This window comes from Pongo pygmaeus, chromosome 23 (assembly GCF_028885625.2).
Source record: "Pongo pygmaeus isolate AG05252 chromosome 23, NHGRI_mPonPyg2-v2.0_pri, whole genome shotgun sequence".
Lineage (NCBI taxonomy): Eukaryota > Metazoa > Chordata > Mammalia > Primates > Hominidae > Pongo > Pongo pygmaeus.
In genome coordinates, this window is record NC_085931.1 from 54097724 (window position 1) to 54357563 (window position 259840).

Consider the following 259840-nt stretch of genomic DNA (forward strand, 5'->3'; position numbering starts at 1 on the left):
TACGCTTTCTACCTGGCACATGAAGAGCACTTGAAACTCTTCCACGTTGGTGGTTTTCGTTGTTGTTTTTTGAGATGGAGTCTTGCTCTGTCGCCCAGGCTGCAGTGCAGTGGCGTGTTCTTTGCTCACTGCAACCACCGCCTCCCAGGTTCAAGCGATTCTCCTGCTTCAGCTTCCCGAGTAGCTGGGATTACAGGCGCCCACCACCATGCCCGACTAATTTTTGTATTTTTAGTAGGGACAGGGGTTCACCATGTTGGCCGGGCTGGTCTCGAACTCCTGACCTCAGGTGATCACCCGCCTCGGCCTCCCAAAGTGCTGGGATTACAGGCGTGAGCCACCGCACCCGGCCAGCAACCACATTTCTTGCATATGATTCTCCCAACCACAGGAGTTGGCATGGCCGACCATCCGTTGCCAGCTCCCAACTATGCAAGATAACAGCTCTCTTTTATAATGTTTTCTTACAAACCACACAGTGCCTGGCACATAATAAACATCCAATAGATCTTTATGCTATTGAACAAAGCCTTGAATGTGTTTCAGATATTAGCTTATTTAATTCCCCACAGCAACGCTGTGATGGATAGTTGCTCAGAGATGAGTGACAGGTGGTTAGTGACAGAATGGAGGTTGGAAATTGGGGTTATCTAATGTTAACCTAAAAGCAACTCAAGAGACACAGGCTCGGCCAGGCGCAGTGGCTCACGCCTGTAATCCCAGCAGTTTGGGAGGCTGAGGCGGGTAGATCACCTGAGGTCAGGAGTTCGAGACCAGCCTGGCCAACATGGAGAAACCCCGTCTCTACTAAAAATACAAAAATTAGCTGGGCGTGGTGGCGGGCGCTTATAGTTCCAGCTACTCGGGAGGCTGAGGCAGGAGAATCGCCTAAGCTCGGGCAGCAGAGGTTGCAGTGAGCCAAGATCCCACCACTGCACTCCAGCCTGGGTGACAGAGCAAGACTCCGTTTCAAAAAAAAAAAAAAAAAAGGCCGGGGTGCGGTGGCTTATGCCTGTAATCCCAGCACTTTGGGAGGCCGAGGCGGGCAGATCACCTGGGGTCAGGAGTTCAAGACTAGCCTGGCCAACATGGTGAAACCCCATCACTACAAAAAATACAAAAGTTAGCTGGGTGTGGTGGTGCATGCCTGTAATCGTAGCTACTTGGGAGGCGGAGGCAGGAGAATTGCTTGAACCCAGGAGGCAGAGGTTGCAGTGAGCTGAGACCGCGCCATTGCACTCCAGCCTGGGCATCAAGAATGAAACTCTATCTCCAAAAAAAAAAAAAAAAATCATATATATACGTATATATGTGTGTATATGTGTATATGTGTATATGTGTATATATGTGTATATATGTATATATGTATATATGTGTGTATATATATACATACGTACATAGAAGACACTTTCAGGTTAAGACGCATAGAGAGAGCACTGCCTCTGGAAGCCCATAAATCCACAACAAACAGATATTTAAAGATATAAATCCACAAGGACACGAAGAACAGGAAAGGGGACCCCCGGCAGCAAAATCTCTGGAAGCTGGAAAGCAGGTAGGCTGGTATTACCTGACTGAGTTGATCTCAGACAGCTAAATCCCTTCCAGGAGTGGGGAAGGCTGCGAGCCAATCCTTATGCATACAACAGAATCCTCAAAAACTTAAGAACAGGCAGCAGCTGCTGCTGCTTCTAGATCTAAGAGTGAAAGAAGGCTAAAACAAAGAGGATTATTTGGAGGTGCCTTTGAGAAACAGATCTTTAGGTCCCCTCCACCTCCCTAGCCACTGGGTGATGCCCCTCCCCCACTTTGGGACCCATCTGGGGTTTCACCGGAAAGGGACAAACAAAGGGGTCTCTGGGCTGGGCGTGGTGGCTCATGCCTGTAATCCCAGCTACTCAGGAGGCTGAGGCAGGAGAATTGCTTGAACCCGGGAGGCAGAGGGTGCAGTGAGCTGAGATCGCGCCATTGCACTCCAGCCTGGGCAACAAGTGCGAAACTCTGTCTCAAATTAAAAAAAATAAAAAGAAAAAAGGAAAATTATTGGCCAGACACAGTGACTCAGGCCTGTAATCCCAGTGATTTGGGAAGCCGAAGCAGGAGGATCACTTGAGGCCAGGAGTTCAAGAGCAGCCTGGGCAACATAGTCAGGCTGTTTCCTTTTTCCTTCATCAAAAGGTGATATTTGAAAGACCCTGTTTCTACAAAAGGAAAAAAAAAATAGCTGGATACTGTGGCTCGTGCCTGTAGTTCCAGCTACATAGGAGGCTGAGTCGGGAGAACTGCTTGAGCCCAGGAGTATGAGGCTGCAGAGAGCCATGACTGAACTATTGCACTCCAGCCTGGGTGACAGAGGGAGACCCTATCTGAAAAAAAAAAAAAAGAAAAGAAAAAAAAAAAAAAAAAAAGCCAGCGCAGTGCCTCACACCTGTAATCCAAGCACTTTGGGAGGCCGAGGTGGGCGAATCACCTGAGTTCAGGAGTTCAAGACCAGTGTGGCCAAACATGGCAAAACCCCATCTCTACTAAAAATACAAAAATTAGCCAGGTGTGGTGGCACATGCCTGTAATCCCAGCTACTTGGGAGGTCACGTGAGGCATGAGAACTGCTTGAACCTGTGAGGTGGAGGTTGCAGTGAGCTGAGATCACACCACTGCACTCCAGCCTGGGTGACAGAGTGAGACTCTGTTTCAAAAAGAAAAAAAAGAAAGAAAGAAAAGAAAAGGCCGGGCGCAGTGGCTCACACCTGTAATCCCAGCACTTTGGGAGGCCGAGGTGGGCAGATTGCCTGAGCTCAGGAGTTCAAGACCAGCCTGGGCAACACGGTGAAACCCCGTCTCTACTAAAATACAAAAAATTAGCCGGGCATGGCAGCGTGTGCCTGTAATCCTAGCCACTCGGGAGGCTGAGGCAGGAGAATTGCTTGAACCCGGAAAGTGGAGGTTGCAGTGAGCAGAGATCACGCCACTGCACTCCAGCCTGGGTGACAGAGTGAGACTCCATCTCCAAAAAAAAAAAAGAAAAAGGGCTGGGCACGGTGGCTCACACGTGTAATCCCAGCACTTTGGGAGACCGAGACGGGCAGATCACAAGGTCTGGAGTTTGAGACCATCCTTGCCAACATGGTGAAACCCTGTCTCTACTAAAAAATACAAAAAATGAGCCGGGCATGGTGGCACGTGCCTGTAGTTCCAGCTACTCAGGAGGCTGAGGCAGGAGAATCACTTGAACCGTGGTGGTGGAGGTTGTTGTAGTAAGCCGAGATCGCGCCACTGCCCTCCATCCTGGGCAACAGAGCGAGACTCCATCTCAAAAAAAAAAAAAAAGAAAAGTCGGCAAGAAAAGGAAGTTACATGGATGCAGCTAGAGGCCATTATCCTAAGCAAATTAATGCAGAAACAGAAAATCAAATACCGCATGTCCTCACTTACAAGTGGGAGCTAAACATTGATACACCTGGACATAAAGATGAGAACAATGGACACTGGGAACTCCTAGAGGTGGGAGGGAGTGAGGCAAGGGTTGAAAAACTGCCTACTACTGTTATGGCCACTATCTGGGTGACGGAATCAATTGTACCCCAAACCTCAGTGTCACACAGTATACCCATGTAACAAACCTGCACATATACCCCTGAATCTAAAATAACAGGCGATATTAAAAAAAAAAAAAAAGACAGCCGGGCACAGTGGCTCACACCTGTAATCCCAGCACTTCGGGAGGCCGAGGCGGGTGGATCACCTGATCTCAGGAGTTCAAGACCAGCCTCGCCAACATGGCGAAACCCTGTCTCTGCTAAAAATACAAAAATTAGCCAGGCGTCACGGCACATTCCTGTAATCCCAGCTACTCGGGAGGCAGAGGCAGGAGAATCCCTTGAAGTCAGGAGGCAGAGGTTGCAGTAAGCCGAGACTACGCCACTGCACTCCAGCCTGGGCAACAAAGTGAGACTCTGTCTCAAAAAAAAAAAAAAAACAGAGAGAGAGAAAAGGAAGTTAGAAAAACAGCCCTAGAGGCCCTGCATTCTGAGTAATAGGAGTTCCAGAAAGAGAAGTGATTGCTGCACAACATAAATTTGAAAAGAAAGAGAAGTGAGAAAATAGAGGGAAGGAAATCAAAGAAATAATCCAACTTCTGAAAAGTAAAGAATGAGCTTCCAGCGGGAAAGTGCCTGTTGAGTGCGGGCACAGTGGAGGAAATGAAGCTGGGTGTGTTGGAGCTTGCCTGTAGTCCCAGCTACTCGGGAGGCTGAGGGAGAATTGCTTGAGCCCGGGAGGCAGAGCTTGCAGTGAGCCGAGATAGTACCACTGCACTCCAGCCTGGATTACAGAGTGAGACTCTGTCTAAAAAAAAAAAAAAAAAAAATTAGGCCCACATAGGGGAATATCAGTGTGAAATTGCAGAACTCTGGGGCCCAAAATCTTAAAAACTTTCCAGGAAGAACAAAATCGGTTACATATAAAGGATCCACAGCATGGCCGGAGCAGGAGGATTGCTTGAGCCCAGGAGTTGGAAACTTGTCTGAGCAACATAGCGCGACCCTGTGTCTACAAAAAAATAAAAACAAAACAAAAAACAACCAAAGGCTTCCAAAACAGAATGGCTTTAGCCTGCTCAACCGCAGTGTGGCAGCTGGCCGACAGCATCTCTTCATGATTCTGAAGGACAACAATCTCCAACTCAGCCAAGCGTCAGCCATATATGGGGTAGGGTGCAAGAATTCAGCAATGTTACCTTCCGGGCAGTCTTTCTCAAGAACTCCTGGAGGACAGGCTCAACACAAGCAAGGGGGGACCAAGAAGGAGGAAGATGTGAAATCCAGGAAATAAGGACCCATGCAGGAGGGGGCGGGGGTGGTGAAGAAAGACTCGGGCATGGTGTGTGTACCGGACCTGTGCAGCCTGTCCAGCGGGGAGCAGCGTGACTTGAGATGTGTTGAGAGCTGGCATTACCAACATCCCTGCTGCCATGCTGCTCATTTAGGTACAGAATGCCCCACGAGCCTGAGCCAGATTCTTTTTTTTTTTTTGAGACAGAGTCTCACTCTGTTGCCCAGGCTGGAGTGCAGTGGCACGATCTCGGCTCACTGCAACCTCCGCCTCCTGGGTTCAAGCGATTCTCCTGCCTCAGCCTCCCGAGTAGCTGGGATTACAGGTGCCCGCCACCACGCCCTGCTATTTTTTTGTATTTTTAGCAGAGACGGGTTTCACCGTGTTAGCCAGGATTGTCTTGATCTCCTGACCTTGTGATCCGCCCACCTTGGCCTCCCAAAGTGCTGAGATTACAGGCCTGAGCCATTGCGCCTGACCCTGGCCCAGATTCTTGCTTGCACCTGACTGGTCCCGATCACAGGCTGAGGAAGCCCTGTTCTTGCCCTGTTGCCTGGGTCTGCTGAGGACACATGGCTCACCTGACAGGCCTCACCTTGCTCCTGAGGTATGAGCACCCTACTCCTCAGGGCACTGTGAACTCAGAAGCAAGAGACAGAACAGCTCATGCCCCTGACCATTTCCTGCTGTATGTCCACGACACAGCTGTGCTCAATGTCCTAACAGGGGAGCCCCACCCACAATCATGCCCTCTGCCTGCCCCAGAGGGGCCTCTTGTCAGTGCCCACAGAGGCCAGGCCCAGCCTGTACCCCAGGCACTCAGCTGAGTTTATCTTCCCGGGAGTCTTCTGGCCTGGCCATGGCGCCTGTTCTGCCCCAGCTGGGGGTGTGCTGCCTCTCTGCACGCATAGTACTCAGGGAAACACACCCGGGTGGGATTCATAAAACCCTAAAGGAAAGCAAGGGCGTGTTCAACCCAAGTCAAAGTAAAGGTGATCTCTGGGGTGGGGAGGAATTGCTGGGGAGGTCACCAGGGCGCTCCTAGGACTGGTAATGTTCTGGTCATAACTGGGGAATGGGTGCACCTGGTATTATTGTTGTAATGTATACACGTGTGTGGGTTTTTTTTTTTTAATTGAGGTTTGCTTTATCACCCAGGCTGGAGTGCAGAGGTGTGATCACGACTCACTGCAACCTCCGCCTCCCGGGTTAAAGTGATTCTCATGCCTCAGCCTCCCGAGTAGCTGGGATTAAAGGTGCCTGCCACAACGCCCAGCTAATTTTTGTATTTTTAGTAGAGATGAGGTTTCACCATGTTGGCCAGGTTGGTCTCCAACTCCTGACCTGAAGTGATCTGCCTGCCTTGGCCTCCCAAAGTGCTAGGATTACAGGCGTGAGCCACTGCAGCCAGCCACATATATGTCTTATTTTTATTTTATTTTTTGTTTTGTTTTTTGAGAAAGAGTCTCACTCTGTCACCCAAGCTGGGGTGCAATGGCGTGATCTCGGCTCACTGCAACCTCCACCTCTCGGTTCAAGTGATTCTCCTGTGTCAGCCTCCTGAGTAGCCGGGATTACAGGCGTCTGCCACCACGCCCAGCTAATTTTTGTATTTTTAGTAGCGACTGGGTTTCACCATGTTGGTTAGGCTGGTCGCGAACTCCTGACCTCAGGTGATCCACCGGCCTCGGCCTCCCAAAGTGCTGGGATTACAGGCGTGAGCCACCACGTCCGGCTAAGAAGGGTTTTTTTTTTTTTTTTTTTTTTTGAGACGGAGTCTCGCTCTGTCGCCAAGCTGGAGTGCAGTGGCACCGTCTCAGCTCACTGCAACCCCTGCCTCCTGGGTTCAAGAGATTCTCCTGCCTTAGCCTTCCAAGTAGCTGGGATTACAGGCATGCATCACCATGCCCAGCTAATTTTTGTATTTTTAGTAGAGATGGGGTTTCACCATGTTGGCCAGGCTGGTCTTGAACTCCTGACCTAGTGATCCACCCACTTCGGCCTCCCAAAGTTCTGGGATTACAGGCGTGAGCCACCGCGCCTGGCCAGAAGGAATTTTAAAAAAGAAAAAAAAAAAGCTGCCAGGCACGGTGGCCCACACCTGTAATAATAGCACTTTAGGAGGCCGAGGCAGTGGATCACCTCAGGTCAGGAGTTTGAGACCAGCCTGGCCAACAAGGTGAAACCCCATCTCTACTAAAAATACAAAAATTAGCCGGGCGTGGTGGCAGGCACCTGTAATCCCAGCTACCGGGAGGCTGAGGGAGGAGAGAATCGCTTGAACCCAAGAGGCAGAGGTTGCAGTGAGCCGAGATTGTGCCATTGCACTCTAGCCTAGGAGCCTAGGAGACAAGAGCGAAACTCCGTCTCAAAAAAAAAAAAAAAAAAAAAGAAACCCAGAAGAAAAAGATGAATGAAGAATGGAACCAAGCCTGGGTTATCCTTGTCTTTAGACCAACACAGTCAAAAATAATAGATTATATATGTTTGTTTTTTAATAGAGGAAGAGGCTCACAAAGGCAAAAATGCCAGGTCCTAGGAAAGCCATACTGTGGCCTGGCTGGTCCCTAAGGAGGTTCCTGGCTTCTGTGTCTAGGTAGAAGTAGCCACAGTTCTCCTTGGCCCCTGCAGGATCAGTTTGGGCCAATGTGGCTGGTTCAGGCTGATGAGGCTGAGTTGGCCGGAGGGAGCTGGGACAGCCTTGAATTGCAGCAAGACAGCCACAGTGCCAAGGGCCTGGGGCTGAACACACCCTGCATGGGAGTGGACCTGGGCAGCTGGAGGCCACCTCTGGGCTGTGATGATGGCAGCCTCCCATCACTGAGCAACGAGCATCCGAGGGATGTCCTGCCTGCATCACCGCGTTGCGGCCTCATCAGTCCCACGACTTTGTGCCCATTTTACAGATGAGGAGATGGAGGCCCAGAGAACCAGTCAGAAAGTGGCTGGGACAGGACTAAGCGTGCAGCGCGCTGCCTCTGTGCCCTGGGTCAACAGCTCAAGGAACTGGGGTGCTCCGGAAATGGGGCCAAGGCTGCTGGGCAGCAGGACGCTCAGGGCCTTGGCCTCAGGAGAGGTAATTCCCCACTCGGAGATCGGTCTTGTTGCCGCATTTTATAGATAGGAAAAGTGAGGCTAGAAGAGACGACAAACGACACGCCTTTGGACACAGGGCAACTTTTTAGGTGCTGGATCTGGCCCGGCGGCCGTCACCGGTCACCATGGGGAGGAGGAGGAGCCGAGAGACTCGCTCGCGGCCGGGGGGAGGCAGAAGCGCGTACCGCGGGAGAGGTGGCTTTGAGGAGTGAGCTCCCGGTCCCGCGGGGACGCGAGTGGGCCCAGGGCCCGGGCTGCCAGGCGGGGCGGGGCCGGGCGGCTGAGAGGGGCGGGGCCTGGCGGCTGGGAGGGGCGGGGCGGATGCGGGGACAGCGGCCTGGCCAACTCCTGGCAGGCAGTGCCCTTCCCGGAGCGTGCTCTCGCCGCTGGTGAGTGAGGACGGGACGCGGAGGGGGCTGCGGGAAGTGGGGGCCCGCATGGCTGCGACTCTTGACAGCGCCGCGGGACAGAGGGAAACTGAGGCCGGAGCCGCAGACTGGACACCCGAGGGGGCGACCCGGGGCAGCACTTGGGGCTCGGCTACCGGATCAGGGGCGGGGGCGGCGGGCAGCCGAGTCTGGGCCTCCGCGGCCCGGGTTCCTGAGCCGGCCGCCTCCGGCTGGGGGTTCGGGAGGGGAAACTTGGACAACCCTGCCACGCCCAGCCCCAGGCCTCGCGGCTTCTCCTGCAGGAAGCGCGGTCCCAGGAGTGGCCGACGCTCCCTCTCCTGCCCATTCCGCGGATGGGCAATCCCAGGCGGAACTCCCTTGAGGGTCTCAGAATATCTGGGAGACCTCGGGCTCCTGATCCCCGAGACACCCCGTTTCATAGTGGAGAGCAGCCCAGATCGGGGAAGTTTATTTTGCCCAAAGCCGGTTAGAGACCCCCGGCCCTCGATTCCCAGTGCGGGGCTCAGGTGCGTTGCAGCCTAGACGGGGCTTACTGTGAGCCGAGCAGCCTCTGGGACCTGTCTGCTTCCCCTACCCCTTGCAAAGAAGCCGGAGCCCAGGTAGGAGAAGCGGGGGCTTCCTGCTGTGAACACGCTGCTGGCCAGGGCAGCTTCCAGAGGCCATGGCCTGGAGTGGGCCTGAAGCCCCTCTGGCCAGCCTGCCAGGGGCCAGGGCTACGGGATACCAGCAGTGTGCCTTGGGCTGGATGGCGGGAGAGACAGGACTTGAAGCTGTCCCAGAATGGGCTCAGGCAGCGCGAGGATATCAGGGGAGGTGGTGTACAGGAAGCAGCCGCCCAGCTTGCCTGGCACACAGCAAGCCCTGCCCATGAAGGCCTGCTGCCAGAACGTGGGCGAGGCCCGGCTTCTCTGTGGAGTCGGTGGGGCCCGGGACAGGGCAGCCTGAGGCAAGTTTCCACTGGCGGTGAAAGGGGCCCTGTAGCAAGGACAGGAGAGCCAGCCTCAGCCCAGCAGGGGAAGGCGGCCCCTGAGTCTCCACCTGGCTGCTGGCAGCCCCACAGGGCGGCTCGGCGGGAATCCTGGGCCCCCAGGGGAGTGCTGGAAACTGGGGGAAACTGAGGCTTACCAAAGAAGCCTTTGTCCAGAGTCATGCAGCTAGCGTGGTGGAGCCAGGGCCAGAACCCGTGCAGTCTGATCCCAGCCTGCCTTCTCCACTGTGCCCCGAGGACCGCTTTCTTTCCTGGGAGTGTGTGTGTGTGTGTGTGTGTGTGTGTGCACATGTGCTGTGTCCTGTCGTCTGTACACACTTGTGCCTGGCGTGAGGCACGATGTCTGGCTGGATCTACCAGAAAGTATTCACAGCGGGTTCTCCAGGTGGGGTGAGGGGCTTGGGCTCATAGGGAGGGAGCCTACTTTTCACTTTAGCTCGCTTTCTTCCTTTCTTCCTTCCTTCCTCCCTCCCTCCCCTCCCCCCTCTTTCTTTCTCATTCTTTCTTTCCCTTTTTCTTTCTTTCTTTCTCGTTCTTTCTTTTCTTTCTTTCTTTTTTTTTCTTTCTTCCCCTTCCTTCCTTCCTTTCTTGTTTTTGTTTGTTTGTTTGAGACAGGGTCTCACTCTGGTACGCAGGCTGGAGTGCAGTGATGCAATCATAGCTCACTGCAGCCTCCTGCAGAACTCCTGGGCTCAAGCGATCCTCCCACCTCAGCCTCCCAAAGTACTGGGATTACAGGCATGAGCCACCGTTCCTGGCTTATTTGTGTTTTCTTTACTTTTGATTGTGCCAACAATGCTTGGATGTGCTCTCTGTTTAAAACAGTAGTCTTTTTTATTTTTATTTTTTAACCACTAGACCACTAGGGAAGTCATTCTTAATTTATTATTTTTATTTATATATGTATTTTTTGAGACAGTGTCTCGCTCCATTGCCCAGGCTGGAGTGCAGTGGCTCCAGCTGGGCTCACTGCAACCTCCACCTCCTGAGTTGAAGTGATTCTCCTGCCTCAGCCTGGCTAATTTTTATATTTTTAGTAGAGACGGGTTTCACCATGTTGGCCAGGCTGTTTCTTTATTTTTTACTAAAAAAAAAGTTTACCCCGAACCTTGAAGGAAAGGGAAGTAGTCTTTCTTAACAGAACCAATTCCCCCTGGACACCCCACACTCACCCTATCCTCTCCCAGGCCACTCGATGGCCAGGTTGGCTGTGGATTTTTCCAGACTTGTGGGCTGTTCCACTGGTTACTTTTGTAATGAAAAACGCACACAAAGGTTATGATGAGGACGATTAGCCATGAATCATTTTTAAAAAGGCTGAAAACAAGTCCCTGGGACAGTGGTGGCTTCGCTGGAGAGACAAGGCTCAGGGGAGTGGGTGCAGCTGGGGGTGGGGGTGGGGATCAGAGAAGGGACACATTCCTTATTCTGTTTCTGGGTCACCTTCTTTTTTTTGTTTTGTTTCTTTGTTTTCTTTTTTTCTTTTTTTTGAGACAGAGTCTCGCTCTGTTGCCCAGGCTGGAGTGCAGTGGTGTAATCTCGGATCACTGCAACATCCGCCTCTCGGGTTCAAGCGATTCTCCTGCCTTAGCCTTCTGAGTAGCTGGGATTACAGGCGTGTGCCACCACACCCGGCTAGTTTTTTTATTTTTAGTAGAGACGGGGTTTCCCCATGTTGGCCAGGCTGGTCTCGAACTCCTGACGTGAGGTGATCTGCCTGCCTCAGCCTCCCAAAGTGCTGAGATTACAGGTGTGAGCCACCGTTTCTGGCCTTCCGGGTCACCTATAGGGAGGTCTCCGAGAACAGAAAGACACCATGAAACCCACTGGCTCGACCACCACCTCACAGATGGGGACACAGAGGCCCAGGAGACGAGATACCTTGGGGCAGCGATGGGTCTGGGGTCTTCCGCCCGGGAGTGAAGCCTCACAAGACCTGGAGACCCTGTGTCCCACCCTCAGTGGGGGAGGGCTCAGATCCTTCGGGGCCTGATGCTCTGTGGGGGCTGGGATGTTGCCGCGGCAGGTGGAGAGAGTGATGCTACTGGCCCTGAGAGAACCTTCTGGCACCGTTCAGAGGTGGGGTGGAGTGGCCTGTGGGTCCAATCCTGGCGCTGCAGGCTCTATGAGCCCTGTTTCAGATGAGGAAGGAGGCTGAGACGGGCGGTGACACAGCTCCTGGCAAGTGGCCATGCGGCCCAGAGCAGCCCGGCAGACACCCAGCTCAGAGGGAGGGGTGGGGTGGGTTTTGGAGTCACTCAGACCTAGAAAGTTGTGACTTCTCATGTCTGATTCCTCATCTGGAAAATGGGACCAGTCATGAGTCCACCATGGAGGCCGAGTGGGCCGTGTGGCTCAGGGAGAAGCAGCTGGTCCCCTGTGGCCGTTGCGGGGACTGAACAAGGCGGTGACCGTCGGGATGAGCACGGACTCCACCACGCAGACCCCTGCCTACCAGAGGCCCGTGCACAACCAGAGCTGAGCAAGGCTTGGAGCCTTCTCCTGCCTCCACGTCCTGCGCCCTCTACCCTGCCCCGATCTTGCCCGTTTTGGGGGCGCTGCTCCGTGCAGGGCATTTTCCCCTGTGGAGTGTCCAGGGGCTCTCGTGGCTGATAGGGTCTCGTCACAGGTCCAAGCCTTGAGGCCCTGTCTTCCCCTGGAGGAAATGGGGCTAGTGGCCCCACACTGATACCCACAACCCCTCTCTTCTCTGGAGTTTTCAGGGAAACGTTGTTGTCCCACCCCTTCCTCCCTTGAGCTACCCTAGCCCCCCAAGAAGCAGACACAGCGGGTTTACCCACCTGACGGTGGAGGAAGCCAGGCCCAGAGACGAGCCTTGGATGGAGGCAGAGCCGAGGTCTGGATCCCGATTCACTTTCTGAAGGAGACAAATAAAGGGTGTATAGGTGGCTTCACCCCTTCTGCCTGAGCCTGAGTCCCGTCCCTGCCATGTGTGCCCCCTGGCCTGGCCCACCCCAGCTTTCCCTGGACTCATCCCAGAGCAGATCTCTGGATCCTGCCTAGCCTGGCTCAGCATGACTCATCATGGTGGGTACCGCCCCTGCCCACCTGTTCCCCATTTGGGCAATTCAGGAGCCGGGCAGTTCCCCAGAGGCCCTAGCAAACTCCCCACCCCCCACCAGGCTTTCTCCTTGTGGGGCATCTGACTGCCTGTTTTCTGGTGGGGCAGACCCTCTGAGCCCCTTGGCCCGGTGGGTCATAACCATAGCCAGGCCTGAGAAGGGGGCAGCCTGGGGTGGGAGTGTGAGCATGGGACTCAGAACCGGCTCCAGACCCTGCTCTCTTGCTGTGGCCTTGGGAAAGCCACCATGTCTCTGTGACTTTAATTTGTTCTATACAATGGGGGACCTGGATGGTGGTCTCTAAGGCCCTGTCAGCTGGAACACTGGGTGAGTCCCATTCTGATTTCCTGGGGGCCGAGTGTGTGTCTGGCCCTGGCTAGGTGCTGGAGCCAGGTGACAGAATCGTGGGGAGAAGTTCTGCCACATGCTACAAGGTGAGGACCTCTAGAACATGGCGCTCAGTGAAGGAAGCCAGACACGAGGGCCACACACTGCGTGATTCCATTGGTCCAGAGTTCCATATCCACTTGGCGGTGGTCCAGGGCCAGTGCTCAGCAGTACCTCCTGCCCCAGGGAAGGTGGCCTTTCATATGTGTAGTGACGTCAGACCCCCATCCCCACCCCATGAGCACGTGTACCCTGAAAGCAGGAGGGCGGGGCAGGAGGGAGGGGGCCGGGCAGGAGGGAGGGGGCGGGGCTGGAGGGAGCGGGAGGGAGAACACAGGAACATTTCTTGCCGGGACCTAGGTCACATGCCCATCCCCCAAGAATGTCCATCCTTACTGCTCATCTGTGCAGCGACCTTGGGGGATGGGGTAACTGTCCCCATTCAACAGGCGAGAAAACTGAGGTCCAGGGAGGGGAGGGAATCATAGTAAGTGGCAGCACCGGAATCTGCTGGATGCCTGACACTCTGTTCCTTTAAAACAGGCCAGGCGCGGTGACTCACGCCTGTAATCCTAGCACTTTGGGAGGCTGAGGCAGGCAGATCAACTCAGGTCAGGAGTTTGAGACCAGCCCGGCCAACATGATGAAACCCTGTGTCTTCTAAAAAATATAAAAATTAGCTGGGCGTGGTGGCGGGCGCCTGTAATCCCAGCTACTTGGAGGGCTGAAGCAGGAGAATCACTTGAACCCCGGAGGTGGAAGTTGCAGGGAGCTGAGATCTCGCCAGTGCACTCCAGCCTGAGTGACAGAGCGAGACTCCATCTCAAAAAAAAAAAAAAAAAAAAATTCCCTGGCCAGGCATGGTGGGTCATGCCTATAATCCCAGCACTTTGGGAGAACAAAGTGAAAGGATCACCTGAACCCAGGAGTTCGAGACTAGCCTGGGCAACATGGAGAGACCTTGTCTCTACAAAAAATACAAAAAATTAGCTGGGCATGGTGGTGCATGCCTGTAGTTCCAGCTACTTTGGAGGCTGAGGTGGGAGGATCCCCTGAGCCTGGGAGGTCAAGGCTGCAGTGAGCTGTGATGGTACCACTGCTCTCCAGCCTGGACAGCAGCGACACTCTGTCTCTAAAATATAAAATGCAGTGATGTTCATTATACATATTTTGGCAAACAAGTAACATTGTGAACTTAGCATCACAAATCCTGCTGCCAAGGGTGGACTCTGGAATCCCGAGTGGCCGGCCTGTGGAGGGGCCTTGGGCAGACATCTCCACTGCCCTGTGCCTCAGGTCTTTGCTGGCAGACGGCCATAAGGTGGCATCGCTTCCTTGCAGGGTGAGGGTTCACGGCCAGTGTTGGGGTAAAGCTTGCCTGGCCTGGCACACAGCCATTCCCCAGGAAACGCTGGCTTTATGATTATGACCGTGGCAAACATCTTCATGCATTGGTTACAATTGGAAAAGGATATGCATATCTAGGCTGGGCGCAGTGGCTCACGCCTGTAATCCCATCGCTTTGGGAGGCCGAAGCAGGCAGATCATCTGAGGTCAAGAGTTTGAGACCAGCCTGGCCAACATGGTAAAACCCTGTCTCTACTAACAATACAAAAATTAGCCCGGCATGGTGGCACGTGCCGGTAATCCCAGCTACTTGGGAGGCAGGAGGCTGAGATGGGAGAATCCCCTGAACCTGGAAGGCGGAGGTTACAGTGAGCTGAGATCGCGCCATTGTATTCCAGCCTGGGCAACAGAGCGAGACTCTGTCTCAAAAAAAAGCACATATCTATGTTATCCATTTTTTGCCAAAATTGGGGTCATTCTGTAGTCAATGTTATATTCTGCTTTCTTCGTGTTATGTTGAGAACAACTTTCTCATTACTAGAAAGGCTTCAGAAGCTTGGTTTGTGGGGGGCCAGTCTTTAATAGTCCCTGGCTGCTGGGCACTGAGGTTGCTTCTGTGCTCACCCAGCTCCATGGATCCCAGGCCAGCAGCCGCCCCTTCTCCCTGGGGCCAGCTTTGCCCTTTGCCCCTGCCGAAGCCCAAGTTCATCACAGTCTCTGCTGACACTCCTCTACCCCCGCTTGGCTGCCTCCATGTCCCCGGACTGCTTGTCTCTCGAGTTCCCCTGGGACGAAAGTGCTCAGTGTTCTTCCTGTGGCATCTCCTTCCTGGTCCCTGGTCAGAGGGTCCCTTTCTGAGGTCCAGGCTCCCTCAGCACCAGTCTGTGCCCACTCAGGGCCTCCCCAGCCCCGTGCCCCTCTGGGTCCCAGCCCTCGCCCCAGCAGGCCTTGCTGCAAGTTGGCAGAACTGAATCGGGTTGTGTGGCTTCTTGTCTCAGACAAGAGAAGACGACCCCTGATTCTCCACCTCGAATCAGAGTGAGTGGGAGCCATATTGCCACCAGGGCAGAGCCTGGCCCAGAGTGCAGTGTGGCCCCAGGCAGGCTGCTCTCCGTCTCCAGTGCACGGGGAAGGGGCGGTGGTTTTCCTGGGGCCCGTGTAGGGTGCTGAAACAGCTGTGTAGAGACCCTCCTTGCTGCTGTGCACTGAGCTGTGCTCAAAGTAGGTGAGCATTGATATCCCACTCTACCAAGGGGGAAACTGAGGCCTTGAGTTGATGTGATTTGCCTGAGGTTACGGTGAGGCAGTGAGGAAAGGGATTTGACCCAAACTCTGTCTGATACCAGTCACCAAATGAATGAGCGAGTGAGTGAGTGAAAGGTGAATGTGAAGTGCTGGAATGTAAAGCACTGGCCTGGCAGAGCTCCCAGGACGGGGACTTGGCCCAGGGAGGCAGGCTGGGAAGGCTTCTTGGTGGAGGGGACTCAAACTGGCTTTGGAAGAGGGAGCAGAGAGGAGGGGTCAGTGCCAGAGACCCAAGGTTGAGGTGAGGGTGGGCAGACGTGAGGGTGGGCAAAGGTGAGGCCAGGCAGCTGGGGCAGGAGCAAGGCTGGAAATGCGTTCACTCAGCCACTCCCACCCCGCATATCTCTGCGCCTCGTGGTCAGCTGACTGGTTGATCTGTGGGTGACAGGCCTTTCGGGGATGCTGGAGGAGACACAGGCCTGACCCCATGGCCTCAGGAATGCCCTCATCCAGCCCTGTCTTCTCTTTCAGAGCTCCCCTGAGCAGCAGCTGCAGCAGCTATGGCCCCGCCCTGGGTGCCCGCCTTGGGCTTCACGCTGGCGCCCAGCCTGGGGTGCTTCGTGGGCTCCCGCTTTGTCCACGGCGAGGGTCTCCGCTGGTACGCCGGCCTGCAGAAGCCCTCGTGGCACCCGCCCCACTGGGTGCTGGGCCCTGTCTGGGGCACGCTCTACTCAGCCATGGGGTAGGTGGGCACACGCTGGCCTGGGGATGAGCCTGGCCCTTTGCAAGGGGAGGCCTGGCCCAGGACAGAGGGTCTCCTCCAGGCGGGCCATGGGCCATGGCATGGTTTTCCCAGCCCCATTTGGCAAGCCAGGGTGGGGAAGCTGTGGGCCTGTCGATTGCACAACTGAACTTTCTCCTCCTAGGCCCCTGGGGGGACGGGTCAGATGCTCACCCCACTCTGGCATCCCCGCCATGTTCACAGCTCCAGGTGGAGGCCAGCTTAGTGTGTGAAGGTTGGCCTTGGGCAGCGGCATGGACGCTTTCCAAGATTAACAGCAGCAGCAACAGCCCCCAAAGCAGCTCCTTTGTTGAACTCCTGCCCAGCGCCAGGCTCATCTCATTCATACTCAACGACCCCCATGATAAGGGGCCTCCCAAGGACACAGGGCTTGCAAGTGTGGACCCCGCACAGCCCCCTTCAGGCTCAGTCTGGCCTGAGTCCCCTGGGACTAGACCAGGGGAATTCCACCCAGAAAGGACGTGCTGGGAGGGGCAGGGCTCCTCTTGGTGGCTGTAGCGGGGACCGCACCCAGGAGGCAGGGAATTGACTGCCTTCTGGAATGTTCCCTGCATCCTGGTTCTGTGCCAGCGCAGTGCAGGGTGGGGACACAGGTGCCAGGCACTCTAGGGGGTGGATAGCAGAGGCCAGGCCAGGTGCCCGGCTCTGATGGGAATAAGGCCCTGGAACCTGGGTGTCACGTGGGCCTCACCCCTCCTGGCCCAGGCCCTGCCCAGCCAGGGTCCTGCACTTTCCTGGCTCCAGTATCCCCACCCCGCTTGGCCTTCCTACACCACTCAGTCCCTGCCTCTCTTCGGGGGAACTTTTTGGGGCTCCCTGTGGCTCTGGATAAGGCAAACCCCTCATTAGTAGGTGAGAGCTGGGGCTCTGGCCCTGGCTGACCAGACTTTATCCACTGATGGCCTGCCAAGAGATCTCAGTCACTTCACTGCCTGTGCCTCAGTCTCCTCACTGTAAAGGGGGTGCTGATACTGCCTGCCTTATGGCTTCATCATGAAGCTGAAATGAGTGAATGCTTGGGAAGTGGTAGGGCCTGGCTCCTGTGAGTGCTGGAGGGCATCGGCTGCTGTTACTGGTGGTGTTATTGTTGCCCTGTGTTAACAGCTCCCATGACCAGGCCTCCCCCTGGACCTCATCCTGCAGTCACAGACTGACTCAGGGTCTCACATCTGCCTCAAAGCCTTTGCATGTCCTGTTTCCTCCCTTGGAAAACTCCTACTCATTCTTTAAGGCCCAGCCCAAATATCCCATCCTCTATGCAGTGCCCTGGCTAGGTTAAGAGCCTCCTCTCTACCTATTCACACCATGTGCTTCCCTTTCATAGCAGTGGCAGTGATAATAATGGCAGGTATTTATTGAGTGTCCTATATGCTGGGTATCGCACGAAGCACTGCCAATGTGCTAACTAGAATCTCCACAGCAACCCTATCAGAGAGGTCAAGCAACATCCCTGAGATCACACAGCAGTCAGTGTCAGGTCACATATGAGCCATCACTGTGCCACTCGGAGGTGGGCAAGGCTCCTGGCCTTGTTCCTAATGGTGCTCTGAACTGCGGCCTCTGTTTCAGGTACGGCTCCTACCTGGTCTGGAAAGAACTGGGAGGCTTCACAGAGGAGGCTGTGGTTCCTCTGGGCCTCTACACCGGGCAGCTGGCCCTGAACTGGGCATGGCCCCCCATCTTCTTTGGTGCCCGACAAATGGGCTGGGTAAGTGTGGCCACAGCATGTGTCCCTGATCCCTGGATCCGACCCTTGGAGGACGTGGGGCATCACATATGACACTGTGTCAGTGTCTGTAGGCGGGGCCAAGGGAGACAAAAGGCCATGTCTCTCTAGCTGTAAGCAGCCCACACCCTGGAGCCTCCCCTCTACTGACTCCTCCAGTGAGGGAAGCTATTAAGGCAGAGGGGTTGCAGGGGTGGGTTTGGGGGCTACTGTGTAGGAAAACCCACACGAAGCCTGATACTGTGTAGGCAGGGTCACTGGCCCCTCTACATGACAGCTTCTTCTTCTTTTTTTTTTTTGAGACAGAGTCTCACTCTCTCACCCAGGCTGGAGTGCAGTGGTGAGATCTCGGCCCACTGCAACCTCCACCTCCCAGGTTCAAGTGATTCTCTTGCCTCAGCCTCCCGAGTAGCTGGGACTACAGGTGTGTGCCACCACTCCTGGCTAATTTTTGTATTATTTTTTTTTTTTTTAGTAGAGATGGGGTTTCACTATGTTGGCCAGGCTGGTCTTGAACTCCTGACCTCAGGTGATCTACCTGCCTTGGCCTCTGAAAGTGCTGGGATTACAGGTGTAAGCCACCGCGCCCGGCTGACTGCTTCTTTTTTAAAGTTTTAAACTTTTTTAAGAGATGAGGACTCGCTATGTTGCCCAGGGCAGACTCGACCTCCTGGGCTCAAACGATTGATTCTCCCGCCTTTACCTCTTGAGTAGCTGGGACTCCAGGTCACGTCGCTGTGCCCGGCAGCCTCTTTTTTTTTTTTTTTTCGAGACAGAGTCTTACTCTGTTGCCCAGGCTGGAGTGCAGTGGCATGATCTCGGCTCACTGCAGACTCCACCCCCCAGGTTCAAGCGATTCTCCTGTCTCAGCCTCCTGAGTAGCTGGGATTACAGGCATACAGCACCACGTCCAGCTAATTTTCTGTATTTTTTTTTTTTTTTTTGAGACAGAGTCTCGCTCTGTCGCCCAGGCTGGAGTACAGTGGCGTGATCTCAGCTCACTGCAACCTCCGCCTCCCAGGTTCAAGCAATTCTCCTGCCTCAGCCTCCTGAGTAGCTGGGACTACAGGCACATGCCACCACGCCTGGCTAATTTTTTTATTTTTAGTAGAGACGGGGTTTTACCATATTGGTCAGGTTGGTCTTGAACTCCTGACCTCAGGCGATGCACCTGTCTTGGTCTCCCGAAGTGCTGGGATTACAGGCGTGACTCACTGCACCTGACAAATAGCAAGGTTTTGTTTGGGCCTTGTAGTAATGCTGGGAGGTCAGCGCTGCTCTCAGTGGAGGCTCTGAGCTCAGAGAGGGGAAGGGACGTGCAAGACCTCCTAAGCCACCACTGCACCCTTGAACAAACACTTCAGGCATGCCACGTGCACCCCACACAAGGCATGGGTCAGGCGGCATGACTGTTCCCACTTCACAGATGAGGAAACTGAGGCTGAGATGGGGGAGGGGCTTGGCCAGGTCACTCAAGGGTGGAGTGGGGGTGAGTGAAGCTCCTGACTCCCAAATCCAGTGGGAGCTGGGCAGTGGGACACGCACTTGGGTGAATGCGGTGCCTCAGGCCTCCCTGTCCTCCCTCCCCCAATCTCTGCAGGCCTTGGTGGATCTCCTGCTGGTCAGTGGGGCGGCGGCAGCCACTACCGTGGCCTGGTACCAGGTCAGCCCGCTGGCCGCCCGCCTGCTCTACCCCTACCTGGCCTGGCTGGTCTTCGCGACCACACTCAACTACTGCGTATGGCGGGACAATGGTGGCCGGCGGGGGGGACGGCGGCTGCCAGAGTGAGTGCCCGGCCCACCAGGGACTGCAGCTGCACCAGCAGGCGCCATCAGTGGTGGTGGCCGTCACGCTTTCAGGACCGCTGGGCCTGCTAGTCTGTCAGGGCCTCGGCCCAGGGGCTCAGCAGAGCTTCAGAGGTGGCCCCAGCTGAGCCCCCACCCGGGAGCAGCGTCCTGCGCTTTCTGCATGCTTAGAGCATGTTCTCGGAACATGGAATTTTATAAGCTGAATAAAGTTTTTGACTTTATTCATGGCCTTTTTGCTTGGGTGGGACCCCTGGCCACGGGGAAGAGGGGGAGCTGGGGCTGCACTGGAGTTCGTCTCTGCAGGATCTGCCTGGGCTGCCTTCTCCACACAGGACTGGATCCAGCTGGGGCTGCCCACGCTTCCTGGGACACTCCCGAAGACCTGCAGGAGATGAACAGAGCAGTCCTGGGTGCCACCCTGGAGCCCACACTGGCGCAGACCCAGCTGGAGCCGTGGGCTTCAGCGGAGGGAGGGGGTCCTGTCCACTTCCCACAGCTTCCAGGATGCTCAGCCCGGGCCCTTGAATGGCCGGGCCCACAACCAGTGTCCGACACCTGGTCCTGCCCATGTGTGGCCCTCAGCTGGTTTTACCCAGGACAGAGCCGGGGGTGCTGACTGCCCTGTCCCACGGGGGCCCAGGCTTATGGCAGCCTCACTGTACCAGGGATAGCCCCACAAACACCCAGTTGGCTCAAGGGGGAGTCAGAGGCAGGAAGGTTAGGTCCCGACTCCAGCAGATAGGGCCTCCTTGCTGGCCCAGAGCGGCCAGGATTGGAGGTGTCACAGCCACTCACTCCCTCACCCCGGCTTCGAACTGGGCGACCCATGACCACTCCAGGCAGCTGTTTGGAGTAAATGAGCCGAGTCCCACACGCAGCACTCCTCCGTCCTGCTCTTGGTCACCACATCCATGCAGCACTCAGCAACACAGCCTGCGGCTCCCTCCCCTCGCCCAGGCCTGACCTGCTGGGCTTTTTTTGTTTTTGGCAGCTAAGTTCACTCAAATTGGCAAAATGTTCATAGACAGCTCGTCATCACTCAGCAGCCCGCGGCTGCTGCTTCCTCTCTTTTCTCCCCCGACTCCTGTGTCCTCTCCCGACCTGTACGCTCAGACACAACCTGACGTTCACAAAAGCTTGGACACAGTGGCTCACACCTGTAATCCCAGCACTTTGTGGGGCTGGGGCGGGAGGATTGCTTGAGGCCAGGTGTTTGAGACCAGCCTGGGCAACATAGGGAGACTCTTGTCTATACCATCCACTCTGGCGCACGCACACCACACACACACACGAAACAACGAACAGCTCAGGGAAATGGGTAGACAGTCGACTGCATTCTTCTGACAGAAGGGATGGCTCCCGCCCAGGGGCTGAGCCGCTCCACCCTGACCCTCAGCCTCCTGCTCCCTTGACTCTGGCAGTTTGATGCCCGACAGATCACACTCTGCAGGATCCAAAAGCTTCACGCCCACGGGCACTCAGCTGAGCTCTCAGCCCATGTGGCTTTCCCGATGCTCACCGGTGCAGAGAAGCCAGCTGGGGAGCCTCTGTGTATCCTTTTTATTATTTCTGAAGCTCTCCAAGATGCTCACAGTTGAATTTCTCCAGAGCTCTGTGCAGACATTAGTCCAAGCAGCGGACGGCAGAGAAGTCCTTGCTAGCAAGAAACTTACAGGCCAAGCTGTCTCCTGCTCCAGCACGCCGGTGAGCATGCACCGTCCCCGCAGGGCACAGGGGTATCCTTTGAAGTGTCAAGGGACACCTGAGTCCGAGACAGACACTTAAGGATTGGAGAAAGTGCAACCCAGACTTCTGCCATCTCCGCAACTCGTAGGGTTGTTCATCTGTAACAAATGTCCCACATAGCTGCTGCTGGCCACAAACCACGCACTGCCACAAAAACGCCCTGGGAAAATGGGCGAGAGGAGAACGAATTTAGCATTTCGTCTGCCGGCTTCCTTTTAACAGCCTGGTGACGTTTCCCCTGCTCGTAACAGACAGCATTCTCTCCTTTTCTAAGCTGCTGTCATCCGCTAGGAACTTAAGGTTTTGATGCTTTCTGAGTGGGTTTATTTATTATTATTTTTTGAGACAGAGTCTTGCTCTGTTGCCCAGGCTGGAGTGCAGTGGCGCCATCTTGGCTCACTGCAACCTCTGCCTCCCGGGTTCAAGCGATTCTCCTGCCTCAGCCTCCTGAGTAGCTGGGACTACAGGCGCGTGCCACCACGCCCGGCTAATTTTTTTTTTTTTTTTTTGTATTTTTAGTAGAGACAGAGTTTTACCATGCTGTCCAGGATTGTCTCGATCTCTTGACTTTGTGTGACCTGTTCTCTGTCCTGCCTCAGCCTCCCCAAATGCTGGGATTATAGGTGTGAGCCACCATGCCTGGCCTGCCTTCTGAGTCTTAACCTCCTTGGTCACCATGTGGCGCTGCTTCCACCCACTGACGGTGTCCATGCACCTGCTCAGCGGTGGCCCGAGGAGCCCTGCGGGCGCCCCAGCAGCCAGAGTGTCTCACCGTCCCCACCCCAGGACAAGGAGGCAAGTGTGGGGAGGCCGCTATCTCCAGGGCCACTAGGGCTGCGGGGCCACTCGAGGACCGAGGCTCCCGGCCGGCTTGGAAACAGATCCAGCATGGGGAAATCAGCCTGTGGGGTGGAGCCCTGCGCTCTAAAGGCCATCTTGTTTCCTCTCCCACTTTTTGTGAGTGACTTCTTGGTATTTGGGGCTTTTCAGTGACACCCGGGGCGATAGGCCAGGCTGAGCCTGTGGCTCCAGGGTCCAAAGAGAAAGGAGGGCAGAAGTAAGAGAAGATGGACTTTATTGCAGCACGAACCGAGGGGGACTGCATGTCAACAGCTCTCCAGGAGCTGCCAAAGGCGATGGGCCCACCCTGCCCCTGCAACAGGCCCTCCAGGGGCTAGAGCATGGCTCCCCTCAGGAAGGGCAACGCGTGCTTGTAAACAGGGACCCAGACAACATGGAGAGGAGAGGCAGCATCATCAGGTGCAGCTTTGCTACAAGAAAGATAGTTCTTAATTTCAAAGAGGAGACACCGCCACACCCAGCCCTGCCCTCCCATGCACTGGAAGGCTCTGGAAGTAGCTCCCGCCTGCCTGGGCAGTTAGGTCCACCCACTGCCCGTGAGCTGGGCCCAGGCACACTGCAGCCACACAAAAACGCTGGTAGCTGACTCCTAATTTCAGAAACATAATTAGAAAAGAACTGGAATTTTACATTTTTCTCCCATACATTAAAAAATAAGAAAAAGCCAACATTTTGACTGTAGACCCTGGTAGGTGGCATCTGACTTTAACCTGAAGTTCTCATTGGAATCCTTTTCTGTCTGGTGTTCCACTGCCCACAATCAGCCCCAGCCCCAGGCACCCCTTGCTGAAGGATCCTGGCCCATCTCAGACAAGGGCGGGACCCCGTGGAGTGCCCGGCGAGCAGGGCAACCACTGGGAAGACAGATACTGATTTCCCTGTTGGGGTCTGTGACCCTCAGCAAATGGAAAAGGAAAAGGTAACAAGATGGTGGCTTCCTGCCAGGACTTCAGCAGGAGGTTTGCTGGTGAAGGTTCTGGGTGAGCTGGAATGGGTGATAAGGCAGGCTTGCTGGGTGGTGGCCTCAGACTGTTCCTGGGCCCCTGTCGCATAGAGCCCTGTGGGTGCAGTGTGGAGCCCCACAGCCGTCCCGGGGTCATCCTGATGCATAAGAGCAGAGACCCCGGAAGAGAAACTCACCTGCCCCGTGTGACACAGGGCTCCCAAACACTTCCCGGTGGAACCCTGCTCCCGAGGACACCTTGTCTCGCTCCACGGAACCCTTCCCCCAGCACCCCCTGGAAACACAGCAGCCAGGAACAAATTCTCCATGCCAGGAACGAAGCCCTTGGCTAAACTGGAGACTCATCAGTGCACGGATGGTGGTGAGGGCAGGGCCTGGGGCGGTGCTCAGCCCCGGGGACACCATCACTGTCCTGCTCTGACCCACAGGTAAGAGGAGGATGCTGTGCTCCTGGAGTGTGGGGCCAGGAGGATGGCTCGGCAGGATGGCTCGGGAGGACAGAGGCCTGGGGCTGACGCTATGCCCAGGGCCGGTGTGGGGAGGGACATGGGAACCTTTGCAGAAGCAGCTCAGAGAACTGAGGTTGGAATCCTGCTCCAAACACAGGTTTTGGGGACAGCGAGTGCCTAGACAAGGCAGGTAACATGGCAGCCACCGGACTGGTCCAGAAACAAGGTGCTGAAGACGTCGTTGAAGAAGGTGGGGTGGTACCTGCAGGCTCGCTCACAGTCGGGGTTGAAGTTCACCTCCAGGATCTGCGGCTGCATCACCCGCTTTCCTGACGGCAAAGAGCGCAGCAGAGTGTGAAGGCTCGTTGGCCTCCACTCTGCAGGGACAGTGGCCTGGGGATCCAGCAAAGGCTGGGAGGCCATGAACCTGGGCCCTGATTCCCAGGGGATGAGCAGGACAACGCCGGGCCTAGAACTTGGGTCTCTTGACTTTGCTGGGGAGGCCTGGCCTGACATCTGCTTCTCTAGGAGAGGGCAGGGTTGCCTCCAGCCCTAGGGATGACAGCCTGGCCCTTTAAGCTTGGATGTTCAGTTTAGTCAAAAAAAAGTAGACGAGCAGCAGCGGTGGAGTGTGTGGGGGTCTGGCACAGGGAAGGCCGGCCAGGGTGGTGTGGGTTGGGGTCAGGGTGCCTTTCACACGGGTCTCCTGTCCTGTGAGCTCTCCCCCGACTCAGAGGCCCAACCCGCAGCCCTTCCCCTCCAGACTCTGCACCGCAGGCACTTCCTGTGGGCCAAGCCAGGGCTTTCCCCAACCCAGATTCCTGGCTGATTCAAGTCAGAGGACAGCCTGGGGCAGCTGCCTGCCTTCTCCAGGCTGTGGCTGGCTGGCGGAGGGGGCGCCTGCTGGTTTGGATCAGGAGATGGGGAGCCTCTCTTACCATCTGGGCCGCTGTCCCACTTCAGCATGAGGTCGACGGCATACATGGCCCGGGATGAGGGGTAGTCGCAGAGGCCCAGGGGCGGTGGCTTGGCACAGGCCACCTGGAACAGCTCCGTGAAGGCCCGGAAGATCTCAGCCTGGGGACCGAGGAGGCTGAGTTATGAGGCCTGCTCAGAACAGCTTCTCAAGAGGGGGTTTGCTGCCCCTGCCCAAGCCCCGGGCCCTACATGGCCCAAGTCACCCCCTCCCACATCTTCACGTCTCTAGACCTCACCATGGCCACCTCTGCCCAGCACCTGCCCTCTTACTCCTGACGCCCACCTTCTACAAATCTGCCCATCTCCTGCCGCAGACCCCGTTGCTCCCCACTGCCCCAAGGAGCTCAACACAGCACCCAGAATGCCGCTGCTGGACATGGAGCCCCAGCCAACGTCTCCATATGACTGGGATTCCGGGGTCAGGCAGTGCTGCCATCCTCTCTGGCTGTCCCGGGGTGCCCCACATGCCCCTCTAGCTCCCTCCCTCTCAGGAGCACCCACAAACGCCCAGGGTGGAAGGAAGGGGAGCCCATGCTGTCTTGCCAGCCTCTGGGGAGAATGACCAACTGCAGGGGACAAAGGTCCCTCCCAGGCCATGCCAGCTGAGAGGGAAGGAAGGAGCTCCTGCAGGCCCCCAGCCCGGGACCCGCCCCACCGGCCTGCCATGGTGTGCAGGACAGGACTTACCTGGACGTCCGTCCAGGGAAATTCTGGGTATTGCTTCTCAAACTCGGGGATGAACTCTTCACAGTGCACCTGCAACAGACACAGGGCCCATCACGCTCTGCACAGGCCTCCGCTGGGCCGGGAGCGGGCAGCCTGCTACTGCCTGGACCAGGAGCTTCTGACACTGGGTGGGGGTTCCAGGAGCAGGCAGCCAGCCCCAGCCCCTCAGGGTCCAAACAGGAGGCAGGAGATGGAGTCTGGGCTCCAGGTCTTACTGTGTGACTCTGGACCAACGGATTAACTTCTCTGAGCCTGTTTCCTCCTCTGTGAAATGGGAAAATGTACCCTGTCCGGTAAACGGACTTTGCCAGGCGGCTGTGAGGCTCATGCGAGACAACGAACATCGAGGGCTCCAGAAACTGCAGGGCCTGGGCTGGCACCATCCTCACACTCAGCTCAGTACAGTGCGAAGGAGGCAGAGCTCAAGACCCCGGCGCGGGGCCTGCCTGTGCCCTGGCTCAGCACTAGCTCAGAGTGCTTGAGGGACGCAAGATCTTTTTGGCCTCAAGACTTTACCCAAAACACACCTGAGGAAGGTGGCAGTCGGCTCAGGTTTCTCCCAGAAAAGGACAAGCCAGGAAAGGCCCCTGTGGAAGCCCGCCATCCATGCCACGCTGGTCGCACCTCCCCAGGCACAGGGCTCCAGGAGAGGACTCTCGGGATGACCCCCACAGTACAGAAGGGAGGGGCTCAGAACCTGAGGGCGACTTCCAACAATGTCCTGGGGCCCTGCTGGGGGCTCTGCGTCCTAGAGAGTAGGCTTCAACACAGGCAAGGATAAGAGGGACAGAAGCAACAGGACCACTTGGCCCCTGTGGGGAGTGTGTGCTGGTACAGTCACCAGGGCACGGCACGGCCCTTTCTCCAAGTCCTCCTAGAGGACTCCTCGGACACGGGCATGGCCAGGTGCCTCCACGTGTGTTCACGCGCCATGATTTATCATTAGTGAAGACCTCAGATGACCAACTGCAGCCACACTCAGGAACAACCCTGAACCTCAAAACCTCAAAACACGCCACTCAGCCAACAAAGCAAGCTGCAGAAGGATCCGTTCAATGAGATGATATTTACATAAAAACCTAAGTAGGAGGCCGGGCATGGTGGCTCATGCATGTAATCCTAGCACTTTGGGAGGCTGAGGCAGGCAGATCGCTTGAGTCCAGGAGTTTCAGACAAGCCTGGGCAACATGGCGAAACCCCATCTCTACTAAAAATACAAAAAAATTAGCCGGGCGTGGAGGCACGTGCCCGTAGTCCCAGCTACTTTAGGTGGCTGAGGCAGAAGGATGGCTTGGGCCCAGGAGATTGAGGTTGCAGTGAGCCGAGATCATGCCTCTGCACTCCAGCCTGGGTGACAGTGTGAGACACTGTCTCTCGAAAAAACAAAACAAAACAAAAAACCTAAGTAAGCGAAACAGCAGCTTCAATGGTCAGGAACACACTCCTGCTGAAAAGGACCAAGACATGCCTGGGAATGACAGCCACACATTCAGGGGTTGGGGAGCGTTGGGGCTGGCTGCATGGGGAGTCAGCGGCGCCTGCAAGGCTGGCGACAGGCAAGGTGGGGTAGGTGTTCTGTGCATCTGAAACACTCATTAACCAGCCAGGCCACAGAGGCCTTCCAGGACTTCCTTTCTTCCTTCCTGTACCCAGAGCTGGCCTCCTGCTTCTGTGCAGGCTGTGCCTACCTGTCTGCGTACACTGGCTGGCCAGCTCTGGTTTCTCGCCCCCACCTTGGAAGGGCCTTTGTCCAGATGCCCCTGAGCTCCAGGTGCTCAGATGGTGCAGCTGCCATTCACTGAGTGCCCACTGCACGGGGCACTGCTCAGCACTGTGTACCAGGGAGGACAGGAGGTCCTAGACCTGGGCAGGGTCACGGGCCAGCAGCCAGCCGGACCAGGTGGGGCCTCCCCGCCCCCGCCTGCCCTGGCGCTCACAGGGTGGTCTGCTTTTTCAGTTGAAGTGGTGGTGAGGAGTAAGCCCCGGCTGGGAACACACTGTCTCAACCTGCTGCTGGACCCATCCCCCTCTGTGTCCGCATTATCTCAAACACAGTGAGTGGCCCTCTGTGCCATGGGGAGGCTTACCTGAGACAACACAGAACCCAGCCTGGCTCATCACGGCAGTGCTAACAATCGCCTTCCATAGCAGGAACTCAGGAGGCGGCTCCTGGGACTGGCCCGTGTGCCAGTTCTCCTAGGAGGCAGTGTGGGCAGGGTGGGGTCTGGGTGTGCCCTGGCCTCTGTGTGAACCTGCTCTGCACCTCCCTCAGGCCCTACCTGCTTCAGCACCACATCCGGGTCGTAGTTCATGACTGTGAAGTGCTTCTCGTAGTCATCCAGGTCGTTGAGTGCAAAGGCCCTGGAAGACAAGTGTGCAGACACATGTGGGTTCTTGAGCCGGCCTTGTCCCTGCGAGGGAGGCGCCACCCACTCAGCCTTCCCAACTAGGGGTTCAGGGCTCAGGGTAGGACCACCTGCTGCTCAGGCGGGAGCCTGTTCCCTTGTCTGTGTGGGTGGGGGAGCCCCACAGCCCCACTGAGCTGGGGTGGAGGTGAGTGAGGTGCTAGCTGTGAAGTCTCTGCAGGTCCATAAAAATGGCACCTGGTTCTCATGTTGGTGCCCATTTTACAAAGAATGTTCACATCCATTACTGTGGGCAACGCCAGAACTCTGAGGTGGGCAGGGCAAGTCACCACCAATTAACACCAAGGGAGACGGGCTCCAAGGGCCGCTCGCTAGGTGAGTGATGGAGGGTGCCTTCCAACAACACTTTCTGATTCCCAAAAGGGCCCATCACCCACCAGCTACCTCCACCCGGTCACCCAGCTCCCTGACCCTGGACCCAGCCGGCCCTCCACTTACCGGTTGGAGAACCGCAGCCAGAACACATCATACACGAACAACCGTAGGGGCCTCACTGACCGCAGCAGCACGATGTAGCGGATGTCGAACTTGACCTTTCCCACGTCTTCTCGAAGGAACAACACGGGACTTTCGATGTACTTGGACACAACCTGGAGGACACAGGCGCAAGCTCACTGGTGGCCTTTGTCTCCCCTCCGCTGGGCCAGGACAGAGCCCTCCGGGGCTCCCGAGCACACAAAGCCACACAGGGGGCACAGACATGGCTGCACTTTACTCTTCCTTCTGCCTTTTCAAACCTGCCTAAGTTGCCGCAAAGTCTTTTTTTTTTTGAGGCAGAGTTTTGTTCTGTTGCCCAAGCTGGAGTGCGGTGGCACAATCTCGGCTCACTGCAACCTCTGCCTCCCGGGTTCAAGCGATTCTCCTGCCTCAGCCTCCCGAGTAGCTGGGATTACAGGTGCCTGCCACCACCCCCAGCTAATTTCTGTATTTTTAGTAGAGAAGGGGTTTCTCCATGTTGGCCAGGCTGGTTTCGAACTCCTGACCTCAGGTGATCCGCCCACCTTGGCCTCCCAAAGTGCTGGGATTACAGGTGTGAGCCACCACACCCTGAAGCAAAATCTTTATATCCATTTTTAATTGAAATGGAATATAAATTCTCACCCATAATTCCATCCACCCCCATCCCACGGCCTGAAGTCTCCACGACAATCGTCCTCATGATGCATTTTCCGCCAGCCTCTGACTACGTATACAGCCCAGGCAGATCCTGTGTCCTGCAATCCCAACACTGCCTCTGGATGTCCCCTCACTACGAATCTTTACCACGGCTCTGAGAGGCTCCTTGTCCAGGCTCAGCCACCTCACCCTGCTGGGCAGCCATACCTGGTACACTATGTGGTAGGGACTTTGCGGTTAGATGCACCCAGGACAGTTCTTTTTTTAAAGACTGGGTCTTGCTCTGTCGCCCAGGGTGGAGTGCAGTGACGTGATCACAGCTCGCTGCAGCCTCAACCTCCCGGGCTCAAGTGATCCTCCTGCCTTAGCCTCCTGAGAAGCTGGGACTACAGGTGTGTGCCAACATGCCTGGATAATTTTTAAAGTTTCTACAAGTTTCCTTTGTAGAAACGAGGTCTCCCTATGTTGCTCAGATTGGTTCCAAACTTCTGGGCTCAAGTGATCCTCCTCCGCTTCCCAGAGTGCTGAGATTACAGGTGTAAGCCACCCTGCCCAGCCTGGACCTGTCCATGAGGACCATGACACTTGGTCCCCTTTGCCCCACCTCTCACTGTCCAGCCAGGGCCCTGAGCCCTGGGGCTCCTGGGCTGCGGGGCCCACCTTGGGGGTGCTCTCTCGGTGCCGGATGATGCTGTGCAGGCTCTTGGTGACGTGGGTGTCCAGGCTGCGCGCCAGGTTCCAGGGCTTGCAGATCCAGTGGTTGTCCTCGCCCCTGGGGAGCAGAAGGGCTGTCTGGGTGGCGCCTGGGGCCTGTGTTCCCAGATGGTGCCACCCCAGGACCCAGAGGCAGAAGAGGGCAGCCCACTTCTCCTTGGGAGCTGAAGAGGCACGAGAGAGAAGCTGTCAGAGGCAGGGGCATGGGAAACAAGGAGGGGTTTGCCAGAGGCCAGGGAGCTGTGCTGTGGTGGAGAGGACAGCCCCAGCAAAAGCCTGGAGAGGTCCTGCGGTCCATGAGGCTGGCTGTGACGTTTGGGGACCACAGGTCGGCTCCCGCACCACGGTTTCCACAGTGGGTGCTCATGGAGGAGCAGGCGGACACAGAGGCTAGGCCGGGGAAAAGGGCCATGGAGTGCGCTGATGCCATGTCTGGGACTTACCACCGTTCCCGCTGCTGGAAGTAGCTGACAAACTGTGGCAGCTCGGTGCGCAGGTTGAAGGTTCGGGGCAGCCAGGGTGGGCCCTCGGGGCCGCCCGCCCGGCGCGCGATGGAGGCCAGGCAGTCCTTGACGGTCAGCAGGTTCTCGCAGGGGAACTGGTTCAGCAGCACGCCCGGCCTCTCCTGGCTGAGCTTCCTGCAAGGCGGAGGCAGGTGCGCCAGCTCAAGGGGAGGCCGGCAGTGCCCAGAGGCCCTGACTGGGAGGGCCCCTGCGGCCAGAGGTGCCCTCACCTGTAGTCCTTGAAGTGTGAGAAGTTGAAGAGGATGTCGGCGTCCGCCTCACTCTGGGTGAGGGTGAAGCGCGGGTGGGTGAGGCTGCTGGCCACCTGCTGCACGTCCGTGTAGACCCTGTGGGGAGAGCCCGAGCTGGGTGATCCTGGCTCCCAAGTGTCCAAGTGGGACTCCAGCACTAGCCCTGGCTCAGGGACTCCCCTCCCTGTTTTGAAGCTAATGAGGCAGAGGCAAGTCCTGGGTTCGAGTTATGACGTTGGACAGCCCGGGTTCAGACCCCGCTCCCTCCGATCTGCCGAGGGAGGGGCGCAACCCGTACCCTTGTGACCCCTGGTTCCCCATCTGCAGGACTGGACCACACCATCCACCTCACATTTGTCATTAAAATTAAATGGCATAATTCGGGTGTTTATTATGTGTTAGTTCTTTCCTTTCACATGGAAAACAAGAGGATGAGGCCGGGGCCACCAATCTCAGACAGACACACCAAGGGCCTCCGTGAGGCCTCTGCCCCAGAGGAGGTGGAGGGACCTTAGGCCCTGGCCAGGTCACCACCAGACTCACGTCTCAGCAAGAGCCCCTTGGGCTGCCCAGCTGGGGCAGAGGACAGCAGGGAGGAAAGCGCTCAGGCCCGGTGGAGGGGGCAGAGTGGAGCAGGCTGCCTGTTTCTGGCTGGACCAGGTTTGGGCAGCCAAGGGGAGTGTCTGAGAACCTCAGGGAGGGGCTCCTGTGAAGGCTGAGGTGGAATCTGCTCTGCATCTCTGGGTCCTCACCTGTGCCTGCTTCTGCAAGGTGTCCCGCCTGGACCTGCTGGCCTGGCTTTCCGTAACTCACCAGCCACACCTGCAGCTTCCTGGGAGGGGCCCCTACTGGCAGCCTGGGTGCCTGTTGTGGGTGCCCAGCATGTTCCCGGCCAGCAAAGGCTCCCTGCTGTGGGGAGGGCCGGCACGCACAGGCCTGGCTGGTGTTAGTTTCCCCGACTGGATGAACATGGTATCCAGGTAAGTGGAGCAGCCCCATGACATGCAGAGTTGGTAACGGGACCCCTTGGTGCCCAGAGGACAGGGGTGGGATGGTGATCGGTGGTGGCCAATGCTTCTGCCTAGGGGGCCCTTTGTCCACTGTCAGCATTTCCATGGCCTATTCCTATTTTTAACTTTCAAGGATGATTTTATTATATTATTTTTTTAAGAAGGAGTCTTGCTCTGTAGCCCAGGCTGGAGTGCAGTGGCCCGATCTCAGTTCACTGCAGCCTCTGCCTCCCAGGTTTCAAGCGATTCTTCCTCCTTGGCCTCCCGAGTAGCTGTGATTACAGGCGCCCGCCACCGTGCCCTACAATTTTTTTTTTTTTTTGTATTTTTAGTAGAGACGGGGTTTCACCATGTTGGCCAGGCTGGTGTTGAACTCCCGACCTCAGGTGATCCACCTGGCTTGGCCTCCCAAAGTGCTGGGATTACAGGCATGAGCCACTACGCCTGGCCTCATAGGTGAGGTTTGAAACCTGGGAGGTGGAGGTTGCAGTGAGCTGAGATCGTGCCACTGCACTCCAGCGTGGGTGACAGAGGGAGACTCTGTCTCAAAAAAAAAAAAAAAAAAAATCTCCAGAAAGCCCTACTCACTCTCTCACTTTCTGCGGCATTTTCTCTGGGGTCCCAAGAACTCCACTCCCTGCACTTGACACTGCTGTGCTCAGAAAGGACGCAGCTGACTTGCCATGCGCCATGTGCCAAGCACTGTTCTGGGGCTGTGGGAACCACGAAGTGTGGGAGGCAGAGACTGGGGAAAAGTCCCAGCCCAAGCAATGGGGGCTACGCACTTGAAGATGTGATCGTGGGGGTGCACCACGGGGTTGATGTCAAGTGGCAGCTTCTCCTTGTTTTCCTCCAGAATGGCCTAGAAGGAAACACACCGGAGGTAGAGATGAGGTCAAGGAAGGGAGAGAAAGGCCGGGCGTGGTGGCTCATGTCCATAATCCCAGCACTTTGAGAGGGTGAGGCAGGTGGATCACATGATGTCAGGAGCTCAAGACCAGCCTGGCCAACATGGCAAAACCCCCACTCTACTAAGAATATAAAAATTAGCCGGGCATGGTGGCGTGTGCCTGTAATTCCAGCTACTTGGGAGGCTGAGGCAGGAGAATCGCTTGAACCCGGGAGGCGGAGGTTGCAGTGAGCCAAGATTGCGCCATTGCACTCCAGCCTGGGAGAGAGTGTGAGACTACATCTCAAAAAAAAAAAAAAAAAAAAAAGTAAGAAAGGGAGGGGACACAAGCCTCACCACCTGGCGTCAGGTTCTATGGCCTCACGGGGTGCATGGCTGCTCCTCCCTCCCAACACCCCAAAGCCTCTAACCACCCCCTCACCCCAGGATTCTGGGGCTCCAGGCCCCTCGGATGCTGAACAGTCCTAGTTTGGTGTCAAAAGAACAAGGTAAACATTGTTGCACATCTTCTCAGTGCTACCTCAAAATCACAGGGGGTGAGAAGGTTCCAAACCCCTCCTGGGAGGAGCCACTTTGTCCTAGGAGCCACGAGGGCTGTCGGGAGCTTCAGCAGTGTGATGATTTAACACATGCCCACGTGGCTGCACATGGTCGCTCAAGCCAGGAATCCCTGCACTTTGGGGATTTATCTTGGGGATTTCCCTGCACTTTGGGAAGCTGAGGTGGAGGAGTACCTGAGCCCAGGTGTGTGGGACCGGCCCGGGCAACATAGTGAGATCCCGTCTCTACAGAAAAATTAAATCATTAGTGGGGCTTGGTGGCAGTTGCGTGGAATCCCAGCTACTCGGGAGGCTGAGGCAGGAGGATTGCCTGAGCCCAGGAATTGGAGGTGGCAGTTAGCTAGGATCATGCCACTACTCTAGCCTGGACAAACGCAAGACCCTATCTTTTTAAAAAAATTAAAAAAAAAAAAAAGATTAAAATATGCCTACAAACTCTTTGACACTCTCTTCCAAAGGCAGAGCCGCATCCATCTCTGAGGGTGGGATGGGCCTCATGAGTTGTTTCTAACGAGCAGGAAAAAGGTGGAAGGGACAGGGTTGCTTCCGCAAGTCCATGAAGCCTGAGGCTTCCTCTTTGCTCCCTCCCTCGGATCACTTGCTCTGGGAGAAATCAGGTGCCACATCCTGAGGACACCTGAGCACTCTTACGGAGAGGCCCACAAGGCAGGGAGCCCAGGCCTGCTGCCAACAGCCAGCACCAACACAGCAGGTACGCACATATGCCGTGCAGAAGTGGGTCCACAGCCCAACGGGTGGCCTGTGTACCTCGAGGGAGACTTGAGGCCAGAGGCACCCCGTTGAGCCACTCCTGAACTCCTGTCCCACAGAAATCGTGTGAGATAATAAATGTTTACTGTTTTAAGGTGCTAAGTTTTGGAGTTACTTGTTACCCAGCCATAGCTAATTGATATAGGCAACCCTGGGCCCAGAGCACAGATCTGATTGTGAAGGGTCAAATGGGAAAAAACAAGGATGCCTGGCCTTGTATCTCCTCCTCTTCCTGGTCAGCCCAGAGCTTCCCAAGGAAAAACACGAACTTTAGTTCACGTTTCATTAACAAACAACCCCGAGACCAGGAAGTGTTTGTCCCTCCAGTTGCATCCACAAAGGCATTCACTTTTTCAGGCAAACGTGTACTAAGCACTTTCCTGGTGCAGGGGCTCCGGGAGGCTTGTAAGCACCCTTTGAACCAATAAGACTGAGCCCCTTGTTTCTGGCATGGTTGGTTCAATCACCACTGACTTAGACCAAAAGTGAAAGGAGGCCCCCGCCACAGCCCACCCCCGCAATCAGCAGCGCCCACAAACACGCCACCACTCCAATCGCCCACTTTTTTTTTTTTTTGAGATGGAGTCTCGCTCTGTTCCTCAGGCTGGAGTGCAGTGGCGTGATCTCAGCTCACTGCAAGCTCCACCTCCTGGGTTCACACCATTCTCCTGCCTCAGCCTCCCGAGTAGCTGGGACAACAGGTGCCCGCCACCACACCCGGCTAATTTTTTGTATTTTTAGTAGAGACGGGGTTTCACCGTGTTGGCCAGGATGGTCTCGATATCCTGACCTCATGATCTGCCTGTCTCGGCCTCCCAAAGTGCTGGGATTACAGGCGTGAGCCACCACGCCCGGCCTCCACGCACGCACTCTCACGTGAGCCAACTTGTCTAACCCTTCCTGCAACCCTCTGAGGCACTTAGTAAACGCCTGGTGTGCAAAAAGGATGACTTCAGTCGCCGTGGGGCAAGCCTGCAGCCTCAGCTGGACTCCAGCTCTTCCACCTGTTGTGTGACCCTTGGTAAATGACTTAACATCTCTGTGTCTCAATGTCCTCATCCTCAGTAAAATGAAGATAAAAACAGAACTGTAAAACTGTAAGGAACTGAGTGGCACACGCCCACAAAATACTAAGCACAGGCTCCCTTGTAGGCTGGTTCCAGCCTACGGAAGCAGCAGCAGCAGATGGGAGAGGAGGGGAAGGAGGAGAGATGGGTCAGGGTGGGAACCTCCTACCCAGCCCTGACTGGTTCTGGAGGTGGCTACGTTCCCATAGGCTCCTCTTCCTCCCCCGGCACTGGGGCCTCGCCAACTCTGGCTCCCTAACCCGCCAGCCTCCTTGTATGGGGCCTGGATGAGCTCTTACCTCCAGCCAGGCACTTCCGAGTGGGCCAGCTGGGTCCCTCGGGGCCCTGACCGAGACTGAAAGCACCTTTGTTATCAGTAACAGTGACCATGATGGTAAGTCGCAGGCCTGCTGAGTGAGGGAGGCACGCGATGTGCGAACACAGGGTGTTTCTGTGCCTTGGTGAGATGAGGACAGGAGGCTGAGTGGGGTTCATGGCCAAGACCAACTGCACAGCCCCCTCCTTCCCGAGGGAGCAGCGTGGACCCCCTGAGGATGGACGCCGCCACCAGGCACCCGGGGATCTGGAGCCCCTACCGTGCAGCCACAGGCAGCTTGTGTTCACTCTCTGAGCCCCTTGTCTCTCAGAGGCTCCCAAAACTCTATGCCTCCCACGGTAACTGGCTCAGGGCCTGGCATCCGGCTGGGGTTTGATAACATTTGGTGTCTGCACAGAGAACATTCTGGAAGCTACCAAGCAGACAGGCCCGGGGGGTGGAGGAGGGCCGCACCTGGTAGTGCTCGGCGGGCGGCTCGGGTGTGCAGGAGCTGAGGTCCAGCATGTCGGTGGGGGCCCAGGGCAGCAGCATGCACTTCCGGATCAGGGGGTCCGTCTCTCCGTAGGCAAAGTCTCGGGTCACCTCCTCTGTGCCAAGACATGCGTGCCTATCAGAGGGGGTGACGGGACACCGGGCTGAGGCCCCTCCTCCAGGGCGGGCAGGTGCTGGACTTACCGCCAGTGTCCAGGTCCCTCAGGGGCCACAGCAGCGTGTAAGCCACCTGCTGGGGCACGTAGAAGAAGGGTGCCGTGGCGAAGCTGGGCACGTCCGCGTGCTGGATCCGCGAACCGAACTCGTCCATGATATACCACACTGGCATCTTCTCCTCGGATGTCTGCAGACAGAGCACATATGGCATCTCTCGCTCACCCATCCAGCCACTGGAACTCCCTTCCGGAACCCAGACATCGACCACCAGCCCACAGCCACTTCTCTGATCTTGGAGGCCCTCTCACATGTGCCCCAGGCCCTTTAACTAAGCTAGGGGCTCCGGGACAGCAGCGCTGCCTTTGTAGACCAGGACATAGGCCTGGGTAACACAGTGTGAACACTCGTGGTAAAAGGGCGTTTGGTAACAAGGCACACAACCCAGCACCCGTAGGGGTGTATCCGGGTTTGTGGGTAATTGGGGGTCGGGGGAGGAGTGTTTGAGCTCAGGGAAGGCTCCCTGGAGGAGGTGATATCTAAGCTAAAATCATGACAAACAAGCAGGTGTCTTTTCCCAAACTAAGAGTGGTAAGGGGCTGGAGCACGGGGTGAGTTCCCGGAGAGGCCAGCAGGGGTGGCTGAGGAACGGTTGAGGGCTTTTAAGAGAGTGACAGAATCAGAGGGGCCAGGAAAGACGCAGCTGAGTCATCTGGGCCCTTTCAGTTTAGGAGTCTGAGAGGGCTTCGTCCTGTGAGCTCAGACGCCAGCTGGGTCCGAGTCCCCAGGATAGCACTCTCCTTAGGAAGCCACAGGAGAACTGAGTTGCTTGCTCTGGCCGGCCCCTCACCCGGCCTGATGGCACAGGGCAGCAGAGGTCTGTGCCCATGCCTGTCCTCCCCGTCCCTGGGGCCCAGCTACCCACTCACCCCATGGGCCAGCTGGTAGGTCTGGTTGAACTTCCACATCTCCTCCAGCACCAGGGCCACAGCCTCCGCACTGGGCAGCTCACCGTGGAACTCAATGCCCATCAGGTTGGCCATGCGGTGCAGCAGCCCGGGCACCTGCTGCAGCTGCTGGCGTGCGTGCTCCACACGGCACGTCCAGGCGTGGTCGATGAGGAAGATGCTGCGGGCACAGGCCACAGTGTGAGGCTGCTGGGCGGGCACGGGACAAAGGGAAGTGGGGGGAGGAAGAGGCCCACGGCTGTGTTGGGACCAGGGCCCAAGCTTCCTGAGATTTGGTCTACTGGGTGCCATAGTTATGCCCAGTTTTGGACTCCAGTGGGCCTGGGTCAGGTGCTGGCACTGCTGCTCACTCCCTGTGTGATGCTGGGCAAGTGCCTCCTCCTCTTCAAGCTTCTCAAACAAGGCAGCAGGGGTCTCTACCGCCCGTCACCTGGCTGTCATAAGCAGCAAATGAGATCAGATATGTGGTACACCTACTGTCCACCAAGCACTTGTAATAAACACACCAGCAGTCACTAGCATGAAGTCCTCAACTGGACCTCGGGGCACTGCAGGGCAGGCCCATGCTGCCCACCTTGCTGCCTGCAGGCCTGGCACACCACAGCTGCTCAACAAAAGCAAAGGTCCTACACGCTGCAGGCCAACGCACACAGACGGCACGGGGGCTACCACACAAGCCTCACCCACGCAGCCAGGTCTTCTGGAAGCACCAAGGCCTTTTTGTGGGAGAGGCTTCCAGGCCCGCACACAGGACCCCTGCAGCTGAGCTGCTACACAGAAGCATGCTGGGGCTGTGGCACAGGATGAGCTGTCCCTACCCTGTAGGACACAGGGCTGACCATAATCCTCCCAGAGCCCTGCCAGATTAGGAGGCACCAAACATACAGGTGCCTAATAGACAAAGCAGCCCCCAGCTTGCCCCCGTCTCTGTTCCTCTTTTAAAATGAAAGGGCCAGCCAATGATGTTCCAGTTCTTAGGCTGGGGGGCAACTTCAGGAATATTTATCTTACCGTGCTTATATGAGTTTTGTTGGCCTGTCCTAAAATAAGTGGGTTTACTCTTGCACTTGTGCTAGAGTGGGTGACCACGTGATGCATGGCAGAGCCAGGCCTTCGGGGTGACCCTGGGCAAGTGCAACAAGGGGTGTTGTACAAAGATAGCTATGGGGATGAGGATGGAGAGCTTGTTGGGGCCTGGCAATCAGGGGAGACTCAGGGGGATGAAGGCCTGGAAGCAGAAAGGCCCAGAAGCAGGTGGGGCTGAAATGAACACTCAGGCTCCAAATCCAAGACTCTGGATCCCTAGCCTCCCCACCACCCAAAACAAGGCTGGCAGTGGGGTATGTGGTTGTAGGCCGGAGAGACACCATGAGCTGGGAGCTCCCAGGGTAGCCACTGCATTGAATTCACCTGTTCCTGGGCCTGAGCGGCACAGGAGAACTCAGTTCACTGAATCTGAAGGGGAGAGTGAGCCCAAGCACGCATGGGTGGGGGTGCTGGACTGTCCGTATTTCCGGGGTGGCTTGCTACTGCCCACTCCCAGCTGGAGGAGGAGGCGGGAGAAGCTCTGCAGAAGAGACCAGACCCCTGCCCAAAGAGCTGTGCATGGACACGGGCCCAGCAAGTTTCTCCGAGGGTCCACAAAACCTTTGGGAGAGGGGCCTGCAGGCCTGTCCTAGGGATAGCCGCTCTTGGTCCCTGAGGGCAGGAAGCCTGGGGTACAGTCTCAGCTCTGCCCTAACTATCCCGTGGCCCTTCGCAAGGCCAGGCCTGCTCTGGGTCTCAGGTCCTCAGATGTTCCAGGCCCCACCCCAGACTCCAATTCAGCAGGACCAGAGAGGGGCTGTGACTGGGGAGGAGTAAGGCTGACCTGCATCCTTAACCTGGAGGGTGACCTCGAGCAAAACTGGAACTCCTAATCCCCTGCAGCAGGACCACTGTGACAATGAGACCGCTGGGAGAGGCTCTCAGGCCGCGGTCCATCCGGTCACCCCAGGAATACTGTGTTGCCGCGGACAGTACTCTGAAGCCCTGATGGACACACTGCTGGCCACATGTGCTTGCCACAAAGCTGTCCTGAGGAAGATGTCCTGCGGTGGTGCAGGGCCCAGGAGAATCTGCATGACTGCATCTCCCACCTTTCACCAAGTGAAGGTTGTGGTGGTGTCTCTGGCCAGGCTCCTACCTGTTGGGGTCGGCTGCTTGGAGCCCGCTCTCCCTGGTCACGATGACCTTGTAGCACAGCTCGCTCCCCGGGTTGGGCTGCTGCTTCCGCACCTCCCGGGCTGCCTCGTCCTCCTCCTCTTCCACCTCCTCCACTTGCATGATCCCAAACACTTCTCCAGCGTCGAAAACCTGGGGGCCAGAGCTCCCGTCAGCAGGGGTGGGGGCAGGAGACCCCACCCCAATGCCTTCACCACTCCAGAAAGCCACCCAAGGTGCCACACCCAGGCCTCAAGGACAAACTTGTCTCCTTCAGAGGTGTGGGACCTGTTTAATGCAACTACACACAGTCTTATGGGCAGGGAGATTGAAGCTCTTGGAGATTTCAGGCTCAGAACAGGGACCTAATGTACCCCACTGTCGCCTGAGCTGTCATCCAGAGCCTCTTGTCCCACGGGATGCTGTGCATGGAGATGGGACCTCGAGGACTCGCTGGAGGTATCTTTAGTCCATCCCCCTCACATTACAGGGAAAGAGAGGCCCCAAAGGCAGAGAGGGTGGCTCCAATTACACTGGAGGTCAATGGAAGAGTGAGGATCTTGGTGGCTGGGGGCACACCCGAATGCCCCCCTCACCAGAAGAACCCTTCAACACTAGGACAGCTGAGTCAACTCACAGAGAAGCCTCCTCCAGCCCAGCCCCACCCAATCCAGGCCAACAGGAAGCGAGGCCCCAGGTCAAGGTGGGACAGGAAGATAAGGGCCTTGGTCCTGCCTTGTGTGGCTAGTCAAGCAGGCAAGTGACCTCTTCTGGTGTGTGTGGAGCAGAGGGGTCCCTGGCACAGCCACACTCATGCGCTGTCTGCCACAAGCCGGCAAGGAGGGCTTCTGGGCAAATTCTGGAGCCAGGCTGTGTGGGTTCAAATCTTGGTTTCACCACTTCCTAGACAAGTGACCTTGAACAAGTTACTTAACTATCCCGTGCGTGTTTCCTCATCCACACAATGGGAATAACGGAACCTCCCTCTGAGGGCTACTGGGAGGATTACATGATTCATACCCAGAACTCATAGAGTGGAGCCTGGCGACAGCAAATGCTCTATAAGCACGCGGTGCCACAGCAAATGCTCTATAAGCACGTGGTGCCATTGTTACACTTCTGAGACTGTTTCTTCACTTGTGAGAGGGGGTGTCATCCACCTTTCAGGACACTGACGGAATGAAATCAAACAGCGTGCATAAAGTCCTGGCACACAGTGGAGGCTCAACAAAGGCCAGTTCCTCCCTAAAACCTATTTCCCACTACTCGATTAAAAACGGCAGTTGGAAACTAGCTAACTACTCAGGTGCAGGCAGCTTTTGTACACTGGGCAGGACTTGCCCTTTGGTGGCACGAGGATGAATCACTCATGGTCTTGCTCAGGGAGCTCACGGCTGAGTAAGGTCTAGGCCACCTGAGAGTAGCAGGTAAATTGCTCTGGGGCCTGGAGGGCCTGGGAAGACTTTATGGATGAGGAACCATAACCAGAGGCCAGCCTTGAAGAAGGGGAAGATTTAAACATGAGGCTACGGGGTGAGGATGGAAAGGAACTCCAGGCAGAGGGAAGATTAACAGCGAAGGCCTGGAGGCAGATAGCCCAGGGTGGAGCAAACCAGGGGTCACGTGAGGGACAAGGCACCTGAGACAAGAGCCATCCAGTTCTCCTTTAGCCCTCAAGGTGGGTCTGGGGAGGCTACTGCCTTCTCCAGTTTAGGGCTAGGGGGAGGCTCAGAGGGCTGGAATCCAGACCTCAGGCTTCCGCCCCAGTACTCCAAATCCCTAGGGGACAGCGTGAGGCTGAGGGACAGAGAGCCTGCTCAAGCCTGGCTTGGCTTCAACCCAGCTGTGAAATGGGGTGCTGGGTTTCTCCTTCACCACAACCCCTTCATGGCAGGACCGGAAGAGCTCCCCAGGAGATATGGGGAGTGGTTTTGCAACCGGGAAGCTTGTGCAGATAGAAGAGTAGACATTTTAAAAACATCTCTTCGGCCGGGCGTGGTGGCTCACATCTCTAATCCCAACACTTTGGGAGGCCAAGATGGGCGGATCACGAGGTCAGGAATTCGAGATCAGCCTGACCAACATGGTGAAGCCCCATCTCTACTAAAAATACAAAAATTAGCTGGGTGTGGTGGCGCACGCCTGTAATCCCAGCTACTCGGGAGGCTGAGGCAGGAAAATCATTTGAACCCGGGAGGCGGAGCTTGCAGTGAGCCGGGATCATGCCACTGTACTCCAGCCTGTGTGACAGAGCAAGACTCCGTCTCAATTAAAAAAAGAAAAAGATATATATATGTATATCTTCAAGTTTCCCCATCCTTTCCAAGGCAGCCGGCCTAAGGTGAGGCAGGAGGGCTGATGGCCAGGATTGTGTAAGGGCCCACAGCGCCGGCAGGTGCTGCTGCTGCTGGCGGCCTCCCCCACACCTGGGCCAGCAGCAGCAGGAGGCTTCACTCAGGAAGAGCTGCAAGTTTGTGAATGGTAAAGCAGTGACTCAGCTCTGCCCTTAACGGCTGGGGAGGGTCACGGAAAAACACTGGCTGCCCCTTAGTAGGGCAACAGCAGGCAGGGCGGCCTGGGCAGGGGACGTGACGCGGTGGCGACCACCCTCTGTGTGCCAGGCATATTTCTCAAGCCACCTCCCATCCTTCCGATACTGTGGGAGCCAGGTGGTGTCTCACCATCCCCTTCCCGGATGGAGAACAGGACTCAGACGGGCGAGTGACCGCCCGGGGGAGGGCGTGCTGCCGTGGAGGCTGGCTGGGCAGGAGCTGGTCATTCCCACTGTGCTCCTTCCACGCAGCACATGGGAACCTTTTTGTCCTCATGAACAAACCAAGGTCCCTTCCACCAAGCACAGGCCTGGGACCAGAGTGGTCCTCAGAAAGCATATGGCAGAAGTGAGGGGCAGAGGAAACTGTTACACTGTAGCATAAGGAGGTGCCACTCACTGCACGTTTCCAGTAGGAAGGTTCCTAGTCCAACCAGGATTACACAGAGAAAAACTGGCTCAGAGACCGTAGAGTCTGGCCAGCAGCCAGGCTCAGGGACTCCTAGATCCCGGCCCGGGTCCCTGTTCTTGGCTCTGGGGTTCCACTTCATCACCTGCGCCACTAGGCTCATCTCAGTCCGGGAGGCAGCACCTGGAGGAGATGTCGGGTCCCAGCTAAAGAAAAGACCCCCCGCCAGCCTGGGAAGGTGCTGTGGCCTCAGCCCCTGGGCACGCAATAAAAATCCAGGGCTCATCCCCAGCCAGGACAGTGGGGAACGCTTTGGAGTGGAGGAGGCAGGTGAGCAGGATGGGCCGTCCTCACAAAAAGGGAGAGAACCTAGAGGCTTCTCAACCTTTTCCATTTTTCTTTAGATTTCTCCTCCATCTCTCACAGCCTGTTTTCTTTAACCTGCAAGATGAGGGGACCCCGAGGCTCAAATCAAACGAAAAAACACCGAATTCTGTGAACCCAACAGTTACAGCTACACAAATTCACGGGGTTCCCGTTGTCCCTGTGAGGCAGCGGCTGAAAGAATCCCTCTGAAAGGACTCTCGGAGCCGCAGTGTTCTCATCTGTGTAGTGGGGGCGATGAGTTTCACTCCTCGCAGGGCTGTGTGAGGCTCGGGTGTGTGGAGGACCTAAAGTTCCCACCGCAGCCCTCAGCCGGCCTCGGGCCCGGGCAGATCAGGTCCGCAGGTACCCCGGTCTCCTGCTGTCACTCTTCGGCCCCCAACTCCACGCCGCTCCAGAACTGCCCAGGACGCGCTAGGGGTGGCTCAGCGCGGCTCCCGCCGCCCGGGAGCGCTCTTCCCTGTCCCGCGCCGCGGGCTCCCGCCGCGCTCCCACCCCGGCCGCCGCACGTGCCCGCCGCCCTTCCCCGCACCTCGTGCTCCAGCTTGTGCAGGAGGCGGCCCCAGTAACGTTCGGGGACCCCCGAAGCGCGCAGCGCCGGGCCGTGCAGCGCTGCGAACTCGGCCAAGGCCTGCGCGCCCTCCTCCGGCGTCTGGCCGGGGCTGCTACGCTCCGCAGGCGGGCGCTCGGGACCCCGCTCGGCCTCCATGGCGCCTGCACCCGCGCCGACTCCAACGCCGACGCCGACGCCGCCGCCGCCGCCGCCGCCGCCCGCCGGCCCCCCGCCTCCCGCCTCCGCCCCGCCCTCCTCCCAGCCCCCCCCGCCTCCGCCCCGCCCTCCTCCCAGCCCCCCCCCCCGCCTCCGCCCCGCCCTCCTCCCAGCCCCCCCCCGCCTCCGCCCCGCCCTCCTCCCAGCCCCCCCCGCCTCCGCCCCGCCCTCCTCCCAGCCCCCCCCGCCCCGCCCTCCTCCCAGCCCCCCCCCGCCCCGCCCTCCTCCCAGCCCCCCCGCCCCGCCCTCCTCCCAGCACCCCCCCGCCCCGCCCTCCTCCCAGCACCCCCCCGCCCCGCCCTCCTCCCAGCACCCCGCCCCGCCCTCCTCCCAGCCCCCCCGCCCCCTGCCCCGCTCTCCTCCCTGCCCTCCTCCCAGCCCTCCCGTCCCCCCCCGCCCCGCCCTCCTCCCGGCCCCCCCGCCCCGCCCCGTCCCGCCCCGCCCCCAGTCCGCCTCCAGCCGGGTTTGCCGCGGCCCCCGGGCAGGCCCTGCGCGTCGGCGGGGTGCGTGCGAGAGCGCGCGAGCTTGCCAGGAGGGGGCGCGCGTCTGCGGCCGCGCCTGTGGTTTGTCTGCCGCCATGTGCGCACGCGCACCTGATGGTGGCTGAGGTTTTTTTCGCTCACCGCGCGGCGACCCCGGGGAATGCCGGGAGGGCGGGGTGCCTACGTACGGCGCTGTCAGGACCGGAAGAGTCTCCACCGACGGCCCGGAAGGTGCCCTGGGGCCCGAACCCGGTGAGGCGGCGCTGCTGTGCCTGCACCGGGCATACAGCGCTTGCAGGCCCCCTGCCTTGGGGGAGTAAGGAACTCTCGATTCTTGTGAGTGCTTCACCAGATTTGGATGCTGCAAAATCGTGGCCCTTCTCAATTACTTATATTTGGATTCGAATGTCAGTTGATCCAATTAAGACCAAGTGTACCCGTCAGAGGAGTTTACTCCTACATGTTAGGATGTTTCGAAGTGCAGGTGAGCTGGGCGTGGTGGTCGCGTCTTTAGTCCCAGTTACTCGGGAGGCTGAGGCGGGAGGATAGCTTGAGCCCAAGAATTCAAGTCCAGCCTCGGCAACATAGCTAGACTCCCTCTTTAAAAGAAAAAAAACAGTTCAGTTATAAAATTTCAAAAGACATTCTCTTTTGAACTCTCATTGAGTTTTATTGCTCCATAGGGATATATTTCAATGTCTTCCTGTTTGCAATTTTGTAAGAATTGTAATTTGCTAAAAAACAAAGGCTGAAAATTTTTTGGAGCTTCAGATGCTATTTTGATAACATTTTTGAACTGAGTTTGAATAAAATGCACCAGTTCAGGGACTTGTTCAATTCCATTGTAGGAAGCAGGTGGGTCTGCAAAGGCTCAAATTTCCAAACTCAAGTTGGCGAGGGCTGCAGAGAAAAACATTTTATTTATTTTGAGATGGAGTTTTGCTCTTGTTGCCCAGGCTGGAGTGCAATGGTGCAGTCTCGGTTCACTGCAACCTCTGCCTCCCGGGTTCAAGTGATTCTCCTGCCTCAGTCTCCCAAGTAGCTGGGGCTGCAGTTGTGTGCCACCACACCTGGCTAATTTTTTGTATTCAGTAGAGATGGGGTTTCACCATGTTAGTCAGGCTGGTCTGGAACTCCTGACCGCAGGTGATCCACACACCTTGGCCTCCCAAAGTGCTGGGATGACAGGCATGTGCTATCGCGCCTGGCCTATTTTTTTTTTTTTTTGAAATGGAGTCTCGCTCTGTCGCCTATGCTGGAACTCCACCTCCCAGGTTCAAGCAGTTCTGCTGCAGCCTCCCGAGTAGCTGGGACTAGAGGCGTGCACCACCGTGCCCAGCTAATTTTTGTATTTTTAGTAGAGACGGGGTTTCACCATGTTGTCCAGGCTGGCCTTGAACTCCTGACCTCAGGTGATCCACCCTCCTTGGCCTCCCAAAGTGCTGGATTACAGGTGTGAGGCGCTGCACCGGCCTTTTTGTTTGTCTTTTGAGACGGAGTCTTGTCTTGCTTTGTGGCCCAGGCTGGAGTACAGTGACGTGATCTCGGCTCACTGCAACCTCCCTCTCCTGGGTTCAAGCGATCCCTCCCGCCTCAGACTCCCAAGTAGCTGGGATTACAGGCATGCACCACCACACCCGGCTAATTTTTGGATTTTTAGTAGGGACAGAGTTGAGCCATGTTGTCCAGGCTGGTCTCAAACTCCTGGCCTCAAGTGATCAGCCCACCTCAGCCTCCCAAAGTGCTGGGATTACAGGCGTGAGCCACCTCGCCTAGTCAGAGAAACGTGTTATTAATACTATCACACTGAAGTACTTTTCTGAGGAAAAATTTGATCTAAGTGAAGAGTCATGATTTACAGGATATATAAATCCACTTCTGCAGATCCACATGTTGTTTTCAGGCACAGTCTTAAAATAATTACTAACTTTTGATAGATATGATGCTTCTGAATCGGAATTGTGTCATCTTGTTTGAGGTTGGTGATTTATCTTTGACCTCCATGATGGAAGGGAAAGGTTGACATTTTGTGGAAGTTTCACCTTCATAATCAACTTTGAGAATCGAAATTCAGAACTTAATTTATAATTAAATATGGGTTTCTGGGATGTTTTTATTTTAGTTTATTGCTCCTGAAAAAGTTTTATTGCACAATGGGAATAACATATTAAGTATTAATGTATAAACTAGATTTATGCCACATAAAAGAGGACAAAACCACTGCAGCAGAAGTGTTCAGCCTTCTCTATACAATGTAGAGTGGAACCATTGCCTCCATTTCCCACACATTTCATTTAAACCTGACCTATAAATTCCCTAAGGCTACGTGTATCTTGCAGGACATAGAACAGTCACAACTCAGGTCGTAGGTAGGCAGGGGCAGCAGGATCTCACTGTGAATATTCAGTAAATAACAATATTATATTGCAATTAGGTAAGAAATATCTTCTTCATAGACCTGATCATTGCAAAATCCCTGGATCATGGTGATATATATATATATATTTTTTTCTGAATCAGGGTTTTTCTCTGTCACCCAGGCTAGAGTGCAGTGGTGCAATCATAGCTCACCGCAGCCTTGATCTCCTGGGTTCAAGAGATCCTCCTGCCTCAGCCTCCCAAGTAGCTGAGAGGTGCACTAGGTGTGTACCACTATACCTGGCTAATTAAAAATTTCTTTTTGTAGGGTTGAGGTCTTGCTTTGTTGCCCAGGCTGGTCTCAAACTCCTTATTTCAAGTGATGCTCCTGTGTTGGCCTTCCAAAGTGCTGGAATTACAGGTGTGAGCCAGCATGCCCCATGCCCAGCATTGTGATGCTGTTTTACTATATTATTTATTTATTTTGAGATGGAGTCTCGCTATGTTGACCAGGTTCGAGTGCAATGGTACAATCTCAGCTCACTGCAGCCTCCACCTCCTGGGCTCAAGTGATTCTCCTGCCTCAGCCTCCCGAGTAGCTGGGACTACAGGCGTGTACCGTCACACCCGGCTAATTTTTGTATTTTTAGTAGAGATGGGGTTTCACCATGTTGGCTAGGCTCATCTCGAACTCCTGACCTCAAGCAATCCACTTGCCTCAGCCTCCCAAAGTGCTAGGATTACAGGCATGAGCCACTGTGCCCAGCCTGACTATATTATTTCTTATGCCTTATAGTCATGACTATATAGATAGTGTATGTCATACTTAACAATTATTTTATTATCAGCAACCATACAAACTGAAACCTGTTGCCTTTGACACTTGATGAAAAAGCTAATTCTGTAAAATATTTAAAGAGGTTTATTCTGGGCCAATACGAGTGACCATGGCCCAGAGTACAGTCTCAAGAGGTCCTGAGAAAGTGTGCCTGAGGTGGTCGGGTTATAGTTTGGTTTTATGCATTTTAGGGAGACACATATTAACAAGCAAAGACGTAAGTCACTACCTGGAAGTTGTACATTGCTTCAATCTAAAAAGGTGGGATATCTTGGGGAGGTGGGGGGGCTTCAGGTCACAGGTGGATTCAGAGATTTCCTGATTGGCAGTTGGCTGACAGAGTTAAGCTTTGTCTAAAGATTTAAGAAGTCAGTAGAAAAGAATGCTTAAGATAAAGGGGTTGTGGAAGCCAAGGCTGTTGTTACGTAGATGAAGTTTCTTAGGTGGCAGCCCTCAGAGAGCATTGATGCAATGCCAGAGTCAGGTTGAAATTTGGTATCTTATTGCCACAAGGAGTCTGTTTTGTCAGTCTTATAATTTTTATTTTTAGGCTGGGTGCAGTGGCTCACACTGGTAATCCCAGCACTTTGGGAGGCCAAGGTGGGGTAGATCACCTGAGGTCAGGAGTTCAAGACCAGCCTGGCCTGGAACATGGTGAATCCCTGTCTACTGAAAATATAAAAATTAGCCAGGCATGGTGGTGGGCACCAGTAATCCCAGCTACTCTGGAGGCTGAGGCAGGAGAATCGCTTGAACCTTGGAGGCAGAGGTTGCAGTGAGCTGAGATCATGCCACTGCATTCCAGCCTGGGCAATAGAGCGAGACTCCATCTATAAATAAATAAATAAGTACATACATAAATAAATAAAAATAAAAATGGGAGTTTCCCTGCACAAGCTCTCTCTCTTTGCCTGCTGCCATCCATATAAGATGTGACTTGCTCCTCCTTGTCTTCTGCCACGATTGTGAGGACTCCCCAGCCATATGGGACTGTAATCCATTCAACCCCTTTCTTTTGTAAATTGCCCATTCTTTATCAGCAGTGTGAAAATGGACTAATACAGGCAGCTTGGATGTTAGAGGCAAGATGAATTTGGTCAGGCCAGATCTCCTTCAGTGTCATAATTTTCTTTCAGCTTCACTCTCCAGTAGACTATCCTCTTGTGGTAATAAGACAGCTGCAGCGGCTCCCACCCAGCCCACATTCTCCTAGGTATCGGTCCCGCTGGGGAAGACAGACTGAGTCTTAGTTGTCTCAGGTACTGGTCAGATTATGTGAACATTCCTGACCCAGCTCCTTTGACTGGGAGAATGTGAGGCTCTGACAGGGCAGTCCTCTTTTACATGCTCCTTCCCAAATGTAAACCCAGTTGTATCAGATCCCTACTTGGAACCCTTTGTGGTTCAACTCTTTATGTGAGCTCCAAGGCTCTGTGTGAGCTGGCACTGTCAACTTTTCCAGCCTGTTTTCATTACACTCTTCCCCTCACACTGTGAGCCCCTGTTTCTCTGGTTGTCTTCAGCTCCTGGAAAGCATTGTGCTCTGTCTTCTGCCAGAAAGCCCTTTCTCCCCATGCTCACTTTGTTAATCCTGACTCATTCTTCTCAGCTGAAATGTTATCTTCTAAAGAGGCACTGAAGAATGTGTATTTAATCAACATAAAATTACCTCTCTGCTCCTATTCACGCCACCAACCCCCTCCCCCCAACACAAAATTGAACAAAAGAAGAGAGAGAAAGAGGGGGAAAAAAAAAAAGTTTAAAAGGCCCTTCCATGGCCGGGCACGGTGGCTCATGCCTGTAATCCTAGCACTTTGGGAGGCCAAGGCGGGTGGATCACCTGAGATCAGGAGTTCAAGACCAGGTTGGCCAACATGGTGAAACCCCATCTCTACTAAAAATACAAAATTTAGCTGAGTGTGGTGGTGGGCACCTACAATCCCAGCTACTCAGGAGGCTGAGGCAGGAGAATTGCTTGAACTCGGGGGTGGGGGTGCAGAGGTTGCAGTGAGCCGAGATTGTACCAATTCACTCCAGCCTGGGGGAAGCTCCGTCTAAAAATAAAAAAGGCCCTTCCATCCTGAAAATCCAAGCCCAGGTTGACCTTTGGTCCCTGATAGCTTTTTGTTCTGAGAGCTGTGCCAAGGGTACTCATACAAAATGGGTTTTTCATACAACATGGAGCCTAAACCCAATACAATGACTTTGTGAAAATTGATCATAAGAATTGCGTCGCCAGGCGTGGTTGCTCACACCTGTAATCCCAGCACTTTGGGAGGCCGAGGTGGGTAGATCACTAGGTCAGGAGTTCAAGTCCAGCCTGGCCAAGATGGTGAAACCCCTGTCTCTACTAAAACTATAAAAATTAGCCTTGGTGTGGTGGCAGGTGCCTGTAATCCCAGCTACTTGGAAGGCTGAGGCAGGAGAATTGCTTGATCCCCAGTGGCAGAGGTTGCAGTGAGCTGAGATTGTGCCACTGCACTCCAGCCTGGGCCACAGAGTGAGACTCCATCTCACAAAAAAAAAAAAAAAAAAAAAATTGGGTCATTCTTGTCATACCCAATTAAAACAGAGTTGAGAAGCCAAGAGGGAAAAGCATTTGGGGTGCAAGGCATTGTTCCCAAAATGTAATTCTCTGTAAGCCCGACTGCTGAAACTGCTCGTTGTAACCTAAAACCAGTTTTATTGATAACTTCTAAGATAACTGACTGCAACTCTAGGACTAATAAGGCTCACCAAGCTGAGCTTGCTAACTCCCCAAACCCTTACAAGTGCCAGTGAACTTTCTCAAAGAGCAATATGTAATATTTCTTCTTTTTTTTCTTTTTGAGGAAGGGTCTCACTTTGTTGCCCAGGCTAGAGTGCAGTGGCCAGTGATGCAATCATAGCTCACTGCAGCCTTGAACTCCTGGGCTCAAGCAATCCTCCCACCTCAGCCTCCTGAGTAGCTAGGACTACAAGCATGTGCCAGTATGCCTGGCTAATTTTTAAGTTTTTTGTGGAGACGGGTCTCATTGTGTTGCTTAGGCTGGTCTCAAACTCCTGGCCTCAAGTGATCCTTCTGCCTTAGCCCAGAGCACTGGGATTGTAGGCATGAGCAACTGTGCCTGGCCCATTTCTCTGTTTTAAATAAAACCTCTAACCTTCTCTTTGTTCTTCAGACAAAGCAAAGACCACCTGGTGTGCAGGTATGCCCTGAATGGCAGTTCTTTCTTCACAAATGAAACCATTACATTTAGGCTGGGCATGGTAGTTCATGCTGTAATCCCAACACTTTGGGAGGTCAAGGTGGGCAGATTGGTTGAGCCCAGGAGTTTGAGACCAGCCTGAGCAACATAGTGAAACCCCATCTGTACAAAAAATACAAAAATTAGCCAGGTATGGTCATGGGTGCCTGTAGTCCCAGATACTGGGGAGGCTGAGGTGGGAGGATTGCTGGAGCCCTGGAGGTTGAGGCTGCAGTGAGCCATGACTGTGTCACTGCATTCCAGCCTGAGCAACACAGTGAAGCCCTGTCTCAAAAAACAAACAAACAAACAAACAAAAAACTACACGCACATTAAGTTTACAGATCTGTCTCTACATTTTTGATTTTAACATACATGGTGTCAGAAGTGGGACTTAGCACTGAAACACCTTGGGGAGAATCTCACACTGGGGCCCTCTGACACCCTTCTACCTTTGTGAGTCACCTCTTCTCCCACCTGGTAAGTCTCTTTTGGACAGAACTCCTGAATTTGGTTTGAGTTCTGTCTTATTTGGGAAATGGCTGGGGAGGTGCCTTTCCCTATCCTGTGTGGGATATCTGCTGTTGGGGAGGGTTATTTTCCTCCTGTTGATCTCAGCTGTGAGGTCTGGATCTTGAGGTTTGGATGAGGGGATTTTTTTCCCCTCATTTGAAGATGGCTATTATTCTTCCTGGTGAGTACATACTTATATTTTCTGTCTGTTTGTGTTTCTTTGGCCTTTGTGTACTCAACATTAAACTAAATCACCTTTCTTGCTGGACAAGCCACTAAAAAAAAAAAAAAAGGGAAAAAAACAATCTCAGTCACCTAGATATATTTAGTTAAATGAGGTCTCAAAGTTCAAAGGCATGCCAAATTTTCTAGGACTCCAGCTAGTAATATATTCAAACATTATAGGGATCATTCAGTTTATTCTTTAAACTAAAAGACCATGGTTATAAAATCATACACTCTAAGTATGCATTTCTCATTGATATCTTGAGGCTAAAAAACAAGTCCATTCAGGACTCAAAGATTGCCTTCCTACAAAACAGAGTCAAAGCTAGCTGAAACTGTTCCTCTCTGGAGCCTCCCCACTCCTTACAATTCCTCTTCTTTATGCTGTAAATGGCTATTCTGGAATACTGAGTATTTAAGTAAAAACACTTGACAACCAGGAGATACAGAAAGAAAATCATTATGAACTTCATGCTGTTTCTTAAAAGCAAAAGATGAAATTCTCATGGAAAGACTTCCTCCCTATACTAAAAGAAAGGGCAACACTCTTTTCTTCAAGGAGAAAAAATTAAGTCCAAGAGAATACTGTACAGACTGGTTAGAGTCACTTCTATCTTTTGGGCCTCCTCACATAATGCAGTCATGTTTTCACAGTTAACTATTCTTTGTCCAACCCAGTATATTGGTAATTGACTTAGGCTGTGTTACCCAAAATTTGGCTCACAACCTTTATAAGGTGGCGTATTTTAAAAATTCTTAAAGTTTAATCTTATCCCATTTTGTCAGAAAAATAATTTGGAACCAACTGTTTTTTATAAACTGGTAAGTATATATACATTATATATATATAAAACATATATTTATGTATATATGTATATATAATATATGTGTGTATATATAATATATGTATGTATAATATATATGTGTGTATATATGATATATGTATATATATAATATATATGTGTGTATATATATGTGTGTGTGTGTATATATATATATATATATATATATATATATATATATTTTTTTTTTTTTTTTTGAGATGGTGTCTTGCTCTGTTGCCCAGGCTGGAGTGTAGTGGTGCGATCTTGGCTCACTGCAACCTCTGCCACCTGGGTTCAAGCAATTCTCCTGCCTCAGCCTCCCAAGTATCTGGGATTACAGGCATGTGCCACCACGTCTGGCTAATTTTTGTATTTTTTGTAGAGATGGGGTTTCATCATGTTGTGAAGGCTGGTCTTGAACTCCTGGCCTCAAGTGATCCAAGGTGTCGACCTCCCAAAGTGCTGGGATTACAGGTGTGAGCCACCGTGCCTGGGCCATGGCTAATTTTTTAAGTTTTATTTTTAATAGAGATGAGGTCTCGCTATGTTGCCCAGGCTGGTCTCAAGTTATTGACCTTACCTGATCCTCCTGCCTTCGCCTCCCAAAATATTAGGATAAGCATGAGCCATTGTGCCTGGCCGAGGGTTCTAGTTTTCTTGCCAGCACTTATTATTCTCTGACTTTTGATTATAGTTCTCCTAGTGGTTGTGAAGTGGTATCTTATGGTTTTCATTTGTATTTTCCCTAATGACTAATGACGTCGATCATCTTTTCATGTGCTTATTGGCCAATTGCATATCTTTTTAGGAGAAATGTTTATTCATATTCTTTGTCCTTTTTTTTTTTGAGACAGAGTCTTTCTCTGTCACCCAGGCTGGAGTGCAGTGGCATGATCTCGACTCACTGCAACCTCTGCATCCTGAGTTCAAGTGATTCTCTTGCCTCAGCCTCCCTAGTAGCTGGGATTATAGGTGCCCATGGCTAAATTTTGTATTTTTAGTAGAGATGGGGTTTCACCATTTTGGCCAGGCTGGTCTTGAATTCCTGACCTCAAGCGATATGCTGGCCTTGGCTTGTCAGAGTGCTGGATTACAGGTGTGAGCCACTGTGCCCGGCCTTTGTCCATTTTTTTTGTTGTTGATATAGAGACAGGGTCTTGCTTTGTTGCCCAGGCTGGTCTTGAACTCCTGGCCTCAAGTGATCCTCTTATCTTGGCCTCCCAAAATGCTGGGATTACAGGCATGAGCCTCTGTGCCTGGCCTTCTTTGTTCTTTTGTTTGTTTTTTGTTGTTGTTTTTTTGAGACGTAGTTTCCCTCTTGTCACCCAGGTTGGAGTGCAATGGTGCGATATCAGCTCACTGCAACCTCCTCCTCCTGGGTTCAAGGGATTCTCCTGCCTCAGCCTCCTAAGTAGCTGGGATTACCAGGTGCATGCCACCACACCTGGTGAATTTTTTGTATTTTTAGTAGACATGCGGTTTCATCATGTTGGTCAGGCTGGTCTCAAACTCCTGACCTCAGGTGATTCGCCTTCCTTGGCCTCCCAAAATGCTGGGATTGCAGCCACTGCTCCTGGCCTGTTCTTTTTTTTTTTTTTTTTTTTTTTTTTTGAGACAGAGTCTTGCTCTGTCACCCAGGCTGGAGTACAATGGCCCGATCTCGGCTCACTGCAACCTCCACCTCCCGGGTTCATGTCATTCTCTCGCCTCAGCCTCCCGAATAGCTGGGACTACAGGTGCCCGCCTCCACGCCTGGCTAGTTTTTTGTATTTTTAGTAGAGACGGGGTTTCACCGTGTTAGCCAGGATGGTCTTGATCTCCTGACCTCGTGATCTGCCCGCCTCGGCCTCCCAAAGTGCTGGGATTACAGGCATGAGCCACCGTGCCTGGCCGTCTGTTCATTTTTAAATTAGGTTATTTGTCTTATTGTTGAGTTGTAAGAATTCTTTACATATCCTGGATACTGGAGTCTTATCAGATATATGATTTGTAAAGGTTTTTTTCCTATTCTGTTATCTTTTCTTCCTATTCTGTTATCTTTTCACTTTCCTATTCTGTTATCTTTTTGAGCCCTTTGAAGTGCAAGTTTTCAATTTTGGTGAAGTCCAATTTATATATTTTTTCTTTGGTGGCTTATTATTTGTGTGTTACATTTAAGAAGGCATTGCCTGGGTACAGGGTATACTGCTCAGGTGATGGGTGCACCGAGGTTTCAGAAATCACCACTAAAGAACTTATTCATGTAACCAAACACCACCTGTTCCCCCAAAACTTAACGGAAATAAAAAAATTGAAGTTAAAAAAAGAAGCCATTGCCTAATTCAAGATTCCAAAGACTTATCTTAGTTTCTAAGAGTTTTATAGTTTTAGCTGTTACATTTCAGTCTTTGATCACTTTGAGTGGATTTTTTGTATACGAGGTAGGGGTCCAACTTCCTTCTTTTGCATGTAGATATCCAGTTGTCCTAGTACCATTTGTTGAAAAGACTATTTTTTTCCCCATTAAATGGTCTTGGCAGTCTCGTTGAAAACCAACTGATGGATGATAAATTTAAGGGTTCATTTCTGGACTCTGAATTCTATTCCATTGATCTATAGGTCTCTCCTTCTGCTAGTACCACAGAATCTTGATTAATTTAAGCTTGTAGTAAGTTTTAAAAATGAGAAGTGTGAATCCTCCAACTTTGTTCTTTTTCAAGACTGTTTGGCTACTATGGGTCCCTTGCATTTCTATATGAATTTTAGGATTCACATGTCAGTTTGTGCAGGAAGCCAGCCAGGATGTTGATGGGGATTGCACTGAATCTCTAGACCAATTTAGGGAGTACTGTCATCCTAACAATACTGTCTTCCAACCCAGGAATACAAATCTTCTTTAATTTCTTTTCTCTTTTTTTGAGATGGCGTCTTACTTTGTCACCCAGGCTGGAGTGCAGTAGCTGGATCTCGGCTCACTGCAACCTCTGCCTCCTAGGCTCAAGCGATCCTCTCACCTCAGCCTCCTGAGTAGCTAGGACCACAGGTGCGTGCCGCCATGCCTGGCTAATTTTTTGTATTTTTGGTAGAGACAAGGCTTTGCCACTTGCCCTGGTTGGTCTCGAACTCCTGAGCTTAGGCTCTCCACCCACCTTGGCCTCCCAAAGTGCTGAGATTATAGGGGTGAGCCACTGTGCCCAGCCTACAACTGATTTTTATATATTGATCTTATGTCTTATAACCTTGTGAATTTCATTGGCTCTAGTAATTATTTGTGGATTCCTTAAGTATTTTCCATATAGAAGATCAGGACACGTGAAACGGATAATTTTGTTTCTGTTCCAATCTGGATGCTGTTTATATTTTTTTCCTGCCTAATTGTCCTGGCTAGACCTCCAGCAGAGCGGTGCAGGCACGCATCCTGGTCTTGTTCCTGCACATGATGTTTTTAAGATATATCCCTTTTGTTGCAGCATGTTAATTGTCATAGCTACATAATATTTAATTATGTGACTATGATGCAGTCTTCCATGAAGAGACTTAGGTTATCTTAAGCTTTGTGCTCTAATAAACATGAGGCTATGAATATTTTTGTATATTTCCTGGAACATATATGTAAACAAGAGATTCCCCATTTGTATATAGTAAGTTGATCCATATCCTCTCTGATTCTGATTTTATTACACTTATTATTATTTTTTTGCCAACCTAGTGCTACCATAGTATATTTTTGTTGTCTTAATTTATATTTCCATTTTTGTGTGTGTGAAAGCAAGTTTATTAGAGAAGTAAAGAAACAAAAGCATGGCTACTCCTAGGCAGAGCAGCCTGTATTTCCAGTATTATTAATGAGATTGAGCACCTTTTCAAATGGTAATTGGCTGTCCTGTTTCTTCTTCTGTGAAATGCATGTATATATCTTTTGTCGGTTTTTATTTTTTATTTTTCATTTTTTGTAGAGATGGGGGGGGGGGGTCTTGCCATGTCGCCCAGGCTGGTCTCGAACTCCTGGACCCATGCAATCCTCCTGCCTTGGCCTCCCAAAGTGCTGGGATTATAGGTGTGAGCCACTGCACCTGGCCCTAGATTTCTTTTAGAACCTGAGGAAAGCTGTGGGCCATATTCCAGAGAAATAGAAATGTGTATCTGTGCATGCACGTACACATACAAACACACGGCATTGCGTGCCTAATTTCATTGAGTCGTAGATTCCATGAGGCCCACTGTGACCATGACTTCCAGATTAAAGCTCCAGTGTCAAAGAACAACTCTTGGCCGGGCGCGATTGCTCACACCTGTAATCCCAGCACTTTGGGAGGCTGAGGCGGGTGGATCACGAGGTCAGGAGATTGAGACCATCCTGGCTAACACGGTGAAACCCTGTCTCTACTGAAAATACAAAAAATTAGCCGGGCGTGGTGGTGGGCGCCTGTAGTCCCAGCTACTCGGGAGGCTGAGGAAGGAGAATGGGGTGAGCCCAGGAGGCGGAGCTTGCAGTGAGCCAAGATCACGCCACTACACTCTAGTCTGGGCGACATTGAGACTCTTGTCTGAAAAACAAAAAAACCCCAAAAAAACCCTCTCATTTCATCATGAGTTATGCGGGGAAATGGGATTTGAAATTTGGACATTTTGCCTTCTGCCAGTTAGAAGCATGTCTGTTCCCTAAATGTAGGTGCCCCCTGCCTCTGTACGTAGATCTCCAGCTCGCTGCTTTATTTTCCAGAGGTTACTGTAGCTCCTTACTTTTAGTCCTCAATAGTGTCATGAAATTTCTTCCATTATTTTTTCTTTTCTGGATTCCAGTTAGCATTTTCCCCCAACTCATGACTTCTGCTGAATAAGAGAAAAGAGCAATATTTAGGTTCATTTCCTATTTATTATTAAAGTGATTTTCACAAATGTTTCATTACATGCATATGGGGGACATGATGGATAAAACAAAACTGAGTATTTGTGGCAACTAAAAGGAAGATGTGGTTATGTTGGTATTTGCCACTCTTGCAGGCAGAGTCATTGCCAAGCGTCTGGACAATACAGTGCCCTCACAGGAGCCAGAAGTGAAGTCTGTGGGCCTCTAGCACAGCACCCTGGTGTCCTGTTCCCCGAGCAATGTGGCCAGGGTCTGCTCGGCATGTTGGAGGTTCTGATCTCAGCAGAATAAGACACCCGGCATCGGTCAGCTCCCTCTTCCTCCTGCTTTCTGCCACCCATCTGCCGAGGGCACTGGCCACTCTCTTACTTGCATCTCTGCAGGGCTGTGCCGGGGCCTCCCCAAGAGCAATGGGGACACTCGGCAAGGGCACTTGAGCCTCTGGCTGTGTCTGCTCACATTGGCACAGTGAGTGCCCTGTCTGCCTGGTAGGGAAGGCAGAAGCTGTCCTTTCTCCGAACGAGTTTTTCGTGCTTGTGAAGGAGGGAGGGAATGTCATTGAAGTCATCCTGGCCCCGGATCCTCCTGTGCTCTCCTCTCCCTGCAGCCTTCTCTCTGTCTCTGGACTCCACCGCCAGGGCTGACCTGGCCCAGTTTCCAGTCTGTAAGCTTCAGATTGATCAACGTTTTAGAGACATTTCCTACCCTGGGATTAGATGGGCTTGAGTTTGATTCCCAAATCCAGGAACTACCAACTCTTTGCCTTGGGCATGTCCTGTGGTCTCCCGGAGCCTTCATTTCCACATCTGAAGAATGGTCTTAACCCCACCATTCAGACAGGGCTGGGAGGATGGGATGTGTGGATATTAGAGGGTTAAGCCCAGAGCCTGGCACCCAGTGGGCACTGAGTGAGCATCGGCTTCCCTGCCCTTCCCTTCTTCCTGTTGGGGCTTGGGGGGTGCAGACAATTCCAGGGGGCTCACTCCGGCTCTGAGTGGCACGGTGCAGCAGGGGACTGGAGAGGCCTTGAGGCCATTGCAGCAGGTGCTGGGAGGGCACACAGGCCATGCCTGTGTTGTCTGGGCTCCAAGGATGCTTTGCCCACACCTGATGTCCTTTCCAAGAGCAAGGCAGGTGGGATCAGGCCAACCCCAGCTCTGCCTGCCCAGGACTTACTCCTGCAAGGGCCAGGGATCTGTGGGTGTCGTGGGGGCAGAGGCAGCCACGGTAAAACAGGAGGAGCTCTCTGCTCTCTCCCCACATCCTCACTCCACCCCTCATTACATCCTCTGCCCTTGGCCTGAATGATGTCGGCTCGGCATGGACACCTTGTGCATCTTTGGTGAAAAGGGACCTCAATGTCAGGTGCAGTTTGCCAGGGTGACCAGACTTCCTGAGCATGGAGCAGGGAGGTGAAAATGGCTGGACTCCCTGGGTGAGAAGGAAGGCTTCTCCCTGCGGGGCATGCACTGTGGCAGGCAAGGTGAGCAGGCTGTCCAGGGCAGCTTGTCTGCTGTCTAGGGCAGAGTGTCTGTCTATCTGCTGTCTGGGGAAGTGTGTCTGTTTGTCTGTCTGCTGTCTGGGGCAGTTTGCTGTCTGCTTTCCGGGGCAGTTTGTCTGTTTGTCTGTCTGCTATCTGGGGCAGTTTGTCTGTCTGTCTGCTGTCCGGGGCAGTTTTTCTGTCTGTCTGCTGTCCGGGGCAATGTGTCTCTTTGTCCTTCTGCTGTCCGGGACAGTGTATCTGTTTGTCTGTCTGCTGTCCAGGGCAGTGTGTCTGTTTGTCTGCTGTCCGGGGCAATGTGTCTGTTTGCCTGTCTGCTGTCTGTGGCAGTGTGTCTGTTTGTCTGTTTGCTGTCCTGGGCAGTTTGTCTGTCTTTCTGTCTGCTGTTTGGGGCAGTTTGTCATCTGTGCAGGGCACCAACTCCCTGTCTTTCTAGGGGCCTGGCACACAGGAGTTGCTCAGTAAATGTTTGCTAAATGACTCAACTTATTTCAGTATCTTATTTTTTCTGCTGGGGGTGGTGGAGGCGCCGGAATAATATTCAACTCCAAAAATGTAAATTAAGCATCGGTATGGCTTAAACAGGCCAGGGGCCTCCTGCCGTGGACAAGCCCGGGGGAGAGGCTTCACTGAGAGGCTGCCTGCGGACGGCGTGTCTCTTGAGAACGAGCGTGCATGAAAGGGGGGGCCATTCAGACAGAAAACTACGCTCGTTAGAGGTGGGGGAAGTGGCTTCTCTCCCAAGTCCTTCAAATTTGGCCTCTTGTGCCTTCCTTGTCTGGGGATGTTTTGGCCCGTGTTTCAGCTCTACTTTATCTGTGTGTCCCAAGCCAATGTGTAGCCGGACAGAAAGCTGCCTGAGGCCTCCACCGTGGGCCCTGCAGCCTGGGCCACCATGGAGGCGGGGGAGGACTGGGCCACAGTGTCCCCATGGGGATCCAGCATTTGGGAAACTGGTCACTGCCTGGCTAGCGTGACCTGTGTGGGGCAGGGGCACTGAGGCTGGGGAGCATAGGCTGATTCTGCTGCTTGAGAGGAGGGAGGTTGGTGTGGCTATGGCTGTGAGGCTCTGGTGCGGGGAAAGATGGGGAGAGGCTCTGGCATGGGGAAGGACTGGGAAAAGGCACAGCCTAATTCTGGGCAGCAGGTGAGGCCACCCGGCTGCAGGCTGCCCTCAGCGGCTATACGAGCCCTTACTCACGGAGGGCCTGGCTGGCTTCGAAACCCTGTTGCAGGTTCCTTCCCTCCCCGTGGTTTGTTTCTGGAAAGTAGAAATAAACTTGGGGGGAATGCCAGGAATGTGGGGCAGAAAGGCCCCCCCACGCCTGGGTCCCACCTGACTCCTGGGAAGCTGTGCGGGAGACACCCCGGTTTTCCATGCCTGTCTTCACAGAGGTCCTTTGGTTCCCTGGCGTGCGATGCTTCATTAGGAGCTGACCCAAGCTCAGAGGAGCCTGGAGACCGGGCAGCTGCCTCCGTCCCGGCCAGATGGCAGTGCAGGGACTCCCAGCAGCCTGCTTGCTTCTTGGCTCCTCTCCCTGGAGCACAGCGTGCGGCGCTGGGGACCTCATCAGCTGCTCAGGCGACAGTAGAGGAGGGGCTATGCCGGCCTCCCCCTCAGACAGCATGGGGGCCTCCTGGACTCTCTGCCCTCAGCTTCCATCTTTTCTTGGGCCTCATTATGTGGATCCGTCCTACCTGGCCCAGTCCTTTTTCCCCGCTTCCCTTTTCTCTACACCTCCATCTTGAACCAGGTGGAATAGCCACCTCACATCAGTCAAGCTGCCATTGGCTTCGACAACACGCCAACTGGAAGAAATGCGCTTTGCTGTCCACGGAGCTCACCTTGGGACCATCCTGCCCTGAGGCCCAGGGTCAGCTCTAGTTTAACGGGGGACCCCCAAGTTCCCCAGTGTGAGACTGATGTGGAGACTCAAGACAGAGCCCAACCCTGGACTTCAAGTCACTCAGACGGTGTGGGAGGCCCAGGGAAGCTGCTGGCGACCTCGCGCTGCTCATGGCCTCTCCCGTGGGCTGGGAGCTACAGAACGGCTTGCGAGGGAAAGCAGGATGAAGGCTGGGCCGCGTCTGCACCTGCCCATCCAACTTTGCCCTGGGCACACTGGACATGGTCTGACCACGGTGGTGAGTCCTGGAACATGAGGGGGAGGAGAGGCGGGCAGTGTATCTGCGGGTATGTGGGTGGCAACTTTCAGAAACCACCCAAAGGAATTGCAGAAAGAGCTCAGAGAGGTTAAGAGCTCTTTCTGTTTTTGGAAAGGATTAAAAAAAAACAAAACCCTGGCCAGGCACAGTGCTCACGCCTGTAATCCCAACACTTTGGGAGGCCAAGGCAGGCGGATCATGAGGTCAGGAGATCGAGACCATCCTGGCTAACACGGTGAAACCCCGTCTCTACTAAAAATACAAAAAAATTAGCCAGGCATGGTGGCAGGCGCCTGTAGTCCCAGCTACTCGGGAGGCTGAGGCAGGAGAATGGCGTGAACCCGGGAGGCGGAACTTGCAGTGAGCCAAGATCACGCCACTGCACTCCAGCCTGGGCCACAGAGCGAGACTCCATCTCAAAAACAAAAAACAAAACAAAAACAAACAAAAACACTTAAGTGTGATGGTTGATTGCATGTCATCTTGGTTGGGTGAAGGGATACCCAGCTAGCTGGGAAAACGTGAGGGTGTTTCCAGAAGAGGTTAGGATGGGAATCGGCAGACTGAGTGAAGACATCCACTCCATCCAATCTGTTGAGGGCCCCAATAGAACAGAAGGGGGAGGAAGGGAGAATCCTCCCTTTGGGAGCTGGGACATCCATCTTCCTCGCTCTCAGGGCTTTGGGTGCTGGGACTCACAGGGTGGCCCCTGGCTTCTCGGGCTTTGGACTCAGACTGAGTTACGGTGTGGCTTCTCCTGGTCTCCCGCTCGCAGACAGCAGATCGTGGGACTTGTTGGCCTCCAGAATCCGTGAGCCAGTTCCCATAATGCAGCCCCTCACACATCTACGTCTGTATCCTCTGGGTTCTGATTCTCTGGAGAACACTCGTGAGAGGCGACACCCCTCCCAGCACCTTCCTCAGGAGCTGTTGCTGCAGGCTCACTCGGGAGGACACTCGCCTCTCATCTTGGGGATGACTGACGGCTCCACAAAGGGAAGGAGGGAGGCCTCTTTCCGGAAACCAGGGCTGGTCTGCGTGGACTGTGACCAGAGGAGGGGCAGTGGCCCCTGGCAGGGCTTGTTAATTGACACTGACCTACCCACCAAGTGCAGAGGCTCCACTCTCTCTCCGACTTGAGTTGGACTTCAGCAGGGAAGGCAGCTGATGGCAGCAGGAGCCATGCCGCAGGGCCCGCTGCAGTGGGCACACGTGACGGCGGGAGTAATTGCTGAGCTCCGGGCCCTCTTTTGGACTGTAGAATATGTGATGACCGGCCTACCTCGTCTCCAAGCCCTGAACCTCCAGGGACCTCACTTGGCTGCCTCCATCTGTGCGGTCCTCAGTGTGCCACAGCCTCTCAAACCGTGTTTGTTTCTCGCCAGCCAGGCTGGGCCCGGGGCTGACCAGGAGGAACCCTAGAGGCAACTTCGAGCCGAAGACCGGAGTTCATTTTAAGATTCTCCCAGGTTCCTTGGGATTTTCAGTATTTGTTAACCTGAAACATACGGACCATTTCCCACGCAGGTCCTGCAGCTCGCAGGCAGATGAAGAGCAGGCAAGGCCTCCTGGACTTCGGCGCGGAGTTCTGCTGGCTCCATCCCAGGCGCTGGCCTTCCGGCTGGGTGGGACACATGTACTCGATCATAGCCCAGACTCTCTTTCTCCGGCATTTCCCTGCTTGCTTCTCTCTCCTGCCACCTTGTGAAGAAGGCACTTGCTTCCCCTTCGCCCTCCACCATGATTGTAAGTTTCCTGAGGCCTCCCAAGCCATGTGGAAATGTGAGTCAATTCAACTGCTTTCCTTTATAGGAAAGGAAAGAGGTTTCCCTGTGAATGGGGGTGGCATGGCGTAGCAAGAGGAGGCTGCACTGGGAGCCTGGCCTCTGACGGCAAGCTCTGCTCTCTCCCTTTTCCTCACTGGCCGCTCTGAGGCTCCTTGTGGTGACACAGCCTGTGCTCCTGTGAGCAAGGCCTTGTTTCCTGCTGACACCTGGGCATAGTACAGACCCCAAGGTCACTGCCACAGGGTCAGAGCCAAGGCCCCTTCTGCAGTTTATTGCTGGGCCCCTGCACCTCCTAGGAACGGGTCCAAGGGGAAGTGTCTTCCACTGAGTATCGTCCAAGGGCAGTGATGTTTCTGGCAAGGGGACTGGGGTGAGGCCAACACTCCAGCAGAGCATCTGAGCCTAGTTCTCGAAGAATTCGTGTTCAGAAGCAAGTCCAAGGCAAGCTGTGCTCTCCCCAGCCCCAAGGGCTGCCGGCCTCACAGAAACAGAAGGGCAAATGCTGGGAGGAGCTGTTTAATCGTTCAGGGAGGCTGATAGCTGCTGGGACTCACTGGGCTCATGCGGGAAGGGATGGGGTCACAATTCATATTTACAGTGACCAAAGGGCATTTTCCTAAAGTACCCACAAATAGAAGTATATATATATATATTTTTTATATTTATATTTATATATATATAGAGAGAGTACTTCATTAAATGTTCTGTCGAAGGAACGCAGAAACCTCTAGTCTCCTCCCCAGCAGCTCTGTTCCGTCCAATCACAGAGCCCTTAGAGCGCAACAGCCTGGAGCCGTGGCCTTGCCTGTGGCTGGAGGAGCTGGCAAAGCGTGGGGCCCGCGGATGCTAGCACAGGCTCGTCGACCTCCCCTAGACGGCGCCTTCGTCCCCTCCTCTCTCCCCGGCCTCCTGTCTCGGGTGACCACGCCTCCCATAGCATAGGCCCCACTTCCCCTCTCTCCTGAAACGCCAGGCCAGGCGGAGGTCCTGCAATCCTGCTACCTGCAGTCGGTCTGCCAGGGCTCAGGAGAGGGCGCTCTTGGTGTCCTGGGGAAGGGAGGCGGAGGGAGGGAGGGAGGCTTCCTGAAGCAGGGTGCTCCCACAGGGGCGGTGGGTCCGAAGGGTGCCTGGGCTCGGTCTCCATGGGCTGGTCGGCTTCCCTGAAGGGCAGTGCCATGGGGTTCCCAAGGCGGCGTGGAGGCCCATGCAGCTCCCACTGTGGAGGGCAGGTGCACCCTCCGTGGACCAGGCCACCCCCAGGCAGGGCCGCTCCCCCCGGTTATTTGTAGGGCCGCAGGAACCGAGACACTTTGGAGCGCAGCAGTTTGATGAAGGACCGTGGGAACATCTCCTTGGATTCCTGGGCTGTGTACTTGAAGTAGTTCTGGGGATGGGCCAGCACGTCGAAGAGGGCCTTGATCAGCTTCTTGTCCTGTAAGATAGAGTGGGTGGGAGGCGGGGAGGCTTGGGGCCTGTAGGGTCTGTGGGGTGTTGCCAGGCTGGGGGGCGGAGAGAGATGGGCTGGCTGGTGGGTTTCAGGACCCCACAGACCTTCTTTTGGTTTTAATAGTATAACTGGTTTTTATTTTTATTTTTTTTTTGAGACACAGTCTTGCTCTGTCACCCAGGCTGGAGTGCAGTGGCGGGATCTTGGGTCACTGCACCTCCGCCTCCCGAGTTCAGGTGATTCTCCTGCCTCAGTCTCCAGAGTAGCTGGGATTATAGGCACCCACCACCACACCTGGCTAATTTTTGTCTTTTCAGTAGAGACGCGGTTTCACCATGTTGGCCAGGTTGGTCTCAGACTCCTGACCTCCGGTGATCCACCCATCTCGGCCTCCCAAAGTTCTGGGATTACAGGCATGAGCCACCGCTCCTGGTCCGTAACTGGTTTTTAAATAGATCATTGGCATTAACTCTTGGGATTCCAATAAGATTTTATTAAAGGCCAGGTGTGGTGGCTCACACCTGTAATCCTAGCACTTTGGGAGGCTGAGGCAGGCAGATCACCTGAGCTCAGGAGTTCGAGACGAGCCTGATCAACATGGGGAAACCCCATCTCTACTAAAAATACAAAATTAGCTGGGCGTGGTGGCATGCGCCTTTAATCCCAGCAACTTGGGAGGCTGAGGCATGAGAACTGCTTGAAACCAGGAGGCGGAGGTTGCAGTGAGCCGAGAGTGTGCCACTGCACTCCATGCTGGGTGACAGAGCGAGACACTGTCTCAAAAAAAAAAAAAAAAAAAAAAGAAAAGATTTTATTAACAAAGGGTTCCGCTGCAAAATGACACAACACAACCAACATTTGCAAACAGACAACACTCAGCCAAGAGCACAGGCTTTGCAGCTGGCAGATCCCAAATCATCACTTCAGGCCTCAAGCCTGGACCTCGGGGACATTGGTTTGCTGCTCTGAATTTCATTCTTCCCTGCACAGAGAGGTCATGATGCCTTTTCCTGGGGCTGCGAGGAAAATGATCCTCACTGGCATGAGCAGAGAACCTGTCCTCAGCGGTGCTCAGTACAGGTTTGCTGTGGGGATCTAGGCAGCAAACGGGGCTGTCCTCCGGAGCAGTCTGGAGGGCAGACGCAGTCCCCGCCCTCTCTGAGCCCCAGTGTCTCGTCTCTCTAGTGGGGCACTGGCTGCCACCCTGGGCAGAAACTATGGAGCAGAGGTGAGGCCTGGCAGAGGTCTGGTTCCTGACAGAGTCCCCAGAGCCTGGCCCAGGGAAGGTGCTCAGCAAATGGCGACCACCACCTGTTGGGGCGTGAGGGCTCCTCGTCCCGTTGACTGTGGCTGCATCTCATCTGCTGTGTCTGGGGTGGACCTGTCCTGGTGCACACTCATCTGTTTGCCTACACACCCACCACACCCCATACCATACACCCACGCACCACACCCCCCCCACACCACACCCACCACACCCCATACCATACACCCACTCACCAAACACCCACCACACACACCACACCCACCACACCCCATACCATACACCCACTCACCACACACGCACCACACACACCACACACCCACCACACCCCATACCACCCACTCACCACACCCCCCCCACACACCACACCCACCACACCCCATACCATACACCCACTCACCACACACCCACCACACCCGACACGATACACCCATTCACCACACACCCACCACACCCCATACCATACACCCACTTACCACACACCCCTACACACACCACACACCCACCACACCCCATACCATACACCCACTCACCACACACCCCTACACACACAACACACCCACCACACCCCATACCATACACCCACTCACCACACACCCCTACACACACCACACACCCACCACATTCCATACCATACACCCACTCACCACACACGCACCACACCCACCACACCCCATACCATACACCCACTCACCAAACACCCACCACACACGCCACACCCACCACACCCCATACCATACACCCACTCACCACACACCTACCACACACGCCACACCCACCACACCTCATACCATACACCCACTCACCACACACCCCTACACACACCACACACCCACCACACCCCCTCACACACACCACACCCACTCACCACACCCCCCACACACACCACACCCACTCACCACACCCCCCACACACACCACACCCACCACACCCCATACCATACACCCACTCACCACACCCCCCACACACACCACACCCACCACACCCCCTCACCACACACACCCCCACACCCCCCTCACCACCCACCCCCCACACCTCTATTCACCACACCCCCCACCCCCACTCACCACACACACCCCCATACACACCACACACCCCCACCTCCATTCACCACACACACCCGATACACACCACACACCCACCACACCCCCTCACCACACCACCCCCACACCTCTATTCACCACACCCCCACCCCACTCACCACACACACCCCCATATACACCACACCCCCACCACACCCCCTCACCACACCCCCCCACCTGTTCACCACACCCCCCACCCCCACTCACCACACACACCCCCATACACACCACACACCCCCACCTCCATTCACCACACACCCCCATACACACCACACACCCCCACCTCCATTCACCACACACACCCCCATACACGCCACACACCCCCACCTCCATTCACCACACACACCCCCACACACACCACACACCCCCACCTCCATTCACCACACACACCCCCATACACACCACACACCCCCACCTCCATTCACCACACACACCCCCATACACGCCACACACCCCCACCTCCATTCACCACACACCCCCATACACACCACACACCCCCATACACGCCACACACCCCCACCTCCATTCACCACACACACCCCCATACACGCCACACACCCCCACCTCCATTCACCACACACACCCCCATACACGCCACACACCCCCACCTCCATTCACCACACACACCCCCATACACGCCACACACCCCCACCTCCATTCACCACACACACCCCCATACACGCCACACACCCCCACCTCCATTCACCACACACACCCCCACACAAACCACATACCCACCACACCCCACCACATACCCCCAACACCTCTATTCACCGCACCCCCACCCCCACTCACCACTCACACCCCCATACACACCACACACCCCCACCTCTATTTACCACACACCCCCCCATACACACCACACACCCTCACCTCTGTTCACCACACACACCCCCATACACACCACACCCCCACACCACACACACCCCTATATACACACCACACACCCACTCAGCACACACTCACCTCTACACACACCACACCCACCACACCCCTACCACTCACTCCCCACCTCTATTCACACCCCCACCCCCACTCACCACACCCCCATACACACCACACCCACACCCCCCCACCACACACACCCACTCACCACACCCCCCACACACCACACCCACCACACCCCCTCACCACACACACCCCCACACCCCCCTCACCACCCACCCCCCCACACCTCTATTCACCACACCCCCCACCCCCACTCACCACACACACCCCCACACACACCACACACCCCCATACACGCCACACACCCCCACTCACCACACACACCCCCATACACACCACACACCCCCACCTCTATTCACCACACACACCCCCACACATGCCACACACCCCCATACACACCACACACCCCCACCCCCACTCACCACACACACCCCCATACACGCCACACACCCCCACCCCCACTCACCACACACACCCCCATACACACCACACACCCACACCTCTATTCACCACACACACCCCCACACACACCACACACCCCCACCTCCATTCACCACACACACCCCCATACACGCCACACACCCCCACGTCTATTCACCACACACCCCCACACACACCACATACCCACCACACCCCCACTCACTACACCCCCCACATACCCACTCAACACACACCCCTACACACCCAGCACACACACCCCTACATACACACCCCTACACACACACTACACACACCCACTCACACACCCCACACTCAAACCCACCACACACCCCTACACACACACCAGTCACCACACACACTGAACACCTCCAAACTCACCACACATGCCTCCACAAACACACCACAAAGCACACTCCCCCACGCTCTCCACACACACGCGTGCCCTGAACTCACCCCCTGGAGACAGACGCTCCTGCCCTCCTCTGTGCTGGGCATGATGCCCGAGCTGGAGGCAGAGTTGACCATGAACCCTGGCAGCTCCTCCCCCGCAACGGGGGCAGGGACTAAATATTCATAGAACAAACCTAAAGTGAGTGCTGGTGGGTGCCAAGAAGGAGGGGCACGCGGGACCTAAGGGGCTGCAAAGGGTGTGCCCAGGTCAGGGGGTCCGGGCAGCCTGCCCAGAGTACGACAGGATGTCCCAGCTGAGGGCGGAAGGATGGGGGAAAGAGGTGGGGGAAAGAAGAATGGGCCGAGAGGCTCTGGTGTGTGTGAGGAGCCGGGAGCCGCTGTGGAGGAGGACGGCCCTCCGGCTGAGGTTTGTGTCCCCAGAGCAGCGTCAGGACGCTTCCAGTTTGGGAGCGATGCTCCCAGGGCGGAGCTGGGGGACAGGGATTGGGGGGAGAGAGCCCAGGACGCATCCCTAGTTTCTGCCCAAGCAGCTTGAGGAGGAAATCAGGAGCCGAGGGCGGCAGCACGTGACTGGCAGACTATGGGGAGACTCAAGTGAATCTTCCCAAACTCGGCAAACCATCCTTTTCTCAGAAGAGGTGACAGCGGGAGCGCTCCAGCCCTGCCCTTGTTCTCCACAACCCGGGGCTCCTGGGCTGACAGTGCTGTTGCCCAGGGCTGAGCTGGGTGAGTCCTGGGTCCCCGGGCCTCTGGCCAGTACCCACCATGTGACACACCAGGCGGCCCTGCCTCTGCAGGCTGGAAGCAGGAAGAGGAGGGAGCCCAGTCCCAGCAGCAGGGGGGCTCCAAGTGACAATGGCACTGGGTAGATCCCACTGATTCTGAGACACCCCCCAGAATACCCTCATTCTACAGATGAGGAGAGTGAGGCTGAGAGCTGGTGAGGAGCATGCCTGAGGCCACATCACCAGGTCCCCACGTCCTCACCAAACTACTTCCCTCAGGCCTTCTGGTCGGGAGGGACAGATGTGCAGGACCCAGTCCCCACCATTAGGGGTCTGGGATCCCCAAGCCTCCTGTTCCTTTCCCATCACCACCCACCCTCCCTTGCTCCTCCAGGGACCAGGGCTGGGGCAGGGGCAGTCCTGGCTCATCACAGGCCCCATCCCAGGGTTACATGGATTCCCTTCCAATAAACTCACTCACTTTCAAAATTCCCTGGTGGTTCTCCGAGGCGTACAGGCGCCCATCGCGCACGATGTCCTCTATGAGTTGCTGATAGTCCTCTGGGCAGCGGGTCAGCAGGGGGAGAGGAAGGCGAGGGGCTTGAGACCCACGTGCTCCCCTTTCACCTCCAGCCTCTGCCCTCCCTCCCGTGCTCCAGCCACGGGCTCTGGGCTATGGCTGGCTGCAGCTCTGCCTCTGTGCCTTTGAACCTGGGGCTCCCTCCACCTGTATTGTCCTCCTCGGGGTTTTGCTAAGAACCCCCTATTTAGCCCTCAAAACCCTGCTTGGGCAGCACCTCAGCTGAAGCCTGCAGATGCCACTAACCGCTGTCTTGCCTGTACCACCCGGTACCATCCTCGGCCTGTCTGGCTCTGGCCCCTGACAGTGTTCGTTCTGCTTCCAGGTCTGTACCTGCCAGGTCGCAGCTCCCTGAGGGCGGGGATGTGCAACTCATCTCTGTGTCTCCAGGGCCCCGCCTGAGCCATGCACAGTGGGCCGTGACGACAGTGGGTCTTACCATCGTAGGTGACATAGGGCACTTGGAAGCCTTTGCCGCTGTTGCCTTCGTTGGATTTGAACTGGATCCAGAGCTTCCGGGAGCGGGAGGTGAAGGCGATGGGCCTCTCGTAGGTCTGGCAGGTCTCATAGGTGGTGATGGACGTGGGCGAGGCTGCGGGTGAAGCATCATTGCTGAGCCACCCCAGGTAGGCAGCTCCTACTGCCCTAGGCCGCTCGCCTCCCTTCCAGTCCGCCACCCAGCACCTGCACTGAACACCTGGTCCCCCAAACACAACAGCTTAGTCTTTGTGCTTGTTCCCTCTGCCTCCGAGGCCCTTCCCTACCCTCAACCCTGGTTCCTACTCGTCCTTCTGAGACCCATCTCTGTGTCCCCTCTTCCAGGAAGCCTCCCTGACTGCCCTCCCCCCATCCCCTCCCAAGATCCTGCTCTGCTCTGTCAGTGGGTCTCCATCTCCCTCCAACCAACTGCTCCTCGATGACAGGGCTCAGGCCTGCACTTGGCACAAGGCCAGGGCGGGAGTGGAAGCTGGGGGAGGATGTGGGAGATGAACTGGCACTGACTGCTGGGACCAGAGGCACAGACTTGGGAAGTCCCTTCTCCCCGAGAGCAAATGCACCAGCAAGGCCCACTGAACCCTGATCTCCCGAGGAGGAAATCAGGAGCCGAGTGCGGCAGCGTGGGCACAGCATGTGACCGGCAGGTGAATCTTCCCAAACTCTGCAAACCATCCTTTTCTCAGACGCGGTGACAGTGGGAGCACCCCAGCCCTGCCCAGCGTCTCCCCGCTTAAGTGCTCCTCGGCAAGGCCTCACGGCTCCCTGGGGGCCTTCCCGAGGAGCCCCTCATGGGGGACAGGCTGGGCTTCACTTGAGCTCAGCCTTGTGGTAGGGGACAGAAGGAGGGGATGCTGCGGGCAGGGGAGCGGGTGAGGGGAACGGGCGGGGAAGATGGTCCCGGGCTGGTCCCTTGCCCGTCTGCACACTACGGCTTTTGGCTGCTCAGCTGCGTCAGCCTTGCTGACATCTGTCTACTCATTAGCTATGCTGAGCAACTCCTGCCCAGGATAACACAGTTCCGGCGGAGCAGCCCCGGAGCAGACCTCAGGCCCCTCCCCACACCCTCCTCTGGCTGGTCTGTGTGGTCGCTGGGTACCCAGAGATGTTCTCTGGCCAGTGTCTGTGGGTATCTGGGTTCCTGCTCTTCCTTCTCGAACACTCAGACATGGAGCTCGCTCACATGGGCACCCATAGCCCGACAGCAGGGAGGTCCCCTGGACAGGTGCGCTGCAGGGATTTGGCTGGTGCTGGGGGAGCTCAGGGGCCTCCCAGGCATTCCTGCTGCTGTGGCCAGCTGGGCACACAGCGGTCACACCCACTGCTGAGTCCAGTCCTCTCTCATGCCATTCCATCCTTTACTCCCTGAAGTCTCAAGAGGAGCCCTGATGGGGGCGGATGGGCCAGGAGTCCAGGGCTCACAGAGGGGTGGGGAGGGCTCTCTGAGCTGGTATCTTGTGTGGTGCATGGGACGGCCGTGTGGTCCCCCAAACCTCAGCGGGCGGGAGGAGACCCGTGGAGCTGGAGCCTGAGGTCTCGCCCTGAGCGGTGCGGCAGAAAGCGGTGGGAAGGGGCCCTGCGGCTGGTCCCGCCACTGGGATGAGGGCCGGGCTCGTGGCTGGAGTTGAGACCAGGCCTGACCGTGTCCCAGCATCCACTCTCGGGATACCCTAAGCTCTCCAGATCTTTCCATAGGACTCTGTAAAGCCAGCTCTTAGACCCAAGTGGGTTTCAACCCTGCCTCCCAGGTAGACTCTGAGGGGCTGGTCCCCTGAGCCCCAGGGACCTCCTCTCTGCCCTGTGAAGGCAGCGATCCTGCCTGGTGGAACAGCAGCGGGACGGGGGTGCACACGCGGCTGAGGCTGCCTCTGGTCCCCTTGGCCCCCAACGTACCGCTCTTCCTCATGACCAGAACATCGCCGCACTCATCCTCGATGGGAAGGAAGATCTCAGGGACCACGATGAGGATCCTGCGCTTTGGGGGAGGCGCGATGTGCCAGACGCATTCAGCGTTGGCTGGGTAGTCGCCAGGGTAGTTGGGGGACTCGATGTAGCCAGTGTAGTCACCAAGCTCGCCGCCGCAGTGCTGGTCTGTGGACACAGTGGCCCGAGGGCCTCATCAGGCTCCACTGGGCGGGGGCCCTGGCCGGCCAGGCCTCTGACCACCTGGGAGGCCTAGGGCAGGGCTGGAAGCTGCTCTTGTCCCCTCCCACACCAGCCCTCGGACCCTGAGCCCATCCTCTTTGGGGACCCTGCCTGGGCTGCCCCCAGACCAGGAGGGCAGGTCCCCTGTTCACGCCTGTGGTTCCCTGAGGTCCAGCCTGGGGGCTTCTTCTTACTGGGCTGCCATGCCTGCAGGCTCACCCTATTTCTGTGTGGCTGGGCCTTGTCAGGGGCACTGAGAGGGCCTGGAGCCCTGCCCTCTCTGGCGGCCCCATCAGTGCCCCTGTAGGTTGTCAGCTCCCCCAGCAGACCCAGAAACTAGAGCAGGGTCTGGCCTAGGGCAGAGGCTTGGGCTGTGTTGGGTGAGCAGTGGGAACTGATGAACAATGGGCACCATTGTGGGCCCTGTAGAGTGGGCCAAGCCAGGGCTGCCCCTTTGGTGCCACAGGCCTCTAGATGGATGCAATGCACCCTAGAGCAGACGGGACAGATCAGGAGGAGTCCAGTGTCCTCGTGGAGCTCGTGTGAGATCAGGTCTCCTCCCACCCCCACAACCTGCCCAGCCCCTCCCACGTTCCCAGCTTCCCGCGGTGGAGCAGCAGCACCCACTTTTGCAGTGTGTGATGTTGGTGGAGCCATCGAAGTCTGTGCTGGTGTTGCCCGGACAGGTGATGCAGTGGTTCTGGCCAAACTCGGGCTGGTAGGTGCCCACAGGGCAGCGGATGCAGCGGTGGGTGGTGGTGTTGTAGTGGTGGCCGGGGGAGCAGTGCACTGCCGGGGGACACAAGGCAGTGTGGTGGGTGTGGAGGGGTGCAGGGAAAGGGCAGCGCTAGGGAGCTGTCCCCAGGACCTCTCATGCCCTCAAGGTCTGTTTTGGCGCAGAGTTCAAGGCTCTTCCCCACCGCCCCATGACCTCCCACCACCCTCGTTCTGCCATGGCCAGGAAGAGCCCTTGGCGTGGGGGTCACATGGCAGATTGATGTGATGTTGCCTCCAGCAAAACAGGGACCACAGAGGCCACTTTGATGGGAGCAATTTTCAGGGAGAGTGGGGGCGATGATGTGACCGGAGGCGTGCAAGGGGAGACAGGGAGGAGGGGATGTGGAGCCAGCGAGGCCAAACCCTCTTTCTACAAGGTTGCTGGGGCAGGAGAGACAGGTGGCCAGAGTCTGAGGGGTGGCTGGGTGGGGGGCTAGAGGTGGGCAATTCTTTTTTTTTTTTTGAGATGGAGCTCGCTCTGTCACCCAGGCTGGAGTGCAATGGCGCCATCTTGGCTCACTGCAACTGCCGCCTCCTGGGTTCAAGCGATTCTCCCCTCCCAGTCTCCTGAGTAGCTGGGATTACAGGTGCACATCACCACGTCCAGCTAATTATTTTTGTATTTTTTTAAAGTAGAGATGGGGTTTCGCCATGTTGGCCAGGCTGGCCTCAAACTTCTGACCTCAGGTGATCCACCAGCTTTGGCCTCCCAAAGTGCTGGGATTATAGGTGTGAGCCACCGCACCTGGCTTCAGTTCTTTTTTTAAATGGGCAAATTCGGAACAGTTTGTGTGTGCAGGGGAGTATCTGGTGATGTGGCTGGCTCCAGGGGGCTGAGGGCCAGGCCACCTGGACAGACACTGAGAGGGAGCGCGGTGGGGAAGCACGGTCAGCAGCTGAGAATGGGGAGGATTTCGGGGAGTTGGTGAGTGAGGGAAGACAGGATGCAGACCTGGGTGGGACCAGATGCCCTGAACAGACAGCAGTTGAGGTGATGCCCTGATCCTGCTCCTGCCCCCACACTCCTGCCCCCTCCTCACCCTCCCAACCTCCCTTCTAGATGCTGCTCAAGGCCTCCTGTCCCCAGAGCCCTCCCCAGTGCTCCGAGGAGCCGCTGCTCCCCCTGGAGCTCAGAAAGCTCTCAGCTATAAGGTGTCCCTGTCCTAATGCGGGGCACAGTGGGTCACCCACGCCCACGCCTGACAGCTCCAGGCTCCTCCTCTGAGCTGGGAGGTTTGCCACCTGGAGGAGATGAAAGGGGTTCGGGGAAGCCTCTCGGAGCAGCGCAGCCCTGCCTCTCGGGGTGGGTGGGCGTGTTGAGGGGGCATGCTTACCTTTAGCCTCGCAGTCCTGGAAGGAGGTGGTGCCTTCATGTTTGGTGAGCAAACCCCCTCCACAGGGGAAGCAGCCGGTGCGCCCGGGCTCAGGCTGGTATGTGCCTACGGGGCAGGCCTGGCAGGGCTTGAAGCCGTCAGCTGAGAAGAAGCCTGGAGAACACTGGCCTGGAAGTCAGAGGTCACAGCTCAGGTGGGCAGGAGGGCACCGCAGGGCCCAGGCTGTGGGTGGTCTCAGGCCCTGCTGTTGGCCCTTGCCCGGCCCTGGAAAAGGTACCGGGCACCCGAGGCCAGGGGTGGGGACGGGGTGGGGAGAACGCAGCAGCTGGGGTGCGGGAGGCTGGGCCCTGGTCCGGATGCTGCCAGCGGTTCATGTGCTGCCTTGGTCAAGCCTGGCTTTCCTTCTCCCACCAGCAAGAAGGCCTGGGGGTTGGAGAGCAAGAGGCCTTGCTGCTGAGCTGGGAAGGGGACCCATGGGTGGAGGGGCAGGTCACGTGTTTCAGAGGGGCTCTCCCCGGGGGGCAGGCTGCACCGGGGTCTTTGCAGAAGGAGCACCTGCTCAGCTTCAGGGTGACGCTGCCTGGTCTACCAGCAGGGCCAGGCCAGAGCAGAGGGAGGCAGGTCTGGGGAGGGTTTCTGAGGTACTCAAGGGTACCCCTGGGACAAAGGGAGGGGACCACAGGAAAGCCAATTTCAGCTCCACATAAAGAATGTTCTAGCATTCCAGCTGAATCAGGATGCAGACAGTATTCTGGCATTGAGTGAGGGGAGGGTTTAGCATCCTCTCAGCCCAGACCCTGGGATTCTCAGCTTCTACCCAAACATGGAATCTCCTACCAGTGGCCACTCCCCCAGGGGTGGAGACCACACTCCTGGAGCGGGCAGTGGGCCAGAGAGCAGCCAGCAGCCTGCGCGGACTCAGGGCTGGGCTCTGAGCCCTTCTGTCACCGGCAGAAAGCTGGAGGTCTCCAGTATCCTGGGACCCCACTCCCCCACCCTCACAGGCACTGTGCTTCTCAGGGTGCTGAGAACCTTCCCTGCGGATTCTCTTGGGTGAAACTCACAGTGGCCTGGGAAGAAAGGCTCATGGGGAGACTGAGCTAGCTTCACAGATGGAGTTAAGTGGGGAGAGGGAGGTAAATGCAAAAGCTCTTTGCAAACCTAACTGCATTTGGTAAATTGGAAAAGGGCTTTCTAAACCATCTGTGGGGCACATCATAAAGTTCTTTGTGTGGAGCAAAGTTCTTGCTCAAGTATAAGATACACTCTGCAAAGTGTTCCAGTCGTAATGGAATGTTCCATAAAATGTAAGCTGTCTGGTCCACCATAAGGCACTTATGTATCTCCCTTAGAAACCGTAAGTTGCACACTGTGAAGTCCTTTCCAAGGGGCACAATGCAATTCTGAGAGCACACTGAGTGCAGTGCAGCGCTCAGCACTGTAGTGCAGGCCGGGACTGCCGACGCTTTGGGATCTGTCATGCACTTTGTAAGTGGTGACTGCACAGACATCGTGAAGGGTTTTGGAAAGGACAAGGAACTTCAGAAAATACCACACTCTCTGGCCACATCAGGCACCTGGGCCTTCGACAGGAGGGCCTCATCAGAGACAGGAGGAGCTCCCGCCCACCCCCCACCCCCACCCCCACCTCTACCTCTCCTTCTAGGGTAGGCCTGCACTCGCCTCCACATTCTGACACGTTGCGGGCACCAGCCAGACCAAGCCCGTCGCTGCTGGGGCACGGTGTGCAACTGAGCTGGCCTTCCGTATCCTGGTATGTTCCTGGTATACATGGCACACACTGGCCGAGCTCACCGCCGAAGTGGGTGCCAGGCCCACACGCAACTGCAGAGGCAAAGTTGAGGGGCTGCTGGAGGCAGAGGTGGGGAGGCCGGGGGTGTCTCCTGTGTGCTGAAGCCCAGGCTCTCCTGATAGACACAGTCCTGGTTCCCTAGGGCCCCAAGGACACAGACGGGCCCCAGACCTATCCCAGAAGAGCCTGGGGCAGGACCCAGGGGGCAGCCATCTGTGAGGACCATGAAGCCTGGCCCCTCTGGCTGCTGCACCTCAGAGTCCTCTGCGGACCCCTCCATCTCCACCTGCTTACAAAAGCCTGTGGTCCCCCCTTCCCCCATACGTCTGTCCTCTGTCTGCTCCACACCCTGCCCTCCAGCTTTAGCAGACTGCCTCCTGGATGTCGCCACTTGGATATGCTACAGCCATTTCACCCTAAAGCTCCCCTGTCCTTCCTGAGTGGAGGAGTTAGGGGCAGTGGGGAGGGACTGGGGCTCAAATAGGCAAGGGCAGGAGGGCCTGGCGGGGGAGGTGGGAGGGGCGCAGTGAGGAGATGATGGGCTGAAGCCAGCGCAGTCTGGTTGGCTACACTGAACAAATATGTCAACTGATGAGTAAGTAAGGAAACTGAGTAAATCAGTAAATTCAGGAGAAAGGGAGCTGAGTTTCTCAGTGCTGGAGAAGATGCTTACAAACGTGGAAACGGGGAGTGAGGGTTAGAAAGGACCCTGAGGTGTGGAACGGGAGGCATTGGCATGAACTCCTGGTTTTAGAACCCCCCCACCCATAGATTCCCATGCCTATGTGTGCACGTGTATACACACCTATGCTTTCCAATTCTGTCCGATGAGAGGGCCTAGAGGCAGTGGTACTCCAGGAGCAATGAATATCCCAGATTTTGGTTTCTACCCATCATCCTCCTCTCAAAGGAACCAGGGGTCCTTGGGGATTTGGCTGATGCCAGGGGATGGAGAGTGTCAATTGGATCTGAAGGGGAGGCTCACAGCGTGTGTGTGGCAGGTCAGAAAGACCCAAGAGCCAGCTTGGTGGGGCACCCCTGGCTACCCTAGGGACACAGTGAGTGCTGAACATCAGGAATGGATCACACGCAATGAGTAAGGGGAATCTGAGTCTACAGGGATGCAGACCCAGAGGTAAACGGCATGGCCACCCGCTTTCCTACAGGAGAACGTGACTAGTGAGCGTGGAACGTGGAACAAATGGTGGAGGTGGCTGACATGGCGGGAGCTGTGCAGAAGTTTGATGAGGAGGAGAATATTGGTCCAAACTCAGAATGTCCCCGGAAAACACTCATCAATCACAGAGGGAAAACGAGTGAAAGTGAAGCCACTGGCGGGCAGGGGGTGTCCTGTGGTGGGCTGGGGGTGTCCTGTGATGGGCTGGGGGTATCCTGTGGCGGGCTGGGGGTATCCTGTGGCGGGCTGGGGGTATCCTGTGGCGGGCTGGGGGTATCCTGTGGCGGGCTGGGGGTATCCTGTGGTGGGCTGGGGGTGTCCTGTGGTGGGCTGGGGGTGTCCTGTGGCGGGCTGGGGGTGTCCTGTGGCGGGCTGGGGGTGTCCTGTGGCGGGCTGGGGGTATCCTGTGGCGGGCTGGGGGTATCCTGTGATGGGCTGGGGGTATCCTGTGGCGGGCTGGGGGTATCCTGTGGCGGGCTGGGGGTATCCTGTGGCGGGCTGGGGGTATCCTGTGGCGGGCAGGGGGTATCCTGTGATGGGCTGGGGGTATCCTGTGGCGGGCAGGGGGTATCCTGTGGTGGGCTGGGGGTGTCCTGTGGTGGGCTGGGGGTATCCTGTGCCTGCTGATGGGACACCCAGGATGAGGCCTCGAAGCTGAGGTTCCTGCTGGACCCTGGGCCCTGAGTCAGGTCCCCAGGAAAAACCAGAGGGCGCTCTGAGCGTTAGCCTAGAGGAGGTGAGGTTGGGACAAGGGCAGGAGAGGCAGGGAAAGGGGAGAAGCGGCTCCAGTCTGAAGGAGCCTGAAGACACAGTGGAGGGTGACATGTCTTTCTGGATGGGAGCTGGGACCAGAAAAACAAAAGAGACATTGTTGGAAGGATTGCTGGAGCTGAATGGGGTGGGTGTGTGGGTTGGATGGTAAAGACTACACACTCACACATGCATACACGTGTGGGAGACGGGGCGGATGTGGTCAAATGTGCACAATTGGGGAATTTGGATGAAGAAAATATGGAAGTTTTTTGTTCTGCTTGACAACGTTTCTGAAAGTTTGAAATAATTTCAAAATAAGTTATTTATTTTTATTTTGAGATGGAGTCTCGCTCTGTCACCCAGGCTGGAGTGCAGTGGTGCGATCTCAGCTCACTGCAACCTCTGCCTCCCGGGTTCAAGTGATTCTCCTGTCTCAGCCTCCCCGGTAGCTAGGATTGCAGGCGCCCGCCACCATGCCCAGCTAATTTTTGTATCTTTAGTAGAGATGGGGTTTCACCATGTTGGCCAGGCTGGTCTCGAACTCCTGACCTCAGGTGATCCACTTGTCTCAGCCTCCCAAAGTGCTGGGATTACAGGCATCAGCTACCATGCCCAGCCCAAAATAAGTTATTGAAAGTAGAAGAGGCTGGGCGCAGTGGCTCATGCCCATAATCCCAGCACTTTGGGAGACCGAGGTGGGCAGATCATGAGGTCAGGAGTTTGAGACCAGCCTGGTTAACATAGTGAAACCCCGTCTCTACTAAAAATACAAAAATTAGCCGGACACGGTGGTGCCCACCTGTAGTCCCAGCTACTTGGGAGGCTGAGGCAGGAGAATAGGTTGAACCTGGGAGGCAGAGGTTGCGGTGAGCTGAGATTACACCATTGCACTCCAGCCTGGCTACAGAGTGAGATGCCATTTCAGAAACAAAAACAAACAAACAAAAAAAGAAAGTAGAAGAATGACATCACCAAGCTCCCTTTGTCGCCCCTTGTTAGTACGGCTGTCCCCCTCCACTGTCTGAGCCAGAGTCCCAGCTTCCCCAACCTGGCCCTTCCCCTGAAAGGTGTCATCCCTTTACCAACAGCTTCCCCCACCTCTGCCCTGCCCGCCGCCATGTGTCACCTCTTCTCCAACAGTGTCCCCCCCCACTGCCGTCACCTCTTCTCTACCAGCTTCCCCCCACCCCCGCCAGGTGTCACCTCTTTACCAACAGCTTCCCCACCCCGCCAGGTGTCACCTCTTTACCAACAGCTTCCCCACCCCGCCAGGTGTCACCTCTTTACCAACAGCTTCCCCACCCCGCCAGGTGTCACCTCTTTACCAACAGCTTCCCCACCCCGCCAGGTGTCACCTCTTTACCAACAGCTGCCCCACCCCGCCAGGTGTCACCTCTTTACCAACAGCTTCCCCACCCCGCCAGGTGTCATCTCTTTACCAACAGCTCCCCCCACCCCGCCAGGTGTCATCTCTTTACCAACAGCTTCCCCCAACCCCCCACCCCGCCAGGTGTCACCTCTTCTCCAACAACTTCCCCCCTCCCCGCCAGGTATCATCTCTTCTCCACCGGCTTCCCAGTTTACACCCTCGGCCAACACTATTGTTTGAGGCTTCAGACTTGTGACTCCAACTGCCCATCCAACATCTCCATGTGGATGACTTGTGAGCGTCTCAAACTGAACATGTCCAGCCTGCACACCCCATCCCCCCAGCCCACTCTTCCTCAAGTTTCCCTCCCCCCAGCCCACTCTTCCTCAAATCCTTGGGGATTTGGCCAGCACCAGGAAGCGATACCACCTCTGCCCAATCGGCCACCCTTGGACTCGTCCTTGAAGTCTGTCTCTCCCTAGGAGATCCCTCCATCTCATGCTTCTCCCCGTCCTTGCTCCACCCCCTCTACTCATCCTCCCCATAACAGAGCGCACGCGCCTGCGTCCTTGCTCCGCCCCCACTACTCAGCCTTCCCATAACAGCGCTAATGAGCCTGCGTCCTTGCTCTAAGCATTCCTATGGCTCCCTATCCAACTCAGAGTGGTGTCTGCCAGACTCCATCACCTCTGGCCTCACTGTACCTGTGGGCATGTTCACTGGCCCCACTGTCCATCTTCCGCACGGGCACGCGAGCTCCACTAGAACTAGGACTGTCTCGTGTGCTGGTTCTGCCTGTCCTGCCTCCAGGCTCTCCCCTCCAGCCCACACCAGCCCGCTGGGGGCCGGCCTCACCTGCTTCCCTGCAGCATGAATCTATCCTCCTGAGCGGCCCTAGGCCTCACGACATCGCTGCTCTGTCCCCCGACCCTGACTCAGGCTCCCCAACTCCTGGAGCCCTGAGGTCTCAGCTCACGTGACTTCTCCTCCAGGAAGCTTCCCTGAGCCACATCCCAGACTAGAGAGGGCCTGTTCTGGTTCCCGTGCCCCCTCGCGCCCCTGACTGTGGCCTTGCTGTCCTGTCCGCTCCTTGTCCCTCCTCAGGGCTGTGATCACATGCTCGAGGCCCAGCACAGAGAAGTGCTCTTCAAATGACAGTGATGACCGTGAGGGCTGCAGTCCTTCTCCCCAGCAGGCCCCTGCATCTCTCTGTCCCCTCCCCAGGTGTCTCTCCCTGCGTGCCCACCACTGTTTACCCCCGCTCATGTGCAAGGAAGGACGGAGTCGGCATCTGAGTGGCCATGGGCAAGGACTCACCGCATTTGCTGTCCTGTAGCACCTGGCCTGCGCCACATGCCCCCTGCCCCTCCAGGGCCTTGGCTGGCCTCTGGGCTACCTCGTACTCAGTGCCTGAGATCTGGACGTAGAACTGCTGCCGGCCGATGGACTTGCGCAGGGTCTTGATGGCGGCCTGCAGGCTCTGTTCTGCTCGCTTCCGCAAGCAGTCTGCTTCGCACGTGTCTGCAGGGGCAGGAGAGACAGAACATGAATCGCCCGCAACCCTGCTAGCCACTGCCTTCTTAGCTGAGGGCTCCCCCGTGCCAGGCCCTGCACTGGACTCGGACCACCTCAGCACATTCTCACGACAGTCCTGGGGCAAGGGGTCACTGTCATGCCCATCTGACAGATGAGGAGGCTGCGGACCTGGGAGGCAGGGCCTGCCCAAGGCCACGCGGCAGATCTGAGTGCAATCCAGGCAGCTGCCACTGTAACACATCACCCCCCAGGGTTCGACTCACGGGGCAAGAACTCCTTTCTGTCACTCAAAGACTCTTGGGGACTGCCACTGTCCCAAGGATAGTGTCCAGCTCTCTGGCCTTGAATCCAAGGCCCTTCAAGGTCCAGCCCCGTCTGGCCTTGCCATCCTCATCCCCTCCACTCTGACACTCCCTGTGGATTCCAATGTCTAGCCACCCGGCCCTACTTACTGCTTCCTGGACACCTCCTCCTCTCTCTGACCTCTGTGCCTTTGCCGATTCTATTCCCTCTGCCTGAATGCCATTCCTTGCCACCTCTTCCACCCAGTGAGCTTTGATTCTAAGCTCTCATTCAAATGGCACCTCTTCTGGGAAAGCTTTCTGATATGGTTTCAATATTTGCCTCTTCCAAACCTCATGCTGAAATCTGATCCCTAATGCTGGGGGTGGGGCCTGGTGGGAGGTCTCTGGGTCGTGGGGTAGGTCCCTCATGAATGGCCTGGTGCTGTCCTCGTGGTAGTCAGTTCTTGCTGGCTCTACTAGTCCCCATGAGATGTGATTGTTGAAAAGATGTAGGCACCCCCTCCCCTCTCTCTTGCTCCTTTCCCCTTGCCATGTGATGCCAGCTGCTCTTCACCTTCCTCTGTGAGCAGAAGCAGCCTAAGGCCTCGCCAGGCAGATGCTGCTGCCGTGTTCTCGGACAGCCTGCAGAGCCAAGAGCCAATAAACTCTTCTCCTGATAAATTATCCAGCCTCAGGTGTTCCTTTTAGCAATGCAAATAGACTAAGACATTTCCTTTTTTTTTTTTTTTTTTTTTGAGATGGAGTCTCACTCTGTCGCTCAGGCTGGAGTACAGTGGCACGATCTCAGCTCACTGCAACCTCTGACTCCCAGGTTCAAGCGATTCTCCTGCCTCAGCCTCCTGAGTAGCTGGGATTACAGGTGCCCACCACCATACCTGGCTAATTTTTGTATTTTTAGTAGAGACAGGGTTTCACCATGTTGGCCAGGCTAGTCTTGAACTCCTGACCTCAAGTGATCCACCCACCTTGGCCTCCCAGAGTGCTGGGATTACAGGCGTAAGCCAGCGCGCCCAGCCAGACTAAGACATTTCCTAAGCCCTCCGGTGGGGAGAGACCTCAGTTCTATGCATTGTTTGTTCTTGTGCCCCCACCACCGAGAGTCTCACCTGGCAATGGGTGGCTTGCACGTGTGTCTGCCTCTCTGAGAGTGTTACCTGGGTGGGGACTTTTCTTTCCACAGCGCCCAAGCCCACAGCCAGGCCCATACAACACTTATTTGCTGACAGATCCCATCTCTTCAACATCAACGATTCACAAGTTGACACTCACATATAGCCAAGAGCAAAGTGCTGCTGTGACACCCGAGCCAGCATTAGAACCCCCTTCTGGAACTAGGAAAGAATCCTTGGCTCAACCATTCTAGGGGGGCTGCACCTGTTTGTCCTCTCGGGCCCCAGCAGGAGTGTGGAGGGGCAGATAAGGGTCATGTGACTTTTGAGGTCACCTCGGCCCTTCTGTCTCATTGCCCTGGGCTGCCTCTTCTATCCTGGGTTGCAGGCGTTGACCCCTGCCAGCTCCCTTTGCTTGTGGGCCTGCCTCTGTCTCCAGAAGCTAGGCTCCCATCCGAGTCACAGCTGTGCTCTAGTGGGAGACTAGCTTCATGCCTGGCAGTCCCCTGGCAGTGCCACCAGCCTGTTGTCCTCCTTCAGGCCTGCAGAAGCCCCCAAGAGAACCCCTCACCTACCTGAGGCCTCTTCCATCTTTGTCTCGATCTCAAACTCTGCTGTGATGTGGGACACCTCCTTGGACGGGGACTTGCGGCCACGGCGCCTCTTCTTGGAGGAGTCACATTTGAGGGTCACGAAAGTCACATGGCAGTGGTCTGGACAAGGAAAGGACCACTGTGGCAAAGGCGGCATGGGGCAGGGAGCAAGGTCCTACCAAGCCCTGTACACAGAGTGCCATTGGCAAGGACCTCCTGGTCCGTGGTGCAGATGGAAAAACTCAGGCTAGAGAAGGCCAGGGCTGGCTCGGGGTCTCAGGAGGGGCTGGTGGCTGAGCCAGGTCTCACGCCCGGTCCATCACGCTGCTGCAGGTGGAGGCATCTCATACATATTCATGAATGAGTCTGTGCCCCCAGCTCTGGGCCTGCTGAGGGTTTGGCCAGTGCGGACTCTGCTCCGGGCAGAGTCTGCTGCATGCTGAGAGCTCTGTTAGGTTTGAGGAGGAATCTTCACGGGGACAGAGCTGGTGCCTTCCTCCGGGGCCCCTCCTACCAAGCTTGCCCTCTGCTGTTCCCCCAGCCTGCAATGTCTTTGGAAACTCTCATTCAATAAACAGCTGCCAGGTGAGAGCGACCTCCACCCTCAGAAACCAGACTCGCTGGACCCTGGGGCCCCAGCTCCCAGGCATGAGGACTCTCCTACAGCCCAGCTGGTGTGGGTTAGGAGCAGGGCGTCCCACTCACCCAGCAGCGGCTGCCTGGCAGTCTCCTTTGCTCGTGCCTGGTTGTGGGGCCGGAGGTGGCACTTGGCATCTCGGATCTTGAAGCGGGCCTTCTGTTTGATGGGGGTGGTGGGGGCATCTGGGGAAAGCCAAAATTCCCCCAGGTGGTGGCCTCTCCTGCAGGCGAGGAGGTGGTGGGGGATGGGGGCTGCCAGGGGACAAATCCAGCTGGAGCTGGGGGTGGGGCTTGATCTGAGTCCCTGTGTCCCGACAGCTCTCCTGGGGTGGGGGACCCTCTCTTGCCCCATTTCTCTCCCTGCAAGGCCTAAAACGGGTGAACACATGGATGGTGGGGTCAAGCTCAAGCCCAGGGGCCACCCGCCAGAGGTCTTCTGTGAAGGAGGAAAGGGATCCTCCTACCTCCTCCCCATCAGCAAGCCATGATCGTGCTTTAGGAAAGAGCGTAGAACAGAAGAGAGATAGGACAGCAAGGAAGGGAAGGGGCTTTGAAATACTATAGATCCCAGGACTGCCGGTTCCTTGCAAGAGCAAATCATAGCCCTTGGACTAAAGAATCCTACCACCACAGGTGCTTAGAATCAAATCACATATTCATTAAATATATAGAAATGGGCTGGGTGCGGTGGCTCACACCTGTAATCCTAGCACTCTGGGAGGCCGAGGCAGGCGGATCACTTGAGGTCAGGAGTTCGAGACTAGCCTGACCAACATGGTGAAACCCTGTCTCTACTAAAAATACAAAGATTAGCCAGGTGTGGTGATGGGCGCCTGTAGTCCCAGCTACTCAGGAGGCTGAAGCAGGAGAATCGCTTCAACCTGGGAGGTGGAGGAGATCACGCCACTGCACTCCAGCCTGGGTGACAGAACGAGACTCCATTTAAAAAATAATAATAATAAAAATAAAGAAACATACAGAAATGCACCTATCTATCAAATCCAGCATCCTGAATAAGAAAAGCTGCTGAAGACACAACCCCCAGCTCCTTAGCTGGCAGGAGCTAAGGCTGTCTCTGCCATGCTGGCCAAGCCCAGCGGGTCACTCTCAAAGGGCTGGGACTGTGCTGTGCCTCGGCGCTTCTCAGCACGCTCTGCACGGCCAGGCCAGCTCTGACTCGGGAGAACCTAATAGCCATAGCAGATGTGGCTCGCTCCACCCAAACAGTCTGAAATCTGTGCACTCACAGCACGTGAGCGTCCCTGAACCACTCTGGCTGTGACCTCAGAGCCGGAAGGGCCCTCCCATGGTCCCCTGACCCTGAGCTGGAACTCAGCCTGCAGCCTGCTGGCTGCTAGGTCCTGGGCCTGGCTCATCGCCAGTACCCCAGGCCACACGGGGCAGGGCCGAGAGCAGGAAGGCCTTCCCTGGGCGGTGCCCTTTCCTCCCCCGCCAGCGTGTTGCTGGATGCAGTCAAGGTCACCCAGTGGCATGCAGCATGGACAGGCCGAGGGGTTACCTGAGCAGCTGGGCCCGAGGCCAGAGCTGGTGCCGTTGCGTTTCTGCAGCGCCTTGCCCTGTGGCCCTGGAAGTCCGCAGCTCAGGACGTAGCTATTTTCCGAGTCTGCAGAGAAGCCGGTGGGTGAGGTGGGCCTGGTGCTTCTCCCTCCCACGGCCCTCAGATTCTCGGGGCCTCAGAGGGATTGTGGAGTGAGACAAAGATCAGGACACATTCTTCCGCCAGCTTCTGCTACACAACCACAGGGAAGTGGCCAGGAGGAAGGAGCCCGCTGGGTTTACTGAGAAGGACAGTGAGGCCCACAGAAAACCAGACAGCTGCCTTAGGGTCACTCGGTTATCAGAGACCCTCATTCGTAGGTCGGGCTCTTTCCTGGAGGACAGCTGGGAGCAATGGTGGGACCCCAGGGAGGAAGACCCCCCTGCCACAGCATCCCATCTCAGGGACAGCCCGGGTTACCTGGCACGAAGAGTGTGTGAGCCGGGCAGGAAAGGAAGCAGCTCTCCACACCGCCTGCCTTGCTGCAGAACAGCTGGGTCCGGGGGGAGGTCTTGGCGCGAGAAAGACACTTGCCTGTGTCTGTGAAGGGAGATATGAGAGAGGGCTGAGAGAGGCTAGGGCGGAGGCTTCCTGGAGCCAGGAGGGTCCTGGGCATGGCCTAATGGGGACTCCCCCAACTCCCTTCTTCCAAGGCTGGGCTGGCTTGGTGGGAAGGCGCCTGGAGATCGCAGGTCCCTTGGGCGTGTGGGGATGCTGGGCCCAGACAGCTGGCTTAGTCCTTCCTTCCCCTCAGGCTCTAATCCTGGCTGTGAGAAGGTTAGTGTCCCCATCCCCAGGTCAGGAACTCCCTGAGGGCAGGGCTGAGCTCTCCAGGGCAGGCGTCCATTCCCACTGCGGAAAGGAACGGCAGTAAATGAACACTGGCTTCCTGGGAGGGGCCGTGGGAGGGATCGCTCGGAAGCACCTCTTTGGGGCAGCCCCTGCTACAGCCATCAGGTGTCTGGAGATGTCCGAAACAGCCCTCCAGAATTTCTCACTTGCTTACTTATCGTTACAAGATGAAAAAGTCCCCCGGACTCCTAGGAAAAGACGGACGGTTCTACAGCCATGGTAAATACCAGCACTGATTTTACAGACGGCTAATTGGTCGGTGACAACCGGCTTATGTGGCACGCCTCTGAAAGCCACCTCATGAGTGACAGCCTCACACTCTGGTCAGTCATCAGTGTGGAGTTACTCCAGTGTAACCAGGCTTCCAGGCTCAGTCAAGTCACCTTCCTTCTGTAACCCACACAGGCCATGCTTTTAGACTCCCATCAACCTAATCCCGACCTGCCTGGAATAAGCTTTGCCCCAAATCCCCAGGGAAGATCAGCAGTTTGCTTTGCTCCCCGAGCCTGCCTGACCAACACAGCTCCCCCTTACTTAAGCGACAGCTCAGCTTTCTGGTTTCAGATACTGAGCGGTGGCTGATCTCATCCTTTGGTAATTCTGGAGGTCCCTCCAAGATTGTTTTAGAAACCCTTGCTTCCCAGTGTCCTTTGGGCGCCGTGGGCCACAGGTGTCCTTGGTCAAGCCCCCGGGGCCCACATTTTGTCTGTCCTGCTGATTGCTTTCTGGGAGGGCACAGTGCGACAACACTCTGAGCTCTCGCTTGCTTTGCTGCTCTCTCGTGCTGACTGCTTTGTTAGCAAGTGGCCCTCTGGCTGAGGAGCAAGACTTTGTGTTCGAAGACGCACATTTCCCTGCGTGTTCTGCTGCTGGGCACTTTGCTTTTGCTTGACTATTAGATAAAGGTTTATCCCATGAGTTTTGTTGTGCTCTGACTTGTCTCGTGTCTGAAGGATAGATAACAGGGTTCTCCTTGGGGAGCAGATGGTGACACAGGCCCTGCGTGCTTCCAACTCAATCCAAGCTGGCCCCCAGGATCAATGGTCAGAGGTCTACGATACTAGGGGCCAATTCCCGTAGGCGACTAGGCAGAGCTTTCCTTGGGTCCCTTCTAAAATCTTCCTGAGGGCGCTCCCCTTCTGCCAACACATGAAAGGAGGCCCCTTTGTTTTCTCCATATTCTGGGGTCACAGCTGTCAGGTCACTGACTGCACGGCCCTTTCCGCCTGTGTCTGGTTGGGGGAACTGGGAACGTCATTCTAAGCACACACTTTTGACTGATGAAAGTGATGATCATGGGCTGGTTATGCCAAGGCTGCAACTTCCCTGGCTGAACTCCTGCAGCCTTATGAATTTAGACTATTATCCTAACTTGTGCTTGTCCTGGTAAATGGCAAACTGCCCCCTACTCACCACAAAACCCAAACAGCGACAAGCACCACCACCAACTTAGAATAACACTGGTCATTGTGGGAACTTCTGACACATCAAAACTAATACATTAATATATTTAAGAGGAGCTCTAAAATGTTAGGAGACAAAATGCCATCATTTAATAGCTTCTGCCACTGGTATACCTTGGCCTCAGTTTCCTCCCACTCAAACCTTCCGAAATCCACTTACCACTTTCTCTGCCCAGCTCCGTCTTCACCAGCCACTTATCACATCCCACCCTCTACTCCTGCCCCTCACCTCCTACACAAGCAACTCCTCCCTTAGGGCTTATCCCAGGAAAGCTAGAAATCAGATCTCTAATGCTGGATGTAAAGCCAGGTCTAGAGCTATGCTGAGTGCTGAAGGAAATTTTCCTAAACTCCAGGAGACAGACAATCATTTGCTCAAGAATTCAGGATATCGCTGGATAGTTATTGTCCTGGATGATCAGATCTGTATCACAATGAGTTCACCTAAGTGTTAGGATCTTGGATGGAAGAAAAAGTTCAAAAGCAACAGATGGTAACGAGCAGTAGAAGCGGTCGGGCGCGGTGGCTCACACCTGCAATCCCAGCACTTTGGGAGGCTGAGGCGGGTGGATCACAAGGTCAGGAGTTCGAGACCAGCCTGACCAACATGGTGAAACCTCGTCTCTACTAAAAATACAAACATTAGGTGATCTGGTGATCTGCCCACCTCAGCCTCTCAAAGTGCTGGGATTACAGGCATGAGTCACTGTGCCCAGCCAAATGTTTCCTTCTGAGAAACTAAATGTGTCAGCCTCTTTCTTCTGCCACTCAGTTTCCTTGGCCTTTGGAGGCAGGTTTGCGTAAACCTGCTCACCACAGAGCAATGACCCCCTAACACCCTCAATGAACAATGCTTTCCTGCAAAGAATCTGAAGGTACCATATCCTTCCTATGCTTCTAAGACGGATATCCCCTAATGCTGCCTCTGCCACCAGTACAATGCCAAACAAGCTCTTTCCCAAAACTCAACAGAAGAGCAGCAGTTGACTTTGTTCAGTGAGACTTTGCCTGAACAGCACAGCAATTCCTTCCATAAGTACGTGATAAACTCAGCCTTTTGATTTCAGATATTAAATGATGGTCTATATTCGTTAATGTGTTCATTGACAAATATTTACTTTGTGTCTGTGATTGTCAGGGTCTGTTCCAGGTGCTGGGGCTCTAGCAGTGAATGGGACAGGCCAAGAAGACCTGTTTAACTGTGTAAAGCTTACATTCCAGTGAGGAGAGAGAGATGGACAGACAGACAGACATAAACCAACACGAACCTGTAAAGTGCACATTACTTCTGGTGGCTGGGAGTGTGATGGGAGGGAAAGAAAGCTGGAAGCAAAGGGGGCCCAGATGGGTGCGGAAGTGGCTGAGGCTACGGCTCTGGGTGGGTGATGGGGGCAGGCCTCACCCACAGACCCTCACAGCAAGGGAGGAGTGAGGAGTGCTGCGGGGTGGGGTCCTCGAGGCCAAGAGAAGCGCACAGCCTCGGGCTGAGGGCTGGTGGAGGCTCCGCAAAGTCAGTGAGGCTGGCGTGAAGCAAGCGAGGGAGACAGCAGAGGGCAATCCTGTCAGCTGGCGGCAGCCTTTGGGCCATTCCAAGAACTGTGGCTTTGATTCAGAGTCAAAGGAGGAGTTATGGGGGGTGGAAGGGGCGGAGGGTTGGGGGGATGGTGGGGTTCTGAGCCCAGAGGGATGTTCTAACTTAATTTTAAAAGGCTCACTTAGGCTGCCCTGAGGATGTCAGAGTGTGGCGGGGCAAGCACCCGGCGTGGAGGTTCCAGGAGGGCAGGCCCACAGCTCCAGCACCCAGACAGGGTCCCATGTACAGGCAACCAGGGAACGCAGGGGCCCGTCCAGAACTCAGCCTAGGGGCACCCAGTGCTGCGAGCACGCCCACAGAGAGTGCAGGGACCATGGGCTTTCCAGGAGGCACTACCACATCCCCTGCAACTGTGCCCCACTGAGGCTGCTGTACCCCGAGTGACCCTCCTCCTCCCCCTCAGCCTCCTCAGCAGGACAAGGGGAAGCTGCCAGAGGAGAGGCCTCCACACCCACTCCCTCTAAGCTTCCAGCCCTATGGAGACATCAGCAGGGTCCCTGTGCCCCACCGCTGGGCTGCACACGGACCCGCAGATCTCTGTGCCCTCCTCCCCACTGCAGGTCCCTGTTGCAGTGCCTCTGGGTGACACTGGCATGCTCTGCCTGGGAACCCCTCCTTTTCTGCAAGTCCTCATTCCCATCAGCCATACCCCAACAGCAGAGAACCTCTGCCTGGGAATACAAGGCCTAGAGGAGAGGGAGGGGCTGTCCTGCTCACCCCCACCTCAGAAAAGCCACTGTCCCTCCCATCCAAGCCCAGGTGCAGGGGAGGAGCCAGCAGCACAGGGTGGCCACCTACCCACACAGTCCTTCCGGTTCCAGTGGAGACGCCTTCCCGGGGGACAGACACACTCGTAGCTGCCCTTGGTGTTGACGCAGCCCTGGTCACAGCTCCCGTTGCTCATGCTGCACTCGTCCACATCTGGAAGCACAGCGGGCGTAAGGGCAGAGGGGAGGCTGGCGGCTGGCGGCTGGCAGGGGAAGGGACCACCCGGGGCAAGAGGGTGAGAATCTCCTGACCCCACCGAGTCGGACAGCGTCACAGGATGCAGATGAACAGTGCACACACCACACGCGCACACACGCGTGGGTTTGTAAGGCTCCTCACAGACCCCAACGTCCCTTCCCCCAGGAACCTCGGTGGTTTTCTGAACTCAAGCAGCTGCACCCCAGGCTAGGGGGCAGAGGAGGTGGCACACGATTAAAGTTCCAACCCAACCAGGTTTTGTGGCGCAGGGAATGAGCACTGCTCCAGGGATTGTGAAACTGATTTTATCATGGGACTCTGGACAAGCCCTTTTCTAGCCCCAGGTCCCCTGTGGTACAACAGACACCAGGGTGAAAGAGGTCACCGCTAAGGCCCTTCCTCCTCTGACCAAAAGCACCCGCTGGAGCTGGGGGAAGGGGCTGGGCCCCACATTCTGTTAGTTCTTGAGCTGCCTGTGCTCGGCAGGCCCAGGGAAGGGGTGCCCAGGTTTTCGAGAGTCTTTCCAGAAGAATCTGTAGCCCACCTCCAAAAGCCCAAGCACCAGCTGCGTCCTGATCACATTCTTGCCTGACCCTGTCTGATCTTCAAGTGGCCTGGCATCGTGAGTGTGGCTACCCCCAGGTCACAGAAAAGGAAGAGACAGGGGGACCGTCCTTGGCTTCCCATTCTTCACCCACCATGCCTATATAACACCAAGTCCCAGCAGCCTGGCTCTGGCTCCTAAATACATCTAGAACCTTCCTCTTTGTTCTGTCCCTGCCCACCCTGCCCCGGCTCCAGCAGTGCACGCTCCCGTGCCTGGAGCTGTCTTCCCAGTGGTACCCTGGATTCCACTCTCCTTTCCATGTGGCCACTGGGGCATCTAGTTCCATGAACTTGGCCATATCACACCCCTGCTTAAACCCTCCACAGGCTTCTCATCTGACTGGGAATAAACCCTCAACTCCCCTGCTGGTTCACACAGCCTGCATGGTGGGACGGCGCCCCCTATCTGCATCTTACTCTGAGCTCCCTCCTCCTGTGGGCTCCAGCCCTGTGTCTGCTTCTCGGTCCTTCTGTCCACGGCTTTCTCACGCGGATCCGTCTGGAGTGCCTCCCCACCCCCCAGCCAAACACTCCCCCTTGAGGATCCCGAATTGCCCCTCTACTCTGCCCCTCTCTGCTGTAAGCCTCCCTGGAACAAGCTGTCTGCCCTTCCAGGTATTGGCTGCCCCCTCTCCTGGCCCGGGTTCTCTAGTAAATGGGGTTTCCAGCCTCGTGCCCATCTGGCCAAAGCCTGGCGCTGGCAGAGACCTGCTACCCACCTCTAACCGTTCCCTGCTACCCCTTGTCTCCCCAGCCCTGCCCCACTTGTCCTTGGCTGAGCCCCTCTGCCCAGCAGTCCCCGTCCTTGCTGAGGCCTCGGGCCCCCCAGGGTTGAGGGCAGGGTTGGGATGCGGGGTGCAGTGTAGGTGGCCGTGCGGCCAGGCGCGTGCCTCGGGGGGGAGGTGGCCCTGGCGGGCAGGCTGCAGACCTCCGCAGTGGGTTGTCCCGTAGAGGATGTAGCCGCGGTGACACAGGCACTGGAAGCTGCCCGGGGAGTTGATGCAGATGTGGTCACAGGTCCGCTCGAAGGAGCACTCGTCGATGTCTGCGTGGCCACAGGGAGACAAAGTTGGGGGAGGAGTTTGAGGGAGTGGTGGGTGGGCACGGCCTGTCACTCTCAGTCACTCAAGGCACATCTGTGGACACACAGTCCCTGGGCGGAGGCGCAGCACAGCACCGACCCACAGGAAATGGGAGACTCCTTCTTGCTGCTCGACTTTCCATTGTGTCTCCATTAGCCTTCTGTTTCTGGGTTGGGAGCCACCTCACATCTTTTCTGGAGATGAGCAGGGCAGAAACATTGTGAATGGAAGGGATTATTGTGAATCTCTGCCATTTTACTATCTCACAGTCAACTCTGATTAGGAGTGGTAGAGAGGCATCGAATCCACGCCTGCAGGAAACGGACTGCGGCTGGCCCCAGGGCCCTGGGGAGGCAGCTGACTTGGGATATAAACCTAGGCCTCTTGGATGCTGATCAAAGCATCTTTCCCCGTCACTCCATGATGTTTCTTGAGAAAATAAGGAAAACCACACAGGTAAAAAGAGAAGAGGAAATATGCCACCCATAAAGGTCAAAAAGGGAGCTCTGATAGAATGTGAAATGTGATGATGAGCTTCCTGGCAGCCAAGGTAAAAAGGGAAAGAGGGAAGGTCATGGGGTGTTTGTTCCTGGAAAGGAAAAAATGAACCACCATGCTGACTGGAGACAAGTTTGTCCTGGCCGTAAATTCTGAGGAAAATGGCTGTTATGGGACAGTTGATGGGGACTCCTGAAGGCAAAATAGATGCCAACCTGCCCCTCCTTGGGCATAGCAGTTAAGAGTTCATTCTTTGAAAACATTAGCTCATGTAATTTCACAAATATTTGTAATACATGCATATTTATAAAAACATTAACACAAGGAAGAAATTGTGCATGGGTGCTCAAAGGCGAGTGTGCTCCCTCCCAGGGAGGATCTGGGACCTCCTGGTGCTTGCGGCACCTGGGCTAAAATCTGAAGGACGGGACCAGCCTGGAATGAGCAAATGAATGTGGAGGAAGGGTGCTCCAGGCAGTGGCTAGGAGGTAAGAGCATGGGGTGCCCAGGGGACGCACCTGTTCCCTTGGGCCCAGCCCATCTGAACTCCCCTCCCCTCCTAGGAGCCACCCTGGCAGGTCCACTTGTGTGGAGCCCAAGGGGGACTGGGGGAGGTGTCTGGGGTCCCCTGAGTGCCAAGCAAAGGAGTATGGACCCTTCCCTGCTGGACCTGTGGAGCCCAGAGCCCCAAGGCCTCAGAAAGATGAGCCTGGAAGGGGGTGGAAAAGATACAGGTGGTGGTGGGGTGGGTGAGGACAGGTCCTCACAAGCGATCTCACCTCCTCCTCCACAGCTGCCTGCCTCTTTCAGGGGCAGCTGGGATGCAAGGTCAAGGGCTCTCCTCAGCCCTCTGCAGAACTTGGCAAGGCCAATAGAGAAACAAAGTCAAAGTCAGAGGAACCCTGATAGGGCCTGGACAGACACTGTGTTCCTGACCAGACCTCAGGCCCTGAGGAGAAGACAGGGCCAGGATGCCCGTCCAGGGACGAAGAGGCTGAGCCTGGGGAAGGCAGCGGCTGGCCTGGGGCACACATGATTCTGAGGATGGCAGGCCCTGGCCCCACTCTCGCCAGCCTCCTGCTTTTACATTCCTCAGGGACCTTGTGGGAGAACAGCCCTCGCTCCTCAGGGCCTCACCCTGCCCTGTGCCAGCCCCTGAGCTGCACTGACAGGCAGAAGCACAGCCCGGTACCCAGACAAAGCCACATGCTGCCTGCAACTGCTGGTACCCCGCGGGCAAAAAACCACCAGAGCACAGCTGGATAATCGTCAGGGAAAGACAGCCCCTGCCCTGCTACATGGGGTGCCCCACCTCCTGCACTTTCTCCCAGTGTGGGGCCCACAGGGCACCTGTCTCCTTCCTCATGGCCTCATCCGGCCCCACCAAGTTCCTGTGGTCCCCTAAGGCCAGCAGTGCCATCTCCTGGGCGGGTTTACCTCCCTGGCTCCTCCTGGAAAATCCCTACTCACCCCTCAAGCATTTCACCAACGGACCCTCCCCGTAGCCTTCCCCGACCCCGCTCTGCACTGCCAGCCTCTGGGCTCCCACTGCATCCTGGATCCCACTAGACTCTTCCTAGGCCGGGATTCTTGGCTTCTGCGCAGACCCCTCCTCCTCATTATCCTTGTTCCCAGCAGGTGAGGATTGTTCGAGAGCGCCTGCCTGCAATGTGCAACGCTTTCCAACAGATGGCAGCATCCCACCTCCGAAGCCAGAGGAGTTCGCTGCTGGGAGGCCCGTGGGCCACACGGGGAGGGAGGGGCTTGGTGAGCTGATGAGCTCGGCCACCGGCTCCCTCTGCTACCTGGGACATGTGCTGAAGCCCTCCCCAGCCTCAGTGTCCCATCAATAAAAGGAACAGATTGGACTGGATGTCCCCTAGAGTCATAAAGAACCCCATTCCCTCGGGCCCAGCCCCATCCGCACTCCCCTCCCCTCCTAGGAGCCCGTGTCACCCCAGGAGAGGAAGGGGCACAATCCCGCTGGGCCCAAGGGCCACCTGGGGCATGGCAGGGGCTCACCCTGGCAGGTGCGCTCGTCGGTGAGCAGTTTGTAGCCCTTCCGGCAGCTGCACTCGAAGCTGCCCACGGTGTTGCGGCAGAAGTGGTCGCAGCCTCCGTTGTTGACCAGGCACTCGTTGATGTCTGTGGGAGCCAAGGGGCATGGAGGAGTGAGAGCCAGGAGAATCAGCTTGTGTGACCAGCGAGGGGACGGCAGGCTAGCGGCGGGGGATGACACTGCCCTGACTTGCCTGGTGCCCACTTCCCAGGCTGGCTGCTGGCTCCCCAGCTGTGCAGAGGGGTGGGGGCCCTGTCTCGCACAGGTCAGGGTTGGGGCTGGGTTGTACTGGGAAGGGCCAGCTCCCCAAGCTTCACCACTTCCCCTGAGACTTGGCAAGCCTGGGATGTGAGACATTGAGTAGAGAGGAACTGATGGCTGCTGTGCCCGGCAAGAAAGCAGGGACAGCGACTCTCCCATGTCCTCTCATCTACAGGTTCAGGGGGGCCGCCTGGCCAGAAGGGAGGCTGGAGCAGGCAGGCACTACTTCTGGTGACCTTGGCGAGCTCCTGGACCCCTGAGCCTTGGCCTCCTGCCTGCAGAGCGAGGACAGGAAGTGCACCCATTTTGAAGGACATCACGAGCACTAGGTGAAAAAACATTTCCACGGTGCCGGTGCTTGGTCAGCGCTCAAGAAACTTTTTTCAAAAAGTAGGCGTTTTTGTCTCTGTTTGAGGAGTAGACTGAGGCTTAGAGAGGGAAAGCACCTGGTTCAAGAGGCTTCAAAAGGTAAGTGGGGAGCTGGGCTATGCAGCGGGCCTGACGCTCCCCGCTTTCCCAGCCTGACTCCCCCGCTGTTTGTTTGAGCTGCTTCTTTGCTTAACAGTGAATGAGTTGTAGTATGCTCCGAAGGTTGCCTGGCCCAATCCCGTGTAATAAATGATGTCATCCTGAGCAACTCTGCCAGTCAGCCTCTGCTTGCACACCTCCAGGGACAGGGAACTTTCTCCCTCCCAGCATGGCCTGCTGGCCGATGCCTCACAGATGTCTTCCTCACCCTAAACACAGCCCTGACCCCTGTGAGCCCCCATGCTCCTGCCTCCTTATCGGGCCCATCTGGGCTTTGCCCTTAGGCTCTGGGCCAGCCTAGCATTCTGTGCCATTAGAGGGTCCCTGTCCCCAAGGGGCCTCTTCTCCAAGGGACACAGTCTCAGCTACTCCCAAATTCCTCTTGGGTCCCGACCTCCAGGCCCCCATGCTGGCCACCCCCTCCAGACTCTCTCCAGCAATGAGTAACAAAAATAAGAGGTTTTATTTCTACACTGCAGGGTGGCTTAAAAAAATAATCAGTGCTGGCCGGGCACGGTGGCTCACGCCTGTAATCCCAGCACTTTAGAAGGCTGAGGCAGGCGGATCACCTGAGGTTGGGAGTTCGAGAGCAGCCTGACCAACATGGAGAAATCCCATCTCTACTAAAAATACAAAATTAGCTGGGTGTGGTGGCACATGCCTGTAATCCCAGCTACCCGGGAAGCTGAGGCAGGAGAATTGCTTGAACCCAGGAGGTGGAGGTTGCGGTGAGCCAAGATCGTGCCACTGCACTCCAGCCTGTGCAACAAGAGTAAAACTCCATCTCAAATAATAATAATAATAATAATAATTATAATAATAATAATAATCAGTGCTGGCTTTCAGGACGGTGGTCTCACCCTGACTTGGAGAAGCAAAAAGGAGGCAGTGGAAGAGGCCCTTCCAGGGAGGACAATGGGAAGAGCAGCTCCTGTTGGTCACCGGCCACGTCTCAGCAGACCTGCCAGATGCAGATTCCAGCATCTGCAGAGCCCGTCCTGGGCATGGTTGCTGAGCCAGGTATCTGAGGGCCCTGTCCAGTGTCACTGGCACCGCTCTGTGTGGAAGGTAAGCCTGCCCCCACTTTACAGATGGCACTGAGCCCAGTAGAGGCAACTTGTTCCTGGCACTGCTACTCTGACCTCAGGTCGGCCCATGTCACTCTCACTTTTTTTTCTTCAAACCAAACAGGCTGGACTCGATACCTGCCCAAAGTCCTAAAGCAGTGTTCCCAGGGAACATCCCCCAACGATGACAAAACCAGGCTATTAGAGGTCAAATCTCTGGTCAAGAATGTTAGAGGAGTGCGGGGCTGAGATGCCCATATGGCTCTCTGGGAGCCTCGGGGAGGGACATGGCATGTACTTTCTGGTATCATCTCATGTGACCTTCAAAATAACCCAGACAGCAGGGCTCCCATTTTACAGATGAGGTCACAGCACTACACGCAGGAGCCGGGTCTCAGCCAGCACCGTCCGAACCCAGAGACAGGCCTGCTGCAGCACATCATGCTGGCCCTGCTGCAGCACATCATGCTGGCCCTGCAGCCACCAAGAGAGATACGAAGCCCAGCTGTGCTGGTCCAGGGCGGAGGCTTAGGAATCTCTATCATTCCCTCCCCCCCAGCCCCGGGATTATAGGCAGATGGGGAATTTCTAGATAGAAGTCTCAGGTAGAAGAACAGAGGCCCATCTTGGCTCTGCCTCAGTTGGCTGTGTGATGTTGGGCAGGGAAAGGCACCTCTCTGAGCCTTAGGGTCCCATCTGCAAACCGGGCTGCTAAATGGTGCCTCTGCTAGCATCGCCTCTCCCAGCATCCTTAGCAAACTGAAATGAGCTGAGGCTGCTAAGCAGACAGGGGCAGCGCGTGATCATTCTCACCACTCCTGCCTCCTCAGTGGAGTCCCAGGCCTTCCAGAACCCCCAGCCCCATCCCCTGCCCCATCTGGGTCTGTCTGCTAATGGGCTGTCATAGCAACCAGACAGGCAGAGGGAGGCATGTTTGCCTGAGGCCCAGGCTGGTGTAGCTGGCTGCCTGGGGGTCGGGATGGAGGGAAGCCCCCTCCTCACACTACCTCAGGATATAGTGAAGGGGGTGCTGGGCTCATGGCCCCTGGGGTGCAGCTTCTGCACCTCTCTGCCCTTCCGCTCCTTCCTCGGTTCCCACTCCACCGCCCCCAACCAGGCAGCCAGCACCACCTTCCACACACAAATCTGGCCGAGTCCCTGCCTGCTGGCCAGCATTCTGAGGCTCCTGAGTCTGCTAGGATGTGGGCCCTCCCTCTGCAGAGGCTCCCAGCGCTTCCCTTCCAGCCCGGCCAGGCTGCCTTGCCTCCTCTCTCCAGCCTGCTTGGCTCCTGCCCTGGCAGCCTGGACTCCAGCGACCGCACCAAGTACAGCCACAGCCCCCCTCTCCCCTGCTGACCCCAGCCCTGGGAAAAACGGCCCTTCCAGAAAGCCTTTCCCAGTGTTTTTCCAGAGCCAGTAGCTCCCTCTTCATGGGACCTGTTTTTGGGGGCATGAGAGGGCCTTGGGACACAGACTTGGGGGTGGCTGTTCCTGTCTGGTGCCCCAGGGCCCAGGGTGAGTGTCTAGGAACGCTCACCGAATGAAGGAATGGGTCAGGGTGATTCCAGACAATGGAGCGGGTCTGAGGGCTGAGGGAAGGGTGGGGTCTTGGGCCACTGAGTGGACTATTTGGGTGCATCACCCAGGGTTGGAGCTTGAGTGCGTGTGCACGGGGGCAGGGCTATGGGGTGAGCTATAGGGATGCACAGGACACTGGCTCTGGCTCTCTCCTGCCCATCTCACGTGGGGGACCATGGAGGGGAGGGCTTTTGGGTGGGAGCAGAGGGAGGGCACAGGGCCATGGGCTGGCATCATCCTGGAGTGCCCAGCAGGGAGGGCCAGCTGCTGGGCGGGGCTGGCCAGGTGGCGGTCACTCGAGGGCCACCATTGCTCCCAGTCAGGTAAAAGCCCTGGCTGTGGCCTGCCTGGCCCAGAGCACTGCAGAGGGAGGAGAGGAAACAGGCGGTAGGTGGGGGGTTCTCCCAGATTGTTCTGGAGATGCTGGGAAGAGGGGCCGGTGTCCCTGAGGGAAATGCAGGCTCCCACGGAGGAAGGGAAGGTACACGTCTGCTTTCTCTCGCTGCCAGCCACCGGCAGCCCAGCCCTTCCCTGCTTCCTTCAGCTACAGTCACTTTTCCACCCTCCCGACTCCTCACTTGCCAACTGCAAGCAGCAGTCCTGCATCCTTATTCTTGAGGCCCAGAACCCCCTTCCTCTTGGAGGGACCGATTAGCAAGATAACCGCCTCCCAACACCAAACGGGCATGGTACCCAGCAGGGAGCCCTTGAGACGAGGGCTTAGGCACATCTTCCAGGCCCCCCTCGTCCCCGACATTTAGACAAAACCTCCCAACTTTCCCAGCCCTGCCTCTACTGCCCACGTGACCCCCACCTGCCCGGGGTTTGCAGCCCTGGGTTGTCCAAGCCCGCTGTGACCTTTGTTCTCCAGCCACTCCTCTTGCTTAACATTGACATTTTGGCTTTCAGAAAACATGGAGCCTTTGAACTCCCTCCTTTGAGATCCTCCCCAGACCCTGCCAAGATCAGGGTGTGCACCTGACCGAGGAACCAAACCCTGGGGCCAGGGTCTTCAATTTGTTGGGAATCCTCCTGCCTGTGCCTCTCCAGGCAGGGCTGGGAACACACCAACGACACCAACCCTGGGGCTGGAGGCCACCGTCTGGTTTCTCAGGCTCCCTGAGGTGGTCCTGTGGGCAGTTCTAGCCAGTCCCTTGGTGCTGAAATGTGGGCATCTATGGACATGTCTAGTCTCTGCCTTCTCTATGTCTGCTGCCAGTCCTGCCTTGGCACTGCCATGAGCCTGAGTGACAGCAGCTGTGCCTGGCTGCTCTTCCAGACCCTACTGTGACCCCACTGTGGCCAGGGTCAGTTCAAAATGAAAACCTGGGCGTGAGCCTCCCCTGCCCAGTGCTGACTGGGACCTGGCCAAGCTTGTAGGGTAGTGCTGGGCCTTGCGCCATCTGGCCCGCCTCCTTTGCATCCTTCCCAGTCCCAGGTCCTTGAACCCACAGGCCTCTGGCAACAGTCACAGTGCTGAAAATGCCTCCCCTGCCCCCATCATTGCCTGATAAATGCCTCTTCCCCTCAGCCCTCCGCGGCCTCCCCCAACCTCCTGCCATACTGAACTTCTCTATCCCACACCAAGCAGCCTGTAATATTCAATTATCTTAGTGATTTTAAAAATGAAACCCTGTCTTCTGCACTCAGTAGAGGGCCCCTACAGGCAGGAGCCGTGTCTTTTATTCATCCTGTCTCACTGGAACCCGCATACAATAGGAGCCCAGAAAACATACCTGTTCCGTGAGTGAGTGAGATGATCTCTGACCTTGGCCAGTGGGAGCCAGGGCCCTAAGAGCTCTGAGTGCAGCCACAGGCCCAGGGCTGGGCGTCCATGGAGGAGGTTTGGCCAAAGGGCCGAGTGGGGCAGCCTGGTGAAAGTGCCCTGACCGTTTGAAGAGCAAAGGAAATGTGGTTGCGTGGGGGGCTTGGGGGGTTGCCTTGGAGCTGTGGACATCACTCCTGAGCGCCACCCTACCCCCAGAGCCAGAACCAGAGCGGGAGGAAACGAGTGTCCCTTGGGCTACCGAGGGATGGTTAGGGGCAGCAGTGGGAGCCCCAATCCCAGTAGCCCCCTCTTGGGCCACATGCCTGCCCTGCACCAGGCCCCTTTCTGGCCCAGACAGGGTGGCTCCTGGCCTCCAGACCCCATTCCAGCAGCCCCAGCCTTGCCCGAGGAATTAAGCTCTGCCTGCCCCTCTGGCCCTCCGAAGGCAAATGCTGGCAGGCTGTGCCATCGCTGGGCTGTGAAGATGCCCAGATCTGCGCAGACCTTGGGCTTCCTCGGCCAGTCACTCCTGGCACTGAGTCATGTGGCGAGGACTCAGATGCCACCCACCTGCCCACTTGCCTGCCAGGAACGCACCAAGGCTATTAACAGGCTGAGCGGCGGCCACAGAAGGGCCTTATTTTCAAATAAACAGGCGGAAGCACTGTTATTTCTGTCAATAATCACTCGGTTCTTCCCAGCAAGTTGGCAAGGAAGAAGTCATACACTGTACAAAAATATATTTAATTTTACAGGCTTAAAAAAAGTCCACCTCAAGCTATTTTAAGTCACCCTAACCTCCACTTTCAATATTTTCCCCGACGGGACTTTGGAAGTTCCAGTTCCTCTCCCCTCCACGCCCTGCTCTCTGGGCTCTCCCTTCCTGGCAAAGTGTGGGGGTACTGCCCAGCGCTGGGGTGGGGGCATTTGGAGGGTGGTCTGGAGCGATGCTGGGGGCACTGAGCGCTGCCCCTCACCCTTCTGCACAGAGGGCTCCGGCACTCAGGCCTAACACCCTGCCCCAGGGCCCACAGCTTCTTGGGGCTCCGTCTGTCCTTTGGGGGTAGCTGGAACTCCTCATCTGCAGGGCTGTCTCGAGAGCCCACTCAGCTCTCCTCTCCCAGCTCCCTGGGCTTCCTGTTGCCTGAGGGTCCCCTCGACCCAGAAGGTACTCAGTAAGTCTTTGTGGGGTGACTCAGGGGACAAGTGGGAGGATACACCTCTGCCTTCCCTCACTGCCAGCCACCGGCAGCCCAGCCCTGTCCCTCCTTCCTTGAACCACTGTCACTCTCAGGTCTTCCTGACTCCTCATTTTCCGATGGCAAGCTGAAGTCCTGAGTACTTATCTTTTCAGATAGGATCCCCCTAGCCTCGCCCCCCCCCCAGTAGTGACACACTGTCCTTATTTTTCCTGGCATGAGTAGACCTGTGTGTCCCAGATGGCCGTACACCACACTGTCCTCACCAGCTCTGCAAGACCCACTGCAACCAAAGGTCAAGGGGTTCGGAAATGCGCCACATTCTACGCGCCTTGGGAAGCCACACTATCACTGAGGGCCCAGGAAGTCCCACAGTAGAGATGCTGGCTTAACTGTTTAACCCAGTGTGCAGCCAAATTCTCTGACATCAGTGCCTTTTTGGCCCAGGAACCTGCCGATGTGCTGTGGGACCTGTGTTCTCTCGAACTCTGCTGGGGACCCTGCTGCTGGCCAGCCCTCCCTCTTCCTAGCCTCTTCAACAGCAAAGCAAATGATTGCCACGTGTCCTTTCCCACAGCCACACGTGGCCCCCGTTCAGCCCAGCCCTGGGACCGGCTATGCAAACACACGGAGGCTCTTGGCCAGGCCAGGACAGGCAGGGGCACCCACACAGCTCCACATGCTGACCTTTGCATGTCTTCCCATCCGGCTGCAGTGTGAATCCAACGGGGCAGCTGCATCGCACGCCAGTGGCTGTGTCCTTGCACGTCCGGTCACAGCCTCCGTTATTGACTGCACACGTCTCTGGGGAGGGAAAGAGACAGAGACCTCAGGCACCTTGGACAGAAGCCACTGGCTTTCCCCTTCCGTGGAAAGATCTTCTATGAGACAGGAGATCTGGGTTCAAGCTCTGGCTCTGATATACTCTCTGGCTGTGGGACTCTAGAGAAGCTGTGCTGCCTCTTTGAGCCTCAAGCTCCCCATCTGTGAAATGGGGGAATGACACCATTCCTGTGGGGTTGCATGTGGTGAGGGATGAGTACACTGTCTGCAGACTGCACAGGGCTGTGCTTATACAGAGGCTGCTGCCAACAGGGTCAAAACTACTATCTGGGGCCAGACTGGACTGGCTGTATTTAACTGCCCGAGGCTGGTTTCCTAAAACTTTGACCTGCCTGGACTCAGACTCCAAGTCCAGGCTAGAGGTTACTTGGAGGTGACTGGAGCCCCCAAATGCATCTCAGTATGGACTGGCTTGTGGCCCTGGCCAGGGAGCCGAGGGGTAGGTTCCAAGGGCTCGCACACCATCCATCACCTTGATGAGGCTTTCAGCCCAACATCTGTTCTCACTGAGTGACATGCCAAAGGCATCTGGTTTTTGTCCACTTGAAGCTTGTCTAGTGCTTTTTTTTTTTTCTCCAAAATTCAAAGGGGCTAGAGTGGCTCAGGGCATAACCGAGGTCATTGAAGCCGTCATGCCGTGAGTGATCCCCCTCAGGCCTGGAGGAGGGGCTGGCAGAGCTGGCACACCAGGATGCTGGGGGCTGGTCCAGCCCTTGGGTCTCTGCCACCTGGGTTTCTTCCTGAGCATCTGGCAGGCTTTTATCTTGTGGAAACTGTGGCTGCATGGGCGTCCCTCTTTGCCTTGCTGCTGGGAGGCGGAAAGCCAATGGGCGCCCATCTCTTACAACCTGGATCCCCCTGCCTGCCTTCGCCTTGGCATCACCTGGACTCCTGGCCCTGGTGTGCCTTCTCCGTCAAGAGTCTCCCTAATGGGTTTACTCTGTTCCTGTGCTGTGGGGTCTGCATTTCTGCAGGCTGGGGGGAGTCAATGAATATATACCCTCAGCTGTCAGGACTCCCTGATGCTAATTAAATGAAATGCATGGTGCCTTTCCTTTGAACTTCACCTTGTAGGGGTGTGCAGGGGGAGAGGGAAACCTCATGTTCCCCTCTGTGTGTGTGTGCGAGTGTGCATCTGAGATTCTGCAGGGCTGCAGTGGGGGGCGCCCTCCTCATGGTCATGGCTGAGCCCTCACCGCCGTAGGATGAGCTGCGGCTGCCAGTGGAAGGTGGGTGGTCTTGACCCTGACACTCTTCCTGGCTCGGCCTCTGTGTGTCTCCTCAAATCCTGGACCTCAGCTGGGCATGGGTGGTTTCTATGAACCAGTCTTTTGCCCTCCCACCTCCTGCCACGGCAGTGTGCTGGTCCCAGGGCTTGGAGGCCTCCCTCCTATTCATCCTTCAAGGCTTGGCTCAGAGCCCACCTCCGCAAGGAGCCTCCCTGATACCCCAGACACGGAGGGAAGGTGTCATCCTCCCTTAGGCTCATGCAGGTGGTATGACTGGCACTTGGCCGGCTTATGCCCTCTGGGCCATCTACTGGGACAGTGGAGGTGGGCAGGCCAGGGAATGAGTGCTGGCTGTCACTCACGGAGCCACCCAGGCAGCCACCCCTTGGGGCTGCACCTCCGCACTCACACCTGGAAATAAGGACGAGCCTTCTCTTCCAGGGAGGAGGTTAGGGTCAAATCAACCCGCTTACAAGCGCCTGGCTTGTTAGTTTCCTCCCTGGGCTGACAACCAGAGAGGGAACTCCTGCCTCCCACGCCCAATCCAGGAGCCAATGGGCTCCCCTCCTGCCTCCCACCCCCGAATCCAGGAGCCAATGGGCCCCCCTCCTGCCCTCTCAGATTTTCCTGTGAGAGAGCCCCTCTGGAGAGGCGGGCAGAGAATGTGCCTGTTTTCCAGGTGGAGGTAATTAAGGCTCAGGCCTTGGAGAGGTGGGGGAGCGTGGCAGGGTGCAGAGGGTGGGGGAGACAGGCGCTGAAAACTCAGGGCTGAGGGCACTGGGTCTCTGCAGAGGGGGAGGTGAGGTGTGGTGCAGGCGCTAGGGGCAGTGACCCTGAGAAACGGACCCGGCCAAACAGACTTCAAGAATCCTGGAGGCTCTTCTCTTCCCTGAAATCCCTAATGGGACTTGGAAGCTCCACCTGAAAGGTCACCCGCTCTCTGGACGAGGCAGCTTGAGTTCCCGAGTTGCCTCAGTCTATGGCTGGTATGTAAACATCAGGCTTTGAACAAGGGGCTCTTAGTCCCTTAGGGCCTGTTCTTGGGTGCTGACCACCCGGCTCCACAGCAGGGGCCACGTGGTCACCAAGGCCGGGCCCTGCTCCACCTCCCACTCTCATGTTCCCAGCCTCCTGGCTCCTGTGCCCTTCTCTTCCCTGAAGAGGATCCGGTACCGAGCATCAGGAACTCGGCCCAAGGCTGTGCAGCCTCAATGGCAGAGCTGGAGGGGACCTGCTCCATCAGAGTCTAACCCCCTTGGCTCCTTGCGGACAGTGACCCACCTGGCAGCTCCAGGGCCCTACCACCAAGCATGTGCCACTGGACTCTTCATCATCCTCCTCTAGCAGCTCCTCCTCCAGTGCTCCCTGTCTGCAGGAATGCTATCCCTACCTGCCCCAAGCCGAAGACGAGGAGCCCCCTCCTCTCTCCCTGGGACCCAGGGCCTGGGCTTGCTGCTTCCCCAGCACTTCCCAGCCCTAGCCCCTGCTCTTACTGTGGCCAGGCCACTGCTGTCCTCCTGTGACTGTCACTGCCTCCCATGGTCCCTCCTCCAGACCACTGCCTCATCCTGGGCAGCCAGAGAAACGTGCCCATGTCAGGCTCACATAAGAGCGCTGGGAGCCAGCAGTCCCCGGGACGTTCTCTGCCAGGCCCTGTGCAGGCAGGGAGGGTCAAGTGGAGGGAGCAGTCTGGCCTTGGGCCCGCCCTCACCTCTTTCCGCTTCGGGGCCTGGGGCAGGCTGCAGCCTCTTGCCTGGGCCTCCATCCCTCCTCTACAGCACAGGGATGGCCATTTCTGCGGTGCCCACCTCAGCCATATTGTGAGGTTTTTAGAGGTTCACTATAAATGCAAGATGGGTAGAGGGAGCAACAATGAAACTGACCTAGGTCCTTTGGGCTGAAGTGAGGGCTGGGGACTGAAGACTACAATGACAGGACAGGAGGGCCTGGTGGGGCCGAGCGCTGCGTCCCTGGGAGTCTCCAAGCAGAGGCTCCGGTGCTGCTGCTGAGGAGGCCCCTGCCTTCCATGGCAACTAGCCTGGCCATCGCTCCAGCTCCCCCATCTCTGAGAGCCTCAAAAAACAGCCTCACTTCTCCTGTTCCTCAGGACCAGAGGCCACCCAGACCTGGTATTAGGCCACGGCTGTCTCAGAGACTAAGAAAGCAGGCCAGGCCGCCTTTACCACGGGGCCCCTCCAAATACAAGCGGCAAACGGGGCCCAGAGGCTGTGACAGTGGCATCTCTGCCCGGTGGGGAGGTTGGGCGTGGGCTCTGGGCCTTCCTCCTCCTCACCCAGGGGCCTTCTCTGGGTCCCATCCCGGCCTCTGCCGCCTCCCAGGGGCTGACACTATGGCCTCATGAGGAATCTCCCCCACTCCGAAACACACTTGTGGAGGGCGGCTCAGGCGCCTGGGACTGGGAAGCGGAGGAGGACGCAGCGCAGCCTCCAGGAGCTTCGTCCAGGAGCTACAGAGCTCTTGTCTAGAGGCTTTCTCTCTCCACCTGGAGAGATCACGGAACAATAAAGCCCTTTGTAGTGGACAAGGCACCTGTCATCCATGAACCTCAGCAGGCCTCACAGCAGCCCCACGGGGCACACAGAAGTGCCAAAGCAGACAGGCCCTGGAGGCATGGAGAAGTTACATTGCCTGTCCAGGCAGGAATGGCTACATCATTTGTGGAACCCAGTGCAAAATAAAAATGGAATGGCCTTGTTCAAAAATTGCTAAGAATTTCAAGACAAGAGACAGAACACGAAACCAATCGTGGGCCCTTCTAAGGGCGGGGTCCTGGGCCACCGCACATGCCGCACACCCTAGAAGCTGGCCGTGTTCAGGTCACACAGCTATTGGGAGGAGCCAGTATTTGAACCCTGGGTTGCAACACTCCAAGCTGATGAGTAAGCCGGACAAGGCCAGAGAATCAGGGCTTTGATGGGATCCTCACCGTGAGGTCTGCACCCCCTGGTGCCCCGGCTTCCTCCTCCAGCTGGTGGGGAGAGCGCTCACCCTGTAGGGCCAGGGTGGCCAAGGAGGAGGGAAGCCAGGCACAGGGCTGGCTGGGGCTCGAAAGCGTGTGGGGAAAATCTCAGACAAGTTAAAAGGTCTGGCCTTTGGTCTCTCTCTGGGGAGCTCCTGCTTTGGGCCGGGCCCTGCAGGGGAGGCCGGGCGCTCCACTGGACCCTGCATGCAGCCTGCCAGTGCTCTGACAGAGGGAAGCAGGGGCGAGGACAGAAGGATGCCTGGGAACAGCTGCAGCCGCTGCTGAGCTTTGGGTTGGCACTGCCTGCTTACGCTGCCCCGGGTCTGGGACAAGGTCCTTAAAGGACAGTCTCAGTCACCGTGTGGTGGGCAGAAGGGACAGGCGCTATGGAGGCAGAATGACAGGGTTCCACATGCCGGCTGTGAGACCACGGGCAAGTCCCTTGGCTTCTCAAAGTCAGCTTCTGGATGTGTAGCATGGAGATGATCATATTTACCACACAGTTCTTGCAAGGCCCAGGCAGAACAGTGGATGCGACCGTGCTTTGGAAGCCGCTCTGCGACTGGGTCCACACTCTCACTGTTGGTGCCATTCTTGGAAGCTCTGCCTATGGAGACTCAGCACCCACAGGCAGTTGCTATCTCATTCAATGATTGTTATCTGAACTTCTCTGCCCTGCTAGGATGCGCCTTGGACACAGCCCCTGGTCTTCACAGGCGGGTCAATTTCACGGTGCTAGGTGGCCGGGAGAGGGGAGCTACAGAGATGAATGTGACATGCCCCAGGTGTCAACAGCTTATGGAGTGGCGGGGGGCACGAAATAAGGCCCAGACCTTGCCTTTCTCTCCTGGGTCTGCGCCTTCCTCTCACACTGCCCACCTCCCAGCCCATGCCCCGCCACACCCTAGCACAGTTCCTCAGGGTTCTACAGGGCGTCCCCCTTGGCCTTGAATAACCAACTCCTCAGGACACAGCAGGCCCCACCTGCCTCCCCAAAAGCTGTCCCGAGCCTTGCCCTGGGATTGTGCTCCATAGGGCAGCACTGTCTGTGTGTGCGGAGGCCTCTCCCACTGACCACACGCTCTTCAGGCAGGGCAGCGTCAAGGTGACCAGCACAGTGGAGGTGCCTAGTGAGTTGTGCTCAATGACTAGATTAATGAGCAGGGACTCTGGAGGCCCCATGAGAAACAGAACCAAGCCAGGAGACTGGGACCCTACCCTCTGTTGGATCTGGAAGGGAGAGTGAGCTGGGACATGAGGTGGGCAGGACTGAAGGGCGAACGTGCCCCTGGTGGAGGAGGCAGTGCGGTGCTGCACTGTGCAGGGCACAAGGGTGCTCTGTGGTGCACAATGGGAGGTGGGCGTGGGTGCCAGGCTCAGTGCCAGCACACGGGGGGACTGTGGGCAAAGGACCCTCCCCTCTCTAGGCCCTGGGTTTCCCGCCTGTGTTGTGCCTGAACATCGCTCTGACAGAGGGAAGCAGGGGCGAGGACAGAAGGATGCCTGGGAACAGCCGCAGCCACTGCTGGCCTTTGGGTTGGCACTGCCTGCTTATGCTGCCCCAGGTCTGGGACAAGGTCCTTAAAGGACAGTCTCAGTCACCGTGTGGTGGACAGAAGGGACAGGCTTTTCACCAGGGCAGAGGCTCTGATCCGGTGGGTCTGGTGTGGGCCCAGCGTCCCACAAAGGCCCTGCCATCCCTTCCTCCACCCTGCCCCTCAGTGGCCTACTCTGATGATGGGGGCAGCCCGGGGTCCTCGCCAGAACCTGCTGATCCCTCAATCAGGGCTGGCCCACCTGCCCTTCTGTCCCTAGAATCAACCGAAGCTGCGGTGAAGAGGGATTGGCCGGCCCTTCCGGCAGATCTGGGGACCTCTGACCTCTGACCATCTTCCCACAGCTGGCTGCTGAACCCTCCATGGCTCCCATCGCTTTGGGATAAAAGCCACGCCATGCTCCCTGGCAAGCCCCTGATGCAGTGGCCCTGGTCTCCCTGGCTGGCCTGTCTCCCAAGGGGCCCTCTGAACTCTGGGGAGGCCCTGTGGCCCGTCAGTAGTGTTGTGCAACAGGCTTACGGCCAGCGCTGTGCTGGGCACCACGAATGTGGCCTCCCTGGCGCCTCTGACAGTCAGCAGGGGGTGGTGGAGGGGACTTGACCCCCTCAGCAGAGGGCCACGCCTGGTCCTGACCACGCCTCCCTGCCTGCCTCTACCTCCGCTGGGCAAATGGTCATCCTGAGACCTGTCTGCTGAGGGGGTGGCGGCTGGGTCTGCCCCAGGGCTGCCTGGGGACACGCTGGTGACAGCGCATGCAGGTGGTGGCGCGGGTGGGGTGGGGCTCAGTGTGGCTGGATGCAGGGCGACTGCGGAGGCCAGGGCTGCAGCCCTGACAAGGAAGCAGCTCTCAAGGAGAACGTGGGACAGGAGGCCCCGGCAGGCTCTTCCAGAGCCAGCACTGCTTGCGTCTAAGGCTGCGGGGCTCCAACGCCCGTGATCCCCAAGGGCCACCCAGGCCTCTGAGGCAGCCCGGGGTCTCCTGGACTCTGCCTTTTTAGCACACAGCCCCATGACTCTGAGGCCCATTTTGGCCCTCTGTTGACTTTAGCCCGCCCGGCCCTGCTGAAATAAAAGGCCCACACGCCTGCACCATCCTCAGGGCCTCTGTCTACCTGAGAACCGCGCTGCTTGGGGAACAATTTGCGAGGCAAATTATTGTCAGTGGCACTGTCTTCCAAGGCAGCAGGCGGGGCCCCAATTCCAGGATGCGCTAGGAGTGTGGTAAGCCACCTTCTCTCGTGACTAGTGGGTGGGTGGGGGTTCCTACACCTGCTCAGAAAGCAGAAGCCACTGGGATGGAGGGACGGTGCCCTGCAGGACTGTGGTGTGGGGGCTGCAGGGAGGCCTGAGGGTTGGTGGCACCAGGTATATAGAAGATGCCCACCCAGAAGCAAGACAAGCCGACCTCGGGAGAGGTCTCCTCACTTGGTTTGAGGGGTCCCGAGTGCCCCATGGAGGACAGGGAGGTTTCGTATTAAAGCAGGTGGCAGGAGCAGGGCCTCCAGCGGCCAGTCTCCCCCTGCCCTGCCTCCTTCACGTCCTGCCTGTACCCTGGATCCTCAGCGAAGGGTGCTTAGGGCAGACAAGGGGGCTCCCCTGTGGGTGGGATCCCTGGGGCCCACCCACAAGAGGCATCACAGCTGTGCCCCAGGAGGCTTGGGGGATTGAGATGTGGCAAGGGGAAGGAGCTGGTGAGGGCATGAAGCTGGGAAGCAGCTGGGCCAGTGCTCTTCCTGTGTACCAGGCGGTCCCTCCAGCTGTGTGTGCCCAGGGAGGCTTGGGGATCTGATCCACAGCAGCTCACACTCACTGAGCATGCTCATGCCAGGCCCTGTGCAAAGCCTGGGGAGGCAGAGCTATCACCTGCCTGCCCCTGGAGGGGGAGGGGTGTGGGGTAGAGGGAACTGGACGAGCTGCTTTCACCTCTCTGAGCTTCAGTTTCCTTATCTGTAACACTAAACCTTGCAGGTTGCCAGGAACATTGAACACGTCTGGTTATACAAACAGCCCAGCCTGGAGGCTGCTCAACAGAGGGAAGCCTTGCTCCAGGTTTCTGTGGGCTGCCCGGAGATGTGGCTGAGGACAGATTAAACAACAACCTGGGGCAGAAGGAGGCAGTGCCCAGTGCCTGAGCACAAACCTCTGCTTCCAGGTGGGCCTCCAGCAGTGGTACGCTCCCCACTGCCACCCTCCCACCGTGTGACTTCGTGGGGATGGGGGTGGGGCAGGGAGTAGCTGGCACCTGGAGCCTGTGTCTATGCTCTCTCCCTGTCCCTCTCCCGAGCTTCAGCCTGGGAGCTGTGCAGGCCTCCTGGAGGGGTCCGGGTTATAGGCACCAGGCGCTATTAATCCTGCTGGGTCTTTAGGGCTCCCGTCAGCCCACCAATATGACCTGACCAAGGCCAGGCCGGCTCCGGGCTTCTTGTCTCACTGTCTGGGACTTGCCGTCAAGCTTTTGTTCCACCCTGGCATTCCAGAGTGCCCTAGTGACATGCTCATGGCTGATGATGGCGAAGAAGGAAAGGATGGAAAGTGGCTGAGCACCTGCTACGGGCCACACACAGGGCCAGGTGCAGCCTGTCTAGTGCCTCAGCTAAGCTTCTCCAGAGACTAGAAACCATCTCTGTAAATGAGAAACTGAAGCTCAGATGTGAGCTGGCCCTGGGGTGCTGGCGGAGCTAGTGACTGGGGAAGCCAGGACAGAACCCGGGTCTGACTCTAGAATCTGGCTCAGGATAACCAGAAAGGAATCACCGTGTGCTTGACTGGAGTGAAGCTCCAACCACGGATTTCTCTGCTCTAAGAACAAATCCACAGTCCTTAGAGCAATGATACAGCCTGGCTGAGCAACTTGAAACTACCCACCGTCCTTGGGTCAGACCGGGAAATCTCGCCTCAGGAAGCTGGGAGCTGCTGGGAGCTGCTGGGAGCTGCTGGGAGCTGCCTGCTACTCCTCAGTCAAGTCAGGGCTAACCTTGGCCTGCAGCCACCACCTGGCCTGCCCTTAGCTGGATCCAGCTAGAGAGAGGCAAGTGTGGCTTGGATGGGGAGGGCCAGCAGGAGGAGCAGGCCGTCGCCCCCCAGGTAGGTGGGGTGAGAGGGAGCCAGCGGGCAGGGTGGCAGAGGGGCCCGGTCGGGCCTGTTTTTACACTTGGGCTCCTCTTGAGAATGCAGGTGAAGAGGGTGCCCTGTTCTCGGGCACCTTCTATTACAGCTCCAGTGGACATCGGTATTACCATGTCGGCCTGCAGGGCCAGGGGGGTCAGGACTGGATTAGCAAAAATGTCAGGAGGTCACAGAGGGCACTGAGGTTGCATCTTGAAGGGCTTTGGGGCTTTGGGGCCCACTTAGACCAGTGGCCAAGAAACCTAGGGGAGGATTAAGGCAGGGCTGGAGCCCATTCAGATTTGTGCCAAAGAGGGCTCTGGCCGTGGCCTCACAGCTGGTGGGACTGGGAGACAGGGAGGCTGGGCCAGAATTCAGGGGAGAGGAAACAGGGAGGCAGTGAGATGTGGTCTTGGATGTTTAAACATTAGATGAGAGTTGAGGACCAAAAGGAGCAGATGGGGGCCAAGTGTGCCCCATCTCCATTGGGATGGAGTACAGTGGGAGGGAAGCTGGGGGGCAAGGGGTAGGGCCACCCAAGAGTGTCAGGGCTGAACACACAAGGTGGCCTTGGGTGGGCCACATCCCCTCTAGGCTTCAGCCTCCCATCTGGGCCGGGCAATGCCCTGAGCCCTCGTCTTTTCTCTACTAAGCCCTGCCTGGCACTGCGACTCCACCCACACTCCAGCCCTCGGCACAGCTGAGTCGCCATCACCTACCTCCCCCTACAAGCCCCAGCTGTGCGTGTGAGACAGTGAGGGACTCAATTGAAGGCAGGGCCCAGGACTCAACCCGGCTGGGGGCCCCAGCTGACCAGACACCAGCCATATTTGGAGCCAGTCCAGTGACTGAGGTGTAGCCTGACCACCTGATCCTTCTCTAACAGGAGCCCAGTCCCTGGAGCTCAGTGGGCAGGGAGTCCACGACTTGAGAGGGGCTTGCCCCTGCTTTCCTTCAGCCAGGCCATCTGCTGAGCACTGGGCCTGGGGAGCTGCCCCATGTCATCACTTCCCTCACCAGCACTCAGACCTGCCTGAGTCCCTTTCCACTTCCAAGCACGTCCAGGCTCCGGGGCCTGCCCTCTCTCTGAGCTGGATACCTGCCTGCCTGGGTACTGAGGCCCCATCCATCCCCCGGCACCTCCTCCAGGAAGCCTTCATTCAAGTGCTGAGCCAACTAGCCTCACCCACGTTCCTGCTCTGGGAAAGGCCCTGTGCTGTGCCCTGAGGGGGGGGCACCAAGCTGGCAAAGACCTAGCTTCTGCCCCCAGTCAGGGGGTGCTGGTGGAGGAAGGGTGAGTGGTGGGACAGGGGAGAGGAGGAAGGTCCAGTGAGGTTTGGACAAGCAAAAGGCAACCTTTGCCAGGTAGAACCACCCAAGATGGCACCTGGGTAGAGAGATGAGGGTGTGACCCCTGGAGGCAGGGAGTCCAGGAAAGGCTCAGCATGCAGGGCCAGAGGAACAGGCAGAGGGTGGCTTCCAGGAGTGGGTGAATGTGCGGGGTGGGGGTTGGGACATAGATTGGTGAAATCAGGGACACCCAAGACCCTGGAGATGGTCGCTGCAGAAGAGGAGGTGCAGGCAGGGTGGAGGGGAGCTAGGGTGGAGGGGAACTAGGGGGAGAAGCAGGAATGCATATGTCCAGATGAGAAGTGACATTGGCCATGCTGCTCAGGGTGGCTGTGTAAATGAGGCTGGGGACAGTGTGGGACACAGTGTGTGCCCCCTAAGTGTCAGCCACCATTTCCACAGCGGCCTCCACTCTCCTTGGTCTTCCCTGGCCTCCCAGTTCTGCAGCCTCTCTGCCTGCTTTTCTCAGGATGAGCAGCCCCTTACCAAGCTCTGGCCTGTGTGCTGGGCCCTTCCATCCTTTCTCTCACTTCCAGCTCCTTTGAGCCTGGCAGGGTGAAGCAGGTCATGGCCATTTGGGGGTCGGGAAACCCGGGGCTCAGAGGGGTGAGGCTGTAGCCCCATGAGCTGCAGTGGGAAAGCTCCTCCCTTCTCCCCCTGCCAGCAGGACAGTGGTCCCTGAGTGCAGTCATGCGGCGCAGAGGGCTTGGCTGGGGGTGGGCAGGACAGAGATGGCGGGATGGCTGGGGAGACAGGTCTAGGGGCAGAAGGGCGGGGAAAAGCCAGGGGAAGCCTGGGACTCCACCCGGCCCTGCCTGCTCACCTGCAGATCCGTACCTGGCGGCTTCCCTTTCTGGTGCTTTGCACCTCAGTGCCCCAACTGCGTCACACAGCTGACGCACAGTGAGTGCTTCCTACGTGCCTGGTGCCATGCTAAGCACCTGCCACTTAGTCGCTCGTTTCATCCTCAAATCGATAGGAAGTACACACTATCACAATCGCCATTTTACAGCCGAGGAAACAGGCTGAGGGAAGTTAAAAAAACTCGCCTGAGAAAGCAAAGCTTCCACGGAGTGGACAGAACTGGTACCCAGGCCTCGCTCCATGACTGAAGCTTTTCCCTCTCCTCTGGACGCCTGGGGGCTCCTGCAGGTCTAGGGCCCTGTCTCCTGGGAGATGCCCAGGTAGTGTCTGCTGATCAAGGGAGTCACAGATGCTGCGACTGCTCCCAGGCTCTGTCTGGCACCGGCCTGGGGAACACTCACGAAGATGGCTGTAATGGTACGGAGGGACAGGCAAGGCTCAGGGGGTCCTGTCCCTGCTGGAACCCAAGGTCCCCTCAGGCCAGGCACTGCTTCTTGGGCAGTGTTCCTCTTTGCTCTGACCTCCGTAAGCATTGCCAAGCACCCACTCCTGGCCAGATCCAGAGACGAGGCAGAGAAGGTTGGGCCCATATCGGACAAGGTGGAGCAGTTCAGGCAGCCAGGCAGGAGCAGCCTCAGGGGTGTGGGGAGAGGAGTTCCCAGCTGCCTTTCTGTGCCCCCATGTCATCATCTCTAAAACACTCACACTGCTCTCAGGGTGGCTGTGAGGTTGAGGTAAACACGGGGCAGAGTGCAAGGCCCAGAGGGAGCTCGGGCTGAGGGTCGACTCAGATTGGGGTCCCTAGCCTGCAGCTCAGGCCCCACTGCTCTCATGGGCGTGGTGGGACCCTTGAAATGGGCTGGCTGTGAGTTCTGCTGATGTCGTGCCCACAGGAGGAACATCACAGCCAGAAATGCTACTGGGCCTGCAGAGCCGCATCCCTCAGGCCTGTTCTGCTCCTAACTTGGGGCCCTGGACTTGGGAGTCCACAGGGCTGGGACTTTGGCCCAGGCTTTACTCATTGGCTATGTGGCCTCCCTTCTCAGGGCCTCAGGGTCTTCATCTGTGAAGTGGGGACAGCTGCCTCCCAGGGCTGTGGGGGAGACTCACTGGAAAGCTGCCTGGAAAGTCCCTTGTAAACTCTAGAGGGGTTGAGCGGTACTGGTGAGGCGAGAGAGCCGGGGCAGAAGGAATGGGCTGAAGATACACCCCCAAGGCTGCCTGAGGAAGAGTGGGTGCCCACAGCTGGGGCAGCCAGCGGAGCCTCCATGAAGGGGGTGGGGTGCATCCCACACCTTCAGGACTGGTTTCAGAGGAGGCTCGTGGTCCTGGGGCTCAGCCAGTGAAAAGGGCAGGTGTGGGCTCTGCCCTAACGGAGGGTCCCTTCAGCCCAAGTAGAACTATCTGTTTTAGGCAGAATAATGCCCCCTTAAAATGCCCACATCCTAATCCCCAGAAACTGTGACCCTACCTGGCAGAAGGGATTCTGCAGATGTGCTGAAGGACCATGAGATGGGAAATTATCCTGGATTATCTGGAGGGGCCCAACGTGATCACAGGGGTCCTTGAGAGTAACCGAGGGAGGCGGCAGAGGTGGGTCAGAAACAGAGCTGTGTGGACTGGGGCGGGTCAGGCTGCTGGCTCTGAAGGTGGAGAAGGGACCGCGGGACAAGCAACGTGGGCAGCTCTAGAAGCTGGAAAGGCAAGGAAGGGGATGCGCCCCTGGGGCCTCCAGAAGGAAACAGCCCTGCTGACATCTTGAATTTAGCCCAGTGAGCCCCAGGTCAAATTTCTGACCTACAGAAGATAATAAATGTGCGTTGTCTTAAGCAACTGAGATTGTGGGCATCTGTTAGCAGCAGCAAGAGGAGCGGAATGCTCCAGCTATCCTAAGCATGCTCCAGGGAGGGGGGCTTGATTGAAGACCTGGAGCTGACCAGCGTGGCGCGCGGCACCCCATCAGCCTTGCCGCAAGCAGGGTCCCGGGGCCTGAGGTAAGCTGCCATGCTGCACCCCACGCTGGGTCCTCAGATGTTTCATGTAAGTCTCCCAGATAATTGAAATTTATCACTTTAACCTGCAAACCCAATTTTAACTGATTATAATGGGAGTCTACAATTGGTTACACGTTTTGGGGCCTCTTTAAAGTAAACGTACTTACTCTGTTCTTCACCTGTGCTCAGGGACTGGGGTGACTATTACAAAAAGCAATTGCTGGGTGCAGCTGAGAACCCAGTGGCCCAGGCTGCCGTGCTGGAGGTATTCTCTCTCTCCGGCCACATTCTAGACTTAACAGCTGCGCCTCCCACTGAGGGCACTCCCCTCCCTCACTGGAGCCAGAATCCCGGCTCTGTCCTGCCCAGCTGCACGGCTGGAACCCTTAGCCCCTCTGAGCCGCAGTGTCCTCCCCTTCATGGTTTCTAAGAGATGGCCACTTTGGCTTGCAGGTTCTGCCAGGGGACGGGGATCTGGGGATCTGAGCATCTGAGCCGCTCTCGTGAGGAGCTGGCCAGAGCTGCAGTCAAGGGCACCGACTCTGGAGCCACGTGGTCCAGGGTCTGACCTTGCTGTGAAACTCCTCAGTGTCTCACTTTTCTCATCTACTGCTGGCTCCTTCTGCCTGTGCCTGTCCTACGCTTCTCCCCTCCCGGAACCCCAAAAGGGGCTCAGGCTGCCCACAGGCTCAGGATCTACTGGGACGAACTGCTTGTGATCCCTCCCATAGGCCAGCAATCCTGGTAGCATGAACATATGAGGATGACCCAGTTCTGAGCCCCTCACCATCTGGGCTGCTCTCCCCATGTAGGGACTGGCTCTGAATGTGATGCTTCAGTGCGCCTGACCAGCATGGGGCAGGATGGGAACGGTCACCTCCTTTACTCTCCATACCTTGCCTCTATTAATACAACGTGGGGGCAGGATGGGAACGGTCACCTCCTTTACTCTCCATACCTTGCCTCTATTAATATAACGTGGGGGCAGGATGGGAACGGTCACCTCCCTTACTCTCCATACCTTGCCTCTATTATACAACGTGGGGGCAGGATGGGAACTGTCACCTCCCTTACCTAACTCCATACCTTGCCTCTATTAATACAATGTGGGGGCAGGATGGGAACGGTCACCTCCCTTACCTAACTCCATACCTTGCCTCTATTAATACAACGTGGGGGCAGGATGGGAACGGTCACCTCCCTTACTCTCCATACCTTGCCTCCATTAATACAACGTGGGGGCAGCCACACCTCATCAGGAGCTACTGGTTAGGGCCTGAAGTCCAGCAGGATCCTATGTCTTTACCCCACAGGCTGTTCTTAGAGGAGATGGTGCTAAGAATGATGAGCTCGTGAGAGAGGGGCTCACTTGTGCTCTAGACTTGAGGCCCCTGGACTGACCCTTCTCAGAAGCCCGGGTCTGGTTCCTAGTTCAGGGGGTGAGGACTTGGCTATTGGCTCTCCCTTTGCTTCATGTTGGAGGAAACCGGAGGAGAAGTCTCTTCTGTCTGGGGCAGGACAAGCTCTAAGGGGTGGTATGGGAGGAGTCTGATAATCATAGAGGTGGGGGTGCAGGAGAGGGTCCCCACCCAGATGCCTGGCACAGAGATCTCCTTGATGTGTTCCTTCAGTCTGCCTCCCAAACCCAGGCTGAGGCTACCTGCATTCTCAGGGCCTCCCTCCACACCTCCTGATCCCGCTCCGGGGTCTGGTTCTGGGCCTTTATCCACTGACTCTCATTGTTGAATGCAAGCACAGAGGCCCTCCTTCCCACCCCTGCACCACCCATTTACGTGATGCCAACTCAGCACGGCCCCTCTTCCACCACTCATCCTCTTCCTGGGAAGGTCGCGGGCTACCTGAGGGGCCCAGCTCCTGGTCCTGCCTGGCTCTGGAGCTCTGGCCTCAGACAGTATTGCCCGCTTCTCGTAAGTGAGACCGAGGGCCCTGGGCCCCCTGAGACCTTAGAGTAGCCTCAGAACACTGACAACTCCGGGGCTCCCTCCACCTGCCTCCAGCCACCCTTCCAGAAAGTCCATAGCACTGACTCATGCCTGCCTGGAGGGCAGTGGTCATACCTGTTGGCTGGGGCTGAGGCTGGAGGCTCAAAGCCAACCCAATCTGCCATCTTCAGCTCTTCCCAGGCCAACCCGGACTGCCCAAGTCAACAAGACAGACCTGTTCAGAGAATTTGCGGAGAACTAGCTTCCAGCCTGAGCTTGCCCTGTCGGCCTGTGTGACCAGAGGTGAATGCTCTGACCTCTCGGGCCCTTACTCTTCTCATCTGAGAAAGAGGCCGCACCTGTCCTGTCTAGCATGGACTTAGGGTTCATAGAGCACCGTCAGCCAGACCCATGAGCTCCTCGAAGCCCCTAAGGAGTGGGCAGGCCTGAAGCTTCCTCAGCAGCACACAAGGCCATATCCCCCGTGGCCCCTGGACCTCCTCCTGCTTCCTCTCTAGATGCCTGGGTCCCCCTGAGGTCCGCATGAGGGCCATGAAACAAAGCCACTTCTCTGGGACCTTTAGGCTCTGACCTTCACGTGGCCCTGCAACCCTGATGCTTGAGACAGCCCACACGGTCAGGACTTCTGGGTAGAGCTAAGCCCTGTAGGGTGGTGTGGGACCTTGGGCAAGCCAGGGCACCCCAGCGAACCTTAGCCTCTTCCTCGGAGAAATGGAGACCGCACTACCTGACCTCAGAGCTGCAAACACTGGTGTGAGCTATCTGAGAACCATGAAGAAGGTTGTGACAACCCTAGGCGACCACAGCTATGCTAAGGAGGTCCTGGGCAGCTGGCAAAGCCCGGAGGCCAGCAAAACAGCAGAACTGACTGATAGAGAAGAATGAGTAGATGAGGAAGTCTGCTTTCCACTGTGCACACTGAGCTCTGTCCAAGAGCAGTGATTTCTCCTCTTCCTTCTCGTTCTCCTCACATCGGTCCCTGATCAGCCCTGCCAGCAGGCCTCCCAAGACACCTTGAGCAGCCTCTGAGAAGGAGGTGGCTTTTTCCCTGAGAGGTCCTGGAGGTCCTGGCCGGTAGCTTCCCTCCCAGGAGAGGAGATGGGTAAGGACTCTCCTGCCCTGACCCGTCTACTCAAATGCCCTCTTTTGTGGCTGAGTCTCAGCACTGCTTTGCTGATCCTGGGAATCCTAACTGTGAATGTGGGTGTTTACGCAAGTCGGGGAGCTTTATGACACACGTCTCCTTACACGCACAGGCCAGTGGATACTAGCCCTGGGTTCTTTGCTACAGACACACAAACAAAGAACAAACGTGTTTGATGGAGGATAAAAACTTTAAAAAGGAAAAAGTGAGTTCACATCTGGAGTGGAGCCCCCCGCACTCACACGACACGCAGGACTGCACACACGTGGGCACACCCCACAACAGACATATGCCCCCACACGCACACGTCACACCCACACACAGCACACACACGCCCATGTCCACATGCCAGCGCACACCCGAGACACACATGTGCACACACACACACAAGTGCAAGTACGACAAAGGAAGTGGAAGAAAAGTGTTACCCATGAGTAGCCGCCGTTTCACCCGCTTGTCCACATCAGCTACTGACGTGGCATTGAACTGAGAGCGCTCAATTGCAGCCTCATCCTTCTCTAAAACACAAGTAAGGGACAAACACGGAGCCAGTGGTTAATGACAGCCCACTTCCCGCGGCCCAAGACAGTCAGCCTCTTGGCGTGGCGCACGCAAAGCCAACACAACACGCCGGCCAGCTTGGCATCCTCGCCAAGGGGCTAATCCCAGGAACCTCCAAGGTGGGGGTGTTCAGGGCAAAGCAGAGAGGCAGCGAGGGCGGGGGCGGGGGGACGTGCAGGAAAGGAGGAATGACCACAAAGTGACCTGGGACACAGAGGGGACTCAGGGCCCATGGGCAAGCAAACAGAAGGAGGCTGAGGTCAGGGCAGACGGGACTCGTCCGCAGAGAGTTACAGAAGCAGAAAGCACCACCATGGTGCTTTACGGAGACACAAGTGATTACAGACCCCAGTGGCTCAGGCTGGAGAGGCAGGCACAGGACAAGGCACAGGACAAGGGGACAGGGCCACAAGGTCCGGTGATGGATGCACTGAGACAGCAGAGGCTCTGTCACAGGGACATGAAGGGGTGTCAACACTCATGCAAAATTAAGAACAAAACATAGGACACACACACGCACACACATAATGGATCCAATAGAACAGACACAGAAAAACCACGGGATCGATTTGGGCAGCGCTGGTTGCCTGCTTGTCTATAGAGGACTAGGGCTAAACATTCAAGTGCTCAACAAGGGGATGCAAAGAGGGATCACTTATTTTAGGAGCATGCGGAGGAGAAGCGGCCCCGAGCGGGCTAGGAGCATCCTGGCTATGCCAAGAGGCTTCCTGTGGAGGGGCAGGTGAGGTTAGCTGGGTTGACTTTCTTTGCTCAGAGGGAAATATGTGGAGACATTCGTTCCCAAGGGGGACACGGATGAACAGTGGGCGAAGGCAGGTGAAGGCATCTCTTCCTGGCCGGGAGTAGAAGTCGCAGCAGCAGAGGCTGGGTAAGGTAGGTGATTTCTAACGAGAGGGGAGGGAAGGTGGGGCTGGGGAAGTTAATTTAGAAAGGAGATCCAAGCAGGGGCCTTCACATGCAGTAGACATCGAAAAAGAAAAAAGCAAGAAAGGATGATTCAGGTGGACAAGACAAGATGTGTTAGACAAAGGCTGGGTGTGTCTGGCCCGGCAGCCGTTTGCACTGCCCCCGCGGCCACAGAGCTGGCTCCAACAGAGGTGGCAAACCCTGCGGAAGACCTCGAGCAGACGAGACAGGAGGGAGGCTGGGTGGCCCGGGAGAGCCCCAGGCAGGACAGTGGAGGGAGAGAGGCCGGAGGAGAGGAGGTTCTAGATGGGATCAGGCTGCAATAGAGACACTGGTCTGAGACCGGGTTTGGCTTTTAATTCTTTTTTAATTGGTTGGTTGATTTGGTTTGGCTTTTGGCTCTGAAAATAATTAATGAACGTCAGTTATCAGACAAGACAGGCAATCAGGGACCATCACCAGAAAAGCAAGAGAAATGAGATAAAAATGAAATAAAAAATGGTTGTCTGAAAGAAGAGACCACACAGAGGAAGGGAGGGCCACCGCAGGCAGCAGAACCCGTGATGACAGCCCTGGACTACAGAGGTGACAGCCTGGTGCCCGCCCGGGCCCTGCTCCCTGAGACCCAAGGGAGCAGCGTCCTGGGGGACAGAGCGGGGGCACATCCTGGCCTCATGGGCTTCTGTCTGCCGACCAACCCTGTCCTGTCCCCTGAGTCTCCCTCAAGAAGTATCTTCCAGATTGACAATAAGAAATGGGGGCTTAAAAAAAAATAACTGACTTGCGTTGGGTTTCTAAAGTTTGCCTGCACAGAAGGGCTGAACTCCGGCACCAACTTTGAAACTCCACCCTTTCTCAGTTAAAAAATCTGCTGCTATTTTTAAGTGGGAGAAAAAAACCTACTAGTGATTATGGCATGAAATAATCACAAATATTCAAGCTTCCCCTTGGAAATAGGGACCAGGAGGAAGGAGGTGACGGAGACTCAGATCAAGACTCCATGTGACAGGTGAGAGACGGGCTGGGGCAGCGGCGGGAAGAGCGGACTTCAGGTTGGGGAGAGAGGCCAGCAGGGGCCCAGCAGCTCGGAGAGACCAGCAGTGAAAACACCACACCCACGCAGGGCCCACACTGCCCATCTCCCCTGGAGTTTAGACAATGACCACTCAAAGCAAAGTTCTGAGGAAACCTCTTAGTTCTCCAGACGGCTGTGGGCAGCTCCCATGGCTAAGCTGGCTGTGTGCAGTTACCTGAATCTGGCTGTTTTCCATATTAGGGGAGGAAACACCTATGCTTCTGGAACAGAAGGTCTTAGGTGTGTACACCTCCCTTCTCCCCACACACCCCCTGCCTGGGGCCACCCCTCACTTCCAGGACGAGGACGTGCAGAACCCCTGCTGCTAGGGAGCCCACGTTAGGCGTCGCCAGGGAACACAAAGCAGAAGAGCCTGGTCCTGGGGGGCTGCAGGCCCCAGAGAAGTCTCCCCAGAAAGCCTCCCCAGGGGCGCCGGCCATCCCCACCATTGCCATGGGCTTGCCTTTCCTTGTTTCCCTGAAGCTTCCTTCTGGGGAACCCGGACGTGGCAGGGTGCTGGCCCTGCTGGTGCACTCATGGGGGGTGGGGGGCGGGAGGTGCAAGGGTGGTGTGCGGCAGAGGTGCCTACTTACCGATGCACGTGCGACCGTCTGAGTGGAGGGCGTACTTCTGGTGGCAACCACACATGGGGCCTGTGTCTGTGTCCTCACAGCTGTGCTGGCAGCCTCCGTTTCCATAGTTACAGGTTACTAGTTAGGCCCAAAGTGTACACACGTGTGTATAAACAGAACAACAAAAACGGTTAGTTTGTCGGTGTTGGCTGCTGCCTTCAGGGTATGGGGAAACTGAGGCCTAAGGGCATCAGTGGGTAGGGTCATGAGGCTTGCCGGGCAATGGGGATGCATTTCCCTGCACTTCAGCCCCTCCAGGGACCCTGGAGTCACTCACTCCCTAGAGCTGAACTGGGGTGGGACAGAATGGACTTGGGGTCGTCTGGGCTTTGATCGGAGCAGGCACAGAGCTGATGCGCTCAGACCGTGGTAGATGAAGACAGCTTCATCCTTCCCAGGCTGCAGGACACTTTACAGCCACCTGTCTTGATGGGGCAAATGTTTGTCAATGCCAAGACATACTTGTCAAGCTGTCGGGGGAGGGACATGGTGGCCCGTGGTTCCAGGTGACCCTCATTTCCTTAGTTCTGGCAGAGCTTTCCTTCCTCTGCCTGTCTTGGGGTGTGTGGATGTCTCCACAGAGGTCCCCCCTCAGAGTCCTAGGGGCCACCTCAAACTCTGTCCCCTCAAAGCCCTAATCCTCCGGGAGCTCGGCAATGTCCCAACAGACAGACTTAGGCAAATTAATGTCATCTGAGGTACGGTTTTGAAAATCACCTAAATAATAACCACGTTACATTGTTTTCAATGCCTGTGGCCTGGAGGATCTGGTGCCTTTCAGCCCAGAATCCCAAGATGTTTCACAACATCAGCAACCTGGGTTGGCTGAAAAGGGGGCAGAACAAAAAGGAGTCTGAAGTAGAAAAAACTACAAATTCAAGTTTATTTAAACACATGGTCTGTTTCCAGGGTGAGAGAGAGCACTAGAGGGGAGCAAGGTGACCCAAGTGCTCCCCAGGGGGTGTAGGGCCCCTGCCTTGTGATGCTGGCGAGACAGCTTCACGCCCATCATCCGAACGCAAATGTGCACCAGGGCTTCAGTAGGGGCGTGTTCTTGGATACTTTAGCCATCTGTCCAGAATTCAAGCTACACTCTAATTTATTTGGCAAAATCCTAATGATCAAATATGCAAAAATAAATCTCAGACCAACTATGGTTAGAGGGGGCAAAAATCCCAAATCCTGAGAGTTTGAATGAATGATGTTCTATTCGGTTGACCCCTGAGCACAGCTGGTACCAGAGGGAAGTCAATTGGTGGCAACTCCCAGAGAAGGATCTCAAACGTTTCAGAACTGACTTCTCGGCACTCCTCCTTTCACAGAGACCGACGCAGAGCCTTCCCGCCCACCTGTCCTGAGTGATGGGGCACCTCAGGCTTGGACACATACCGTCTCCACAGCGGGCGAGGAGGATGTCAAGAAAATGGCTTGATATGGGGACAGGTGTCTGCTCAGTGCCTCAGATGCTGTCCTCTGCAACCAGAGGCTCTAAGAGGCTGCTCCTTCTTCCACAGGGAGCTGAGGACCATCCAGAGGAGGGAGCTGACTTCTAGGGGGAAATTTCAGGGACCTGAAAAATGCTTCCAGAAACACAACTGGGCTTCAAGCACAAAGCCCTCCAGCCTCTTCTCCTCAGGAGTGACTCTTCTCCAGGGTGGAGCTGGCACCCTGGATGACAGCTCAGCTTTCATCTCTCAACAGCTCGTCTCAATGGCCAGGAAGGAACCCAGGGAAGCCAGGGGTTCCGGGAGGCTGCAGCTCTGCGCAGATCTCAGGCAATGGGGAGAGACCCAGGTGGAACCCACTTTGGGCTGGACGTCGTGTGTCTTTCTAGGACCCAGGAGATTCCCGTTTCAGAGTGGGCAGGGGTGCAGCTGGGGAGAAGGCAGTTCTTCTTGAGCTCCAGGCTCCTGGAGGCAGGCTGTGCCCCAAAAGTGACTCTAATGAGGATGGAGGCCTGCCTGAGGCAACTCGAAGGGGATCCAGGCTCAGGGACCCTTGTTCCCTCCACAGTCATTTGTGCGTCTCATAGACCCCCAAACGTTGAGCCTTCGAGTACTGGAGAGTCTACAGCTTGTACACAGAGATGTCTGAGCTCAAGCTCTGGTGAGATGGACAGAAGGATGGAGAAAACCTCCTCTGGCTCTGGCCCTGGAGTGGGTCCTGGGCTCTGGACGGATGACAGCTTGGTTCAGAGCCCTGCAGTCCTCCAGAGCCACAGAGGCTGGTCGGCTAAGCCAGGCCTCAGCCCCCAACCCAGCTTGAGATCTGGAATTTCCTGGAACGCAAGTGACTTCAAGGACTAGAGCGAATGCCTCAGAGTTAACTTCTCACCAAGCTTGTCTCATTAACCTCACAGAAGCAGCCAAAGCTGGGCTCGCTGGGCAGCTGCCTGTGCAGGCCCTTCACGGGAGGCCTCAGGCCCCGGAAATCACATCAGGCTCTCCATACCTTGGTGGTATTCAGCCACCCACGGAGAGGGTGGGACTGCTGTTTCTTAAGCCAGCACATATTCCAGGCAAGGGTTGAACCCTTCCCTGGCGGGGGCAGCTGGGGTGAGGGTTGCGGGGGGTGTCCTAGCTGCTCACAGGGCCCTGCCTAGTCCCTGACCTCTCGCACCAGGCTGGCGCTCAGAAGATGCTCTCTGAGCAAACTCCTCCTTGTAGTGCTTGTCTCAGACGTACTGCGGGGTCAGGGAGCAAGCCGCCCACAGCCAGGCCACCTGCAGCCTCTCCCTGGCACTGGGCTCAGGGCCCCGTTGGAGCAGGCCCTCGGCCTGTCTTCTGCCTAAGGGAATGCACTGTCCTTCTGGCCAGGGTTATCCACAAGCCTGTTGACGCCATGAATTTTTGACCTTGACCTTTCTCGTGAGGAAACTCAGATCACACAACACGGGGGACTGGGAAAACTGGAGTCAGCATATCTGTTCTGAGGTGACCGGGGGCAGAAGACTTCTCTGCAGCTAAAGGAATCCATCTGGTGTGGAGAGGGGGCCTGGATGGAGCCCTGGGGCTGGAGGCTGGCACTTCTAATCGAGACTGCCCCTGTTTGGTCCTGCCCTGGGTGACAGTATACAGGCTTATCTTGGCCACCCCACAAGAAAGAGCCAGGAACACAGAGAAAGGTGGTCCGCCTCTTGGACCATACCTGGGACAGAAGGAAGCACCTTCACTTTGGAGAATGGATGAATCACATCTGGTGCACGTGGGTCCCCAGGGCCTTGGTGACTGTTCTAGGAGACCAGGAGTTGGGAAAGGTGTGGCAAGGCACCCACAGGAGAGCTGATGACAACTGAGAGGATCAGTGACTGTGGATGATGGACCAACAAGGGCCAGCTGTCCTCTCCATAGAATGACGGGTGGAAGAACGGTCATTTTCTTTATGACAGCAGAGAAGCCTCAGTCTCTCATTTCCACAGCTCGGGTGAGGACCACCTTCTCTACTGGGAGTTGGAACTGGACACTTCTACCTAACATTTTTCTGCATTAGAAAGTGGGCTTGATATGAGGCACTTGTCTCTTGCCAGAGATGGAAAGTGCTTCCAGCAGTCTTCTTTGGCTCTTTGTAAAAAAGGGCAAATATGACATCGCTTTGGGTATCCCTAGTGCCCTCATCTCCCACGAGGAGAGGCCCATCCCACCATCTCCCCACGTAGCTGTGGGGAGGATGCACTGGCTCCCAAGCTTCTGAGTTCAGCCATCGTTCTACTTGGTTTCCTGGCTGCTACCCCTACTGGGGAATGGGGTGACCCCATTAAGAGGCTGGACTACACGTGGGCCCTGTAGGCAGACCACCAAGCAGATCCTGAAATGGTGTCTTTGGCCAGAGGCCTCATTCAGCCCAGATCTCCCAGAGTATCACCATCTGCAGTTAGCCTTGCAGGGGTCAAATTGTGAGTTCTGATCTTTACATTTTATTTTAGAGATGGGGTCTTGCTGTATTGTCCAAGCTGGACTCAAAGTCGGGCTAGAGTGATCCTCTGGCTTCTGCCTCCCAAGAAGCTGGGATTATAGGTGTGCAGAGTTCTGATCTTTGGTCCCAGAAAAAAGGTCAGCAAGCCCGGAATGGGACCACTTCAGAACTATACTCTTTTCCTTCTTTGTACTACTCATTACCAGGGGCTTCCCAGGCCCATCGAGAAACCTGGTCTTATAGACCTCTGTGCCACGGCCCCGCCACTCCTGCTGGAGAGCTTAGGCTCAGGGGCTGCCATAAGATCCAGCCCAGCTCCTGGGGCTACACTGGTGGTGTCGTGCTTGGTGCAGAAAACCCCAAGGCTAGGGTTTACAACCCTTGTCCCTTATGCCCTATCAGGCCCCCTTCCACAGGCCCTGCCCTTCTCTCCACCCCACGGGGCTGGGGACCCTCCCTGGCCAAAGTCCAGCAGACTGGACAGACCCTCCAGAAAGCAATGGCAGGAGACGCATGGGACGTTTGACCCATCTGTCTCCCTCTACCTACGTGTGCAGTCCTTCTGGTTTTGGGCAAGGTCAAAGCCGGGCCTGCAGTCGCAGGCCACCCCACCTTTGGGCGTCTCCCGGCAGATGTGGGCACAGCCGTGGTCTTTGTTCATGCAGTTCATACCCTCTGGGAAGAGAGACAGACAAGAGACGGGTTGGGGACCAGGCAGAGAGGGAGAGAGAAAATTTCAGGCTGAAAGGGGATAGCCAATGATATGTAACAATCAAATGGGCTGTCATTGCATGTATCATGCACACACACGCACGTGCGCACACACACATATGCGTGTGTGCAGCAGCCATCTACATGGATATCCCTTAGGGAGAAAGCAAGGGCACGGTGCCTGGGTCTAGATTCAGGCTTTGCTCTGTGAGTTGCACCGTAAATGGCAGCTGGTGACCCACGGAGACCAATCTCTTGCTCTAGGTCAGATTGCGGGGCGTGGTCTGTAGAACTACTTTTGTGTCAGGGTGATTTGCTCCCCTCTCCTGAGCCACCCATGGTTCTAGGGTACCCCCCACCCGCCCAGCAGACTGGATCTCCCCTCCCTGTCTGCCTGGAGTGGCTCATACCCCCTTCCGTTGACCTCAGTTGATGTTTATCTTCCTGGTGATTTGTGAGGCGTTTCTAGAATTTATGAGGTCAGGGGTCAAGTGAGAGGTTGTAGGTCACAAGTCCATCAAGAGGCCAAGGCAGATGAAAGGGAAGAGCCTCTGTCTGCCAACCCACCGGCTCTGTGACCTGCCTTCCACCTCCACCCACAGGAAGCTCAGGCAGGAGTGAAGATGGCTCGGGGAGCAGCAGTGAAGGCTGCAGACGGCGAACACGCACTGGGCGACCTCCTTCCCCTGGGACACACCGGCCTCTTGTTCCAAGGGAGGACTGGCTCAATCCTGACCCCGTCCACTTTAAATATGGGTATGCAGCAACACAGAATAGATTTAAAAACACAAACACCCTGCTAGTTGTAATAAAGATAAAAACGTCTAAAGTTAAAAATCAAACAAACAAATGGAAATGAGGAAGCCTGCATTTTGCCCAGCACTGTAACTCCTGGTTTCACCTGATTTTGCGACTCATATTTCCTCACCTTGATTTTCTCACTAATCAATCAAATTGTTGGAATGACGCAGAGTCTAACTAAGCAACAAGTTAGCACGGAAAGCGCTTTCATGCCGCCGTCCTGCACAGAAGCTGCAAGTTCACACGGAAAGACCCTTTCGCTGGCTCGATTCCAAAACAGCATCAGTGCCTGAGTTGCACAGATAGTGGCGTGCGGTCAACGCTTAACAGCCGGCAGGGGTGGAGGCTGATTTGCAGTATTTACCAATTTACGTGGGATAAATACGCCAGCCATGGCTAATTTCAAGGTACCAGGGAGATGTCGCCGAGGGTAGAGCTGGGAACAAATGTGCACAGTTGGCTCTCACAAGCTGAGACAAGCCAGCCATAGCACGTCCCTTTCTTAGAAAGGTCGTTGTAAAGTCAGGCAGATGTAGGTGTGAATCTGGCTTCCTTTCTGGCTGTGGCCTCGGAGACAACTGCTTCCCTTTTCTGAGCCTAATCTTAGAACGGGCAGGATCACCTATGTCTCATGGAGGAGCTGTGCAAATTAAATCCAGTTACAGACAGGAAATGCCAGGCAATAAGAGACGAGGTCTGTCTGTGGGGGCACTGGCTCCTGAGGCCGGTGTCTCTCCCGCAGGTCTGGAGACAGCGTGGCTCCTCCCTGGGGCCTGGCTGGACCAGGCGGCCAGAGGCGGCTCTCGGTAGAGAAACCTTCCCAGGCTACTGAGACATGTTCAGTCCCTCATCAGGTCTTCTGGGAGCCTCCTGCCCTGGTAAGGGTTTGGCCAGTGGATGGTGGCCAGCAAGCCGTCTCCCTGACTGTTACTGATGGCTGTTGTCAGTGGTGGGCTGAGTCCAGGGTCGCCCCCCTCACTCCCTGTTCATTTGGCTTCCATGGCTCCCTGCTGTTCCAGCTTCTTCGCAGCTGTATACACTCCACGGTAGGCCATCCCACAATGCCTGCTGGGCAGCCCCCGAGGGTGCTCCATCTCCCCCTGCTGCTCCTTCCTCCTGGGCTGGACACCCTCTCCTATCTTCCATAAACTAAATCCTAGGCCTGCCTCAAACTACACCAGTTCCGCAAAGCCTCCTGGCTCCCGCCTTCTACTCCCCGTGTCTCCCCATGCCACCACCCATGTGAATTTCCTAGGTCTGTCCCATGGCCGGCACAGGAGATCAATGCTGTAAGCAGATCTGTGCTTTCTTCCTGAGCTGGGAGGAGCCCAAGGGCGCTTGTTTGGCTCAGGCTTATAGATGATGAAGAAAGGGAGATTGAATTTCCATTCCCAGCCAAAGAATCACAATTTACAAGAAGCCTTGCTAATCATCACCAACCACACATTTGTCACTGGGGAGCTGATGCATGCCGGAGCCCTGGGTAATGGAATATTAAGCTCTAGAGGTCATTCAGTTTTCTCCCTCGTCGTGGACTTGCCATCAAGTGATCTTTCTTCTTGAGACTCTAAAGACTTTAACACTGAGCCAAGATGTTGTTGTTTTCTTGGTGAAGGACACTTTGGGGACGTACTCTAGCATGACTATGGACTGCAGTAACCCACAGTCAATAAGACGCTAAGCAACAGAATTGCAGAGCTGGGAAGGGTGAGCCCCAGGCCCTATCTGTAGTCAGCTGGTCTCAAAGGTCTCTACTGTACCTCTCAACAACTTGGGGAAGAGGGCGGAGCCCTTCATCTCCCACCTAAAGACCCTGAGGTGGAGCTGAGGTCCCGTGATTAGCCATCCTCACTCAACACCCCACAGCAGGCCCCCTGCACGCTGCCTCTCACCCAGCATCCCCAGCACGGGAGCCCCCACTGGCTCTGCAACGGGCCAGTGATTGTTAGTGGGACTGGCTTCAGGACCTTTTTACATTCCTGACAATTATAAAGGAGCCCAAATCACTTTGATGGACGTGTTTATGTGTTACAGCTATCAAGACTGGCTAGATACTACAGAGATAAATTTATATTTACTTATTAACTTATTTAAAAACAAGATAAAAAACTTGTTACATGTGGGCTGGGTGTGGTGGCTCATGCCTGTAATCCCAGCACTTTGGGAGAGCGAGGCGGGGGGATCACCTGAGGTCAGGAGTTCGAGACTAGCCTGGCCAACATGGTAAAACCCTGTCTCTACTAAAAATACAAACATTAGCCAGTTGTAGTGGCACATGCCTGTAATCCCAGCTACTTGGGAGGCTGAGGCAGAAGAATTGCTTGAACTCAGGAGGTGGAGGCTGCAGTAAGCTGAGATTGCACCATTGCACTGCAGCCTGGGTGACAGAGTGAGACTCCATCTCAAAGAAAAAGAAAAGTATTACATGTTAGCACGAGTCATATATTTGTATTAAAAACTATATTTTCCAGAACAAGGAGGGTGCCCTGAGATGCAGCAGTCAGGCCCGCGCAAGCCAGGCTCACCCGCTGCATGGTGAGGCTGTGGTCAGGCTGGAGTCTGCTCAGCTTGAGTGCTTCTGGGACACCTCCTCCCCGAGAAGGGTGGTTGGGGGAGCATCACTATCACATTTCAAAATGACCCTACAACCACTGCAAGGATGGCTGCTACTGCCTGGCCTGGGGGCTGACTGTGGCTTCCGAAGCGCTTATCAGCTCCTCTGTCAGCTGCATTGCTTTCACCTCCACTCACGGGCAACACTGGCTTCTGGAGGCCACAAGCAGATAGGCTCCATGGCTGGCGGAACCACAGAAGGTCAGGGTTGGACCCCTCCCTATAGCCCATCTTGTCTGTCTATCTTATAGAGACAGAAAATGAGCCCCTGAGATGGGAAATGAATGTCCCAGCACATACGGCAGGGCTGGAACCTGGGCCACTGGGCTCCCAGCCTAAGCTCTCCTACCTTGGGGTCACTCGGCTACACCTGTGGGACCCAGATGGCTAATAGGGAGCAGACATTTCCTGGGGGGAACAGAATTGGGAACCTGGTGCGGAGTGGGCAACTACACGGTGCCTGTTACTGGCCACTGTTTCCAGACTTAAGAGCCCAGCGAAATCCAAGGCCAGTTCAGATGCTGCGTCCCCTGAAGCTCTCGGAGCAGCCCCTCCACGAAGCACATACCCTGGCTCCTCTTTTGACCTTCCACAGCTGTCACTGGCAGGCCCTGAGGGTGAGGACGGAGCCTCAGCTCCCTGCAGCACAAGATGTCTGTTTTCTCAGCTGTGAAATGGGGATGTAGTAATTTTCTCAGCTGTGAAATGGGGATGTAGTAATTTTCTCAGCTGTGAAATGGGGATGTAGTAATCTTTGCCCCTGAGAGTTGCTGGGAAGCTGAAACGAGGTAACAATATCAAGGGAGACACAGGGAGGGTCTCGGTAGAGCAAGCCTGCTACGACAGCACTCCTATCTGCCCTTGCTTCATTCTGCCTCGTAGGAAATCGGAATAGTTGCTTCCGTCACACTCTTTCCTGCCAACCGTGGGTAACCAGTTGGGGAGACCTGAGCTTTATTCTTTTCAGTATCACAAGTACCCAGCACAGGGCCTGGCACAGGGTTAGGGATCTGCAAACAGTGGGTGAAAGAAGGAAAGGGAAGAATGAGTGGGGAAAGAGAGGGGAGAATGGAAAGGGAGAGAGGAGGGAGCAAGTAAGGAAGAAGAGAGAAATAAAGCCCCCTATTTCGGAACAGATGAAGCCGGTTGTCTGTTATTTTAGGAGGCAAGGCTGGAATTTTGAAAATGCTCTTGCGGCATCCCTAGCTGTGTGTGCTAGAAACACAGCGCTTCGGATGCCTGATGTGGGAAATTCGCAGCACATGATAAAGGCTCTGAGAAGTCCTGCGGTCACTGTGGAACAGTCCCTTCCCCCTCACTTAACACAGCATGCTGGACAGGAAGAGACCCCAGCACTAGCACGGTCTAAGGTGGCCCATTCTAGCTCCTCACCAGACAGATAAAGCAACAGTGACACAGGGACCAGGGTGGCAGGCTGGGGCAGGGATAGGGCACTGGCCCCACCCACTGGAGCACCTGTGGTATCCTCTGTGCCTCTGAACCTCAGAGGCAGAGCGGGTGGCATGCCCTTCTGAGGGGCCGTCTGAGGGCAGTGAGCTAACGGGAAGGAATGCCAACTCATCCCCTCCTGCAGGTGGTATTTCTGGATGTCAGCTGGGGCCATGAGGGCTAAGTCGAGATTTGAAGGGGAAAAGGGGAAACCTGAGGCATGCGAGGTGCTTGGTTCCAAGCCCTTCTGCTCCAGGGATGGGCCTGGGCTCCAGATGGGAAAGGACTCTGTGGGTCTGCGACTCTACCCACTCTGCCGTGAGCTTGGAAGGACTCCCCCAGGCCTCTTCCAGCTCCCCCGAGCCAGCCAGGTCCACGCAGCCAGCGGCAGCTGCAGGCTGTGTCCACTGATGCCAGCCTGTGAGCTCTTCCAGAGCAGGGGCTGAGTCCACTCAGGCCCAACCCCAAGCCCCAGGCCCAGAGCAGGCTTCTGTGAGCCTGAGGGACAGAAGGGCCCCGGCTCAAACTCCGTCCTCCTGTGGCTCCTGGATTTGTCACATCTGCTCTTGGGAGCCATAGGACAGCTCCCTTGACCTAGATATGGGGAGAACCATGGAGAGGCAAGTTCAGCAGAGAGCCCTGCTGGCCTCCCCTTCTTGACGGGAAGTGAGATAGAACTTCAGAGTCATTCCCAGAAATCCTGGTCTGCAGAGGCCTGATGCCTGTCAGGCCAGGCGGCCCGCCAGGTCGAATCTAATCTGATTCGACCACCCAAATCCAATTATACGCTGCAGACTCAGACCAAGCGTCTCCTTGGTGCCCAAGATGGGCCAGGGAGCAAGGAGAGGACAGATGCTCTGTTGCCACAGTGCCAGGTCCACATTCAGGCTGCCACTTGCTGCGTGACCCTGGGCAAGCCCTTCACCCCTGAACCTCGGTTTCCACCTATGTAGAGTTGGACAGTAGTAGCGCCTGCCTCCCAGAGTGTGCTAAATGTGCAGCCCCAGTCTCTGGATGAGTGAGGTGCTGGCTAAGGGTGCAGATAGGCTGTTGTGGGACTTTGTCCTGGCCAGAAGGAAGCCAGAGGGGAGTTGTCAGTAGGGGGGCGACACGCTTGTGTGTCAGAAAGATCTCTGGAGGTTGTGTGGAAGATGCGCTGGAGGGCCAGGACTGCAGGCCAGGACAGTGGAGAGGCTGTTGCTATCACTCTGAAAGGGACAAAGCCTGGTGGAATGGCAGTGGTTATGGGGATTGGGAGGAGGGCTGGATTGGACACATTTAAGAGCTGCTTCTGAGTTTTCTGGAAGAAGTGATGTATGAACTTGGGCCCTGGCTATACTTTCATTCACTTGGATCCTCACAACAAGCCTGATGAGCAGGCATCACCGTGCCCACCTTTCAGCCAAGCAGATGGAGGTTGGGACAGCGTCGGGGAAGACGTGCCCCGGGCTGTGTCTTCTTCTCCAAGTGGCCGGTGCTTCCTCCCGATGGGCTCTCCCCCAGGTCGCCATCTCCTCTGGACTCTGACAGGCCCTGGCAGCCCTTCCCCACCGGGGCCTATCTTACCCCAAGGCCTCTGATTATTCTTAGGTACTCCACTAGAGTGTGCGCAGAGAGAAACGATGGCACGGTCTGCCTGGCCCCGAGCCAGTGCGCACATCACATCCTCTGCAATGCAAAGTTCACGGATGCATCTCAAGCAGGGCAGCACGGCCCAGCGTGTTTGTACTTAGGAGTGGGGCCTTTCTTACCACCACGGTCGGATAACAAAGCTGGAATGTGTGCCTCCTGAGGGTCGTTGCTATGGCGACTTCATCAATAACATCATTTTCTGCATCCACGTCCCTTAAATACATGGGAAGGGACGGCAAGCTGGGAACGGCAGAGTGGGGAGAAAAGAACAATCACCTTGCTCCACCCTTCCCCCTCAACTTGGGAGGAAGGGATTTTCCTCCCTTCGCCTCATCAATAGAAAATTATGGAGCCAAGAAAGAGGCTGGAGCCTTGGGGGTGGCAGGGGGAGGTGGCGGCTGCCTTCCCCAACCCCGACTCTGCAAGCTGTCCAAGCCATGCAGGGAAAAACAAACATGAGCTCCCACCAACGTTGAAGGGAGGGGGGGCAGTGAAGGAAACCCGGGGAAGGTGGTGCCCAGGGGGGAGGTGCAGAACAGCTATAGGGTCGGAGCTGGTGGGAGAGATGACGATGGCAACAGTGTAGCCTCCCGCGTTCATCGGAGCTCCCAGGCCTGCTACACATCAGAGACTCCTTACCTCACCGATTCCCCGACAAGACAAGCTCAGGACGGGGTGTGCTATGGCACAGGCTGAGCATCCCTCATCCGAAAATCCAGAATCTTAAATGCTCTAAAACCCAAAGCTTTTTGGGCATTGACATGATGCCACAGTGGAGAATTCTACACATAAGTACTTCAAACAAACTTTGTTTTATGCACAAAATTATTGAAATGCCATGTAAAATTGCCTTCAGGCTATGTGTACAAGGAGTATATAAAACAACTGTGTTCCATCTTTAGACTTGGGTCCGTCCACAAGCTACTTCATTAGGTATCTGCAAATGTTCCCAAATGTGAAAAAGTCCAACACTGGAAACACTTCTGGTCTCAAGCATTTTGGATAAAGGATGCTCAACCTGTGTTACGTCCACTTAACAGATGAGAACACTGAGCACACAGAGGTTAGTGACTGAGGTAAGGTGAGGGGGCTGAACCCAGCAGACAGAGCTGGAGCTGCAATACACTGTCTTGCCAAGGCCATCTCCAACGACAGCTTCTTCAGGGTGCTGATTCTGATCCTGCCCTGCCAGTCTCCTCAGATCCATGGAGAGCCCCCCGTGGGCCGGGAACATACCCTGCAAAGCCAAGGCCTGGCAGAGACAGAGCAGCCTTTACAACATCGCCCTGCAAGGTAAGTTGCTTTATCCCTACATAGCAGAAGCTCTTCAGAGAAGTAGAGCGATTTGCCTGTGGTCACTGAGTAGAACATGAGAGGCAGGTAGAGGCAAAACTGAAACCGGGTCTGTCTGACTTGAAGACCTGCCCTTCTCCAGCTGCAGAGGGAACTTTCTAGTGCATAAATCTGACTGTGTCTTCCTACTGTAAACAAAACAAGCAAAACAAGCAAAAAAAAAAAAAAAAAAAAAAAACTCTTCAATGCCTCTGCACCCAGTGCCCAAAGGGTTAGACTGAAAGTTCTCAGTATGGCAGTGAAGGTCCTCCCTGACCCCTGCCACCTTCCTCTCCAGCTTGCTCGTCCTTCCTCGAGCCCTGGGTGAGGGGCAGCCTGCCGGCCGCCCTGCACAACCCCTCCTCCCTTCCCACCCTGAGGCCTTTGAGAAGGTGCTTTCCTCTGCCTGGGACACGCTCTTGCCCTCCTCTGAATGGCAACTTCTGGCTAGTTACTTGAGATGCTGTTTCTGTGTCACCTCTTCCAGGAAGCCCTCCTTGTTTCCACCCTTTCCACAAGTGCCTAGGTTGGATTGGGGCCGTGCCCAGGGCTCCCCTGCCCCTCCTTGCTCATAGCACCCACCACACTAATTGTAGCTGTTACACATTGTCTCCCTCTCTCTAGATGGGGGATTCTCAAAAGGGCCCACACTTAAGTAACCTCTTTGCCCTCGTCCCCTGTACAATGCCTAACACCCAGTGAACGCAAAGGAACCGTTTGATGAACCCAAGCTCACTGGTGAGCGGCCTGGGCTCAGCTACTCTGGATTTGGACTGTGTCAGAACAGGGGCCAACTCTCAGACAACAGCGGTATGCTTGTCTGCAGGCCCAGACCTGGCTGCCGTTCTGGCTCCCCCTTGATCCCCTAATTACATGCTGACAGCATCTGCCCCTGGAATGGCACACTGAGCGCTTCTCACTGTGCAGCCTCGGCTTCAGTAGAAACACAAGGCTCTGCCTCCCACCCTGTAGCCCCCAGATTACATTCTCTGGGGCAAATCTAGGCCTGCTGGGCGCCAACAGCTGGCGGCCCCAGACTAGATCCCCAGCTGACCCTGAGCCTAGCCACCCCCAGGCAGCATCCCTAGGGGTAGTCCCCTCTGGGAAATGCAAGTGACCAAAGACTGTGAGCTTCTACTTACCCAGAGCTCCCCTGTGTCAGGCCCCACAGTGGGCTCTTTGCAAACCTCCCTAATTGAACATCTCAGTGACCAAGTGCCAGGTACAACCAGCACTCACCTGACAGGTGAGGATGCTGAGGCTTAGAGAGATCAAGAGACTTGCCGCCCCAGGTCTTCTACCTTGTGTGAGGGAGTAGCGAGCTGATGCCCTGGTGGCCACTCCACTAGCAGGCCCAAAGGGGTTCTAGCCCCTCCATTAAGTGCTCACCTCACACCTCATCAGCCCTGGTACCCACTTGGCAGCCTGGACAGCCCCTCAAGGGAACTCTGCTCCTCTCGTCATCCTTCTCACTGCCCCCTCTGCTTTGGCCAATATGCCATATTGGATGTAGGGGAAAGAATTTATCCCCCAGAGCCTCTTGTAGCCCTGGGTCCCAGCTGGGTGTGTGACCCAGCAAAGAGGCTGGCCCACTCTCCCTGGTCCCCTTCCCACCCACTCCACACGCTCGCAGCACCGTCCCTTCTACTCTGACACCGACCCTGGGCCCTCCTTCAGGGTTCAAAGGCTCCTGCCAGGCCCCAGAGGACTAGTGGTCCTGGGTGTGCACAGGCCTTGGCTCAGCACTCATCACCCAGCTGTTCCAGCCACAAGAGTCCACATCTTGTACTATCTGGCTCCCAACACCTTCCACGTTCATCTGCTTGCGTGCTTATGTGCCCCTTCATTCCACAAATATTTAGGGAGTGCCTCCTTGGTCTCCAGCCCCAGGATTCCAGGCAGGCGCAGGCCTTTCTACCAACCAGCCCGCTCCTTGTCTGTGCCTCCTCCTGATCTGCTCTCCTAGGGGCCGGACCACAGTGAAGCCCGAATGGGTGCCCAATAAACACCTGCAAGGTGGTTGGTTGATGAGCTCACTGGGCACGGACATGGGGCACAGCTCCGAGAGAAATTGTCCTGCTTTGTGTTTACATGCAAGCAAAAATCAGAATGGACTGGTTTTCTGGAAAGCTAGAACTGGAAGGGGCCTTGGAGAGCATCTAGGTGAAGCCTCTCCATTTCCACTGAGGAGGCTGAAGCCCACGAGACAGTGACTGTCCTGGGTCACGTGGCTGTGACTTGCCCTGGTCACGCAGCTGTCAGTGCAGAGTTCACATGCAGCCTCCCACTTTCAGTCAAGCTCAGCGCTCTTTCTGGCACATCAAAAGGTGGCTCACAAGGACTGCTGCCCTCGACCTTTCAGCTCACGCATTCCTTCACTCCCTCAATTGACAAACCTTGGCTAAGCACCACCTGTGTGCAGGCCCTGGGCTGAGACCGAGGAGGAAGGGTGCCCAACCCCACACGCTCATTCTCAGTTTGAGACCAAGTCACTGCCATGCGGTTCACTGGCAGGCACGCACTGTGTACACAGATGGAGAGACAGACAGAGCTGGGACTGTGATTGGCTCCTGGCATGCTTCTCAGAAAGCGGGATGGATGCCAGCCTCCCTTCAGCACCCTCTCCCCACCCCAGGGCCTTGACCAGTCCTGGCACCGGGAACCCCTAGAAAGCTGCCTCTGTGAAATGGGAGGTGGTTCTGTCTCTGACAGTTGGGAGGACCAAGAAACATTTGCAGAGCCACAAAAAGCTCTATGGGCTGGGCAACACCGAGGCAGGGCAGGTTGATTCAACAGCTCTGATTTGCATCCCCATCCCAGCCCTTTCTAAGGCATGTGGTTTTAGAACTTGTTGTTGCCTAATTTATAAAGTGGGGAGACTAAAACCCTCTTTTTTTTTTTTTTTTTTTTGAGACAGGGTCTCGCTCTGCCACCCAGGCTGGAGTGCAGTGGTGTAATCAAATCACAGCTCACTGCAGCCTTGAACTCCAGGGCTCAAGCAATCCTCCTGCCTCAGCCTCTGGAGTAGCTGTGACTACAGGTGTACGCTACCACACCTGACTAATTTTTGTATTTTTTGTAGAGATGAGGTTTCACCATGTTGCCCAGGCTGGTTTCGAACTCCTGGGCTCAAGTGATCCTCCCACCTCGGCCTCCCAAAGTGCTGGGATTACAGGTGTGAGCCACCACGCCCAGCTTAAAACTATTTTTGTAAGAGTGTTCAAGGGCAGTAACAGAGGTGATGGGCTCTAGCTCAGATCCCTCAAGCTGCAGGGGGTGCTCTGTAAGGCTGGCCCGCTCCCTCTCCCCTGCATGCTGGCTCCTCACCTGGAGTCCCTGCCCTGCCTGGTTTCTTCCCCCTTCCTCTCCCTTGATTCCTGAAATTTCCCAGGCTGGTCACTAGGTGTCACCACAATCAAGTTTTTCTGCCCCCACGGACCCGGGGTCTTGCACCAGAGAAGGCCTGGTCAAGAGACTCACTCACCTCCTGAGCTTTACTCCTTCAAGGCCCGGGAGGCTGGAGGTGTCCTTCTTTCCTCCCTCAGGTTGCCAGGTTTAGCAAATAAAAATACAGGACGCCCCATTCAATCTGAATTTCAGATGGTCAATCAATACTTCCTGAGTATAAGTATGTTCAAAAGTTGCATGGGTCATACTTATAATAAAAAAAATGACTTGTTTATCTGAAATCCCAGTTTAAATGGGCACTCCGTATTTTATCTGGCAACCCTGCCCTGCCCTCCACAGGGACCCTAAAGGAAGCCATGGCGGATGGACAGGATGTCTAGTGCCACCCTTAGCTCCTTCTGCCAGAGAGCTCAGGCAGGTGCCTGGGCCATGGCCTGCCATGAATAGGGAAAAGGTCTGTTTTTCCTTTCCAGCAGGTGATGAGATGGAGGGCGCCCAGGCATGGGGGCCAAGGCGGTAGCATCCCAAAAGTGTTCCCACAGCAGCCCTGGGAACCCAGAAGGAGACGGTGGTAAGAGCACTGTGGACACACAAACAGGAGAATCTATAAGGCTGTGAGCAGCGCCCCCGAGCCCCAGCCAGTGACTCTCCACCACTGTCCACCCACATGCTGTGGAGCAGGGGCTGCAGAGCCACAGCCCGGGGCTGGAGTCCCGGCTGCGTCACAAGCAGTGGCGCTCACTTCCCCTCCCTCAGCTGCGCATGAGGGGCGGCAGCGGGTACTTCTCATGGCCCTTTGAGGACGAAAGGGGCTCATGGGCTCGGGCCACAGTAGGTACATTCGGATTATCGGCAGGTACAGCCACTTTGGGGACGTAAGCCAATTCCCGCCACCGACTCAAACTTAGTCGGCTGACTTGTCGCTGCACTCAACAGACAAACGTGTGGGCACTCTGTGATGTGCCCTGGGGGCACAGGAGGCGAGGCTGGGCAGTGGGAGGGGAAAGGTGTTCTGGAGCAGGAACCAGCTCACGCAGAGGCCTGGGGAGTGAGGCTGGGGGTCTCTGTGCTTCTGACAGACTAACTGGGGCTGGAGAGGCCTTGTGGAGAGAAGCCGGCAGACCTGTAAGCTGACCAGCTGCGGAAGGGAGCAAGGTGGGACAGCAATGCAGGACCCAGCAAACCACGACACGCTGGGCGTCCCTCTCCTGGGCGGCGGGCTGGGCACACTGCTCTGCACGAGGAGTGTGAAGGCACTTTGTGAACTGATGATGCACACACTTCGGGCATGAGTCCCTCATGAGATGGTCTCATCCCCTCTACACTCCCATGCGGCATGTTTTCCTCTGCACCCTGCCCTGTGTGAGACGCGAGAAACACAAGGATGACTTAAACACATCCCTGCCCTTCTTGGGAGCTCATGGACTGGTCCTGCAGTAGAGGGCTGAACCATTTCAAACACATGAATGCAAGTCAAGAGGAAGACGTGCGCGCCTGCCTAAGAGTCAGAGACAGCTTCAGAGAGGAGGTGAAAGTGCGCTGGGTTTTGATGGATAACTAAGAGTTCTCCAGGAAGGGAGGGGAATGGGAAATGGCAGCAAAGGCAGAGGATGACACATACCAAGGTTGTAATCAGTAAACGGCACATGTGCCGTAACAGGGAGAACAGCAGGCAGATGGGGAGGAACCAGGAGAGAGGAACTGGACTGTGGGAGGCCTTGGGAGGCAGGAAGGCAGCAGTGCCTGACAATGGAGGAACTCGGGGGAGAAAGCACCCCGGCTGCAGGATGCAGGAGGGAAGGGGGATGAGGCAGAGGTAGGGACACCAATTAGCAATCACAGCCTTCGAAGAAGGCAGGGCAGCAGGGGAGAGGAAGCTGGCTGGGTTTGGGAGGTGAGTAGAGCTCGGATGCGGGATCCGGTCACACTAGGATGTGGGAGCCACACAGGGGAAGGGTCAAGGCAGCACCCCAGCGCTGGTGCCCTACTGATGGGGGACATGCTGGGAAGCACAGGTCTGGGAGGATGGGAAGATGCTGCGTTTGGTTTTGGGCAGGTGGAAATGCTGTAGCTGGGGTCCCTGTCTACGGGACAGTTGGTACTGGGGTCAGAGCTGGAGAAGTGGCTACTGCTGGTCAGCAAGGAGACTCAAGAAGCTTGGGGGAGAGCTAGGAGAGGGCTGAGGCCGAGGAGGAGCCAGGGTCGGGGGCTGAGGAGGAAGGGAAGAAGCCCCATGGGACGTACATGCTGAAAGAGTCCAGTGACATAATCTTGCAGCCACCAGGCCGGGAGACAAAAACCCACCTGGCTGGCCTCAGGCGGGTGATGAGGCCCTGGGGAATGCTGCGGCCAGGGTGGCCAGGCAGACGTCCCACCAGGAGATCGGCCTTGTGGCCACAATCACAACCCAATTTCCCCAATGAGGCTAGGGAGGGCTCACACCCCTCCCTAACAACCCAGGATGACCTCGCTGCTTCCCCACTCTGCCAACCAGGCATCTGCCCAGTGGTTTCTGAACCCACACTCCAGATCTGCATGACTTTCCATGCATAGGGCCTGTGCCCACAAACCCCTGGTGGGAAGCCAGGCTGTGGGCTATGGTGTAGGGGCTGAGTGCTGGTCTGGAGCCTAGGGGCCTGGGACAAGTTCCAGCTCTGTCACCAACACACTAAGTGACCTCTGACAGGACACATAGTGTTTCCAGGGCCTCTGCTACTTCACTCTAGAACGGGCGTGCAGGCCAGCTTCCCTCCAGGGCAGCATGCTTTCGGTTCTCATGCACGTCAGCTCCATGACGTCGCCTCAGCTTTTCCTGACTGCCTGCTCCCTACGGACCCCAGGATGGACACTGGGGGGCCAGCGGGTCCTTGTGTCCAAGGGCATATCCTCACTTGGGGGAGAAAGGCCTGGGAGCAAAGACAGGAGAGACAGGGCGGGGAGGCTGAGGGTGGGGCACGAATGAGACAGAGGCAGGGATGCGTAGGTTCCACCTGGGGGATCGGGAGGTGTGCAGGGAAAAGGTGTAGAGGGTTCTCAGTGAGCGATGGTCAGTCAGGACGAGTGGGAGTTCCAGACAGAGGGAGCTGCGTGGGCAGAGGCCGGGATGAGAGGTTCACTATGGCTGGTTCATGACCTGCCAAGCAAGGAGAGGCTGCAGAGAACCACATTCCTCTCAGGAGCCATGGGAAGGTCTTGAGTGGGGAATGACAGAGACAGAGGGTTGGACGGAGCAGTGGCTCTGGCTGCTACCGGAAGGCTTGAGGGGCGGGGAGACCTGTGAGGCAGCTGCCGCGCTAACTCAGGCAAAAGACGGCAGCGCAGCCCTAGGCAGAGGGCAGCATGGCGAGACAGGGGCTTCCTGTGTCACGGGGCATCTGGGCTGCACAGCACCCCTGCCCCTGGCCCCCCATCCACTTGTTCATTGAGTGTCTTTGATCTTAGGAGGCGGTTGGGCCTGGGTGCAAATCTTGCCTTTGCTACTTCTTCACTATGGACAAGTCTCTTCGCTTTTCAGCCTCCATTTGCTCACCTGCAAAATGGGGTAGCCACACGACACAGACTGTTCTCAGGATCTGATGACTCATGTCAGAGTCTGGGCACTATGCTCAGCTATGGTGCGTATGACAGCTTTGCGCAGTTCTAGTGATCCGGACCGGGCTCTACACGAGGCGATGTGTTGTATATACGATCTCATTTTCATTCTCGTAAACAATTCTATCATAAAATATATGAATGTTTGCCCCAGGACTTGTGGCAGAGAAGGACGCCAGGGCTGGGCAATCTACCTGTTAGCCTAGCCCTCTGGGTTGCAGCTCTCCCTGCCCTGCACCCGCAACTCTAGCAGACTTGAAAGTTCTGCAGCTTAGGGGAAATTTACACCACTGATGTGAAGTCAGTACTGGGGGTGCCCCTGGCGCCAGCTCAAGGCCAGGCCAGGAGAGGGGCGTGAAGCTGGGCTTACCAGCCAAAAGAGTTGTTTATGGAGTGGGAGGCTCATAAAAAATAATGGGCTGGATTTATTGTCCCCGCCTTGAGGGCCATTCCGGACCGCACAGGGCCAGGACAGGCCTCCTCCGGTAGCACCATAAATCTCTCCAGTAAGCAAGGGAGCTGTTTATTCTCCCGTCCACCTGGTCTGCAGCAGGCAAGGGAGCGAGGAGAACCTGCAACCCCACATGTCCTGCCTGGCGCCCTTGCCTGGCTGATCTTCTCCAAGGAGTGGCTGAAGAAGGCAGGTGCTGAGGCTGGGATGGCATTCGGAGGCATGGCCACACCCTCTCTTTAAAGAGGAAGTTCCTAACCGTGCTGCCCCAGCACTCATAGTTGACAATGGAAAGCCCTGGAACACGGCAGGGGATGTCTCTGGCCCTGCAGGAGCCATGCTAGGGCCCCTCAGGTCAAGGCCTGGCCCAGATCCTATAGGAATCCCGTCCCAGGAGCCAACGGGAACCTGACAGCTAGGCACACTGATAGGATCCTATCAATATGTGGCTGAGGCGGCTCAGGAGGGCCCATGGGTCTCTGTCCATTGGCTTATTTCTTTGAGTCTGCAAGTGGATGGTGCAGGGTAAAAAGAACTGACCTCGGCCTCAGAATCCAGCCCCTGATCCTGAAGTCCTGCCCCCCAGTGCAGCTCAGGGAAGCTCAGTTTTCCCTCCCATGATGGGGACATTAGTACTTATCCAAAGCATGTCACAGGGTGGCTGTGAGCATCAGGCGACCCTGTATGGAAACCACAGCAAAGCTCCGGGAGGGTGGAGCTGGGCCTGTCGAGGACACCTGAGTTGCGGGAGGGTGGGGCTGGGCCTGCTGAGGACACCTGTGGGCTGAGACAGGTTTGGGGGAAGGACAGTGTCCAGTCAGCCTGCAGGCCACAGACAAGCCAGAGTGGGAGAGGCAGAGTGGAAGACAGAGTCAAGAGGAAGCTCGAGGACCAGCCTGGAGGAGGCTCGTGGGAGGGCCCAGGACTAGAGTCTGGGGTGGGAAAGAGGGCTAAGGGCAAGGGTTTCAGATACAGGCTGCCCCAGACGCTGCTGGGGAGACTCATTAGGTCTCTGCTCTGGCTCAACCCCAGGAAACCTGTACCCTAAAACTCTACGGTAACCTTTGTCAAGGAACCCCCAGCCAGTCCTGAGACAGCTGTGGACTTGGAACAGTGGGCTCAGGCCCCAGAGGCAGGGTGGGCTTGGTCTCTGGCAGTGCTTCTGACAGTGGCCGACTTGGTGGGTATGCTGTGCAGGGCCTCACCTCCGGCCACTTAGGAGGCTGAGTGCCAGCAGGAAAGAAACCTTTATTTTTAAGCCCAGCAGACAGTAAGCCTGTGCTACGGTCTGAATGATTGTGTCCCCTCCGAAATGATGTTGAAACTGAACCCCTATTGCGGCAGCCCTTACCAGACAGTGAATCTGCCAGAGTCTTGATTTTGGACTTCTAAGCCTCCAGAACTGTGAAAAGTAAATTTCTATCTTTAGAAATTACCCAGTCTCAGCTCTTTTGTTATAGAAGCAGGAATGAAGTAGGATGCAATCTTTTTTGCTGACTGATGGAGTGGGCAAGAGCGTGCTCTCCTGGGCTCCCACAGCCCCTGTCCAGCTTCTGTCACAGCCCTCCACGCACTGTCTGGTCGGGACCTGCCTCAGGTTGGACCCTCCTACAGCCTGTGAGTTCCGAAAGGACCTGCCCTGGCACAAAAATGGGGTTTCCAAGTACTACCCATGGGGGTGGAATGCAGAGGCCTGGGCATGTGGTCACTAAAGTGCAGTACAGATGGCAGAAGAGTCCTGATGTCCCTAGTCCCCTAGGGAGATCTGAAACTCCACAAGCGTCCCAAGCTCCTAACCCTCAATGAAGCCTTGAATCCTGAGCTTTTCCTCACTCAAGCCAGTCAAGTCCCTGCAGCTGATTACAGCCCAGGCTGGGCCAGGCCTGAGCCAGCCAGTCAGGAGGAGGAAGGTGGGAAGCGGCCCTCCGCACAAGGCTTTCCCGGACCCCATGAATCTGATGCTGAGCAAGGCGCTGGGCAGGGTTCGGTGCTGTCTGCCTCTTCCAAAGTAGAGACCGGTGGGCCCTGCCTTGAGCCCCAGGTCTCCCAGACCTCCAGGGTTCTGCGCTACGAAGAAAACAAGGCCCCACCTTGTCCAGAGCCACCGAAGCTAAAATATTCCCCACCTATGTGACGCGGGTAACAGGCCTCGCTGAAGTGTAAACCCGGGGCAGTCAGAGGGCTCTGCCGAGAGTCAGCTCACAAAGTCTCTCACCGTCCCCTCACCCATCCCCCTGTCCCTTCCCCTCACCCATCCCCCTGTCCCTTCCCCTCACCCATCCTCCTGTCCCTTCCCCTCACCCATCCTGCTGTCCCTTCCCCTCACCCATCCTGCTGTCCCTTCCCCTCACCCATCCTGCTGTCCCTTCCCCTCACTCATCCTGCTGTCCCTTCCCCTCACCCATCCTCCTGTCCCTTCCCCTCACCCATCCCCCTGTCCCTTCCCCTCACCCATCCTTCTGTCCCTTCCCCTCACTCATCCTGCTGTCCCTTCCCCTCACCCATCTTGCTGTCACCTTCCCTTCACCCATCCTCCTGTCCCTTCCCCTCACCCATCTTGCTGTCCCTTCCCCTCACCCATCCTCCTGTCCCTACCTCTCACCCATCCTGCTGTCCCTTCCCCTCACCCATCCTTCTGTTCCTTCCTCTCACTCATCCTGCTGTCCCTTCCCCCTGCAGACATCCTCCTGCTACCTTCCCCCTGCTACGCCATCACCTCCTCTCTCAGCCATGCTCCTGCCAACTTCCCCTATCAGCCCTCCTTCTGTCACCTTTCTTTCACACATCCCCACCACCTCCCTCCTCGGCCACCCTCCTGTCATCTCCTCAGCTACCCTGTCACCTCTCTCGGCCATCCTCCTGTCACCTCCCTCTTTGGCCACCCTCCTGTCACCTCCTGCTCAGTCACCCTGTCACCTCCCTTGGCCACCCTTCTGTCACCTTCCCCTCAGCCACCCTCCTGTCACCTCCCCCTCAGCCATCCTGCCCTCTCCCCTTGCTGTCCCCGTATGGGTTCCAGACCCTGATGGCTTCCAGTGCTCTCTCTGGCCCCGCTGCCTGCTTCACCTGTACAACTGAGGCAAGTGTGATCTTCCTAAAATGGGCTCATTCTCCTTCTCCTCATGGCTGACAGGGCACCCTTCACTGTCATGGCACAGTCCAAATTCCTGCTAGATAGGGTCCCGTCCCTCTGAGTTCCGCCAGCTTTGGGCCTGGCTTCAGGCTCCTGGGCCCATTGTCTCCCATAGGTAACCACGGCTGCTGGGATGAGGACTCCTCTGGCCAACCGGAACAAGCTGGAATCTTTGGTGTCAGAGGACCCCTGGCCATGGGGCAAGGACAGGCTGGCCTGAAGGAGGGACCCAGGCAGCGGGAGCAGCTGGACGGTCGACAGGGTGAAGGGAGTTGAGAAGGGCGCTGGGGACGGGAGAGGCAGTGGCCCCGGGGTCTCTGCTAGGTTGGAAGTGAATCAAAAGCAACCACACAGGAAAAGTGTCAGGCACAGGGCAGAGGCTCAAGCACCCTCCAGTGAGGCCCATGGTGTAGAGAAACAAACAGACACCAGGATGGACACGGGCACCCATCCCACCAGGCGCTGTGGACCTGCCACAGCCACGGGATTACTTGCAGTCAGAAGGTGCAGGATGGTGGATGGCATCTGAGGACTCTCTCTGCTCCAGATATCATTCCAGGAAAGTGACGGGACAGGCCTGTGCCTCTCCCCAGGGTTTCTGGCTCCCTGTCTCCAGAGCCCTACTTGAAGTGGTTTTTTAAGGCCAGCTGCCTCCAATCCGTTGCCGTCCACCAAGGTCTGGGCCCAGATGACCCTGCCAGCCCCTTACCCTCTCTTTCTACCACAAACTCCTCTGCCACCCAATCTCCCCCCTTAATCCTCCCAACAGCATCCTGCCTATGTCACTCTGGCCCCTCTGTCTGCTGACCACCCACCTTCTCTCCATCAGTTGGCCACCACCTCAGAAGCCACCTGCTCTTGCAGGCTTCTTCTTTTTTTTTTTTTTCTTTTTTTTGAGATGGAGTTTTACTCTGTCACTCAGGCTCAGGTGCAATGGCGCGATCTCAGCTCACTGCAACCTCCGCCTCCCGGGTTCAAGTAATTCTCCTGCCTCAGCTTCCCAAGTAGCTGGGATTACAGGAGTGCGCCACCATGCCTGGCTAATTTTTGTATTTTTTGTAGAGATGGGGTTTCTCCATGTTGGCCTGGCTGGTCTCAAACTCCTGACCTCAAGTGATCTGCCCACCTCGGCCTCCTAAAGTTCTGGGATTATAGGCGTGAGCCACCACACCCAGCCTCTTGTGGGCTTCTCCAACCCCTTTCCATACCCCACTGGCTCCAGCCCTGAGCTCAGCTTCCTCTGCCTTGAACAGCCCGCTAGCCAAGTCCCTGGCCCTGCTCCTCATCCAGCACGCTCTGCCCATACACGTGTAGATTTGGGGACCACAGGCTGACCAACATATTGGGCAGGAAGGTTCCTCTTCTCCTTAGAACTCAATTTCCACACTTGAAGAAAGAAGGGGGAATCCATGGGGGTGGTTGTGATTCCTTTAAACACTGAGAGACAGCTGTGGGAGAGGGTCATGATTTGAACCCAGACCACCTGGGTTCCAGTCCTGCCACTATTGGACACACTGCTTGCCTCTGTGAGCTTCTGACCCACATCTGCAACATGGGAGTGGCTAGTACTCAGCTCACAGGGTTCAAAGAATTACAATGGATAATATTAGTACCCACCTGAGTGTTCAAGGGATTAAATGAAGCACTATTAGGGTGACCCAATGTCTTGCTTTGCCTGGGACAGTCCCAGTTGATACCCACAGCCCTGGCATAATTAATAATAGTATCTCCTTTCATTCTCACAAGTGTACTGATTTGGATATTATTCAATTATAACTAAATGCGAATTATTGACTGTAGTGCTTGTGATGTCGATCCGCATGTCATAAATGGCGTGGAGCCACACTCACACACTGTACCAACGTCCGGCTACTGGTTTGGATATTAAACTCTAGTGATGTAAGATGTCACCATTGGGGGAAATTGGGTGAAGGGTATCTGAGACCACTCTTCACTATTTTTGCAGCTTCTTACGAATCTACAATTATTTCAAAATAAAAAATTCTAAAAAATCCTATTGTTTTGACTCTAGTTATCATTAGGTATTTGCCCTTGCAAACTTACAGATAAAATGAACAGATCCCCCAAATACTTCAAGAATGGGTTTTATAAGCAAAATAACTAAGTTTAATTTAACCACAGGTCATCCAGCAAATACTCAGAAATGAGTGGCAATGGCTCCCATGAGGCCGGCAGCTGCTCTAAAGCTCACGCACTCTATCAGCAAGCCCGAGCCCGCAGGCTCTTACCTGGTCTGTGTATGGAAACACACGGCTGTGATCTTCAGAGCAAGACCCATGACAACACAGTGGTATGTAACAGTTAATAAGAGCAGTATCGAAAGAAAAGCGTTTACTTTTAGGCCAGAGGTCTGGGGACATTCAGTGTAGGGATAAACATTAGCAACCGTTTTCTGTCTCTGTAACTGAGTTCATAACAAGAATCCTAAACTGTAGGAAAAAAGAGGCCAAGCCGACTCAGGCTGTTCCCATGAAGGGAGAAGGGAAGTGCGTGCCACACTGCAGAAAATTTCTACCACAAGATGTCTTTTGAACTCTAGGTGCTTAAAGAGGCATACTCGGTACCTGGAGCTGCAGGTGGTGCCAGCTATGAAGGCATCTCTGTTGAACCTCACCATGCTTGGGTTGACAACTGAGAGGGGTCCCAGAACCTTCCCCATTGCTGCTGTCTTCACTATCAGGCAGTCAGGAGCCCAGGCTCTGGGGCCAGATTTGGCAGACCTCCAATCCCCCGAAGCCACTGGCAACCTTGCAGTTCCCTAACCTCTCAGTGCCTCAAGTTTTTTGATCTGGAAAATAGGGCACTGTAAGGATGCAATGAATGGAAATGCATGGAAAGTGCCTGGTAGCAGGGCCTGGCACGCGCAAGCATGCACTGGATGCAGCTCTTGCAATCATCATCATCATCATCATCATCATCATCATCATCATCACATTATACACAAAGGGACTGATTCCTGATGCCAAGCTTTCCTACTGTTGGCCCCCACCTCTGACTCTGGCTGTAGGACAATATCACTCTTGATGCCAAGTCTTGAGCTTTGTGAACAGTGGGCTCGAGTCCCACGAGGAATGCCTGTGGAGGGAGGGCAATGCGGTTTCCTACACGTATTTATACATGTGTTTAAACAAACTCCGAACTTTAACCAGAACGCACTTGGGTAAACTCATGCAGTCCTTGCGGGGAGAACCTCAGGCTGCCCCACGGCCTGTTTCAGTGCATAAAACCCCAGCAGAGCAGCTGCACAGCAGGCTTTCTGTGCATTTCTCCCAAATGGGGGCCCTCATCAATAGAGGACCCCTATTGTCTGGCCCCCTGCCCGGCCCAACCACATGGTCTACCAGCCCACACTGACCAATATCTAACAGCACGACCCGAGGGCGCTGTGAGCTGAGTGCTGTTCCGATGCTCCTCAGTGTCCACGCTGAACTGTTCACCACCCTGCCTTGTTCCCAGTCCCATCCTGGCTCTGCCCATGCCTACCTTCCTCTCTTCCTTCCTCCCTCTGTCCTTTCCAAAGGCCTAAATTGGCAGTGGGACTCAGAGATGTGGGGAACATAGTCCCTGCCCACAGGGAGCTCCCAAGCTGCAGGAACACAAGCACCATGAGGCAGAAAACCACTTTCTGGAGCTTGCCGCCAGCAACAATAGGGGGTGGGGGACAGAGGTGGCCACTGGGGCACAGAAGAGGCAGAGCCCAACAGTTTTCCCTGAGGGCTCAGCTCAGAATGGGCTGTCGGGTGGGTGGGATGCTCTCACAGGGGACTAAGTGTGGGAGCCGTCAGTAGACAGGGCAGGGTGAGGAGCAGGGCCCTGGTGCTCCCTCTGTGTTGTGACTCCTGATTACCTGTGCCCAGCAGGGACACCACTCAAACCTCTGCAGGAAGGATGGGTGGTTGGGCACCCTGGAGGGCTGCCCCGAGGCTGAATAGGTGCGGGAGCTCAGATGATGAACGAGGGACGATGGCCATCTTGTTGGGCCCCAGGTTTTGGCATGTACTACCTTGTGCACAGATGAACCTGGGTGCAAGGACCACCAGCTCGCTAGTTTCTCGAGGACAAAGCTGGCATCTTGATCCTCTCCCTCCCCTCTCCTGCTGAATGAGCAGGCTCCCGTGCAGCACCTGGCATGTGTCAGCAGAGCCTCGTTCCAAGAGCTCCCAGGTCCTGACTCTGCGGCTGGCTTGTTGTGGGGCCCTGGGCCAGGCCCTGCCCTCTCAGGCCCTCAGCTTCCTCATCTGTCACAAATCACATGAATAAGAGCCCGTGTTTATTGAAACTGTCTTTTCAATACCTTTTTAACCCTACGAAACAGGTATTATGACTATCTCCATTTTACAGATGAGGCACAGAGAAGTTAAGTGACTTGCTCAAGGTCACGAGATGGTCCATGGCAGAGCTGGGGTTCCAGCCTAGGCCGCTGGGCCTGAAGCTCCCCTGTGAGCCTGTGCTGTTTCTTACAATGATGGAGACAATGTGACGTTTCCTCTCACTCTGGTGCCTTCCACCAAGGCTGAGGCCAGCCCCCAGGCGGCGTCTGATGAGGCTTCAGAGCAGAGCCCTGCAGGACAGCCTCCTGCATGGACAGCCTGGGGTATCTCAAACCCAAAGCTGCTGGCAGCCAGTGCGGCCCAGTGTCAGTGCTGGACCCTTGGAATAGCAACATTTCACCAGGTGGAGGAGGAGACCATGTCACGAACGTCTCTGCTGTTCAGACGAGAAAACCAAAGCCATAGAATCCCCAGAGCATTTCCCTTCAGCTCATGACTGTACAGGAACTCTTAGGACCCCTACTTAGCACGTGATCCCCTTTCCAGGCTGAAAGCTTCCCAGTGGACCATGCCTCGGATCCTAGGGGCTAGCAGAGCACCCGGCACATGAATAAATGAACGAATGAATGAATGAATGAGCAGGTAAATACAAGTGACCTGCATTCACGTAGCTAGTAAGACTGAGGCCTTCCAGAACCCTTTCTACTCCCGGATCGATTCTGGTCAGAATTCTACATTGAGAGAAAAGGAGACAGTTCCTCCAGGAGGCCACATCTTCCTGTGGCATCAATCCGTCAGAAGTTACAGACAAGAAGAGCAGTGTGGGAGAGGGAGAGAGCCTGAAGGTGCTGCCTTCTAGATACACCAGGCACAAGGGTGCGGTGGGGGCAGCGGGCAGGCCCCTGGGGCTGTTGCCAGAGGAGGGATTGTCAGTACTTATTGGGCTAGGGCTGAGTGGGAGGTAGGGGGTGGTATCATGGGGCCAGAAGCAGTGCTCGGAAGTGCTGAGTGGAGGGAAACTGGCCAGATCCCAACATCTCTGACTCCCTCCTGCCCAGTGTGGGCACAGAGGAGCAGCCTGTGTGTGTCCCCCAAATCAAGCCTGTGTTCTAAAGACCTGAAGAAGCTGCCTGCATCAGTTGAGTACTCCTAGGACAGGTGCTGTCCTTGATTGACCAGAGCATTTTTCTCCGAATGGGGAAAATTCGACAGCTAGGCCCTTTTCACAGCTGAAAAGGCCCAAAGACGCAAGAGTAACTGTGCAGAGGCCACATGGAGAGCTGGAGCTGAGAACCTAATCCTCCCAAGCCTAGCCAGGGTCGCAGCCACGCCTTGGGCCAGGGTGTGCTCTGGCGCCTAGGAAGCGGGTCCACTCAGAAGGGCTGAGCCCTGTGTTTCTCAGCCAGGAGTCTGGACCGACCTGGGCCAACCCCTCTCACGCATCTGGTTCCACCTAATCAAAACCAGCCTGTGTGCTTTTCTCCCTGTTCAGGGGTAGGCTCCAAAGAGCTGGACAGGCATGAGGAAGAGTCAGGTGATAGGGGAAATCTAATTTGCCAAATGGCTCTGGCTCCTTCAGCCCTCCCAGGAGCTATGGGAATCAGAGGTCACTTGTGTGCAAAACAAGCTCAGTCTTAGCTCCTCTGACATGCTCTAATTTTGAGCTATAACAATCATTATTGCAGTTGACACTAATGGTGGGCAATTGTCACAAGAGACTGAGGCTCAGAGAGGTAGACAACCTGCCCAGTCCCCAGGTCCCTGTCTCCCCCATGGGCGTTCACGGGCTGCTGGCCACTGTGCTGTGTGCTTGCTCTGCCGTCTTCAGGACTTCCACACAGCCGTGGAAACCCATTGGAATGCTGCAGCTTGTCGTTGGAGAGCAATCTGATAAGTTCATTGCCCAGATTAAAAAATCAGGAGAGGCCACACAAAAATCTTAAGGAGAGAAGGCACTTCTTTAACCGACATGCTGGTTAATGCAGATTGGGACTGAGGCCCCCAAATCCATATTCTGGTTAAACCTGGATTCCTGGCTTCCTTAAAAATCAGGATCTGGCCACCTGGGGCATCTGGGTGGAGTGAGCCATGTGTGCCCAGGGTCCCACCCAACACCAGCCACTGCACAGTTTATGAGATGCCAGCCCCTGGAAGTGCTGGCATTCCCCCAGATGGCCTCCCCTCTCCCCTAAGCATCACTTCCTACCTCTGCTCAACCAGCTTTCCCACAGCTGCCCTCCACCCAAAATCCAAACTCTTGACACAGCCCACCAGGCCCCATGTTGTCCAGCCCCCACCTCCCCGCCTTGGGCCTCTCCCGCTTCACACGCTCTGCTCCTTCATCCTACCCTTTGTTCTGCTTTTCATGTGCCCATTCCCAGCCCAGGGCCTTTGCATGTGCCCAGCCTGGCACATTCCCCACAAGCTTCCCACCTGGCTTTCTCATCAGCTCCAGCACCGTCTGCTGCACCACCCGTTTCTTTCCTCTTGCACCGCATCACCTCCCAAGGAGCGGGCCCCATAGCTAGTGTGCCTGGCTCGGATCCTGGCTCTGCCTCTTCCCTAACTTCACTGGGCTTCGGCTTCCTCAGCGTCACAACCCAGCCTCGCCGGGCAGTGGCAAAGGTGGAGCGAGCTTGTCTTTGGGCAGCGCTCAGGCCCATGCCTGGCTCAGAGTAAGCGTGTGGCCCCAGCAGCCCCTGCCGTCGCTGCTCCCACATCATCCCCTCCCCAACCCCAGTCCTGTGGGGGACACTAAGGTTTGTAACCTCAGCACAGTAGATGCTTACAGGCCAAACCTGTAACAAACAGGCTGTGGCTGCAGGTGTGACCTTCCTGCCGCACACTCTTCTTTCATCCAGGGGCCTCAGCTCCACCTGGAGTCCTGCTGGGGAGAAAGCCGGGCTTCAAAGGAACAGAGCACACACAGCCTGGCTGAAAAGGAGGCTCAGGTCCCCTGGCCTGGGACTTTACAGCCTGCTGAGAGCAGTCACTTTGTGAACTCCCCTCCCCGGATGAAAGCAGAGGCCCCTCCCCGCACTTGCTCACTCTGTCCCCATAAATCTGCTTCTTATACAACCTGTTGGGCTCAGAGTCCTGGTTTATAGGGTTTGCCTCCATCGTGGGCAGCTTGGCCCCACAGCCCACAACTGGGAGGTCTTACAAGGCGCAAAACAAACTCCTGATGCCCGGGAGTCACCCGGGTGGAGTGTGGACAATGTGACAGCAGCAAGTGCCAGGAGCCACGGAGCTCAGGCTTTCTGTTCTTCCGGGGACACCACAGAGCCATGATTAGCAGGCCCGTCCTGTCTTTGAGGCAACAGACACTAAGAATTCTAAGGAGCCTGTTTGAGTATTTCCGCTTTATTATCCTGAGTACTTTTTAAATGTTTTTGCTTTCATGTTCTCAGGAACTGTTTTCTAATGAAACTCATGCCTGGGCTGGCAGAGTCGCACCTCACAGCCTCCTGCCTGCTCACGGGAGGCTGGAATCCCAGGGTCCTGCTCCATCTCCGAACGCCCTGCCGGGTAACACCACATCCCCATTTTGCAGGCGAGGAAGCTGGGGAGCAGTCAGTAGAGCCGCCCATGGGAAGGCTTCCAGCGTGGGAGAGGAGGAGCTGGATTCACACAGGGTCCGGCTGGCCTGGAGCCCAGTGCGTGCCCTTTGGTTCCCCATCTCTCAGCGTGAGCCCCTCTCTGAGCCTTCTGCAGGTGCTGTGTACCAGAGAGGGGCGACCTTCCCAGGAACGCCCTCTATGCCTGCGAGCCTCCAGCGCTTCCTCCTTGTTAAGGGTCAGCAATGGGGGCATGCTTGAGCTGGGGCAGTCCTGGCCTTCTTCCTTACACTTATTCCCTTGACAGCTCACAACAGCCAGGCCCTGGGAGCCTTGGCTCCTGCCTCTGCCCTCACAGTACTCTCTACTTTGGCACACAGCCCTGCCTCAGGATGCCTGACCTTGCATTATCTTAAGCAAGAGATGTGCCTCTGCAAATGCTGTTCTTTGCCTGGAAGCCCCTCTCCTTCAAGCACATGTGTCCTGGATTTCTGGACAGCTCTGCCGCCACCTCACAGCTCTGCTGCCCTGAGCCAAAACTCCAGGATCTGACCACTGATGCCCTAATACCAAGTACCTTTGCCTGCTGGGCTTGGCTAGTGGCCAGGCTCCACTTCAGCCCGGGTCTGCCACCTAGTGCTCCAGCTGGTGGGGTGTCTTCCTGGGGCCCTCTGCATCTCCCCAGGCTGGCCTGCCACACTGCCTGGCCTCCAAACAGCAGGCGCCTGACCACAAGGACCCTCTCCTGGCGGGAAACCCAATGAACACACAGCAGGGAGTCGCTGGTGCTGCCAGGCTCATGGAGACAGAGAAGTTGGCACACAGCCTGGGTAGCCTCAAGCCCCCTTTGGGGAAGAAGCCCACGGAGAATGGTGCCCCACTCTTCCTAGCCACAGCCAGCCCCCAACTCAGAAAGGAAAACAGCTCCTCTGGTCACATGTGCCACTTGCGGCCCCACATATAAACACGAGAAACACCCGCAGCCCTAGTGTAGCAGGCAGAGGGAAGGAACTGGAAGGAGGCCCATGCAGAACCAATACCAGACGTGCAAAACAGTCATTCAGACTACCACCAAAATTCCCTGCCTTGACCTTCAGGGCCCCAGAACTGAGATGTGGAGAAGGGGACTCTGGGGGCTGCCCATCCTGAGGGGGGGACAGGCCTGGTCAGCACAGGCCGTACTCACCACTGGAGCGGTGGATGCAGGTATGCTGGTTGTCACTAAGGAAGAAGCCACTGTGGCACTGACACTCGTAGCTGCCCATGGCGTTGACGCAGATCTGCTGGCAGCCACCATTATTGTCCTGACACTCGTCCACATCTGTGAGAAGGGGAAGAGAAGGGGACCAGAGATCACACCTAAGTTGGAAGCAGGGCATGAAGGGCTGGCAGGACAGGGATGCAGTGAATTTCCTCACATGGCCCTGAAGGGAGGGACTCCAGAGAGGGCCTCCCTGGTGCTGTATGATGTTGATACTGTACAGTGGGCCTCCACGGCCCGGCACCATGGTGGCACTCTACAGTGGGCCTCCATTGTGCTGTGCCATAGTGGTACCGTGGGCCTCCATCGCTCTGTGCTATAGTGGTATGGAGGGTCTCCATCGCGCTGTGCTACAGTAGTACAGTGGGCCCCCATCGCGCTGTGCTATAGTGGTACGGCGGGACTCCATGGTGATGCTGCACAGGGGTACTCCCGAGAGCGAGTCATGGAAAGAGTCCAATGGCTATGATGCTAGCTCACTCCAACTCAACAGTGCTGCCTGAGTGCCCAGCACTGTTCTAAGCATCTTACCTGTATTAATTCATTTAATTCTCACAGCAACCCTGTAAGTCAGATCCAGGTACCAGTCCATTTTATAGATGAGGAAACTTAGGTGTGGAGGGGCAAAGTCACTTGTCTAAAGTCCTACGTATGGTAAGTGGCAGAGGCAGGACTCAAACCCGGTGGTCTGACCCTGAAACCTCAGCTCTCAGTGATGTCGCCAGACCCTCCATTCTAGGAAGACACAGCAGCCTGTAGCAGCTGTCCCCAACACATGGAGCTTTGCCAACTGCAACCCCACAAGCCCCTGTCTCTTGACTCAGCTCAGGTTTACCATCAGCAGCACAACACGATAACAGGCTGGAGCACAGCGCAGCGCCCCAAGGCTCTGTGCCCTGCAACTGATTTCAAAAGCTCCTAGAATGAGGAGGTTTTTATTAAGAAAAGGCCCTGACCTCCGGCTGCCAAGACGGCTGTGGAAGGCTGCCAAGTGGTCTTTCCCACTCTCGGGGAGAGGCAGACCTCGGGGCCGACACTCATTTCTGACCAGAGGCCGCTGGCACAAAGGGCGCTATTGGCTGAAAAGAGTCTTTATGGAGTTCTGGTCTTGAACAGAACAGCGTGTTTCAATTACCAGAGTCATAACCCCCTGCTCTGTCAGTTTGTTTAATGAAAGAAGGGCTTCTTAAACCTTAATGTTCCATGTCTGTATTGTCATTTTAATAGGCAAATATATAAAACCACAAAGGCGGCGTGAGCTACTGGCTGCTTCTAGCCAATCCCCAGTCCCTAACACACACACACACACACACACACGCACGCACACACAAACACACACACACACTCACACACACACACTCTTCAGCGTTGAGCTTTTGATACATTTCTTTTTAACATAGACATCTTTTACTATTGGAACCAAAAGGATGTGAAAAGGTAAAGAGTTGGTGACCTGCACTGAACTGGGAGGGGACTCAGCTGTGGAGCGATTTGAGCTGGGTCCCATTTAGACTCATGGACAACAGACCACTTTACCACCTAAGACACCACGCGGCTGCCTTCGAGGCCGACAGCGAGGCCATTATTCTTTGGCAAGCTCAAATGTCAGCTGTGTGGGCAGTCAGAGGAGGCAGGCAGAGCTCTGAACTCTAAAAGCCACCAGCGGTTACAGCTCAAATGGTAGAAGTGGCCCTCGCTGAGAGGAGCCAGGTGATCGCACCATGACCCGACAGTCTGACTGGGGAAGCCTGGGGAGGAGAGAGAGGGACTATCCTCAGCACCTTTCTCCATTCAACAAAGCCTTGCTTAGGACCCCCTAGGGGCCCTGTGCCCATGCCACCTTTGCTGGGGGCAGCCCCTAGGGGTGGCGAGTGGTCACCTCCCTCCCCTCCAAGCCTCAGCCATGTCTGCCCCTGGGGTCTGTCTCCAGCCTGCACTGGACCATGAAAAGCACCAAGCCAGGCCCCGTGTCCTACTCATACCGTTAACAACACAAAGCAAACATCCGTGAGTGTTTATTATGTGTCAGGCGCAGGCCCAAACGATCCTCAGAGCTACCTGTGTGACAGGTCATGTCATTGACCCCATTTTACAGATGAGGACACGGAGGCCCCGGGAGCTGGAATAGAGTGACACAGCACACCAGAGTGAAGGCGGGACCCAGCCCTGCGGTCTAGCTGCAGAACACGTGCCTTTGGCCCCAGGCTAAGCTGGCTGCGTCAGCGAGTGTGCTCAGACTAATGCTGCGAAGAGCCGGCTGCTCCTCACACGAGCTGGAGTCCAGTGTCAACTTGAGCACATGCACGTCAGCCCCAGATGCAGCTTGCCGTGAGGACCATCGGGAAGGACCCAGCATTCCTGGGGTTAGTCCCATCTCTGGACCAATAAGACCCTGTAGAGAACTGTGCTGGCATACACTTAACAATGGGACCTGGACGTGGGCAGCTGTCCCTGGGACTCAGTCCAGACCCCTCTCACTTCACAGTCGTTATCTTCCTTCTCATGGTCCTCAGATTCCTTGCTCTGCGCCTTGGCTTCCCCAGCCCTATTAAAGGTCCAACTGTAAAGCAAACCAGACACAGACCCTCAAATGCTGAGTTCCCGGTGCAGAAATGCTACCTCATCCCTGTCACGAGGAAGCTCCCTGGCGCTGCCCATCTGCAGCCGTCTGGCCTGGCCACTCCTCACCTCACTGAAAGCTTGAAGCAAAGGGCGGTTGACGTAAGGCATCTACAAACCCTCAGTGACCTGGCAGGGCGGCTGGGCCTTGGGACAGGGCTGTTTACTCTACTAGGGAACAATGACTCGCCAGTGCTGATGAATAATGGGAAACAAATGCAGGGCCATGTAAACATGTCTTGTCCCCACTCCCAAGTGATAAAGTCCTGAGATGAAGCAGGCGGGAAGAGAGGGCTGCTCCTGTGTACCCTTTTCCCACTGCGGTCCAAACAGGCCTCACCCCCGGCCCCCGAGGAGGGGAGGAAATCATGGCTGCCAAATCTCTTGGGTGGCTTGAGGCCATGACCAGCATCTCTAGGGAAGGGCCTGAGGCCCCACGCACGCCTCTTGCACCCTTGTGTCTCTAGCACTCCAAGTGGGCCCCACACTGAGGTCTGAAGAGCGTCCAACTGCAGCAGCTGGGTCTGTGAGATGCCGCCCATGAGCCCGGGACAGACTGGGCTCACCTGGAGGCCCTGGCCAGGCCTGGCAGGGCACTATGAGAAACAGTCCTTTGGCCCTCTCCAAGGGGTGCTGTGAGCCCAGCACACGCCGCCCCATGGTCCCCCAGCATTCGGCACACTCTATTATGAGAGGTGTCCTCATGGAAAAGGGGAACCCACACCTGGGAGTCAGGCTTCCTGAGTTCTGCCCCTGTCTTGCCCTGTAGCTTGTGGGCGATGCCCAGGCCTTATCCCTGGGAAGTGCTCCCAGAGCTTGAGGGATTGCAGACCGCGTCCTCCGGGAAGTGCTCCTGGAATGCCTGTGGTGTGTGCAGCCCTCCTCCTTCTCTGCCCCATGGAACTGACTGTCAGTGCACAGATGGGTCCTGTGTGGCTGGCCCTGTGTGAGAATCCCAGCCCACCCCCAAGCCCTCACACAGAGGTGAGTGTTGAGGCTGGGCGGGGTTGCCAGCCTCACTACCATAAATAACGGCAATTGCTGCCAGCGAGGCCCCAGCTCAGGCACTATCTTAATAAATCCACACAACAGCTTCACACCAGCGGCATTATATTCTTATTATCCCTGATTCTCAGATGAGAAAACTGGGGCCTGGAGATGGGGAGAGATTTCCTCAAAGCTCTAAAAGAGGCAGAAAGAGAACTGGAAGTCCCATGAGTCCAAAGCCCTTCCTCTCCTCCCCCAGGATTCAGCTGTGAATGAGGACCCTTCAAGTCCGATGGCGGTAGTGACAAAGGTTCCCAGGTGTTGATGCTTACAAACCTCCCTGGCCCCTCCATGCCCAGCTCTCCAAAGCCCAGTGCTCAGCCTCCTCCTCTGTGTAGTCTTTCTGGTGCCCAGCATAATTCACTCCACCCCGGCTTCCAGGCCAGGCCTGCCTTCCTTCACTACTTCCTTCCTCTGCCCTGGACCAGAGGGCTTGGCTATCCTGTCCCTGCCCTGGGGTGAGGATAGATCTGAGTCTCCTTTATATCCTTGCTCCTAGCAGCGGGTCAGGCCAAGAGTGAGTGCTCAAGTGACAGGAGGGTAAATGGGATGGCACAGTTTGTGCTTGCACACACCAGTGCCAGGGCGCTCACTACCGCCAAGGGACCAGTCCCAGGGGGCAGAGTATTGTCCTTATTCCCACTGGGCATGAGGGGGGCTTCAGCTGTGAGTGGGCTCTCACAGCCTGCCCACTTCTTCAGCCACGCTCTAGGAATCTGCTGCGGCTGCTCTCTGAACACAGCCCACCCATTCACCTCTGCCCGAGTGGGCATGCCACCCTTCTCCTGGAACTGCCTCCCCTCCTTGTCCAGACTGAAGTTTTTCTTGCCTTCTGAATCCACCTGAAACGTCTCTGTTCATTCACTCACTCCATGAACACCAAGCACCTCCTCTGTGCCACACCACCCGTGAGCTGCCAGGGACACCAAGCTCCGGGGCACTGGGCCAGACAGAGCACAGAGACGGGAGGCTTCCTGGAAGAGGCGAAGTACGAGCTGCTCTGAGGACAGCAGAGAGATGTGACCTGAGCCTGGGGATCCTGGAGGAGGCGGAGCTGTTCTGAAAGCAAAGGCTTGTGGAAGGGGCAGGGCAGGGCCCAGATGGGGAAGGGCCTGCAGCCTCTCTAACAGGAGGAGAGTTCTGGAGGCAACCAGGGAAAGGTGGCTGACAGGGTCCTGGATGCTGGGCTAAGAGGAATAGCAGAGCCAGGCCATGGGCACGGACAGTGAGCGAGGCTGCTCTGTGGCCTGCGCCCTACCCTGGCGACCCCACACAGCGCTCAAAAACCCCAGCTCTGTTCGGGTCCCCACATCACTCCAACTAGCAGGGGGACAGTCCCTGCAGAAAACATTTGTGCAGCCTGACACCCAGAGTGTCCCAAACCACTGAGGCCTTGGGCCAGGGCTGAGCCTGCGTGTAGTGAGGCCCCTGAGTGGGCCTGTTTCCAATTCAGGGTCCAAAATCCCTGGGCGGCTCCAGGAGGGGTAGGGGGAGTGTCCCGCCTCTGAATCCTGCTGGCAGCTCATGGTCCTTCATCTTTATTTATGACCACAGCTGAATGTTCCCAGAAGGCACGGAGCTCCTCAGCACAGCACAGGGACTTAGCTACAAAGCAGACAGGAGGTCCCCTGGACTCTGGGGCAGACTCTAGGAGGCTCCTTTCAGGAAATCCTTTCAACTGGTGAGAGAGATGGAGGAGGTAGAGTGGAGAGCGGGCCCTCGATGCCCGGTTCTGGGAGGAGCCTTTCATGGCTGTCTGGACCGGCCTGGTTGAGGCTGGAAGGCACTGGTCCACAGCCTCTTTTGATGTACAACTGTATCTGTGATTGTGCCATCAGAACCCCCGGAGCCCTTCCCTCTTCTGGGCCAAGGGTGAAATGGCAGGCAAGGGAGCTGGGAGGAAGAGAAGGTGGAACCTTGGTGGGCCGTGCCACAGGGGCCTTCAGCAGGTGGGGCTGGGAGACACCCTCGGAAAAAGATGACTCCAGTGAGGTCTGGGACAAAAGACAGGGAGCCTGAACGTCCTTCAAGGCTGCTCCCTGTGAGCAGTGAACTCTCATTCCTTCAGCCCGCAGAGTTGGCAGAGGGCAGAGGTGGGAGAAGGGAAGGACAGGGGTCAAGAAAGCACAAAAGAGGGGCCTCACTGGTCAGGGTCTGGCCCTCATCCCACCCAGCCACCAGGCCTGAGGACCCTGTTGTTCTTGAAGCCCCTTTCTTCTGCTCCTCTCCCAAGGGTCTGATCAAGGCTGCTGACTTTTTCCACGCCACCTTGCCCGTCCGTCTCCCTGGCTCCCATGAGACAGCCCTGGCTTGGACCTCAGCTTCCTCTTTGGGGTAGGCTGCACACTTCTCCTAGGTCTCAGCCTCCAGCCTCTCCCTCCCAATCCCTTCTCCATGGGCAGTGGCTGCTGTGATGAGTCTGGTTGGAACAGGACATGGCACCTTGGTCCCACAGGGTCTCTGGGGTCGGGTCCCATCTCCTCACTGTGCAGTGCCCGGCATGAGCACAGCTCTGGAGGCTGGGGTGGCGGCGGATGGCCCTCAGCTGTGACTCTTGCCCATCTCCACTCGTTCGTCACAGGCGCAGGCCACCTCCACCTGCTGCCAGCCACTGAAGGGTGATGTGTGCGAGGGGACCCCTGTGCTGTGATTGACATGGTTGTTTTCCAGCAAGAAGAATTTCCAGAGCTGACATCAGCAGGCCATAGGTTGACCCGCTTCCGAAAGGCCTCTGCAGGCAGGACCAGTTTCCCCGGGAGGTGTGCTTTTTGGCCCAAGATGCTGATGTTTGTTTTTATTAATAGCTGGCTGTTTGTTCTACTTTGGACCAAGAGTCCAGGTTCACAGTTATTTATAACAACTAAAAATTACTTCGGGATCCAGCTCTGGCTGCTTTGTGTTTCCCGCAAATATTTCCCGATTTGAAACAGAGACTCCGTGTTCTGCTTGGCCCCCACCCATGTTTTCATGGCTGTCAAGAGCCTACTGTGTGTCAGGCCCTTCACTGGCTCCGGTGCCCCAGCTCCCACGGAAGGTCTAGAAACAGAGGCAGAGGTGCCCAGCCCGTCTTAGGAAGCGAACTCCACCACCAGCACTGAGAGCTCCCACCTGGTCCCAGGGGGCTGAGGCCCCCCCGCCCGCCGGCTCCTTTCAGAAGGGCGGCTTAGGCAGAAAAGCCTCTTGGCTATCTAGCGGCTCTTGCAAAATTGCATTTGATGAGTTAAGTGTAAATAAATGAGAACCAGATGGATTAGATTTCGGGTAAAATACACACGGGTCTTAGAGCTTTGGGGCCTGGGTTCTGCCAGATCCAGAACACTCTCCGAGCTGTCAAGAGCTGCTGGCACAGGCAGGCAGGAGGTAAGCCTGGGGTCTCCCAGGACCTGTCTGCTTCCCGGTCTGGGCATCAGCTGAGGCCTTCCCTGGGGCTGCTGATTCCCCAGCAGGTTGGCCGTGTGCAGAAGACACAGAGCCAACCTCTTGGCCTGGGCCTGAGTCCAAGCTCAGGGTGGGAGATGAGGCGCGTGAATGGTAAGGTCAGCCTTCCAGACCAGCAAGCTCACTGCTCATGTCCAAACCCAGCGAGCCAGCCCAGGGCAGGCGGAGGTGGTGAAGCCTGCTGGCTGCTGGGGTCTGCTCACTCTGCTCTCCCCAACCTGAGTCCTGCCTTCCAGCCCAGCCGCTGCACTGCCGCCCCCTGCTGTGCATCTCTAGGGAAGGACAGGAGTCTGCCGCCCAGTGCAGACCGCTGGCCAGTCCTCAAAGGGGTCTGCGTGACACTGCCCTGTGACCACTGCCCATGGGACCTGGCTGTTGCTCCACAAGTCATACCAGATGGAGTACAAGATTCAGTGAGTCGGCCGGGCTCGATGGCTCACGCCTGTAATCCCAGCACTTTGGGAGGCCGAGGCGGGCGGATCACAAGATCAGGAGATCAAGACCATCCTGGCTAACATGGTGAAACCCCGTCTCTACTAAAAATACAAAAAATTAGCTGGGCGTGGTGGTGGGTGCCTGTAGTCCCGGTTACTTGGGAGGCTGAGGCAGGAGAACGGCATGAACCCGGGAGGCAGAGCTTGCAGTGAGCCGAGATGGCGCCACTGCACTCCAGCCCAGGCGACAGAGTGAGACTCTGTCTCAAAAAAAAAAAAAAAAAAAAAAAAAAGATTCAGTGAGTCACTTGCTCTGTGACCTTGAGCAGGTCATTTTGCCATTTTGGGCCTTGGTTTCCTTCTCTATAAAACAGGGATAAAAGTCCCTGAGGTGTTTGGGAGTCAAAGGAGGTGATGGAGGTAAGGTACTCTGCACAGCACCTGGCACACACAGACCAGGACCGCGTGTGAGCAGGTGCAGCACAAAGCTGCTGTTCATGCCTCAGGGAGTCACGGGTACGAACGTACTCTGGTGACAGCAAAGTCCCTTCCAAAATGCAAAAACAACAACAAACCACGTCAGAGGGGAGCACTCAGACCCACCTTGGCTTTCTGGTCTCCAAGTGAAGCCGCTCGACTCCTGACACTGCTCCCTCCTGAATAAGCTTCTGGCAAACTCACCACCCAGGTCACCCTTCTCTGGGGACCCCAGCTTACTGGGGCACTCACAATTGGCCCAGAAGTGGACAGAGCTGTGCACATGGTCAGCTCGGAGGGTGTGGGTAGGCCTTTCGATGCTATGTTCGTGCGACCTCTGCTATTTCTCCAATCCCGTTTCTGGTTGAGATAGAACTCATGGAGCATACAATTCACAATCTTTAAGCCGACATCTTAGTGGCTTTTAGTATATTCACTGTGTTGCACAACCATCACTACTAATTCCAGAATATTTCCATCACGCCAGAAAGAGGACCTGTGCCCGTTTTCGGTTAGTCCCAATTCCCACCCCTTTGCCCCTGGAAACCACGTCCACTTTCCGTCTATGGGTTTGCCCATTCTGGACATTTCATGTAAAGAGAGTCACGCAATATTTGTCTTTGTGTGTCTGGCTTCCTTAACTTGGCATGTTTTCAAGCTTCATCCATGTCCTAGCGTGACTCAGCACTTCATTCCCTTCTACGGCTGAATAGTATTCTATTGCATGGACAGACAACATTTCATTTATCTCTTCATGAGCTGATGGACATCTGGGTTGTGCCAGCTTTGTGGCTGTTATGAACGGTGCTGCTGGAACACTGTGTGTAAGTTTTCATGGGGGTATACGCCTTCAGCTCTCCTGGGCGGATATCTGGGGGTGGCATCGTCACATCATCTGGTAACTCCATGTATGCCCTTTCTGAGGAAATGACTGTTTACCATGGGCGACACCATTTTACATTTCCAACCAGCAAAGTATGGGGTTTCTAATTTCTCCATATCCTTGCCAATACTTGTTCCTTTCTGGGCTTTTTTTTTTTTTTTTTTTTTTTTAACAGCCATCCTAGTGGGTGTGGCGTGGTTTCTCATTATGGTTTTGATTTTCATTTTTCTAACGACTAATGATGTTGAACAGCTTTTCACATGCTTGGTGGCCATTTGTATGGCCCTGGAATACAGCGACGCTCAAGACAGACACGGTCCCTGTTCTCTACGCTGTCTGTGGGGAGACAGAAACATTCACAAAAACTCCAGGTGGGCAGGGCGTCTCCATTTCTTTGGAGATATGTCTATTCAGGTCCTTTGCCTATTTTTAAACTGGGTTGTCTTGAGTTGTAAGAGTTCTTTATATATCCTGGATACTAGACCCTTACCAGATATATGATTGGCAAATACTTTTTCCTATTCGGTGGACGCCACCTCCTTTCAAGCAGCCTCAGGCAGCGCTAGGTACTCAGGAGCTCAGTGCAGGTCGGTGAGGCCTGGGCTCCTCTTGGGCTCTGCCCTAGCCCCCACCCCATCTACATTCTGTTCCCAGGAGATTTCGCACTGTCCCTTGGCTACCTATCTGCCAAGGTTGTCCCCAAACCCCCAGGCCTGCCTGCTCCACCACCCTCCAACTTAGACATCAAGAGCTGACCTGGTGCCTGCACGTGGACATCCCGCAGGCGTGAAAGACTTCATGGGCCGCATGCTGAACTCCCAAGTCCCCCTCCCAGAAAAGCAGAATAGAATGAGACAAAGCTCAGTCTGCCCTCAGCCTTCCCTAGCCCAGCAAATGGTCACACAACCCACAGTCGCTTCAGGCAAAACACCTGGTAGTTATTTTTGATGCTGCTTTCTCCCCACATTGAAGCCCTTAGCAGGTCCAGTCCTTTCAACTCTGCCTGTGAAATTCACCACGAGTACAACACATTCGCTCCCCTCCAGGGCTGCCATGGCTGGGCCAGTCGCCCTGGTCTCTGGCCTGGATTCTCGAACTCCCTGCCTCCACCCTGCTCCTGTCCATCCTCCATCCCTCATGGACCCCATGCCATCCCCCTGCGTGAAAGCCCACAGAGGTGTCATAAACATGAACTCCCTTTCCCGGCCACCAAGCCCACAGGAACTGCTCTGTCCACGACCCCCCGGCCTCCTCCTCGCTCACCCGCCTCCAGCCAGGCTGCTGTGTCCTGTTCTCCCTTGACCCCAGCTGTCCTGTTCCCATCTCCAGGCCTTGGCATTTGCTCCTCTGCCTGGAATGTTCTTTGCTTGTCTTGGCACGGCTGGCTCCTCCCCCTCCTTCAGACCTCAGCTCACGTGCCACTTTCCCAGAGATGCTGTCTCTGACCACTAAGCTAAAGTGGCAGACAGGCCACTCTGCAACGTGTCCCTCCCCTGCTTCCTTCAGAGCCCGCCCCCACCCACCTGGAGTCTTCCTTGCGACTGTTTCTGTCTACCCCCAGACAACACAGAGCCCCTGAAAACAGGGATCGTGTCTGTTTTGAGCATCACAGTATCCCAGGGTTTTGAACAGTGCACAGGGCACATGATGTATGTCTGCGGACTGGATAACTGACTGAGCACTTCCAAAAGTGTGGGTGGGGAACGGCGCTTCTGGCCTGGACATCCATAGGCCCTGGCTAAAGGCCGTCCCACCAGGGATGAGCTGCATGGCCTTCGCTGCTGTATGCTGCAAAGTGTGGCTGCAGAGGGGCTGCCATGAGGCCCTGCAGCCCCAGGACCTGCTCAAGGAAGCAGCTCTGGATGAGTGACAGGAGCATGTACTGGCTGCCAGTGGGTCCTGGGTGCGTGGGTGGGTTAGGGGCTGACATCAGGAGATGCCAGAGAAGGCTCTCAGAAGAGCTGTGCTCATCTGCCGCCTTAGCCTTGCCCGAGAGTGGGGAGCTTGTGCGGAGATCGCGATGGGGAACCAGGTACCCTCACAGTCATTGCCAGCCTGTGGCTTTGGTGCTCACTGCATGATGGGATCCATGTTGGGGGGCCTCAGAAGAGGCGTGCAGCTCAGCGTCTCCTCCTGCTTTGTCGGCACCTTTACTGACATGAGGACCAAAGTCTCCCACTAAAGAAGCTGCTTGAGCTGGGCAGAGTTTCAGGAAGTGAGTGGAGAGGGAAGCGGTCTGGAGACACAGTGGGATCCCCTACTGAACTACGTTTCACTCACTTTGCTAGACCACCTATGGCAAGGCCAGCTCCTCCTTGAACCTCTAGATCACAGGCAGGGCAGGGGGTGGCTGGGGCCCCTGCTCAGAGTCAGGCACTCTCGTTACAGTTATCTCAGTTAACCTCAGCCCAGGGCAGTAGCTGTTTTGTAACTGGGAGCTCCAAGCAGTGTGCAGCCTGCCCACAGTCCCCAGCACGTGAGTGACAGAGCCAGGCTGGGAACGGGGTGCTTTCATCCCCTCAGGCCTCTGACAGTGCAGCTGTGAATGTGATCCTGGCTGGACATCTGTAGGAGGCACTGGAGTTTTTAAAAATTTCTTTTGATGGGGATAAGAATGGAGGACTGGAGAGAGGGAAGGAGGAAAACCAAACAAACAAATCATGGAACCAAAGCGAGAAGCTGTAAGGAAAGAAAGCGGAAACGCTCCCACGGGACGCTTAATGAAGAGCCTCCGCGCCTACCCAGGCCCAGCTGCATGTGATTACCTCCAGGCCGGTGGATGGGGCGGCAGGGCAAGTCCCACTCCTGTTGAAAAACAAAACAAAACTCCCCTGAACCAAGGAGGGGCCCCGGAGCTCCCACGACACCCCAGGTGACACAGGTCCTCTGGCCAGTTCATCCTGCCAGACTCCAGCCAAGTCAGCGGATTGACTCCCAGCATCCATTTCCCAGCCTCGGTACTGTCGGAATTCTAACCTTCAGGGGCTAATTCTTCCCCGTGGAAGTCCGCATTTTCTTCCACCCTCCAAAGCTATGTGAAATTGCCAGGCGGCTGTGCGGCTGTTCCTTCTCTTCCTCCTCCTTGCTAGCACCCTCCATGTGTACACCTGTCCTCACCTATGAGGTATCCTTGAGCGTGAGCGTCCTTGGCACATGCCAGGCGTGTGGCCATACCCTGATCCCAGCCGCTTGGCCTCCTGCCCCATCCATGCCCTGCATCAGCTCCCCAGCTGGGCCTGCCACATGTGGGCTTGTTCCTTCCTGCACTCAGCAGTCCCTCCCTGTCAGGCCCTGGGGTGGGCCTGGCGGCAACAACCAGGACCAAGGAATAGTTTTGTCTCATCAAAGCTGACACACCGGAGAAAGGCAGACGGCAGGCCACAGAAGGCAGTGGCGGAGGGCTGGGTGGGGGTGCCAGGAAGCTTCACGGAAAAGGGGGCACTCACTCGGCTGAGGCACTGGCACGCTTGCAGGCCTCCGCACGGCCAACCTGTCTCTGAGTTCGTGGCCACATTCTGTCTATGGTTCTCCTCGTCTCAAAAACCTAGCATGGCTCCCTGTCACTTGACCAATAAAACTGTTTCATTATTTAAGATTCTGAGCCGATAAGGAATTCTGAGAAACAGTGGAAAAGCTGATCAACAATCCTACACTTTAGACACAACCACAGTCAGGAGCATCTATTTTGTTTCCGTCTTTTTGCACGAGCTGATTTGCTCCTAAATGTAATGAGTCGATCTGTGCACAGCCACGGGGAGCTGAGCTAAAGCGCCTTCCGTGCTGTGGCTTGGCCCTGCCCCCACTTCTGACTTGCTGCTTTGTGCAGTCTGCAGTGGGCTTCTCTTCCACACCCTCATGCAGTCGTTAATAAACTCCCCTGTGAAGGACGCAGCTGGGCAGCTACGGCCCTTTTCATTTAAGGGATTATTGCCTTCAGAGAGCTCCCCAGAACAGGGATTCCTGGGTCAATGACTGTGAGCTTTTGTTTCTCATGAGTCCCTGCGGACCCCTGTTAACCTGTATACAACTAACTGACTCTCCTGCCGTACAGCGTCTGCACTTGCGGTGGCCTCATCTGCCACCGTCTTTTCTATTGGCCACATCCATCTCCAGCGAACTTCTGTGATTAGTCACATGTATTTGTTCACTCAGTCACTTGGCAGGGGTGCAAGGCACCACACTGGTGCATGGGTAAACAGGGAAGACGAGGCCAAGGCCTGCCGTCAGGGAGCTGCCATTCTAGGAAAGAGAGGTGGTGAGGACACTGGGAGACCAGTGTCTATTAACCAGAGTGGGGTCAGAGCCCTGCAGGACAAGAAGAGTGTGCTGTGAGAAGCAGGAACAGGCAGGCTGAACCCAGGCAGACAGCGTCTCTCTAAGCCACATGAGGACCAGTGCAGAGAACGGTGCATTTGGTGGTGAGAAGTGCGGTTGGTCGTGTGTGTCTGTGTGTGCGTGTGTGTGTGTGTAATCTCCAGGTCTTAGACCCAGAGAGCACATGGTATACGTGGCTTATTTGACAGAGACTGCCTTTTTACCACCATCACCTGCCCTGAACCCACTCTGCTCCCTGGCCGAGCCCTTCCCACCTCCAGGCTCTGCACATGCTGCTCCTCCCTCCTAAAATGTCCTCCCTTCACCCCATCTCCACCCCTACCAGGGGACCCTCCACTCACTCCAGGTAGGGCGAGTCACCCACCCACACCATCCCTTTGCACACCCCTAGTATTAATTACACAAAGGACACCATAGTGGGAGTTTTTCTGCACATGGCCTAGGAGCTCCCTGAGGGCAAGAGTCAGTCTAACTAATCTCAGAGGCCCCTCGCCTGCAGATATGGGCACCCGGGGCATGTCCTGACAGAAGAGCATTGGGGCATTCTTGCTGTCCCAACCAGATAATCACCCCCGCTGCCCGCACTGTCCCGGGCTTTCATTCCATTCCATCTTGGCGACGTGATTCCGCATCAACAGTGAAGAGAGTCCTGCCGGAATACGGAGGAGAAGCGGCACATAAACCTCAATGGGTGACTGCCACCACACACAGTTCTGTCCACGCCCAGGTGACACTGGACACGGACATCAGGACATGAAAACGCTTGTTCTATTGGAGGGGTGAGAAATGGGGGAATGATTTTGTCTTTTCTCTGGATTTCTCTGAGTGTTTCTGTATAATTATTGCACGTGTGGCCGATGGATAAGTAAACAGACATTTGCAGCTTGGTCTGATTCTGGCAGGCCTGAGAGTTGGCAGGGAGGACAAGAGAGCAGAATGCAGGGAGCAGGTCCCTGTGCCCAGGAGGCTGGGGAAGAGGCTCAGGAGGAAGAGCTGGGGTGTCCGGGACAGGCCGGGAGGAGGTTCTCCAGGTAGCGGAATGGCGTGTGCAGAGGCCCAGAGGGCATGAGGTGCCTGGGGACAGGCTTAATATTTAGTTTGCTGGAAGCATAAGGAGAAACAGAAAGGCTGAAGTGTCAGCAGGGCCAGCTGCCAGGCCAAGGAAGCCAGACCCCCACAATGGCAACACAGGCCCTGGGGAGGATCCCACTTGGCAGGGCCTGCACCATGGGTGGGTCCCAAATGACTCCACTGGTGTCTGACCCCCTGGCGGTCAGCAGATGAGCCAGGGGAGGGCAAGCCTGTGGGATCCTCTCCCCATCATTAAAGTGACACCTGGGAGGTTACTAAAGACCCCAGACCAAGCAGCTGGGCTGCTGCCACGGCTGCCCACTTCCCACAAATAAAGAGTGCCAGCCAGGCGCAGGGCGTCTCTGCCAGCAGTCTATTTCTAGCTGTATGTGGTTGGGATGAGGTGGGTGACAGGGAGGGGTGCTGGGGCAGCCTGATGCACAGGCCTGGCTAATGGCCACTATAAACAGCTGGAGCCTGTCCCGGTGCTGGGGGAGGAGGGTCACTGCACCATCTGCCCCGATGCAGCCAGGCCCAGCAAATGTCCAGGGCGACCCCAAACGCCACCCAGGGCCCAGGGTGCTCCAAGGTAAGTGAGACTATTGACAGACGAAGTACTGGACTGGGTTGAGACGCCCTCAATTGTTGCTAATGCCCTTTTAGGGCCACGGCTCCATGTCTGGTTTGGGGGCATATGTTTTGCTGGCAGGGTATTTTTAAGGAGCCTTCACAAGACACTTATTTATTTATTTATTTTTAATTTTTTGGAGTTCTGACCAAGCTCTTGGCACAGGGATTGCAAACAGGAACAGAGGAAGGCAAGTGTCTGCAGCGAGTGTTTTCTTTGCTGTTTATGGACTTGGTATTCTCTGCTCTGAGACAGAGCGGGGCTTCTTCCTCAAGCCACCAAATTGAGACCTACAAAGGTGGGGGCTGGCACCAGGCACAGTGACAACAGATTTCAGTCCAGTGGAGGGAGGATGGGATCATGAACACACACTCCTACCAAGGGGAAGGTGGCCTCATACAGGGATGCAATCCCTGACCTGAACGTACAAACACAGGGAGAGTGGGAAGGGGCGAGCAGGTGAAGGGTCCTGAGGCCCACCACGTGCCACCTTCCTTCACATACACCCTTCTCTGTATCCCCAGAGCCCCGTCCTGGGAACACCAGCATGCCCCTTTCCAGGAAAGAAAACCGAGAGCAGAGAGATAGGAAGGGAGTGGGAGTCAAGGCCAATGTGTCTGATGCCCAAGTCCATGCTTTCCCTGCGTCTAGAGCAGAGACCAGAAGGAGCCAGGCACAGAGAAGTGGACTGGGGAGTCACAGGCCATCGCTGGCCGAGGGAGACAGGGAGACTTTCCCAGCGCATCTACCCAGCTCCAAGTGTGCTGATGGCCCCCACGGCAGGTCTGTGCACCCGCCACCGTCAAGTCGTTTGCCTCCTGAGGGTCAGAATCCAACATTCAACCCCGTTACCCTGCCACCCACCCGTCCTCCACCACACAATCGAGCATGCTGGGGGCCTGGCCTGTGCAGGCCTCGGATAAAGAGCTTGGCCAATCCAGAGCCCAGAACTCGAGGAATTCCCAAGGAAGGAAGGGAGATCTGCCCTGAGATGCCTGAGTGCCAGTCCCAGGAGCTCAGGGCCATGTCAGAGGGAAGCTTAGGGGAGGCTGTGCAGCTCAGAGAGGTTTTCTCTAGGGGTTGACGCCTCACCTGAGCCCTGAGGAACAAGTAGGGGCCAGCCAAACTAAGCGTTCATCAGGAGGCTGGGGAAGGGCACTCAGGGCAGAACAGCAAGTATACGGACGCCCTGTAGGAGGAAAGGGCGGGATGGTTAGGGAGAGGAAAAGTGTTCGCCATGCTGGAGGTTACAGTTCTGAGAAACAAGGAGAGCTGCGCAGACAAGGACTGCATCCTGCTGGGACAAGGAGGACACGGAAAAGAGCTGAGCTGCCACTGTCCCTGGGGCCAAATCACACGACCGCACTGCCAGGTCACGGGATGCCGGAGGGAGAAGGGCTCTGACCCAGCAGCCCAGCCAGGGGGTTCCAAACTGAGGTCCAGGGGCTCCAGGAACTTTGCAGAGGTAGAGACAGGCTCCGTGGGGAGCAGAGCTCTAACTGTGGCCAGTCTTGTCTCCTGTTCAGCCACAGCGTGAGACCCCTGCATGATTCCGCTTGGGAAAAAAGATTTCTGCTGCTATAAACCCCACAACATCTGAAAACCGCTGATCAAATCCCATCCTTTTATTTCACATATGACAGGGAAACTGAGGCACAAAGAGGCAGGGCACTTCCCAAGGTCTCCCAGCAAGTCAGTGGCCTAAGGAGCCTGACTTCTGCTCTGTGGGCCACTGATTCTGCCCTGATTGCTGGGCCAGATGGGGGCTGGAAGAACCATCTGGTCCCCTGTAATAAGCACCCCATTGTCCCCCCACCCAATCCCAAGCAGGCCATGGGCATGAGGCTGTCAAAGGCCATTCCACCCCAAAACACACACAGGTCTGAACCAGTCTGCCTCCCTACACCCCACTCTAGGGTCTCCCCTTTTTTGTAGCGATTTGGGAAAAGAAGGAAGCGAGTCTATAAAGATGTACAACACTGTCCAGGGAGTCTCTTTCTCTCAGGCCAAATAATTTCTTTCAGATTAACAGCTGTAGAAGGCAGAGAGGAGAGGCGGGCCTGGATCCGTCTTGTACTCTGACAGCAAATCCCTCCAACTGAGCGTGTTTAGAGCACCTGAAAGTGGGCCAAGAATGGGAAAAGGTGGTGGGGTAGTAGGTGGGCATAACGAAAGAGAACAGGAAGAAACCTCTTGAGTTTACTTTAGAAAATATTGGTGTTTATGGAGTAAGTATATGAATGTCCAAAGCTGTTTAGTTTTACATTAAGATGATCAGCATTTTTTTTTCCAGCAAGAAATGTATTTGAGCTGTTGAAGTATAAAGACAAATAAACAGCAGCAACTCGAGCCTTCGTTAGGGGTTCCAGGGAGCCACATGTTGTCTCCAGCTGTCTTCCAGGACAAGAGGGGCTCCTTTAAAAGGCCGGGATGGCGCAGGCCCTTTCATCAGCCCAGCGGAGGGAGCCGGAGCGTGGCGCCTACACGGAGCATCTGGGCACTCGCCGGTGACTTCCTCCCCAAGGTGCAGCTGGGCTCCAGGCCCCATCGAGAGTCCCCTGAGGGCCCCTCCTACTCCTCCTTTTCTACCCCTCCACTTGGCAGCCTCAAGTGCCACTTGCACATCCATCTCCTCATCTGATCCTAACAGACAGGGACTGACCCCATTTCACAGAGACCAAAACTCCGACTCTGAGAAATGAGATGATGTGTCCCAAGTTACAAAATAAGAACACAACAGAGCTCGCATGGAAGTCGCGATGTCACACGACCCCTCAGTCAACAGACAGTAAGTACAAGAACCAGCACAAGAGGCTGGGAGAGCATTTGGCGGGTGGGGAGCAGACCATGGGCAGCAGCTCATCTCGCAGGAATGAGGAGCAGGGCCCAGGCAAAGGGCTTCCGACACAGCCCAGGCCCAGGCTCGCCCCCTGCACCTTCACCAGCTCCAGGATACATCCATTTTCCCTAAACTGTGTTCTGGCTTTGCACACTAGGAATAAATGTTAATTAGCTCATTCACATCTGTTGAGACCTTGCCCTGTGCTAGGTACTGTGGTATGTGTTTTACAAAGCTCATCTTGTTGGCCTCTGCATCATCTCTGTCAAATAAGCACTGTTACCAGCCCCACCTCATGCAGGAGAATACAGAGGCCCAGAGAAGCAGAGTTACTTGCTCAAGGTCACATAGTAGGTGATGGATCCAGGGTTCAAAGCCAGGCAGGTTGATTTCTGATGCTCCTTGAGGGCCCGAAATAAGGCCATCCCTCTCCTAATTGTGAGCTCCCAGCAAGGCACAGCATAGGGCGGGTGCTTGTGAAATCTTTACGAAATGAGTGAATATTAAAATATCTGGCTTCCAAAGCCATCTAGACGCCATGTAGAAACCCTCACGTTTTCCCCCGGGTTTGACTACAGACTTCTAAGCTTGTGCACCATCTCCGTTTCGATGGCTGCTTATCATTTCAAACAGAACTCAGACGAACAGATGCCTGAGTCCTGTACCTCTGTGTCTACCCCCACACCCAATCTGTCCTCCCCCTAGCCTTCCCCATCTCAGCCACAGCAGCAGAGCCCCTAGAAACTCCGGGGAAACGTAATCGTCAGTTTTGACTCTCTTTTCCCTGTACCTCTCATATCTCATCCACTGGCAGCTCCCGTCGACTGTTTCCAAAATACACTGAGTTCAACGACCACTTCTCCCACTGTCACCCTGAACGAAGCCACCAACCGCTCTGACCCAGGCCACTGCAGTGATTTCCCTGCTTAAGCCACTCTGCCTCTCTACTCAGCAGCCAGAAGTGCTTTTTAAATTAAAATGTCCATTGGAACATGTCAATCCCTGGTGAAAATAGCCCACGGCTTCCCAGGTAACAGAATAAAATCCAAACCCCTTTCTCGAGCCGATATGACCATGTGTGACCCAGCCCCGGCCCGCCTGGTTGCCTCATCTCCAGTCCGCCTCCCTCGCTCCTGATCCTCTAGGCATCCTGGCCCATCCCCAAACTCCTAACCGTTCCTACCACACTTGTCCCCCTTCTGCTTGGACAGAGGACCTTCCCTAGACCTTCACATGGTACTTCCTCCCTCTCACTGAGGCTTCCTCCCCTTACCCCGGGCAGATAGATCTCTGTTACTCCCCTCATTGGTGGAGGTGACTTCTCAGGCTAGACTGGAAAACTGCCAAGCATGGGATTCTGTCGTCTTAGGACCCAGCGGCCATGATGTGCGGAAGCTCCTACCAGCCCATGTGGAAAGACCACATAAAGAGGCTGCCCATAGTGTCCTGGCTGACAGCCAACCACCACCACCAGCTGTGAGCAAAGACGCTTCCAGATGATTCCAGTTCTTGGCTATCAAGTCATCCCCAGCTTTCAAGCCTCCCAGCGGAGGCCCCAGACGCTGTGGAGCAGAGACCAGCCGATCCTGTTTATGCCACTAAATGTGAGGGAGTTTTTAAAAAATTTAATTTTACTTTTCAAAATGGACATGTAAGAATTGTACATATTTGTGGGGTACCTAGTGATTTTTCAATACATATTATTTTAAAACTTTTTTTAGTTTTACTGAGTCAGGATCTTGCTCTGTTGCCCAGGCTGGGGTGCAGCAGTGCAAACATAACTCGCTGCAGCCTCAACCTCCTGGGCTCATGCAATCCTCCCACCTCAGCCTCCTTAGTAGCTGGGGCCACTGGCGCACACCTCCATGCCTGGCTCATTGTTTAAATTTTTGTAGAGATGGGGTCTTGCTATGTTGCCCAGACTGGTGTCAAACTCCTGGGCTCAAGTGAGCCTCCTACCTTGGCCTCCCAAAGTGTTGGGATTATAGGTGTGAGCCACCAAGCCTGGCCTCGATACATATTGAGGTGGTTTCTTATGCAGCAATAGTAACTGGAATCCTACCTTACCCAGTGCTGTCACCCTCCCCCACCACTTTGTAACACATTATTTGTTTTATTATTTTTTTCAGTGGCTCTGACCTGGCTGAAGTTACTGTGTTACATGTTCACATGTTCACTGTCTTTCTCCTCTATGTAAGTTCATAAGCAGGGAGATGTTGTAGCCTTTGTTCACCGCCATAGTAAGCACTTAAAACCACGTCTGGCATATAGCAGCTGCTTAGAACAATTTTTTTGGAATAAACAAATGGATGAATACTAGGTGGAAGGCTTTAGTATTATTCCTAATGTAGCATTTTTTTTTTTTGGAAAGAGTCTCACTCTGTCGTCCAGGCTGGAGTGCAGTGGTGTAATCTTGGCTCATTGCAACCTCTGCCCCCCGGGTTCAAGTGATTCTCTTGCCTCAGCCTCCCAAGTGGTTGGGACTAGAGGCGCCTGCCACCAAATCCGGCTTTTTTTTTTTGTATTTTTAGTAGAAACGGTGTTTCACCATGTTGGTCAGGCTGGTCTCGAACTCCTGACCTCAAGTGATCCACCCGCCTCGGTCTCTCAAAGTGCTGGGATTACAGGCGTGAGTTACTGTGCCTGGCCCTAATATAGCACTTTCTACCCTCCATTAGAGTTGTGAATATTTCTGGCTTCCTCATGGACCTAAGAGCCCTGCAAGAGATACCTCATCTAATTAATCTTTACCTCTGCCCTATGCCTACCACTCTACATTATATCCTGGGTATTTAGGACCCTAAAACTCCCCTCAAATGGTCCTAAGCCTATCAGATGACACTTAGGTCCGAGTAAGACTTAGGCAAAAGGTGGCTGCTTTCAGGGTAAATGGCCAAAGCTTGCACATTTGCGTTAGGGTGTGCTGAGGCTCGTCATGGTGTGGGATGGAGCCAAGGGTGGGAAAGGCAGGGAGGGAGCAGGCATCGCCCATGCTACCCCTTTCTGATGCAAAATCAGAGGTTTGCTGGATGAGAGGGTTTTTAGATTACAAGGCATTTTGACAAATCCATTCATTCATTTATTCTACAAATATTTACTAAATGCCTACGATATATCTGACACCGCACTAGGTTCTAAGAAGAAAGACAGAAAGGTAAACAAGACAAATTCTGCTTTCACGGGAAGAAGAGAGGACCGTGACACAGAGCTGCAGTGGAGATGGAACTGTGTGGTGTGGGTCACAGCAGACCTCTGAGCAAGGGGAGGTTTGGTTGGGGCTTGAAGGATGAACAGGACCTCACCAGATCCCTGCTGGGGAGGAGCAGCCTGTCAACAGATCTGTGTGGGGCTCTGTGGGTGTAGGGAAGGCTGGGCCAGTGGGCACAGCTAAGCAAGGGTGAGAAATGGGGTTGGGGGGAGGCTGGTGGGGCCCTGGCCGGAGGGGCCTCAAGCTACTGTGGAAGCAATGGGGACCATGAGAGGAGGGTGCTGGAGCAGAGGGCTCCGTACAGTCGGATGGGGTAAGACAAGGTCCCGAGGGTGGCTCAAGGATGATGTGAGGTGCCTAAACAAGGCCACAAGCTCTGCCCTTGGCCCAAGGAGGCTGAACGAGCTATGCGGTGGAGGTGCCCTTGGTGTGAGCTCTCTAGAGCAAGGGGTGCGCACTCGCCCTTCAGCACACTCCCTGCCTGTGCCTGGCCTGGCACGTGCTGGGATGTCTGGATGCTCTCAGTGACTCCCAAACTCACGGATAGATACAGGCGTGCATATCTAATACCCTATGACAAGCAGGCCCTGGCCAGCCTCCCGGAGCTGGTGCAGTTGGGCACTATGGGGCAGGGGGTGAGCAGCAGAGTAGGCTTACAGGCTTAAATTGGCAAAATCCCAGACCTGGGCTCTAGTCCTAGCTCTACCACCTACTGTCTGTGTGAGCTTGGCTAGGTCACTTTCCCTCACTGGGCCTCAGTTTCCTCATTTGTAAAAAGAAGACACTAATGTCTTTGGATGCTGTGAGCACTAACAAGAGAACTGAGCACAGCATCCCGGGCAAATCCAGGCACACAGGAGACCCAACCAAAGCTCCCGAATCTCACTCAAGTAGGACGGTCTACCCAGCACAAGGCTGGGCATAGGGTTGGTGCTCAATTAATGTTAACGAAATGGAGAGAGCTGGCTAATAAATCGATGCTTCTGAACCTGGATACAGATGACTTCTCTTCATCAGGGAAAAAAAGTGCCGAGAGGCAGGTCCAAAATTCAAACTGTGAGCAACTTGAGAGACGTATTTTTCAGTAAGTCAAGGTAAAGATCGGGGTCGAAGAAAACATCTGGCTAAGTGAACTAATGGCTTTAGAGAAAGAGGAGCCTTGCTTTGTGGAGACGGGAAGAAATTATCCACTGCTGGTTTTAATTTAAGATGAAAACAATCTTATTCTATTAGCCTAAATATTGCTCTGCTGTCCAATTGCATGGAGTTTGGAATAATATTTTTCAAACAGAACTACTGCTATTTCAAGTAATTACACAGCTAAAAGCAGCCATTTGGGGTTGAGCAAGATCTCATCATGGTTTCAATTCCCTCTGGTGTCATTTTCTGTTATATTTGAGAAATTCCTCAATAAAGATGTCAAATAGAGTGAGGGCTTTGCTCCCCAGAGGACAGACTTGGCCACCCTCCAGGACACAGTCACAGGCAGGCCATCTCCACAGGAAAATAACCTCGCTTACTCGAAAGAAAAGAAAAGGTTCAACTGTGAAAACTTAGGCAAGAAAATAACTTGTAAGCCATCAGCCTCATTTCTCCCAATCAGCTCAGAACACTTTTCAAACTGGCCTGTTTGTTTCTAAGGTGATCAGGGTTTTATCCCAGCCCCCATCCCTAAGGAATTCAGTGGTGGTTCAGAGAGGAATGTCACAACTGGACAAGACTCTCGACCCAGACTTCTTGAGACAAAACAGAGGAGGTGCGAACGGGCCTAACTATTCCTGATGGGCGATGGGCTGTGGGGTGAGGTTCAGTGACTGCCCAGAGGCAGGCAGCGAAGACAGAGAACCTTCCAACAACTCAGTGGGCCACTCACAGCCACCAAATGCCCACTGGGGACAAAACCTCTTGCAGGAAGCTTTGTCAGGCAGCACAAAGAATTCCAAACATTTCCAGGCAGCACAATTTCAAGCAGGTAGTTAAGTGGCCAAAGCTGGATGCAAGTAATAGGGAGTGGTGGAGACTGTGGCAAACAAGAGAGTACACACCCCCTCTGAAGCAGGGAGCTGCAGTGTATTTCACTCTAGCTGCTGCCAGCACCACAGTGAGATGTGAGCGACAGTGCTGTTGCCCTGGGCCCCCACACTTTGGGGGTCCCTGTTCTGCCTCTTCTGTGGCTGCAGCAGCACCCCCCCCCACCCCCGCCACCATGGAGTAAGGGGTCCACAGGGGAGTCATGAGCACCTGGAACACATGCCTACCACTCCACATTACATGCTGGGTATTTAGGACCCTAAAACTCCCCCAAAATGGTCCTAAGCCTATCAGACGACACTTAGGCCTGAGTAAGACTTAGGCAAATGGTGGCTGCTTTCAGGGTAAATGGCCAAAGCTTGCACATTTGCGTTAGGATGTGCTGAGGCTCATCATGGTGTGGGGTGGAGCCAAGGGTGGGAAAGGCAGGGAGGGAGCAGGCATCGCCCATGCTACCAGTTTCTGGTGCAAAATCCAAGCAGTCTTCTAAATTCCAGTCTAGCCTCTAGCTCATTAGTTAGGAATATTCGTCAAGGTAGAAGAGGCAGAGTCATTCTTGTTTGGGAGCTTCTTAATTACTTTAATATTTTAGCCATGTGGGATAGGGGCCTCCATCTGGACTCCTGTCCCAAGTCCCGCAAACGTCAGGGGCTGGGTAACTGTGGCTGAGATGGAATGATGCTAGAAATATTGATTTTTTTATGTGATAACCCCTAATTTTTAAGTGTTGACGAATAATTTAATAAGAACAAATGATACCACCATGGGCACAAACGAAACATGTCTATGGGCCAGATGGGACTGTGGGTTGCCAGCTTGAAGCCTCTGCTGGAAAATGATGACAATATCCAGCACCTGCATAGAATTCACATCTGTACACAAGCTCTGCGCAATGTCCTTTCAGATTTAATCATGACACTGACCCTCTGAGACAAGTATTACTGGCCCGTTTCATAGTTAGGGGAACTGAAGCTTGGTGGGCTAGAGGAACAGGTCCCGAGCTATAAAACTCAAGAGCGGTGACACCTGAATTTGAGCCTAAATCTTCAAACTCCAAGCCCAGCTGACTCTTACAGCACGATTTATTTCTGCCAACACTGATTAAGCCCCATGATCCTAGAGTACGAGGTACTCTAGTTCTTACAGCGTTTCACGGATGAGGGAGCTGAGACTCCAAGAAGTCAGTTAACTAGCTTGAGGTCATGTGGTCAGGATGGGTTGGTGCCTGTTGGAACCAAGGTCTGGCTTCTCTAGAGCTGGAGTTTTGTCTTGAGAAAGAGAAAGCCTGAACAGAAAGAACTCTGTTGGGAAGGGTCTGCCCTCAGCTGAAGGCAGAGGAGCAACAGAGGGAGCCTTTTCTTGGCTGCTGTGTGTGCAAGTTAGAGCCGCGTGAGGTCACAATCTGTGCTCAGAGGTGGTGGGGTGGGGGGGGGGGGATCCTTACCCAGTTCTTTTAAATTAATCAGTGTAAACATAATGCATTGTGAAAACAATGTTGTTGAGACAAAGGCCCACACAGACTCACTGCTAGTCTGCAGGCTGCTGGAGTCAGGCTCTGGGGGCACTGGGAGTACTTGCTGTAGCCAAGAACAGGGTATTTACAAACAAGTGGTTCTGCACAGGTAAGAGTACAGTGGCTGGAAGGAGAGTCCCACGTGTCAGGCACAGCCGTGGGAGTGCACATGGTGGGGACTGGTCCCCACGAGGTCTTGGAGGCATCAAACCACTCCACATCAACACATCTCATCTGGAAGCCAATGACCAGATGAATACTGGTTACATGTTGAGTATTTGGTGCCAGACATTCTGCTACATGCTCCACATCCATGATCTCATTTAATCCTCACAAGAGCCCTACCAGATAGGGGCTATGCCTTCCATTTTTCAAGTGAGGAAACTGAGGCATGGAGAGGTAAAGTCACTGGCCAAAGGTCACACAGCTGATAGAGAAGGGCTAGAATTTAAGCCCCAAACTGGCAGTTCTCAAGGTCTCTCCTCTTGGCCGCTGGGTGATACTGCCTGCTTTTAACTGGCTGTCCCACAGGGACTGTCGGCTCTGTCTTCACTGACTAATCAGAGCCCGAAACATACTCTCTCTATCATTTGAAAATGGAGCAAACAACTAAGAAAGCCAAGCACTTATGTTTTGGGAGGATTAAATGAGATAACTCTTGGAAGATACTTCACTTGGCATCTGGCACGATCAACGTTGTGTGGTTCCAGTTCTTCACAATCTAGTCAATGCCCTGCTCACCTCCACAGCCCCACGCCTGCTGCTCCCTGCACGCACGAGGAGCTGAGCCTCAGGGGCTGCCTGCAGCTCTGTGTAGGCTCTGCCCTTGGCCTAGCAAACTTATCCCCAATCTTGGAGGTTCCACTCAATGCTACCTCCTTTTTGAAGACCCCCAGGGAGTTAGCCCCGCTTCTACCCCCACACTCACTGCATCCACGGGTAGCTCTTCACAGGCCCTTCTGGGCTTCAATAACCTGCTGCTCAGACCTCCACTTGGGCATTTATTCAGGGTGTAATTACATGCTCACAGATGTTTTCCACAACAAACTTATCTGACATCCAACATGGGTTGGACAAAAACAGGCAGGCAGGTCTAAGGCTAACACCCCATTAAGAAGGAAAGTTCCAGAGCACTCAGGACACCCAGTGTCCTCTACCACACACCCACAAACCAGCTGGCACAACAGAAGGTTTGCTGAGCCCTTTTAGAAAGCCATAAAAAACCAAATGATTGTTTGATCCAGTGGTTCCACTTTTGTGAAGCATTCCTAAGGAAACAATTGGGAAAAAAAGGGAAAAAAGTGTTTTATGCCCAGAACCACCTCTGGATTCTTACGGTAAAAATCAAAAAAGCAAACAATCTAAATGTCTAACCACAGAAAGGCAGCCGAGTCAGCTGGAGTAGTAATGCCTGTGTTGACTATTTAGCACCTAATAGGGACTAGTCACTTAACACTGTCACCTCATCCTCACACGCGATCTTGGGAAGTGGATTATGCAGTTATCCCTGTTGGAGACTGGAGAAGACAGAGGCTCAGACACCATGTAGATAGTGACAGCTCTCAGCTGCTGAGAGTCCCCTGTGCTGAGCCTTTTTCTCGGCCATCTGGACATTATCTCAGTCACTGCTCATGACAACCCTGTGAGGAAGCTGCTTCTCATAGTCTCCCTCTACCAACAAGGGCCTGAGACCCAGATAATCAATAATGTATCTACGGCCATGCTCCTGCCAAATCCATGCCCATATCCCCTGGGCTCCAGCTGCTGTGCCCTGGTCACCCAGCAGCCAGTGGCAGAAGAGGGCCTCGGGGACAGACACGTCTGCTTTGAGAGCCACGTGTTTCCCATGACAAGATATTGTTCTTCTGTGATAGACTTTGAACTCCCTCTGTTACAGGTTGAATTATGTCCCTTCAAAAGATGTTGGATTCGCAACTCCCAGTACTTGTGAATGTGACTTTTGTTGGAAATAAGGTCTCGGCAGATGTCCAGGTTAAGATGAAATTGTTAGGGTGGGCCCTGATGCAACATGACTGCTGTACTTATAAAAAAGGAAAATTTGGACACAGAGCCAGACACACATAGAGCTGAGACAATGTGAAGACAGAGGGAGGATGCCATCTACAAGCCAAGGAATCCCTGACGTTACAAGAAGCTATGAGAAAGGCCTGGAACAGATGATCCCTTGCAGCTCTCAGAAGGAACTACCCTGCCTACACCTTGAGTTTGGACTCCTAACCAAGAGAATCCATTTCTGTTGTTTAAGCCCTAGTTTGCTACTTTGTCATGGCAGCCCCAGGAAACTGATACAGGTTATTAGTAATTTATCAGACTATGGGGCAACACATAAAAACACCTGAAGTAATGCCTGAGGTAAGGTGGTGGGTCACGCCTGTAATCCCAGCACTTTGGGAGGTTGAGGTGGGCAGATCACCTGAGCCCAGGAGTTCCAGAGGCCTGGGCAATATAGTGAGACCCTGTCTCTACAAAAAAACCCAAAAGTTAGCCAGTAGCAGTGGAATGTACCTGTGGTCCCAGCTATTCTGGAGGCTGAGGTGGGAGGATCACCCGAGTTCCAGAGGTTAAGGCTGCACTGAGCCATACTGCACTCCAGCCTGGGTGACAGAGTAAGACTCTGTCTCAAAAGAAAACCAAAATGCCTGAGGTATGCATGATATTAAAGGGAAAAGCAAAGAGCAAATGCATGCTGACTATCTGACCACCACTATGGTAAAAACACACTCGGATGCAGATGGAAGACTGACAGGAAACACACCAGCACAACTAAGACACCTGCCAATTTCTTCTCCCTACTCTTCTACATTTTTCCAATTTGATTCAGCAAATGTGGACTACTCTCGTAATTATTTTTTTGTTTTTGAGATGGAGTTTCACTCTTGTCACCCGGGCTGGAGTGCAATGGTGTGATCTTGGCTCACTGCAACCTCCGCCTCCTGGGTTCGAGCGACCCTTCTACTTCAGCCTCCCAAATAGCTGGGATTACAGGCATGCACCCAGCTAATTTTTGTATTTTTAATAGAGACAGGGTTTCGCCATGTTGGTCAGGCTGGTCTTGAACTTCGGACCTCAGGTGATCCACCCGCCTTGGACTCCCAGATTGCTGGGATTACAAGCGTGAGCCACCACACCCGGCCTCTTATAAATTTATACAATTGGCTTAAAAATGTTTTTGGACAATGGGAAGATGGAGGTATATAAAATCATGGGCCAAATTGTGTCACTTCAAAATTCCTTTGTTGAAGGAGTTCAACCCCTAGTACCTCAAAGTGTGGCTGCATTTGGAGACAGGGCCTTTAGAGAGATAATTAACTTAAAAATGGAGTTTGTAGAGTGAGCCCTACTCCAATATGACTGTGTCCTCATAAGAAGAGAAGATTAGGTCCAGGTGCAGTGGCCGGCCGGGCGAGGGGCTCACGCCTGTTATCCCAGCACTTTGGGAAGATGAAGCAGGCAGATCACAAGGTCAGTAGTTCGAGACCAGCCTGGCCACCATGGCGAAACCCTGTCTCTACTAAAAGTACAAAAATTAGCCAGGTGTGGTGGCGTGCCTGTAATCCCAGCTACTTGGGAGGCTGAGGCAGGAGAATCGCTTGAACCCGGGAGGTGGAGGTTGCAGTGAACTGAGATCGCACCACTGCATGCTTGGGTGACAAAGCAAGACTCCATCTCAAAAAAAAAAAAAAAGAAGAAGAGGATATTAGGACACAGAGAGACACTAGACACGTGCATGCCCAGTGGGAAGACTGTGTGAGGACATGAGGAGAAAGAAGGTAGCCACCTGCAAGCCTGACAGAGGAGCGGGGCCTCCGAAAAACCAACCCTGCCCACACCTCCATCTTGGACTGCCAGACTCCAGAACCGTGAGGCAATAAACTTCTGTTGTCTAAACCACCCAGTCTGTGGTATTTTGTTATGACAACCCTGGCAAACTAATACAGGAAGCCAAAGGAAGGAGAACCTTCCCATGGCTCCCAACTCTGTAAGCTGGAGCAAAGCAACAGGCAGGGTGTGCCCAGGGGGTAGGCTGCGGCTGTATCACTCACCCAGGCAGTTGTGTCCATCGTGTGCCAGCATGAAGCCATCAAAGCAGGTGCACCTGTAGTTCCCCGGGATGTTGATGCATTCGTGGACACAGCCCCCGTTGTAGTAGTCATTCTCACACTCGTCAATGTCTGCAAAAGGAAGGGCACGAGAGGTATCAGAAGAAGAGCCTGGTGGTCTCCTCTCCCAACACCATGGAAGCCACCGGGATCTGAGTGATTAGGAGATGATTCAACAAGTATTCACTTCAGTCCTCCCTGGGAGCTGGGGACTCAAGGATTATAAAAATGCTAATCATGTGTGGGGTGCCTTCCAGTTCCTACCATAGTGAACAGGCAAGATTCACACCTAGTTCTGCCTCCACTGGGCCGGTGTACAATTTCCGAAAACTAGCTCTCTTGAAGCAGGGGGTATTGAGTAAAATTAACTGCACATCACCAAGAAGCGTAATCTCTGGAATGAAAGAAAAGTCCACTAACTCCTCCAGTTTCTTTCCACATCAGTGTCTGATGCCTGCATTTCAACTGCTCCAGCTTCCTTGCTATAACAAAGGCTCCTGTCTCATAAACAATGGCCAGTAGCCTTGGTAAAGGTCACCCTTTTTGCTGTTTTAAGGCTTTTTCAACATTTCCCATCAGGGGTCAAAGGGCTATCAATTCTGGAGTTCCAGAGAGATTTGAGATACCCTGGAGAATGATAGGAACACGCCTAGTTAACCTTGTCTGAGCTGCTTCCACACCCAAGTCCTGCTTGTAAGGCCATGTCATTACCTCTTCAATCCCACACTAACTCAGTGATACAGGCACCATTCTCACTATTCCAACTTTGCAAGAACACTGAAGAAACCAAGGCACAGTGAGGCTAAAACCTTATGGAAGGTCACACACCTAGGAAGTGGCACAAATGGGATTCGAATCCGTGGGATTCAAACTCGTGGGTTTCAGAGCCCAAGGGGCCTAACCCCGGTCACACCTGGCCTCCTTGGGAGGGCACCAGGCACAGCGAGAATTTGCCAGCCTGGTGGTGCCAGCTCTTCTGCAGGGTCTTCAGCATCCCCCTGAGACCCCTCTGGCCTCACTCATCTCAACCGACATTCACCCTGACCTCCAGAGGCTCCGAGACACGCTGGGGAGAGAGGAGGGCCAGAAGTGTCCCCCACAGGGAAACTGGAACCGGAACCGGAAGTGCAGCACTAAGTGGAACCGGAAGTGCATCTCAGGAAGCAACGGAGGAGGAAGCCGTGGTCCCTCCCCTATGGCCTAGAAGAGGGATTTTTGAGGCTGGGTTCCAGCTATGAAAGTGGGGCTGGGGCCATCCTGTAGAAAAAGAAAGCCTGTATAAGGCAGGCCTAGTTTCCCTCAGTTGCTGGAGGAGCTGCCACAGGGAGACACGGAACTCCTTGCTTTCTCCATGCTGGTCCGGAGAGCAGAGCTACTCACAGTGAGGGGAAGCCATGGGGCCAATGAACATCCACGGGTAGGCGTGCCAGTCTGCAAGGTAGAAGCTGTTGCAGGAGGTAGTGAGCTCCCTGACTCTGGAGGTGACTAAGCACTGCCCTGATGCCTGCCAGAGATGCTGCAGAGCAAAGGGGATAACTTTGGTGAAAACAGCAGAAGTGAACGTGCCAGAGTAAGAGGTCTGGGCTGTGCAGCCACTCTTGGTGTCCACCCAGCCACAGTGAGGGAAGAACAAAGTAGCGTGGGCTGGGTCACCAAAGCATCAAGAGATAGGAGTCCTCTCCTAATCTGCCTACAGGGGCACCTGCATCAATTCTCAATTCTGCAGCTCATTTGAATTGTTTCGTTTTGTTTGTTTTTAGAGACAGGGCCTCACTATGTTGCCGAGGCTGGACTCAAACTCCTGGGCTCAAGGGATCCTCCTGCCTCAGCCTCCCTAGTAGCTGGAATTATAGGCATACGCCACTGTGCCTGTCTCTGGGCTGTTTTTAATTCTGATATTTAATACACTTATAAATTGCAAATAAACTTAAGGGAGAATGTGATATTTTATGTTTATTGAAAAGGCACATAGATTTTATTTTATTATTTATTTATTTATTTATTTATTTGTCGGTGTCTCCCCCTGTCGCCCAGGCTGGAGTGCAATGGCGCGATCTCAGCTCACTGCAACCTCCACCTCCTGGGTTCAAGCGATTTGCCTGCCTCAGCCTCCTGAGTAGCTGGACTACAGGCGCGTGCCACCACGCCTGGCTAATTTTTTGTATTTTTAATAGAGATGGGGTTTCACCATGTTAGCCAGGATGGTCTCCATCTCCTGATCTCGTGATCTGCCCACCTCGGACTCCTAAAGTGCTGGGATTACAGGCGTGAGCCACCTCGCCCGGCATAAATTTTAAAAAACTAAGAGATACTGATTACTTCCCAGTCTCTGTTTGCAGCCCTGACCTTTCTCCAGAGCCCCAGATAGGCTAATGCAACCACCTCTTTCCCTGGGTATTCCAAAGGTACTCCAAAGGCAACAAAGCCCAACTTTAACTCATCGACCTGCAGTTACCTGGGGTTCCTCATCCCGGTGAATATTGTTTTCCTTCCACTGCTTCCTTAACATCAAATCATCTACCAAAGCGTGGTTTTTCTACACCCTTAATATCGTTACAGTCTGTCCGCTGGCCACTTATTTTCACTACCTGTCAGTATGAGTATCACCTCACATCCGATTTGACTCAGCACCCCCCAAACTGTTCCCTCCCTCCTTTCCTCTTTCAAGCAGGTGATTCAGGGGGAAGCTGGCCTGGTCTTAACTCTAGGGGTGGAGACTTATCAGTCTTATCCAAACAGCATGTGCCACTAGCAATTGCTGTTGGTCCCAGGGTTGGTAGGTAACTTAGGTTGGATCAATCAGACTGAGGAAGAGGACTTTTATTCCATGCTTGGGTAACAGAACTTTCTCTCATCTTGTACCTCAGAAGGAGGTATTTGCTCCTGAAATATACACCAGCCCTTTTAATTCTCACAGCAACATTCTGGAGTAGGTGTTTTAACTCCATTTTATGGTTGAACAAACTAAAGTGCAGAGAAGTTAGATAATTGCTCAGGGTCACATAGTAAGTGGTAGGGCAAGGATCAGAACAAAGGTCTTTCGGTCTATGAAGCCCACGTCCTTTCTAATAAGTTAGAATGCCTGTGACATGCCAGTCATTGACAAAATGCTTTATACATGATACAATATTTCACCCTTGGCACATTTATACTGTGTACTGAGAAAGTACTATCCGATCATCCAAATACCCATCTACCCATCTATCCTTCTACTTGTTCTGCAACTGTCTATACACATATACACATACACACATACACACATGTGTGCATGCCTGTCTACCCAAATAACCAATCAGCCAGCCATGCATCCTTTCATCCAAACACCCATCTACCCTTCCACTATCCATCCATTTACTCACCCTCAACCTATCCATTCAAATATCTACCCAACCATTCTTCCATTTATCTATTTGTGCTAAAATTTATCCATCTAAATATCCAGTGTGCTGACCACCCTTCCATTTCTCCAATCACCTATTCACCCATCCATTTATCCAGCCAAATGTTCACCCATACATCCAAACATGCATGCATGCATCCATCTGTCTAAATATTCAACCAGATGCCTATCCTTCCATTCATCTAAGCACTGACCCATCCAAACATCCATCCATCCATCCATTCATCCATCCATCCATCCATCCAGATGAGGAATCCTCTCATCTGTATATTCATTGATTCAAATACCCACCCTTCTATCCAAACACATGTACACTCACGCTCATGCACACACACGCACATTCAAACACCTACCTACCCATCCATCCATCCAAACTTCTATTAACTCACTGATTCCCTCAAATATCCCTCCAAACAGCTTACAAAATACATACAACAATTTTTTCAAATAGAATAAGATGTTAGTATGAAGAAAAATAAATGAGGGTTGAAGAATAAGATAAAGCTGGTGAAAATATACAAAAACACATTTGATAACTGTAGCACAATGACAGAAGGTGGACTGTGAGCTTCCTAAATGCCAAGACAAAGAAAGAAACACAATCAATTATAGAGTTGCTGCATCTGTAAAATGTAATCCAACTGGCTATTTTAATGGTGGTAAGGTCTGAGAAACCTCAGACCTCCTAGTTAGGGGATGTCTTCCCCTGGTTAGAGAATATCATACACTTTAATTTTCCTGGCACAGCTCCAGTTTATGCCTGTTGTCGGGGCATAATTATTAACAGCAGTTATTAACCTTTTCATTATTAAAATGATAAACTATCTGATCACCATACCCATAAGGCATTATAAAGATATCGTTGAATAGTCAATAAAACCACTCTAGCCATTTCCTGCCTTTGACTCCCCATAAGGTAGCCCACAATAATTGCCAGTGGGCTGGCGAGTGCAGGGATATTTGCTGCTTGCATTTCTTTCCTTAATCCACCCCCAATTAGTTCTCCCAGACTGAGCATCTCTCAGAACAACCAGTTCCTCTCCAATCCCCAGGCCTGCTGTGGCAGCCAGCTTTACCTCCCAGTGTCCTGGATGGAGGACATCGGCTCCTAAACCAAACCTTCCCTGATTTTCCATGTTTGTACCTTGAAATTTTGTTCTAAAATCATGTAAGCCTCCTCCTTTAATACATAAGAGATAAACACACAAACAAACCAGCTAAAAAAATCTGCCAAAGCAAGTGGATTTATTATTATAAAAACATATCCAGGAGTCGCCGCCCCTGGAAGAGGCACCACAGACCTCCAAGACACTCATCAGGCTCAGACCACTTTTTCAGGACTGACAACCAAAGGACGAGGAACAGGCAGGTGGAGTGGGGAGATGGTAAAGCAATGGAGGGGACAGAGCACAGCTCTATGGATGTTTATTCTTTAAGGGCTGTTGTGGATTAAATTGTGTCCCCGCAAAAAGATATGTTGAGGTCCAACCCCCAGGACCAGAGAATGTGATCTGACTTGGAAGCAGGGTCTTTGCAGATGTAATCAAGTTCAGATGAGGTCATACTAGATTAGGGTGGGCCTTAATACAATGCTGCTGTCCTAAGAAGAGGGAAATTGGATACAGACGTACAGGGAGAAGAATACCATGTGAAGACACACAGACACACAGAGAGAAGGCAGCCGTGGGATGATGAAGGCAGAGATTGGAGTGAGGCAGCTGCGTGTGAGGCCAGGGTAAGAGCTGCTGTCACACAGAAGAGGCTGAGGCTCAGCATCGCTGAGGACCTTGTCTTCAGGCCCCCAGCCAGCGGTTGCATTCAAGTGAAGGCTCTATTCCCGCATTTAGAGCCACATCCTTGGGGTGTGTGAGATGAATATTTTAAAAAAGTGCTTCATGCTCCTAGCCAGGCGTGGTGGTGCATGCCTGTAATCCCAGCTACTTGGGAGGCTGAGGCAGGAAAATCACTTGAACCGGGGAGGCGGAGCTTGCGGTGAGCCGAGATCGCGCCGTTGCACTCCAGCCTGGGCAACAAGAGCAAAACTCTGTCTCAAAAAAAAAAAAAAAAAAGTGTTTCATGCTCCAAAAATTCATTAAGGAGAAAAGTGGGGAAGAGATGTCATGGGTATTATTACTTTTATTTCCAAGATCTGTACCTACCCTTGAGGTTGAGGAGGGGTGGTGACAGGGATGGTTCACATGAATGGAGAAAGTAGCAGGACAAAAGATCTGACCAGCTTTCAGAGCCCTGAGCACAGGAGATGAGAAGTGCAGCAATTCACTCCAAGCATCCCTATTCCTTCCCCTGCTTGGATTTCTTTTTTTTTTTTTTTAATGAAAACTCAATTCCCAACAGAAGACAGTTCCCAGCATCTAATAGAGCAGAGAAAAGCAGCACAGAGAACTGCTCATTATGGAATTTTTGAAAGGTCACCCAGCTCCGCTTTTTGTGTATTGAAAGGCAGCGCGCGCACACACAACCCCATAGCTTTGCTTCCGTGCCAGCAACGCAGGTTTGGAACCCACATAGGGTGAGGTGTTTTTTTGTTTTTTTTTTTAATCATTTAATTCAGAATTGATTCTTGCTGCTTCATAAAATATACATTTATTCTGTGGTGTCTAGATTCTAAGAGATTCTATTGCAATGAATCAGAGAGCCTTTTCATTTTATTTTCATACTATTTTAGGGTATTTTCCTCAAAATCAGGACTGACTAGAAACCTTCTCAAAATTAAGGATTTTTAAAGCATCCCACTCTCTACTCTCAGAGATCATTACTGAAAATGTCTTCTCATTTCCCCCTGAAATTGGCATTTTTCTAGACATTCCTCAAGAACAGTGGAGACCAAACGCTCTAACAAAGACCCCTTTCCTGGCTGGGCGCTAGCACGTCCTCTCCTTTGTCTGGGGGCTTTAAGAAAAACCGTGCCCTCCTTGGATCAGGCAACCATTCGGGGAGAGATGTATGGCTTAGGAAGTTGAGTCCTTATTGATGAATAAATCTTAATCCGGTTTGTTGGCTAATTATGCTCCAGGGAAGGTAGTTTCTTGGGCTGCCTAGCAGGAAGGATTAAGCCCCTGTCTCCGGTGGCTCGGGGTTAAGCTCTGGGTTTGTAATGACTGAGTAATGAGACCCGCTCTCTGAGGGCCCCTGGCATCCATCGATCAGGTTTCCCTTCTGCAGAGACAATGCCAGAAGTGGGCCCAGCAGTTAATTACGGGAAAGGTCAAAGGGCACGTAAAACTAACACAAATCTATATACTTTTTCATTCCTAACTGCACACAACGACCATGGCTCAGCCAGAGGGTGGGAAGCTTCCCTCCCCCTTCCCACTCTGTGATTCAAGATAACCGTGGGGTTGGAGCTGCTCAGTGACCTCTCCCAGTCCCTTATGTGGCTTCAGACCTCCACACTTTGACTCATGCTGTTCCCTCTGCCTGGAGCTCCTTCCCCTCCACAAACATCTACTCACCTCTGCATCCTGAGCCCCAGCATCACCTCCTCCCTGAAGCTTTTGCTCATCTTTGAGCAGATCTAGCCCCTCCCCCAGCCCAAGCAGGCACTGGCATTATTCTTGCTTGCTTCTGTCTGCGTCCTTTGATGCTGCAAATCCATGAGAATGAGAACTGTGTCCTGTGCAGCTTGAGCCTCAGAACCGAGCAGAGCCCGAGCATGTTCAAAGGAATCCTCTGGGCATTGCATGAATGAACAATCACGACAGTGGCTTTGCTGACAGACTCTCATGACACGTCAGGCAGTCTGCAGGCCCCACACACAGCACTGCCCTGAGAGCTGGGTACCACCATGTCTATCTCACAGCAGCAAACCAAGGCTCAGAGACATTGCCTGCCCTGCCTCAGATCACACAGCAAATGCAAGGGGAGCCGGGAAGGGAGCTAGGCAGCTTGACTTCAGAGTTAGTGATGTCTCTGTCACAAGATCACATAGTCGATGATTCTATTTACATCAAGTCTCCAGAAAAACCAAATCTGCTGAGACAAAAAGCAGATGAGAGGTTTCCTAACACTGGAGGGGCTGAAGACTTGGGGGGTGGTAGAGGATGGTCAAGGAGCATGGGGTTTCTTTTCGGAGTAATGAAAAGATTCTAACATTGGACTGGGCAGGGTAGCTCACGCCTGTAATCCCAGCACTTTGGGAGGCTGAGGTGGGTGGATCACCTGAGGTCAGGAGTTCGAGACCAGCCTGGCCAACATTGTGAAACCCTGTCTCTACTAAAAATACAAAAAATTAGCCAGGCACGGTGGTGCATGCCTGTAATCCCAGCTATTCGGGAGGCTGAGGCAGAAGAATCACTTGAACCCGGGAGGCGGAGGTTGCAGTGAGCCGAGATCATGCCACCGCACTCCAGCCCGGGCGACAGAGCAAGACTCTGTCTCAAATAAAATAAAATAAAATAAAGAAAACAGGTACTAACATTGATTGTGGTAATGGACTGGCAATGTGAATATACTAAAGGCATTGAATTGTATACTTTTAACGAGTGAATTGTATGGTATGTGAATTATATCGCGATAAAGCTGTTTAAAAATAAAAGTCAAACAAGCTAATGCTGTCGGTGTTCTTCTCCTCTGGGCTGGTTGCATCTCCAGGGATCTCTGCCTGGATGAAGGGAAACCACAAGGAGGTTGGCTCTGAACTGACCTCAAATGCCACCTGCCCAGCTTGGGGTCACAGTGGGGTGTGTTGCTCCCAAGAAGCAGGGCAGATTTCCCACCAAACCGAGATGACGAAGACCAGTTAATTATTTCCTTTCTCCCTCAAAAATGCCCTGAAGCCCTTGCTGGGGGCTGCTCCTGGGCTCTGGCATCGGGACTAACGGACGCTGAGGCAGCCTGGTCAAGTGAAAATGGAGCGGTTGGCGTGTGTGAGACGGAAGCCAGGAGAGACTGCAGGGAACCTGCTGGGCTTGAGTCTAGTTCTGCCAGCCCTCAGTCAAGGCCCCTATTCCACCCTCCTGCCTATTACAGGCAGTCATTCCCCCATCCCCTTAGGGAAAGGCCAAGGAGAGGCCCGAGACCCAAAAACTGCAGGCTCTGTGGGGCTGCTCCAAAGGCCCAGCCACCTCCGAGCTCAGGAGCACAATCAACAAACAGGAAGTTGTCTGAAAACCTGGGGCCGGCCCTTAGAATTGGTAAGCTGGATCCTAGAGCACCCTGGATTTTATCAAGGTGTAACTGAGGCCCAAAGAAGGGAGCCGAAAGACAAATCTTAGCAGATCGGGGGCTGAGGGCAACTTGAACTCAGGGCTCTCAGCTTGGGCTTCTTTCTCTCATCTCGGGATCCAGCAGTGGGCAGGGCCTGAGCTGGCCTAGTGCAATTCGGTTTCATTCCCTTTCTCTCCGAATCCCCGGGTGGACTTCCGCTCCAATGTAAGAAAAATAACAGCAGTGGCAACTCCACACCAGGAACCATCTTGATGGTAACTGGCTTAATCCTCCCTACAGCCAGGCAGAAAGGTCTTCACTTCCCGTGGCTCATAGAAAAAGAAACTGAGGCTCAGAAAACTTAATGTCTTTCCCAAGATCACCCAGCTAGAAGGTGGTGAAGGCAACATTTGCACCTGGGCAGGCTGGTCCCAGACTCTACCCTTCCTCACCTTGGCACCATTGTCTAAAGAAGACAGCATCTCTGAGAACCAGGAATCCGGGGCCCGCGGGCCTCGTGAAGGATCAGGCCACCTCCCTGCCTTCTTCCCTCCCATGCCAGTGCTGTCCTGGGCCAGGCCCCTTGCCCTTAGCCTGGACCCTGGCCACAAGGGGCCAGCCTGGAGTGGGGAATGACCCAGATACAGATGCACACAAACTCATGTGCTTCTGTCCACGGACCGGCCAGGCCCAGGTCTGCCCGCAGGGCTGGCAGTGGGAAGGGACAGTTGGCTAAGCCCCACTGAAGCCCACCCCTCAAGCTGACAGACTGAGGCCAGCAGTGGGCGTCATGGGAATGAGGAGCACCCTGAGGAAGGAGCTGCCCACAGTGAGGGTCCCAGGGGCCTGAGATCTCCTGCCCCCGCTGAACTCTGATGTCAGGATGCAAAGGCCAGAGAGGCCCACAGACTTGGCCCAGGCCACACAGGGCTGGAACCCGGTCTCCATGGACACACTCCCAGCTCCACTCCCCTCTGTACGAGAGGCAGGAGGTCTAGACAGAAGACATGGGGGTTCCTGGAGAGAGGGGTGCACCTTGAAGACCCTGGAGGAAGTGGGGAGTGATCGACGCCAGCAGCTGCTGTTAACCTAGGCCAGTCGTCCAACCAGCTGGCTGGGGTTTTACACTCTTTCTAGCCAGAGGCTGCAGCCCTGGCCCATCTGGAAGCCCGTCTCGGAGCACCCTCTGAGACCTCCTGGCCTTGCCGGTTCACACAAGGCCCTGAGCCCTCTTTGTCTCAAGGCCTTTAGGGAAGGCCGTCATCCATTTCAGTAGCATTCAAAGGCACACAAGTCCACGGTTTATTTTCTTAGAAATAATGGTTTTTGCTGGTTAGCATTCCTCTGATGGAAAAACAAATACAGCCACTGTAATAAGAAGCAGCCAAGAGGAGGCGAGAGGGCCCAGAGGAAGGGGGCAGAGAGGGGCTGCTGCCTGGGGAGCTGGAGGACATGGAGGGTGGGAGGTGGGGGCAGAGACCCCTAACCCTGGGAGAAATGGGGAATTAGAGAAAAAAAAAACCCAACATGCAGACACTGGTGCAGCCTTCAACACATTCTCACAGACAGCGAGGCCCCTTCCCTCCTGAAATCTCTACTCAAATGCGCATTCTGTAAGGCAGGTGTTGTGGCTCGCATGTGATGGATGAGGAAACCAGGGCTCAGAATGATTAAGTCACTGCTGGCTCATGGAGTTGGGAGGGACCAAAATGCAGACCTCTAAATCCTTGCTACAAATGCTGCCACTGACCGTCACAACTGGAAGGAACATCAGAGACCTGCTTCTGCTATGCTTTTCTAACCTAGCCCAGAGGACACCTCCTTTAAGAAGCCGTCCTGAATTTCTTCCCCTCCTTGGGCAGATATACACTTTCGCTACTTCATCCTGTCTTGTTTGTATTTTCATTGCTGCACTTTCCACATTCTATTACGATCACATCTTTTCCAATCTGTGTCTCCCACAAGGCAGGTCAAAGGCAGGAAACATGTTTTGGCCCCAGCACCAAGCTTGGCACAGAGTAGGTGCTCAGTGGACATCCTTGATACTCAACTGAATGCAGTCCAGTGCACACATATTTTACAGATGGGCAAACTGAGGCTCAGGGGTGAACTTGCCTCCAGTGTTTGAATGCAGTAACATGAGCTTTTTATTTTTCCTCCTAAAAATGGACATTGGCTCCAAGAACTCTGCAAGAGGACTAAACTCTGCAGCAGAGCTGGCAAGCAGCATTGCCTAATTGCTAGCTGACAGCAACTTGGAATTTTAAGTCACATCCAATTTCTTCCTTCCTACTGGTCTGCTGGACTTGAGCACTTTCATCTTTGGCAGAGCACACGTTAGCATGCATAATTGCATGTTTTAAGACTTGAAGGAAAAGAATTTCCCCTTCTCTCCCCCCCCAGCCTCCCACCTCCTACCACCTTTCCTGGCCTCCCAAAAAGCAGAATTTTATCTGGAGTTTCAATAAAGTGTGTAATAATGATGATGAAAATGATTTAATAAGGTCATGGACATTATTTCCTAAGAAGGCCAAATTGGTTTTAAGATTTTTTTTCCTGATGTTAAACTAAATGGATCACTGAGTATGTTATTAGGAATTTTGTTAAAACACTTTAATAACATGCTCTGTAATCTACCTAACTTCGGTGATTGACAAGTAGACCCTGGGGATATAAAATTCAGGAAGTGACTATTTACATTCATTACATACACGCTAATTTTGTGATCTCTGACGGCCATAAGGTTGTCATGTTTTTCCTTTTCACACAAAAAGAGGAACATAGTAATATATTTGATATACTGTGGCCCAAACAAAAAAGTTATTTCCCCCAAGAGTTTTAATTATAGCATTTTGGAAAAGGCCCGAGTTGGAACTTGCGAGTGGAATAAACCACTTGAATAAATGGTTTAAAAAATTAAATACACATAGAAGGGGTGATGTGTGCTGTTGGTTCAGACTAAACAGTGATTATCAGGAGGGTCTTAGTTATTTAAACAAGCCATTTGAGGGCGGTTTGCTCCTCGTTTGGGGCCTGGTCCTGATTATAAACGAGAGCTTTTAATTAAGATTAGTAGGACCCAATTCAAGCTATAATTTGGTCCTTTTCTCTAGCAAATGTCTATGAAAACAAGGCAATTAAGGTTAAATGAGTTGAAGCATTTAAAGGGGGTGAAATGCCCCTTCCTCACCCCCAGCCTGCCCCCTCAGCAGAATAAGCACAAACAGGCCTGGTTAATTCGGACCAGGAGGCCAGTGCGGGACTGGCCTGGCGGCTTCTGAAAGGCCCATGCCCCAGGGGCCGGATGAGCCGGGGATGCACACGCTTAGCTAAACAGAGAGGCAAGAGGAAATGGAGTGTGCAAAGGTCCAGAGGTAGGAACAAGCTGGCAAGTTTGAGGAACTAAAAAGAGACAGTGAGGCTGGGTAGGGAGGGATGGATAAAAAATGACTGGGTGCGGTGGCTCATGCCTATAATCCCAGCACTTTGGGAGGCTGAGGCAGGAGGATCACTTGAGATCAGGAGTTCGAGACCAACCTGGCCAACATGGTGAAACCCCATCTCTACTAAAAATACAAAAAACTAGCTGGGCATGGTGGTGCGCACCTGTAGTCCCAGGTACTTGGGAGGCTGAGGCATGAGAATCCCTTGAAACTAGGAGGCAGAGGTTGCAGTGACCTGAGATTGAGCAGCTAAACTCCAGCCTGGGTGACAAAGCAAGACTTCATCTCAAAAACAAACAGAAATAACAATAATAGCTCCCAACACAGCGAGGCCCCAACTCTAAAATAAATCAAAATAATAATGGTATCACAAATGGTAGCTTCCAGCCCCTCCCATTCCCAGGTCCTGTCTCAGACCAGCCAGCAGCAGCAAGGGAACGAGTCTGTGTAGAAGCAGAGGGGCTGGTACAGCCCCCTCGATCCCTCCATAGTGAAGGAGCCTCCCCTACTGCTTTCCCATGGGCTGATGGGGGCCTGGCCTGATGCTGGGACCCCTTGGCTGATGGGGGATGAAACCCAGACCCTGCTCCCTCTCAGCTAGGAGGCCTGGCTAGAGACAGACCTCTCTGGACCCAGTTTCCCCAGGCGAATTCTGCCATCACTCCACACCAGTTATCCTCAGACTAGCTCTCTCTCTGTGCAAGCCTCTGCTTCCTCATCTGTAGAACCCTCAGAGTCTGTGAGGTTCTGGGAGGCCTTCCTGGGTCCTCCCAGCATGGATAAGGGTCATTCACTGTCCACCGACACCAGCTCTGGGGCCAGCCCTGAGAGAAGTTACATGGGTCCTCACAATCTAGTGTGACAGGAGCACTGAGTGAGGATGCTCACAGCTGATAACTCCCCTGTCTGGGGGACCAGAGATGGCTTCCTGGAGGAGGTGACCCTTTCATCCAGCAAATGCCTTCCACATCCTGTGCCAGGCCCAGTCCCTAGGTTCCAGGGATGGGAGCTGACAGGTCCCAGATCCGGTCTTTGACGGGCTCACATTCCAGGAGGAGACATGGGAAAACCTAAGTGCAGTGTGGCATGGGCTAAAATGGTGGTGTGTATGGACCTGGGGTGAGCTGCAAAGAGGGTGGCAGCTGTCACTCACAGGGCCTGCCTCAACGCCCTTCGAAGTTTCTTCCAACTCCACACAGCCATGAGTTTACCTCAAGGTACTTCAGATTCCATCAAGAAAACAGTGCCTTATCCCCAGCCCTGCTCAGAGCCTTTACCGGCTGTCTGAGGCACTCACCTATCTGGCCACAGCGAGCCCTCTGCCGGCATTAGGCTGACCTCAGGGGCCCCAGGCCACTCGTGGACACAGATGCAACATGTCTGCACATGTGGAGGCCATGCCATCATCACACATGTGCACTGGCCATGAGGCAAGTTGCCCTTGAAGGTGGGAAAAGAAACCGTTCCCAGAATCGGGGGCAGGTGGCCTCCAGGGCTGGATTTGCTAACAGGGATTTCTCAAGCAGCAGAAGTTTCAAGGTGACCTGGTGAAGTGGGTAAGAGGCTTGGTCTGCCTCACATCGGGCTTCCCACAACCCAGGCTCGGGTTGTGAAAATGATAGAGAAAGTACATTTTGGGCACTGATTAGTTGGTAAAGACAAAGCTGACAGTCCCTGTGGGACAGCCAGTTAAAAGCAGGCAGTATCACCCAGCGGCCAAGAGGAGAGATCTTGGGAACTGCCAGTTTGGGGCTTAAATTCTAGCTCTCCTCTATCAACTGTGTAACCTGTGGCCAGTCACTTTACCTCTCTATGCCTCAGTTTCCTCACTTGAAAAATGGAAGGCATAGTCCCTATCTGGTAGGGTTCTTGAGAGGATTAAATGAGATCATGGACGTGGAGCATGTAGCAGGGTGTCTGGAAGCAAACACTCAACGTGTTGGTGAAGAACTGGGGAGAATGTGGCAGCCATGTCCTCGGGGCATGCTCTGCTGAGAGTCCATCCTCTATGCTTATCACAGCAAAGAGCACAGTCAGTGAGATCTGCAGGACAGGGGGCTCACTGCCTCCAAGACTCCAACCCCAGCCTTGGCAGAACCCCACTCCAGCTCAGGACTGCAGATGCAGGAGCCCAGGGAGGGAAAGCAAGTTTCATCTACTGCAAAAATGACTGGAGGGTGTGGTGATTGATTATTAATGTCTGCTATGGCAGAAGGTGATGGCATATTTGCCACCCCCGAGGTAGGCTTAGTTGAACAAAGGAAAGTCTTCTTTCCTATGTATTTTTTATTGTACATTCTCGATAAGCAGCCATCTGTGAATGACACACCTGACTGTTCGCCTCTGTGGGGATACAGGTATATGCATATGGTTTATATGAACAGTCGATGAACCAGAATACCTCATTTCCCAACCATTTTAGGTCCCAGGAATTGTTGGAGAAGACAAAGCTTTAGTTCTTTCACATCTTGAACAACATTGTGATCATTGACATCAACACGGTGATGATGATGATGATCAGATACATCATCACCTTCATCAGCACCATCATCATCAATATCACCATCACCATCACGCTCATCAACAGCACCATAATAGCGGCATCAACATTATAATCACCACCATCAACATTATCATCACCACCATCAACATTATCATCACCATCAATATTATCATCACCCCGATCACCCTCATCATCAATAGCACCATCATCATCATCATCATCATCATCATCATCACAGTAAGGGCAGCTAGTGCTTATATACTGCATCCTATGTGCCAGGCAATGTTCAAAGGCTTTAAATACATTAACTCATTTAATTCTCACACTGTCTGTATGAAATAAGTACTAACATTATGCGTATTTTATAGATAAACAAATGGAGGTTAAATAACTTGCCCAGGCTACACAGGCAGGATTTGAACCCAAGCCATCTGGCACCAAAGTCAATGCTTTAACCCCTATGCTGACCTTAATAGAGACTGTTAACCCTCTCTTCTCAGAACAGAAAGCCACAGATAGGAATAACTACCTGCAGAAATACAGTGTGGAGAAACAGGGTCTACCAAACCTGGGCTCTAGTCCCCCCCTAGGAAAGACCCTGCCCCCTCAGGCCTCCATTTTTCCATCTGTAAACCAACATCTGGATGGTTTCCCAGTTCCCTTGGGCCACTGCTGCACATGGTGCCCCTTCAGATTTCAAAGCCCCCAGATGTCTCTCCATAGTCCTCCCAGGGAAGCCAGCAGGGATCTGATGGTTCTCTGTGTTTATGTATTGGGGGCGTGAGGTATATATGTGAGCACTCTGGCAGGCTGCCGTGATTCAAATTGATGACTGTAGGTGGGTCCCCAGGGATGAGCAAACCAGAGTGCTAGAAGGACAGGGTCCACACAGGCCTCCAGAATCCATGCCAACACTCACTCACTAAGGGTTTAGGGAGCCCGAAACCAAACGGTGTCTTCCTCTTGGTTCCTAACAATTGTTCTCATCCTGTTAACATGGCAACTCAACAGACACTGATTCATGACCCACGCTACCCTAAGTCTGTTATCAGGAATTTCCAGCTCATGCAGCCCGGCCAGACCACAAGCTCCTGGAGAGCAAGGACTACGTTGCACCATAACTATCACCTCCCAGGTATGCAGAACTGAGCGATTTTCAAAGGTCTTCACCATTCATAGTCTCATTTGAGCCTGAAACTACTTTGACAGCTAGTGAGAACAGGTGACGATGATGACGATGATGATGATGCTGCTGCTGATGATGATAATGAAGATGGTGATGATGATGGTGATGATGATGATAATGATGATGGTGATGATGACGGTGATGATGATAATGATGATGGTGACAATGATGATGGTGATGATGATGATGGTGATGACGGTGGTGATGATGATAATGATGATGGTGATAATGCAGATGATGATAATGACAGGATCACAGTGAAGACCTTGCCATCTGTATATGGAGCACACTCTACGGAATGAGTGCCTACTGTGTATTGGATGCCAGCTCCCAGTGCACTATACTGTGCCTCACTCAATCTTCAGGCTGACCTGTGATGGGGAGTATTTTTGGCCCGCACAACCAAAGGAGAAACTAAGGCTCAGTGAGGGCAAATTACCACCCAAATGTTCACATGAGAGGTGGGCTGCAACCCAGGTTCCCCTTGAAGAGACCAGCCTTGTCTCTGCTTTCCTCTCTCTCATTGCACAGGGTCAGGATGACACCAGGGCCAGAACGAGCCCTTCCACAGTCCCCACACTCCACACTCCCCTCTGTGGATATCTTACAGGTTGCTCATCTAATGTGAAGTCCAGTCTGGGCAAAGGAGAGCCGACTCAGACTAAACATTTTCTGCAGACCTGCGCTAGTGCCAGGCCCTGCCCCATGAGCTAGGAACATGGCTACAAATGTAAAAGGCCCTCTCTAATTGAGGAGCTCACTGGGAGCTTCTCACCATACCACAGCTTCGGTATGGTGGCTCCTACAGCAAGCTTATGGTGGGCCCTCAATAAATGAGCTCACAGTTCTGTGGGGGACCAAGACAAGTAATTATGACCCAGAGTCAGAAGTGTGATGATGGAGGGAAGCCCAGAAGCCTCTGGGAGCAGGGTAGGTACCCAATGCAGTCTAGCATGCATATGTGTGCATGTGTAAGTGTGTGTATATAAGTGGAGGTATCAGAGAAGGCTTCCTGGAGGAGGCAAACCTAAAGAATGATTAGCCTTCAGATTTAGACAAGATACAGAAAGAAGGTTAAGGAGCTCCAGGCAGGCGGAAAATCTGAGCTGGGGCTCACAAACATAGAGCAACCAAGTGTGTGTGCGTGCGTGTGTGTCTGTGTGTATGTCTGTGTGTGTGTGTGTGTGTCTGTGTGTGCATGTGTGTGCCAGGACAGAGGTGTTGTGCATGCGTGTGCCAGGACAGAGTGTTTCAGGATGTGAAGGGTGGAGGCCCAAATTTGGCTGGAGAGATAGGGAGACCCCTGGCAGTTCCCGAAGCACATTCACAAGCCTCCTCTCATCTCATCTTCATACCCAGCAGGACAAAACAATTTCCTTTTCCAGCAGGTGAGAACATGAAGGCTACAGAGCCAGAGAGCAGCAGAGCTGGGCTTGGGACAAGAGTCTGACTCCTAACTCGGGGGTCAAGCAGAGTAAGGAGTTAAAGCTGAACTCCGAAAAATTTTAGGGAAACAGGTAAGGCCTCCTGGGCAGGGGACAGCAGGAGAGGGCCTAAGGAGGAGCTGGGCTTGGGAAGGAAGAGGCCAGGTCAGTGGTTTAAACCAGCAGAGATAGGGGGGTCAACCATGGCTCCGCCTTTCCGGGACACTGGGTCTGGAAGGCAGAGTAGAGGGTCAGAAAGCGGTCACACACAGCCTCATATGTACCACTCGAACCAGTGAGCTAACCTCTGGCCCTGCCAGCAGCCGGGCCAGCCGCCCCACCAGACTTCTCACTCATGGCCTCCTGTGTGCCTGCAGCCTGGCCTCCTTCCAGAGGTCTGTGGGTAGGAGCCAGCACCCCACTTTGGGTTCTGGGTCCTGAGCATGCCAGGAATATTACCCAACCAGGCATGATCCAGGGCGATGTCATCTGTCCAGCACTCAGCCTTAAATAAATGCTCAACAAATGCGAAGGATAAACACCACCAGCATCCCAGGGAGGAGTGGCTGCACCGCCCACAAAACTCTAGCCCTGTAAATGCCTTATACAGAAAGAACAGGGACCCATCCTGTGCTCACATGTTAATTTCCTAATACAAATATCAAACTTGGAAAAATTCAGCTGGCAGGGCCCAGAGAGAAGAAAACTAGCTGCCAGAGTCATTGAGTGGGAGTTACAAGACCTGGATTTCAGTCCTTGCCATATAACTGTGAACATGGGAATCTTGCAAAAGATGCTTCTCCTGTCTGAGCCTCAGCTTTCCTCATTTATACGATGGGTGCAGACAGGGAAGATTGGGATCAGTGATCCCATCCAGGGGTGTCTGTCTGTCTCAGGGAGAGCTATTTCCAGCCCCCAGATGCCCAGTCCTGCCCCAGACCCACGGGGTGAGGACGGCCATGCAGTCCTCTCATGGACAAAAGTTCCAAAGGTTCCAGTGGGCTTGGAGAGTCCTGGCACGAAACACAGCCAGAGCTGCTCTTTTCTCTTAACTTTTAGCCTGCTGGGGAGGCAGTTTTTAATAGCAGGAGGTCTAACCAGCACCCCAGGTGCAGGGCAGAAAGGCTGGATAGACAGATGGCACAAATCCACCAGTGTCTGTCCAAGCACTGGAACTCGAGACAGAGACCTACAGGGTGGTTTTGAACTTGACGTTAGGGGCCTTGGGGGTCGGGGGGCAAGCCCAGGTCTTTGCACTCCACCCCCACATAGCCAGTCAAGGACAGATGCACAAATACCTCATTCAATGCTTCATCTTAATTTCTTTTTCTTTTTCTTTTTTTTTTTGAGACAGAGTCTTGCTCTGTGGCCCAAGCTGGAGTGCAGTGGCGCCATCTCGGCTCACTGCAACCTCCGCCTCCTGGGTTCAAGTGATTCTCCTGCCTCAGCTTCATGAGTATCTGAGATTACAGGCATGCGCCACCACGCCCGGCTAACTTTTTTTGTATTTGTTGTATTTTTAGTAGAGATGGGGTTTTGCCATGTTGGCCAGGCTGGTCTCAAACTCTTGACCTCAGGTAATCTGCCTACCTCGGCCTACCAAGTGCTGGGATTACAGACGTGAGCCACCACATCCAGGCAATTTCTTAAAAAGAACAAAAAGCTTCAAGCCCAGTTGAGAATCAGGCACCCCATGACTCTAACTCCACCCTTCCAGGGAAGCAGCCGGCATTCCCGAAAAGTTCACTGCCTCCTTCCTGAGGCTGAGAGAAGCCTGTGCTGTCAGCAACCACGATGTTGGTGCTGGAGGCTCAGCCCCAGCTGGTGATGAATGGGGCAGGCATCGGCCACCTACAGCAGCCCTGGCAGCCTCAGGGTCTGGCCGGGAGGACCGGGCTGGACTCACCTTCACACTGCTTGCCTTCCCCCTTGTAGCCTGGCTTGCAGAGGCATTTGTAGGACTTGGGCGTGTTCTGACAGATGGCATCGATGTGGCAGTCATCTGTGCCCTCTGAGCACTCATCTACGTCGACTGACCCTGTGGGTAGGGGTGTGGGGGGAACAAGAGGTAAGGTGTGGCTCTGGGGCAGGTGGCCGATGGTGTAGGGCAGGGGAGCTCTTGCCTTTGCCCGTCCATTGATCAATGGGCTCATTGGCAGTAACAGCTGTCACAGGACAATTTGGTGTGACAAGTGGCAACTGGTAGCATCTTTGGCGCAGCTACTCTGTGGCAGGGACAATGCTATCGATATGCTTGGCCTTATTTATTGTCACAACAATCTCATTGAGCTATTGTTCCACTAAAAAGATGAGAAAACTGAGGCTTAAGGAGACAGTGAGGAAGAACCTCCTTCTCCGTCTGTCCTACTCCCCCTATAAGCATTGCTCCAACCCTCCCCCGCTCTCCTCACTCTATCCCCCCACAAGCATCACTCCAGCCCTCCCCTACTCTCCTCACTCTATCCCCCCACAAGCATCACTCCAACCCTCCGCTACTCTCCTCATTCTGCCCCCCAACAAGCATAGCTCCAACCGTCCCCCCACTCTCCTCATTCTAGAATTTAGAGCCAGAAGGGTCCTTGGAGGATTTTAAATCCAGCCCCTTTGGGTTCCAGATGGAGACACCAAAGCCATGCCTGCAGGTCACCTGAACGTGGGATCCCACCCTGCCCCTAGCCTGTGGAAACACGGGATTCATCATCTGGCTTCCACACACCCACACCAAAGTGTCTGGTGGCAGAACCACACTCTCAACTGGGCTAACCTGAGCCCATCCATGGTTCTGACTCCCCACATGGTCCTCCCTCCTCAGAAATCCACACATGAACCCGGTTTTCATATCCCAGCTTATAAATGCAAGTTCAGTCTAGGCTTTGAGGGCTTCCGCCACTCTCCACCTCCCGCCCCCAACACATATACACCTTCAGTCTGGAACAGCTGTTGGGGCAAATTGTGCAAAATAGATTCTGCGTATCTGTTCCATCTATACATCCCAAGCCTCTCTCCTTGTCTCGTTTACACACACACACACACACACACACACACACACACACACAGTTCAGGCAGGGAGGGGACCTGCCTCTTGTCGGGCACAGTTCAGCACAGTCAGAACTGTAGCTATAATCCAGGTTGATTCCTCAGGTTATAGATGAGGAAACCGAGGCCCAGTGAGGTGAAATCTGTTATGGGTCAGTAGCTCACTGGGGCAGAGACTGGACTCCGATACAGAATGAGCTTTCCTACGTGCCATGTGACTTCTAGCTAGCAATGCATGAAATGCAGACATGACAGACAGACAGAAGGATCCAGGAGTGCAGCAGCGCAAGGAACTCTCAGAAGCTGCCATGAGGGCAGCGCCCCAGGGGTAAGCTCGGAATGTCCCCATCTCTTCATGCCTCTGGTCTCACCTTAGATTGCTGGGTCCCCAAGAGGGTCCACTCTAAATTTCTCCCCTGGATAATATCTGGGTTTGAAATCTGCCAGTGGGGCCTATGAGATCCATGCCCCCCAGGGCTCCTCCTTCTTTGCCCTAGCCCCTAAGTCTCCTGCCCACCCCTGAAGGAAGAGAGGCATCAAAAAGAAACACAACAGCATGACCCCCGTGCACACACACACACACGTGCACGCGTGCGCACACACATGGCAGGTGGCATTGCTTTTCAGGGGGGCTACATCTGCTCAGGTGGGCGGCCTGTCCTAGACAGCTGCCCAGCGGAAGAGTGGAAAGGGGACAAGGAGGCAGGGACAGGAGGGGGCCAGCTGGGCCAGCAGGAACATCCATGAGAGCCTTCTGGGGGAAGTAGCAACAGAGGGACACCGTGCAGGAGTGGCACTGCCTCTAAGGCAGCGACCCAGAAGCCAGAGAGGGCTCATCTCCAGGCTTCTGTTCGGGAGGACTGGGGTCACTTCTGAGACAGGACCAGCAGGGGCAATGGGCCACAGATATGGCTCTTCCCACTTCCCAGGGGCCAATACATAGGAATGAGGGGAAGGAGCCCCTTGTGCCCTCACCCCCAATCTCCCACCTAGGCAGGTGTCTTCATAGGGATGGAAATGGATGGATGTTGATGAGGGGTGGGTGGAGCTATCTCCCAACACAACTTTAAACACTTGGGTGTCCTTGGTGTGGAGTGTGGGGAGAGGACATTGGAGTTTGAGGAGAGAGGGGGAGAAGCCACTGGTCCCCATCGGTTCTCTGCCATGCTCCCGCTCCTGTCTGGGCTGGAGACTCCCCTGCAGGGCGACCCAGCCCTCCCAGCACAGGCGGCTCCCTTTGACTCTGGTTTGCTTATGCTGGGGACAGGCTGCTGGGGTTTCACAGTCACAGGGCTTCCATGGAGAGGGTCGGGGAGGAGACAGAGTCAGATACAGAGAGACACGAGGAGGGACACAGGCGGGGATCGGCTTGCCCAGGAACAGTCACTCAGAGGTGAGGGACCTCAAAGCTTGGGAGAGACACCCACAGACACAAGGGGGATGATGGGGCAGCAGGGCCGGGCTTCCAGGAGGGGTGTTGCTGTGGAAGAGTCTCAAGGGCCCAGCATCCTCACTCGGGGCACGCGGGACCACCAGGAATAGACCCTACGCCACCCAAACCAGACCTCAGGAAGCCGGGAAGGACGTGCAGGGCCCTCCCCCTGCCTCCCCCTCCAAGCAGAGCACCAGAGGAAGCGCCTCTGATGACGAGGAGAGAACGTGACTCCAGCTTTTCGGGAAGCCCCTGAAGACGGCCAGAGAGCAGGAGGGGACGGGGTGGGAGGGTGGGGGGTCTCCGTGAAACCCACGGGCCTGGGCCTGTGACCTCCGGGTCTCCCCCTCCCCTTCCTGGGTCCACTCTACCGACGTCCCGAGTCCGGACTCTCCTCCCTGTGTCCCTCCGTCTCCTCTGCCTTCCTTCCCTCTGTCTCTCCTCCGCGTCCTGTCAGACGGTCCCTCGTCTGCGGTTTTCCAGGCATCTCTGTCCCTCTCTCTTTCCCGGTCTCCCTCTCACCGCCCCCCCAACCCCGTTTTTCTCCGGCGTCCATCTGTCCCCTGTCTCCTCCTCTCTCTCTCCCTTATCATCGGTGGGACCGTCCCTCTTGATTCCTCCTGGTCCACGGGCCTCCTCCTTCTTCCCCGGGCCGTGCGGGCCTCCTCTCTACCCTTCCGCATCTGTCTTTTCTCCGGGCTTCCTTTTGTCTGCTCCCTCGGCGCCGGCTTTTCTGACCGTCTGTCCCGCACCTCCCGCCCCGTCCCGGTCTCTCGGTCCGTCCCTTTCCCCGTCCACCTCCTGGCGTGTCCCCCTCCGCCCGCCCAGCCCCGCGCCCCCTCTCCCGCGAGGAGCGCCCCTCTGCGCTCGGGGTTCAGCCCCGCCCCGCCCCGGTCCGCACGCGGGGCCCCCGGGAACCGCCGCCTTTCTTCCTCGCTCCCGCGCTCGCGCTTCCCCTCCCGGGGCCCCGGCCCACCCGCCCCTGCTGCGGCCCCGCCGGGCTCAGGAGCCCCGGCCGCCCGGGCTGCGGGGAGGGGGCGCCCCGGGCCGGCCCCAGAAGTTACTTTGCAAAGAGGCAGGGGGCGCGGGGCCGCGCGGGGCGAGCTCGGGATCCGCGGGGAAGAAGCCCTCCAGGACCGCGCCTCGGCCGCCCGCGCCCCCCGCGCCCGCCGCCCCCCACCTCGGTCAGGGGCTTACCTGGGAGCCCGCTGCCCCCGGCCAGCCGCCCGCGCGTGCCCAGGGCCAGCAGCACGCACAAGTGCCAGCGCACGGCCGCCGCGCCCATGCTCAATGCGGGCCCCGTTGGGCGTGCGGGCGTGCGGGCGTGCGGGGCGCGAGGACCCGACCGACCGGCCGCTCCCGCAGGCGCTGCTCGCTGCTCGCCGCTCCGCCACCGCTCCGGCTCCCGAGCCGCCCAGCCGGCCCGGCTGATGAGCTGACAGCGCGCGCTCATTGGCCCGTGGCGTCAGGGGGGCGGGGCGTCGCCCAGGGCCGGCCAATGGGCGCCGGCCTCCGGCCCTCCATGGAAGAGTGGGGCTCGGGCGTCGTGGGGGGGGCTCTTCTCCTGGGGCGGGCGGCAGGTGGGGGGTGGGGGCCTGGCAGGCCGGCTCGCTAGGCGCGGGGTCTCGGCCAGGCTGGGGCTGCTCGGAGGCTGCGCCCTCCCGTGCCCGCGGCGCCCCGGCCCCCGCCGTCGAGCGTGGATGCCCCTCTGGGGTAGCCCCTCCCCGGCCCGGCGGCAGCCTCGGGGGCGGGGATCCTGCGAACCGAGGGTCCCGCGAGGTCGCCCGCCATCCGTGGGCAGTGAAACGCGCCAGCGCGCAGAGCAGACTCGCCTGCGCCGCCGTTTGCTGGGCGTTTCTTGAGCACCTACTGGGGGCCGAGTGCGGGCGAGGCAGCAGCGAGCGAACCGGGCGGGGAAACCTCGTGAAGATCGCTTGAAAACTGACGTTCAAAACAAACGAACTTTTTAGCACTCGTCAAAGGACAGTGGCCCGTCAGTGTGCTTGTCACGGGGCGGCCGCAGGACCTGCGTCTGGAACCGGGCGGGCGCCCGGAGTGGACAATGCCCCTTGGCGGTCGGTCCCGCGCGAGGCCCCCGCACGGGGCTGACCTCGGCCCGCGAAGTTCGCTGCCCGGAATGCAAGGCCGGGGCCTCACCAAGTGACAGACCCGGCGGGGCCAGGAGGAGGGGCGGGGCGGGCATCCCGGTCCGAAGACCCAGGAACTGCTTTGGCCTGGCCTGGGGTCTACACCTGACGCCTGGCGAGGGTCGGCTTGGGGTCTGGTCCCACCGGGCCTGGGAGGGAGGGGCGGCTGGAAATAAATGGCCCCTCTCAGCTCCAGGCAGGACGCTTTAAGGGAAGAAAGTTCAGCAAACCCCAAGGCCCATCTCCTTGACAACCACCAATAAGAGCTCCTTTTTTCTTCTCCTGCTCTCCAGGCCCGACTCAAAGACAACTCTTTTCTCTTTTTTTGTCCACTCTGCCTGCACCAGTTTGAGCCCCTCCACACCAGCTCCCTTTCCTGCCCCCAACACACACACACGCTCACACACACACACACACACCGTCACACATGCAGACACATGCTCTCACGTGCAATCACTCAGACACAGCCTCACACCCTCACACCCTCCAGCACACACACGCTCACACATGCTTCTTCACGCCCTCATCCGACCTGCTGTAGATGAGCTCCTCAGCCCTGGAAGGTTAAATCTGTGTCCAGCCAGCTCTCACTCCCCATCTGACTTCACATCAGCTCGTAGCACGGGCCTGGTGGCCGAGGCAAGGGGTCCCCTACATGGGGATCGGGGGTGTGGGGGGGTCCAGAGATGCCCAAAGAAGAAGAAAGCGCTGCTTGTTGTCTCCACTGAGCCCCCACCCCATTGCTCCAGACATTTCAGTCTGCACGGCTGCTCCTGGCTGCTGGTTTAATTTGGGAGAAGCTGTTGACAGGCTTTATTTTGTCCCCATCAATTGTGTAGCTTTGAGTTTCTGCAGGGGGTGGGGAGTTCCCTCAGAACCACATACTATCTTGTGCATTGGGCAACAGGGCAAGCAGTGTGAGGTGGTGGGGGAGGGTCTTCCAGGGGGCTCTCACCTACTTGAAACAATGCCCGTTAACGCGCCTGGTCATTAGGGCCCTCCCCCAGCCCTGGCCAGGTACCCCTCAAGCTTGATGGCAGCAGGAGAAGCTTCTTCCAGGTTCTGTCCCCACGAATCAAGGCAGGAATGGAGGCAGGTTACTCTGTGACCCCTCAGTCCAGAGGTAGCTGTCCCTTGTACCAAGTTGTAGTTGCCAGCCTGCCCCCAAGCAATTGCTCAGGTCAAGTTTGCTGGAGAATTAACACCCTCTAAGGTGTGCAGGCAGAAAGAAAGTGGTTCCTTCTAGGCAGCTGTCTTCTATGCGGAGGACTCAGCGAGCAGAGGAGGAGGGAAATGGAGAGAAGACACACCTGTAAGACCCTCACAGGTGAAGGAAAGGAGGCGGCCTGTGGAGCAGAGAAAGAGGAGGTCACTTCTGCCCCAGGGCACCATCAGGGAGGCCTCTTAGGACAGGTGACCTGGGCTGGACACAGAACATAAAGAGGAGATTTGCCTAATGGATGAGAAGAACAAATAGAGAATCTGCCAAGGTCCATGAGAGAAGGCGAGGACTGAATAAGTGAGCCAGAGAATGTTCTGGAAGCATCTTGAAAACTGCAGAGCACTGTATGCACATGATAGCGATGTGCTGGAGGGCTGTGTGCAGAAACAGATGAGTCTGTTTTGCACTGGGGCATGCTGGCAGGTGGGAACCCATAGCCAGGACTCCAGCACGGGATGACTTGGAACCTCTGGATGCCAAGCTGGGATAGTGGAGGCCGAAGGCTGATGAATTGCACAGTGACTTTGGCAGGGAGCACGCTATGGCTCCTGTCACCTCCAAATGACCTATGAGCTCTCTGTGTGGCAAACAAGGCACCTCTTACCCCTCTGGGATGTAAGGGATGACTCAGCTTTATGTTCTGTCATCTTTCTAACAGTACCCAGCCTCACCAAACTGCTGCAAAGGGAACCCCACAGCTGTCCTATTTTTCACACCCCAGAGCCTACACCCTTTCCCTTGCCAGGAGCACCCTTGGTTTCCCTTCTTCACAGGGCCCCCCACTCCTCTTCTGCCCATACCCTGACCCCTGCCTCCAGCTGGATGTGGGGCCTCTTCTGGGCTTCCACAGTCCCCCGGAGTTAACTCATCAGAGCCCTGCTCGCTCTAGGTTTTACCTCTGTCTTCTCCTAGACTGGGGGTTCTCGAGGGCAGGGCTTGCGGCTGATCTATATCTGAGACCACAGCTCCTAGTTGGGACCTAAGAAATTATTGCTGAATGAGTGAATGAATGAACAAAGAAACAAGGCAGACATCATTTAACTGATCATTCTTATTGCTCCAGGAAAAAGGAACAATAAGCCAAAGGAGGATTTAAGCCAAATCTTTGGCTATTTGACGGGGTCTTGAGAGTGAATCCAACTGCCTACTCCGTCCTGCCCACCTCCACCTCTGTGCCTTGGTGGGGAAGCTGGTCCAGCCAGCAGGATGGCAGTCCTCAGGGGCCCAGAGTGGCCGACCTGGGGCCCTTTGGCTTCCCCTGGTGACGCCTCACACAGGTCTCAGTGGAAGAGGAGGGAGAGGAGGTGAGCTCCCCTCTTGCTTCCTTCCAGGTACACCCTCTCGGACCCAACCCCAGTGGCCGACCCTAGTCCTCAGAACTGGGAAAGCCAGAGGCCCCAGACCCGGCAGGTCTGCTCCCAGACCACACCCTTTATGTAACCTTAGCTAAATCTACGACATCTCTGTGGGTTCAGCTTCCTCCTCTCTATAGGTGACCTCTTAGAGTTGTTGGGAAGATTCAACACAGCAGAAATGGTGTGGAAGCTCTCCAAACCTCAGTTTTCTCATCAGTAAAATGAGAGTGATGCTAGCTAGTGTTTTCACTCACCCGTGGGGAGGATTCAGTGAGATCTTGTACATAAAGCCCTTAGGAGATGCGATGATATCCTTACTACAACTATCACTGCTGCTAGTACTGATACTGTTACTAATAGTAGCAGATGGTGGTAATATACAACCAGTTAAGAACACTTCACAATTTAAAAACTTCCTCATGAAGAATTCTCTTGCTTAATAACAGTTGTGGAAGTTCTTTCAGAAAATAAAGTTCTCTGCCAGCATAAAATGTCATTACATAGATGTCAAGCCTCCATCTTGATTCCTTTAAATGCTTTTGTCATCCTTTCTCTCTCTCTCTGTCTTTTTTTTTTTTTTTTTTTTTTTGAGACCCAATCTCGCTCTGTCGCCCAGGCTGGAGTGCAATGGCGCAATCTTGGCTCACTGCGACCTCTGCCTCCCAGGTTCAAGTAATTTTTGTGCCTCAGCCTCCCGAGTAGCTGAGATTACAGGCACACACCACCAAGCCCGGCTATTTTTTTGTTTTGTTTTGTTTTGTATTTTTAGTAGAGACGGGGTTTCACCACTTTGCCAGGCTGGTCTCGAACTCCTGAGCTCAGGCAATCCACCCACTTCCGTCTCCCAAAGTGCTGGGATTATAGGCGTGAGCCACTGCATCCAGCCATCCTTTTTTTTTTTTTTTTTTTTTTTTTAATTAAAAGTGAAATCGCCTAATAGCCTCCTGTGGTTGCACATGTTTTTAGACCTTCGAGGGGAGACTTTTGCAATCCCTAAATGACCTTCGGCCACACAGGCCCGTTTCTTGGCCTGACCTGTCAAGTGAGGGTCTTAGTTCCCAGGAACCCACGTTCCAGATTCTGAGACATCCCGCCTGAGTTGCATCACCCAGTATATTCTGACCTGTTGCTGCTGCCTCCTTCCGGGGGGGTAACAATAGTTGACGTGTGTTGAGCGTTATATATACCAGGCACTCTGCTGAGATGTCCCGGGCGTTACATCTTCTAAGCTTGTGAGCCATCCCCGCTTCACACCTGCAGAGATGGGGACTCAGGCTGCCTGCCCAGGATCCCAGAGCTAGCAAGTGGCAGAGGTGGGATTTGAACCCAGGTCTGTGTGACCCCCCATGGCACACTCTTAACCATTCTTCTTTAATGAAACACACTCAGAGACTCAAAGGGCTGAGGGGTGTGGGGGTGGTAGGGCACTCCTGGCTGTAATGCTTCAAGTTTTACTTTTTTAGTTTAGATATTGAGAAAAGTGGTTTTCACATAGTGTCTGATAGTGTTTGAATTTGTGTTCCCACTTCTGCTAGTCTGTTTTCATCCTGCTGATAAAGGCATATCTGAGACTGGGCAATTTACAAAAGAAAGAGGTTTAATTAGACTTACAATTCCATGTGGCTGGGGAAGCCTCACAATCATGGTGTAAGGCAAGGAGGAGCAAGTCTTGTCTTACATGGATGGCAGCAGGCAAAAAGAGAATGAGGAAGATGCAAAAGCGGAAACCCCTGATAAAACCATCAGATCTCATGAGACTTATTCACTACCATGAGAACAGCATGGGGGAACTGCCCCCATGATTCAATTATCTCCCATTGGATCCCTCCCGCAACACGTGGGAATTATGGGAGTACGATTCAAAATGAGATTTGGGTGGGGACACAGCCAAACCAGATCACCACCCAAATCTCATGTCCAGTTGTAATCCCCAGTGTGGGAAGAGGAAAGGCCTGATGGGAGGTGATTGGATCATGGGGGCGGATTTCCCCCTGGCTGTTCTCGTGATAGTGAGTGAGTTACCATGAGATCTCGTTGTTTAAAAGTGTGTAGCACCTTCCCCCTTGCACTCTTCCTCTTGCTCCTACCATGTGAGATGAGTCTGCTTCTCCTTCGCCTTCCTCCATGATTGTAAGTTTCCTGAGGCCTTCCCAGCCATACTTCCTGTACAGCCTGCAGAATTGTGAGTCAATTAAACCTCTTTTCTTTATAAATTACCCAATCTCAGGTAGTTCTTTCTAGCAATGCAAGAACAGACTAATACAGTGGTCAAATTGTAACAGTTCATAACTCACAGGGTTGGTTTTAGGGATGACTCAGTTTTATGTTTTCTCATCTTTCTAACAGTTCCCAAATCTGTTGGAACCGCCCTCCCACACGCCAAGGAGACACAAGAGATGAGACAACACCAAGAAGGACTTCCCGGAGTCTTCCAACGGGGGCTGGAGGATTAGCTGCTTTTCCCTTGTAGTCACACTGTGTGGAGCCTTGCAGTGTACCAGGCACACCTCTACCCATTGCCTCATGGCTGCAAGTTCATGGACACATTTACAGGAAAAGCTGCAGATCAATCCTAGAGATAGCCCAGCCTATGCTTTTCATTTGACAGCTGGGGAAACTGAGGCCCAGCCTCATAGATCTGCTGTCCCTTGGACACATCCATTTGGAGCCCCCTCCGGCACCTAAACTCCACCAAGTGGGCCCTCAGCTCCTCCTGCCCAAGCCTGCTTCTCTCAGGACTCCCAGCTGGGGTTGGAGGATGCCTCTCATCTCTTCTCTCCACTCCCCACCCCTTGTCAGCACTGTGTTCGTAACCTCTCCTCTCTATCCCCTCGCCCACTGGCACCAGCTCCCACCCACTGAGACTCAAACTCCTAACACCAGAGTAGCTAGAGGCAGCTCTCAAAGGGCTTGCCTGACCTCGCCAGTCCTTGCTGCCAGTAGGACAAAATCCACTCAAGACCCTTGGACATGGTGCTCTGTGGGCCTCTCCATCCCCACCTGCTGTCTGGTAAACTCCCACGCTTCATCTCTACCCCACGCCTCTGAGCCACAGCTCACTCCCTTCCCTCTTGTTGTGATGCCCTTCCCCATCCCCTGCCCCTGGAAGACAGACTCAGGCTCAGCTCAGGGGCCCTGTTTTCAGGCTCCAGCCTCTGTGCTGAGCCCCATTTGTGCCCTGCGTGCCCCTCCACCATGAGCACTGGGAGAGTGTTGAAACCTGGAACCTGTCGGCCAGTCGATGTCTTCCTGCTTAGGTCAAAATGTTGCGGTATACCCAGTGTACAGCTTAGTTAGACATCCTGGGCACCTAGTATCCCTTCCACGTGGCAACCCAAGCCCTCAGAAGTGAACAGGTGACTGGCTGAGCCATTCATTGTAATCTACCTCCCAGCCATATGGACAGGGACACACAATAGGGCCACACCAGTGAGATGCCTTCCCTGGGATTCTCTAGGTGGAGCCGGGTGTGTGTGTGGGGTGTCTTCATTCCTGTGTGGGCATGAAGCAGTAAGGGACTGGTGGCCAGAGCTGCCTGTCACTGTGGTCCTACCATTGTGTGGACAGCTTGCCTGGAGGAATGGATCCACCAGTCAGAGAGAGGCAGAGAGGAGAGTTGGAGAGGGAAAGAGGAGAGAGAGAGAAAGTAGAGAAGGAGGGGAAAGGAGGAATGCGACACTGTTTGAGGCCCTAGTTGAGTCATCTCTTCTGCTCTTAAGACAGTTATGTTGGTTTCTGCCGCTTGCAGCCAGAAAAGTCCTGCTCAATCATTGCACGGAGGGGTCGGGGGTTGGGGGTGCCTCTGTGAAATGACACCATTGACAAATAACACACATACCAGCCCTTGTCCTAAACACTTTACATATATTACAACCTTACAGGCACTAGATGAGGTAGGTGCTATTATCCCCATTTACAGGTGTGGAATGTGGCACAGAGAGGTCACACAGCAGAACCAGGAGTCAAACGTAGGTACTACAGCTCCAGAGTACATACTCTTTGACACTCAAACAGGTATAACCATGATAGTTGGTAAAAATGCTCCTATTGGCCAGGCATGGTGGCTTATGCCTGTAATCCCAGCACTTTGAGAGGATCACCTGAGGTCGGGAGTTCAACACCAGCCTGACTAACATGGAGAAACCCCGTCTCTACTAAAAATACAAAATTAGCCAGGCGTGGTGGCGCATGCCTATAATCCCAGCTACTCGGGAGGCTGAGGCAGGAGAATCATTTGAACCTGGGAGGCAGAGGTTGTGGTGAGCCGAGATCGCGCCATTGCACTCCAGCCTGGGCAATAAGAGTGAGACTCCATCTCAAAAAAAAAAAAAAAAAAAAAAAGCTCCTACTCTTTTCTTCCTAACAAAAACCCCATGATTTCTTGTTCATATTTTATTTATACAGCTGTGACAATTCCATGACTATTCCAACAACAGTAAGAAGTGGAGTTCCTTGACTACTTATGAAATGAATGGTTGAATGAATGAATGGGAAGTGTTGCCCTGGGTCACCTAGCCAGTCACCACTGGGATTAGAAGGAGCTGTGGGCTCCCAATTCCTTGTCCAGGGCTCCTTCATTCTCCTTGTGTCTCACAGTCTTAGATGCCCCCTCTAAGCATCTAAGACTTAGATGAAGAGGTGAAGAGGAAGGGCAGGAACCTGGCAGATCAGAACACAGATGCAAGCTTTGCCACTTACTGTGTGGCCTTGGGCAAACCACTGTGCCTCTCTGTATACTCATCTGTAAAACTGAGCTAAGCAGCAGGGCTCAGTGGCTGACGGCTATAGTCCCAGCACTTTAGGTGGGTGGATCACCTAAGGTCAGGAGCTAGACACCAGCCTGACCAATATGGTGAAACCTCGTCTCTACTAAAAATACAAAAATTAGCTGAGCATGGTGACATGCACCTGTAGTCCCAGCTACTCAGGAGGCTGAGGCAGGAGAATCACTTGAACCTGGGAGGCAGAAGTTGCAGTGAGCTGAGATCACGCCACTGAACTCCAGCCTGGGCAACAAAGCAAGACTCCATCTCAAAAACCAAAACCAAAACAAAACAAAAACTGAGCTAAGAATGCTAACCTTGCAGTGTGAGCATGAAACTCTCATAAGATCACTTTTGTAAAACAGCCTAGGCGTTGAACATGAGGCAGCCATTCATTCAAAAGTTGTTCTGTGCAGACACTCTTCTGGGTTGGGGATACAGCAGTGAGGGGGCCAAACAGGATTCCTGCCTTCATGGGGCTTACAGTCCAGCTGGGCACAGCAGACAGACAAACAAGCCAGCAAGAAACAAATGAGAAACAAGACAAGCCTAAGTCAGTGATCAGGGCTTTGCAGAGAACTGAAGTAGGCTGGTGCGATCCAGCACAGAGGTGTGGTGGGACGGGGGCCATCATCCAAGGTCACTCCCAGGAGCTGACACTCGTACCAGACCTGAAAATCAAACAGAGCCAGCATGCCGAGAGTGGCTGGAAGTCTGCCTCAAGGAGTTACAGACTTGATCTTCAAAATTATCTTAGAATCTTTTTTTTTCTAAAAAAAATAATGGTACAGTGGAGCTTACAACAAACCCCCTCTACCAGGAAGACGGTGCTGCCAACATTATTTAAACAGCATGGAGGGGAGCAGAGCAGGGGGTGTGGGTGAGTAAGTGCAGTGTGTTTTGATGCAGGCCCAAGTGTGCACTCACCCAGCTTCCCCTGCAAATGCTGATTTGTGCAACAATACCTTTACGCAAAAAGGAACATTTTTCCAATTAAAAAAAATCCATATCTGTTCAATATAGATATTGAATAGACTGGAGGGCGCCTGTAGTCCCAGCTCCTTGGGAGGCTGAGGCACGAGAATCTCTTGAACCTGGGAGGCGGAGGTTGCAGTGAGCTGAAATCGTGCCACTGCACTCCAGCCTGGGCGACAAAGTAAGATTCCGTCTCAAAAAAAAGAAAAAGAAATGACGCAGAAAGGATGTTGTTAACTCATATTCTCCTATATTTCCTCCCAGTCTTTTTGCCATGAGCATATACATTTTAAAAAATAAAACTAAGACCATATTGCATATACAGCATATTTTTCTGGCTTCTATGCTTATTTATTTTATTTAAATTATATTTATAGAGGCATACTTTACAGGGAGTAAAATGTACCATTAAGTTCATAGTTTAGGCTGGGCGCTTTGGCTCACGCCTGTAATCCTAGCACTTTGGGAGGCTGAGGCAGGCTGATTACTTGAGGTCAGGAGTTTGAGACCAGCCTGACTAACATGGTGAAACTCTGTCTCTACTAAAAATACAAAAATTAGCCAGGCGTGGTGGTGCACGCCTGTAATCCCAGCTACTCGGGAGGCTGAGGCAGGAGAATCGTTTGAACCAGAGAGGTGGAGGTTGCAGTGAGCCGAGATCACGCCACTGCACTCCAGCCTGGGTGACAGAGCAAGACACTGTCTCAAAAAAAAAAAAAAAAGAAAAAAAAGTGCATAGTTTGATGAATTTAAAACAATTTTTTTTCTTTTTTTGCGCCAGGCATGGTGGCTCATGCCTATAAAGCCAGTGCTTTGGGAGGGTGAGGTGGATAAATTGCTTGAGGCCAGGAGTTCCAGACCAGTCAGGGCAACATAACAAGACTCTCATCTTTACAAAAAATTTTAAAATTAGCTGAGCCTGGTGGCGTGTGCCTGTAGTCTCACAGGAGGCTGAAGAGGGAGGATCTGTAGGGCCTAGGAGTTCGAGGCTGCAATGAGCTATGACAGCCCCATTGCATTCCAGCCTGGGTGACAGACTCTGTTTCTGAAAAAAAAAATTATCGTGGTAAAATATATATAACATACAATTTACCTTTTTAACCATTTTAACTGTACAGCTTAGTGGTATTAAGTACATTCACGTTGTGCAACTATCACTACCATCCATCTTCAGAATTTTAATCTTCCCAAACTGAAACTCTGTACCCATTAAACAGCAACTTCCTGTTCCCCCTCCCTCTGCCCCTGGTAATCACTATTCTGCTTTTTGGCTCTACGAATTTGGAACCTCATATAAGTGGAATCATGTGATATTGGTCTTTTTGTATCTGGCTTATTTCACATAGCATGATTTGAAGGCCCATCCATGATGTAGCATGTATCAGGATTTTATCTCTTTTTTTTTTTTTGAGATGGAATCTTGCTCTGTCATCCAGGCTGGAGTGCAGTGTCATGATCTCGGCTCACTGCAACCTCCACCTCCCAGGTTCAAGCGATTCCCCTGCCTCAGCCTCCCTAGTAACTGAGACTACAGGTGCACTCCCCCATGCCCGGCTAACTTTTGTATTTTTAGTAGAGACGGGGTTTCACCATGTAGGCCAGGCTGGTCTCGAACTCCTGACCTCAGGTGATCCACCCGTCTTGGCCTCCCAAAGTGTTGGGATTACAGGTGTGAGCCACCCCACCTGGCTGATAGTATCTCTTTTTTTTTTTTTTTTTTTGAGACAGAGTCTCACTTTGTTGCCCAGGCTTGAGTGCAGTGGCGTGATCTCAGCTCACTGCAAGCTCCGTCTCCTGGGTTCATGCCATTCTCCTGCCTCAGCCTCCCAAGTAGCTGGGACTACAGGTGCCCGCCACCACACCTGGCTAATTTTTTGTTGTTGTATTTTTAGTAGAGATGGGGTTTCACTGTGTTAGCCAGGATGGTCTTGATCTCCTGACCTCGTGATCTGCCTGCCTTGGCCTCCCAAAGTGCTGGGATTACAGGCATGAGCCACCCCACCTGGAGGATTTTATCTCTTTTTAAGGCTGAGTCATATTCCATTGGATGTCTATGGCGCATTTTGTTTATCTATTTATCTGCAGATGGACATTTGGGTGTTTCCACCTGTTGACTATTGCAAATAATGCTGCTATGAACACTGCTGTACAAACATTGGTTTGAATCCCTGCTGCCAACTCTTTTGGGTATAACTAGAAGTGGAATTGCTGAGCCATGTAGTAATTCCGTGTTTTAGTTTCGGAGAAGCCGCCTTGCTGTCTTCCACGGTGGCAGAACCTCTCAATGAGTTTTGATGAATGCATATACTCCTGTATAATTTCCGCCACAGCCAAGATAGGAAACATTTTCAGCACTCCCAAAACTTCCACCTGCCCTTCCCAGTCAATTGCCCCAATCCCTCCAACCCACGCAACAACTGATCTGATGTCTTTGAGTGCGGATGGATTTTGCCTGTTCTAGAACTTTATGCATGAATGGAATCATACATAATGATTCACCCTTTTCTTTCTGGCTGCTTTTGTTCAGTGTGCTTTTCGAGTTTCATTCAACAGATGCATTTTTGCAACCTGCTTTCTCTCATTTCATTCAGAATTGTAAGCATAAAATCTTTTAAAATGTGGTTTTTGGCCAGACACAGTGGCTCACGCCTGAAATCCCAGCACTTTAGGAGGCTGAGGCAGGAAGACTGCTTGAGCCCAGGAGTTCAAGACCAGCCGGGGCAACATGGTGGGACCCTGTCTCTACAAAAAATACTAAAAAAAAAAAAAAAAAATCAGCTTGGTGGCATGTGCCTGCAGACCCAGCTTCTTGGGAGACTGAGATGGGAGGATCCCATGAACCCAGCAGGTCGAGGCTGCAGAGAGCTGTAATCACGCCACTACACTCCCGCCTGGGCAACAGAGTGACACTCTGTCTGAAAATAAAATAAAATAAAAATTTAAAACAGGCTATGTACAGCAGTATTCCATTGCAGGGATACTACACCATAACTTACTTAACCAGTCTAGTTTGATTCCAACCTTTTGCTGTTATAAGCAGCACTGAGTGGAACATCCTTGTACTTGAATCTTTGCCCACCTCTCTCATGTCTTTAAAATGAATCTGAGGAGGTGGAATAACTGGGTGGAAGGGAATCAGGTGTTTGTCTCCTTGGACCTATTGTCAACTTGCTTCTCAGAAAGATGTTACCAACTGGGCATGGTGGCACAGTCCTGTAATCCCAGCACTTTGGGAGGCTGCAGGTGGGTCACCTGAGGTCAGGAGTTCGAGACCAGCCTGGTCAACATGGTGAAACCCCGTATCTACTAAAAATACAAAAATTAGCTGGTTGTGGTTGCAGGACCTGTAATCCCAACTACCCGGGAGGCTGAGGCACAAGAATCGCTGGAACCCGGGAGGTGGAGGCTGCTGTGAGCTGAGATCGTGCCACCCCACTCCAGCCTGGGCCACAAGAGTAAAACTCTGTCTCAAAAAAAAAAAAAAAAGACGTTATCAAGTCCTGTCAATTTTACCTCTAAAGCGACTCTCAAATCCATGGAGTCCTCTCCACCTCCTCAGTTTCCTCTGCCCTTTAGAGTCATTATCCAGCACTCTTCCTGGGGCTCCTGCCCAAGGATGCTACCCACCTGGGATGCAAGCAGCTCTCTAAACTCAAGACCAACACTGTCCTCCAAGGAGATGACACCACTGGGAAGCCAGGTAGGGGCTTCAAGGCTGCAGATGGGGGGAGGAGCCTTGATACTAGGCACAAAGAGGGGACCTCATGAATTTGGGGTCATCAATAAATTAGGGGGTCACTGGTCCCCTTCCTTCTTTTCTTCCTCCAGTGCCCAGCAAGTGGTCCAACAGAGAAGGTACTGAAAACAGGCATAGCGGAGGAGACATTTGCCTGGATTCCCCTTAAACATGTTTCCCTAAGGTTAATTAGTGGAAGTGACAATATAGAAATAGGAAGCGATGCTGCTGCTCAGTGACATCCCAGGGTGGGTCTCCCAGGATCCAGGAAGAAGTTAAGGGCTCTCAGCCCAGCGATCCGCAGCTTTGCCATCCTCAGGGGCCTTGCCCCAGTTTGCTGTTTCGAATGGAAGATGCTAACCCTTCTCTGGTCCCAGGTCAGGTCTAGTTCAATTCTTTTTTTTTTTTGAGACAGAGTCTCACTCTGTCACCCAGGCTGGAGTGTAGTGGCATGATCTCGGCTCACTGCAACCTCTGCCTTCCGGGTTCAAGTGATCATCCTGCCTCAGCCTCCTGAGTAGCTGGGACTAAAAGCATGCGCCACCATGCCTGGCTAATTTTTGTATTTTTAGTAGAGACGGGGTTTCACCATGTAGGCCAGGCTAGTCTCAAACTCTTGACCTTGTGATCCGCCCACCTCAGCCTCCCAAAGTGCTGGGATTATAGGCGTGAGCCACTGCGCCTGGCCAGGCCTAGTTCAATTCTAAGTCTGTGCCCAGCACAGGGGGAAGAGGGTGCGAGTACCACCATGATAAAAGTCTCCCCACAGCTGCCCATGCCAGGCTGCAGACAGACGTAGCACCCCATGCACAATGAGCCGTTATGGCCTCTTGCCTGACAGCCTTATCTCCAAGGAATGCCGGGGGAGTCAGGGCCAGCCAGGGAGAGCTTGACTAACGGGCTTGAGCTCTTCTGCCCCCAAAGCCAGCTATGCTCTTTGATAACTAGCTTGGCGCTTGTGATGTAGCTGGGGCAGGTCATGGTGACAGTGACAATGGGCTTTGTACAGGACTTCACAGTTTGTCAGACTCAGTCACACCCATCAGCTTGTTTGATCCTCACAGTCAAAGGCTGAGGTTGGGGATCTCATATCCTTTGCTTTGCAGATGGAGAAATTAAGGCCAAGAAAAGTTAAGTCCCTCTCACCCAAGGCTGTGCTGGTTCCATCTAACTCATTAGAGAAAGAAAAAGAGCTATTCAGTTGTTGGATAGTACCCAGCAGAAATGGAAAAAAATTCATTTCATTTAGAAAGAAATTGACTAAGCAGAAACTCCAGGCCCTGTGGCAGGCACTGGAGGCACGGGAAGAGTGCCTGGCCCCTGCCCATGATCAGCTTGAGGCTGGAGAAGAAGTCTCCAGCAATGAGTTCTGCAGCAGGCAGTCAAGATTCCAGCCGGAGGGCCCTGGTTCATGTTTTTTTTTTTTTTTTTTTTTTTTTTTTGAGACGGAGTTTCACTCTTGTTGCCCAGGCTGGAGTGCAATGGTGTGATCTTGGCTCACTGCAACCTCCGCCTCCCGGGTTCAAGCGATTCTCCTGCCTCAGCCTCCCGAGTAGCTGTGATTACAGGTGTGTGCCACCATGCCTGGCTACAGACAGGATTTCTCCATATTGGTCAGGCTGGTCTTGAACTCCTGACCTCAGGTGATCCACCCACCTCGGCCTCCCAAAGTGCTGGGATTACAGGTATGAGCCACCACGTCCAGCCTTTTTTTTTTTTTTTTTTTTTTTTTGAGATGGAGTCTCACTCTGTTGCCCAGGCTGGAGTGCAATGGAGTGATCTCAGCTCACTGCAACCTCCACCTCCCGGGTTCAAGTGATTCCCCTGCCTCAGCCTCCCGAGTAGCTGGGACTACAGGCATGTGCCACCATACCCGGCTAATTTTTTGTATTTTTAGTAGAGACAGGGTTTCACTGTGTTAGCCAGGATGGTCTCGATTTCCTGACCTCGTGATCCACCCGCCTCAGTCTCCCAAAGTGCTGGGATGACAGGCATGAGCCACCGCATCTGGCCTGGTTCATCTTTTCTAGACTGCAAGTCTCCCATAGCTGACCACATGCACTAGTTTTGGACCTGAATGGACACAACAACTTAACCAGCTGTGTGTCCTCAGAAAAGTTACTTAGCCTCTCTGAGCTTGGGCTTCCTTATATATAAAATGATAATAAAAAACTCTCATCACTGGGGCTCATGAAGGAGAGATAAGATAACACATGTAAAGTTCCTGGCATGGTGGTTAGCATACAGCTGGCACTCAACAAATACTGATATAAACTTTATAGACAGGATAGAGTAAGTCCAGAGACATACATGTAAGGAAGAGTGTAGGGAGTGCCAGCCTGGGTGAAATGAGCCAGTGGCTCAGAGGTCATTGGTTGTGACTCTGGACAACTGAAGCAACACAAAATCTGCTGGAAGGCGGTACACACCTCAGTGATTAAAGGACAGCTTGTTTGAGAGACTGAGGCAGGCAGATCACTTGAGGTCAGGAGTTCAAGACAAGCCTGGTCAACTTGGAGAAACCCCGTCTCTACTAAAAATACAAAAATTAGCCAAGTGTGGTGGCGGGCACCTGTAATCCCAGCTACTCTGGAGGCTAAGGTAGGAGAATCGCTTGAGACGGGGAGGCAGAGGTTGCGGTGAGCTGAGATCGTGCCACTGCACTCCAGCCTGGGTGACAGAGCAAGACTCCATCTCAGAATTAAAAAAAAAAAAAGCACAGCCTGAAGCTTGGGCCTCAGAAGGGACAGACTCAAGGCAGCTCAGGGATTCAGGCAGTAGGAACCAGGGGCCCTGCTCTCCAGGGCCAGGGTACATCAGCTCGAGTGAGTCCCTGGGTCAAGATTATCGCTCCTAGGAAGGAGTCTAGTGGGTAGAGCTGCAGTTGTGGGCCCACCTTGGCCAGGGCGGTTTGGGTGCCTTGCCTGATGAGCCCACTGGACTGCAGGCTGTGGAGGTGCCATGGCCAGAGGGGGCATTGCAGGCCAGGCTGCAGGTGCAGCTGGGACCCACTCTAGGAAAAAAGAAAGAAGAAAAGGGCCCGGCACGGTGGCTCACACCTGTAATCTCAACACTTTGGGAGGCCAAGGCAGGTGGATTACCTGAGGTCGGGATTTCAAGACCAGCCTGGCCAACATGGTGAAACACTGCCTCTACTAAAAATACAAAAATTAGCTGGGCATGGTGGTGGGCGACTGTAATCCCAGCTACTTGGGAGGCTGAGGGAGGAGAATCCCTTGAACCTGGGAGGCGGAGGTTGCAGTGAGCTGAGATCGCGCCACTGCACTCCAGCCTGGGTGACAGAGCGAGACTCCATCTCAAAAAAAAAAAAAAAAGAAAAAGAAAAAGGAAACCTGTTGAGAACTTGCTGTGTGCCTCCAAGAGGGCTTCCTGGAGAAGGTGGTATTGGCTCTGGGCCTTGCAGGGAGAACGTCACACCCCCAAGAGTATGGGGAATGGGGGAAGGGATGCTGTCCTCTGCCTTCATGACCTACCCTGGAAGGCCTTGCTGAAGGATGCCACCCAACCAGCATCTAACGGACATGGTGCACCCAACCAGCATCTAACGGACATGGTGCCACCCAACCAGCATCTAACGGACATGGTGCCACCCAACCAGCATCTAACGGACATGGTGCCACCCAACCAGCATCTAACGGACATGGCATTTTTGGTAATGCCTTCTTTGACAAACCAGTGACCAGTTTTAACTTTGTCTTTGGGTTTCTGGTCCTGGATAATTGATTCCACAGAACTCAGTGCAAAGAAAGTAACGATCATCAAACCTCTGTGCTTTTCTTTGGGTGACATTCTTTTAGAGAAATATTCATTTTGTCATTCAACAAACATTTAACCAAGCACCTACTAAATGCCAAGCACTGTTCTGGGCACAGCTTCTGCTCTCCAGGAGCTCAGAGTCTACTAGGGGATAGAAATGAGTAGATAGTCAGCTCTTGGAGACATAGGGGCTGGATTTGAGGTCCATACCACGTGCAGTTTTGTGATAAAGAAGGGAAGCATCCACTCAGCAGGACAGGCATGGTGGGGAGGAGCACATGTTAGAAGATAAAGTTTCGCCAGAGGGTTAAGTGGGATTTTCTGGGATGAGTAGGAGTTCGACAGGTGCCTTGGAGACTAAGAACATTCCAAGGAGAGGAATAGACATGAAACATCCTGGGAAGCAGAGCAAATGGCAAATAGTGTGTTGGGCCTGGAGGCAAAGCTGTGGGTGGGGAGTGGGGGGGGGGGTCCCACTCTATCCTGACAGTGGTGAGGAGCCACAGGAGGGCTCGGGGCAAGGGCATGACATAGCAGATTTGTGTTCTAGGCTCACGCCTGTGATCCCAGCACTTTGGGAAGCCGAAGCAGGTGGATCACGTGAGGTCAGGAGTTCGAGACCAGCATGGCCAACAGACTGAGACTTCGTCTCAAAAAAAAAAAAAAAAAAATCCCTCTGGCCTGGGTGGGGATCCTGCAAATAGGGTTAAGGTGTTTGTTTAGCTCCACCCAAGTCTTCTCTGAAGGTAGCTTTCTGAGAGCAGACACCCAAGCTATTTCTTCCACTGCTCCGGGAATCCAGGGTCATATCCACTTGGGAACTACCCCACACACACCCCGCCCTCTTGGAGAGCCGCCCTGGCTGTTGGCTTACTAAGGGCTCTGGGTGATCCTGCAGCAGAGATATCCTATGTCTGCTTGGCCCGGTGTGCCCCGCGTTGGTTTGACCACCCCCGCCCCCTTTCTTTCAATCATGCAGCTGCTGTTTAGCTTATTTGGAACACTCTTTGAGGGGCAGTCTAGACCCTGCTGATCTAAGGTTGAGAAGATGCCAGGGTTTGAAAAGAACCGCTTTGAAGTGAGCCTTAGGACTCTCATCACGGTGGACCCGGAGCCTCTAAACTCCTCATCTTTCCTTGCCTTTTGGCAACAGGAATCCAATTCCAGGGTCTCCTCACTTTGGAACCCAAGAAAAGACTGGGAAAGTAAGTTCTTAATACGAGCCGGCTGTTCACAATCTCACTTTGTTTGCAAAACACTCTTGACATGAAGGTGTGAGTCCCCCCAACTTTATAGATGCAGAAACTGAGGCTCAGAGAGGTTCAGCGACTTGTCCCAGGTGTTCCACGGTAAAAATGGCCAGAAAGATGGGTGCCCAGAAGCCAACAAAGGAGAATCTTTAAATTCTTCATTAACTAACAAGGTGAGGAGTTTGGAAGTATGAGGGAAGAAGATAATCAAGATAATTCCTTTTTTTTTTTTTTTGATGGAGTCTCACTCTGTTGCCCAGGCTGGAGTGCAGTGGTGGAATCTCAGCTCACTGCAACCTCTGCCTCCTGGCTTCAAGTTATTCTCCTGCCTCAGCCTCCTGAGTAGCTGGGATTACAGGCACTCACCACCACGCCCAACTAATTTTTGTAGTTTTAGTAGAGATGGGGTTTCACCATGTTGGCCAGGCTGGTCTCAAACTCCTCACCTCAGGTGATCCACCGGCCTCGGTCTCCCAAAGTGTTGGGATTACAGGTGTGAGCCGTCGTGCCTGGCCACAATAGAATATCAATATGCAACATTTAAAGAGTGTCTTGAAAAAATAGTCCTGCTACATTGTGACAAAAGCAAGTTTTGAAATAGGATTTGTCTGTGATCCTGTGTTTGCAAAAACACAACAAACTAAAAAACCCTGTTTGTATGATGTGAGTGTATGTGTGTATTTTTATAAAGAAAGTCTCAAAAAGCGACACGTCTGAATGTTGATAGTGGTTTTCTCCTGGGAGGAGATTAAGATCCCTAATAGGGGGTGGGAGTGGTGGCTCATGCCTGTCATCCCAGCATTTTGGGAGGCCGAGGTGGGCGGATCATCTATCAGAAGTTCGAGACCAGCCTGGCCAACCATGGCCAACGTGGTGAAACCCCGTCTCTACTAAAAATACAAAAAAAAAAAATTAGCTGGGTGCAGTGGCAGGCACCTGTAATCCCAGCTACTCGGGAGGCTGAGGCAGGAGAATCTCTTGAACCCGGGAGGTGGAGGTTGCAGTGAGCCGAGATGGTGCCACTACACTCCAGCCTGGGCGACAGAGCAAGACTATCTCGAAAAAAAGAAAAAAAAGTCCCTAATAGGGACTTTTACTTTACTGTGTACCCCATAGTGTCATGGAATGGCTTTGCAATTGGCATTCACTGCTTTTGCAGTTCAAACAATTTTTAAAAAAACCATAAAAGTAAAATTAATCCGTAGAGCTCCCTGGCACATAGTAGGTTCTCACTTAATATTCATGGCAGGCGGGGGTCCCACCTTCTGTGTGCCGTGGCGCCTCCCCTGTCACACTGTGCCTGAGGGATGTTGCTGGAACAGATGTTAGAGAAGCCCAAAGCTTGCGGCCATATTTCCCTGGGGGACTGCTCTAAGTCCAGAGCTCTGTTTAGCTGGCCAAAAGTTTTATTTGTGGGTAGATTAAGAAAAAATAAAATAAAAAATTTAAAGCAATCCAGCCCTGCTTCCCGTCCACTGTGGGTGAATGGGGAGGCTTCAGGCAGGCCTGTTCCGGCGCCTGCAGAATCACCGGCCCACAAAACAAACAAATGGATTGTGGATTTGGATTTTGGATCTCGAGGAAAGAAACAGACATTATGCACGCCTGCCCCAGCTCCCAGGCTGTCACTCGCCAGACTCAGCTTCCCGCAGTGGTGCCCTGGGAGACCCTCCCCCGCTCCACTCCATCCCGTCTACCTCCTCCCTCTCCCATCTCCAACCCCACTAAAAGACTTTTTGAAGTTGATCAATGAAACATGTTTTATTAAAGGGCCCTATTCCTGAGCAGGGACTCTGCGAGGCCTTCATTAGTTCCACATAATGAAAGAATGGGCCGATTCAAGGAGACTGGGGAGAGAAAAGAGGGAAAATTAGAGCTCAGTCTGCTCACTTAAAAAAAAAAAAAAGAGGAGGGGGTGGGGTGGAAATTGTGGATTTGCTAAATAAAGCTCCTGGCTGCATTCAGAGCTTGCGGAAGGGTCCCCCACTCAATCCTCTTAGGCCTGACAAAGTCGGACCTGGATATGGTCTGTTCGAGCGGCCGGCATTCTACGTCGGAATGGAAGGGCAATGGGCTGTTTAAATTGCTACTTAGGTTTCCAGCTGTTTTACCAGTGATTTGCCCAACTTAATAGCTGTTTAAGGCTTTAAACAAGAAAATAGCTCTACTCACGACTCAAAGAAGCGGCTCTGGTTAGTTCAGACGGCGCCCATTGTCCAGGGCTTAAATCCTTCTCCGCAGCCGAATTCCCCTGCCCCCTCTGGTCCGCCCAGACTTTGTCCAGCTACAGAGAGCCTTTATTTATCTTTTTAACATTCTGGTTTTCCGAGCCTGCGTCTTATGAAGCTCTTCTTCATAAGAGCTTATTTTGGGGGGAATGTCTGCCTGCTGCCTCTGAGCATTCCTCCAACACATTAACAACAAACGATGATGATGATGATAGCACCTGGGTACTGAGGGCCTACTATGTGCCAGGCCTTGGATACAGCACTTTTCTTAACTCATACTGTTGCCTTCTCACCCAGGTCTACAAAGGAGGTGGCTTCTGCCATGATGGCCATTTTACAGATGGGGAAACTGAGGCACTGAGGAAGGGGCCACTTGGCCAAGTTCACATAGGGGCATACAGCAGGGTCAGGGATGGTCTGACTTCCAGAGTCTGGGCTCTTGACCACTACCCTGCTGCCGGGTGGCTGTGGGAGCTTGGGCCACCTAAAACAGGTCAGGGGAGGAGACTCCAGGGATCTGAGGTTCTAGCTTCATTCTTCTGACAACGTGTATGACAGACAGCTGTTGGGCCCAGTTTTCAGGAAGACTGCAAGGGTGTAGGGAGGGGGCAGCAGAGGAAGGGGGTCAAGAAACTTAGGAACCTCATCTGCAAGGTGGGAGGAGTCTGACCTTAGCCATCTGTATCCGGAACCCACCTTTCATTGCACGAAAATAATTCTCCATCCATCATGATTTAACTCTAATATGCTAAAAAGCAACACATTTTTCTTATGACGAAAGTTAAACACGTAAATTACAGAGAGCTTGAAATATATAAAATTAGGTAAAGAGAGCATATAAAATGTTTGGTGTTGTCCTTGGCATGGTGTGTTTAACATGAGTAAGCCATCATCATTACCATTATCAATGTTGTTTCGAGTCAGAGTTTCTCTCTTATTGCCCAGGCTGGAGTGCAATGGCACAATCTTGGCTCACTGCAACCTCTGCCTCCTGGGTTCAAGCGATCCTCTTGCCTCAGCCTCCTGAGGAGCTGGGATTATAGGCATGCGTCACCATGCCTGGCTAATTTTGTATTTTTAGTAGAGACGGGGTTTCCCCATGTTGGTCAGGCTGGTCTTGAACTCCTGACCTCAGGTGATCCACCCGCCTCGGCCTCCCAAAGTCCTGGGATTGTAGGCGTGAAGCACAGTGCCCAGCCTATCAATGTTATTATCTTGAAGATACTCAAAACCTGGGGCATTTTGGTGTATTGTATTTCCTTCCAGTCTTTTTCTTCATCAGTGTATACCTACCTAAACTTAATTGTAATTATACTTGCTCTATTCTGAATATGCTTGCTTTGTCTTAGATTCTCTAGGAATCACCAAGCTGGAATGCTTTGATGAAGGCTTATAGATTTCCCTGTTATAACCCTATGGCCTCTGATTCCTACACCTCATTACACACTATAGATTATGCAGAAGGGCACACACAATTGGTGGTAAAGGAAGTCATTAGAGATGGGTGGGAGACCTTGTGGGTGAACAAATGCCTGCAGGAAGGGGAGCCCCTGGATAAGGTATGTGGTCAAGACTTGGTTTGCAGGAGATAGAAACTGGGTGTCCGGCCAGACCATGGAGAGAGAGGCTGGAGCCAGAATCTGGAGTCTCAATGCCAGAATCAATGAAGGGAGTCAGCCTTAATTCCCTAGGCAATGGGGAGCCACGATGGTTCAGGGCAAGCTTGGTGTTTGAATGGCTCACACCTAAGACACCAGGAAAGGCAGCCCTGGGGTCCAACATCACTTATGGCAGGAAAGCGACCACCTTTGTAACAGGATTGGCTTCCTAACCTTCCTCAGCTGCAGCTTGGGAATGAGACCGGAGTCCTGAATGCTTGGGCTGGGCCGGGCTGGAGCTGCCGATGTGTGGTTGCTTCTCTGGTGTGTAAGAGGGAAGAGTGGGCAGGGGTGACCGCCCACCCACCCCGGACACACAGAGGTAAGATCACCTCACTCAGCTTTGTCATTTGGTGAGTAAGTTTGAAAAATGTCAATTTATTTCATTCTCCTGTTTCACAGATGAGAAAACCGAGGCCCAGGGAGGGAAGGGGATGAGCTGAGGAGCTTGTGGCAGGTAAGTGGCAAAGGTGAAGAAAGGAAAATGTCTTACATTTGTACCACAACTTGCAATTTCCTGACAATCCCCCTACTCACCCCACCCCAACCCACCCCACCCCACTGCCCTTTTTTTTTTTTTTTTTTTCTGAGATGGAGTCTCACTGTGTCACCAAGGCTGGAGTGCAGTGGTGTGATCGCGGCTCACTGCAAGCTCCGCCTCCTGGGTTCATGCCATTCTCCTGCTTCAGCCTCCTGGTAGCTGGGACTACAGGCACCCACCACCACGCCCAGCTAATTTTTTGTATTTTTAGTAGAGACGGGGTTTCACAGTGTTAGCCAGGATGGTCTAGATCTCCTGACCCTGTGATCCGCCCGCCTTGGCCTCCCAAAGTGCTGAGATTACAGGCGTGAGCCACCGCACCTGGCCCCCACTGCCCTTTTAAAAAATATACTTAACAATGAAAACAAACCAATATTAATGCTATAATTTTCGCTGCTGGAGAAGGTATAGGAACACACCTCACATACAATTGGTCAGAGTATAAACAACTGTAACCTTACGCAAGGCAGTTTGGAAACATCTTTCAAAATTTTCATAGCAAACCAGCATTCACTGCGAAGTTCCACTGCCAAGAATTTCTACTACAAATGTATTTACACAAGGATGCAAAGATGTGTGTACAAGGATGTTCATCATGGTACCACTTTTCATTCTAAACTGGGAGGAAAAAAACCCTAAATGTCCATAAACAGGAACTGGTTGAATAAATGTTGCTACATCCACACATTAAGTATTATACAGCCATTAAAAGGAGTGAAATAGACCAATTCACACTCCCACTACAGTGTTTGAGAATGGCTATTTTTCCATATATTTGGGGTATTTTCAAACTTAAAAATCTTGGCCAATTGGATAGGTTTTTAACCTATCCCCAAAGGACATGGTATTGTTTCTTGATGATGAGTGAGCTTGAACATTTTTCATATGGCTACCATTTACTTGAATTTGTTTTTCTGGGAGTTGCCTTTTCATATTCAGATTTTGTCAATTATCTGTTAGGTTTTAAGTCTTTCTTTCATTTACTTGTATAAACATGTTCTAAATTAAAGCAATTAATTCTGTGAATGTCAGTCCCTGTTCAGCTCTGTCTTGACTTGGTATATACCTTTTTTATTCACCTAGAAATGAAAAAATGTTATGTAGTCAAAACTGTTGCACTTTGATTTTTTGATATAGAAGGTCTTTTCTAAATAGTTGAATCCGTTCTCCTTTTCCTTTATGATTTCCTCAATCATTTTAAAGTTTGCAAGTTTCTCATTCCTTCAGAGTCCTGTTCAATATTCCTTTATAGTTTTGGCCAGCCTAAGATTTGATTTGCTTTATAAATAATTTATTCTTTAGTATATGTGGAAAATGGACTTAAACTTATGTTTCTTTTCATGATGTCCCAGCTTCACAGTCTGAACATTCTTCCCATTGTTCATTGTCTGGAGAAGACACCATTATCACGTATTGAACTGTTTTATGGAGGAAAGCCTGTTTCTCATCTCCCCATTAATCATGTATTTTAATATCAGAGAGGGCTTATTCCCCATCTTTTTGAAAATATTCTTGGGACTTCTCACCCATTGATTTCCCCAAATGAATTTTATTGTGGCTTCTGGGTTCTGTATCCGGCCTATAAAGATCTTTCCTTTCCAAAGATTGTAAGTTCACCTATGTTTCTTTTAGAATTTTTATGGTTCAATTTTTTCGTTTAAATTTTGGACTCATGTGGAACTGATCTGGGTGTAGGGGGTGAGGTAGGGATTCCGTTTTATTTTTTCCAGATGGCCGCTACCCACTTATCTCTGTGCCTAACTTTGAACAACGCACCTTTCCCCTCCCTTGTGAAATTCCTTCTCTCATTCACGTGCTGAAATCCTACATATTTCCATCCATTTCTGCACTCGCATCTGGATGGAACTGTCTACTTCTTTTCCAGGGCTAAACTTTAAAAGTTATTGTACTTTCCTAAGATGTTTTAACATCTGGTAAAGCCAGCCCTCCTCCACTACTTTTGTTTTTCCTCAGAATTTCTCTGGCTGGTCTCGCATGTTTATTTTTCCAGATGAAATTTGGTATCATTTCGTCAAGTTCCAAAAAATAAAAGAAAATAAAAACCCTGTTGGTTTAAGGCTTTTCTTACCAGCCAGTGTAGTGTTTTCACAGATTATTGATATTAACCCTTTGCCATTCATTTGGTTGTCAATTTAGTTCCCCTCTACCCCCATTAGTTTTTTTTCTGTGGTATGGGAGATTTGTTTTTTGTTTTTACATAGTCGTCAATCACTTCTGCTTCTCCTCAAAAAAAAAATCTCCTTAATGATTTTAAAGCTCAAAGACTTCCCATTTCTCCTGAGATCTGGTCAATATTCACTTATATTTTCGACCAGCCCTCCTAGGGTTTGCTTTGCTTGATAAATAATTCCTTTTTTCAGCATCTGTGAAAGATGTGAAGAAGGCATCCAAGCTGATTTTTTTTTTTGAGATGGAGTTTTGCTCTTTTTGCCCAGGCTGAGTAAAATGGTGTGATCTTGGCTCACTGCAACCTCCACCTCCCCGGTTGAAGTGATTCTCCTGCCTCAGCCTCCCGAGTAGCTGGAATTACAGGCATGCACCACCACGCCTTGCTAATTTTGTATTTTTAGTAGAGAGGGGGTTTCTCCATGTTGGTCAGGCTGATCTTGAACTCCTGACCTCAGGTGATCCACCTGCCTCGGCCTCCCAAAGTGCTGGGATTACAGGTGTGAGCCACTGTGCCCGGTCCCCAAGCTGCTTTTATATTGGCTACTCCTTCCATTGTTCTTTGCCCGCTGAAGACAGCTTGGTCATGTATTAAATTCATGTACATGAGAACATTTCTCCACTCTCTGGTCAGTTCCATTTATGCCGGCTCTGCTGTTTAATCAGAGACTTAATCATCTATTTGAACATCTGAGAGGGCTGATTGCTCACATTTCTCAAAATATTCTTTGGATTTCTCACCCTTTGATTTCCCAAAATACCCCAGCCTGTATGATTCATTTGGCCCTCAAAGGAACCCTGAGAAGTATTAATTCCACTAGCTGGATGTGCTGGGGTTCAAAAATTGCTAAGGGCCAGATGAGATGACACAGTTATCATAGCTGTGAGAGGGAAAAGTGTGCCTCTGCATCTGAAACTCCCAGAGGAAGGAGATTGTCTCCATTACTGAGTTTGACAGGAAGAGAAAAAGAGGGAGGTGGTGGGTATGCAGTAGTGTCTAATACTCAGCCTCAGACGATCTGTTGTGGGGGCCATCACCTGGCCTTCTTATGTAAAAGTTGCCACCCACAGTGAGTCAGTGTGGGGGACATCGGGGAAAGAGGCAAGGAGTCCCATCTGGACTGGGGAGTGGGGACCAGGGTGGGACTGGAGATGGGATGAGGGTCCCCTGCCTCCCTGGGGCACCACCACTCTGTGGATTCTACTTTGTCTGTGTGTCCTCAGGCGCTTGGTGTGTCTCTTGGGGGCCTCTTGTGTCTGTGCCCATGTCATTAGCATGTGAGGTGACAGCCCTCTGCCACCCCAGCTTCTTTTATGGAGCACGGGTCTCAGATGAAGGGCTGGCTGAGCAGCTGTGGGAGGACCCCTCATTTGCAATTGACATCGACAGGTCAAGCCCAGCAGCCCCTGAATGAGCAGGAAGGTTGGTACAGCTGGGGTCTTCCACAGGCAGGCGATTCCCTCCTTGCTGGGATCATCAACCAATCTGGGGCCGTAACTCGCATGGGGAACCATCCCCCACCCCCAACCACCCTGCTTGGTGTTGGAGGGCCAGAGGGTGTCTCCCAGGTCAAAGACAAAGTCTCTAGGGCAAACAGGAAAAGCCATGGCTACCCTGGCCCCAGGGCCCCACCTGGCAGCCCTGGCTTGCAGGCTGTGTCTAGGATCAGGGAACAGTGTTTATTTCTTCTCTTTATTTTTAGCTTTTATTTTCATGAAACTTATACAGGCAAATAGCTCTACAAGGTTTGTTAAGAGCAACAGCAGTTCCCTGTTCCTGTCCTTCACCCCCTCCTGTCCTCTCCCCAGAGGCAACTATTTCACCTCCTTTAACCAATTATTTTGTTTTCACCCTGTGTCATTTGCCTCTGAGACTGCATCTTTTTTTTTTTTTTTTTTTTTGAGACGGAGTCTTTGCTCTGTTGCCCAGACTGGAGTGCAGTGGCATGATCTCGGCTTACTGTAATCTCTTCCTCCTGGGTTCAAGTGATTTTCCTGCCTCAGCCTCCTGAGTAGCTGGGATTACAGGCGCCCACCACCACACCTGGCTAATTTTTGTATTTTTAGTACAGGTGGGGTTTTGCCATGTTGCTCAGGCTGGTCTCGGACTCCTGACCTCAGGTGATCTGCCTGCCTCGGCCTCCCAAAGTGCTGGGATTACAGGTGTGAGCCACTCTGCCTGGCCTCTGAGACCCCATCTTGACTTTTTTTTTTTTTTAGTTGTCAGCCTCATTGGTTGACCTCTCTTTCTGGAAGGTGAGGATATCACTGCCTCCTGGCCCCTACTCACTGTGTGCACCTGCGCCCCACCCTCAGACCTATTCTTAGGACACCAGCATTGTCAGTGGTGAAGGGCATGGAGTCCTGATCAACCTTCCCGAGTTCTAGTCCTCCTTCTGCCACTTAGCTGTGTGATCCCAGACAAATTCTTCAGCCTCTTGGTTGATTGCCTTTGACCTGGCCTTGCTTTCAATGAGTCAATTCATGTAAATGGCTTCCAGCAGCAAATAAATGGCCGTCCTCTTTGTCAACCTTTTCCGCACAGTCGCACTCCCTACCCCCACCCCAGCAAATCATTTTCGTGGTTTCTCCTTTCCATCATTCTCTAGACAATTGTTGCTAATTCAGTCCTGCCCTTTCCTCGCAGGGCTTCGAGATGCACTGGGGTCTTCACACCCATCTGCTCAGGGAAGTGGGAGCCTGGTGCCCCAGGCCTATAGGGCTCCCACCTCCAGCAACCTGGGATCCCCCTTGCCTTCCTCTTTTTCCCATATCCCATATTTTCCTCTTTCTCGATTTAGCCCTTATTCTAGTGAAGTATATTCTCTAGTAATCTTTAGAGAAAGCATGTAAGGAAAGCAGTCTATTCTCATTATTCACACCAGTTATGGTCTATAAAGTCACCAAAAATGCTGAATTACCCAATACTAAGAAATGCTCCAAGAGGGAAATATAGGGTTCCATTCCTATGAGTCTGGGGTCATAGTGTTGTCACCAACTGATCAACACATAACTTTGTTTTATATATGTTTCTGTTTAAAGATACCCTATTTAATATATATTGTTGACTCATTAACACTGAGCTCATGGCCAACAGCACTCTAACTCCTGCCTGAACGAAGCTTCTCTAACGTGGGCTTTCCCTGTAAGGCACACCCCAGACTTCCTGCACTTAGGAACACTAGACAGCTGTATTAGTCCATTTTCATGCTGCTGATAAAGACTTACCTGAGAATGGGCAATTTACAACAGAAAGAGGTTTAATTGGACTTACAGTTCCACGTGGCTGGGGAGGCCTCATAATCATGGTGGAAGGCAAGGAGGAGCAAGTCCCATCTTACGTGGATGGTCGCAGACAAAGAGGAAAGGAAAATTCCGCTTATAATAACGATCAGATCTCGTGAAACTTACTATCACCAGAACAGCACGGGAAAGACCTACCCCCATGATTCAATTACCTCCCACTGGGTGCCTCCCACAACAGGTGGGAATTCAAGATGAGATTTGGGTGGGGACGCAGCCAAACCACATCAACAGCCCTTCAGCACTGCGCTTGGGGGTGGGGGTCATTTAAAACAGCGAAATCAGCTGGGCACAGTGGCTCAAGACCAGCCTGGCCAATATGGTGAAACCCTCATCTCTACTAAAAATATAAAAATTAGCCAGGTGTGGTGGCGCATGCCTGCAACTCCAGCTACTAGGGAGGCTGAGGCAAGAGAATTGCTTGAACCTGGGAGGCGGAGGTTACAGTGAGTGGAGATCAGGCCGCTGCACTCCAGCCTGGGTGACAGAGTGAGACGCTGTCTCAAACAAAACAAAACAAAACAAAACAACAACCAAAAAATCCAGGCCGGGCACAGTAGCTCATGCCTGTAATCCCAGCACTTTGGGAGGCTGAGGCGGGTGGATCACATGAGGTCAGGAGTTCAAGACCAGCCTGGCTGACATGGCGAAACCCCATCTCTACTAAAAATATAAAAATTAGTCAGGTGTAGTGACACATGTCTGTAATCCCAGCTACTCGGGAGGCTGAGGCATGAGAATTGCTTGAACCCGGGAGGCAGAAGTTGCAGCGAGCTGAGATCGCACCATTGCACTCCAGCCTGGGTGATAAAGCGAGACTCCATTTCAAAAAAAAAAAAAAAAAGCCAAAAGCAAAACCAAACCAAAACGAAAAACAACCCAGCGAAATCATCAACAAAAACCACAAAAAATGTGAAAAACATGGCACTAACTAGACTGCAAAAAGGACACTTGTTTATAGCATCAGAGTCAAAACAAGAAGGCAGAGGGTCACCTTGTTCAACCTTAGCTGGAAACATGCACATCAAGTGACTCGAATTTTTGCTGCTGTACGCATGTCTGCAGATGACTGCAAAAGCCATGTGGATACTAGTTTGGAGGTTACACATACATTTTATTGATTAAGTGAATTCAAATATATGGAATCCAAGAATAATGAGGACTGACTGTATGTGTTTCAAGACCTTGCATGTCTAAAAATCTCTTCATTCTATCCTCTCATTTGACTGATAGCTTGGCTGGGTAAAGAAATACAGGTTGGGGCTAGGCACGGTGGCTCACGCCTGTAACCCTAGCACTTTGGGAGGCCAAGGTGGGCAGATTGCCTGAGGTCAGTCGTTCGAGATGAGCCTGGGCAACATGGTAAAACCCTGTCTCTACTAAAAATACAAAAAATTAGCCGGGAATGATGGCACGTGCCTGTAGTCCCAGCTACTCGGGAGGCTGAGGTGGGAGAATAGCTTGAACCCAGGAAGCGGAGGTTGCAGTGGGCTGAGATTGTGCCACTGCACTCCAGCCTGGGTGACGAGAGCGAGACTCTGTCTCAAAACAACAACAACAACAAAACCCAAAGAAACCTAGGCTGGAAACACTTCTCCTTCAGCATTTCACAGCATTGCTCCTGCACCTGCTGTCTGTCAATGTTGCTGTCAAGAAGTCCAGAGCTATTCTTGCCGTTTCTTCTTCCTGGAAGCTTGTGGGATCTTCTCTTTGTCCTGGAGGCTCATTTTTCATGATGATGTGTCGTATTAGGGCTCTCTTTTTATGGCTTGCCTGAAGAAGTACTTGGTGGATCCTTGTACTTTTTAAAATTTAGGTCCTTTAATTTTGAAAAACTCCCCAAATTATTTATTAATCTCTTCCCCCACTTTCTCTGGTCTGTCTTTCTGGACCTTCTGTTAACTGGATGTAGGCTGGGTGCAGTGGCTCACGCCTGTAATCCTAGCACTTTGGGAGGCTGAGGTGGGCAGATTGCTTGAGTCCAGGAGTTTGAGACCAGCCTGGGCAACATGGTGAAACCCCGTCTCTACAAAAATAAAATAAAATAAAATATATAAATAAATAAATGGATGTCTTGAACTGTTCCATTGTTTTTTTTTTCCCCACTTCTGTATGAAGTCTCTCCAGAGAAACAGAACCAACTCTGTGTGTGTGTGTGTGTGTGTGTGTGTGTGTGTGTGTGTCTCATGAGAGAAGTCCTGTAATCTGCTGTCTGAAAGCTGGAGACTCAGGAAAGCTGGTGGTATAGTTCTGAGAACCCAAGGGCTAATGGGGTTCCCATCAGTCCTAGTCTGAGGGCAGAAAAAGATCCGTGTCCAGCTCAAGCAGTCAGGCAGACAGCAAATTTGCCCTTCCTCCACCTTTCTGTTCTATTCAGGGCCTCAAGGTTTGGATGGTGCCTGCTCACATTGGGGAGGGCCATCTGCTTCACTCAGGCTACTGAGTCAAATGTTGATCTCCTCAGGGAGGACCCTCAACAGACACATTCTGGAATAATGTTTAGCAAAATATCTGGGCACCCCACGATCCAGCCAAATTGATGCATAAAATTAATCATCATACCTTCTATTTTCCATCTCTGTCCTTTTGGTATATTTCCTCAAATTTATATTCTAGCTCTTCTACTAATTGTTTAAAATCTCTGCTGTTTTTAGTTTCCAAGAGCTCTTTTTAGATTCTCAGAATATTCATTTTTTGCAGTGTCCTGTTCTTGTTTCATGAGTATAATATCTTCTCTTCTTTCTCTAAGAATGTCAATGGCAGCTTTTAAAATTTTTTCCTAGGGCGTATGTGGTGGCTCATGCCTATAATCCCAGTGCTTTGGGCGGCCAAAGCAGGAAGATTGCTTGAGGCCAGGAGTTCGAGACCAGCCTGGGCAACATGAAGAGACTCCATCTGTACAAAAAAATTGTTTTTAAAATTAGCTGGGCATGGTGGTGCATGCCTGTAGTGCTAGATTCTAGGAAGGCTGAGACGAGAGGATTGCTTGAGCCCAGGAGTTCAAAGTTACAATGAGCTATGAACATGCCACTGTACTCCAGCCCAGGCAACAGAGTGAGACCCCATCTCTAAAAAAAAGAAAGTTTTCCTCCCCTAAAATAGTTTCTATTTCCTCCAAGTTACTTTTACCTGAGTCATTTGTTTCAGCTGTGCTGCTTTCCTCCCATGTCTAACAATCCTTTGTTGCCTGTTCATGGGATTGGTCCTTCTGAGTGTGTGAGTGGGGCTTGGTGATAAGAGCTTTCCTGAAGGTCATTTGACTGGGATAATTGGTTTGGGAAATGTCTCTATATAAAGACATTTTCCCTGGGCTGGTAAGATTCCCTGGAGAAACCTCTCCCAGTCTCTTGCCTGATAGTGAAGGACTGGCTGCTAGTGTTCTAGGACAGGGGTGGGAGGAAAGTCCTAGGATTCTCAGCATTCCATATGCACCTGTCCAGAGGATCTCTCTCTTTCCAGAGTATAAACCTCTAGGTCCCTGCCAGGGAGTGGTTGAGAGGTGTGTTGCATGGCTTCCTGGAGTTGGGGAGAAGACTCTGGGGTTTTAACATCCTTGAAGAGATGTTCAATTAGTTCTATTCTCATTTTATTTTATTTTATTTTTTGTTATTTAATTATTTTCTTTGAGACAGAGTCTTACTCTGTCGCCCAGGCTGGAGTGCAGTGACGTGATCTTGGCTCACTGCAACCTCCGCCTCCCAGGTTCAAGTGATTCTCCTGCCTCAACCTCCCAAGTAGCTGGGATTACAGGCACGCGCCACCATGCCCAGCTAATTTTTGTATTTTTAGTAGAGATGGGGTTTCACCATGTTGGCCAGGCTGTTCTCGAACTCCTGACCTCAGGTGATCCATCCGCCTCAGCCTCCCAAATTGCTGCGATTACAGGTATGAGCCACCGTGCCGGGCGTGGAAGCCCCTATTTATTTTAACTTTTAATGTCTGTCTGGCCCATTAGTCAGTGAGTGTCCTCGGGACAAGGAACGGTTCCAAATCCTGTCCAAGTCCCCTGAGTGAGCAGAGGACCCAGCCTCAATCAATACTAGTTTGATGTTTTAGAAGACAAAACCAGGGTTGACCTTCCCCCAAGAGATCCAAGTTCAGACCCCAGTTCTGCTATTGGCTTACTGGAATTGGACAAATCATTTTATTTCTCTGCCTCAATTTCTTCATCTGCAAAATGGGTGTCTCCAGATTTCCTCACAAAGTTGACATAAAACAGTGTCACGAAGATGTGTGTGGGAGCACTGAATGAGCATTAGACCCGTTTAGAACTGTTGGTGGTTAATAGTAATACTAAAAGAAGGACTGCAATGTTAGTAATGATAGGAAGAATACAGGACTGGAAGTCAGGAGGGCAAGGCTATAATCCTGTGTCTGCCACTGACTGTTTTTAAAAATCATGTTATTTTTTATTTTTTTGAGACAGGATCTCACTCTGTTGTCCAGGCTGGAGTGCACTGGCACAATCACAGCTCACTGCAATCTTGACCTCCTGGACTCAAGCAATCCTCCCACCTCAGCCTCCTGAGTAGCTGGGACTACAGGTGCACACCCTCAGGCCCTGATAATTTTTGTATTTTTTGTAGAGACGGGGTTTTGCCATGTTACCCAGGGTGGTCTTGAACCCCTGGGCTCCAGTGATCCTCACACCTCAGCCTCCCAAAATGCTGGGATTACAGGCATGAGCCACTGCTCCCAGCCTAAAATGACTTTAATCATCCCTCTCTCTCTCTCTCTTTCTCAGATTCAATTTCTTCTACTCCTCCTCTATCATCATCAAACTCATCATTATCATCATCATCTACTAAGCATCAATACAACAATACAGATGTGGCATTTGTCATCGTGAGCACTTAGTAAGCACTAGCGCTCTCTAAGCACTGTGATTATGTATGATTGCCTATATAATTTTATCTGATTGCTATGTTGACCTCACAAGGTAGGTTTTCTAGCATCGGTTTTACAGTTCAGCAAATGAAGGCTCAGGTCAAATGCATTGCCCAGGAGCACCCGGCTAAGAGGTGAAGAAGGTGCCAACCACAGTGTGGTGAGATTCACAAGCTTGTCTGTCACCTCCAAGCTTCGCTGTCACCAGGGGCTGAGCTGCAGTGCTTTGTGGTTCTTCTGATGCCCTCGGAAGGGGTGTGTGAGGCCACACGTTCAGGGGCTGGGGGCTGCCTCCCATTATACTCATGAGCGTTCCTTTCTGACCCTCATTTTAAGTTCGTTTTACATCACAAGCGTTTTAAGGTTTTGGTGTTTTTTTTTTTTTTTTTTTTGTAGAGTTAAAACACACTTTCCCAAGGTTGGCAGCTCCGATGTAGACTTTTAGACACTGTTTGGCTTGGCACAGCTTCCAAACGTCTCCCAGCCACTGTTGCTCTATATTTCTTTTTGCCAGGACATAGATCAGAAATAACTCAGCTGCGAAAAAAAATTATAAGCTTGCCGGCAGCCCGTGAAGAAGATGAATTGCTGGAGGGCTATTTTTCCCCCTTGAGTCAGAAGTGTGAAGGTAGGTGGGAGAAGGAGCAAGGTTTTGAAAGACCCATGTATATTTAGGGACCGGGATTGCTTCCATTTTAAGAAAGATGAGGGTTGAAGCATGCACGCTCCATCAGACAGTCCAGCGCTTTCCTTGCCAGGCTCTTGACGCCCGTCGGTTGGGCCTTCTGGTTAGGGCTGCTAAGATCCACAGGCTCAGCTTTGGTTGGTGTGATTCCAACTGGCAAGAAGCATTTTCATTTTGTGGCACGAAAACTTTTTTTGCAGGTCAGTTTTGAAGCTTTCTGTGACCATATCCTGGTTGAAATGCATTCCCCGGTACAGAGGGGAAGCTGTGATTAACAGCGGGTGACGTGCAAATATGCTGCACACATATAACAGCCATCACTCCGTTATTCAACTTTCTCCATACATTTCTCCAGAGTCTTCATTGTTTCATGTCCACATCAAGGTTGAGAGCCCCGAACTTTCCCTTCCTCCTGGCCCTTGAGAAGCCCATGTAAGAGAAGCCACTGCAACAACAGCAACAGCAACCCACAGATACATCTGTGAATATGCTCTTGTGTGTGTTAAAAGAAAAGCATGGGCTCATGGCCAAGGCACGCTCTGGAAAGTTCTCAGAGAGAGAGCTTCTGTTTCTGGCACTCTGCCAGATTCGATACCTTTAATCACTCCCCTGATTATAACCAAAATGCTGGATAAAATATTGTTTTAATCTTTGTTGTTTTTACACATTGCTGAGTTAGCATGAAAGCAAGAAAGTTATGGATCTCCAACATGAAGCAAAGGTAGACGCCTTGGAGACTTGGAGCCTGTGTTTCCATAGCTGTGTGAGGTGCAAGGGACAGGAGATAAAGTCTGGGCTTCCCCCAAGGGGGGCTGTAATAGGAGACCTCTTCAAAGCCTGAGTCCAAAAGGTCTATGTCTAGAGTGTCAGAAAGAATGAAAAGCAAATCTCACCCTGCAGAGGAGAACAGAAAGGAAGCCTGCCTGCCCTGACCTTGACATTGGGTTGAGAGAAACATATCTCCACTGAGAATCTGTAACCACAAGCTGGCCCTCATGTGATTTTCAGTTTGAATTCCTGCTACTTGTGTGGTTCAAAAAAACTCAAGTTGAAAATTGAAACTGGCCCCTGCTTGATAGTACCCGCAGTCAGCTTGCAGAAGCAAACCTTAAAGCTTCCTCGAGGAATTCAGCTATAATCTCAGCCTTATAGAAATGTCCACAAAGTCCCCAAGAAAATGAGCAGCTCCCAGTGAAAATTAATAAACTTCACAAGGAAGATAAGAGAACCAGCAGAAACAAGAGACAATACAAGTGGAACCTTAGAGCTTTCAGGTTTGAAATGATCACATGCAGAATATACACTTAAAATAACTAGTTTTATGTTTTCAAACAATTAAAAGAGAAGTTCAGGGAATAAGAGAGTATAAGGAACAACCAGGGCTGAGCGCGGTGGCTCATGCCCGTAACCCCAACACTTTGGGAGGCTGAGGTGGGTGGATCACTTGAGGTCAGGAGTTTGAGACCAGCGTGGTCAACATGGTGAAACTCTGTCTCTACTAAAAATACAAAAATTAGCTGGGCGTGGTGGCGGGCGCCTGTAATCCCAGCTACTTGGGAGGCTGAGGCAGGAGAATGGCTTGAACCTGGGAGGCAGAGGTTGCAGTGAGCCCAGATCGTGCCATTTGCACTCCAGCCTGGGAGACAGAGGAAGACTCCATCTCAAAAAAAAAAAAAAAAAAAAAAAAAAAGGAACAACCAGATTCGAAAAAGAATCAAATAAAATGTACAGAAGTGAAAAATATAGCATTTGAAATTTGAAATGAGCAGACCGAGCAGCAGATTACACACAGCCAAAGAGAGGTTTAATAAGCTAGTAGAACCAAAGGAATTATCCAGAAAAATTAAGTGGCAGGGCCTAATGTACGTGTATTTAGAGTTCTAGAAAGAGCTAACAGAATAGGAGAACAGGCAATACACGAAGAGGTAATGGCTGATACTTTTGTGAAATTATACATAACAAATCTGAGATCCAGGAAGCCCAGTGAATCCCAAGCAAGATAAATAAAAAGAAATTCACATCTACATACATCCCAGGAAAACTATGGAACATCAGAGAAAAAGAGATGTTGAAAGCATCTGGCCAGGTGCCGTGGCTCATGCCTGTAATCCCAGCACTTTGGGAGGCCGAGGTGGGCAGATCACCTGAGGTCAGGAGTCCAAGGCCATCCTGGCCAACATGGTGAAACACCATCTCTACTAAAAATACAAAAATTAGCCTGGCATGGCGGTGGACACTTATAATCCCACTACCGGGAAGGCTGAGGCAGGAGAATCACTTGAACCCATGTGGTGGATGTTGCAGTGAGCCGAGATCACCCCATTGCACTCCAGCCTGGGCAACAAGAGTGAAACTCCGTCTCAAAAACAAACAAGCAAACAAAAAAACCCCCCAAAAACAAAACAAAACAAGCAAACAAACAAAAAAACTCTAAAGGATCATTTATAGCCGATGTATCACTATCCTCAATGGAAACCAGAAGACAGTGGAATTATATCTTTCATGTGCTGAAAAAAAAAACAACGGTAACTTAGAACTCTTTACTATCCTACTGAACTGAGGGTGAAATGAAGATGTATTCAGACAAAAAGAAATGGTGAGATTTTACCTCCAAAAGATCTTCACTAAGGACACATTTAAATGTAATGTAGTTCAGGCAGAATCAAAATTATTCCAGAGAAAAGGCCAGGCATGCAAGAAGGAACAATGGGCACATATGTTGGAAACATTTGGTGGAAAACTAAACAACAACGGAGTATAGGACTGCACGATAATAATGCCTAATTTATGGTAGGAAAAATGGGCTAGTATTAAAATACTGGACAATAGCATATAATATGGGACGGATACTCAAAATTCAAGTTGTGAATGTCTTTCCATTATTTGGGGAGAAGGCAAATATATTAAGTTTAGACTTTGTTAAGTGCTCAGTGTTAAGATAGCTAGAGTAAGCACTAAAAACTAGTCATAGAGCTTATAACTTCTAAATAATTAGAAAGAAAAAATATGATAAGAAAAAGAAGATAAAAATCTCAAATGATACAAAGGAAGATTAGAAAGGGGGCTGAGGGTAGAAAAAATAGAATGAATAGAAAATACATTATGAGACCATGGAAATTAATCTACATTTATGTTGTCAGTAATTCATATTAAAGGACTAAACACTTTAGTTAAAAGATGACTGTCTGAATTAATTTTAAAAACAGAGATTATGTTCTGTTTACAAGAGAGCATAATTCCATACCTCAAACATAGGAACCAAGAACTGTTGAAAGTCCAAGTATAGAAAAAAATATGTGGCCGGGCACAGTGGCTCACGCCTGTAATCCCGGCACTTTGGGAGATCGAGGCAGGTGGATCACCTGAGGTCGGGAGTTCGAGACCAGCCTAAAAGACATGAAGAAACCCTGTCTTCACTAAAGATACAAAAAATTAGCCAGGTGTGGTGGTGCACACCTGTAATCCCAGCTACTCGGGAGGCTTAGGCAGGAGAGCCGCTTGAACCTGGGGTGTGGAGGTTGCAGTGAGCCGAGATTGTGCCATCTCACTCCATTATCTAGTGATCCAGAGTCATTAGATAATGGTGGAAGGCTCAATTCACCAGGAAGCTGTACCAGTTCTCAATTTATATATAATATCATCATAGCTGCAAAAAATATAAAGCAAAAATGGAAGGGACAAGAATAGATATCTCCACCTTCAGGATGGGATATTTTTAGGCCATTTTGGTGAAGAAATCAAAGATTTGAGGAACACAATGACAAGTTTCATATAATCAACATGTAGCATATGAAACCCCCAAATGGGGGAAACACATTCTTTTCAAGCATGCATGGGACATTTGGAAAGTATCATAGACTATAAAGCTAACCTCAATGCATGTCCAAGATCAGGCTGGTAGGTTGGATCTCCTGGGAGTCAGGCTCTGAGATGGGGATTGGGGTGCAGGAATTTTATTCGGGAACATTCCTTGGATCAGCACTTGTGGAAAGGATGGGATGAGGCAGGTCTGCACAGATGGAGAGGTGGAGCAGCAATGCAATACCCACGGAAGCCTCTGCCAGCTCCTCAGAGAGTGCTGCAGCTGGGTGGTCCTTCAGAAGGGTGTTGAATTGGTAAGGAACCAGGCCTTTACATTCTCACCCTGAGCAGCCATTGCATGCAGGATGCTCGTTGAAGGAGGCATGGTCTTGACTGGGCAAGTCAATTTCCTCAGCCCACATAACTTCCTAAGAGGGCAGACAGCTGGGGGCCATCCTCCAGCAGCTCTCCCAGCAGCTGGGGGACTAAGTCCTTCGTTCCGGAAGAGGAAGCTGTGCTGTAGTCATAGCTTCCACCACAATGTGTACACAGACTATATTCTCTGATCACAATCTAAACAAGTTAGATGTTAATAACCAAAAAGACAACAAGTAAATGCCTGTACTTTAGGAAAAACAGTACATCCGAACAACTCATGGTCCAAAAATGAAATCACAACTAAAATTAGAAAATACTTAGAATTGAGCATTCACAAAAATGTTTTGCATCAAGACTTGTGAGATCCAACCAAAGCAGTATTTAGAGGAGTGTTTATAATCTTAAATGCTTGTATTGGCAAATAAGAAATGCTTCATGGCCCAGGTGTGGTGGCTCACGCCTGAAATCTCAGCACTTTGAGAGGCCGAGGTGGGTGGATTGCTTGAGCCCAGGAGTTTGAGACCAGCCTGGACAACCTGGCAAAACCATGTCTCTACAAAGAATACAAGAATTAGCTGGGCATGGTGGTGCACACCTGTAGTTCCAGTTACTTTGGAGGCTGAGGCAGCAGGATTGCTTGAGCCCAGGAGGTGAAGGTTACAGTGAGCTGAGATGGTGCCACTGCACTCCAGCCTGGGCAAAAGAGAAAGACTCTGTCTCAAAAATAAAACAAGAGAAGAAGAAAAAAGAAATGCTTCAAATGAATGAACTAAGCATCTGACTTAAAAGTTAAAATAAGAACAGCAGAATAAACCCCAAGATAGTAAAAGGAATCAAATGTTAAGAATAGAAATTAGGGCTGGGCGTGGTAGCTCAGGCCTGTAATCCCAGCACTTTGGGAGGCCAAGGCCAGTGGATCACAAGGTCAGGAGATCGAGACCATCCTGGCTAACACAGGTGAAACCCTGTCTCTACTAAAAATACAAAAAAATTAGCCAGGCATGGTGGCGGGCACCTGTAGTCCCAGCTACTCAGGAGGCTGAGGCAGGAGAATGGCATGAACCTGGGAGGTGGACCTTGCAGTGAGTCAAGATCATGCTATTACACTCCAGCCTGGGTAACAGAGCGAGACTCCATCTAAAAAAAAAAAAGAACAGAAATTAATGACATAGAAAACAAACCTAAATAGTCAGGCATGGTGGCTCACGCCTGTAATCCCAGCACTTTGAGAGGCCGAGGCAGGTGGATCACTTGAGACCAGGAGTTCAAGACCAGCTTGGCCAACATGGCAAAACCCTGTCTCTACTAAAAAATACAAAAATTAGCCAGGCGTGGTGGTAGGCACCTGTAGTCCCAGCTACTCGGGAGGCTGAGGCAGGAGAATCACTTGAACCCAGGAGCTGGGAGGCTGCAGTGAGCCGAGATCGCACCACTGTACTCCAGCTTGGGCAACAGAGTGAAATGCCATCACAAAAAAAAAAAAAAAGGGAAAACAAACCTAAGTAAGTAGTGAAGAGAATCAAAGACAAAAGATTATTTTTTGAAAGGACTAAAAATATAAAAATATCTTACAAGTTTAAGACATAAGAGAGAGCACAAATAAACAACACAGGGATGAAAAAAGGGACATAATTCTAGATTCTTCATAGAGTAAATGAATAATATTAAATATCACAAGACTATTATAAGTGACTGTATGCCAATACATGAGAAGGCTTAAACAAAATTGCCAAATTCCTAGAAAAATACAATTTATTAAAGTTGACTCAAGAAAAAATAGAAAACCTGAAAGGTCCTATAATCACTTAATACATTAATTTAGTAGTTTAAAATCTTCCTATAAAGAAAACATCTGTCCCAGATGACAATTCCAGATATGTGAATTTGGAATTCACCAAATTAATAGCCCAGCTCTCTCTGGAAGATGGTGGGATGAACCAAAGCCTAATTTGGCTAAACATTCAAAGAACAAATAAATTCAAGCTTACCCAAATTTCTACTCCACGGTGGAGAAACACAGTCAACATTTACCAGTTTACCTTATTCGGTTAGCATAAGCTTGCTAATCAGATGATGATGGTACAATAAAGAAAATTTTCAAGTCAATTTTACCTGTGAGCATAGATTCCAAGAATTCTTGAAAATTATTAGCACAGTGAATTGAGCAATAATAATAATTAAAAAATACAGTACAGGCCGGGTGCAGTGGCTCACGCCTATAATCCCAGCACTTCGGGAGGCCGAGGCAGGTGAATTGCCTGAGCTCAGGAGATTGAGACCACCCTGGGCAACATGGTAAAACCCGTCTCTACTAAAAATACAAAAAATTAGCCGAGTGTGGTGGCGGGCGCCTGTAGTCCCAGCTACTTGGGAGGCTGAGGCAGGAGAATCTCTTGGACCCAGGAGGCAGAGGTTGCAGTGAGCTGAGATCGTGCCACTGCACTCCAGCCTGGGCTACAGAGTGAGACTCCATCTCAAAAAACAAAAAAACAAAAAAACAAAAAAACAAAAACAGCATATTATGATGAAGTTGTGTTTATCTTACGAATGCAATTCCTATTATTAGGAAATTAATTAATATAATTCATTCCATTAACAACTTAAAGAAAAATCACATAGTCATTGCAATAGGACCTGGGTGACATCAGGCACCATCGTTTACCTGGTTGAGGCTGGGGAGACTTTACAGCTTATACTGTGGGCAGGAGATAGTGGAGGGGCCCTGTCTATGGGAATTCGGTGGGAAACTGAGAAGAGGGTGCATGGAAGTGGCAATGATTATGAATCTGGCTTTGGACAAAATAGGATAGGAGGTAGTACTCTACGCGCCCCCTTCCTGCTTTTTGGGGCCTGGAGAGGAAACCCAAGTTATCTAAATGGCTTGACTCTTCCTCTCCCTCTGCCCACACCTACCCCCATCTCACTATCTCACTGTAAGTCTCTTCTGTGATTATTCTAACCTGGGAGTTGCAACCTCCAAAGCCTACAGTGGCCAGACAGGTGGCAAAAATGTATAACGTGGGCTGAGCGTAAAAAATGTTAGATATTACACACTTTACATATAATGCATTTTGGTTGCATGCTCCTTAGAAATTGCCTTCTCTCCCCTGAAGAAAATTGTCTGATTTTTTTTCCTTCAAATAGGCAGACTTCTCTACCCAGCTTTCTTTCCTGCACACTTGATGGGGCAAAGAAGTACTCCCTCACTGTAAAAAGCACATCTGTGAAGCCCAGTGCTCGACAGCAGCTGACCTGGGCCCCTAGAGCTGGGGATGCAGCAGGGAGGGGTGATGCCTGTGGCAAACTGAAGAGTGTGTGCCCCAATCCGAAGGCACAGCCTAGATGTAGTTCAAGGCAATTTTTGTCATCTTAAAAGACGGGCCTGGGGAGAATCCACAGGGTTTGGTGATGAGTTGGATGGGAGATGTGGGGTTAAGGGGCTCAGAGAAGTTTTGGGAGATGCCAGGTTTCAGGCTGGGGGGCTCTGTGCAGTGGTGCCTCCCACTGGCAGGGGACAGAGAGGGAAGGGCAATGGCTTTGGACAAACTGAGTTTGCAACTGGCTGTAGGACATCCTAGGGGCTGTCGTGGGTGGGTCAGGGCTCCAGGAGGCAGCCCACTCTCTCTGGAAGACGGTGGGATGAACCAACACGGCCTCTGAATCTGACTCTGCGTCTACCTCAGGCAAATTGCGTCAGCCTCTGGAGTCTCCTTTTCATCTGCACGGAGGTAGTGATACCATGAAGCCTCCACTTCTGTGAAATGGAGACTTGGACCCGGTCAGTGGTTCCATGCTCCTTTTGATTATTCGCCGCACCCCAGCCTGGCAGAGGCACTCAATGTTATCCGGAGCCTGGGCTGTCTGGGTGGGGACACAAGCCTCCATTTCACAGAAGAAGTGGAGTCTTTCATGCACCAAGGCAGCGGAAGCGGCAGGGCCCAGCCTGGGCCCCTCGCAGACCCTAGAGATCCCCGACGTGCCCCCTTCCTGCTCTGAGCTTTGCTGGCTGCAGCCGCCCAGTCGTTCTCAGCAGGGATGGGAGAAGCCTCAGTGCGAGGCCCGGCGATGGCCGGGGCGCTGCTGCCCCCGTGTGGCCGAGATGGAGAGGTGCCGGTTTTGATGAGAAAGGAGTGATTTTCTGGCGAAACGCGGCCTCACGGCTCAGGCTGTTCCCCTGACGAACTGCAGCTAACTCTCCCTGTTGACCGGGGGTTGATTCCAGCACTGCCCAGCTGGAACCCAGCACTGCGTGACACTGGGGATGTCCTTCTCTTTTCTGGGCCTCAGTTTCCCCAGCTGGAAAATGATGGAAGCAGGGGTTTTGTGGGGGCTAAGTGAAGTCACGGATGTGAGAGTACCAAGCATTGTGCAAGGTGGTTGGTGTGGGCACGATCCAAATTTGCCCATCCAGTCTTTCTTTCTCTTTCTTTCTTTCTCTCTTTCTTTCTTTTCTTTCCTTCTTTCTTTCTTTCTTTTTCTTTTCTTTCTTTCTTTTTCTCTTTCTTTCTTTCTTCTTCTTTCTTGCTTTCTTTCCCTTCCTTCCTTCCTCCCTCCCTCCCTCTTTCTTTCCTCTTTCTTTCTCTTTCTTCTTCTTTTCTTTCTTTCTTTTCTTTTTTTCTCTCTCTCTTTCCTTCTTTCTTTCTTTCTTTCTTTTCAGAATTTTGCTTTTGTTGCCCAGGCTGGAGTTCAATGGCGCTATCTCAGCTCACTGCAACCTCCGCCTCCTGGGTTCAAGCGATTCTCCTGCCTCAGCCTCCCAAGTAGCTGGAATTACAGTCTCACGCCACCACACCCAGCTAATTTTTTGTATTTAGTAGCGACAGAGTTTCAGCATGTTGGTCAGGCTGGTCTTGAACTCCTGACCTCAGGTGATCCACCCACCTCATCCTCCCAAAGTGCTGGGATTATAGGAGTGAGCCACTGCACCCAGCCTGCCCATCCATTATTCATCCATCATCTGGGGAGGCTGACATGGGCCAGCCTGGGCAGCCATCTCCATCAGGGCTAACTCTGTGAGCACCAATTCCCTCGAGGCACTCTGCCCTCTGCTGAAAGGATCATCTCGTCTTACCTGCCACCACCTGGGAGGCAGGTGTCACCGACATCCACATGGGAATGAGACAGGACAGCAGTGGGTGAGTGAGGTGACCTGCCCAAGGGCACAAGGCTTTGAAAACAGCAGTGGTGGGTTGGGAGCTGGACTCGAACCTGGCCTGTCTTTTCCACCACTTTTAGAGAAGTGCAGGATTCACCCACAGGAGGGCTTTGGATTCCAGCTGAAGGAGGATCTGCAGGTTCCAGTGAGGGCCCGAAACTCAGACAGGGAAGGGTCCTGCCCAGGGGTCTGGCACACGGAGCCCTCCCAGCTGCCCATGGATTGCATCACTGTCCCAAGAGGAGACAGGTCTGTCCTGCCAGCTGCCTCCTTGAGTCACCATGTGGCCAGGGAGTCCTGCTGGCCTCCACAGTCACCGCCAAACCATTTTGGCCTTGGTCTCCCAAAGCCAGGTCATTTTGGGAAAACAGGACATCCAGCACCATGGAGGGGCATGTGTGTCTCTGCACTGGCTGATGAAGGGAGGGGGTAGGGAGGGTTAGAGCGCTTAGATTAACCTTGACCTTTAGACCGTCCGGTCTGACCTCTCATTATATACACAGGCAGGGAAGCTGAGGCCAGGGAGGACACGGCAATTTGTAGGGGGCCCAGGCATGCTACGTTTTACTGCAGGCCCCTCCTCTGTCATGAAGGATGGTGGGATAGTTTGCTGAAAAGGGAGGTGAGCAGAGGGAGAGGAAGGTTGTCTCTCGGGGACAGTGTCTGAGGACTCCGTTCTGTCTGCTTGTCGTTTTAGACAAGGGAGTCTGCAGCTCTTGCAGGGGGCCTGGTGTAATCCCTAGCAGTGGTTGCAACCTGCTGAAACCAGCCTTTGGGGAAACAGCTGCTCCCTGGACCCTTGTGAGGGAGGGGTTTTGAGGCTATTTCTGCAAACTGTCAGTGGGTCTACCGGGGACCCTGCACCTTCCCAGCCTCCTGGGGCCTGGACGACCCGGGTCCCTATCTAAGCCCCACCTTCTCTTGCTGTGTGATATTAGGGGAGTCACTGCACCTCTCTGAGCCTCCTCTGTAATATAGCAATGAATCCTACCTTGCAGAACTCGTGAGGAGATCATCTTAAACCGTGCTCCATTCTCTCCTTCTCCACTAAGCGTGATTGTGCTTGCAATTAAATGGTTCTTTGTGTAATAAGTTGTTTAATCTCAGCCGCCAGTCCTCAGAGCCTGCAGGGACCATAAATATCTTGTTGGTCACCATGTCACTGGGCTGCCCCCGTGCACATTTGGGGAGTGAATGGAGATTTTTAGTCTGACACACCTCCAACATGTAAAAACGTCACGTCTGGGAAAAACACCTGAAACAGCTGTTGGGAGAAACTTGTGGGGAGGAGGATGTCGCGCCCCCGGCGGGAGCCCGGGACACGTTGCCCAGGGCTGCAGACCCCTGTGCCTGTCTCAGTCTGGAAGGACCAAGGAGATGAGTGGGTACCAGCGTGCACTTCTCGCTTGCGTCCAGCAGGTGGCGCCCGCCCCCTCCCGCCGGCCAGTGGGGCCTGCAAGGAGGGCGGCTCGGCGGGAGGGCTCTGGGTGTTGCCAAGGGCGCCCCATCCCAGTGCAGTCGTGTTTGGGGGTGTGTCTGCTCACAGCTCCCTGAAAGGAGCAGCGCACTTTTGTTCTTCCCTCTAGAGCCAGCTCCAGGTCGACAGCTTCAAGGGGGGCCCAGGTGGAAGTGACAGCCCCCGGTTGAAGCCCGGCCCCGGGTCTGGCTGGGGAAGGTGCTGGAACGTGGGGGCCGGAATGATGGCATGAGGCAGGCGAGGCCAGGAAGCCAGGGGTCCAGGGTGGGGGTAAGGAGGGAGGAGCCATGGGTCACATGTTACATTTGTTAAAACTGAATAAATGTATAAAAGTATAAAAGAATGCTTTTGAGGGGTAATTGGGTGCACCTGATGGGAAGGAAGGAGAAAAGAAATCTAAGCCGTACAAAAAGCATTCGGTAAAAACTAGGTCTCTTTGCTCCCTTCCTCCCCACTTCCCCACTCCAGAGGTCCCCAGAGGCCCCTTGGCTTCTGAAACATTCTTCCAGAGACATCTACCTAGGGATATGTGTGTTTGTGTGTGTATGTGTGTCTGTGTGTGTCTGTGTGTGTGTGTAGGGGGTGCTGCAAAGAGCCCGTTTGCTATAATTGTGTGGGAAGAAATAGTTTCATCTTGAAAACCCCTTGGCCAGAAAGATTCAGGTCCTTCTAGAGAAAAACCTTCCAGGGAGTTTGTAGGGTGGGAGATTCTGAGTGGGTTCTTTAGGGTCCGGATCCCAATGCTAGCACCCTTCACCAGGGGACAGTGCTTTGTAGTTGGCGAAGTCCCCTTTTGTGTTTTACACTTGAAATTGGCTTTGGTCCTCCCAGCAGCTTAGGCTGGGGAGTGTTACGTTTCCCCATAGCACAGATGGAGACCAGGGCCAGAGAGATTAAGGGACAGCTACGAGCCACACAGCTGGTGACAGAGGCTAGAGTGTGGATCACGGCATCCTGACCCCTCCGCCTGCCATGGTGATTTTCCAGATGGTTAGGGGAAGGCCGGAGGAGTTGTAGGGTTGGAGGGGGGAATCTGGCCTGTGTTCCCAGGGAGCCAGCAGGCACCAACCAGCTGACCCTGCTTAAGCCCTTCAAACTTATGGGTTCCTAAAGCCACTTGGAGTCAGCCTTCAAAATGCTCTCCTGTTCTCCCTCCTCCTCCTTCTCCCTCCTCCCTCCTCCCCGCTTGTCAGGAATCTGTAAGAAGAGTGGAGAGTGGATTATAATTGCCCCCCGCGGAACTCACCTGCCATGAAGGGGTGTTAAATAACAAGCAATTTACATGTCTTCCCTGTAGGAAATTATAGAATCAGAGCTTTCAAATTAGCAATAGATTTTTCTAATTGAATCTCTTTCCCGTATGGCAGGTGAAGTGAGAAATGATCAGGTAGTTCAGTTTCCCCTGCAAATGGACCACCAGACAATTGAAGGAATTAAATGCTTATTAAAAGTGCAGGTAAAATGGATGGTATTTTCTGGGAAGTTTGTCTACCTAAAGATATTGCAGGTGCATTTGTGTCCATGTGATCACTGTGTGACAAGATGAAGGGTGTCTGCACCCAAAGAGGAGAATGATATGGAGGAAAGTGGATCTGGAAAACAGAAACTGGGGTGGGTGCTCCTGGGCCACCTCCCGCCTCTCCCACCAGCTCTTAGCTCAGAGCCAGGCTCTGGGCCTTGCTCTGGAGCCTCATAGTCATTTTGACCTTTCTGAGCCTCAGTTTCTTCATCTGTAAAAGGTGACCATAGCATGGATATGGTTCCTGTGAGGAATGAATAAGACAAAGCCTGTGCAGTACTTAACACAGTGCCCGGCACATAGTAGGTGTTCAATATACAAACATATCTCTATACTACCACTACTAATTCTTCTTCTTGTCATTGCTATTTGTTTGCCTGGTGGATTCATTGTCCATTGGTGCAAAATAAATTAGCACAATACTTGGAGGCTTACATCAAAACACGATTATGATCTCCTGGTCTCTGTGGGGCAGGAGGCTGCACTGTGTCATTGGGTCCTTTGCTCTAGGGTCTTTTTTTTTTTTTTTTTTTAATGACAGAGTCTCGCTCTGTCCCCCAGGCTGGAGTACAATGGTGTGATCTCGGCTCACTGCAACCTCTGCCTCCTGGGTTCAAGTGATTCTCCTGTCTCATCCTCCTGAATAGCTGGGATTACAGGTGCACGCCACCATGCCTGGCTAATTTTTGTATTTTTAGTAGAGACGGGGTTTCACCGTGTTGGCCAGGCTGATCTTGAACTCTTGACCTCATGTGATCTGCCCACCCCAGCCTCCCAAAGTGCTGGAATTACAGGCGTGAGCCACTGCACCCGGCCAAGCTCTAGGGTCTTTGACAAGGCTACAGTCAGGGTGTGAGAACGGGGTCTACAGTCTCACCTGAAAGCACCACTGCGGAAGGATCTGCTTCCTAACTCACATGGTTCTGGCAGAATTCAGCTCCCTGCAGGCTGTTGGACTGGAGGACCTCAGCTCCTGGCCCCATGGGCCTCTCCACAGTGGCAGTTGCTTCATCACTCCTGGCAAGATGGAGGCCACATGCTTACATCACCTCATTGCAGAAATGACATTGTCCCATCACCTTTGGTGTACCCCATTGGCTAGAACCGAGTGCCCACACTCCAGAGGAAGTGTGTGACTGCTGGGAGGCAGAGATTGCCGAGGGCCTCTTAGACTCGGCCCACCACAGTAATCACCAGGGGCCCAAGGCAGAAGTTTTATCAGAAGAAAAGGTGGCACCTGAGCCGGTCATGGTTCCTTGCCAGGTGGGGTGACCCAAACCTTCATTCCTAACGAGTCTGGGCTCTTAGTCCTGCCTTAACAGGGTTGTTGTGGTTTCTGTTGACTTTTTTCCGGTCCTGATTCTGCTGTCAAGGACCTGGGCCCTCTCCAGACTCAGGGCACTTTGACCCTGGGGATGTCACTTTGACCCAAGCCCTGATAGGTTGCTCTATACCTGTGACGCTCTTTGCTGCGGTGACTCAGCAGGACTCCTAGTCCTTTAGCACAGGAGAAATCTCAATGGGAGAATCATCCACCTCAAACCAAACCTGCACCCAGGAAAACCTCTTGATTTTGGTTAGAATCAAACCTTCCTAACCAAATTTAGCACTTACGACATCTGTCTCGGAAACATTGACCTTGGGAGAAAGCTATGACTAGCAAAGGAAACCCATGGTGGCAGAAGCTAACTTGGGATGTGGCTGAAAACTGTTCAGAGGATGAAATCTTCAGTGGAAACATCACAGGGGGAAATATGGATATCAGTGAAAATAAGTTCAGTGAAATGGAAATGAACATACAAATAATAAGTTAGAAACTGTTTGATACACACTCGATAGAAGACTAGCCAAGGAACTAAATTCACGTAAGGAGCTTCCATCTGCAAAATACTTGCTCATGAAAATGATACAATGCTGACAAAATTCTGATTAAAATTAAATGTGGCCAGGCGTGGTGGCTCACGCCTATAATGCCAGCACTTTGGGAGGCCGAGGCGGGTGGATCACCTGAAGTCAGGAGTTCAAGACCAGGCCTGGCCAAGATGGTGAAACCCCGTCTCCACTAAAAATACAAAAATTAGCCAGGCGTGGTGGTGGGTGCCTATAATCCCAGCTACTCAGGAGGCTGAGGCAGGAGAATCGCTTGGACCCGGGAGGTGGAGGTTGCAGTGAGCTGAGATTGTGCCACTGCACTCCAGCCTGGGCAACAAGAGTGAGACTCCATCTCAAAAAAAAAAAAAAAAAAAAAAATTAAATGTGATTCATAGACAAGGAGGAAGGCCTGGCCAGGCACCCTATTCTTCCTCGAGCCCACGCGCTGCCCCCACCAAGCCCCACTCCGTTCCCTCCAGTGCATGGGGCTCCCTGGGATCTGGCAGCTGTCGTGACCCAGGGATTGTCCCATTCCCAGGGAGAGGGACTTGATGGCAAACCCAGGGCTCCCCAGGTGTCATGGGGCAGATGCTCCCTCCCCAGGGCCCCTCAGGTAGGGGGATTGGGAGTGGGGTGCTCAGGGCTGGAACAATAACCAGGGGCCTGGGGCGGAGATCCAGGCACAGACACCAGGTGGCCCTGCTGGGGGCTCACATATGAGGATGCAAGTGCAAGAGCCCAGATCAGGAGACACCAGGTGCCCAGGCTCAGCCGGGGGTCACTGTGGGAGGGACCTTGCCAAACTGTGGGCAGCTTGAGGCAGCAAGGAATGAGTAAAGTCTGTAAAAGGAGGAGAGAGAGAGAGAGAACGAGAGAGAGAGAGAACAAGAGCACACATACGTGTGTGCCGGAGTCAGTGGGTAGGGAGGAATGATCATCAACCCTTTACCGTGTCCTTGCCTGGCCTCTGTGATCTACTAGAGACCCAAGACAGTCCCAGGTGGAAGGTATTATTATTTGCCATTTTACAGGTGAAGATCTAGGCTCAGGGAGTCTCTGCTCCAAGCCTTCATGACAGGCAGGTCCTAAGCCTAGGTCTGTCTGTCTTTCTGTGTCTCCAAAACTCCCTCAAGAACATGGCCGTCTGGCCCAGTCTTCCCACGGGATCCTTTCTTGGGATGAAATCTTCCCTCCCTCAAGTATCCCTCTAATGAAAAGCACCCTTGTCTTACCCCTGGAAACTCTCTTTCTCTATTTCTTCCTCCACTCCCCACCCTTGGCTTCACCCCCCTGTGGCCCTTTGTCCCAGGCCTCAGCCTCCAGGCCTTTCCCAACCTGGGTCGGGCCACTGCCACCCCTCTATTCCCCACTCCCCTTTCCCCTGCTGGGCCCCTCTCAGGAGGCCCCCGGTGAGGTCATCCCTGTGTCAACAGGAGCTGCACAATGGGGCCGGCCTCTTTCTGCTGAAGAGGGAGAATTGGGGTGGGGGAGAAAAAGGCAGGAGACTCTGCAATTACAGGGTCCACAATGGGGCCGTAGTTGAGGGGGCTGGACTGGGTGGGGGGGGACCTCTACTAATTAGAGCCGCTGCATGGGGACTCTGTGGTGGGGGAGGGGCTGTGGGCCAGGCAGGGCCTGGGAAGATCAGCCCAGGTGCGTCCTGACGTTCCTTGTTCAATTGTTCGTTCGTTCATCTGTGCCATAAATATTGCCTGAGCACCTACTATGTGTCAGGCACGTGTGAAACACCAAGGACACAGCACGGACCTCAGGGATGGGGCCCTACCCTGATGGAGCCAACCCCGTAGTGGGTAAGACAGAAAGTAAACAGATAAACACACATAACAGATAAATGTGTGCCAGACTTTCAAGATGAGTCGAGTGCCATGAAGGAAATAAAATATCATGAAATCTCAGAGCAGTAGGGGTGTGTGTGGGGTGGGGAAGCAATATTAGCAAGGTGATCAGGGTGGGCTTCTTAGAGGAGGTGACATTTGAGGTGAGATCTGGAAAGCAAGACATGCAGCCATGTCACAACCGGGGGAGAAATGTTCTGGGCAGAGGACATAGCAGTTCAGTGCAAAGGCCCTGAGGCAGGAACACACCTGGCATGTGTGAGACCAGAAACATGGTGGGTGTGGCAGGAGAGCAGTGGGTTGGGAAGGGGGTGGATGGTGGAGAAGGGGAGCTGTGAACAGCTGTGGTGTCATGGAGCTGGCTCTCATCATGCATGACAGTCATCTGTGCATAGCTATTCCCAACACTGCTTAGGTTGGTAGCTTGTGGTAGCTTGAAATCGATCACAGTGGGAGTATTTACACCATGGAAATTGGCAGATGATACAAATCAGGGTTTCTTTATTTTTTTGTTTTTGAGACAGAGTCTTGCTCTGTCACCCAGGCTGGAGTGCAGTGGCACAATCTCAGCTCACTGCAACCTCCGCCTCCTGGGTTCAAGCGATTCTCCTGCCTCAGCCTCTTGAGTAGCTGGGATTACAGGCATGCACCACCACACCTGACTAATATTTGTATTTTTAGTAGAGACAGGGTTTCACCATGTTGGCCAGGCTGGTCTTGAACTCCTGACCTCAGGTGATCCACCCACCTTGCCTCCCAAAGTGCTGGGATTACAGGCATGAGCCACCGCGCCTGGCCAAATCAGGGTTTCAAGCAAGATGGAGGGAGACGGAGAATGCATAGGTGTGTAAGAGCATTTTTTCTCTACTATTCACAAATCCAAGGAGTGAAGGGCTAATGAGACTGACATTAATGAAGCTTCTACTGTGTGCCGACACCTCCTAGACCCCTTCATGCACCTTTTCCCATTTAATTCTTGCAAAGAGGTCCAGAGAGGTTAAACAGCATGGCCACGGTGGCCCAGCTCTTACATCAGGGAGTCAGCTCTTGAACTTATGTGTGCCTGACCCCCTCACCAGGCTCTTCCCACTTTGCCAGGCCTTTTTGGTCCCACATCCACCCTTCTTCATAACCCAGCTGCATGACTATAGAACTCAACAAAGCCTTTCTCATGTAAGAGCTGGTGTGGGGGACCTGGATGGGGCAATGATAATAGCCACAGCTAATTTCCATTGAGTGCTTACCACCTGCTTGCTGCTGCCTGGAACTCCAACTTGGGTACTTTTTTCCACAGTCCTGTGGCACACAGCCTGATGTTATCAGCCTCATTTTACAGATGAAGAAACTGAGGCTCAGGGAGGATGCCAGGCCTCTCCTAGGTGCCATGGCTCTCACCACTCAGATGAGGGAATGAGGCTGGATCCCAGCGCGTCCTGAATCTCAGGCAGCCGTGGCCAGCAGGCTGCTGGGCTTTCTCCGCCTCCCTTCTTCTTTCTGCTTGTTCCAAGATATGTCATCCTGCCAAGTGCTGGGGCTTAAGGCAGTCGAGACGAGAGATGGGTCTTGGGGAAATTCTGGGCAGGAGAATGCTGGGAGGGGGCTCTGAGAGCAGAGGGGGCTCCTTGTGGCTGCCTCCCACCCCAGCCGCTCAGTGTGGATGGTAGAGGTGACCTTGGTACAGACATGGAGTTTCACCAGCCTGGAAGGGAGGGCCTGGATGCCAAGGGCTGGTGATGTTGTTCCTGTTTCCAGCTCTGCCCAGCACAGCTCCAGCCCAGTCTGGGGGGTCCGATGGGGCCGAAGCCTTGGGAAACTCAAAGGCCTCTCAGTGGAGGGGACAGCTGGGCCAGACATGTGGACCAGTGGGAGGGATAGCTGTCCTGGCTTTGCCTGAGATGGGACCCCAGGGCTGCCGGCCTCCTAAGGGACACAGACATTGGGATCGGCCCTGGTGAGCCCTGGGCAGGTCCTCGGGAAGCCACCTCCTTACCACAGTAAAGCACTATGCCCTCCTCCTTTCGCTCAGGCTTAGTGGGTCAAATCCAGGCTCTACCCGGCCTGGTGGCTCAGGTGCGATTTCCTCTTGTATTCCAGGGGTCTGGCAACAGTCATCTCTCAGGGGTTGTGAGGATGAAGGCAGGTGTGTAAGGCACCCTCCCCCTCCTCTGGGCCCACAGTTCCTGGCATCTCCCTTGGTCCCAGCACAGTGATGACAGTGAGGTACCACCAACTGTCACCTGCGGAGCTCACAGGCTGTGCTGGGAGCGTTTCTTTCTTTCTTCTTCTTCTTCTTCTTCTTTTTTTTTTTTTTTTTTTTGAGATGGAGTCTTGCTCTGTTGCCCAGGCTGGAGTGCAGTGGCACGATCTCGGCTCACTGCAAGCTGCGCCTCCCGGGTTCATGCCATTCTTCTGCCTCAGCCTACCGAGTAGTTGGGACTACAGGCGTCTGCCACCACGCCCCTAATTTTTCTTTGTATTTTTAGTAGAGACAGGGTTTCACCATGTTAGCCAGGATGGTCTCGATCTCCTGAGCTCGTGATCTGCCTGCCTCGGCCTCCCAAAGTACTGGGATTACAGGCGTGAGCCACTGCGCCCGGCTGGACGCTTTTCTAAATGCTCTACTGCCCTGACTTGTTTAATCCTCACGCTGGCCCTGCGAGGTGGAGACTAAGATTGGCATCTTCCCATTTTACAGATGAAGGAGAAAGGGGCCCGGAGCCGCACAGTGATTGCCCGAGGTCACCACCCGGCCCCTGAGTGGTGAGGCTGGGCGCCTGGCTCAGAGCCTGAGGTCCTGGCCTCTCTTCCAGGCTTCTGTTTCTCCCGCAGGGCAGAAGCTGCTCCTTCACCTCCACCACTGGCAGGAGCTGAGGCGCCCAAACCAGGGCTGCTTGTCAAAGGGATGAGGGAGGGCTGGAATGGCCTTTGCTGGGGCGGCGCTCACAGTGATTAGAGTCTGGGGTGATGCGGCAGGCAGGGAGGTGAGGACAGAGAGAGTGGGGAGCTGATGAGGCTGGGGGTGGTGGGCCCTTGGCTGGGGCAGGGCCTTGGGCAGGAAGCAGGATCGGTCCTGCATCTCTGTTAAGAGCCAGGCTGCTCAGCAGCAGGCGCCATGGCAGCCGAATCCCAGGCAGGAGGAAGCAGCCTGCTGAGGGTGAGCAGGCACCAGCGGCTGCACTGTAGCCAGCGCACTCCGCCGCCACGGCACACTGCGCAGGCTGAGCGCTGGGGGCAAATACAGCTCAGCAATGCTCCGCGCTGCGGGTGGCAGCAGGAACCCCTGGGGCTGGGGGCAAACACCAGGCCTGGCACCTGGGCGTCTGCACCTCCCTGAAGCTGAATCCACGGCACAATCTCTGCTCAGCCTCTGTTTGCAGTGTAAACACCCGCTTTCCTGTGCGGGCCGCCCGGTCCTGCCCGCCCTCCCTCACTGCGAGGGGTGCAAGGGGAGGGGCATCCACTTGGCTCCTGCAGTCTCCTGGGCCCGTGGGTGGCTGTGTTTGAACGGGAGCTTCAGATGGGCTGTTTGTGTGGCACCAATGACTGCCGCCAAAGAGAGGGAGAAGGCTGGGACCACGTTAGGACTGGTCAGCCTGGAGGGCGCAGACACAGGCCAAGGGCCAGCGACAGCCTGGAAAACTGGCATGTTGTGGGCACAGTAAGCAGAGGGCATGGTGCAGACGAAGGCAGGGAACCAGGAACTCAATCCTGGATCACACTTGTAGGAAATATCAGGACCCTGAAGTGAGCGATGTGAGGCTGGGCTCTGCACTGGATCACCTGTGCCTCTTTTGCTGGTGCTGAGCTCAATACCTGACATAAACAGGGGCCCTCGCTCTCCAGGCAACTATCCAAAGGGGACCCCCTTAATCCTCATCTTCCTGGGAGATGGGCATAGAAAGCACATTTTGCAAATGAGGAAACTGAGGTTCTGACATGGTGTCCAGACTTGCCCAAGTTTGTGCAGGGGGCAGGTGGCAGGTGGCAGAGTCGGAACGGGAATCTTGGTCCAACAAGCGCCAAAGCTCCCACAATTGTCCTGGAATTGCCCTCGTTGAGAACTCAAATGCCCACTGCCTCCTTCCTGAGCTTGCTGGTGTGCAGGGCTGCTGGTGTGCGGGGCTGCCGGTGTGCGGGGCTGCTGGTGGGCAGGGCTGCCGGTGTGCGGGGCTGCTGGTTTGCAGGGTTGCCGGTGTGTAGGGTTGCCGGTGTGCAGGGCTGCCGGTGTGCAGGGCTGCTGGTGTGTGGGGTTTCTGGTATGCGGGGCTGCTGGTGTGCGGGGTTGCTGGTATGTGGGGTTGCTGGTGTTGGCTTGCTAGTGAGTGCGGTTGCTGCTCTCTGGAGTTCATTTGCTGGTGGTGACCAGAGTGGGCATCTGTCCAGGACATCCGGGGCTTGGCAGGAGCTGACCCCACCTGAGGCCTCCATGTGAGAGCTGGGGCACCTGCAGGCTGGGCTCTTTCTGGCCTGTCCAGGCCGGGCTAAAGAGGGCATCATGGTCAAGCAGAGGTCTGGCTCAGGCTCCTGGAAGGAGGGCCAAGGCCTGAGGAGAGGAAGTCTAACCAGTCTCCCCCACTATGGTCACGACATTCACTGGAAGTAGCACTTGAGACGTGGTCAGGGCCAGGAAGAGAGGCTGGACACCACGGTCCTGATCCTGGTCCCAGCTCTGCCATGGACGTGCCCCTTGGATGAGCTGCTTCCCCTCATTTTCCATCTGTCAAATGTGGATGACCTTGGCTTTGCTAGGTGGCCCTGGGAACACAGCACAGCCATTTCCCAACACATTTCAGACAGTGGTCTCTTCTAGCCAAGGAAACCTCTGCCCCCGGTGGACACCGGGGTCATTATTCTCAACATAATGGAGGATCGCTCCCGAGTGCTGGAGACTCAGAGGCATAGGGAGATGCCTCGTTTTCTGGCGGACGTCTCCCCTTCTTACCACCATCACTCTAGCCCCCTGGGGAACCTCTCCTCAAGGTCCCCTATGACCTCCCATTGCTAAGTCCAAGTTCTCCTACAGGACCTGGTCTCACCCTTCCCTGTTCTCCCCGCACTCCTTCCTCTGCACCCTTCTTCTGGATTTTGGGTTCCTCAGGACCCAGTCCTGGCCCCTCTCTTCTGGCCATTTCCTATAAGATCCTGACTACTCCCGTGGCCTCCTGGGCCACCTGTGTCACTGCCAGTCACCCCTAAGTCCCCGATCAAAGCTCAGGCCTCTCTCCTTGTGGCCCCTGCCCTCTAGCCAGCTCTCCCGTGTACCCCACAGAACCTCATGCTGAAATGTTTCCAACTGAACTCTTCATCCTTCCCCTAGCTGGCTTCCTGCCCTCGATCCCCCCATCTCACCCAGCGAGCCCCACTGGGTGTCCTGGAGCCCAGGCCGGCGGCTCCTCTCCCTCTACCTGCCCTCAGTGGCCTGGGTCCAGCAGTTCACCCTCTGTCTCTTCCTGTCCACTCCCTCCCTTCTCCCAATCATCTCCTGGGCTCCTATTACCAGTGTCACTGTTGGAAACAGGGGTCTCTCATGTCTGTCTTGCTGCATGGACTGAAGTCCGTCGGCCGCCTCGGGGGTCCTCTCCAATGGGACATTACCCTACCTCTCCTCCTTCCTCTCCACCAGGGCACACCTGGTACACACCTCCATTGGGGACCTACCCTACCTCTTCTTCCTCCTCTCCACCAGGGCACACCTGGTACACACCTCCATTGGGGACCTACCCCACCTCTTCTTCCTCCTCTCCACCAGGGCACACCTGGTACACACCTCCATTGGGGACCTACCCCACCTCTTCTTCCTCCTCTCCACCAGGGCACACCTGGTACACACCTCCATTGGGGACCTACCCTACCTCTTCTTCCTCCTCTTCACCAGGGCACACCTGGCTCCCTCCCACTGCAGGGCCTTTGTCTGGGTTGATCCAGAGACGCAAGGACACAGTGCCCAGGGACCTTTCCTTTGGGGCCTGTCCACCTCCCGCCTGTAAAATGGGAAGCCGCGTGTCGGTGACTGCCCCACCCACAGACTCTTTCTTCTCTGGGACTGGCCAGCGTCCTTCTGGATGGCTCCACCCCTGCCATGGCTGATTGGTCCAGGCTGGACACGTGACCCAAGTGAAACCCAATGGGATTCTCTCCTATGATTGTGAACCCGAGGAGGAGATCTGGAGCCTGGAGGTGGCAGCGACTTGGGAGCCTCGTGGGCCTGTCTGTTCCACACGCTGCCTTCTTGTCCCTTCCTTCAACCTACGGCCACCTCAGAGGAAATCTTTTTCCTTAAACTCCTCGGACGAGGTTCCTGTGGCAACCGAGAGAGTCACCCAGCCGGGGGTGCCTTCCCCGCCTGTGGGGGAGACCCAGGCGGCCCGCACAGTCTCGTGGTGGTCGGGCCTGGCCACGTGTGCTCCTCGGTCCCCGTGTGGCTCCAGCAGGGCGCCCACCTCCCTCCCAGGGCTTCCTCCCCTAGGAGGGATAGCAGGAGGGGGGCAAGGACAGGACCTGAGTCCACACCTCGTCTGCGGTCACCTGCCTGACCAGGAGGAAGGGGAGGGGACAGGAGTGATTCCACGGAGGTCACCTGGGAGCTGAGGCTGGGCAACCCCAGGGCTAGGTGACCTCAGGGCTGGGTGACC

General features: G+C 53.8%; 3 protein-coding genes and 2 long non-coding RNA genes across 7 annotated transcripts; 3 read left to right on the forward strand and 2 right to left on the reverse strand.

The window, feature by feature from the left end:
- Positions 1-8198: 8198 nt before the first annotated feature.
- Positions 8199-19944, forward strand: TSPO (translocator protein). Of its 2 annotated transcripts, none has more exons than XM_054470021.2 (4): positions 8199-8315; positions 15918-16128; positions 17758-17896; positions 19515-19944. In XM_054470021.2, exons 2-4 carry the CDS (start codon positions 15947-15949, stop codon positions 19701-19703), a joined length of 510 nt encoding a protein of 169 aa, XP_054325996.1. In that variant the 5' UTR covers positions 8199-8315; positions 15918-15946; the 3' UTR covers positions 19704-19944. The 2 variants fall into 2 exon arrangements, with proteins under 2 accessions (XP_054325996.1, XP_054325997.1); XM_054470022.2 differs by having other exon boundaries at positions 8306-8935.
- Positions 19945-22527: 2583 nt separating this feature from the next.
- On the reverse strand, positions 22528-43052 carry TTLL12 (tubulin tyrosine ligase like 12). The gene is made up of 14 exons (XM_054470023.1): positions 42804-43052; positions 38911-39080; positions 36687-36885; positions 35788-35947; positions 35566-35699; positions 32253-32329; positions 30437-30553; positions 30147-30341; positions 29650-29761; positions 28312-28463; positions 27727-27808; positions 25409-25477; positions 24682-24820; positions 22528-24072 (listed from the first exon to the last, which is right to left on the reverse strand). The coding sequence occupies exons 1-14, from the start codon at positions 42978-42980 to the stop codon at positions 23921-23923; spliced, it is 1935 nt and encodes a 644-aa protein (XP_054325998.1). The 5' UTR covers positions 42981-43052; the 3' UTR covers positions 22528-23920.
- Positions 43053-56342: 13290 nt separating this feature from the next.
- On the reverse strand, positions 56343-203850 carry SCUBE1 (signal peptide, CUB domain and EGF like domain containing 1). 2 transcript variants are annotated; one of them, XM_063662988.1, is made up of 23 exons: positions 203634-203850; positions 199875-200006; positions 180790-180918; positions 152128-152262; positions 124521-124646; positions 120021-120137; positions 117293-117382; positions 100520-100636; positions 93395-93517; positions 90721-90837; positions 89019-89141; positions 84732-84851; positions 84273-84377; positions 82820-82936; positions 82097-82234; positions 79889-80092; positions 75143-75304; positions 73460-73627; positions 71976-72137; positions 71097-71294; positions 69148-69300; positions 68610-68689; positions 56343-63242 (listed from the first exon to the last, which is right to left on the reverse strand). In XM_063662988.1, the coding sequence occupies exons 1-23, from the start codon at positions 203719-203721 to the stop codon at positions 63090-63092; spliced, it is 3057 nt and encodes a 1018-aa protein (XP_063519058.1). In that variant the 5' UTR covers positions 203722-203850; the 3' UTR covers positions 56343-63089. The 2 variants fall into 2 exon arrangements, with proteins under 2 accessions (XP_063519058.1, XP_054325999.2); XM_054470024.2 differs by lacking the exon at positions 117293-117382.
- On the forward strand, positions 71944-76606 carry LOC129023369 (uncharacterized). The gene is made up of 4 exons (XR_008496785.2): positions 71944-72066; positions 73525-73652; positions 75126-75233; positions 76439-76606. It is a non-coding gene; the product is annotated as an uncharacterized LOC129023369 (long non-coding RNA).
- LOC134739291 (uncharacterized) lies at positions 78753-81075 on the forward strand. Its single transcript, XR_010125912.1, has 2 exons — positions 78753-78865; positions 79796-81075. It is a non-coding gene; the product is annotated as an uncharacterized LOC134739291 (long non-coding RNA).
- Positions 203851-259840: the final 55990 nt, after the last annotated feature.

Excerpts from the sequence above, each read along its gene's own strand:
- TSPO (XM_054470021.2), top strand. The coding sequence starts at position 15,947 with ATGGCCCCGCCCTGGGTGCCCGCCTTGGGCTTCACGCTGGCGCCCAGC. Across the intron at positions 16,129-17,757 it reads ACGCTCTACTCAGCCATGGG|GTACGGCTCCTACCTGGTCT; the intron begins GTAGGTGGGCAC and ends CCTCTGTTTCAG. Across the intron at positions 17,897-19,514 it reads GTGCCCGACAAATGGGCTGG|GCCTTGGTGGATCTCCTGCT; the intron begins GTAAGTGTGGCC and ends CAATCTCTGCAG.
- TTLL12 (XM_054470023.1), bottom strand. The coding sequence starts at position 42,980 with ATGGAGGCCGAGCGGGGTCCCGAGCGCCCGCCTGCGGAGCGTAGCAGC. Across the intron at positions 32,330-35,565 it reads CGCCCGCCGAGCACTACCAG|GCCATTCTGGAGGAAAACAA; the intron begins GTGCGGCCCTCC and ends GTTTCCTTCTAG. Across the intron at positions 25,478-27,726 it reads CGGATGTGGTGCTGAAGCAG|GTGCACTGTGAAGAGTTCAT; the intron begins GTAGGGCCTGAG and ends TGTCTGTTGCAG.
- SCUBE1 (XM_063662988.1), bottom strand. The coding sequence starts at position 203,721 with ATGGGCGCGGCGGCCGTGCGCTGGCACTTGTGCGTGCTGCTGGCCCTG. Across the intron at positions 152,263-180,789 it reads CGATGGACACAACTGCCTGG|ATGTGGACGAGTGTCAGGAC; the intron begins GTGAGTGATACA and ends CCCTTCTCACAG. Across the intron at positions 73,628-75,142 it reads CAACGTGTCAGAATGTGGAG|GCCAGTGTTCTCCAGGCTTC; the intron begins GCGAGTGCAGGC and ends TCTGACTTCCAG.